This window comes from Coturnix japonica, chromosome 2 (assembly GCF_001577835.2).
Source record: "Coturnix japonica isolate 7356 chromosome 2, Coturnix japonica 2.1, whole genome shotgun sequence".
Lineage (NCBI taxonomy): Eukaryota > Metazoa > Chordata > Aves > Galliformes > Phasianidae > Coturnix > Coturnix japonica.
Genome location: NC_029517.1, coordinates 124937293 through 125225650, shown reverse-complemented (window position 1 = coordinate 125225650; position 288358 = coordinate 124937293). Strand labels below are relative to the sequence as shown.

Genomic DNA, 288358 nt, shown 5'->3' with positions numbered 1-288358 from the left:
ATGAGAATCTTTGGGTTTACCAACAGGCAGACAGCCAAATAGCATCTTTGCACTCAGTTCTTTTCTCTAGGTCAGTGACAAGAAGCACCCAGCAGTTCTCTCTTACCACACCTTAACTCATAACTAATAATCTCTCTTCATCATTTTCTCTACCCACCAACCTCAGCAGGCACTACAGGTGCTTAACCAAGACCTCAAGCATCCTGGCCACGGTGTACCATTATCAAACACCTTCAACAGACCAAGATATGCAGCTGCACCACGGTGCATCACCAGCACATGGAAGCGCCAAGAAGAGCGTGCAGCATCCTTTAGCACCAAGCTGTTCAACCTGCCCCAGAGCAACGCCTCTGTCCTTTCCTTATACCCTTTGGGCAGTTGCATCCAGGTTTTCTAAAAACTGGAAGCTTGAACACAGCTGTGGAGTTGGGCTCTCCTGAAGCCTCATTATTGCAGTCCAATTGTTGCTGGCTTTTTTTCTTTTGAGTTTCCAAATTACTTCCAGCCTCTGTGTTGTTGTAAACTAATTAGGCTTTAATAAGTCAGAGAATGAGGTAGATTAAAATAATTAGAGCTTGTGATTGATTACTGGGACTATTGTGGAACGCACTAAGTGAAAGCCAATGGAGGGGACTGAGCATATGGAAAGGAACAGCAGATTTCTGAAAACTGGCCCCTAGACTCACCCTGGCAAGTGTTTGTTTTGAGATAAACTCAATCAATTTGTGGTAAAAAGCTTCCAGCATAGATGGATCTTTGTCTGCATTCAAGAGAAAAGCCAAAGGCTTAAGTATCTGAAGCACAGGCTTTTGGAATTCCTTCTTTTCTCTCTCTTCCCTTCTGAGATGGCAGGTGGTGAGGAGCACGGACAGCAGCATCATGTCCTCTGCACCAATATACTTCACACACAGGGAAGGACAGAGGAAAAGCCAGTGCCCTCCTCATCTATCCCTGCCTTAACAGCTTCCAGCCAAGTCTGAAGTCAGCCAAAACACCTGCCCCCATGGCCCATCACCCATGGCTCATGCACCATCTCTGTAAGTATTCGAGGCCAGGCTGGAAGGGGCCCTGGGCAGCCTGATCTGGTACCTGATTTAGTGGTTGGTAACCCTGTCCACGGTGGAGTGGTTGGAAATAGATGGTCTTTGAGGTCCCATCCAACCCTTCTATGATCCTATGATCACACACAGCACTTACAGCCACCCAGGCAGGTCTGCAGGCAGGCAGCCCAGCACAGGGCTGGATCTCTGTGCAAGCCATGAGTTGTACTTTCTCAATCTAAGCATGCAATTTTGTTTCCCACACGATAATAAAAGAGGAGCAACAACTCAGGCTCTAATAAGCAACTCCAGTTCTGCACTAGATCCAAATTTGAACCAGGTGAAAATAAAAGTTATCCAACCACTTGCTAATGAGTCAGTTTATCATGTAGCTTTCAGTGAATTTTGATAAAACATTCGAAGAAAATGACTGTACATGCATGAAGCAACACTGAGTAATACGGAAAGTTTTTGGCAGGCAGTTTTGAAAAGTGCCCAAAGTAGATAAAAACAGAGAATTTTTTCTATCATTTCTTCCTCCTATGTATTCCCAAGAAGGTAGGCTTGTAGAAAGTTGTAATTATCTGTGGTATGATTATGGTGCACCAGTGTTTGGGCTCATCAAACCCTTTTGCCTGGGCGGCAGAATTTGTAAAAGGAGGAAGTTACAGCTCTGCTGGGACAGAAGAGCAGTTTTGTTCCAGGGTTACATTTAGCAACACCGGGACCACAACTACTTATCTCTGCCTGGTTGTTATCCCTTGACAAGGGCACTAGAGAGAAACTTCTTTAAGATGCCTGTCCTATAAGGACACAGGTGTGTAAGGAAGCAGGCAGCACTGATAGAAAAGAACCCCTTATCCACAGGTTCCTCTGGAGAGCAGAGCAGCAGGGTGAGGCTGCATGATAAAAGGCTCGGGACCCACAGTGCTATCACTTAACTTGCATGTCGCAATAATCCACAGGACAAAGGTTTACAAAGAAATATGACCGTGATGGCCTATTTCTTGAAAAGGGCTCTGAAGTGAAGGTCTTTGGATTAAGAGCACTCTGCTAAGAGGCAGGGAAGCTGTTGTCTAAACCTCACTTTGCAATAGTCTTCCAGCATGATTTTCAGCATGCTGTGTTTACTCTGGGTCCAACACCCCCGGTTAGCAATACCTGTAAGCACAGTTCTGAGTTGTGAACATGAACATCCCTGATGCCGCCTGGGCATCTCAGGTCATGACCCAATACCAGATAAAATGCTGTGTTTTGGGCTAAGCTAAGCAATTTCAGGCAAATTCATGCTCGAATCCAGGTGTTCAGTCACTGCTCATTCATGGGCAGAATCAGCCCTTAGGGGAAGCTGCAGCACCCGATTCTTTTCTTCCAAAGCAGCAGTCTAATGATTAACACCATCAGCCAACAAGTGAGAGGCCAAAAGCTGTATATCTTCTCCTGGCTGAAATGAAAAGCCCTATTCCTACCCCACAAAAATCATACACTTGTTATGAACAACACTTGTTTTGAAACAGAGGTATGAATGCAGTGGAAGCCCAGGAGCTTGCCAACCTGGGCTTTAGTCTTGGGTCACTTCTGCATAAAATCATTACTATTTGATTCCCTTTCTCATCCAGCATGTGTAGCTTTATTTTCTGCTGTAAAGGAAAAGAAGGGTGTCATGCCCACATAACAGCATGTTCTGTGAGATTTAGGATGTTTTTCATGGAGGTACAACTTGCAGGTTTGAGGCTCAGGGGAGAGCAGCTTCTCCATAGTTGCTGTTCTGTCACAAGGCAGCTGGTGTTACCCTCAAAGCCTGTCAGAGAACTGAAAAATGAGAATCCCACTCAAAAATTAGAGACATATTTCCCATCTTCTTTCTTGCCCCCACCACTCACCTCCCTCATTTCAGGACAAGGGTTTCCCAGTAGGCACAGTACTATAGCGAGGTGTTTGAATTAAGACTTCTGGAGCTGGGATTTGCCACCCACCTCTGTTCTCAGCCATGCTGACTAATGAGCCATAGGCAGCTGCATATTGAATGCACTAACTGTGAGCAATTCCCTGCTTAATGCACCAGCTTTCTGGGGTCATCAGCTTTTCTTTGTCTCAGCCCTCATCTAGAGGGACAGCGTAGATGTGAGCAGGCTGTATGAGAGGAGTGTCACCACATAGGAGATGCTATGGGTCCAATAGCAAGCTCCTTCTTACAACCTTTCTTGGGGGCAGCAAGGAATTGCTCATCTCCCTTTTCACCTGATTTTTAGGAGTTCAAACCATTTTCTCAGTCTTTTCTTTCAGTGTCCCTCTCAGGAGGAGCTGGGGAGTGATGGGCTCAAGCCATGCTGATCTCAGGCTGCTTCTGCAGCGCCTATTCCAGGACGGCCCACATTGCCCTGGGGTTTTGTGGGTCAGTGTGATGCAAGCAGCATGCTGCGGTCATTAATAGCACATGGATACAAAGAGGAAAAAGGTTGTTTCTAGTTGTGAAGAAGCAGGTTTGGCTGAGCTTCTGTATGGCTGTTCCCACACTTGAGCTGAAAAGCAAATGCAAATATTTCAGTGTTGCCCTGAGCAAATTTCCCCAAGTTCACACAGGGCCAGCAGGATGGCTGCTCGCGGGAGCCTTCCTCCTCCGCTCTCTCCCAGCCCCATCCATCTCTGCTGCTCCTTTAGCTCTGGTGCAGGGCAGGGAGGCACCCAGTACCCGCCTTTCCCTCCAACCTGCTGAAGATGCCCTCCCTCCATGTGAGATAGGGAAAGGCAAGCGAAAGTGTGGACAGAAGCCTGAGCTTTTTTCCCTTGTGTGCAGGGATGTTTGTAATTATTAATCTCACAACAGCAGAGGTAAATATGATAACTGCATGAGTCAGGCTGCACCTCAAAGGTCATTCTCGGTTCCTAGCCTAAGCCAAAGGGGAAGAAGGAAAAAAGCCTGTTATATTCATGTTCTCATTTCTCTCTGAGATGAGTCACCCTACCAGTTAAACACTATAAAATGACAAACATTGGTAAATAAGATAATATTAATGATAGTGATGACTCAACTGAAATAAGCACACATCAGTCACTGCTCGGCAGCCCGAAAGAACCTTCTGAGAAGAAAAAACCTGCTCAAATCAAAGAGGAGATGATGATTGCAAATATGCTATTAACAAATATTTTTCTATGACAAAGCATTCCACATAGTATTTATATTTCATTATGCACAACACAAACCAAGCGACTGGAAACATTACTCATAACAATTGTGGAAAAAAACTGTGAGAACTCTTTTTCTTTTCTGTTAGGGCACTGTAATTGCCTCTTTTAAAAAGCAACAGACATGCATTCAAGTAGAACCCTTTCGTTCTCTTCCCTGGATGGTTTGGCTGCATTCTCAGATCTTCACCTTCTTTCTAATATTAACTCTGAGTGGTGGGTGAGCAGATTGTCCCCAGCTCCCAAATTCACCAAGAAAATGCACCACAGCTCTGGTTTGGAGGTCTATTCCTGAGACACAGAGGCAAGCCTGCAGCAGCAATAGGTTGATAGAAAGGCTTTTCAGCTACAAAGGAAGGACTTGAGGTTATCAGCTATCAGCAGAGCTACCACCATGGGCTTTGGTGGCACAGCTATTACAGATATCCTCAAGAAAAAGGAATGAGGAACAAAAGCATGATACAATGACAGTGTTATGGCCACTAGCGTGTTCGCAGGCTCACACGTGCCCCCGACCTCCTCTCTCCCAGTCATGAATGAACAGATCCTGCTTTTCCCTACTGTACTTTCCTTTTTCCTAGATTAACATCTCATTCATCTGACTGTATGCCTTGCTGGTGTTTGCATCTATCCAAGAGAGTCCCAATTAAAACCAGGGAGGCAAAATGAAGTCTAGATGTAACTGGAATAGGTATGTGGGCTCTTGCACAGGGGGCAGACTTTTTTTAATGCTCACTACTTCTTGTGGTAGAGTCTGGAGATGTAAATCTTGCATCCCAATGTGCAGCTTGCACTGAAGCCACCAGCAGGTGTTTGCAGACAGGGGGTAGAATTTGCACATAGGGAAGGATCATTTGCAGATTGCTTTTCAGTGCAGCTAAGCCTGATCTGTTGGAGATATGTATGTGAGTCATCTCACACTCACTCCCTTTCCTCCCCTCATAAAGAGTGAACAAACTTCGGTCTAGTAACCACATAGCTGTTCTGCTCCATCTTTTTGCCTTCTTCCCTGAATAATTCACAGCCAACATGGAGTGGGAGAAAAATTGCACCAAAATACTGAACAGGAGCAATTTTAGGCGTGATCTTCCAGAAATGAAGGATTTCACTTCCTGATCTCATACCCCAGAGTGCTTTCATTTACTAGGATATAAATATTGAGAATATCTCATGTCTTTGGGTGTAAATCAGAAATAACTCCAGTGAAGGCACTGGAGTATTTTTTATTACTTGTGGTCTGTGCCACACATAAGCCACAAATTTCAGGGCCAAACCCCATTCTCATCTAACATGGCATAAATCCAGAGAAACCCAGCTCAGCAAAGCCACGTCACCCTAGGACTACTTTTGTCTTGCTCTGTTTGTGATTTAGCACAGCACAAACACACCTGGCCATAAAGGCTCCAAGGACAGTGAATGGGGCTGTAGGTAACCTTGAGGCTGGACACCTCCATTGGAGTCCTCACTTGGGTACAGGCTCATTTCTCTAACTGCCTTAGTCCCAAATCAGCTCTGCTGCTTGGAAACACAAAATATTGCTTACCTCTCAGCTCCTTTCATTTATCACAGGGGACAGGGGCAGCCCTCTAATAGGTGTTTAAAAACATTTTTTGTTGCTTGAAAAATGTGCTGTTATGTATGCCTTTATACAATACAAGTTAATCTTTGCATGACATATCTGTGGCATTAAAATATGTCTGTCTTCCTCCTTTGCTTGGCAACAATTGGCCTGCTCCATAGGGTGCTTAAGCAAGAGGACCTTCAGGAGGTAAGTATTACTGGCTATGTGACCTAGCAGTAAAACTTTCTTTTGGAATTTCTGAATGCTTCCTCGGGCAATTGAAATAATTTCAATAGCTCTGTCCCCCCTTCAAGTTCATATGAAAACAATTAGGTTCTAAGAAAGCATCTACGCAGCTGAGCTGACAGTCAGAAGCAGTAAGGAAATATTTCCTCCAACTGCTTTGAATTTCACAAAAACTACCAGAGAGCACATTCTCAAACACAGCTTTCCCCTTCGTAGATAGTTTCTTCAAGTTAAACCAGGATCCAGCATGTCATTGTCTTCTTGTTTATCTGCTTTGATTAAATGATTCTTAATAACAAGTCTGGGTTTATGAATACTCTGGATTTCATAGCTAATCATTTATGGTTACTAGCTGAAGTTACAGACAATAATCAGAGTATGGGCAGATGACTAAGATGGCTGTCCCAAATGAAGCATTATTATGGTTTTGTTTTTTCAAATCTGTTTTCCTTTGGAACCATGTAAGAATTTGAGAAATGAAGAACTGAATACAGACAAAATAAGGCAATTCAGGTGGGTTGTCACACTGAGTTAATACAAATGTTACAAGACACAAAGGCAGACACCAAGCCAGCCAGATATGTTGTACCATCAAACAAACATGTTCTATCAAGAAGCCGCTGCCAGCACTAACCTGAGGGATGTGTCTCTAAGGAAACCCCTCCATCTCAGTAGCCCATACTGGACAGGAATGAATCATCTCACTTGTAGCAACTCAAACCTAAAATAACCTCTTGTGATCTCCATTGATAGATTTAAAATACTTTCTCCAAGACTGGAAACAATCCTGCAAATGGACACAGGGGAGCAGATGGCATCATACATATGGTTAATCTGAGATAAGGCCACTTCCTCACTGACAAGCTCAGCACTCCCTGTCATGGATTTATTTTGGGGATGAGATATAGGGAACTACTAATCTCCATTAGAAGGGAAATCCCTTCTTGTGGCACTACCAAGAAAACTGGCCTTCCCCAGGATGCAAGTGAATTTTTTCTGATCTGCTCTTCTTTGTGGAAGGAGTCTTATGGACATCTCAGGGATGCTTCTGTAATTTGTTAGGCAAAACTTGGCTGCATGCTGGAGCTGGTCAGGATAGTTTTCCACAAAGTGAGATTTCAAAACTGAAATGTTCTTGTAAAGGCAGCAAGTTTTGAGAAAGTTTTCTTGCAAGAGAGTCATGTAATTTATATTCTGGTGATTAGGACATTGGCCAGGAGATGAAAGAGCCAGGTGAAACTCTTCTCCCCACAATGTTGAGAAAGAGTTGCAATGAAATCTTAAGACCAGGAAGACAGATGGGGCTTAGACAAGAGTCTCTTACACTCCAGGCACACTGTGCCTTAAAGACAGGAAACTAAAAAAACAGTCTGAAACACTGAAAATGGCTGCAAAACAGAGCATTCATCTTCTAAGTCAATTCTCCTGCATATGCAGCCGTGATTTCATGCAAGCAACAGTAATTGAAAACAGTCATTGAAGTGGTAAACAAAACCAGAACACTCAATATTAATGTGCACTAAGTGTCCATGTAGGTTTTCCCTCAGTATTAAGGATTTAAACCCCACAGTGTATTTGCAATAACCCATTCTTGTTTTTAAAACATTTTGTTCCAGATAGCTCAAACACTGGTCCCTCCTAGCAATGAGAACAATAGTTTTCTAGTGGAAGTGAAGGATAACTTGTTCTAAAGGCAAACATTTATATAAAGTTCAACCAAGTGGCTCACAGGCAAATGGACTCTGTAGCAAGAGCAGTGGGTCGGGACATTGGATTTTGCTTCTGCAAAAGAGCACCTCCAACAACACAGAACCCCATAGCAACATGCTCAGGCACTGACTCTGCACTGAGTCAGAAGGAAGAATGCCATTTAGTGACTCACCAGCACCACTTATGCTGCACTGTACGGTGCTAAATAATCTAATCTGTCTATCTACTCCAGAGCCTTTAAAGAGCACTAGCATGCAATGTAAAGACTTTTCACTGGCATACATGAAAGGCATTAGGGATTGGATCCTACTCAATGGAAAGCTGCCATCATTTCCACCAGGAGATGGACCAGAGCGTATATGCAATGCACAGTGCTTGGGAAAGCTCTTAGGAAGGGGAAAAGGAGAAAAAAAAGAAAAAAGGAGAAAAGAAAGAAAAAGGAGGTTCTTAAAATCAAAAGGCAGTAGCTGTAGTTATCAAAGACGGTGGTTTCTGGCCAAAGTTCTGTTCTCAGGTACGGTGTCTTATCTGTGCACGCAGATCTCCCTTTGATGTCGATGAGAAAGCAGTGCAGAGCAGAGCTGCGGGACGGCCGCGGAGCTTCCTGCCACATTCCTGTAGGTGGCAGTGCTAAATTTTTTAACAAAAGTGGATTTTGTGAACTCTGACTAAGTTCTCAGTTATTTAGTAATCTTATCTGAATGGAAAAGCTAAGCCATGCAAGTCATTTCCCTGTCACAACAGTAAGCCTCGCGCAGATACAAAGGAGTCCATGCCTATCCTGCATTCAGTGGAAGTCAAGGGGAAAAAGAAATGTAAGATCTGACTTGTATTCATGTCATTAGCAGAGTTCTTTCCTACTAGGAATTTAGTCCAGACAGAGAACTCGGGGTCTGATTTACTCTCAGCATTACAACTGTAGGATATCTCTACCATCTTTGTTACACCGCAATGTGTGGATGTGCTTTTCCTTCTGTGCCTTCAGCACAGATGTTGGATTCTGCTAGCAGAGTCAGCACCTGACAGATGTTGCTGTTAGCATACCACAGGCCCCAAGGTATTCCTTTTGTGACAGAAGAGCCACTGCTCCTTTTCCAGTCCTACTGATAAACCCCAGTATTTGTAGCAAACCAGGACAGGCAGTGATGTATGGAAACACCAAAGAAGCAGCAGATGAGAAAGACTGTCTGGAGAGCAATGGATAGATCCCCCAGGGGATGCTCAGCCCCATCAGTTCTGGGTACTCCACCCCAGTCCCCACACAGCAGAAGCACAGCACATCTGCACGTAGTGGCCAGTTAACACAGGTGCAAGGACCACCCTTCAGAACTGAACTGTCAGAGCCAATCCAAGCTGCTGGTACAAATCCAAGTGTGGATTAAAATCTCAGCAACATATCTTGGCTTTCCTGTTGACTCTATCCATCTAACATCTGATCCAGTGAAGATCAGTGCACTTCTGTTCCAATACTGCAGAGAGATTCAGAAGCTTCTGGAGTCCTGAAAAACTTTTTGTTTCAAGAGCACCATGTGGCAGGAAGTCCCACGTGTCAGACACTGTTACAAAAACATCCTCCTCTTGCGCCAGTTACGGATCTATCATCCTCAGTTTCACTGGTGCCTTTTGTCATCAGATATCAGGAACAGTAACCAGTAGGGACACATAAGCTTTCAGTACATCCTGCTCAGAAAACATTGCTCTTGCCCAGGCTGTCAGTCCACAGAAGCTTCAGGTTTCCCTCCCGGATTTGATGCTTTCCCTGCTATGGGGAAGGCAGGCAGGACTCTGAGCATGTCATAACTAAAACTTCTCTGGTGGCCACATTCTAAGCAATACAAATACAAAGCAGGTGTAAGCCAGAGAAGCTTGTATCATAGCTACCCACTTTCTACCTCTTTAATTAATGGAGAATCTCTCTGACCAGCCCTTCCTGCCAGAGCTGAAGTGGGGGGGGAAGCCTCTCATCCTTTATCACAACTGCACTCATCTGACAAGCACTCAACCCAAGGACACTGCTTGCCTTCCAAGGTGAAAGTTCTCAAAAAACTGATGCTTATGTATCTTGTAAACTCATTTTTACTATCATTGTGGGATTCAAGTATCTGGAGAAGAGATTTGACTTATGAGGGATGGCAGCACAAGCAGCTCAAAAGTTCATTCATCCTCAAGAGCATATATATCAGCTGAAATGAGTTTCAAAGGGCTTTTCACTTGAACTGATTTACAGGTACACCAGCAGACTCATGAACACTTCTTTCAATGACATAATTTTACTAGGCCAGGAGCATTTTTGCTATTGTAGCCAAGATCAGGATATCTTTATTTTGTTTGTCAGAAGGAAAGCTTTGCTTTGCATGCATCCAGTCTCAGGAAGGGTTTCCTGACAGTATTGCCACAAGTACAACATTTTTTTAACAGAGGTGACACAGGGAGAATGACGTGCTTCACCAGTCTTGACTGAAGTTCCTAAAAGCTTTTGCAGCCACCAACCAGAATCCAAGCCTGGTGCAGGTATGACATCCCTGACAGCACTGGGACAGACCAGCCCTCCTCAGCATCTGAGAAGATAAAGGTGTCCATGAGGCTGCACCATTGTTGCAAGGGATATTTTGGAAGAGAAGGTGCAAAAATGTTTTAGAATTATGCAATCATAGAATATCCCAAGTTGGAAGCAACCCACAATTGTCATTGAGTCAAACTCTGGTTCTACACAGGACCACCCACAATTTAAAACGTATTCATGAGACAGCTGTCCAAACGCTCCTTGATCTCATTCCAGCCCTATGGAGCCTGTTCCATATCCACCACCTTCTGCTGAAGAACCTTTCCCTAATACCCAATCTGGCTCTGCCCTGACATGGCTCCTTGACATCTGCACAGGAGATCCTTTATTTGGGCATGACATTTTTCTCCACAGCCCCAGGGATCGGGAACCCCACTGAGTGCTGCCCAGGTGGACTGTTCCCCAGTCACCCTGCTACTAAAGCAACGGTGTGAGCCCTGTCCACAATGAGAAAGGCCTGAAAGTGATGTGGTGGGAGAGAATTCACTGAGGGAAAGAGTGAATTGCATAATATTCCCCACCCCCTCAGCACAGCCAGCATTGAATGGGGAAAAATGAGGTGGCATGGTTTTATTTTTCTTACATGATGTTTTTTTCCCCTCCATTACGAAGGGGAACTTTGCAGCCCTGGCATTTTCACCTCTAAGCTGAGTCTGTGGAACAAACTATCATTGGTTGACTCAGACAAACACCCAGTGCTTTCAGTGGGAGTTCTGTCCAGGCTACGGCTATAGGATTTGGTCACTGCTACATATGAGGGAGGGACTTGAAGAAGTAGTTGTAATTCCCAGGCTGCCTTCTCCATCATTCATGGCAGAGGTTGCCAAAGCCCACGCTATTCTAATGCTTCCTTAAAACTTTTCCTTTAACTCTATCTAATTTTCTCTCTATCCCAAGGGTAGTGTGGGAATAAAGAGAGAATTCTGAATGTTTAAGTTTATTCCTCATTTAAATTTCTCAGATTGGAAGGAGAAAAGGTCTTCAGCCTTAAAAATTCTTAGCATCACTAAGTAGGGACCATTTTAGTGGGCCTGTTCTTTAACATTAAGTTTTTTGCTGAAGTTTAATTAACAGTAGCTACAGATCAAATCATTGGGCCTTTGAAAGGATCCCTTTCCCCACTATCATGTTAAACTCGTACTAAGCAAAATGCTTTTGTGCCATGAATATTCTAACAGCAGGCAGACACGTAGACAAACTTGCTCCCAGATGCACTAGGCTCAGCCTGACCCAGCTGATCACAGAAATTCTTCACCCTGGAGCAGGGGGAAGATGAAAGAATGATTTTTGCTTCAGTTTGCCTTAGATGTTTCAGCTCTGGGGTTGTTGAACAGCAAGACACACTCGGGTACTTGGATGGCAGACAGCCACGGCCTCATCAGTAGCACTAAGGTGAAAATTATCGCGCTATAATTCAAGCCCTGTCATGCCTCATTGCTTAATTATACAGTTCTGATTACAACGGAATCATTTTTCTATAGTATGTCCCAAGCTGACATCACTTTGATTAACAACTCATTTATCTGATTACACAGTAACTCAATAACATTTTGAATTGGAAGGAAACCAGGAAGCCCTTTCATGCCCATTCAGCTTCCTAGCTAGCGTGCATTATAAGTACCCTGTAATTTCATCTTCTTTATTTATAGCAGGAACAATGCTTTAATGACCTGGAGAATGGAACAACCACTAAGGTACAGAGATTTGAAGATAATAAAAAACCTAAGAGCCGTGAGAGAAAGAGATAGACCCCATAGGGATCTGTTGCAGTCCTGCAGCTGGTGCCATCTTTGAGCTTAGGTTCCTAATCATTTATTACAGAAGGGCTCAGAGGCCCCAGCTATGTCGTAGTGCTATTAAGTTCAGCTCTGAGCAGGCCTCTAATTGAGGAGAGTCTGTTTCAAAGAACTTGCAGTCTTAGGCTTTGATTCAGCAAAGAACTGAGGCATTAAGTCTCTGACTTTAGGCTTCATTATCATACCTCCTCTTGCAACACCGACTCTTTCTTTTATGACTCCCAATGTTTCCCATAATATACTGCAGTTCTCATCTTCAAAGTGCTATAAAATATAAGTAAATTAAGCTTTAAAACTATCCCAGTGAGATCAGCAGACAGTTGTTTCAGAGAGAAACTGAGTCATAGAAAAATGAAGTGACTTACCCAAGGCCCCATGGTAAATCATTGATAGCAAGTCAAACAGAGAATTGCTAGTTCCTAAATCTCTGTGAGCCCACCACACCTTGAGGTTTATTCTTGATTCACTCATTTGCCTTTAAGTAACTTTCTACACGTTCAGTAGGAGTAAGAAGAGAAGACCACTGTTAATGACCACTTGGCCTTACTTACAATGAGCTTTAAGGCAGAGAACTATGAGGCATAGCAACTGCTTTTCAGCAGAGAGATTATCCATCACGAAGGGTTGGCCCCTTCCAACAAAATCTCCAGTGAAAGTCAAAGCAGCCAGCATGACCATTGCTTCCTTTGCTCCTGCTGCTCAACATGAGCAGCACTCCACAGAACAGCCATGTGCTTGGTGGGGGCTACCATCAAACTGTGACCCTGAAAGATTTCCATTGCCCTATCTCTCAAGCAACCTCCCACTGAAGCTAAGGCATCAGCAGCAGGGCAACTAGAAAACTTCCATTCCAAAACGGTGTTCTTTTTTTTAATGAAACCTATGGCTTTTTATGTAGCAACACTGATTTTTCATTCCAGCCTGGTCAGAAGAGTTTTGATAGCAAAATCACATTTGTCTACAATCACCTCAACAGCTTTAGCTGATTAAAATATCATTTTAGCTCATAACATCCTCAGGAAAGGGGCATGTCTGCCACACATGTAAGGTGGTGCTAACAGCTGCCCGTTCCATTGTTTGTTGTCAACACGTGGTTACTACTTCCCTAACCCCTTAAATAACAGCTCTGTTAAATTTCCAAGGCTTTTTCAAAGACAGCACATGGTATACACATTCTTGTATATTCTGCGTATAAATAGGCTGAGGAGATTTCATCAGTTTATCTTCAGGTTGCTCTGAGTTTCCAAGATACAGCTATATTCCCTAAAGCTCAAGCCAAGACCTTCACTGTGTCACGTGCTGCACAGATGCACATGAAATGAGCCATTTACTGCCAAAGTTCACAACCTGCGTGACCGATCTGATACAGCAGGTGTGGTTGTCATGTCAAGAACTATCTTGGGAATTTTCCAGTTGTTTCCCAGCCCAATGTCTGTTTATTGACCTCCCTGCAGTTAATCTGTGAATACTTCCCATTTCTCTTCTTGACTGCATGGGCCTGGCATGCAGCTTTCTATGAGGGAAAGATAATGTGCATCATGTGGATACTCTGCTTGTCTGGAAATGTTTCCTCAGATGCCAGTGGAAATGAAAGGCCATGTCTACAACCATGGCAGACTGCAGCTCAATTGAACACAAAATGCTGCATGAAGCCTATAACCGCCTTTGATAAATTTAGAGGGGCAGCAGGAGGAAAATCATCAGCATTTTACCACCAGCACTTTGAAAGTGCATGCTGAAACGCAAAAACCAGGACTTGATTAATTTTATTAACAAGTGGCAGGAAGAATTCACAAGAACAATTCCTAACCTGCTTCAAAGACGAGGACGAATCCCCACCACATAGTCCATTGCAGTAACAGTTACTTAGCCATCTCCACCACACAAAGCCATCTGGCTTTGGTTTTTATCCACAGGCCAATACTCATTATGTGAGGGTCTGGCAAATGTCTCTCTCCGGGACAGATCCAGCTCCAAGCAACTCAGGGCAGATTAGGAGTGTAGAGTGAGAACCATCGTTATAGATTTTGAGGTCCATAGGTCATGGGACAAATCCAAATCAGTCATACATAAAAAGCCCACCCAAATTCAAGCAAATTTGCAGCCTCCTGAAGAGCTGAAGGCTCTGCATTTGCTCTAGATGTGCTTTGCTTTCTAATGGGGAATAAAATAGAAATCACGACAAAAAGACGATTGTGAAAACTGATTGCAGGACCCATCCTGCTTCACTTCTAGCCCAAGGCATCAGTGCTAGAGGAAAACAGCTATAAACAAACTGCACATAATTATTCCATTATTACAGTACATGCCTGCTGCGTGGGTGGGAATTCTTCTCTTCTATCTCTAGCATGTTTCCATGCATAGCTTCCTCCACCCCCTGTCATCTGTTCAATTAAACAACACAACCAAAGGACGTTACCTCAGTGTATTAACTGTGGATACCAAAGTAATAGCAGACAGCGTTTGAGGAACTTTAGTCAGGTGTGTATTCGTCTGATTAAAAATAATAACACTCCCACAATCCCTGGGTTCCTTACTGCTTTTCTTTGCTTTTCCAGCTTTACCAGGTGTAAGTTATTTGCATTTTATTATTATTTTTAAAGAGTAATAATTAGGGAGGGTGTGAACACAGAAGTACACTGCATCTTTCTACAACCTTTGCCAAACTTTGAGTCTTCCTTGCATTCCAGGGTTAGGATCAGGGAATCAAGGACTCCTGTAATGTGGTACCACAGAAATACGTATTTCTCAACCAGAGCCTGATGCTTTACTTATTCATATGGATGTAAATCAGGACTAACTGCATCAGATCAGCTGAATGCTGCAGTTAGCATTGCAAGAAGCAGAAGCTTTCTTTCTTTTTTAGGAAAAACAAAAAGGAAACGGAATGAGAGATTTTTGTGGACAGTTTGAATTTGCATATTCATTCCCACAAGTGTAGAGTTTTCTTTGTGTGGTTTAAGGAAAAACTGTATCCGTTGGACAAGAAGATATGCACGAAATGATGACCAGCAGTCTGATTTCTAAGCTCTTGAATTCACACAGGATCATAAACTGATATTATTCTTCAATAGCAGAGACATGAGCAAACACCTTGGCTAGAACATTACTCCACTTTGCAGAACTGTTCACCTGTAGGGTACATTGGTCATTAACCTCTTCAAAGACTGCATTCCTCTACTAGCTCCCTTTCTATTACACCCTACATTTTATTAGTAACTCCTTATGGAAAGTAATCACTTCTTCAACTCCATTTTACTCCACATGGGCTGTCCAACTTGCCAATGTCCTAGACCAGGTCCTACTGTTTATAACACAGCACTACAGAGTTAGGGTATTGTGCTGTAAATCCTTTCTGCTACAACTGCAATGGACTGTGCAAAGCAGAAGGCAAAGGAAAGTGCCCCTGAAGGACAACTGCGCACAGTATATTTCTATACACACAAGTCAGCTTTCTTGCCCTAAAAGGAAGAAAATGGTGCTCATGCATTTTACTGATCTCTGTAGCCCATAGGCATACATTACACTTCTGAAGCAAACAAAAATTTAAGGGAACTTCTCATTTATCCAGTCCAGCCTATTTCTGTGATGTGAAAAGAAATAGATCTCAGTGCAGAGAACACAGCTGTCCTGCCATATGTGCAACTACTTTTCTCTATTAGAAGAGCATTGTGATATAACTAGCAAGGCAGGCTTTGAAATACAGTTTTAGCTTTTAGCTAACGTCATAGGAAAAAAGAAATAGAGGGGAAAAAATGCTTTTTAAACTTCAAATTGTGACATTAACATTCTGTCTCTCAGGGTGTGCTAATACTGAAAGAGACCTTTACCACCATTTAGTATTGTCAAGGTGAACTAAAACAGTGGCAGTACTATGCAAGGAGAGTGTGACTCAAAAAAAGACCAACTTTCAGAAGAAGTTAAGCATCTTACTGTCACTAAGACTATCAAAAACCCTTCCCAGATGACATTTAAACCTGCAGGCATACCTGCACAACCTGATCCAGAAGGTGACAACTCTGCCCACAGCAGGCAGGTTGGAACTAGATGAAGTAGTTGATCTTTGAAGGTCCCTTCCAAACTAAGCCATTCTATGGATCTGTGATTCAGGAGCAATCTCTTGCTTCTGACACTCTCAAACATTTTGACACTATTTTAGATAATGCCCAGATCCTGGATAGGCAGCACTGAACCTAGATATTCTCCCACTTGTCTGCAATGTCCCAAACCAATAACTGTATTCTAGGTAGACTCTACACATGCCCAGCTGTATGTGGCTCTGTGGCCAGGCCTCATACAGATCACAGCTGATTTATGCTTATTCTTATCCCATTTTAAGCTATGCTAAGATCACCTCCATAGAAAGGGGAAAATCTAGATTCACTCCTTTTTCCAGAAACTCAGGAGGTGGATGAATCTGAAAACAGATGTCTTGATTCCCAAATGACAGGCTTTACTCTGAATATCAGGGTACCAGTGAGATGTTCCTCTCTGCAGTGGGAAAGGACTGTGCTGATATGTCCTATCAACAGAAGTGATTACCATCACTTACAGCCTACATTAGAACTACCCTGGAGAAAGATATCCATTTAAGGGGTCTCACTGTCATGTTTTCCTACCAGGCAAATGAGAGCTCCCTGCTCAGCTTGTGGGTTTCTACAAATCCTGTGTTAGCTGTTTAGCGCTCCTGAGCTTCGCATGAGAAGGAAGTCTGGGTGCATAATGCAGGGCTGAGGATGCCACGAGACATCAGGGTGCCTGAAAGTTGGGTAATACAATGTCCATGATCACACAAGGACTTAGCCCAAAGGACCTCAGAGGTATTTCACAGAGAAATGAAACAGCCTCTGACCATTGCAACACTTTTGCCATCAGAAACTGCAAAGTCAGCTGATTTTCAGAGCAAATAGCTGGTGAACAGAAGCATTTCCATCTTGTGCTCTCTACTGATTTACACGTACTTTGAAACTGTAATATGCTCAACACCGGGCTAAAAAAATAAATAAATAAATGTAAATGCTTTATTTTTCCTTCTTCCCTTACCAGTGAAGGAAGTACTTTGCTATTTAGAGAATCAAGAATTGTTGCAGGTAGCTTTAGTGAAACAGATGACTTCTCTTTTAGTTCACAGACTTTTTTGAACTCTCCTTTCCACCCTGCTAGCTGCCACAAAAGCTGAGAGTGGCCTGGTCCAGCACACCAGGAGCTTGATTCTGGTCCTGGCTCTGAAATTGATTTACTGCATGACCTTTATCTCCACAGGGCTCCATTTTCTTTCTCCAGCCCTGTCATCTCTTGCTCTAGTTAGATTTAATTCAAGTGAAAGACTGCTTCTTATTAGCATGAACTCTTTTGCTTAGTGCAGAAGAAGCCTCATATAAACTGGAGACTTTTAATGCTTCAATGATGCAACTGTCCACTTAGGGGAGTTTAAAGTAGCCAGCTACTAATGGTAAGCTAAAACATGATCCTCAGGCTGAAGCTTCTTTCAGCTTCAATATAAAGAGACTGAAAATCATTCCTATCATTTCATTGGTCTGTCATGATTCTCTGGTTCTGGTATGAATGCAGCTGGCAGGAGCTGTATTTCAAGAAGCAGGCCTCCATACTGCCAAGACAGATCATTTTGTGAAGTCCCCATCATTCATTTACAAGAGATGCCAAGAAGTCAAGAAGTTAATGACTGTCTTCTAACAATCACTGAGCTACAAGAGAGGCTTTCTGGGTGCATGGGAAGTCTGCACTGTCTCAACTTTGAATGCATTTTCTGTTAGAAGTGAATTGCACAAGGTCACATTTCCTCAGAAAACAGCAGTTTGTTACTGTAGGCTGCAATAAGTTACTAAAGCTCTGAGAAACATTCCAGATAAGCAAAATCCTCAGAATTAATTGCAGCATCTTTGCTTTCAGCCTATGTGACATTGCCGGTCAACGTGCTACATTTCGGGGTCAAGTCTGCATGACAGGCAGCCAGCCCTCATGGGTGGGATGCCTTCACCTTCACCTCACTACTCAGAAGTTAAATGCTGAGGACTTCTCTAATATCCTCAGGTTCATTCTGTGAGGAGTTAAAAACATTTTCACCCCAACTCCTTCTTCTCATAGATCTAATACAAAAAATTAACTGTTGATTAGATGTCTACCCTTTCTTACTTACATTTGTGCATTCTCAACCACACAAGCAGCAATGGCTTAGTCACAAGTCTTCAAGACTAAATCCTGCAGTTGGAATCAAGGACATCTCATGTTTGTGCTTATTCTTCTCAGCGTAAGTGCTTTCAAGCAGGGTCATCAGCCTGCATACACTGAGGTGCCTGCCTTCATACACAGCATGGCTGATGCTCTCAAGAGCTAAGCTTCAGTGAGAGATTCAGTTTAACACTTGATGATGTTTGTAAATGATAACAATAATCCTGAAATGTCCACACAGGCAAAGAGAAAACACACAAACAACAACAAACCAAACCAAAAAAGAGTCCCCTTTGTGTGTCTGCTTCTGGAGTAGCTACGCTGCCATACAATAAGCACAGCTGAATAATAATAAACACATTTGATGTAATGCTTTGTGACCAGTAACCAGAGCAGTGACAAGGCAGACCACCACTCTCTGAATTTAATCTCAGCAGCAATGAATGTGTCTTAGTAACAAGACCTGTATACTGAAAAACAGATTGCTGGTGAAATAACACTTTCTTTTACTGATAAGTCCTGATTTTTAAATACACAGTAGAAAATGGGGGAACAATATGAATTTCAAGCATCCAAAAAATAGATCCCAAAAAATTCTGAGACATACAGTTGATTGTGTGCACTGCTTGTAGCAACAAAATCTGAGCTGGCATCAAATTCAGGTACATATTAAAATCTTTGGTGTGCACACTAAAATCTTTGTTATATTGAATTTCTGAGCCATGTGTCATCAACGGGATGCAGATTTTTCAATGGGGAAGAATAAATCTCAGAATGCTGCATGATTTTTTCTGGTCAGCACAATGGACTGTACTTTCAGTTTAATGGCAAAAGTTCTTCTGATTCAAGTAGCAGATCTGTTAGAAAATTAAGTGGAGCCCAAATACAAAATCATAGAATTGTTCAGTTTGGAAAAGACCTCTAGGGTCACCAGCTCCAACTGTTAACTCATTCTCGCCATGCCCATTAACCATGGCCCTATGTGCCACAGCTACACGTTTTTTAACACCTCAGTGGATGGTGTCTCCACCACCTCTGTGTGGAGCCCGTGTCAATGCCTCATCTCTATTTCTGAGTGCTAAGTACAGAGGGACAGTCATTTCCCCAGTGATGCTGGCTATGCTACTTCCAATACAAACCAGGATGTTGTTGGCGTTCTTGGCCACCTGGGCTCACTCACTGATGGCTCATGTTCAGCTGAGCATCCACAAGCACACCCAGATCGTCTGCACAGTTTTCCAGCCTCTCTGTCCCAAGCCTGTAGCACTGCATGGGGTTGTTGTGGCCAAAGCATGGGATCCAGCACTTGGTCTCATTAAAGCTCAGCAATCTAGTCTGTCCAGCTCTCTCTATAGGGCCTTCCTACCCTCAGGCAGATCAACACTTTCTCCCAACATGGTGTTATCTGCAAACTTACTGAGGGTGTATTCAATCCCCTTTTCCAGATCATCAATGAAGAATGGGTCAGCCCCAGAACTAATCCCCAGGGAACACCACTCGTGACCTGTCGCCAACTGAATTTAACTCCATTCACCACCAATCTCTGGGCCTGAACACCCAGCCAGTTTTTAAAGCAGCAAAGAGTACAACTCTCTAAGCCATGGGGTGATAGCTTCTCCAGGAGAATACTGTGAGAGACAGCATCAATGCTTTACTAAATTCTAGGTAGATCACATCCATATCCTTTCCTTCATCCACCAGGAGCATCATTCAATCATAGAAGGAGACCAGGTTGATCAAGCAGGACCTGCCTTTCATGAGTTCATACTGGCTGGGCCTGATCCTCTGGTTGTCCCATGCATGCTGTGTAATCACACTGAAGATGATCTACTCCACATATGAACAACATGCAAATAATTTTGGAACTATAGTATGAGACACATAGAAGAAACAGTAAGAAGCAATAGCAGCCAGATCAACAAATTGCTTCTCATTTGAACATGGGCAGAAAAAGATACATGCATTTATATATATTTATAAATTATTTATAGTTTTGAAGTATGAATTAATTAGCATTATGTGTCTATAAACAATAGAAAATAGGCATATAATCCACCAAGTCTTTGTCCTGCCCCAAAACAGTAACCTTCTCAGCAAACAATGACTGAAGAAATCTTTGTGGTCATCTACTCCAACTGAACTTTCCATTCCAACTTCACCCATTTCCTACAAACACTTCCTTGAATGCTTTCTTCTGGATTCAGTTAAAGCAAGGGTGTTTCATGAATCTGCTTTTGGGGGGCTCTACAGTAAGTATGGGGCACAGAGACCTGGACAGAGAGGCCATAAAAAGTAAAAAAAGGTAGAAAGAGTTTATTTAAAGGACTTAGGCTGCAAAATGAAAAAGTATCTTGTTGATAGTAGAAAACGTGGTAAAGATGTACACTGCTTACACTTACTGGGAAAGAAATATCAGGTACAAACTACTTCCTTGTTTTTTCTCTGACCATCAAGAGCATCAGTCCTGTTGACTGAAAGCATTAAGGAACTAAAAAAACATTCACATATGGCTGAGCACTGCCATGTCTCATTACACAAAGGAGAATTCTTTAGCTGAATGAATTAGTAAGTTAAACAGCGTGGCCCATTTCAAGAAGCCAGATGAGATCTTCCACGTGACCCTTCTTACCCTAAATAATACAAAACATGCCCTACCTTCCAGAAAACAAAAAACATTAGGATCAGCGTCTCTGAAAGTCAAAAAACTTGTAATATTTCAAAATTTAGGCAGCAACTCTTAAAATATACCCCTAACTTCTTTGGACAAGTATCTGCTTCTTTATAACCTCACTGTGAGTGTAGGAAGACAATATACCACCGGCATTCCCATCTGGCTCTTCATTCTCTACTGATGTCAGGATTCTTCAGATTATATCATGGTTTCCTGCTTTATAATTTTGCAAAGCTTATATTGGCTGCTTATATTCATTATAAGACATATTCTTATTTTAGAACTGTTTGAATAAAGTTTTTCTTAACACTTTTAATCCATATATTTTAAATTTGAGGTATTGGTGGAGGAAGCACCAGAAACCTTCCAGTCTTTGACCCTGGGCTCTATGTGATCCTGCAAGGCATTTAAACACATGCTGAACTCAGTGCACAGGTATGTCTTCATTGACTTTGCTAGGACAGGTATGCTGGGTATGCAACATCTTATAGGATAAAGCCCTTCACACAGCAGTTCTTGGGCACTTCCCTGTTATAAGGCAGGGAAGTGACATTCTCATGACTCTAAATATTAAGCAAAACAGTTCAGTATCTATTGAGTCATGATGCTACTCGTTACTGACTTGGGGCATGATCTCTAAGCCTGGAAGGTCTGTCCAAGAGCCCTGCAAGCACATGGCAAGTTTCTGTTGTGATTATATGTCAGTATGTGACCACTACACAAGCTAGGAAAACTTCCCCTCTCTCATTAAGAAGGCTTGTTTAGGCACTGGTCCAGCCCAGCCAAGTCCTTTATCTTCCCATGTAGTCAGTAATCAGTCCGTTTCTACCTCACCCATATTTACTCTGGTAGCTGAGCGCCATCTCAATAAGGTGAGCAGCTCATTTTGTACTCCCCTTCCTAATTGGAGCCTTAAGGCGTCAGATCACGTTTGTGCAAGACACCATAAAACAGCTTAAAAAATTCAAGTCCTAGTTGATTCAGATATTAAAGAGCCTTGATATCACCTGCTGCAAAAGTGACATGTTCCCCACCATTTCAGGTGATTTTTCATTACCATTTTAGATCACTGGGACATAACCTGTAAGTACCACATACAGTTCCAGTTCAGTCTGTGACTCTGTATGATCATAATATTAACAAGGATGTTGGGTGCTTTTCAGTTTTTTCCATTCTTTGCCTCTTGTGTTATGTTTACTAGACCTTTTCAGTAGAGTCTGTTCAGTATTTATCAGCCTTTTGTTGTGCTTACACATCTCCTGGTCTGAAACTACAGCTTTCTCTGTAATGGAAATACTTATACCTGCTGTGAGCGAGTGAGCCAATAATCAGACATCTCATTCTAGGAGGCCAATAGCAGGAAAATAACACAATGGAAAATGTCATCTTAAGCAACTATATGGTGGTAGAAGAAGGCTGCTGAAATCAGCAGAGAAAGATGCTCAAAAATTATAAATTAGTCCACAAAGGAAAATTTGACCTTGCATTCATGTAAGTAGCAGCTGGAAAAAGAAATCTTAATGATTTCAAACATGTTCCATCTCTTATTTTTACCCTCATTTTCCATGTGAATAAGTACTGCTTTAAAAATACAAAAACAAGCAAACAAACAAAAAACCATGAGGGATTCAATTGCCTAAGTGCCTAGAAGCTGCACCCTCCACAGCGCAGTCCTTGAGGCTCCCTCCACGCTGGGTGGTGAGACAGATTGCTCAAATGCAACTCAATCCCATCCTAAGCAAAGTGGGTTTTGTCACCTGATACTTTTTGCTTCCCCTTTAATTGAATGTTGCCTTGTTCTTTTATAGCTCAAGAGGGTAAACAGGAACACCCCCCTGACTTTCTCTACCCCATTCATTAATTTGTATAGCTCTTAGTCATCTGCTCTCTAACAAAGTAGTCCTATTCTTCTCAGTTTCTTCCTGAGGGAAGTCTGTCCTTGCTTAATTATTTGTGTTGCCTGTTCTCAGCCCCCCCTGTGTTTCTGCTGTCTCCTTTGTCAGGGCAAACTGCAGTTGGTAGTCCTGATTGTAGGGCTGACAGTTCACACTGACAATTCACACTATGCTGACTAGTTACGCAAGACGGTCGAGTTGAGGGAAGAGAAACTCCACATATCTTGTGTAACTAACCAAAACCATGCAAATTACTACTGAATATGCAACTAGGACTGCTCTGCTTCCTGAAGCAAAAATACATAAATAAATAAATAAATTACTCGGTGGCAGTTTCTGGTAGGGTTTTGCGGGTGTCCTGCTTCCAAGCCAAGAAGTGCAGAGGAGTAAAGTGCCTTATCCTCTGAGTCACCGATCAGCATCCTGGTTGTCACCGCTCTCAGTAACAACCTGAAAAAAACCCACTGCCAGACACCCCTCTCTCCTTGCACATCCCATCTCAAAGCATCCCAATGGCTGGGGCTGGAGGGCTCAGACAGGCTACACGTCCACAGGAGGATGCTGCCCCAAAGTCACACATGCCCCAGGGAGGGCAGTAACCAGGGCTGACAGGGCTGGTTGCCAGCACTGAACATGAGCCTGGCCTGCTCTTCTCAAGTTTCAGTTCTTGACCTTAAAGGCATAATTAGGACATCAGTCACACTTATCAAAAAATCACCCTCAATGGCATGTGAAAAGAGATGGAGAGGATGTCTGATGAAAAACAAGAGCTCCTTTTCTAAAAGTAGCCATGAGTTATTGTCTGACGGAAGGCAAATACATTGCTCCATCCTGCTGCTGAGGCCAAATGCACGTGGAAAGTACAAGTTGTTCACAAAAGATCATCAGCCCATGAGTGACTTGTGGGGAAAAAATGCAAGTGATTTTCAGCAGTGAGGCAGTCTGGGGTGTTGGTTATTGGCACCCTCAAGAAGATGACCATGGGAGGGGAGGCTTTCCCGTGAACCAGCAACACGCTGGTGTGTCCCACATAAGCTGTTTAAATAATACAGCATTGACTCTTACTTCTTCACTGGGCATCTTAGGTAAGAGTGACTTGTGAAATCCCCAAACCAGTATTACCGTCCGACATTTGCTTTTGAAGAAGTTACCACAGAAACCTCAAAAGCAAGTTTCAACGATACACACTTAGGTCTCTGGTTCTGTACCAGCCCTGTGCAGTTCATCCCTCTTAGGGACCCAGCAGTCCGTGTGGTCCCTGTCCCCAAAGGCAGAAGTGCCTTGTCCCCCAGAATACCCTGATGGGATGCAGAAAGACCACAGAATCCTTGTGGGACACAGTGGGAAGTTCGCCTGAGAAAAGAGTCGGCTGAACGCAGGCAAGCACTGCCGTGCAGATTTACAAACCTCGGCTGTGGGTATCTGGCTGATGAATAGGAATGGTCGGGGATGGCCCTAGGGGTTCCCATCTTCACCTCTGAGCCCTGCCCCTGCTTCGAGACACCTCAGCTGCTTGTGTGGCAGGAACTGAATCACTGCAAATTACAGCTGGGTGTATGAAAGAGAGCCAAAGCTGGTGCCAGCTTTTCTATTAATATTGCTGGTGTGCAAACCGTGCTGCCTCAACAACTGCCTCCCAAGCAGCTGAGCCACCTTCACAGCACGAATGAAAACTTCCGAGAGAGAGGTGGGGCAGACAGCCGGCAGCAGGAATCACAGAGCCATCTCTGGGTAAGCCATCCTTGCCTGTGAATCAGAGACCTCACAAAGTGGATCTGAGGCGGGATGTAAAATATTACACGTAACTCTAATAGCTCTTGGTTGTTGGGTTTATTTGAGCCTCATGATGTATGGCATTCCCCCATGGCACTGACTAAATCCATGACTGCATGCTTTCTAAGAAGCTTAGGAAGTGTTTGTATAAAATTAGTATTAACTAGTTTCACTATTATTAAATGGAAAATTAAAGCTTTCAACACTAAGCTATTCAAGGTGGTTGCTACGCGAATGCTCTGTAATGCCCTCATCAACAATAACCATCATTAAGGCTGCTCCTTAAAAGCTGGGGAAAAATGCATAATCTCTTGCATTATAATCCACTTTCCTAGAGCAGCCATGAATTTAAAAATCTATTAAGAACAGTGTGTACAGGAAGCAATTTCCTGCAAGATCACAGAACTGCTCAGCCGTAAATAGAGAAAACCCTATCAGTTAAGCTGCAAAAGATAATCAGACATATCCTGCACTGGATTCAAAGCATAAATTTATCTGTTTGTCTGACTTTGCTTCACTTTCCTTGTTATGTTTTGTGGTTCCAATGGACCAGGATGCTTAAGGAAACCAAAACCCACGAAGGATGTTTCCCTTGCACCACTTGTCATTTGATATAAAAAATTATGCATCCTGTTGTCCCTCTGTCCCTCATTCTTTGAGGCCCCCAACATTTGCAGACTTCAGATATATTGTATTACCTTTAGCCAGGCAAACGAACACAAATTCTCCCTCCTGGGCCTGCTATGACAAACCAAAGGAAAAAGCTAACACCAGTGCCTGCAAGGCAAAATGCTGCCACTGGAACTAGAAGCAGCAGCTGCTGCTGTGTCGGTCTCCAAGAGCTGTCCATGTGCAAGATGAGATAAAGGGGGAAACAGTACCCCAGGGTTACACTGAGACAGCAAGCTGCCAGCCGGACCACAGTGCTTTATCTGTATGGAGCATACCGGAGAGGGTCATCTTGAATCAGACTCACAGGTTAGTAAATAATTAGTTTCCCTATTTTGCAGATGGCAAAGTGGGGGCCAAACTATCTCAGGCTATCCAGGGCTGTTTTTCTGACAGCCACTGGGCAATATGCACAGCTTTCTAGAGACTCCATTCTACTCATAGCATTCAAAATAAGGCTCAAGAACAAAGAACAATATAAATTCTTTGCACTCAAGGGCCTATGATTGTTTCATTTGCTAGTATCCACCAGAAAGCAAGACTAGTAAAAACAGAGGAAAGGGAGGTCTAAAATGCCCTCAAGGCTCAGGTACCATAACTATTTGGCTAGGCAAAAATTTAGGTGGACAACCCCCTGTTCACTCACTGATCACAGAGACAGTAAGTTCTCTAAAGCAAGGCAGTCTGCCAGGGAACTAGGCAAGATTTTACTGGGTGAGGCTCTATGTTCAGCAGAAATTAATTGAATATGAGATGCTTTAAATGAGGCATTTCAGTCTGATTTCATGTTAGAAGGACACACCTATCCAACTCCCAGGATTGCCAGTCAGGAGTTGTTCTTGGAATGAAGCATCCAAACCAGTCTTTTCTCACTGAAACAGAAAAGCAAAACAGAAAATGAATATAGAAATGGAAGGGGAAGGGGAAGAGGAAGGGGAGGGGGAAGAAGGAAGGAAAGGAACTAAATCATGTAGTTATGGTTCTTGGATTCATACTTCTGACTCAAGAGAAATCCAGAATTGCACCACCTGTGTGTGCAATGTTCACTTGTCACCTTCCAGACAACACCAACATGCTTTCTCTAAATGCATTTTATAGAAGGTTTTGTCTTAGCTGTCTGGTAAGTATGTCCTTGAATCTGTCTGTGTATCTAAATATATCCAAATATGAGAATCATGTTCAGTGCTGCTTCAAGCAGAGTCTGTGACACACCCCATACATCAGCCCTGGGGCACTTCTGCATAAATTCAGCTGCAGAAATTGAATAATTCGAACTTTTCCACATCCACTGCATTTTCCTCTTCCCCTACTTAGTACAAAGCATTTCCCATGGCCTAGATTTTACCATCAAACATCTTAGTGTCAACTGGTGATGGAACATGGTCTGTTTTTTCATGAAAAGAGATTTACGTAAATCTCCTGTGTGAACACACTGAGCTCAGCAAGAGGAAAAAATGAGATTTTCAAGAGCCCTCACTGTTGTTTTCATGAAAACTAGCAGCAAATCTCCATTAAACTTAGGGAGAACACTGAAGCCAGTGCTAAACTACATTAAAAACCCCGTTTCTCTTGACTAAAATCTTACGCCAAATAAAAATCAGTTACATGAAAGAGGCTCAAATGTATTAGCCTGTGAAAAATCCATAAATTAGCTCATAGGCTAATCAGCTCTTCAAATTCATTCTTATTTGTTTCCTTGGAAGTGAGAAACAGCCAGAATAGTCATAAAGCTCATGAAAGTGTTCTCACTACAGCTACATGAAAAAGATCAGAGGATTTAAGCGAATGATGAGTACTCAGTAATAACCTCTTCAAAGTATGCCCTCTATGCAAATGTCCCTGATTGCGATAGTCAAAGGAATAATAAAATTATACAGGCTAAAATTCACCCCTAGGTAGAAGGATTCAGGTGTGCCTGCATGATGCTAATTCTCTGCCCAGAGTTTAAATTCAAACCACAGCAAAAGTGATAACTGGGTAGTGCTAAGGTTGGTAGCAAGCCTTGCCAAAGTGTTTAAAATACACTGTTGTTGCTTCTCTTTTGTGCTCAGAGATTTCTTTTTCTCCTTTTCAAACTGTAAAATGGAGAGGATTAGGCAGTCAGGAAGACTGGAGCTCTCATCTGCCAGATTTAAACCAGCATTAACTCCTACTTTCCCGAGGATATATGACCTGATCTCTGGACAGGTATCCCCAAGAAAGTAGTTGGTGGGAGCATTCTAGGGAAGTTTCATGGAAGAGCATTATTTCACACTGCAGGATTTGAAAGGGTTAGAAAGATATTCTGCACTAGAGACATCATTGAGATTAATGTATTCTGGTTTAGAACTGTATTTCTCTTCACGTTTCCACATCTTACAGAACTGATACCATGACATCCCATCTTAGGTACAAAAGCTTTCACTAAACTATTTTTGTCTGGATTTATTTCTGCATGACAGGCACAAACTGAGCCCGTTATAAAAAAGCAAGCCACCTTCTGTTATTCTACTAATTGGCTACTTTCATAGATTCCCTCATGATTAAAGAATCTGGTGCTTCTACTGAGGTACAAGCTCTTTCAACTCAATTGGCAGAAAAGGAGGTTTTAAATATACTTAATATTTTCAGCCCTGTTTAGGGTAGGGGGGGGAAGCTTCTATTCTTCCATCCCACAGAGGATGAGCTGCTCCCACAATAAGTCTTCTATTCATAAATTTTTAAGTGGCTATCTCCTAACATCTGTAACCAAAACCTGAGCCAACAATTGGACCAACCTACCACTCTACCTGGTGTTATTTCAAATCATCCTCAAGCTACTTCTTCAGCAAATGTTTTTGTTTATCTCTTTCATAGTGCCACATACATCTTCCCAGAAGTTTTAGCAGAAGCTGAATGCCCCAGCTTCCCTCTGGCAGCTATGGATCCCAAGTGTCCTTAACATGAAAAGGTCAAGCACCACAACAGAAAGCCCAATGTCACTTGCTCTCAAAAGGGTCATTTATTGCCCACATCAAGAGCTTCCATAGTGCATTTGCCAGAGAAGCTTTAGCACTTTGGATGCCTTTGCTCAATCCCTGGAGGTCCTTGTGGCTCATTAAGCAAGACTGTAGTATCAGCTGCCACCCAAGTGTGGCTTCAGGAAAGTAAAATTTCTGCCTAGTCACCTCTGCCATCCATTGGTGGATGACAAGCTGGACATGCGCCAGCAGGGCATCCTCATAGCCCAGAAAGCCAAAAGTATTCTGAGTTGCATAAAAAGAAGCGTGGCCAGCAAATCAAGGGAAGTAAACCTGCCCCTGTACTCTGCACTGCTGAGGCCTCACCTAGGGTACTGTGTTCAAATGTAGAGCCCTCAGTACAGGAGAGATATGGACCTGTTGGAGCACTTCCAGAGGGGGGCCAGAGAAGTGATCCAAGGGATGGAACACCTCTCCTACAAAGACAGGCTGAGAGACCTTGGGCTTTTCAGCCTTTAAAAGAGAAGGCTCCAGGGACACCCTTCCGTGGCCTTTCAGTATCTCAAGGGGGGGCTATAAAGATAGGGGCACAGACACTTTAGCAGGGTCTGTTGTGACAGGATAAGGGGAAATGGTTTCAAACCAAAAGAGGGAAGATTTAGATTGGATAGAAGGAAGAAGATTCATACCGTAAGGCTGGTGAGGCCATGTCACGGGTTGCCCAGAGAGGTGATGGATGCCCTGTCCTTACAGACATTCAAGGTCAGGCTGCACCAGGCTTGGAGCACCTCCTCTAGCTGCAGGTTCATGGCAGGGAGCTGGGCCCTATCTTTAAGGGTCTTTTACAACTCAAATGATTCCATATGTGGAATTCACATATGATTCCAACAGTAAGACACCTGATAGTCCTCTGTACACTTAGGAAGGTCAAAATAAGCAAGCCTGATCTGTCCATCAGGAATTCAGCCCACCTGCTTAATGCAGCCTTTCTTATTAAAGCCTTGACTTGAGGGAACTTGCTCATTGCCAGCACACTTGGGCTTTTCCTTTGGCTTCCCTTACCATCTAAACGGGACTGCTGCTCCCACCTGCCCTCCTCCATGCCAGCACACCCAGGTGCTGCTCATAGGACCCCCCGGCCTGCCCTCGGGCTCAGCACTGCTGATCCAGCTCCGCACTGCCACCATGTGTCAAGCACCGCTCTGCACTGACATCTCACCCGGGAAATACGTTCGTACTCGCTCCAAACAGGGTGGTTTCATGCTGGAAGTTCAGCACCCTGCCAGGGGATGCTATGATGCCTGCCTGCAGGATGGGATTTGCTCCCTAGCCCTGTGGCCACCCACCCCCATGTCTCAGGGACCACACGCAGCAGCAAGATGGAGGACATCCCACCCTGAAACAACCTGTAAGCTGCTGTTTGGGATAACCAGGACAGACCTTTTCTGGTAGAGAAAGGACTGGAGCTCACATGTAGCACGTTCTGGATGAGTGTTTTAACCATAGGAGAGGCTGAACTTTCAAGAGAAGTTCTGATTTTGCATGTGTGCTCTGCAATGTCTTTTGGCTCCAGCCCTAGGTGACAAGAGGGACTGTGGATCATGTAGGGACGCAGACACTCCTCAACCCAATGCAAAGCAGATGTGCCCAGAAGCAGAAGTACTCGAGACTGACAGAACTTCGCTGGTGAAGACCTGATGCCTACTAGCTTTATGTACCTCCTAATTTGTTGGAAATGAGCAGACAAGTTCATTTAATGTCTGAGTTTGCTTTTGTCTGAGGATGAGACTTCAGCGCTGAAGTCCTCCTGTGAATTCAGTATGACTGTAATTAAGTGGCTGGTGTACTAAGAGCCCAGTACCGACATTTGGAGACTCACATTCCAATTCCCACTCCAGTATTCTTAACGTAAAGAACAAGCCCATCATGCAGAGGTACTCATAATGATTTATAAAGTCTCAACTGTTGTGTGCATATTCTAGTGCTCGACCATCATTAAAAAGTGGATTAGAGCCCTGGCTTCCCACACAGCCTGAGTGCTCCCCATCACACTCCATGTGGGCCGTCAGTGAATTGCTCACATCAGCTCAGCTCATTTCTGCACTACCTGTGTTTGTGTAAGTAGAAGCAACATTGAAACTGCTGCCATTATTGCAAGCAGTGGAGCTGGCTACAAGTGTGGTCATTAGAAAAAGGTAAATAAACTATTACATTCATTAAATGTGTTGATATAAATGCAAGTAGTCATACAGAACAATTAGGTTTAATGTGTCATTATATTCTATATGTCACACACAAACTTGAGTGTTGGATTCTGCCTGGAAAAGGTAACAAGATGAAATGGAGAGTGGTCATTGGGTTGAGGGTACTATTCCTTAGCATATTACACAATCATCTTTTTTCCTGGGGCACTGTAATTAACACCACAGTCTTATTTACCTTCATAGGTAAATAACTTCAGGACAGAGCTGGGGGCCATCACCACAGCAGCATGAAAATCATAACTAGTGCTATACTCCCTGGTGATCTTGAGGGCATTTTTTTCCTATGTGTTAGGCATTGGCCTGTGCTCCCTGTCAACATCCTGTGAGTTTAGAGCAGCAATACTGGGACCAGCAGTTCTTTCAGAAATGCCCAAAAAGATGATCAGAGCTGTTAGTGTGCTTCTATTCTTGTTAAAGCAACATAGATTTTGGAATAGAGGGTGGAAGTCTTTGCCTTAAGTCTATTTACCTCTCCAGAGTTGTTGTTCATCTGTGACAAATAAGTTCCAGAGATACAATCCTAATGGATGGGCAGACCAACAAGAGAATGTGTGACATGTGGATGAAGAACTTCTTGCACCATGGGATGGTAAAGAGCAGGCTATGTTTTGAAAGCAGACCTCTGACACAGGGTCTTGCGTTTCGTCTTGCTGTCACACTGTGTTACCACATCACATCACCCTGTGTGACATAACCGACAAACCCTGTTGTAACCTGCATGTGTCATGGGAAGGCAGCCTGCTGCCTGATTCTTGCAAGGGTGCTTTAGGAAAAAGGCAATCCTACTACTTCCCCACACCCAGAAGTGTATCAGAAGCAAAGCTGAATATAAAGAGCTGCTCTCTGTCTTCCTACCTATCTATAATCAGCTGCAGGCAGTCATCACTTGTCACCCCGAACATTTCAGAAATTCTAGAGTACATGGTGATATAAAGCCACTGAAATGGAGTAACGCCTCATGAAGAAAGAGGCTGTCTGTTGAAACCTACTTTTTCACATTCAAGTAGGAGGTGGTGTGTTAGGGCACACCACAGCAGGGTCCTGACAGCATATGTCAGTGAGGACAAATGAACTTTTCAGTGCTGGTCCAAGGCATTTCAGCTTTGTCTCTAGCCCTGTCTGTGCCCTGCTGTCCTTATGGTGGTGATATCCAGTTTGGAAGTGATACCAAGGAACTACTCAGAATATGAGAACTTCAACTATTGTTATATTCCCCAGGAATTACCACTCACATCAGTTTGTGGATGCCCCCTCCGATTATTTTAACTAAGAGCTCTTCTGATTTATCTTACCCACAGGGGATTCCTAACTTATGTGAACTATGGCTGGTGATAATGAAATGTATTGTCAAGCCACAAACTAAATACACTAAAATAAGTGATGGTCTCTCACTTTCTTTCTCACTTTGTGAACTTCTAGGCTGGCATCATCATCCCCAATACATTCAATATCACTGACTCACCTTAAATTCAGGGATGTAAATTCTTTCATGAAACTCAATAAGTGGCATTTTAGAAAGCTGTTTTTTAATATTCACCAAGCAGGTCATTCAGCCTTAGGTGCTAGCTTAGCAAAACGATGAGATGCTCCCTTGCACCTTGATATAGAGATGGATTTCATCCAGCGTGAGAAATTTGCTCCTCCAGCAAACAGAATTTAACAATGAGCTGTGCAGGCAAAGAAACAAGACGCTTCTCTTCTCAGCATCCTAAGAACAGTTTGCTTTGTCAGCAAAAGAAACGAGAGAGAAAATGACCCTCTGAGCACTATTATGTAAACCTCTGTGGTGCTCAGCTGTCCCACTAAAGGCTTCACAGTACACAGGCAGAGATCTAACCTACAGGTTAAATTCCCCCACCAGACTGCACTGCAATGCATTGGGCTCCACCTTGAGAGGTCACATGTGTCCTCCAGCCTTCCTTCTCTTACACCCCTGCTCTCTCGCTGAATTTCTTCAGCAAACCATCAAGCCCAGCCATGACAGAGAGCCTGCAGCCTCCCTGGGGCTCTGCCTTGAGCAGCACGTGGGGATCCACACAAAGCCAGCAAATGCCCAGGTGCTCTTGACAGGTGTTGAGAGCCCATCAGCACAGCACAGGAGGCATTTAATGGTGTGCAGGAGCAGCCCAGTGTGACATCAGTGTGAGTGGTATGGGGAGGAGAGACGTTTACCCACTGTGTACACAGCAGCCACTATGGTAGATGGCTGCGGGCAGTATGATTAATGAGAGCTGGGATGTGCTACTATCTTGATAAGAGAAGCAGCCTTGATTGCCACACAGGTTACTGGGCACGTATCTTCAGGGAGAAAGGACAGTGGTAAATATTTTCAAGGACAGACCAATGTGGCCACAGCCCATCAGTGTGGCAAGGCACCACAGCCATGGGATGGGCAATGGAGAAGCAAAGTGCTGTGGCTGAGATGAAGCAGCATCAGGCATGGGACGGTGACACAGCTGCCAGTGCCAAGTGGCTGCCTGTCCTCAGGAGAGGGCCTGTGACCTGCATCTGCAGAGTGAGATCTCCAGCTCCTGGCATGCGACCTGCCCTCCTTGCACCATCACCAGGTGATCCTTGTTGGATCACCTCAGAGAAAATGGCTGAGTGCCTCAGCTGGATGCTGAGCAGGACAACAAAGGACAAGCAGGGTGATTCACTGGTGCTACCAGACACCCCTCCCTCCCCACTGGCACCCACCCGTTCCCCACTCTCCCAGGCATGAATCCCACAGGCATCCACTCCCCAGTGACCCCCTGACACCATTTTTAAGGACATGAGTTTTAATCCCAGCTCTGGCTTAAATCCTTTCCGGCTGACTCAGTCTGAGTTGTTGATTCCCCAGCCTGCACCTTTGACAGGCTGTTTCGGAGGAGGAACAGGAGCAGATGGCTTTTAATTGCACTGCTAAGTCTTTAGTTTCCACTGATTTGTCCTTGCATAGATCCTACCACAAAATCCCCGGTCCCAACAGGGACCAGGCTGCTATAATTAGTATTGGAGAAGATTAAGATAAGGAGTAGCTAACTAGCTAATTTATCAGGGATCCAAGAAGGAATACACTCTGAATGGTGATGAATGTTGCAGTTAAGGTTAATTGTTCCTTACTGCTTCCTTGTTGTTAATATTTTTGGGATTCATTAACACAGCAATGTCAAGAAACTTGCAGTGGCCAGCAAAGGAACCAAATTCATGCAGGTACCACATGGAGATTTTTTTCAGACCCTCATCGATCTCCCTGCTGCAGCAACACCTCACTGGCTTTTTAAGACACTCATTTCTGAAAGCACTGAAACAGCACTTGTGTTTTTCCATTCTGTTCCTCAGCAACCTTTCTGTGACATCTTTACCCAGCTTTCAGGGACAGCAATGGAGGAAAGACTTGAAGAGATCAGATGCCTCTCCTTGAATGGAATTTAAAAACCCAAGGTTCCTTTCAAACTGCCAAAATATAAACATTTGAAGCAGATGTACAGACTGTGAGAGGAGAGCAGGAGTATCATGGCTGGAGAAATGTTACTGAATGTACATATCGTATCAGATGCTGCCTCAATACATATCAATGAATAACTAGTCCCACAGCCCCTGCTCTCTAATCCAGAAGCTAATGTTTTATTCACTGCATCTCCAATGCTTTGAGACCAGGACTGTTATACATTACAGTAAATATATATGCACATCTATATTGCACTGTCGTTATCATATTTCTACTTCATACATAGATATAAAATATTTTCTGTCCCCTCTGGCTATGCAAGTACTTCTTAGAAGCAGAATATTTTACAACATTGTCGTACAGTATTTTCACAAGTAGATGTACATTAGTAATAAAACATCCTCCTCCAATTCATACTCAAGCGTCTCTTGCTTCTGGCTGGTGAAGCAAACTCGCAGTGACTCTACAGCCTCTTAAACTCTATAAACACAGCTATATATCTTCTGTAGAAAAAATAACAATGTCATGATTTGTGGGTAACTCTCTCTGTTAATCCTAATAACAGGGTTAGGAGAAGCAATTTGCAACATGGTTTAACCTTCACATTTAAGGATCTTCAGAGACTTTCCTTCTTCTGCTCTTCAACAGAAAAGCAAACAGGCAGCAGAAGAGCAGCACGCCTGGCCATGCAGAGTCAGAGCTGCCAGATGAAAAACAGGAAACCAATCCAGTTTAAGAGCAACAGCAAACTGTAAATATGCATCTCGATGAAAACACGTTCTCCATCTGCAATGTTCTTAGTATACACCCTTTATGCTTCACAAATGCCTGGAGGAGGACAGCAACGTTGTAAAACTGACCCGGAGCAATCTCATCTTCTGAGCTGCAGTCTGGCAGCCATATAAATGGTGCAAGAATGACATTCCTCCATCCCTCACCTCTGAGTCACTGATTCCCACCTTCTGACTAGAGAATGGACACATGTTCTCTCCTCACCCTGTATTTTCTAAGTCCTGACCCCATTAATGCCTACACAACATTTAGGGTAATGTGGTAAGTACCAAGTTTGGCCTTTGTATGAAAGTGAGTCTCCATGCCTATCTGTCCTGGTCAATGTCATTTCTGTTTCCCAGTCCCCATCATTTACTAGCCCTACGCATGCTTCCTGCTGCATGAGCTAGACTCCCTGGCTGGAGTCTGTCTCTATAATGCTCTGCAGTCATCAAATTGCCATGATGCATCCTGGCAGCGCAGACAGCATGGAGACTACGATGTGGTAAGTAAGGGTCATGTAATGTGGCCACGGGGCCAAGAGGCCCAAGAGGACCTGAGACTGGAAGCACAGGAAGCCTTCTCTATGAGACATTAGAGATACTCATGCAGCCACACCATTTAATGCTGCCTCTCCCAGAATGAAATACGCCATCTCAAGGGCAGCCTGAATGAAAAGTCACACCAGGGTCAAACTCCCAGCTTGTTCAGACTGAAAGAAGGAAAGGAGTGCAGAGCGGAAGGAAGCAAGCACACACAGCAGTAGACATTACAGAGGAATTTAATAAGAGTTACTGCCTGCCATAATGTAGTAAGAGGATAACTTTTTCTCCCTCTTTTACTGTGTTCATTCTGTCTGAAGGAATAGTCAAGGCTGATAGCTCTGCAGATGGGCAGTGAACAATGAGCTGATCTCAGCTCAGGAAGAAGTTCCTGTTACAGATGGCAGCCAGAAGAAAGTTGAATGCCTCCACAGGAAAATCAGACAAGAAGTACATGGACTAGAGCAATTGCCTCAAGTAGGGTCCTCAGAGAGTTATAGCTGGCCTTGAAGGCAAGAGGAAGACAAATAATGTACTGACAAAGGAAGGAAAGGACTAGTACAGCAGGTGAGGAGTTGGATGTTTTTTTGCCTCTAGAGTTCTGGCAGTGACATTCTTCATGGTCTGTGGGGGTGAGGTATTTTGCAGGAAGTCCGAGTAATTGCCTGCAGTAGATTTATTTCTCCGAGCGCTGTGGTTTCACTACACCTCTGTAGATCAGGCCCCATCATGTTTTTGAGTGACACCAGCTCACAGCACTGTCTAAACACAGCAGTTATTATTAGCACCCATGCACTGCGGATGCACAAGCTTTAACCACTCAGGCCCAGGCTTTGGGAAGAAACAGCTTGTGTTTAGCTGTGTACATTTGCAATGATTCATGAGATTGTCTGCAATCTCTGTAAAAATAGTACTTACGCAATTCAGGAGCTACTACTGAAATCCTGACATTATTGGGTCTTCCCCTCTTAGTCACACTCGTTTCAATTAATTTCCATGCCACTAAGAGAACATCATACAGAAAAGGCATAAACCTGAAAGAGGAACTGGGGGAGTTAGGAAATGCAGCAAAAGAGGATGATCATTTCTTTGCAATTGTGATGAGGAAAGATTGCAGCTGTTATTCCTCCTGTAGAAGCGAAATGTGCAAACTCAACGAAAAAAGGGAGACAAATCTGTAAGAGACGTGTTGTTTTTTTTTCTTTCTTATTTTGCTGAGCTGTTTTCTTTACTTTTAAAGTGAACAGCCATGACATGCCTGGAAGGTATGAAGGAACATATGATTTTCCACCTATTTTCTACCAAGGTCGCCTCATTCTTTCTCCATTTCCATCTGGACTCAGTTCTGCAGTTTTTGCTGCGCCTGCATTGCAGTGTGTGTCATCTCTGCAGCACCCTGAGGAAAGCCATCTGAGGGGGGGCTCACAGCACACATAAGAACATGGGATTTAACCCACCTAAGCAATCTCACAGAGTTGTGCTTCAGACGTAAGCCTCTTTCCCCCACACCTGAGCTTTCCTGGCCCAGGCCCTAAGCATCCACCACACAACCTCAAATGCAGACAGAGGAGACCTGTGCATGTTTATCCAGAGGCAAGGGCATCTTTCAGTATTCACAGCTACCCTAAAAAACACTTTCAAGTAGAGTCTGCAGAGCCAAGTGAGGCGGCCCTTTCCTATATTGTCTGCTAGACCTGTTGATCTCATGGGGTTTTTTGGTCCATGCTGCACCTTCCAAGTATAAGGAACACATGGCGTAACCCATAGACTGAGAAGAACTGAGTGGGCTCCTGTTCCTTCTTGTATTATGTTGTAACTGTGTTGTTACATACTTATGGAGTTGAGCCTTAGCACTGCAAAATGGACCAGATTTGTTCCTGGTTTCTTTCAAGTCACTTGAAATCCAGATGAAATTAGTAGGGCTTTGTGCATTTGGCACATTGTTGAACAAGGCTTTTGAACTGCATTCTCTCAGACTGTCCATTTCCTGGGAAAGGAGAGGAGTATCAACATTTGAGTGTAAAGGAGCACCAGACAAAGGCCTTCAAAAAGCTCTCTCCACAAAGTTTTTCATGCATTGCAAAAATGAAAATAAAAAATAATATAATAAAAAAGACAGAATTATTTATAGAAATTAGGCCTGAAGGAATACTGCTCAACTTGGTATTCACAGCAAAGCAGATGTACAAAATGGGACTAAAACCAATGTAGCTGGGCTAACTTGTACAGTACTATGTGGTATATAAGCTGAATTTTGGTCCTCCATAGTACACCTCCATAGGTGACAATGATCTGACATCTGCTTGAATCTCACTGCACTCCTTCTGCGATACAGATCACTTTTTTTGCTTTCAGACTGCGGGATCATAGAATCACCAAAGTTGGAAGAGACCTCTAAAATCATCCAGTCCAACTGTCCACCCATCACCAACAGTGCTCACTAAACCATGTCCCTCAACACAACATCCAAACATTCCCTGAACACCTCCATGGTCAGTGACTCCACCACCCCCCTGGGCAGCCCATTCCACTGCCTGACCACTCTCTCAGAGAAGTATTTTTGAATGCAAGGTACTCAACACAAATAAAAACAATGTTGGCTTCACATTTGGTTAAACAGAACTTGTATCTCACTGGGACAACAGTTTGCCTCTTTGAGGCTGCATGGTAGAGGATGCAAAGAGACCTCAAGGCTTTGTAGAATAACTAGATCCAAACATGTTTCCTTAGCACACTGGGAGTTCTTCACTGGTAGCCCTAAGATACTTGTTACGCCTCTGGGTATTCTGAAAAGGAGTACTCAAACAGAGAGCTGCAGTCAAGTCAAAGCATGGAGTTAAAATGCATGCAATGAGAAGAGACTATTAGGGCCATCACATCACCTTTTATATGAGCAGTGTTTCAAAACACTTTACAAGATTAGATGATAGCCTCTGCATGAAATCAGGCAGCGTAAAAAGAATAGCCCACGGATCTCAGGAACCTGTCTAAAACAGTGAGCAACATCAGAGAGAATTCAAGTGTGAAAGAGGTAGGCAGGACGTGGAAAAATCCTCATTTGTACTGTTTCCCATCCTTTCCAGCTATGTGATGCAACATAATGGACATCGGTATAAAATAGCTCCAAAACATGTATCTGCTTATTCTCTGCAGGGACAAGAGATGTAGTAGAGGCCACCGCTCTTCACAGTCAGCTCTCTGTGTCTTCTGATACTGAAACAGAGAAACGTCCTCAAGAGAGATGTCCCCTATACCCATTTAATCTGGTCTCTTAGACAATAGAGGTGGTGATTTGCATATAGACAGCTTTCCACTGGAAAACTGCCATTTCTCTTAGAGCAGAGAGCAGCCTTCAGATGGTAATTAGTGATACATGTTTTCTGAGGCCAGCCAGCACTCAGTGCAATGGAGCAGTACAGGCACATCTATTCAGAGTCATGTCTTTCTGTCCTACAGCTGGAATTCTGCAAGCGAGCCCTCCAGTCTGCGTAACTCTTTCAAAATAAAAAGCCTCAGGATTGAAGAAGAAAGAAGAGGAAAAAGAACAGAAAGGGTGACAGACAGAGATACAGATTAAGAAACAAATGGGCAGTTTATAGTGAAAATACTGCCACTTCTGAGACGAAGTGAGAAAGCAAAATATAAACCTCACTTATGCCCCACCTGATTCCCAACGTAACAGCCTGGCTGAGCTGTTTCTTTTCTGGAATACAACCCTGGGTACTTGGTTCATGGCATTAAAAAAAAAGACCAAAAAGTATCCAGAAGTTATCAAAACCTGAAGTGGCTGAAGTGCAAGATACTGGGTTTTCTCTGTAAGCAGGACAGGGTAGGTAGGGAGTACATATTTCCTGAGACATCCACTTCCCAGGATGTGGGGACTCCTCTGAGTGGCAAGTGCTTCATTTTCACTCTCTTCCCAGGAAGAGTTTCCACTGATTTGACACTGAGAAGCAAACCAGGAATTTCCCTGTGGTTTGAGTCCCTATTGCATGAGCTTCTTGCTCCAAATCTCACTGTCAGAAAGCTTTCTCCTGATATCCAACCTCATATTCCCTTTCTTGAACTGCCTGCTGTCCTCCAATGCTGCACACATTCCTTTGGTGAGAACCTAAAACTGTGCGTGTCCACCTACCGTATTAGCTTTCCTATCAAGCTGGAGTTATCACTCTCAGTGAGTAATGCAGACACAGGGAGCTCCGGATACTGGGAAAGCACTGAGGTGTTCATGGCACAGCAGTGAGCCATGCCACTGGGAATCACACAGAACTGGAGGGCCCTAATGAAATGCATTGGCACCAGTATAAACCATTGTCTCTCTGATTACAAAATGGCTGTGTTGAAATGACTACCAGGCCCTGCTAAAACACCAAGCTCTTATATACCACTTGTCAGCCATCATTTTCAAAGCACTTTCAGAGGGTGGGAAATGATTTATGTGAGGTCACTGAATAGAAACAAAATTAAACCCCTCTGTGCCTGAACCATCTGCCAGCATCCTGACCACTGAGATACTCCAGGAAACCCTGGCTTCTTTGTCTTGTTAGCCATCCACAAGGCAGGGTATAGCAGCAGAAGCAATGACTATGCAGCTGCAATTTCTTAGGCAGAGTTATCAGGATGATTTTAAGTGGAGCAGCTCTGAAGCATTATGTGTGAGAAATCTCTCTTCTCACATGCAGCAAAATGATGCAAATTATGGTGTGTTTTTTCCTCCTCTGGAATCTATGGGACAACGGTGACCAGGAAGGCCACATTAACATTACATTTATGCTTCAAGTCATCAAAGCAGGAAACGAATAATTTGTGGGGTAGAAGAAAAAAAACCTGCAGACTCCACACTTCTGCATGTTTAATGATCTTTCCATGACCTTACTGTTTTGTTCCTTATCTTTAATTTAAAGTATCTATTTAGAGCTACAGGGATGGGTACGAAGCATATGCCTGGATTCATTTTCTTACAGCATTTCGAGATTAAAGCACAAGTTTTTGCTAAGGAAGTTGGAGGGAGCAGAGCTTGATGTTTGTCTCCCAGCAGTTTTACAGAGCTGAGCAGGGAGTCTGCACAGTAGGTTTTAAAGGAATGCTGGGGATAAGACTCCAGTCTTTGTCTTGTCAAGTAGCATCAGATCAGGCACTTGATCACTCAGATTTTGGTATTTCACTAAGCTGGAAAAAATGGTTACCTCATCTCCCTGTACTGTCAATGAGAAGAGGTGATACAACTGAATTGCTGCTTAAACACAGGGGCTATGAAGAACTTAGGGCAATGTATCCAGAGGCTGTAGGAACACTCACTAGCGCAAGGTGGGTGCCTGGCCTCATTCCCTCTATATCTAAGGTTGCACACTTCTAATCTAGAATTGTTTGACAGGAAGATTGAGAACCTTAAAATAACTCTCAAATAGGTATTCCCTCAGAGGAATACAGTGCAGGTCTGATTTGGCCAGGATTTCAAAAGACAGACACCTAAACCTTCAATCAATGCACACAGTTTTCATAAGTGGGGAACACTGAAAAGATCTCTTTAATCTGCAGGCAGTTTGCACAACATGTTGCTTAGAAAGAGCCAGAAACCCAGGCTGAAGACATCACTTTGAACATCTCCTTGAGAAAAGGCTTGGCCCTGAATCCAGCACGCTCACTCCCACCGCGCAGCCGGCACTGAAGTGCTGTGTGTCACTTTGTTTGCTGGAGCCATAAACTCACCCCATTCAGTTTTCTGGGAACTGTTTTTGCATTAAAAATGTAAATAATAGTAGCTAAAAAACTAACTCATAAAAAGCTTTGAAGTTTGCTTACAAACAAAATACCGTCATAAAGTCTCTCGATCCTGTTTGTGCTAAAATATTGACTTTTCAGGGAGGTAAATATTTCTCCATTGCTCGTGGCATAGAAACTTGTTCCTGCTGTTTATTCACATGCCAAGGCCAGTAAGTACTGTTGCAGTTTGTATAATCCCAGTTTAGAGGCTGCAGTGCAGTTCCCAGCCTGCTCCCCAGGAAATTAGCCAGTGGCAATACTTTCATTAACTTCGGGGCAAGCCAGGCTTTATTTGCCTGCCTCCAGTGACACGCTGTACCTAAAAAATGTGCTTCAGAGGCTTTTGTGGTCTTCAGAGAGACTCCTTCTGCAAGCAGACTGCTGATCTCTTCTTTGTTCTGTTACTGGTCTCCGGTGCCTTGCACATGCCCTTCTGCAAAGATTGTGTCATTTGTTTTTCCGGGGAAACAATCAATTGCAGGTGATATTTGCAGCTGATTCACTTCCAGCAAGGGCAAAAGGTAATGCTCATTTGTTTAAGTGTAAGCCATATCCTTTCTTGGGGCTTTGCCATTTGACTACAGCAGGTGATAGCTTTGCCTGTCCTCTTCTCCCTTACATTTCACTTAGGCTTTATTTTGCATGTTTTGTTTGCAGAACAAGGGGGTTCTGTTTCTCTCTTTTTTTTTTTTTTTTAATTCCTCTGATTATAGTTCAGAGTAACCTGACAAATACTGGATGAGCTCATGTGAAGTTCCCCTATCTATGTGGAAGAATAATCTATCCTATAAGAAAAGAAAATATTTCTCTGGAAACAGGAAAAATAAACCAATCTATTGTATTTCCCTATCACAGTAACCTCCATATCTTCCAGCTCACCGCATTCATTTCCAGCCTCCCAAACATCCTTCCTCTCACTGAGCCAAAAAAGAAGAGCAACCACAGCACTGAACCCAGGCCATTGCCAGGCATGGGGAAGATGGACCACACCTGTCCCTCTGCAGTGGAAATCCACTGCTCAGTCTGATTATCTCTGGGTCCTAAGGTCACAATATTATTACAGAAATGAGGAAAAGTTCCTGAACCACAGAAGCTTACGTATCTGTTTGAGACAGACAAGGAAGAGAACTGCACAGGTACATAACAGCTAACCTCGTGTAGTAGAAGATACATGCCTTCTGTGTGCAGGCTTGGCAGCATAGAAGCAGAGGTAGACCTTACTTAAGCCCTTCCTTTTTCCTACACTGTCATCAATATATCTGCAGTTGGAGGAGGAAAGAACAGTCCAAAGAAAAGGCAGGACTTACCTTGAAATATATCGAAAGCTCTATTTCAGATCAGTAGTGAAAGGGTGACTTGAAGCAGCCTTCTGACTCCCATAGTGATGTTCTACATACATTTTATTGCCATGCCTATTCTTTTTCCTTTTCTATTCTTCATTTTGTTTTGTTTTGTTTTGTTTCCTTCCTCCTTTATACATCCCATCCCTACCATTTCTCCAGCTATTTTGCCATCCCTAGTAACCCCAGAAGATGTTTCTGACAGTTCTTTTTGCATACTCCATCAAGAGGAATTGGGGAAAGGTGAGTCAGATTGGCTGTAGTGAACTAGTCTCAAAGGTTTAACACAGATACCTACCTAACCCTGCCTGCATTCCTGATAGCAGAATGAATCCAGAGGTAAGTTCTGTCTAGATGCAGTAGCAGATGAGCAGAGCAAACTGATGGGATGGAAATAAGGAGATCTATAACCTAACTCCATTACTTTTCAGACCAGAGTTGGGAAACAAATTTGTTTCCTGAACATCTCCACATGGCAATTTCCCACAAACTGACACACCTTCATGTGGTGAAAGACCTCATGCTTACAAACAGGGAAGGACCGGTCCAGCATGTCAAGGGACAAGGAAATCTCGGCTGCCATGACTATGAGATGATGGAGTATAGGATCCTGAAAAGTGGGAGCAAGACAAAAAGCTGGATCACAACCTGGACTTTGCAGCTCATGCAGGTACATCAGCAGCAAAAGGAAGACTAGATGCATCCATAAAAAATGCACACACACCCCTGTGTGGGCTAGTGTACCTGGTACAAAAGAAGAGGAAAAGGCCAAGATACTTGATGTTTCCTTCACCTCAGTCCTTACTGGTAAGACCTACCTTCATGAACCCTATGGCCAAAGGAAATTTAAACAAAATGAACTTACACAAGTCTGTGAGACATGGTATGGTGCACCCACCAGTGCTGAAGGAGCTGGCCCATATCTGTGTGAGGTCAGTCTAGATTATCTCAGAAAGACTGTGGCAAATAAATGGGGTGATTCCTGAGGGTTACAAGATAGCAAATGATGATACTATCTTCAGGAAGGGCAAGAAGGAGTTGAGAAACTACAAGCTAGTGAGATTCACCTCAGTCTCAGGGAAGTCACATCCCTCCCTGGGAAACAAACAGAACAAACAGCCTTGAAAACCATTTCCAAATATCTGAATGGCAAGAAGATGACTGGGAGTAGACAGCCACTATTTTTTTTCATGGCACATTCTAAATTTGAAAAATAAGAACTAGCCCTTCTGTGCTTAGAGAATGCTCTTGTGATCTCCGTTAGTCTTCTCTAAGCTGACTGCAATTTCTCCAGTCTCAGCATGACAAAGCAGTGCTTTTCACATCTCTGATCTTTCCCATTACCCCCTTCTGGTTTCTCCCCACTTGGCCCATATCTTTACTGAACTGCCCCAGACTCAACATAATGCACCAGCAGCAGCCTCACCAGTGGTAAGTGGAGCAGAAGGATGACTTCATCTGTCTTGCAAGCTGCATTCCTCTTACCAGAACCCGATACAATGTTTGTCTCTTTTGCAATCCCATGACACAGCTTATTCATGTTCAGCATGTGATCAACTACAAACCTAGAGTCTTCTCGAAAGAGAACTGCTGGCTAAACAACTGTTCCCCGTCCTAGACCAGTCTAGTTACTCTATTTCTGCACACACGTAGCATTTTGCACCTGCATCCCTGTACCCTTCCTTTTTCAGCCCACTTCTGTAATTCTCAAATATTTTTCATTCCGACCATGACTAGCATTTGTGCAGCTTTGTCATTACCCAAGTCATTATAGAAGAGACCCAGGACAAACCCTGGCAGAACTCCACTAGCTACAGTTTCCCATACTGGTAGTGATTAATTCACAGTTAAACTAATACTTTCCAAGTACAAGTTCTTTTGCTAGCTACTATATCAGTAACTTTATCTGGAGAATGTTTGGCTGTCATAGGGACTATATCAAGACAAAAATTGAGATGGAAACCCTCTTCATCCCCTAAATCTATTACCCTTCTATAAAGTGAAAAATTAATTTCACATTAGTTGCTTTTAAGAATTCCATGTTGTCTGCTGCCCATCCTTTGGGCTTTCAAATATTTATTTGATATTTGTTCCAGACGCATTCCAAGAGTTAGAAAGCAAAAAAAGCACATTGCTTGTCATGGTGAATCTTTAATCAACAGACACCCTGTGCTTGGGATTGCCCCAGCCCAGGTGCAGGACCTTGCACTTGGCCTTGTTGAACTTAATGAGGTTGGCATGGGCTCACCTCTCAAGACTGCCCAAGTCCCTCTGGATGGCATCCCCTCCCTCTAGCATGTCAACTGCACCTCTCAGCTTGGTGTCGTCTGGAAACTTGCTGAGAGTGCACTCCATAGGGGGCTATGTCACCTACAAGAATGTTGAATAAGACCGGTCCCAGCACCAACCCCTGAGGAATGCTGCTCATCACTGATCTTGGTGAATAGTATCTGACTAACAGAAACTGATGACTCGTGTGCCAAAACCTGGAAAGACAGAGAACTGAAATATGCAGTTTTTTTTAGACTTCCAGTACTGGAGAGTAATTGGTTTCATAATAATAATAAGATATGAACCTTCTCCTGATTATTGTTCACCTTCATGCAGATTTTTTCAGAGATAAAACGGTCTGTTTCATCATGGGGCTCGTTTATCAGATGTAGCTTTAAAAGCAAGTTGCATGTGCTCTTACAGAGCACATGTACTTCCAGGGCATATTGCCTCAAGCAGTCAAATCAAGTCATATTGCTCCAGGCTGTGTGCTGTGAAGCATCTAATCAGCCTCAGAAGAGGACAAAATCTCCCACTGAACCTTTCCCCTCTCTCACTTTTCCTCTGACTGGCCGGTTTCCCCACCAGTGTTACACTTGCTGGCTCCCTGACAGGCTTTATTTTCCAGCAGCCGGACTGTCACCAGCTCCTGTTTTCCCAGAGATAACATTTCTGTACGTCAGTGCTCACTATCAGTGTCACATTTAGCTTTAATCCTTTCTTAGACTTTTGTGTGAGGCCTTTGCAGTCAGTACCTGTTGCAATGGGGGTCTTGTAAAATTTGCTTGCAAACTTAGTTAGGCAACCTGATTGTGTTTGATGGAAGTATCTTGAGTAAACAGCTTGTTATGTACATGGCCACTTGCTCAAGAGGTTGAACGTTGCATTACTCATTTACACATGGGATGTTTTGAAAATAAAACCCAAGACACTGCCTTCTTATCAGATTGTGTTTAACTCATTCATGTTTGTGAAGGATGATTTTGAAATTCCCTTTCCATAGTTCCTTTCCTCTTATGACTGTTTATAAAAGGTGGCCAAGCTTATGACTACCTCAGAGAGGTAGCCGCAATTAATCGAAGCACAATTTAGGTATTTACATCCTGCCTATCTGAAATCTTCCTCTAGTTTCAATTGAACAAGGCTTTCCTTTCCACTTCCTAGCCTAAATTGTCTCCCTGGAATGTCAAATATTTGCCACAGATCACTCCAGTGCTGGCTGCAGTTCAGGAGGAGATAAAGTGACCCCTGGGAACTATTTGTTATATTTTCAAGAGGTATGGAGATCCTACAGGGAGGGGGGAAAGTCTCTATGAATATATTATAATTATATTATTATTTGCATTACTAATTAGCACAAAGTTTTAGCAAGCGTTCATTTTGAAAACAGATAAACTGGATCAGAAAACCCTCAACTTCTTCTGCCCACTGATGACAGAACCAACTGCAACTGAAGAACACTGTCACCGGTTTGACATAAACACCACAGCTCCCAATAAGAGGGGCCAAGAGCCCAGCTAGAGCAGCTGCAGCTGTAAGCAGGGTCATGAGTCTGACAGAATCTCACTGTAATCCAGGATTTATCCCAGTCCCTGGGCTGCGCTGAATGATCGGCATGGCAGGAAAGAGTCTGAGGAATGCGGTCTCCAAGTAATCAGGCTGATGAAGCAAAAACATGTTAAATCACATCAAGTTGTATTTGAAATTTCCCTTGCTATTAATCTAATGTGGGTTAAAAGAACATGAGGTAATTTAATAAGCTGAAGAAATATGAAAAGCCTTACTTTTTCTCAGAGAAATATATTCTGGTATGATCCTCAATGGAGAAAAAAAAAAAAAAGAAAAAGAAAAAAGAAAAAAAAAAAAAGCTTTTTCATTTTTATAGAGCTAATTAACACTATTTAAATAATTACTTTTAAAACATCTTCTTCCGTGGCTGTAATGTGGTGGACCAGGCCTCCATAAGCCAGAACTGATGGTGTTCCAATAGCCGCAGGACTTCGTTTTTGACCATTCCTGTTCTCTTTCCCTCCTGGACTTCCATGGACTTCACTTTCTAGCTCGGCAGTTTTCTCTGTGAAGATGCTGAGCAGACAGTTTTCTTTACTCTCGCATCCATCTGGCCGTCCACAATAAGCCGCAATTTTCAAAACCTGTCATAAAGATAAAACAAACAAAAACTCAACCCAAACCACCATGGAAATAGCCAAGTCAACTACTCCTCTTGAATTCTGCCAGCCTTCTATATGGACCCCTGGGGCCAGGTTTTCAAGTGCTTATTACGCACAATTACCGCTGCTTTTTTAAAAGATGGTGCATATTGGGTGCTGAGCACCCACTCTCTTGTAAAGATCTGGCATACAAAATTAGTCCAAGCAACAATTGTGCAATCCTAATTACCTGTTTACACACACTTAACTAAGTGGTCACAACCAAAGGCTATGTCTCTACTGGTAAGAAATAAATTTGCCTGGGACCATTTCTGGCCCTGAGGTGAGCTGGTGCGGAACACCACGTCCATACAGTTAATTCCCTTATCCATCATAACAGAGCCATACCCAACCTGCCCACTGCGAGCTGAACAGCCTTTGTTGACTACAAGACAGCCCTGCCTGGGAACTGCAGGCTGTTGGGAGCCTGCTAGTTAGTGCCAGCCAGCACTGCACAATGGAACATTTGCACTATTAAGTAGCATGGATGATTGTGTACCAGGGCCCAGGAATGTGTGCTACCTCGTGTACTAATGTGACCACAGCCCGACTGTCAGTTGCAACCAGAAATCTTTTTGTTTGGTGTTACTTTCGTTTTATTATTCTGAACAAAAGTAAATGTCCCACTGTAAAATCAGTGCAAGTTGTCTATAGACTTCATCCACTTTTGACTCAGCTGCTAGAAAACATCTGTACTTACAGTGCAAATTGTTAGTATTTATTCTGCAGTATCTCCAAGGAACCCCAGTCAAGGACAGGGACCTTTGCATGAGCTGCAAATACAAAACAAGATGTGTCAAAGAGTTTGGGAGATAAGTGTTCTAGCAAATCCAACTGCTTTTGCTGCTGCAGATAGATGGGAGCTCTCTCTGTCCATGCTAATCCCAAGACTGGACATGTGGGAAGCACAGTGTTGAGAGAGTCGTTTGTGCTGGCCATGAGCCAGCTTGAGTTCAGATGTAGTCTAGACAAATCAGGCTGTAGCTGCCAAGAACGGGGGCTTGGGAGTTCGTAGGCAGCATCACGTAAATACAGCCTGACTTCTGCAGCCTGGAGCAAGCCAGCTCCATGCTGCATCCCTTTCCATGCCGTGGATGTGTGCCCTTGCTCCGTTCTGGCGTTCTTCAGGCATGCAGCTCCCATAGGGTGACCCATAGGCTGCGTCCAGGTGCCAGAGCTCAGCACAGGCTGCACAACTCACCTGGGGAGCTCCTCCAGCTATTTCCATGCAATGGGCAGCTCATGGCACTGGCTGAGCCATGAAGATGTGTCAGTGTCTGGGGGAACAGCCATAGCTGCTGTCAGCTCATTCATGGTCATTCATCCTCCACATTGACGCACGGATTCTTCTCCTGCAAAATTCCTGATCCCAGCTGCAGAGCCCACAACCCCACGAGCCTTCTGCTGCAGCTGCGATGCTGTCAGCCCTAGTCTCATCCTTTGCCTGCCCACCAGGCTCTGAATCCTGCTGCTTCTTCACTAGGAGCTGTTTCGTCTCATCTGAGCACAGCTCTGGTTCTCTTGAAACTTTGCTTCAGCTCTTCCTTGAGTCTGAAAGTGACTCAGGACCCCCTGCCTGCTCCAATGATCTCCACCACCAGATACCACTGAGAGATACACTTTGATTCCATTGAACTTTCAGTTTGAGGTGCAGTGTGGTGCCAGTGACTGCAGTGGGGTGCTTCCAGGAAACGGTGAAACAGGCACCTGAGGGTAGGGAGGCAGATTTGCAATCAGGAGGGAAATCCATTGGAGCCCTGAGGAGGTGAAGCAGTGCTCATCTCAGCCAGGAGCTGCAATCTCCTCCCATTAAGCAGCTTCTGGGAAAATATGTACATTCTGCCCTCTTAGGGAATGTCCAGGGGCAGATGGGTTCTCAAGCCATGCAGATCCACTAGAAAGGCAAGTGGTGTTTCCTGGGTGCCCTGGAGCTGTAAGTAGGATGACAGCCCTGGCACCTTCTCATTGAGCATCGAGGTGGCAACTGCAGTTTTGTCCCAGCACCAGCAGGTAAAGCAGAGGTGTCTCCACCCCCATCCTTCTGAATTGAGTCCTGGGTAAATTTTTTCCTTTGTGCATGAATGCTTTTGTCTGCCATGCTGGTTGGCATTGATCTCAAGATAACCAGGAACAATACAGTTTTCCTCACCCATGGGTGTGGCAAATGAACAAATGAGGTATTGGGACGCCTCAGCAAGTGCCCTGGTCCCTGGAATGGGGCCAGAAAGGAGTTCTTGCCCTACCCAACCCACCTGGGGTTCTCTGGTGACTGGGGGAAGCCTCACGCTGCCCCAGGATGCTGCAGTTACATGCAGGCCCTTACTTGCATGGTCACCTGCAAGCAATCCCAGCCCAACACCATCTCCTCTCGCCCTGATTGTGCTCTTGGCATGTGATGGTGGGACCTAGGTTTTCAAGTAACATGTAGGTGTAACACTGAAGGACATGGATTAGTGGCCATTGTGGTGATGGATTGGACTAGATGATCTTAGACATCTTTTCCAGTCTTACTGATTATATGAAGGAAAAAATAAGCCAGCCATAGGAGATGGTTGGGGGCTCAGTGCTGTCGGTGTGGTGGGCTTTTAGGATTGGCAGCAGAGCTGTGTACTGGCTGTGTGCCTGTTCGCATCGTACTCACACAGCTGAAAGGATTAGTTTCTGCTGATTTTCTGGGGCGACTGAGTGTAATTATAGCTCAGAGAGGATTGTTCCAGATGGAAACAGCCCCGGAACACATTATTACAGCTCTGCAGCCAGACTGGGCTCTTGTCTGCCCTGCCTGTCCCACACCACTGCAGGCACTGAGCTTTAGATCCCTGCCAAGGGACCCCTGCACTGAGAGAGGATCCGTGTCCATCCACACCCCTGCTCCTCCTCTGTCCCCAGTACCACCTCCACAGCAGTGGGGAACAACCTCGACTTTGGTGGACCTCCCAGATGGGTGAGGAATGGCCATAGCGACAGGCACGGGAGCCCAGCCTTTCCCTGGAGCACCCCCAACGCCTCACTTTCTGCCCTCTGCTTTGCTCATTAATCACAGTGTAATTTTTTTCCTGAAAGGAAGGCCCGAATGAGTCCAGCTGTCGGTTATTCCTGGTCTCTGTGTTGTTGATCCTAGGGGAGATGTCATAGTTGGCAGCAATCCCATGTCGAGCAGAGGCACTGTAGAGGAAATGAAATGAATCTTGTTGGTTTCCAAAGGATATAAAATGTTTTCCAACCAGTCAGTTTACCTCGTTTCACTCTTCCCTTTCCTGGGACAAGGCTCTGCCAGCAGCCCCAGCACTGAAGCAGCTTCAAGACACCAACTCTTTCCTGTGCCAGATGTAGGAACAAGTAAGAATGCACACAATGAAGTTTTCCTTACTCTGTCTTCTTCCTACAGTGCTGTACCTACAATTTGACCTCCCTGTGAATCATAGAATATCCCAAGTTGGATGGAATACATAAAGATTGAGTCCAGTTCCTGAAGAGTGAAGTTTTCAGGAGAGACCATGAAGGGATGAAGTAAAAGCGAACATGTATCATACACGCATACAATAATTTCTGTATGCAAAATGAACATACAAGAACTTGTGTCTTCCACCTTCTATCAGAGTTCTATTCAGCAGTGTTTGTCTGTTTGTTTGCTTTATGAGGTGCTGCTCCAGTGATGTGATGGTGGAAGTCAGAGCTTTGGCTGGGAAGAAAGAGCCCATGCTGGCCAACGGGAGGAGTTCTGGGCTCTGCTGATGTCAGTGCCTGCTCCTTGCATGGAAAAGATGTAACATGTGTCAGATAAGTGAGTCAGCCTGGGTCAGGCCCCGAGCCAGTGACTGCTGAGCTCTCTTTCCAGCTCTGCTACTGATTTGCTTGCTGGCCTCAGTGGGTTTGTCAGGCCAGAAGTATGGCATTGCGTGTGCAGGCTGCCCCTGAGGACAGCAGTTGATTTCTCATCATCCATCATTTCTCACAGCCTCCTGAAATATCAGCCCATCTTCATTGCCTCCCTGCTTTTCCACCTGATTAATGGAAATGATTGTGTAGATGCATCCCAGTGCTATGCAAACAGATGAGACAGACCTTGCCAAGGCACACATGCAACGCTGGGCTCTCAAACTCTCTGCTTGTAGAACAGTGAAGGGTGACCTACTCAGACTGCAGCTACAGAAGCACTGAGCTCCATATGTCTGGCTTTACCCTGTTGAACATTTTGGCCTGCTGCTGTTTCCCCATCAATAACTACATTTTCACATCTGTCACTCAGCCAAGCCTTAATCCAGGTGGTGTGTGCCCTATTCATTCTGCATAATGTGAGCTCATTAATCAAGCTGTCATGTGGTGGAGAAAGCCAAGAGTACTGTGTCAACCAGATCTCTAATCTTGTCTGGAAAAATAGACAACAGGTTTATCTAACGAGACTTTCCTTCCACGAAACCCAGCTGATTAGTGCTGCTTTTATTTTTAGCCTCTAATTCCTTGTTATTGGAGGCCTGAATTAATGTCTGATGAGTCTGTCGAGGGATGCTGTCCTGCTAAGCAGCCAATTGCTCCCCAGAGTGTCCCACTGAGGTTTGTGAAGTCCCAGATCAGCCCTGGCACTTCTCCCATGTCTTTGGAATTTCCCAGATTTGTAAATATAAAACTTCACCAAATGCTTTAGCTGGTTCCTTTAAGACACAAAGATAGCCAGGCCAGATGATGTGAAAAACACTGAACTTTAGCAGATGCTGCCTCACATCCTCCTTTGTTCCAGATGGTAAATGCTCTATTCCATCTGCAACATCATATGGGATGAATACCCTGCTCCCTTCCCAGTGCAGAGGAGAAATAGCTATTGAACGCTTCTGCCTTTTTTGCACCGCTGTTTATGATTTTACCATCTGCATTTAGCAATTGGCCTATACTGCCACAGGGATGAGTTTGGGACAGCAGGCAGCATTGTTCCTAACAGGATTTTTGGAATGTTTTCTGCATTTCTTTAACTCTACTGGCAGTTGATAGTCTATTAATCCTTTGGTTTCCTTTTATCAATCCCTTGCATTGTTTTAGCTTGTAGTTTATAATCATTGCCATTCCATTTCCTCTTTTCTTCCTTGCTTTATACATTGCTTCTTTGTGTTATATTGCTCTTTCTACATCTCTTTCTAAACAGGCTGTTTCTTACCCTACAGATCTATTCTCCATCTCCATCTCCATCCAGCAGAGTATTCTTCTTGGCTAAGTTCCAGTTTTCATTAACACTTCTCATTTTACATTTATGTTTCCAGCCAACTGTGCCAGCAACTGCTTTAAATTTGTGCATGTAGACACACACATACACATATATACACAAAACTTACACACAAGGGGACCACACACACACACAAAAAAAAAGGTCGTTGTAGCATTAATTTGTATGAAGTGGGAACACCAAAGAACAGGATTGGCAATGTGTTGTAATGACCCTGAAGTGGAAGAGTGCATTCAGCCCACCCTCAGCACAGTGAGCACGCCTCCAGTCTTGTCATAACTAAAAAAAGTCAGTGATCTGTGTCCCCAGGACGGTGCTCTCTGCTGCTCCACAGAGGTCTCAGTTCCATCAGTCACAGTGAAGTAATGTGATGCACCAGCCTCTGTCTCCAAGAAGTGACGAAGTTTGTCAGCCTGTGCTTGGGCTTCTGACAATGATACATGTTCCTCAGGTCTGCTGACTTCAGCAAGGGCACCAGCATCACTTGGATTCTTGGATTCTCTCTTGCAGAAGCTGCGGCTAGAAATTTGACCACAAGGTCACAAGGACTTAGCTTGCCCCTTGGCTACTAAAGTTTCACTGGCAGGAACCCAATCTCCAACGCAATCTCTTCCACTCCTACCAGGCCACGCACTTGTCTATGGCTTAACTGTTGTTCCTCCACCACGAGCTTTGCCCAATCCTCCACCTCCAGCGCACCATCTTTATGGACAAACCCAGATGTCTGAAGCAGCCAAAGACGGTGATGAAGCAGTGACTGTCCAGTGCTTGCAGCCATGGAGACCCTCCTCTCCACACCAGGCAGCAACAACCTCTCCACTTGGGCTTTGTGTTCAGCCTTGTGTGCACTCCTGAATACAGTTATGTGCATTTACGTTCACAGATGTGTGTGTGCACTGCATGTATAAGCCGACAATTAGTCTTCTAATCTACGTGCATGAGATAAATCTAATTTGATTATGATCTGTGATACAACAGCAACTTCTAATTTTCAGTGATTAGTCCTTCCAATTCAGCAAAGAGGAGGCTCTCTTTTGGGTTACCCGGAGCTGTGCAAAGCTTAAGGAACAAGCCTCTCTTTTGTTTTTTCAGCTCCAGGGAGCTGCTGTTGGCTGGGTGAAGTGACCAAACAGTGCACTGATTAAAAATCCTGGTGGGGTTTCCTCCTCTGAGCCACGAAGAGGTGACTGAAGGACTGAATGTGCCATTCTCTTGTGCAGCGAGGTGGTCTTTTCACAGCTGCCCATCAGTATCTCATTTCCAGTTTTATTAAGTAGAACTTCACTCCATAAATCACATCTCGTGGCTTGCAGTACCAGAAGGAAGACATTTCCTGCTGGTATGGGGCACTAATGCAGTGCAGGCTTCCAGGGCTTGGCAGCCACACAGTTCCCAGTCCTGGTGCAGAAGCATTGAGATCCCAGGGGCTGACCCTGCACCTCTACAACTGACCTTAACAGACAGCCCAAACTGATGGTCATGCTGTTAGATGTGTTCAAACCAAGAAGACAAGATGAGTTTAGAGCAGCAGGAGAGGAGGAAAACCAAGCAGTCTCTCTGATGTGCCTCTTGTCTCATTGCCTAGGACAGCTAAGTAGGCTTGGGGTTGAGTTTCTGTATGCTTTTTGGGTTGAACATTTACCTGTGCTTAACATCCGTGTGACACTAGCTGCTGTATTCCCCGGTGCAGTGTCCCACACAGCCTTCTCAGTAGTACAGTAAACAGTTGCTTTGTCTTTTGTCTTTATTAGTCCCCTAGGAGATAATATTGCCTTTGCTTATGACCCTGTGCTCTTGCTGGTACAGCTGTCTTCCTGCCAGAGCACGTATTAGTTCCTGAGCTCAGGGTGCACACAATGTGTTTTGTTATGTGTTGACACAGACACACACACTGCTGCTTCACCCTCATGACGTGGCTCTCTGAGAGCTGAGGGCTGGGTGCCAGGCGGCTGTGGGGCTTTCACGGGATCCAGAATATTTCAGGAGGTCTCCCTGCAAGTCAGAGCCAATTTTGGAGGGACAGCAAGGTCAGAGCAGGAAAAAATATATATAAAAGTAAAGAAAAGCAATTTACAAAGTTAAGTGTAGTGACTTGAGTGATTGTGAGCTTTCCCAGGGCAGAGGACAGACCTTGCTCAACCATGAGTCCCATCCTGTGAGCAGAGAGTGCCCAAGTCACCCTGAGTCCTGGGCAGCAGGTACAGAGAGCACAGCCGAGTGCTCACAGGGGATCAACGCTGACTTTGTCCCAGGAGCCCGGCTGCCTACAAAGTAGCTTAAAAGGTTATCCTAGGTAAAAAGAAGCAAACAAAGCGAACTTGTGGGCTTGTTTCCGTGGATACTTGCCTGGAAGTGGAGGCATCCTTTAGAAGTCTTCGTAGCCTCAGTGCCACAGATTGTTATGAATCACTTGGGACAAATATATCCTCAAAGCAACAATGACTTTTTAGTCCATTGTAAGTAGCTCATGTGTTGATGTTTTAGAGAATAACATTGCTTAATGTGTTTATACTTTCTGCAGGATGACGCAACGAGCTCTCTGTATAAGGTAAGCAGCCCTTGTGGAAAGGCCCAGATGGCAGGTATGGCGCAGCCGCCCCAAGCATCCTGCTCTCCTCTGCAGGGCTCTCCTCACAGCTCTTTGGATGTGTGCTTTTCTCTCTTCACTCCAGCACATACACACAAAGTGCCCGTTTATTGCCTGTTCCAATTTTGCCTGCCTCGGGGGCAAAACTGGAACCTCCCAAAAATTTAGTAAACTCCCTTCTGTGTGTTTATGTAGCCTTTCATCAAAGACTATAGAAAGAGGCCATGTGGTCTTGTGGCTAGATCAAAGCTAGAAAACTCCTGAGATCTAATCTAGGCTGCACCAGTGACTCACTGGGTGGTTTTGGCAAGTCACATGATCTCCGTTTGCTTAAATCTATCCAGCTGAAAAAAGCAGGCAAGAAATGTACGCTGGCCCCAACCTGAAGCCAGCATAGATGCACTAAAGGAGAGAATCTAAACTGATCTACCGCATTTGGACTAGGGGTAATACTCTGTAACAAAGGTGCCAGTAGTACACATTGACAATGGACCTGTGGGTCTTTCTGTGCCTCAGCACACACTGGATTATCTCAACAAAAGGCTGCTAAAATACATCAATCCTGAGGATGCTGCGCTGCTTTTCATTCCATTCCCTAACTCACCCTCCAGCTGTGAGTGCCCTATTTTGTCTGCTTCTCCTGCAAAGGAGAGGGGCAGCTCTTTTCCCATTCCTTTGTTATTTGCCATTTAACCAGGATCTCTCAGGACTCAGCATGTGAGTGCATGGGCAGTTACCACCGTGCACACATGCAACAGCGTTACTGCTTTGCACAGGCCTGCAGCCCGTAACACTGCTCCCAGGCTGCCTCCAGTGGGAAAAGCCCAGCTCGGCAGCTGCTGATCCCAATCTCCAGCTAGTATTTATCCAACAATTCCTCCCGGAGAGATTCTCCAGTGGCAAATAATTTCCCTCACGTGTTTTCGCCTTACACCTGTTTTGAGGCTGAGAACATTTAGGAAGGCAATCCTGATCCTAATCTACGTTGTAATCCCTTCAGCTGCACACGGGTAGCAGTGAGCAATCTGTTTGCCCCACAGTTGTAATATTTGGAGAGAGATGGTGCGCCTGGAGTTACGCTGCTGTGCGGAGACGGCACTGAGTCACAGGCAGAGCGGGAGCAGGGAAGTAAAAGGCTAAAAGTAAAGGGTTTCCATCATGAAAATGAGATTTTGCTGAATCTCAGTGACGGCTGAAATCGCCATTTGCTGTCATTTTTGTGAAGGAAGGCATGGCTGGAGAGCCTGGAGGGATGTCTCGTAGCTGGAAGGGCTGAAAGTCTGGAGCCAAACCTTGAGGATGATCTCTGGCGGGGGGAAAGAAATGGAGACCCTACGTCTAAATCTCAAAAACTGCTGTGATGAGTCAACACGTGTCTCCTGTGAAGGGAATAAAGTTTGCCATCACAACTGAGCAAAAGCGCTTTTAAGTATTTATTAAAACTCACCCCAGGTTAACAACATGCGAGTGGCCATCCTGCCAATTCTATTCTAAACCCAAAAGAAATTATGCCCTTATTTGCCCTAAGGGTAATAAAACCAGTTTTTCCCCTCCTTGGAAATACACTTGGATTTGCCCAGCAGGCATAGCAGGGTCAGCAGTGACTTCTGATGCTTATCCTCCCATTGTAGCAGCTGCCACCAGAGCCAGACCTGGGTTTGTGGCAGTGCCGCTGGGCTGGATCCAAAGCCATGGGGCTGCTCAGTGCAGAATTACAAGTGAGTATCGGGGTGAAATGAGATGTCAGGCTTGGATGGTGCTGGCATCCCCTGTGCTCTATTAAATGTATTAACAAGTAATGGCATAGTGAACTCCTAAATAAAGTGGAGTAATTAAAACAATAAAAATTTTAAGGTTGAGATGATGCCTTTTGTTGTGGGTGGAAGGCAAGGGGAATAAAAGCTTTTCATCTGCATCAGACTTGTGAAAGAGCCTCTTGGAAATGATTGGAGAAGCAGGACCCTCTCACTGCATGGAAACTAGAAGGGGCAGAGAGTGGGTCAGCTCCTTGGGCCAAGCTCAATCCTATGCAAGACTGTAATGATCACCTGCTTCTTCTTGTCCTCCATTTCCCCCCAGAGCCTCATTGCTAAAGCTTTGCCAGCAGGACCCATGGATGCGAGCAGTAAGCAAGGTTTGCATTTTGCACGTGGCTGAGTTCTGCTGCAGTGAGTAAAAAAACCCCAATCCTGATGGTTGAATTTGATAACAGGAACTACCACGCCTGGGTGCCGAATATGAGAATAGTCAGACTTCTGCCCTGGGCTCACACAGCTCTGCCCTCCATGGAGAACCCAGAGAGGCACTTTACTTCACACAAAGTGCTGACGCCAACAAATACCATAATAGTGGAAGTAACTTGAACAAAACATTGCTGGCTAGCACAGCACTTCTGAACTCAGGCCTTCTTTTTTTTTTTCCTTCTTTAAAGCTGTTTTGAAAGTTAATTGTTGAGCCTCAAAAAAAAAAAAAAAGAAGAAGAAAAAAATAAGTTGGGCAACTATTTGTGCCAAGGTTAAACTGGGTCAAATCCTGAAATCCTGACTGCAGGCCAGACTCTGCAGTTCCCATTGATTTACACAGGAATGTTGCATGCACTGGGAAAATTTTCCCTGGGTTGCTGCTGAATGTCCACAGAGAGAAAAGAGTGTTTGGATCTCTAGGTTTGACCCAACAGGCAGCAAGCAGGATGGCAGTGCAGCTGCTGGGCAGAAGGAGACTGGGTTTGCTCCAGGTGACAATGGTTGTGTTATAATTTATATCAGAGCAGAGCTCCTGAATGCATCCTTAGTAAGGTCGCATTATAGTTCATGCCAGAGTAATTTCCTCATATACCCCAAAGATCTGGCTGGGATATTCCACACATGGCATCTGCAGGACCAGATGCCCTGTGCATGGGTCCTGGCTTATATCTACGGAGGACATGGCCAAGCTGCCAGGGCTTCGTGGCAGCTCCCTGCTACTCAGCAACATCTGGTTTGAGTGAAGCTTTTCTAACTTGCTCCAGAGGGGTAAGATCCACAGGAGAGTTTTTTTGACATTCTCCCAGCAGAGGGGCAACTGGGATAAAAGAAAGAGAGGTGAGGCATTGGCACAGGCTGCCCTGGGAGGTGGTAGAGTCATCATCCCTAGAGGTGTTCAAGAAGTGAGGAGATGTGGCACTGAGGGACGTGGTTTAATGAGCATGGTGGGGTGGGATGATGGTTGGACTAGGTTATGACCTTAGAAGTCATTTCCAGTCCTAATGATTCTATGATTCCATGGTATGAGATAGCTTCAGACGCTGCACATCCTTGTTGCAAGGAGCATCCTTGTCTGGCCTATAAAGGGAAACTCCAGCTCCTTGGAGAAGGGTGCTCTTGTGTCCCTCTAGAACATGAATTTTCTATATTCACATGATATTAATTATCCTTACTTTGAACTGCTGCAGCAGCCTGGGTCATTAGCTGCATACTTTATTTTGTTTTGTTTGATTGCTTCATGGACTTAACCCCTCCCTATGAGGTCTTTAACTGAAGGATTTCTCCCTTTGTTTTCAAGGGTTACACATGTGCTTTGGAGCCTGCAGATGTACCTAAGGAAGGTACGCTGCTGCAGTGCCTTGCTGGCTGTGTGATGTGGTGCTCACTGGAAAAATCTCACTGCTTTACTGTAGTCTGGCATGTGCAGAGACTAAATTCTCCAGCTTGTTATGAAGCCACACGTGCTAGTTGTTTCCAAATGAATCAATTGCCCTTTTAAAGCCACAGCTGTGAGACCGCAGTCCGTCTACCACTGGCTGCAGTCCTACCCAGCATTACTCCCTGTGTGTCATCCCATTGACTCTGAGAAGCGCAGTGGGCATTTGGGGCTTTCTGATTACTTGCCAAGCAACAGACACGCTTCCATTCACGTGGCCCCGGAGCCCCTTGCAGCTGGGAGTGCTTTCCAAAACTATTCAGCTTGACCTTTGCTTGAGACACACAACAGCTTCCTAGCAAAGATGAATCTCATTTCTGAAGAAATTGCACTAAGGCCACCGTGGTGTATTTCCAGAAATAATCAAACACAAACATTCACAGGGGTCAAAAGATCTGAACACCTGTTTCCTGGGAAGGCGGCGGGCGGCTGTCGGAGCCATCTCAGCTGTTCCAGTGTCCCAACGAGATTAGCACCTGGGTAAAGAGCAGCTGATGGTTGCAGAAAATAGCAAGACAGAGGCCAAGCCAAAGGGAAGAAGAGGGGTGAAGTCAGCATCACTTTTCCAGAGGTTTCTACTTGTTATGGGTGGGGATCCTCCGAGCTGCAGGAGGAAGCCTGAGATGTTTATGAATGGTTACAAGTGGCATTCCCTGGGGATCACTACTGGGGCCCATCCTGTTTAGTATCTTTATTGATGACGTGGATGAGCAAATTGAGTGCACCCTCAGTATGTTTGCAGGTAATGCCAAGGTGGGAGAAAGTGTTGATCTGCCTCGGGGTTGGAAGGATCTGGATATGTTGGAGTGCTGGGCTGAGGCCAATGGGATGAAATTCAACAAGATCAGGTTCTGGGTCCTGGACTTTAGTCACAACAACTTTAGTCTGGAGGAGTCTCAGGGGAGACCTTGTCACTCTCTGCAGCTCCCTGAAAGGAGGCTGTGATGAGGTGGGGTTGGCCTCTTCTCCCATGTAACAGCAATAGGATGAGAGGTGATGGTCTTAAGTTATGCCAAGAAGGTTCAGGATATTAGGAGAAATTTCTTCTCAGAAAGGGTGGTGAGACACTGAAACAGGATGTCCAGGCAGGTGGTAAAGTCACTGTCCCTGGAGGTGTTCAAGAAACATGGAGGTGTGTTACTCAGGGATGTGTTTTAGTGAGCAATATTGATGGTAGGTGGATGCTTGAACCAGATGATCGCAGTGGTCTTTTCAAACGTTTATGGTTCTATGAATGGCTCTGAGCAGCTCCTCCAACTCCAAGTCGTACATCTCTAAAACATCTCTGAGAACCGATCCTGTAGCATTTGCATCAATACCCCGACCACGGCCCCCTTCCCCATGCTGCAGGTGCAGGTGCTGCCCGCAGTGACAGGTGGCCAGCTCTGTCAGCACCTCACCCAGTGCCTGGCACTGCTCTGTGCTGGGCGAGGCCTCTTCCTTTCAGGCTCTGACTCATGCCCACATGCGTGAGCAGGATGTGCATCACGGGCCGGCCCGGCCCCTGCTCGCCCACTGAGCCCCATGAGGACAGCCCTGCCCATGGCCAGCAGCTGAAGGACTCCAAACCACACACAGCACTGAACTGAAGCGAGATGTACCTCCAGCACATCCCCATCTTGCACAGAAATCCTGGCTCCAGGATGGCCCAGTGTGGACCATACTATCAGCACAACCATCCTACAGCACAGGGAGGGGTTCCCTCATGGTCGGAGGCCCATCCTGATGTGCTCAGATCCTCTCCCCATGGCGCAGTGGCATAGTCCTTGCTCCATGATGGGGAGAGGCCTCCCAAGGCCATGGCTGTGGTCAGCACATGGTCAGAAGCGGCTGGGCCTCATCATGGTGCGGTGAGGTCCTCGGCCGAGACACACGTCCTGCTTTTCCTCACATGCCCGGAGAAAAAGAAGAAGAGAAGATTGAGAAAAATGTTACTAAGTCAGGAAATCATTCTGGAGGAGGGGGAGCAGTTCCTCTAACCTCATGTGTGTGGAAAGAAAGCTATTTGCTGACTTGGCCTTATATTTTAATTTATTGTTTTGCCAGCTGCTCAGATAAAAGGACAAAGCTCTGCCTGCTGTAATGAGGCAGCCGCTCAAGCATGCCTGTACAGCACGGAGCATCTGGCCGGGACACTGGTGACAAGTGGAGAACAGTCCAAAGGGTTCACAGGACACATCCTTTCAAATCCCTCAGCAGTGAGGACTGAGCACTGGCTCTTTCTTCCTCCCATGAGAACTGGAAATCTCCTGGAGATCATTAACTTTGGCAGACGGGGCTCTCACATATTAAGGATCACAAGACCCATGATACAAAATCCCATGAGCTCACTCATTAAGCCTTTCTGCCAGGCCTCCGCCACCCTGGGTTCCACAGCCATCTCCCAGGGTGACCTCCCATGGACACGGGGCCAGTTGGTTCTCTGCAGGAATTCCTGTCATTTTCTTGTGTTGTGGAGAATATCCTCTTTTCAAAGAAAAGGCCTGTGGTGGCATTCTGCTCTGGAGCTCACTGCTGCAGGATCTTGAGGCCTGAAAGAAAAGACAGTCAAAGATCCTTTCTCAAAGGAGGGTCCTTGGGAGATGGCTAAACGCCAGGTTGGACATAAGTGAGCCATGTTGTCCCTTTGTCACAGCAGGGACATCACAGAGGGAGCTTGACAGGCACCTGCCCTGCCAATGCTTCCAGGGGACAAGTGGGCCTGTTGGCCAGACAGACAGGCAGGCAATTTGTGCACACATATTGTTGTGGAGAGAAGAAGGTTCATTACCATGCTGCTCAGGTAACCGTGCACACAAGGACCACGGTGGGTTTCAGCCTTTCTCCTGGAGTTTGGGTGCCGCTGTGCCTCTGCTTTGCCACTAAGGCTTAGGGGTGAACAAGACAAGCTTTACTCTACTGTATTTACTCATTAGGGGAAGCACTTACTCACACCAGGCCTCTCACTGCAAAGTCATTGTGACCAGGCACGAGAGCACTGTGCAGGTTTCTGTCCCAAATTATGCTTCTGCCCCACTTTGTTCTATGATTCCATGATTATGCCAGTACTTTGCCCTCAGTTTGCACAGCAAGGAAACCTTGCAGTATATAAACCTCTGTAAGACTACAACTCTGGCAAGTTGAGACTGGATGGGGATATCATCACAAGGCCCAACAATGGCTTTACACTCAATTACATTTATGGTTTCTGTGATTCATCTAAATGTTTGTGGCTTTGCCACTACCTGGAAGTTAAGAAAAGAAAAAGGAAAAGAAAGCCCCAGAATGAACAGTTTTTCTGCTTCAAGACACTGGGTGACACAACAGAAACTGAGCAACTACCTTTGGTGGTAGGGAAGAGTCATTTTCTGTGCTGACCGGAGCTATATTTGATTTCTTAGGCAATGTCAGCTTTTGCATGCTACATTCTCTGGCTAATAGCCAGGGCGATGTGTAATACTTTAGCCACACTGTTGTTACTTAATGCTTTCCTAATCTGCAATTTGCGCAAGAGGAGTAAAATCTAAGCAAAGCCACTGAGAACATCTCCACTAATAATTTATCAAACGCGACTTTTGTTGTTGGCAGGAGGCAGCGGTGGCTGGAGGTGAATGTTTTCCCACCGCAGCACTGTGAGATAAACAAGGGGCAGCTGATTCACACCGCACTTATTTTCTGCCATCCACCCTTCATGTCACCCTGATATTTCTTCAAACGATAAGCCTGCGTGAGCGCTCACGGCGCGCCGCCGAGGTCCGAGTTTCATCTCTTTCTGCAAATTGCATGTTAATTAACCATTAATAACAGCGGGAGTTGCATGCTGAAATCCACACCCACAGTGACGAGGCTGTGCCCTGGCTGAGCTGCTGATAGCTGCACTATGGGGCTGGATTGGCCCTGGCAGCCCCACAGGCACTGCTCCCCGTCCCCAGAGAGGAAAACAAACTGACGCTGGCCAGCCCTAATCTTGCCATAAAGAAAAGCGTTACCTCTTGCTCTATGAATTTTATTTATTTTGGTCCTCTGGGCAGTGCTTGCCGTTGTTAGAAACATGATTGCTTCATACAGTTATGTTAATGTTTGCATTTGACAGAATGTAATTGATACTTCTGCTGCCACGGCTTCAAAGCCAAATTAGGAAATGAAGTGCTGCGCATTAGCTTGTTTAGCTGGTTAAATGCATGCAGCACAATGAAAACTAATGAGTTCTCTTTAAGGCATTTTCTAAATAGCCAGGTTCATAAAAGAGGGGAAAAAAAAAAGGTCCGGCTGGGAACTCATATCCTAAAGGATTTGTACTTTTGCTGTAGCAGAAATGGATCCTGGCTGCAATACGGATCCTGGGTTTCACTCAGAGAGGGGGATTTTGCAAGTTACAGAGGAATATAGCGTAAGAACTGCAGCAGATTTCACGGTACTTTCACCAACAATAGTTCTGAGAGATGTTGCATTTAACAAAGACATTTTTGCAAGGGATTAATTCAGAACGTGGTTGTATGTCAGGCTATTCTTCTCTGTGCTCTGGAGGGGAACTCTGTGTTCTGCGTTTGCACAGGATATTTCTTCATGCTGCCAAACCTGTGCAGTGCCAGAACCCTAGAATCACAGAATGGTTTGGGATAGAAGGGATCTTAGAGGCCATGCAGCCCCCACCCCTGCTGTGGGCAGGGCTGCCACCCATCAGCTCAGGCTGCCCAGGGCCCCATCCAGCCTGGCCTTGAGCACCTTCAGGGATGGGACATCCACAGCTCTCTGGGCAGCTGTGCCAGTGCCTCACTACCCTCTGAGTAAAGGATTTATTCCCAACATCTAAACTGCATCTCCCCTCTTTAGTTCATAGAGAACTAAAGTTAAATGGTTTTTTCATCCTGACAGAATGCAGTAGCATGAAAAAAAAATGAGCAAAAAAATCTGCTTTTGCATAAAGAGATAATCTGAAGAGATTTGCTTGACAGAGTGCACTCAGCACTGATTGAATAATTTGTGTGTTTAAAGCTATCTCTGGGGCCTGCCCTCAATCCATTAACACAGAACTGAGAGGGGCACTGCACAGCCTTTGTGATTCAGCCAAGTGCAATGAGTCTCTCTATGTATCTTTATTAAAGAGTGTGGGGTTTTTTCTTCCTTTTCTCCATAAATAACTGATGCAGAAGTGTCTTAAACTGATTTTAAGGTATCCTAAAATCAGTGTCCTTGTCTGCATCGTTGGAACTGGAACTCAACCAATGCTTCATAATGAACTGCCCATACACTCGGCAGTGTCACGCCGCTTGGCAAGGAGATGTTGACCTTCAGTCTGAGTACGCTGAGCTGGCGGCTTCACCTGGCGCTCCAGGAGGAAGCTGGCTTACACTCTGCTCTATTGCTTGAAAATTATTGAACAGAGGGCTAAAAAGCAGCTGAAGTATCAATTCAGTGTTGATAAAAATATATATCCGGGAGATAAGGGAGGCAGCTGGACGCTAATTGAGGATGGAGCCCAGGATGTCGTGGAGAAACCACAGCTTTCTGTTGTTACCAGCAGCAAATGGATGAGCAGCAAAAGCTCCCAGCACCTTCCGGAGAGGCCAGCAACTTCTTTCAACTTCAGTACAAAACGGTGAGCAGCTCTGAGAAGTAAACAGGAGATTCCTGCAGCCCTCGTCCAAAGGGACCATTTAAAAATAGACAAATTATGACTCGAGAAGAAATGTATGCATTGCATAAATCAAAGTTCTCACACCCACCATCAGAGTTTAATCACTTAATATGCTGGTCTTTCAACATGCTCTGAAACTGTGTATACAATAATACAAACGACGAGGTTACGAAGCAATAGCAATTTATTCTGCTGTACAAACGGATGTTGCATTATAATCCCTAAAGCAACACAGAGGCTGTTTGCAGATGTTACTACCATTTGCCATTTATTTTAATTGCTCTACTGTGTTGCTCATGTGAAATAAAGTCATGGGGTGATCTATTCATTCACCTACTGGGGTGACTTCATTATGGGCAAAAAAATCTTTATATATATTTATATATATGTTTTAGATATTGTCAAGGTTTCACCAAAGCATGAACCCCCCGCAGTTGTTCTAAGCGGATGCATCAGGGCTCAGATCCAAGGCTGAAGGTACGGCAGGGCAGCGGTAATTCAATCAGCTGGGCGATGCTGCGCATGTATTTTTACAACTCTTGCAAGAATAACATCAGTCAAGTAACTCGAGATATTTTGGTATCTGACATTCACTCAGAGAGCTCTAAGAAAATATGCTTACTGCACAGATTGCTGGTTTGTCAGAGTGGGAGGCAAGGCACCTAATTACAGCCATCCCACCGTTCTTTGTCACTGACCAGCTCCCATCCCCTCTCCTTGCTCTCAGCTCGCTTTCTAAGAGCAGAGCCTTTCTCAAAGCCACCCTGGCTCCAAGACCTGCCTGGAAGCAGTTGCTCTGGTGAACAGATTTCAAGCAAAAGGACAAAGTTAAACATGAGGCAAAGTATAAATAAAAGCCAAGCCTCTCTTCCTCCTCTTCTGTACTCGCAAGCGATGATCTCACTGCTCGGGGTGGATTACAAGGGTGGCTCAAGCTCTTTCAGGAAAGCACATTCTCTAACCTTGATACTGCTGCTATTTATAAGCCTTGCTCCCAGCCACAAAGCACAGCAGCTCTGTCAGCTTTCAGCCCATTTTTAACAGGAGCACAGGGCAGCTTCTGTGCTTCTACCGGCAGCACCAGAGCCCAGCTCCAGCCCTGCCAGTGCCCTCAGAGCTGCTCCCTTGGAGACACCTGAGACCCAATTTTCCACTGGGTTGTGCATCCCATGGCCAGGCAGGCAGGTGCAGGAGGACCTTTCACTGCCATCTGCACCTAGTTGTAAAAGAATGCACAGGCTGAAAGTCAGCAGGGTGACTTAAGTTGGGCAGCTGAAACCCAATGGCTAAACTAGACTGACTCTTCCAAAGCAGAGCCACTCCTCTTCCCCATCCTCACCAAACAGGACGCCCTGTCCCACATAACTGTAGGGAGAGCTCATGCCCTTTTCACATCCCCAGTCCAAAAGTTTGGTAACAGCATCCACCATCCCCTCTCACCTCCATGCAGCTTTAACCAGGGGGTGATGGGCCACCTGCAGACAACAGCCACAAGCTGATGCGCTGAGGCCAAGCCCAACATTCGCTCTGAGACACCACCAGGCATGGGAGCAAACATTATGAAACCAAGTTTATTAAAACTTTCTACAAGTCAGACTTTATCATCCAGGTTTCCACAGGTATCTACATATTTACAGGTTGGACATCATAGTGTTTTCAGCTTTTCTAGCAGATTTTTCTACCAATATATACAAATTCACTGTTCTTTTTCAGAGAAGGGTTAAACTGTATCACAGATACAAATGTCAAGCAATCATGAGAGGTTTAGTGCAACGGAGAGCTGTAGTGCCCTGCTCTTAATGCTCATGATTCTGTCAAGTTAGTATTGCCAACAATAATTCACATTAAATTGCTCTTTGACACCTCTTATTAGGACAAAGTACAATGGAACGAAACATAAAAAAGCCCAACAACAACAAAACGACCCCCCCACACGTAAGGTATGTACAAAGTACACAGTCCATGAGGTATACATGGTATTCCCGCAACGCGCAGGCAGCTCAATGCCAGACCACCCCAGGGATGACCCCATTGCCCACCTCACATCCATCGGGCACTGTGCTCTCTCTAATGCAGATGGCCATCTCTGTGTGAGCCACTGGGCACAAGGTTTGGAATAGAGGAATCTGAGGCAGGGCTAAGCTTTACTTACCCCCAGCCTGGGGAGCTAATGATCCAGGTCTGTTTGTTATCCACACACACTGGAAAGACTATGAATAATCATGCAAAACAAAAGAACAAAATTTAAGGGGGGGAAAAAAAAACAAATCCAAAGGTAGGCACAGGCCAACGACATACCTGAATAATCAACTTAAGGGCGTATAGAGATTTTATTCTTAAGACTGACTTTCTAGGAGCAAGGGGGGGAAGAAGAACTGAGCCTGTAGGAAGACGCGAACATGTTTACATATACTGTACAAGATGCCCCTTTCTGCTGTCCAAGGGAAGGTGCCCTCCTGATAGTGTTATGCTTGGGGAAACGGATACGTTTTGGCACTGGGAGCTGAGACCCGCTGCCTGACCAGCCTGCTGAGGGCATGAAGTCGCACAGGACACACCGCGGTAACTTGAGGCTGAAGGCTATTTGAAATGGTTCTGCATTCAGCAAATGGCATCGGAGGGGATCCAGCTGGAGATCAGCTACATCCCCCTCCCCCGACCACAACCATGTCAGAAGGGTCCCGGCAGTGATCACAGCAGGGATCTCTCTTAGGGGAGGATCTGATAGCTTCATCCCTATGGAAATAGGGCTGATTGGGGCAACGAGCAGGCAGCTGGATGTGCTGATGAAGACCTCCTTCCCTCACTAAAGTGCACTTACATTCAGAAAACTGCTTTGCAAGACACCGAGTCAATTCCCCCAACTTTAAAACAAATGAAGGGAAAAACAAAACAAAAATACCTAATTTGTCAGATTTGCTCAGTTAGAGAAATGCCCTGTGCCCTCCACCCACTGCACATCACCGTCCATACAACCTGGGGCAAAGGGGGATGCCGAGGGCAGGCTCTGCGTCTCTCCCATTGCCAGCAATAAGACTCTGCAGCCAAAACACAGCAAGGAAGGGCATAGGGCTCGGGAGGCAGGAGCAGAACCATGTAGCTCCTCCAGGCAGCAGGACCATGCTGCCGGCAGGGCGAGCATCGAGCCTCTGTGTGTGCTCACAGCAGAGATCTGCAGGTCGACGTTCATCTGAAACAAGGTCACTTTTCTGACCATACTGGCACTTTAAGATGCTTTGAGTCTGTAATGTGGAAAAATAAAATAACCAAACCCTACGGAGATGCCAGAGGTGAGAATGGCGAGGTTCTTGAGATATCAGGGTTAGCAGAAGAAGGAACTGATATCGTCATTGTCTCCATGGTATTCTGGAACAATCTGATCAGAAGTCCCTGTCTCCTGGTCTGTATATCCTGGCTCCAGGACCGCCTCGAACCAGGGATGGAGCAGGATCTCCGGGGCTGTAAGTCTCTCGGAGGGCTCCCGCCGCAGGAGGCTGCGGATGAGGCATCGGGCTTTGGGGGAGACGTGGTCAGGAATACAGAACTGTCCGCGGCGGATTTTGGAAAACAGGGTGCTAGGGTCCGAGTCATGGAAGGGATAGCGGCCCACGAGCAGCGTGTACAGCATCACTCCCAAACTCCACACGTCGGCTGACTTCCCCGAGTACGTCCCCGTTGTGTTGAGGATCTCGGGGCTGACGTAGGCAGGACAGCCGTGTTTATCCGACAGCGCGTCGTCCTCGCCCTTGATGATGTGCGTGTCCTCCAGGCTCTCCAGCCTCAGCTGCGTCCTGTGGGGAGCAACAAGGAGAAGCCATGGGTTAGAGACATGTGGCAGCAAGACCAACTGCTCTGCACAGCGACCACCGCTCCCTTCCATGCATTAGCAAAGGAGAGGCGACAACTTCCTAATCTGCACCAGGGATGCTGATCCCAGCCCCAAGTGCAGCTACATGCACGCTCATTTGCTGGGCCGACAGCAAATGCTGGGCTCTCGAGGAACGCCAGCGAGGCTCCTGCTGCCATCCCAGCATTCATTTTCACAACACAAAGCCTGGCTGTTCTGCACTCTCGGCGCTCACCAGCTTGCTCAATCCCTATTTTCTCCCTTTTGCCTTTCCAGGTGGTGCCCTGCTCCCGGTAGTGGCAAACCGGGAGCTTCCCACCAGCAGCCACGGCTCACGTGCCACAGGGATGTGCTAACTGCAGCCTGTCCTCGGCGTGACCTCCCGCTGCAATGCAAAATACCCATCGGTTCTGTAAACGGAAAATGTGACTCAATGCGAACCGTGGGCCCAGGATTGGCCGCGGGAGCACTGAAACTGCACCTGTGCTGGTGAGCCCCAGCGCCCGCCTGCCATTGCTTAACCCTCTTCTTGCCAAACGCAATGCACATGACACTCGCCTGTGCAACGCCAATTTCCAAACGAGCCGGGCTGTGTGCAATGTAACATTTCAACAAATGTTTCATCTCACTAGGGGCGGGAAAAGCTGCAATAGTTTCCTTCAAAGGAATTACTTTCTTTGCATGTCAACATACGGCTGTTTCTGTTTAAGAGGTGCAGTTCTGGTTCGTCGTCTTATCACCTTCACAAACGATATCCCACAGAAGCAGTTAAAAAAGAAAACCAAACACAGCGGTTCCTTCCGTTTCGTCGCATTAAGCACGACCCCATTGCAGCCTGTGCCCATGTTTTGAGCTTCCTACAGCACAGCAGCCACTCAGGGTCAGTTCCCGGGGCTGACACCGCACTCCCAGCCCTGCCACGTGCAGCGCAGTGCACAGAGCAGCCAGCTCTCCAGGGAGACACTGAATGCTTCGCCTCGGTCTAGATTTAGAAGCTGATCCCAGCAGCGTGCCAGCAGATGGGGGAAGCTGGAACCACCTTGCCATAACTCAGGCTTTAGGTTAAGTTCTACCAGTTTTCCCCTCTGCAGGACATTTAACCATGGACCGCCCTCTGTGCCGTGCATGCCCATATCCATGGAGCAGCAGAAGCACTGCCACCAACGCGGAGATGCTGAGCAGCACCGTGCTGCCCTCATTCCCTCCACATCCCATCCCTTCATCCATTTGACCCCAAAACTCATCCATCATCACCAAGACCCAACTGACTCCCTGTGACTGCCTCACTGAACTTCTGCTGGAAGAGGGGAGGCTGATGGAGAGCTCCTCAGCCAAGACCCAACCACAGCCAGCAGGCGCCCCACTGCACACACGGGGCACAGGTCCACCCTGTTCCTGGGATGCTCTTTGCCCTTCTGAACCAGGCTTCCCCCCACCTGCCCGGTGACAGCCGCTCACCTCTCCTCGTTGGAGAAGACAAACTTCCTGAGCTTGAGGTCTCCGAGCACGATGGCCGACTGGTGGCAGTGAGCGACGGCCGCCACGATCTGTCGGAAGAGCCGGGCGGCCTCCTCCTCCCTCAGCCTCTTACAGCTCCGCACGTAGGAGTGCATGTCCCCAAAGTCCTTCTCAAAGAACACGTAGGCCTTGGTGTCCCCGAGGATCACCTCCACCACGCCGGTGATGTTGCAGTGCGAGGGCAGCTGGACGTAGGGCCGGATCTTGTCCTGGTAGTGTTTGAGAGGGAACACCTGCACAAAGGAAACGAGCACAACGTTCGTTCTCGAGGGCGTTGGGAGCGGAATCGCGTCTAGAGACTCTTTGCAAACAATGCCGGGAATGGAGGAGCGCCAGCGCGCTCGGGAGCGGCACCGGGAGCCTCCCCGCGGCTCCGCCGTTCGTTCCGCACGGACGACGGGGAGCACAAGCCAAACCGACGGAAAGCACGAACCGCCCCGAAGCCTTTCGTCCCCTCTCAGCCCCCTCCGAGCCCGCACCGCCCGGCGCTCACCTTGCAGCGGAGCTCCCGGCCGGAGCTGACGCTGAGCGCTCGGGACACCTGCTCGCGCTCGGCCAGCGGCAGCAGCAGGTACGAGGCGATGAGGCTGGGCCCCGCCGTGCCCACATTCCCCGCCGCTCCTCCGCCGGCTGCGGGCGAGACGGGCGCGCAGGGCGAGCCGGGGGCGCTCAGGCAGTCCGGGGTTCCGCCGGGACACTCGGCCAGGCGCGGGCACTTGGCGGCCGGAGCCTCCTCGGCGGGGCCGTCGTGCAGCGGCTGGAGCCGCTTGGCCGGGGCGCTGCGGCAGCGGGCTGCCGGCAGGAGGAGCGCGGCGGCGCGGCGGGGCGGCGGCGGAGCGGGGCGGCTCATGGGGGGCGCGGAGCGGAGCGGGGAGAGGAAGAAGAGGAGGAAGAGGTGATGGTGGAGGGCGAGGTGAAGGAGAAGAAGAAGCGGGGCCGGGGGCTAAGGGCGGGCGGAGCGCGGCTGGCGCATCCCCTCGCTGTCCCCGCCGCAGCCCCGGGCCGTGTCCACCATCTGCTGCCGACTCCGCGCTAAAGTAGTTGGAGGCTTTAAAAAAAAAAAAAAGCAGTTTTCTCCTCCTCCTCCCGGCCCTGACGCACGGGGAAGTGGGAGGAGGGAGCTCGGCCCGGCCCCGCTCCGCTCCGCCCCGCTGTCCGCCCGCCCCGCCGTGCCCCCGAGCTGCACCGTGCGATGCTCCCGGCCGCGCCCGTCGCTCCGGGACGACCCCGACCCCGACCCCGGTTGCGGAGTTCCGGCGGCCCCGCGCTGCTCCCACGAGCGAAAGCGAAAAGCGGAGCCCGGCTCCGTCGCCACGAGGCTCCTCGGGGCGATCAGCCCCCGTGAAACCGCGTCCCCGGCAGCCGGCGAGGGGCAGCTGTAGGGCGGGGAGCCGGAAAGCAAGAGAGAAACGGGCAGCAAAGCGAACAAGGAGCGGGGAGCCGCAGTGTTAGCGCACGGCCGGCTCTTCAGTTCACATCGGTGCCCGTTCCCAGGCGCTCGGCGCTGAGGTTTCCCCGTGCCGCTCCCGCAGGCAGCGCCCGGCGCCGCCGTCAGCGCTCAACGTGTATTTTAAGAAACGCGTGAAACCGTGCTGCTGTGTGAGTCACGGCATAGCAGAGCCATTAATGCGTTTAAACACAAAATGCATCTGCCATAAAGGGATATCCCAGGGGCTGCATTTTCCTTTCTTTGCCTTTATATATATATATATATATTTTTTTTCCTTTACCAAACAATTCGAAGAACGCCTGCAGATTTTTTCGGAGCGATTCACTGCAGCTCGGAACGCGCTGTTGTATTTTGTTCCCCTTATAGGCAAAGCACGCACGGAGCCATCAGCACTTCTGCTCCGTGTTTCCTCTCCTGGAAGGCTGCGTCCCATCAGTGACGTCCCATCAGTGATGAGTCCCATCAGTGATGTGTCCCATCAGTGACGTCCCATTAGTGATCAGTCCCATCAGTGATCAGTCCCATCTGCAGAAACGCTCATTGAGTGTCATTGTACATCAGTGGGTGCCGTTTTTTCTGCATGGAGTTGCTCAGTGACACACCTCTGCTTCACACGCACTTCCATGTCCGATTCCATTCAGCCCCTCTGCTGCCATCTGTCCCATGGCAACAACACAGAACTGAATACTGGTGGGAAGGCTCAACCACTACTGCCCCATCACCAGCATCCACCTCTGACACTGTGGGCCGTTATAAAATAGGAGGCACGACCTTCAGAGCAGCCCTCCTAAAATACACAATATTATTAATCTGTAAATAATAAAACATTTTAATATTTAATATTCCCATATCATCCATTTTGATGACATGAATAAGGTGTGATTGTGAAGCGAGGGATGTTTCTGGTAAGAGGGATTAGGAAACTCTGGCAAAGAGACATGATCAGATCTTCAGGTTCCATATTTGACTGCAGCTCCCTCATTCCACGTATGCCTCCATCTTTGTAGCACGGGACAAGGGGCTTGGTGGTCATTTCTGACCTCAGTGGTTCCGTGATGTTCATTTAAAGCCATTCGCCCTTGTCCTGTCACTACCTAAGTGTTCCCTAAGGGGACTTTGGGCATTGCCGTTCCATTCCCGTGTTACTTAAGGAATTCTTCTCCCATGGCATTCCAGCATCTGTCTTAGGTTTGGCAGTGCCCGCACTGCGAGCTCAGCTGCTCGCCCTGTGATGCGCAGTTATCTGTCTCCACTGCTCCACTTCTCTGACCCTTTATCTCTGTAACTGGAGCAGCCAGCAGCAATGGGAATTGTGTAACCATCACCCCACTTCCCCAGTGCCTGGGACAGGTCTGGTTTTCTGTCAGTGTATCCCATGGGATACGCAGAGGGACCCTGTTGGATTGGGCCATTTATAAATAAACCGGCTGCTTGCTATGGGAAGAAATTAATAAGTCATTGTGTTAGTTATCGGAAGATGCATGACACACCAGTACTTGAGTGAATATTAAACTATCAGGCAAATATTAAACTATCAGAAAAATAAATACCATCGCATTAAGAGCTATTTCAAGACCTCTGATGACATTTACACAACTGCTGGACTTAATGCCAGCAGTGTAAACCCAGCAGCCAACACATGGTCTGCTGCAGAGCTGCTGTACAGAATCCCCCGGCTCAGAAAAGGCTCCAAGTTGTGTGCTCAGGTGATAAAGAACTAAAGTCCCATTTTGGGGCAAGAAATCACACCTGCGGTAATGCTACCATCAGCCTTACACACTGCGACATTCAGTGGTGGATTCAGTGCTGAGATATCAAACACGTGACAAGAGTGCAATGACATCAAAGGGACTGTAGTGTGATGGTGTTCAGATGCCTCCCCTCGAGCCCTCCCACAGGCCAGTCTGTTGCTGGGATATCTACATAATTCCCTTTTGACAAGCTCGTTGTTATCAAATCCAAGGAGTCCCATGAGCAGCACCTCCTGACTTTGTCCCCTTACAGACCTTAGAGCATGAAGGCTGCTTCTGTTGCTTGGAGATGTGTGAAGGTTCAGGTCTTAAACCTCAAGCCCCATTCTTACTTCAGAAGCCGATTGCACAAGCGGGCAGTGAATGAGCGGCTCTCCGCTTCCCCTGCGGTCAGAGAGGATCCTATTCATGCTGTTTACAAGCAAACACTTCCTTTGGTAAGCTTCCCATGCAATTCGATTCATGTGCGTGCTTTCAAGCTGTGTCCTCGGGTCTGGACTAAGTGCAGAAGAACAGAGAGATGCACAGCCACCTCCACCCTGCTGCTACCTCGTGTGCAGTGTTTTGAAGCAATAAAACACACATCTGTACATTTGTTGGTGCAGTCCTGCTTTGCTGCAGAGCTTACTTGAGCAGGAAAAGGCTGAGCAAATCCATGGGTACCACTGCCCGACTCACACACGTCGCAGCACTTCACCTGCTCAGCAATCAAGGGGATGTTCTTCCTTCTCTCACTCGCTGGCCACAGACATGCACACACAGTTTCTGTCTGGGCACTGCTGTGAGCGTGTCACGTGTTTAAATGACACGGATGAGCAGTAAATCCTCTGTGACCAGGAAGTAGAACATTGCTTATTTGGAATCACTGTTTGCAGTCAGTACTTTCTCTGTTAAAAAAAAACTCCTGGATGACCGATGGTTTCGCTTTGTGTGTGATGAGGTGCCCTTGGTTTAATGCTTTGGCTGCAGCAAGAGAAAGGAGGAATTTTCCACTCCAGGAAACACGTTTCCCAGGTGAATCTTTACTATGTAACAGAGCACTGTCATTAGTGCCAGGCTGATGGGCCACGCTGCCTCTCAGACCTATACAGGGAGATTTCTAGGGAAGGCAGAGATTAACACTCACTTGAAATCACATTGAAAGTTGATCTTGTTCCATGGTGAATTCTGCACTAGTTTCAGCCACAGTGCTGGAGCTATTCTTGAGAAAAACGTCATGAGGTACTTGTGACCACAGGTAGGTAAGACCTTTGTCATCAGCCACTCATGAGGAAACATGAGTATATCCAAGAGGACATTGTCTAAAATAAGGCAGTGTGTTGGCCTTGGCGTTGAGTCATCGATCTCACTTCCTCCAGCCCCTGCTCTTGCTCCGGGTGTTTCTCAAGGGAGCACTGACTTAGCCCAGTCTTTGTGATTCTTCTAGAATGAATAAGATCACAACTCAAGAGCAGCAATGATGAATGTACCCTTGATTCAGAGCAGTGCATGCCCCTTTTAGCACAAGTGTGCTAAATCTTCCATGAGATGTCTGCCTGATTAGTTCTTCTTTTATACTTTGTGGCTCCACTGATTGGAAAACAGAGGGAGTCTCTACTTTTAAGATGGAAAATCTGTTCCAGTGAGAGCTGTGCTAATGATTCATGCCCCAGGGCACCACTGAACACTTCTGCATATAGATCCCTACTGCATTTTATGTGTTTGATTAGACACTTCTTCAATCACAACACTATATGGAACTTCTCTGGCAGAGACAGGTTCCCACCAAGTTTCAGTGTCACACCTTCACCAACTCCACGTAGGCTGGCAGCATTTGTACAAGACCCCTCATGGAACAGAAAAAAAAGCCTCACCTATGAGTTCCTTTCCTTAAATATTGCAAAATTTCTGACGTCAAGCAATGAGACACAAATTACTCTGTGAACTGTTAACATATGCCTGTTTACATACGATATCTTATAGCCAAAACAGATTAAGATTCGAGCATTAACTGCCGTTGTTTCCACTTCTGTGAGTCATACTGATCAGCCTATTCATCACAGACACTTATTTTTACTCTTTAACTCTTGCAAGCTACTTCTATCCAGAGCAGAGTTTAGAAGGGACATAGGACATAGGGAACAGCGAGGTCGCAGCTGTGACACAAAACCCAACGAAGCAGCAATGAGCTGTCAGTGAGTACAGCCACCCCAATGAAACAGCAGCAAAGGAGGAAAGGAAGATCAAGTATTTTGCCATCATCATGGCACCAGCTTAAAGGTATGAATTAGTCTGGCATAACTTAGCATTTCTAATGTTATGTATTATTCGAAGCATCCAGACACCCACATGAACTAAATTTGAGGTGTGAAACTGCACCCATTGAATGTGAGATACATCTTTGAATCTGAAGTCTTGGTAGCCTGATTACCAGTAAGGAGACTGAATTAGATCTGTGAGGGCAATACTAGTGCACCCCTGCAGAGATTGCTGAACCAACGTAAGTTTCACACAGGTTTCTGTTTCTGAGTGTTCTGCTAATAAATGATGTCAGAGAAAACTCAACCACAAGCTCAGAGATGAAAGAAAAAGATACAACACAAGGATCCCCCCACCACCACCATCACCACTTTTAAGACAAACAATACTTAACCTCCCCTCCTGTGGTATTTAACTCTATCACGTCTCTGAAAACCAGTAACATGTCTCCTGAACAGCCTTTGACCTGAGATGTCTTAAGAGGGATTTGATTTTCACACCAAAGCGGACAAAAAAGTGCACAGTGCTCAACTGCTCTCAAATCTGTTTCAAGTGTTCCAATTGGGCTTCCAGACAGAATCACTCCTGATCACTACTGAGTTTTTACCCAGCTAATTCTCATGAAGTGTTTTGAACACAAAAGCTCAGTGCAAATAATAATGCCCCAATTCCTTCTTTTTTCTTTTTTAGCTCCAAAATCAGTTTTCAGATTAACATTCTTCAATTACAAAATAATAATTTCAGTTTGAAGCTGTTTGCACTCAAGTGCAATTGGGGTTAATAATGGTCTAATAAAGGAAAGCTGTTAGCAAACAGCAACCCAGAATGAAAAGCCTGGTAAGCCTGGTAAAGCATGGGTACCCTGGCTATATTTGGTACTAAACATCAGCTCGTACATTAAGAAAGATTTAGGAAATATCTAACCCATTGAGGATCCCAAAGCTCAAGGAATCAGAGTTTACATCCTTTCTTGGATTTGTACCCAAATGTTCAGAGAAATGAAGTTTATATAATATGAGGAAAATCTAAGTTAGTGCAGAGCTTTCAATAATTTTAGAACAAGGCGAAGATCCTTTAAGGTGCGTAGTAAGGTGGTGTGTCCATATACAAGGTACAGATGTGTAGCACTTACTGTTCTTAGGAAGTTTCCTGTGGCTTGTATTGAAGCAGGGAAGCACTCCTAAGCAGGGTATATAACCTGGGTATATCCTGGTGGGAATGCCTTGCTCTGTATTCCCAGCAGCTGAGACAGTAACACTGGTCTGCAATACTGAGCAAAGCACTCGCAATTTAATGCTGGCAGAATCCGCGCCTCTAGTATGCTGAAAAAGTTAACTTGCTGACTCGGGAAGTTAAAGGCTGAAAACCACATTTTATTTAACAAATGCAACATTTAGAATTTCAAGAAGGGGAAAGAAAAAACAACAAGATAACCTGGAATTCCTCACATTTGGCAGATGAAAAAATGTTTTCAGTTAAAACAGAGACCTTCAACTTTGCCTATAAATGAAACACTTTCAATAACAACCCGTTACACAACCTGCTTACAATCAGCAACTTATCTCACAAGACCTCTAATAACAAATTTTCTTTGTGGCAGCGGCACATCCAGCCGACTTCTACAGCGTTTACCAGCTTTGTTTATTCTGACTGTCAATCGCTCTTTTAAGTGCTTCATCTGGCACAAGATCTGATCCTTTTACATCATCGTGGCTACAGCCAATTTTAGGGCAGCTGTTAAAAAGAAAAGAGAGACTCCAGTAAGTGAGAAGAGTCGTATTAGTCAGACACAAGATTTTTACATAACATCTGCTGCTTTATTGTATTTATCTGGGATTCACATTCCATCAGCTCCCCGTTTCCTCTTTTCCTCTTCACGGGCTCTCTGTGGGGAAAAATAAATCCATTTATCTAAATGGGTGGGAATCAACAGCTGAAGGGAGGAATGCAGAGACGGAGCCTCTCACCTGTAGATTGCTCCCTTGTTCCCTGTACACAGCTTGGTAATGATACTAACACTGCACAGAACTCCTGTTATATTGCCTTCTCTCTTTGAAGTCCTCTGTAAACTGCAGGTAACCACCTCTTACCCCATTACTCTGCAGTGCAGTGATACAATCCTCACTGATAGATAAATAGGGAAATTAACTTACAGGGGAATAAATAAGATTCAATGAGGCTTGCAGAAGCTGACTAGTGAATCACTGGAACATCCAGTCAGTGTGAAAATTTACCTGTCCTGTTATGAGCTAAGGAAGCAGAGAAAGGAGAGATGGGGTCAAATGAACAGCCACTAAATGAAGATCCGATACGAAATGGCTCACAACTACTTGAAACAATCAGAGAAAGATAACAGGGTGAAAAATACTGAGGGACCAGAGGTCATTCCCCTTAGGCAGCGGTCCAAACATTCACAGATGGTACCTGTCATCAGAAATTACATCTTTTCTGATCTATGGTTGTTTTTTTTTCCTTTTTAGGAATAACTTTTGTCTCAGGTGCTGAACTTATTTGTATTCAGTACTCATAGCTTTTATTCCAGACTTGCCAGCTGCCTGCTGTGTGTGTCATGGGTAAGTCACTTAATTGCTCTGTGCCTCAGTTTTCCCATTTATCACATTATAAGAGTAATAACTTAACAGATTAATGAATAACTAGTGCTTAGAAAGCTTCCAACGTTATCTGTAAGCATGAAGTGTTAGCGTGTCCTTCCAGGCAATGGAAAATAAGTGAGCAAACTGCGATATATCAGGATTGCCTCAAGTCTTCTGTGGCTGAGTCCAGCAGCACACAGCTAATGGCTGCGTGTGTGTGTCAGCTGAAGGACTGCCAAGTGCACCAAGGACATAGAAACACAGAATCATAACATTGCTCAGGTTGGAAAAGACCTTAAAGATCATCAAGTGCAACCACAACCTAACCATACTACCCTAACTAACAACCCTTTGCTAAATGATGTCCCTGAGCACCACATCCAAATAGCTTTTAAACACTACCAGGGATGGTGACTCAACCACCTCCCTGGGGAGCCTATTCCAGTGCTTTACAACCCTTTCTGTAAAGAAGTGTTTCCTGATATCCAACCTAAACTAACCCTGGCACAATTTGAGGCCATTTTCCCTCATCCTGTCTCCAGTGAGAAGAGACTTGCCCCGCTCTCGCTGTAAGCACCTTTCAGATACTGGAAAAGAGCAACAAGGCGTCCTTTCAGCCTCCATTTCCCCAGACTAAACAGCCCCAGTTCCTTCACTCACTCATCACAGGGCATATTCTACAAGCCCTTCACAAGCCTTGTTGCCCTTCTTTGGACCTGCTCCCGCACTCAAGTGTCCCTTCTCTATTGAGGTACCCAAAACTGATCACAGTACTCAAGGTGAGGCTACAAACACTGCATACAATATGTGTGAGAAGATAGATGCTTCTATAGCTCTGCAATGAGCAATGGCCTTGATTTGTGAGTAAAGACAGAAAGGGCTCCCCTAGCCAGCACTGTGCTCTTTCAGGATACCTGCTCCTACTTGAATAACACTGGGTAATGTTGAGTAACACAAACTCAACTGGTTCCAGAATGAGGAACCCACGATGCAGAATATGGTTTTTCAAAGACTGACAGCATTTTCTTGAGAAAGGTTAAAATTACAGCAGACCGGTGAGACTGGGCAGAGAAAACCAGGCAATCTTTCTCGATCTAGTTATACTGAAACCTGGTTAGTGCTGTGTTTTTACTTCTCTAGCGTGTTGCAATAACCGCTGTCCAAGTGGCCAGGGTGCAAGTTCAAAACTCAAGATTAAGATCCACCAGGATTCAGACGGCACAAATAACTTCAGTTTGGGTATAAAGCTGCTTTTAAAGCTGGGCATTTTACCTATTTGAAAATGGTTTTTTTACTCTCTATTTCCTCTAAGTCATTCATTTCTTAAAAGGGAAAATAAAAATTCAGTTCTACAACCCCACCAGTTTTATCAGCAGTGATGAAACTTCTTGGATCCACCAGAGCAGTCTCAACTGCCGTGTTTTTCCATTTGTTGCAGATGGAAATCTCTTTTTGCTTGGAAGAGAGAAGCAGCAATGAGGCTTATTGGTATAAAGCAGTGATTTGACAAAGCTGATGTGACTTAACAAAGATTCAACGATGGTGAGGTTCATTGGGTTACTTATTGCACAGAAGACAGGGTAAGCCAGAGGTGTCAACAGGATCTTCCCATTGAGTCAGGAGGTGTTTTGTGTAGTGCTTTAGGCTGCTGAGCCCTTTCCCACCCTGTTCCTATCCTCCAGAACTCTTTCTCTCTTGTCTCCAACTTGTGAGCTATTTCCCATCTCCTCTTCTTTCTCCTAGCCACATTCCTGTCCCTCAGAGTTCCTGGTTTGTTTTCATCCACAGTATACTGCATACCCTCTACCTTTTTTCCATAGCCCTCATAATGTGCTAAGACAAGCTGTTCTCCCTTGTTCTTCAAGGTAGTGGCCAGAGTACAGTAAGCCACTGAGAGCCATCACAATGGATGACTCATTTTGTACTGGTGCAGCCAGGAAGAAGTTCTGCCCCACTTTGTATCCATGTGGCAGAGTGTGTAAAGTCTGACAGAAACACAAGAGCTACAGATAGAGGAAGTGAGCTAACTGTGGCTTTATCTGTGGAGAAATCAGGTTGCTGGTCTCTACAGATCTTCCTGAGCAACTGCACATTTATTTGAAAGTCCACAACTTGTAAGTTTCCATGAGGTCATCAACACAAAAGCATGAAATTCTGCCTATCTCGCATGAAAACAGACATTAATAGTGATGATTAAGGATGGGAGGATATTCTAGGGAGAAATAATTGCATCCACCAGTACTGGTTGGGGGATGACCTGCTGGAGAGGAGCTCTGCTGAGAGGGACCTGGGCGTCCTGGTGGACGACATATTGGGCCATGAACCAGCCTCGTTGCCAAAAAGGCCAATGGCATACTGGGGTGCATTAAAAAGAGCATGGACAGCAGCTCAAGAGAGGTGATCCTCCCCCTGTACTCTGCCCTGGTGAGGCCTCATCTGGAATACTGTGTCCAGTTCTGGGCTCCCCAGTACAAAAAAGACAGGGTTCTATTGCAAAGAGTTCCAGCGGAGGGCCACAACGATGGTGAAAGGCCTGGAGCATCTCCCCTACGAAGAAAGGCTAAGTGAACTGGGTTTGTTTAGCCTTGAGAGAAGAAGACTGAGAGGGGACCTGATCCAGGTCTATAAATATCTGAGGTGTGGGGGACAAAGTGGCAAGGCCAGACTCTTTTCAGCAGTGTGTGGAGACAGGACAAGGGGAAACGGCCAGAAACTGGAGCATAGAAAGTTCCATATGAATGTGTGCAAGAACTTCTTTATGGTGAAGGTGACGGAGCACTGGAACAGGCTGCCCAGTGGGGTTGTGGAGTCTCCTTCTCTGGAGATATTCAAGACCCTCCTGGACGCCTACCTGTGTGACCTGGTGTAGGGAACCTGCTTTGGCAGGGGGGTTGGACTCAATGATCTCTGGAGGTCCCTTCCAACCCCTACGATTCTGTGACTCTGTGATGACAAAACATGCCCTCTACATTTGCTCTGAAAAGCCTTTGAGCCTCTCTTCCTCTTGTTTTGTTTTTCAAAAAGTCAAAACAATTCAAAATTTGAAAAATATCAGGAAGAATTTCAGGTTCAATAATTCAACTTCTACATGTTTTCATTCAACAAAATACATCCTATGTGGAAAGCAGAAAGCTGCTTTGGTGCTGTAGACTAAGAATCATTTCACTGCATTGTAGTAGTAAGTATACAGTTCTTTCTGGTCATTCTTATATTCTGTACTACCCAGAAGGCTGAATTTCAATGCTTCTCACTGCTATCTGTATTGGAACCTAACTGCAGAAGAGGGTGCATAGCAGAGCCATTTAATTTTTCATTAACATTAAGGTTTGCTAAATAAGCAGGAGGACTGCAGCGAGCAACCAAACCTTATGAAGCTGAAGTTTCTCTTTGTTGTTCACAGCTATACACAATCTCTTCTATTCTGTTGTGCAGGTACCATGAGTAGCTGTAACTTCCCCACACACTTCCTGAATATTTCCTTGCACATTGTTTTCATTAAAGAAAAAAAATCCTTCATGTACTGTACTAATGAGGAGACTGTGACTTGGGCAGACGCTGAGGTATTACTTCCTGTAGCCTTGCCAATCCAAATACATTTCCTAGAACAAGTGGAGTAAAATTCCACTTACACAGCAAAGCAAATAGCTTTTCCACACATTCCTGATAGCTTACCGGACTTTCTTCTTCTGCTGCTTTCGATTCTGGATGATTTTTAGAATGGCATCTTCTTCATAGGAATGCCCACAGACTTTGTTTCGAACTGGCTTCTTCATTTCCATCTGTAATCAATAAGGTTTGACTTAAAGGAACTGAGAATGTCCACTGAAAGTGCTTCTTACAAAACTCATGTAAACAGCAGGAAGTCTTTCTGCCACTCATGCATGGTGTTGCACTGAAGTTAAGGGGTCAGATCCTGCATAGGAAGCTGCCTTGCTACTTATGCAGTTGTTTTCTTCCCTAAGCAATGTTGTTCCTCTCTTGATAATGCTTGCCTGATTTTTAACAAGTGCTATGGGTTTGCAATAAACAATCCAGTGAAGGACATGAAATAGCTCTTTCCCAATCTCTTACAGTGTGATAGCATACCTGTGTAATGGGACAAATGAAGTTCATCTGACTCTGAGTCACAGCTATATCTTCATCGATTTGTTCGATGTCGTCACTATCATTACTATCTGATTGAGGACGAACTATAATGGGAAACAAGACAATTTCTATTTAGTATTTAGATAGCCAAATACTTAATATAAGCAAATAAGATCTAGCATTTGCCCAGAGTTATCTCGCAGTGATATCTAAGATGCCACAACTTGTTTCTGTATCCACTCCCTGCACAAGATACTGCAAAAATACTACAGTCTCTGTCATAAAATATGTAGCTTACTACCGTTTTTGAATGGCAACCACCTTTGTTTTTGGTAGCTATTTATAGCCATTGTTAGAAAGAAGAGCTGGAAAGGAAAGCAAGCTGGCCTGAATATATGCAAAGTCTTTTGTTCTCCCTGTTCAAGTTCACAGAAAACCAGCAGCCTGCAAATGTGCACCCAAAATCTAACACGGGATGAGGGGGAGCTTTTGTAGACCTGGCAGCCCAGTGCTTAACATCAGTTTGTGCTTGAATGTCCTAACTGGGCAATTACATGCAATTCATACTATTTATCATAAAACATGTAAAGTGATGCCACTCTATTTTAACAAGACTAGAATTAATGAAAAACAAAAACCAAGAGTGCGTTATTTGAGATGATAGGCAGCAGCAAAGTTCCTGAAGTAACCTGGTGGATCAGTGCTGGGGGGTGAAAGGCAGACAGATGGGGAAATCCCCCAGAGCCACAGGAGCTGCAGGTTCCCCTCTGCCAGAGAGCTGTGACCACATACACAGGGCACAACAGCCAAGTGCCGAGCAGAAACTCATCAGCCAGAGCCAGGAGTGAGACATGGAGACATGAAGAGGATTCCTTACTGCTAAACATAGCCTTAGTAAATGTCCACACTGTTTTATCTTTTCCCAACTTTGTTCAGTTATTATGCACTTAGGATTTTAGACCAATATACTTGGTTATCTTTAACCCGCTAATAAAAGCAAACTGAACACCTGCCATAATTTTCCAGTCTTTTGGGGTGAGCCTGCAGTGTTTTGCAGCAGAGCCCTGGAGCATCCTCCCAAGGTGGCCCAGGCTGAACGCAATGTTTTTCTCTTGAGCTGCATCAGCTGGTTTGCAATTACAGAATCAGATGAATTGGAAGGGACCCTTAAAGGCCATCTAGTCCAACTCCCCTGCAATGAACAGGGACACCTACAGCTAGAGCAGGTTACTCAAAGCCCTGGCTAGCCTGACGTTGGGTGCCTCCATGGATGGGATGTCCATCACCTCTCTGGGCAACTCAGTGCTACATTACACTTACCATAAAAAATATGGGAGCAAAGCAGGAACACAGGGTTTGCAGGGGATAAAATCACTCGGGGCCCTGTGTTGGCTTTGCCTGCCAGTAGGGCACTGAGAAACACAACGGCACAGGGAGGGTCTTAGTTATGATTTGCCTTCTACAAAGCTTCAGCTCTGGTTCCCTTTGCTGCAGATGCTACCACACACACACTATCAGCTGATCTTTGCATCCCTGGTATTCAGCCCTCCACATCTGTTAAGGACTGGTGTTTCCTAACTTATGGTCAGCCCTGCATGCCTGTGTAGTACCATCACCTTCCGCATGATAACAGAAGACATCACCCTGGAAGCAAATGCAGCCTCTCACACCCAGTCTAAACAGAGAAGGCTGCCAGGCAAGCAGGCCCAGCTTTGCTCTGGATACTTCGACATCAACACTTCAACAAGCATTCCCCACAGCCTGCACATTTCTCCTTCCTCCCTCCTTAACAGAGCTTGCCCCACTCTGCATTCCACAACAGGAGTTTGTCAACCATTCAGGAAAGAGGGGAGATTGAGATTAGATGTTAGGAAGAAATTCTTTACTCAGAGGGCAGTGAGGCACTGGCACAGCTGCCCAAAGGAGCCGTGGTTATCCCATCCCTGGAGGCACTCCAGGCCATGTTGGATGGGTCCTGGGCAGCCTGAGCTGGTGTGGGGCAACCAGCCCATGGCAGCGGGTTGGGACTGTGTGGGCTTTGAGGTCCCTTCCAAACCAAGCCATTCTATGATTCTATGATTTTATGAAATCTCAGCAAGGCTAAAGAATATGCCAGATTATCAGTAGGTGTGAGCTTCTGCAGGGGCTTGTTTCTGTAAATACCACACCGGTTATTTTCCTATGACTAACACTAACAAAGAACAAGAGCTTCAGAATTTCCTTAAATTAATGCATCCGCAAATTCTGACATCCTGCATCTCCAACTTTCCTGCTAGAAACATCTGGAAGCACGCACTTCACTTCAGTACGTTGTACTTTGTTTCAACTCAGGAACTTGGCACACAGCGTACCAGCTCAGCCAGCCAATGAAGCTAGAATGCAGCAGTGCTAGCAAGATCCAGGGCAGGTGATTGATTACAAGGCATTAATGATTTTTTTAATCAGTAATATTTAGATACCAAGCTTGATTCTACCCCTGAATGTCTCAAGCCTTACAATTATATGGGATAAATCACAGTCTGAGTTTACTCCTTGCTCTTAGTGGCTTTGAAGGTGATTTAGAAGCCTTGTTGTTAATGGCTGAGATTGAGTAAGCCAAGACCCATTTCTGGTAGGTGGGATATATCAACTGTCATGAATTCTGTTATCTTACTGCGAGCTGGTCCTGAACACTTCTTGTTTGGACTTTATTTGCAATGACTGTGAACAGCCTACCACAGCAAGGTCCTGCTTTCAAGAGGTTATCACAGCACAGACGAATTACTGAAGTATTTCCTTTCCATAAGCCGCTAATATTTTTAATAATAAATATGTAAGACGGGGATTATGTAAGCGATACCTCAAACCTGTCAATTGCAAATTAGCCTAAATCAGATAAAACACCCACAGATTAGTTGTTATTGCTTGGTGTTCGAGATTACAGAAGGAGAGAGGAAAATAATTTTTTCAGTTACAGTAAAATCTGCAGAGATTACTCAAAAAGAAATAAAGCAAACACATTCATCCCAAACCGGATAGTAGGATGTTATAAACTGCAGATCTATGCCTGTAAACTGATGCTGGAAGATGTTTTTTTCTGAAGGCCAAAGGGAGTTTTAGCAAATGAAATTGTAAAAGTTTCAGAGTACGACTCCTCTGTGGAAAGAAGAAATAGGAACACCAGGTCAGACATATTTCAGCTAAGTCAGGTTATATTTGTCTAAAACCAGATTTTCCTTGCAAATGAAAACCAGGTGCAGAAAACACTAAGTTATTGTTCCTGAAATTCAAATGTTGCCTTAAGCGACAGAATTACATAGATCTGTTTTGGTACTCCAACATATTGCATTTTAAGGCTTAAGAGTTTCTAGACTTCTGTTCCAGCCAACTGACATCTATTACGAGTGTTAGTAACACGTTTTCTATCTGGCTATCTCAGCAATTATGTTTACTGCTAATTAGTGCCCACTGTTGTAACAAAACTGCATTCTCATGAAGACATCTATTTTTGGTAACACACCATAATGAATTTTGCAACTGCCAACTGTTTTTGACTTATTCCATTTTAATTAAAGGCAGGTAGTACTTTATATCTCTATCTCTTTCATCTCTTGATAAAAACGTGACTAATACACCTTAGCTCACTTCTTACTGAGTCTGCTGAGAGACTGAGAATGTTTAAGACTACTTTTAAGAATGAGAAAGCTAGAGGGCAGAGATATTAGCTGCTGTATTGAGCATTATATTTAGCATGGGTAGTATACATACTAAAACCAAAGAGAGGAAAACAACTCCCTGCTGACATTTCTACTTCTCTTATAAACACACTGCTGCCTGTTCGGTGCTTCCAGGGCCAACAATGTCTTCTACCCAATTCCTTGTTCTTTAAGGTGAGGAAGATTGCCATAACCTAGCCAAGAGAAAGCAGTGTTGCAATGTGAACTTAATTGATTTCTTTCCTTTCGTGCTGCAGTGTTCTGCCTTCTCACCTGCCATCAGTCAGAAGCTAATCCTGGGAATCAAAGAGCAATGTTAAGCACGCAGGACTGAGGCTTTGTGAGGCTGAGCCAGTAGCCAGACACGGTCCTGGCTCCCAAGAGGGTCTATTGTACTGCTGACTCTATAGAAATAACAGCAGCTCATCCAGGCTGGGAAAAGTCCTATCTCTGAGAGCTCCAAGAAAAACATGAACGTTGCGAGGATAAATCAAGTGCCAAGTGTTCCTGCCAGCAGGACAAAGAAAATACTGAGAGGGAGGCAGGTGAAGGACGTGGCCCCCCCAAGGGTGCAAAGAGACGGTGATTGGACCTGGGCTGCTGCTAGTGCGATGTTAAAGGGGGCAGGGACGAGTCAACAGGAGGGAAAAGACCACAGTGCTGAGACTACTCAGGGCCATGATGAAGAGTGGGACGGCGCCTGCCAGTGCTGAGAGCCTGAGCTGCCTTCAGAGCCAGAACCAGAGCAGCTGCCCAGTGTTCAGAGTCCAGGACAGATCTACTATAAATGCTGTAGGAAGAATGAAAGAAGAGGGGAAGCACAGAGCAATACATTCCTGATAAAATTTCCCAGCCTCTAGCTATTTGTGCCCAAGGACTTCCTGAGTCAGAGGTAATAACTTTGCACTCAATAGCCCCTGGAGTTTTCCTCCAATGAATTTGTCTGAACTTGGAGCGGGGAATTTGGGACTGGACTTTTCAGCTTGATTAGAGACAGTTATCTTTGCTAGAAAGGTTAGCAACAATTTAATTTTCCTTGAAACTTACCACAGAGGCTGCAGGTTACAGTTTAATTTGATTTTTAAAAGGGAAAATAAGGTGTGCAAGCTACAGCTGCAGTCAGAAAGTTCAAAGGCTGTCTGCTTTAGCTAGAGGCGAGCGATAGTTTAGTTTGCCAACCAAGCCAAACTAGGCTTTGCATTAAAGTACATTACAGTTTGATTACTTGCTGGTGTTGCAATACATGCGTTGATCTAAGGAAGGTGGCCTCTAACATATTGCTCCAGCTTGCAACTGCAAATTTACTTGCTCCTGCCCAGGCCAAGCAATTTGCTGTAAGTTTACTCACAGTTCCTTTATGTATGCCCTGTTTTAACATAACTTGTGCAAGGATTATATGGACACAGACTTGGTAAATCTGAAATAAAGAGACAATCTTGTGAATATAAACCATTCCAATTTTCCTGGGGTGTGAGGAGAAATTAGATGAATGAAGTACCAAATTGTTGCTTCCTCTACATAATAAGAGTGGGGAAGGAAAGGACAATATCCTGTGCAAAGCACCTATCCTCCAAAAGCTCCTTTAAAACGCCATCAAATTCACAGCACATGAATATTTTACAATATTTAGTCCCCCTAAGCTACACTCCTTTTAAAACACACTATTCCTTATGGAAATACTGTTCCCATTTCATCCTTTCACTGCAGGGTAGAGCTGCTTGATGTCAGTTTTCCAGAACAACCTTATAACGAGGACAGACTTGATTTGATGGAAGTATTTTGGGACACTCAGTTACAGAAATTAAGTGAAGGAGATGTAACAACACTTTAAGTTAGATAAAAATTACCGCGTAACCCATTAATGAAGAAAATGTGACTACAAAACCCACCCAGGGAAAAACAACAACAGCAGAGAGTTGTCTTGTGAAACCTTCATCTCATGTATAACTCAGAGAGAAGCAAGACAGCAACTCTGCCTTTAGACTGTGGGAAACTGAGACTGCACGCAGTGGGAGCTGCATCCCTAGAAATGTGAACAGAAAGTGCATCTTTGTAAATTGTGCAACTGGAACAGTTTGGTTGGCAAACACAGAGAGGAAGCTTTCTTGCTTACTTTGTTATTGCATACTAACATGAGAAATCCACACTTCAAAGTCCGTGGCTGACATTTCAAACAGCAGTTTCCTCATCCCTACAGTCTGGACTAGATCTGAAGGAGCTCCTGGGGGAGATGCAGCTTACCTAAAAAGATGTCATGAGGGCTCATCAGTAAGCTCAGAGTAGCCACTATTTCTGGAAAATCTAAGAAGGCCATTTTCTTCCATCTTAACTATCATCACCCACAGTGACGTGCAAACTTAATAAGAAAGTTAAACACCAAAGGCTTGCTGAAAATAAACCCAGCTGATAAACAGATTACTCAAATGACCAGGAAACTCTAAGTCTATATGAAAGTATGCCAGGCATATGACTACAGAGCACAAGTATTAGAGATGCCACAATAACAGCGCAGCAGGAGGAACATTGGGATATCTTATAGGAAAAAATACACGGACACAAACTACTAAATTACAAATAAGTGAAAAGGACATATTTATCAGTTTGAGTTTTCACCTACACTTTGGAATAAAAAAGGCTTGGCAATCACTGCTTCAGCCAGCATACTGTAAAAAAGGTAGTTTCTGTGCTTAGAGAGCAGCATTTGACACCAGAGACTGGAAGGAGAATATCATGCTCACTTAAGAAATGAAGAAATTCACCCCAGAAATTCTTTCACACATGAAAGAAAAAGCTGCAAAAGCTGCAACTAGGGAAAAAAAAAAAAAAAAAAAAAAAAAAAAAAAGACCATTTCATTAGAAGATGAACCACTTTCCATTACTAACATTGTGGTCAGAATCTGGAATGTCACTGATGCAATGCTAACCATCAAATGAAATGAACATGTAGGGCTTGCCTACACAGGGAAGCTGTTGCAAAATAAGCTAGGGTGTGAATTTAGAATGCATTAGCTTCTTGGCAGTAATTCCCTGTGTGGATGCTCCTATCCTGCACAAGGAGTGCCTTTTGGCTGTTTACCCTAATCCACTTCCACAGTGGACTCAAGAAAGGTGCTGTTAAGGCTGGACGGAATGCCGAGAGGAAACCTGTCAGCTATTAACAGCAGCTTAGAGCTACATCCATTTACGTACAAGTCCTTAGCAGGCCTTAGACAGTCTGTTCTGTCAATTTAATTCAATTTAATTCAAATTCTCTCAGAAAACTGCATGACATATTCCCTAAGAATTAGAAGAAACTGATCTTTGAGGCTCTCCTGCACCTGTCCATTGCACCTTCATCCATCACTATTCATGTTATTCACAGAATGGCTTGGATTGGAAGGGACCTTGAAGCCCACCCAGTCCCTCACCCAGTCCCCCCTGCTGTGGGCTGGCTGCCCCCAGCTAGATCAGGATCAGAGCCCCATCCAGCCTGGCCTTGAGCACCTCCAGGGATGGGGCATCCACAGCTTCTCTGGGCAGCTGTGCCAGTGCCTCACCTCCCTGTGAGTGAAAAAAATTCCTCCTAATATTGAACTTAAATCTCTCAACTTATATAAAGTTAATATATAAACCTTATGGAAGATGGAGAGCCAGAGCTGCCTGTTTCACAGGACAGACGGTGTATGGCTCATGAAGAAAGATGTGAGTGCACAAGCAAGAAAAAGCCAATATTCGTTTTCCTATCCCCTAAAGCCCGATGTCAAGATATTCAAAAGAAACTGTTAGGCAAGATATGTTATTTCAGATTGAGTATTAATGAATGCTTAGAGCAATGTCTGCAATTCTGTTATTAGTGATCCATCTCAGCCCTTCAGAGTGATTCTAAATCTCTTAATCACTTCAAAAATGTATTTAATTCATTTGCAAACATATAACTTCACAGAATCACAGAATCACAGAATTACCCTTCAGAAACTTCAAGAGATTACGATTCAATGCGCAGTGAAGCACTGCATATATCTCACATAACTTACTGGCGTTATATTATGAAGACATGATTTTCTTCTCTATTTTACTTATCACCATGAGCAAGAACTGCTGTTATTCTGCAGCCTTGTGCTGCCTGAAATGTCCCTGCTGAAATGACCTCTGGGATGAGAAAGAAGCTTCAGCTGCCTGCTCGATTTCTGCTGGTTTTTCTGTGTGTTCTATTTTTTTTTTTTAATAAGACACTGCTGAAATACGTGAGAAAAGGGGGAAAATAAAATCATTAATTGACATCATATTGAAACAAGTTAAGAAATAAAGCCTACTTTTTAAGAGGAACTTGCAGATCTGCCATTGCTCAACCATAACATGGCAAGGTTTTAATTGAGGTTAAGGCAGACATTGTACGTGTTGTACTAAGACATCCTGCATAAACCATGCTGTGCACACTGAGCAGGTCTTTGCAATAATAATACTCAGTAAGCTGTTTCCTAGAAGAAAATATAAAATGCTGCTAATCCCAATTTATATAGGATCCTTCAAAACAATGTCACAGGCGCTAAACATAACACTATCATCAGTTAGGAACAGCTGAACAGCTACTTTTCACAACCCCTCCTGTGATGTAAGATTAGGCTTCTTGAATGGCAGTCAGCAGAAGGAATCCAATGTGAAAGTGCAGAGCTATTAATAATTATGGATTAAAACTGCAGCAGCCTAGTGCTTTCTGATGGCAATTAATAGTTAACTTTAAATCTGATCAATAGTTATTTCAAATTTCTTTCTGCAGATTCTCGTTTGCCAGGAGGGTAGCTGGGAAGAGTGCACCTTCATTAACGCTACATGATCAGACAAGTATTACCATGCTATAGGAGCCATTTATATAGCAACACACGAGTTTCACACTCCACCTTGACATTTTAGCATGGTACAGAAAATAGAGAATCTGGAAATGGCTGTGCTTTATGGCAGGTGTGTTGGAAAAACTATGATGGGCTCAGCTAAGAACAAGGAAGAGGCCAAATCTTTTAAAGCTTCAAGGTCTCTCCATGTCAACACTTTCCTCCCTGATCAGGTTTAATAGGGTCATGAAATGGAAGAGAGAAAGGACTCGAGCACAGATGTACAGCAGCAGCAGCAAGAACAGCTAAGCAGAGCAGACAGAGCAGGGGAAGCAGGTGTTGAACTGATGGGACAGCAGTTACGGGTGTCACTTGCACTCCATAGCAACAATGAAAAGATGAACACATAACTAAATCACATGGTATTCTGTGCAGTTCTCATCTTTCCAGCGAAGCAGTTTACATTACGCTCACCTTTTCAATCATATATTTATTACCAGGATGGAGTAACATCGTAGTTGCCCTCCTAATGAACTATTAACTTCCCTTGCTACTCTTTGGTTGGCACATCAGCTCTGGCAGGAGCACACACAAACTCTATGTGTGTGCCGACAAAGATCAAGGTTTTGTATCTCAAAATGAATGTGCTACCGAAGGAAAGAAACTGAAAATAATAAAACAGAGTCACTCTAAGCGGTCACCATTTCCAAGCTGTCAAGATAAGGCATGGTCTTCTTTTACCTCAGAAATTAAGCACAGCCCTGCAACCCAGAATTTAGGTTACATCAGTGTTAGAGACTCTTGTTTGTACACGTAATTCAGATTCCTCTTTTCCTGCAAGCTTGGCTACAGCTAGTGACAATGTGTGGAAATGGGGCTCAGTGATTGGAAGGAGTAAAAAGCCTTTAAGGACAGAATCACTGTTTCCCCAATTCTGAGCTTTTATCTGCAGGTACCAGCTCTGCTGGCTGCTCTTCAGGATAAAGCACTGCCTTGATATGCCTTGCATGCCAACAGTATAACATGTAACACAATTTAGGAAACCTTTCATTAGATTAAGGAGATGAAAAGGATTTTTAGTGCAGACCATAACAGGACAACATCCTTACAAAAATGCAACAGAAGATGCTAGTCAGAAATGAAAAACACAAGGAAGCTCCCTCATGACCAAACACACACAACCTCAACTGAAGACCTGCCCCAACCATGGTCTTTTTAGGGGTGTCCTGCCAGGTTTCTTGCTGAAGGCTGATCACGCTCCAGCATCCTGTTTCATGTAAAGGAAAACATACAAGTGCCAGAAGGGCACTCCAGAAGGTACCTATTTGGATCAACAAATAACTAGCAAGAAGGTACAGGGCAGTAGTCCGGAAAACAGCAGTGAGTCGCATGTCCATTTTGTCAGCATAGGAAATGATCACTTCAAAACTTTCAGCTGCTTGAGGTGCTGTCCTCCCTTATATGACAAACACAGCAGGAAAGAGTCACTGTGTTAGTGACACCCACAGGTATGCGGACAGGGCAGTCATTCAGCAGCGAGCAGAGTTCCTTGGGAAGTGACAGTCGTTGCAATCATGCATTCCTGGGTTACTACATTTGGCCTCTGGCTTGCACAGCACACAGCTTGAAACCAGGAGCTCGATTATCACTGACAATGCTGATCTGGAATTTCAGGAATGGGTTGTAGTGGGTCCCGGGAAGCAAACAGTATTTATGAAGTGAAGAAGCACTCTATACCTTTGCCAACAGAGAATGTTATATTGCTCAGAGATGTTGCAAGAGCACGCATGTGTGGTGTGGGAAAAGTGCAGAGCTGGTGCAGCAGTAATGATGGGGGGGTGACAGTGTTTGGCCTGGGGGCAGGAAGGTACAAGGAATTTCACCTGAAAATATTCTTCAGTAAACTATTAAACTATTCAATTAGAAGCAATAAAAGAATAACAAGACAGTCACAGGCTGTCAATACGTTTCCTTGCAGATCAAATCATGCCAAACTAATCTAACCTGCTTCTCTGATAGGTTATCTGTCCTTCACGGACAAGAGAAAGCAGCTAACATATACATGCTAATGTTAAATACAGCTCTCCAGACAATGTTCTGCCAAGCAAACTAAAGAAATTAGTACATCTCTTCACCCAGAAACAAGAGAATAATTACGCTTTCTTCTGATTGCAGTTTCTTTTTCTTCTGAAGCAGATCACTGGTGTAACAATCATTACGGTCATGCCTAAAAACCATAATAGAGATCAAACAAGATTGTACAAGACTCCATACACATTCATGAAAAGACAATTTCTTGCATTGCGGAGCTACAGCCCAAACAATCAGGACAGACAAGGAAAATATCTTACTGGCACTGTCAGAGATGGGAAACTGAGGCAGAAAAAGATGAAGGGCTCAATTTTCAAATGAGCTCAGCATATTTGTTGCTGAGTTTGCTCAAAATTCTGGCCGTAATCAACATCATGGAAATCACTAGATATTGAGCTCCTTTGAAAATCAAACACAATATGAAAATTTGGCCCAGAGGTCTTTTGAAAATCTACATCAAGAGGCTTACCCAAGGTCACCCAGGAAGTCGGTAGCAGGGCTGGGAACTGAGCTTACATCTTCTGACTCCCACTCTGGTGCATAACTAATGTCGTTCTGCGTTCTGTTTTAATTAGCTACGGGGAGATCTTGAGACAGAGAGTGCTTTAAACTGAAATAAATGAAAGCCCTCATGAGTGCGTGCAGCTTCCTCTCAAAGTAGCAGTGCGATAGACCTCCAGCACCTCACAAGCAATAGGGCTTTCAAAAGCCTTTTTACAAGCTTCTGTTTCCCTTCAAGAAGATAAACTGTTGTTTACTTCTCGTAAAGGGATTCATTGGAGCACTGTTCATTTTTCCTTTAATAATGTTTTCCTCCAACAAGTACTATGCCTCTGACCCATACAAATTCTTTTCCAATGACAAACGAGGGTAGAAAAAGGAAGCCTGCAGAGTGCAAAGGCTCCTAAGGATTAGTAGACAACCTCTGGGGCAAGGAGTGGAGACTTACGCTATTGCTTATTATTACTACATTTTCCCTAGGTAGGGAGTTGTTTGAAGTGGTTTCCTTGCTAATGCAGTGGCAGAGCAAACTATTTACTTTGCATGTATATGTGGTTGCTTCAGTACCTCTCTTGCTGGTCCTGTGGAACACCTAAGATGCGCTGCTTTCAGCAGTCCACCAGTTCCTTCTGGAACATCCAATTCTCCACATTTTCCCTGGATTCAGCAGCACCCATAGGTTTGCAGCCCCTAACCACCTTCCCTGACAAGTCTTTCTCCAAAGAACCACTCAGACATCTCAAGACCATTAGAATACAGGAAATTAGAAGAACCATGGAAAACAAATCATTCAGTCATAGAATGGCTTGGGTTGGAAACAATCTTAAAGACCATCTAGTTCCAACCTCCTACCATGGGCAGGGCTGCCACCCACCAGCTCAGGCTGCCCAGGGCCCATCCATCATAGCCTTGAGTGCCTCCAGGGATGGGGCTCCCACAGCTCTCTGGGCAGCTGTGTCAGCACCCTCTGGGTCAAGGAAAGCTAAAGCAGGTATCTGCAGCAGCTACTGTCAGAATAACACACTTTGCTAAAACTGGCCACTATTTCTTTCAAAGGCAGAATAGTAGGTTAGTATTTCTATTCATACTTTTTACCATCAAAGACTGTAGCCTGCCTTCCTGTAAAAGACTGCACAGGTTGATGTCGGAAGAGCTCTTTAAAAGGAGGAGAGGGTCATTTCCTCAGCTCCCTCACACCGCAAAGCTATCTACGATCACAGAAGACTTCTGAATTCCCTTTGTTGTACACTGGGAATCTTACTGATAAGACACAATGAGAATTTTGCCCAGTGCTCTTCAGGCAGAAAGACGGATGGTGGATAGAAATGGAAATTCTGGCTAGTGCTGATGGCTGGAGTTTTCATAAAAGAGGAGCTGCTGGGTTCCTTACTCCTCAGATTTCTGCTGAAAGTAGAAAAAATAGTTTGCTTTTTTCTTTCCAACTTTCAGTCTTCCTGTACCTCTTTAGTGCTATTTTCAAATCCGTGTCCAATTTGGGGTATGCTTCTTTTGGGTTGAGAATACTATCTCACTTCTCTGTCAAATGCACCATCCACTCTTCTTCTTCACAGGTTTTATTGCCACAACGTTACGTGCCCAGCTGCCAAACTGCTTAAGTTTAAAAACAGCTTTGTCTAGAAAAGCCAAGAAACACTTCACTAAAGACAAAACATAATGGATGTGTGAAGCTAACAGATGGTGGAGCGATAGAGATGGGGTACATGCAGCATGTTTGTTTCTACAGATTAGCTGTGCACACAGCTTGTACTTACGGAGCGTTTCAGTAGTTTCTTTTAATCAGTAAAAATACGTTATTAGCTTTAGTTTAGCACTGGGTCAGGGATTACTGGTGTTTCCACAACAGCAGTTGTTACAGGGGGTGCTGAGGGAAAGCCAGTGGCACACGCAGACACACAGAGCAAAGGGACACTTTGTGGGAAGCGAGGATGCCAGGTGAGGCAGCCAGGGCTGCCCGAGCAGAAGGGAAGTGGGTGATTTTTATCCATAAAATCAGGCAGTGTATCAGCGGGTGTGGCAGCTCACTGAAGGTCCCCAAGGGTAAAGCACGCTCACAACCTCCTGCTGCAGGAGTCCTATCTGTCAGGTTCTTTTTTTCTATCTTATCTGCCTCATGTTTCATTCCACACCCTCCTTTTCCTTTATGGCTTTCTCATTGTCTTGCCTCATTTCTCTTTGACTGCGAGCATTCTGGGGCAGAGAACGTGTCTTTATAAAGCAAAGAGGCAGTGATTTTATGGCACTACACACACAGTTAATAATAATTTGTTCAGTGTATAAAGTGAAGAGTGGCACTAACAATAAGAGGAGGGGATCTCTGCACTACATGGAAAACACTGCTGAAAATCTCAGCTTTAACCTTCAAGTATATGCCTAAAGCAAACCACGACCACTATTAAACACCCGGGTTACACACATTCTGGAATGCTGATCGAGCAGACTTGTGTGGCATCATCCAACACCTTTGCATGCTGATGAATCTGAATAATTAAGTTTTCCCTCATTACAGGTCTCCAGCGCACACTAATCAGGTCTCCACAGCAGCTGAGTTCATTCTGGAGACAAGAAAACACCTTTGACTAATTGCAGATTTCTATCACCTGGAATTGGTAAACTCAGGCTGCATTTGGGATATCTGTGCAGGCCATATACAGCAAATCATAGTGCTGAAGAATTACGCACTCTGCTGTCAGCGTGACAGCAACTGACCATACAATATCTACTATTTGACTGTCTCTCTTTTCAGTTTTCTAAGTCTGAATTTCTATGCACCTTACAATTCTTTTTCTCCTTTTTATTAAATAGGGAATTTTACTGCACATTTTGATCCTGATGATGAATTAAGGTTCACAAGGGCAAACTTGTAGACTACTCAACAGACATCTTGTTATCCCAAAGCTGCTGCTGTCATGGCTCATGTCCTGAGAAGTTTGTCTGGTCTGTCGGGCACACAAAGTTTAGAATTTAAGTAACCTTTACACAAAAAACATCCAAGTATGGAAAATCAAATAAGACAGTTTCAAATATGAAATAACACCAAAAATGCTGATGAGGATGGAGGGGAACTTTATTTGGAAGGTAACAGTTTGAATCCTGCAGGTAAATGTGCCCACACTGATCTAAAACCCTGAAAAAGGTGCAGAAATCGGGCAGCTGACACACTGAAACTGGTACAAATAAGCAGCACGAGCACCACCCCACTGCACTCCTGCTTTCATCCTGCAAACATGACTGGCACAGGCAGCCACAAGCGTCTTTTCTAACGTGCAGCATCACAGAGATTTAGTTACTGGACACTTGAACATTTAGAGTGGGTTGAGCGTTATAATGTAAAAATGAGTCTCTAACTGAAGTCTTGGGAAGCAGTACAATATCACACGTTTCTTTCCAAAAGAAAATGAACAATCTAGAGGTAGTGCACAGCTCTAATGTCATCTGTCAAATTGATTGAGATTGAGTACTTAAAAATATTAGCAACTTATGCTCCAATATGACTCTAAATGATGAAAACTTCCTTATCAGAGGCCAACACCAGGTTTAATACGTTGAGCAACGGTTGTGATTATTACACAAATAGATGGGTGGAAAGTTATTAACATTTCAGAAATTAGGAAACCTTATAATCAAAATATTATTCTACAAATTGATTTAAATACTGAAGAGGAATATGTTCAGGCACGTCTTACATTTCAGATGTCTTATTCCCCTTTGAAACTTTAAAAAAAGAAGAAGTAAAAGAACACAACAGACATGTCAATGGCTAAATGGGTGGGTGGGTCTTCTGTGAGATGAATCACACTTTTCATTCGGTTTTATGAAAGTCTTGCTTCAAGCATGCCTATAATTACTATTTGTTGCAATCAGATGTACAGCACACCGGTTTGCCACGCAGTACCATTTATAAGGCTTTGCTAAATTACTGACTGAGAGTCACTTCTGGGGGCACAGACTGTAGCACGGGTCTCTCCCTCAGCACGTACACTTGGCTGGGAGAGGCAATTCCACTGAAGGATTTAGTTGCTGGAGCTTCCTAGCAAAATGATTCCCACCAACCTCGACCTGCTGAGTTTGTCACACAGTACGTGCTGTTGCCAGCATTTCAAATCCCTCATATTTGGGAGTTTGGAGCCTTATACTGGAAAAGCCTCCTGTCACCAAAGACTGGGACTTCAGAGACTCCTACGGAGTTCAATGCTCTTTCCTTCGAAACAACCGGAGAAAATATTGTTTCTTTCAAAATGCGTCAAGAGGAGAAGAAAGCAATAGTGCTGCCGTTTCTTTCAACAACAAAGAAAAATAAATCAATCTTTGGGAGCTTGCAGCCCTATTAAAGGAAATGAAAGGGGACACGGATGTCTTTGACTGACACTGCACCACAGTGCAGCTGGAATTGAAAATGACAGCCAAAAGTCCAGAGCATGATCTTCAGCTCCAAGTGTGGGACATTTAACTGGGAGGGAGATGTTTTGAGCATCTCCCTTGGCCCCCTGGGTTATTCCTAGTGTGCACACACGCTGTCTCATGGAAAAAGCTGTCCTCGATATCCCGAGTACAGCGCCAGTGGCAACACTCAGCCTGCATGCCCAGCATCGCCTTTTGCCTGGTCTCCTCCTGTCACCCTGTCCTTTTTGAAGAGGAAGGCAGGGACCCACACCCAAGCTAACAAATGAAGGTCTCCCTGGAACAACTGCACCCCAAACAAGGTACCCCCACCTGAAGCAGATAAGCTGTTGCATCTCAGTTTAGTGCTCCAGGTGACAGAGGTGTTTCAATAACCCTAGTGCTTGAGCTTGTTATGTACTGTAAATCCTGTCCTTAAAAGTGTCTTTGTTGCACAGAATGGGTAGGTGTCTAACTCAGCATAAGGCATTCTACAACATGATGTGGTCCTCTGATGTTTCTAAGGAATGTATTTCAAAATCTACAAATGTCTCCCAAACTTCTGGTTTCAGTCTGACCCTCTCAAGCCCTAAATCCTTAATGGATTTCATAGAGTCCATGGAACATCTCTCTTTGATCATAAATGTGGGTATTTTACAGCAATCTCATATGAAGTGCAGATCTTGTGTTCTCATTGCAATGAAGAAAGAATTTTTACCATGTTGATACAATAATTCAATTATTTCCCTTCTGTAACTCCCTTTCCTGTGTTCTACATACTCAGTAAGACTTAGCTGTTTATTCCAGAGCTTTAATCATTTTCTCCTTTTGCTGCTTCATTTGATAGACCCATTTATTTTTTAAACCAGAGACTATTTTTACAAAACACCACTAGTACAACATTTCTGTGTCACAGACAATTCGTATCTTTGTCACTACACCTTTTTCAATGAGTGACCTCAACCATTCACATGACCTCAACTGCAATCTGCAGTTCCCACATCTCTTCCCATTTCCAGCTTCCCTCTTTTCATTTGCTTCTGTACCTCAACCCGTCTCTCTGCCACCTCATTTCACATACCCCAGTAACTGAGACAAGCACAAGAAGGGCTCAGACCAGAATCTACCATTCCGATTTAGACAGTTAGCTACAAAACAAGGAGTAACAAAGGAAAAAGATAAAGAAAAACGTATTAATAGGAACCCTGTAAGAAAAGAAAATGTACACGTACAAATAGGAAACCTATAGAAGAAAGACCAACACCTCAAAATCAGCTTAGCATTTACTTTGCAAACAGAAATGTCCTGATTCTCAAGGTGGTCATTGCGCATAATTCCTTTGACTTGGGCCTCACCGTTTCAGGACACCTCCTCACACATCTAACCACTGGCTCAGTTTGTGCCAGTACTTGCCATAACAGTGAACCACCACCACTTCCAAGAAGCAGCACTGCTTGTTACCTCATGCAGCAAATGAAACCGAATGTTAAACTGCCCATCGGATTAGGACATCAGTTATCAGTATGCTCTGATGTAACACTCCATACATTATTTTCTCCATTTTCAGACAAATCTTCCTAACAAAACAAACTCTTTATCCACATACAAATACGGTTATTCATACAGAAGGAACACAGTGACTGCAAAATTGTACTCTGTGTGTCTGCTACCAAAATATCTCTTTCACTTGCCAGAAGTCCACATTTTTTCACGTGCAAAACAAATCCTTTGTGCTTCTTTTTAGGCAAGAAATAAACATAAAGGATATAAAATAGCTGTATTCTCTGAGGATGTAATGAAGTCTTACGTGCCATTAAAGTTTAGTCAATCTGTTCAAAATCCCCTAAGGCAAATACATTCAAGGTTAACGCAGTCAGCTCTGCTCCTCTACTGATTATGACTTTATTTCTTCTGAGAAACAGATTAGACCTTCACATTCTACATGTGACATGTAACTACAGATTTCAAATTAAGCACACATAACTAGCTTTGGACATCAAGAAATCTTTTCAATAAAGCAGCTGGATAGAATGAAATAGACTTGCTTTTGTGTTTTTCCAGTAACAATTTTAAGCACCCTTTAAAGCACCTTTCCTTGTCTTTCTCCCAGAAGACAGAAGCTGCTGACCTAATGAATCTGGCTTCTTGATATTTTGGGGCTAGAAATATACTAAACTATATCATACACTTTACTCCTCACACCCACCCAAACTTGTCTTGACTTTAAGAAGCAAACTGCAGCAACTGGCAAGCTCTAAATGCAGTGGAAATGTCCAAAAACACATTCACATAACGTGCACCATTTTGATATCACCCAGTCATTATAGCCACACTTTGTGTTTTCAACAAGAGCTTTTGGTTATATAGCGGACTCTGCGACTCAGGCTATTATGGCTTCCATTCCTAATCGTACTGCAGAATGTTTTTGTCTTATTCAACAATCAGTCTCTCTGAGACATTATTTCCCCAAAGTAAAGCAGGAATCATAAACCTTGTGGTAGAGATGGAAAAAGGTTTTGGGCATTAATAGAGTTTGGCTTTTGAGCAGAAAGGCAGGCTGTTCCCAACTGCAGAGAGAGGTACACAGTAAGGTTTAACAACCAGATATTCTGTAATAGGTTACAAATTCTAGTGTTACTGATAATGAAACAGAATCTTGAAAGGAAACAGTTACAGTTAACAAAGTATTTTTGCAATGCAAAAGAGGATTAAAAGAAACTACTGATCTCAGAGGGCTTGAGATCATTCCTAAAGTTCAAGGGAAAACTGCAAAGAAGTTAAGTATTCTTGCCATATTTCTAAAAGCACGGTTGAAAATGTTTGAAGCTCTTCCTAGCTTTCAAATATTTTGGTTCACAACACGACTCAGCATTGTTTGCTCTTAATGGTTTTCTCTCCGAGGATCTGCTCTCTTCATCCTGCCAGTTGTTTCTGGCGAAGCTCAGCAAGGCCACAGAGTGATCTCGCTCTGCCGTTCATGGAGAGCTGCCAGCAGAGGCCAAACAGGAGTTAAGACTTGATTTAAACAAGGCTCAGACTCTGTGCAGCTCCCCAGTGAGCTCCCTTGGCTACATACCGTCATAAATCAGCTTGGAGAATGACTTGCAGGGGTGGACGAAGTGGTGGAGAGGGAGAGGGAAGCTTGGCTGTGCATTTTACCTTGTACAAGAGGAGGGGGTTTTAAATGCAGCATTAGAAGTGTACTCATTTGCACTGATAGATCTGTGGAAGGCCACTTTTCTGAAATTCAAACACAAAGCCTAAGGGTCTGCCCTTCCTAAAACTCTGAATTCAAGCAATGGGTGGCTTTGCAGGGATCCTTGGGCTCCCCTTAGACCAGCACTATTTTTGAGAACGATGCTTTATCTAAATTAACCACACCTCACTCTATCTCTATTTGGTTCCCAAATTCGGTTTTCAAAATGTTGTACCTTTCCCCCTTGGCATCACTTCCCAGCAGAAGGCAGCCTCTCCCACAGGACAGACTTAAACAGAAATTGTGGGAAGGATGATTGCAAATTTCAGATGCTATAATGCTGTTAAATTTTAGGGGTTCAAACAGGAATTGCCTGACCCAGATGCCTGACTTTGGCTTTGCTTGTTTTGATAACAAATCCAGCAAACGTGGCACAACTCTCTTCTGAGATGAAATTAGGCCAAGCCACACAGCGAGAATTTCAAAGATTAGCAGAACTGTGTTGCAATTGATGAATTCAAGAATCCACAGTATCAGATACTTGGCAATGGAAGGGACACATTAACATCGCGGATTTGACACTTGACATCCCTACACAAAATGAGGCACGTTAAAAGCCTTGGAAAAAAATAATTTTGCTCATATTTTATCAATGTGGGGCATCCACAGCTTCTCTGGGCAGCCTGTGCCAGCACCTCACTATCCTCTGCATGAAGAATTTCTTCCTTACATCTTACTCTAAATCTACTCTCTTTTAGTTTTAAATCATCCCCCCTCACCATATCACTATCAGACTATGTAAACAGTTGCTCCCCATTCTCTCTTTAAGTACTGGAAGGCTACCATGAGGTCTCCTTGATACTTTTTCTTATGCAGGCTGAATCAGGCCAGCTCCCTCAGCTTTCCAATGGCCACATGCTGCCTTGGTGATGAGGAAGTGTATCACAAATTCAGAGAAGTGGTCAAAGAGGGGACAGGAAAGCTAAAATGCAGTTAAGTGTAAAATGATTAATCCAGGCAAAAAACAGACCCAATCACAGCTGTGTAGTACTGACCTCAGAACTCAGTTTCAGATCTGAAGAGAGACCTTGGACTTGCCACCAGCAATCACAAAACAGCATCCATGAAACAGGCCAACAAGCTGCTTGTCACCAGAGGAATGGCAGATTGTGGCACTGGTGCCTTTCTGTCTCCATATAAAACACAGTGCATCCACATACAGTGTACTGCGAGCAGTTCTGGTTTTTGCACCTTGACAATGAAGTCAAGTTAAAAAAGGGCAACTCAAATGACAAAGAAGAGGTACTAAATTTTACACGAGGCACTAAAAGAGGTACTTTATATGAGGTACTAAATGTCCAAAAGTTCTCCTCTGAAGGAGAAGGGAGGAAGCTTTGGGTAACAGATTGGATAAGTGGTAGGAATGCACAAGGAGGATGAGTTGGGCAAGAATTAGGATGGGAAGATAAAAAAAATATGGCAACAGTCAGGTTGAAGGAGAAGGGGTGGGAGTGACAGGCGGAGAGGCAGAGATGAAGAACGACAGGAAAGTCTGGAAAGAGGAGCAAAGAAAAACATCCAAGGCTGTAAAAGGAAAGTTTCTACAAATTCCTTTCTTCCTTCTGTCTGAAATTAAACTTGAAATTCCAGAACCTCAGCATTGGGAAAGACTCTCAGTAGTGGCTGGCCAAAAAAGAGAACCATAAGCTGTCGCTTTTGCTGATATTTCTTTCCCTGTGTTGTAGGGGACACTGTATTCTTACATGTTCCAAAGCAGCTCATAACCATATGGGCTCAATACAATTTTAGCTTTTCATCTTTCTGTTTGGTTCTACTTGAATTCGATAGCCAGTAGTAACACACTGAAAGGAATTCCTTTGACAGTTCTTGCTATTCATCACAGCAGGTCTGGGGGTGTCTTCTCAAGAGGTGAGGACCAACTAGCTGCCTCACTGTGCTTTACTGCTTACAGTGGAACAAAATTGCTCAGACCTATATCTGACTTGAGATCAAAAACAATACATAAAACAAAGACTCCCAAAACGACAAAGCCAGTGACAGCTCTAGCACTGCCTAACAAGAAGTAAGGACTAAAATTTTCATCTTGCAAGTCTGCTGTGGTTTTTGGTGCTTTGTGATATGACAATACCTATGTAGTGGGGTAGTGGGCTGGCAGAAGGTTGGTAGGTGGACAAGAAGGGAGGAGTAAGGCGTAACAAAGAGACTTATTTCTGCAGTTTTATAAGGTTGTTTCTGTGACATTTCAATGAATCATTTTCCAACATCAATAAAACTTACAAAATACTTACAGCCAGTTTATAAACTGTTGCAATAGTGAATAATAAACTAACAAGGGATTCCTTACATCCCTAGGAGGGAGTTGTCTAACTGACTCCACATATGCTACTCAGTTTACTGGCTTCATGGAAATACAATAGCTTTTGTCCCACGAAAAGAAATAATAATAATAATTAAAAAATAAGACATAAAAAAACCTAAACCTCTTTTTCAAAGTATCTCCTTTTCCTGGTTAAAATACCAGCATGGTAAATACTTCTTAACACCTACAGAGAACTGGGAACCTCTGAATAATTCTGATAAAGATCAGTTTTACAAAAGAGTATGTCTACACAGTGCTTACATGAAAGATTTCAGTTTACAGGAAAGAAAGGGAAATCCCCTCTGAAAGGATTGCACAAGATCCACCAATTACAAGGTATAACGTTATGACATAAGGATGTGTTTTTATTTTTGTTTCTGATGACCACGTAACCACAAAGACAAGACTTCAGCAGGTTGCACTCTGCTCATGTAACTGATGGCAGGAGGCAGTAAGTGCACCACAGCCACCTTGAATGGACAGATGCTTTTAGCATGGGAGGAAAAGAAAACGGTATTGTTAAAGAGAAGCCTTGCAAACATAAAACACAAAGCAACAACGATACAGAGTTCAGCACTTTCTTTCTCATCAGAAAAACAGAAAATGAAGTATGAAGAGAACAATGATAAATCTGGTTCTATTTGCTGCTTACTCTTTAATAGAAAATATTCTTAAATAATAACATTTTTAATGTAACACGTATGGCTGAGAATTTTACTGAAGGCAAAATTAAAAAGCAGGGACATTTTAAATTGTTGAGCTTCATAAATATATTTATGTTTTCTGAAGGTATTTAGAATTTACTCTTTTGACCTCACGTATTAAGCAAATAATCATCTTTATTCAAGATCTTATCAAACTAAAAAGAAAATCCTTCATTAGCCACATCCAAATATAATTCCATTCATATTCATTCATATCTATAGTTTTGACTCGAATAACAGAATATTTCGTAACAGCAAGTGTGATTAAATACTTCCACCTTAAGGGCAGGAATTGTGCAATATTCTTCCAAAACATCTTGCTAAAAAACTCCTTGACACCACTTGTGCCTTGTCCTTCATTTCAAAAACATGCCATTACAAAAGTATTCATATAAATCTTCTTCCAAACAGTCTTCAGTGCTTCCGTATGTTCACTTAGAAAGGCACCCTCCCCAGGGAGCCAACACGAAGAACTTTCCATACATTTCCCCCCAAACTATGATTCGTTTCACTTTCTTTACATTTCTTATTACATTTTCATAAATCTTGGAATTCAAAGAAGATTGTGGAAAATATAATGCCAAGAATTTTCATTAGCAGGTTCTTAATTTTTTTCTTAGAATATTTCTACATGTCACAGAACTCTAAGGCACCAAGAGGAATCTATTCTGTTGCTGCAAACAACTACAAAGATCGCTAAGTGCTCCCTTCTTCCTGTGACTTTAATGACTACTAATCTAAAACTCAGTGATGTATAACATCAAATAAATCTTAATAACAGTCGCACTGTATTCTCTACATAAGAGTTCTCCAGTCCTCTGTTCCCGTTACTGTCCAAGTATTTCACAATCATTTTGAATAGATGAATGCGAAGAGCTATCTAACTTTGACAAGGCTATCATTTCTTAAGAGGATAGCTTAAGATCCATTTAATGGTTTTGATGTTCTAAATGCCTTGGACATAACTTCATCACGAGCTGTTTCACAACCACCCTCTCAGGTTTTGTTTGGAGTTTTTCATATTAAAAGCTTCTGTGTAAGCTTACAAGCATTTATTAAGCCAATAATTTAACTTTTAGCCTTACTTTCTTTAGTTCATTCAGCTTCTTTTAGTTTTCTTCTACACTTCCCTCCCCACCCCCCACCAGGAAAAAAATATTTGCATTTTCTTTCTGTATTGCATTTCTATCTCTTTTTTCTGCAATAAAATGTACAAAAACCTAAAGCACTGTAACATTAGACCACTTCAAATGATGAAAAAGAAACACGCTGAAGTTACCATTTTACTTGCAGAACATAAAGAGTCCCGTAACAGATCACTGATTATGATTCTGTCATCATGACTCAAGAGTGTGGTTCAATGTCTCATTCACTACAGTAATCAAAACCAGGATTATGAAAAGATCCATTTCCTTATAGGCCTTCCATGACACTCAGCCATACTCCTGAGGCTGCATGGACTGCTAGGCTGACCTCCAACAAACAAGGTTCTCCTTCAGCGTCTGAACTTGAGATGGTTTTGTTGGTAGCACACTTCAAGATCTACTGAATAAAAGCGAGGTATATATGCAGTGATAATAAAATAAGAACTAGTTACTGTGCATTTATGGCGTAGAGACTTGTAAAGTGATCAGCAAGCCACCAGTCCAAACACAGCAGTACCTGTGACAATGACCACTGAAAAAGGTGAGGAAATTCAACAACATGTAAAAATAGATACTATGAGGAACAGACTTCTTCAAGATCCTTCATCATTCTGAATGAATCTGCTGAGAAACTAATTTTACTTTTTTTTCTCATTTCCAGCTCCAAAATATATTCAGTAATGAAGCTGAGTTGACAGTCAGAAGAGAGAAATACAGATAGCAGCAGTGAAAGAAAACCAAGTAATGGGGTTTATTGCTGGCTCTGAACCTGACAAGCCCAGCTGAGCCTGGAATCTCTGCTCTGCCCCTGTGAGGCCCCACCTGCAGTCCTGCTGCAGGCCCCTAGCTCAGGAAAGATGTGTGGAGCTGCTGGAGCATTTCCAGAGGAGGCCATGAAGATGATCAGAGCTGGAGCACCGCTCCTATGAAGAAGGGAGCTGAGCTTGTTCTGTCTGGAAAAGGCTCCAGGGAGAACTTGTTGTGGCCCTGCAACACTTGAAGGGAGCTTACAAGAAGGAGAGAGACTGATGTCTTATATGGGCGGACAGAAAGAGGACAGGGGGGAATGGCTTTAAACTAAAAGAGAGGGGACTCAGGTAACACGTCAGGAAAACTTTTCTCTCACAGTGGTGAGGCACTGGCACAGCTGCCCAGAGAAGCTGTGGATTCCCCATCTCTGGAGGTGCACAAGGCCAGGCTGGATGAACCCTGGGCAGCCTGAGCTGGTGGGTGAGCAACCAACCATGCTAAGAGTTGAGACTTGGGTGGGCTCTGAGGTCCCTTCCAACCCAAGCCATTCTGTAATCCAATCAATAGCGTTGGATAAAGGTAGAAAAACAGTGACTTGCCAAGAAGTACAGTAACTTGCTCAGCTCTACCTAGGGAAGATACTGCAGATACCCTCCATTACACTTCCATAGAAGATCATCTTTCTTCTTTGAAACACAATTCCTAATTCAAATAGTTTTCATACACTAAAATGACAAAGGTGCTGCTAGAAAAAAAGACAGACTGCTGGATAATAATAATATAAAAAAGAGCCCATATTACAAAAGTCTCAGAAAGGATGTGAAACCTCACTTCCAAGTAATTATGAAATAAAGTCTGCTTAATGAAACTTCTGCTAAAAATGAGTAAATAGCACATGACCACACTTTCCTTCTCTATTTTAATAAACACACTTCAATGTGATGAGTTGACTTTAATTGAAAAATTACTTCTGTGATCCTCGCTGCTCTGCTCTACACCACTCATCTCTTTCAGGATGTTTTCACTTGGTTAATTCAGACTTGGGCCTTCCATTCAACACCTTCTACCTTGTTTTAAAAATATTATTTTAATATGGGACTCAGAGTGTGTAACACCAATTACTTACAAAAACAAACAAGAGCCCTTCTCACCACCCTCTCCACCTCCAAGCATCACACAGTTACAGTAATAATAATAATAGTAATTAAAACCACCAGCAGTGAGTAGAGGCCATCAATATTTCTCTCAAGAAGCACACCAAGCATGCCTCACTCTTGTGGTACAGGACTAGTTCAGCACTCAGAAGATCTGGCTATTGTCATAGTTTTTATGTAATCTTTGGGATTTGCCTACACAGAAATGGGGAATAGTGCTGAATTTCTCACTGTACCTTCTGCACATAGACTATATGTTATTCTGAGCAGGTGTTGTTCCTCATTGCATGCATATGCAGTACTCATTTTGATGGCATGCCCCCTTTTAATTGAGATGAATTGAAGCTATTCCTACAAAGAGCATGAATGCATACATCAAGCTGAATATTACAGCTATGGGAACAGATTGGTAGGTGGGGAAAAACTTGGAAAAGAAAACCACAATAGGAACAACAAAGCAATCACTGTAGAAAAGCGTCCAAACAATACAAGATGTGCTTGGTAAGAAGGCAGACTGCAAAATACAGGTAGGAGGCCTGCACTTCAACAAAGGGAAATATGAACATAAACAGTTCTGGTTCTTTTTTTCAACAGTACATTGCTTGTGTACACTATGGACCTTGCTTGCACAATTTCTACACCACAGATGTATGCAGTATTTGCAGGTTTCATAGCAGAAATCCAAACACTGAATTATTTGCTCTTGCTTATAATTTATAAGTCACATCCTAGTTTAAAAAAGCACAAAGATGTTTTTCTCTTTTTAATCCTCCAACAGCGCTCTTAATCCAGCAAACACCTACAACGTCAGTTAAAGGTTCATTTATTTCCTTGCTGATTTCCTGTAAAACTTGTGACTCAGCACGTCACCTGAGCCTGTTGTTCTGTGGACTGAAAGGACATCGAACACTTTTGTAACCGTGTCCAGCTGCACACTTGTCAGCAATGTAGAAATCATCGCTGAATTGGAGGTGATCATTACCCTGTTACCGAACTCACCCCATCTATGACTACATGCATACGCACCTTGCTGAGCAAGATCTATTTCTGTCGTCTTTATTCACTGTCAATGGCTGTACTTTTTTCCCTGTTCACTAAAGAAGAATTAGTTTGCTCACCAGTACTGATGTTAACAACAGTCATGAATAATTTCCCTGCAGTATGGTCTTCAAATAATTCTTTTTTAATATGATCTGCTTTCAATAATGTGGATGCTTTTTCAAACTCAGTCTGGACTTGTGCATGTGTTGATTTCTGAATCAACAAAATTTACTAGAATTACTTGTAGAACTCTTCTTTTCACATATAAATAATGTTTTTCAGTCTGAATATTTGGCTATTTAGCACGGTGGACGTGACTGAAGTCCTTATGCATTTGAAAAAAACCCTTTTTATAAGACTTCTTTTTATTTGATCTTTGAATGTTGTTTTGCTTCTGAGTTCTCTTTTGCTCTTATTTGAGGAGATATTCCAAACACCTTATTTTTTTTTAATGTGCATTTGCTTTAAGCTGCTGCATTGACTCGATTGATCCTTACGGGTCCCTCCCAACTTAGGATATTATATGAATTGAAATGAAGAAGACTTTTCTACTCCATAGGTTTAAAAAGAGCCTATTTGAATACTGCAGAGTCTAATGTAGAGACTATCTCTACCTGAAATAAGGGGTAAAAATAAACAGTAATCTCTAATCATTTTTCTTGGCCCAATTCATTATTTTACAGGCCTCTCTTCAGTCACTTCAGTCATACAAAAAAACTTTTCTGTGCCTTTAATAATTTTTCTGCCTCTCTCTGAACTTTCCCTTTGAAGATAAAATCCCTGAGGATGAATTCAGCATTCATGGAGAGGATACCTAATTCATATATCATCTCTTAGCCTTCCCTGCTCATTTGTGAAATGATCCTTTTCTTACTGCTGTACAAGTTATTATGTTACACCCATTTTCCTAAATGGATCCCTAAGTCACCCTACATTCATTCTCCCTTATGATGGAATTTGTCACTCCTTTATTTTATCCTCTCCTCATTCACCTTCAGTTGGCTCAGAAAAAGACTCACTTTTTCCAAATCTGATAATATTTTTACCACCCACAACAATTACACGTTTTGTGCCATGGGTCAGGAGACCACACTAATTCTGTGGTTCAATAGTACATCTATTGAAATCATTCTCATGCTTAGGAAATTCAACAATGCCAACTTGTTCACTATCTGAGCAGAAATACTTTAAAGGCTTTCTGAAAGCCTTATGGGGTCTGGCACTCTCATTCTGAAAATTACATCCCTGGTCATTAGGGCTAAGTTTCATCTGCACAGCTTTACTCCTTTAGCCTTGATGTACCAGGGCTGCTTGCAGGAAGGTTTCCTGAAGCGAGTACAAGTTCTGATGTAAGGTGTGTACAGACACAGACTGACCAGGGAAAACAGGGAAGGATGTTGTTTACAAGAAGAATTAGCCTGTGACAGAAGAGAACCAGGTTCATTTCTGACATAGTTTCTGAAAGATCCTGTGCAAATCACTTAAATTTAGACCCACAAAGATGATGACATGACCGACTTCCACTGATACCTATGAGACGTGAGTCTCCAGAAACACTTTTGTAGAATTAAGTCTTGGTTTTCTGGGTCTCCTCATCTTTGGAATAGATATTCAAGTGGAAGAATGTTTCATCAGAGAAAACTCATTAGTATCCACAGTACTGAAAGATTTAAATGTCTTGGCTGTGTGCAATATTACACAAACAGAAGAAAAAAGAGACATAGGAAACACATTTCAATCCAAAGCTGTATTGTCTTTAAAACAAGAAGCCTCAGCGTGTCAGCCGTCTGAGTGCCACTGATCTCTGCCACGTGGCTCTGCTAGGAAGATGCCAGCACAGCACAGCTCTGAGAGGCATCACTTCACAGGCAAAAGAAAGACAAGCAGCATGGGCGTAGCAAGCTTCTCTTTCTTTCAAGGCTTAATAGAAAAAAGAAACGTTTCTACATTTGAAACAGAATCAAAGGTTTTCTGCCAAAATTCTGTTGTCATTAAGTTTCACGCATTTGATTTATTATCACTTCCTGCTGCTCTCATTTAAAGTCTCCTTTCCAGCAGGCACATAATCAAAATCACATTAAGCGTTCCAGCAGCTTGCTTCGAGTGGCTATTTATAGTAAATAGTTACTGATAGATACTTTAAGAGAAAAATACAATCCTACACATGACAATAGTTTGGGAGATGCCGATCAGTTTCAGTATAGGATCTGAGGTTAAAGACAGAATGGAGTCGCGGTTATTATTTTTAGACCCTGCTACATATTGCCTCACACAGTGCAGCTGCCTCCTAACATGTCACAGAGATGTGAAGCCAAGCGAGACATTTTTGCTGCATCCAGTTATCACGCTGCATGAGATATCTTATTAGATATAGAAAGAGTTTTCTCTATATGAACGCTTGGGGAGAGCAGTTGCTGTACGTTCGACTCGTTAGAGCTCTTATCTACCAAAGGGTTTAAAATGGGCCTTCGGTTTGATGAAAGCAGCTTTTGAAAAGTCATACTTTGGAGTTCAGAGAGTTTGGAAATTCCACATTCCGCTAGAAAATAAAATGTGTGTTATGCAAAAGTTCAGTAACATACAATGGAAAGTACCCTGTGTGGGGTCAAACTGTTCACAGAACAGTTGGAATTTTAAGGCTGCAAGACTGTAAATTAAAGAGAAACCAATCCAGTTTTCAAAGAAACACATTAATACAGCATGCTTATGGCAGTGCCAAAGTCCTTTATTTTAGGGCTTTTCAGGACTCAGGCTTCTCATTTCATGATTAAATTGTCAGCTGAATGCATTTGATGCTAACTGTCTCAAGGCACTGAGACTGTGAACTAACTGATGATTTAAGAAGACATCACAAAAGGCTGCCTAAGTGGCAGGCAGCATGAGCACATATGCCTCCAAGGCCAAAGCTAAGGAAGGTTTTGTGTATTGGCTATACTAGTGTGAGGGTAATAGACACCAGCATGAAGAGCTGAAAAGGAGATTTCAAGCCAGAATCAGCTTCACTGTAAACGTTCATAAAGAAATGGTGCAACTAAGGTTAAGTTGTTACTCTAGTAGAAGCCAGTATAAAGAATCTGAAAGGGAGCCATATATTTAAAGGTGTGTGCAAACTGGTGAGCAGCTGTGTTGTTGAATCAAAACAAATTACAGGCAACAGAAAAGCCCATCTGTGAGCACTGATATGTAAAGTACATGCTGCTATTCCAACATAAGTACAGGCAGCACAAACTGGGTGGTGAGAAAAATGTTGTAACAATCCAACACGGGGATTTCTGTGAAAAGGGCACAGTCCTGGGTGATTCTGAGATCTGTAGCTCTGCTTTGTTACCGGTGAGCACACTGCCTGGATAAACAGGGAGACAAAGGCAGAATGAACCTCCTTATATCAATGACCTTTAATGAGAAGTAGCACTTGAGTTTTCCCAGGGCTGAAAGGAAGGTAGCTTGAACCCAGCCAGCTGGCAGCACCATCTAAGCATTACTTCACAGGAGATGCTGAACTTTCAGGTTCTTCTGAGGAAAGAGAGACACATCTGAATTTCACCAGCATACTGATGAGCCTCCTTTCTAAATTCTGAAGTGGTGGCTCTACAAGGCATCCTATTAAACTACCTGGGAAGCAGAATATGGCCTTAAGGGATGCTGCATTTCAAAACAGCTGATGATGACATACAGTTGTCTGCCAGTACCTGTTGTGCTCTTTCTCAGAAGCGTGGTGAGGTGCGCAAAGAGCAGCCTCTGACATATCAGCAATGTCCCTCCCTCGTTCACCAAAGCAATAAACCACAATCAAATGTTCTTTCAGACATTCAGCATAAATGTGACGATTAGACAACCTACATCTAGGGGTGAAGAAATGAGGGCACAACCAATACACCTTGTATGGAGTACCAAGGGAAGCCAAACTCAGCCTGGAACTTCTCACTGACAAGCAAACTTGGGGGGAAAAAAAACCAACTTCTATTTTATTTTATTTTATTTTTCTTGAAATGGATGAAATCTTGGTCTTACTGAAATGAAAAGCAAAACTCTCCATTTAACAGTGCTTGCATTTAATCTGCAGGAAATTAACTGTCAGGCTTTCAAGCATTTAGCCTCTTGGGTAACCCTTGAAACATTCATCAGAAGTGCAGCAGGATACCAGAACCTCTGTTTGGTTTTCCTCTTTGCAGATAAAGATTGCTGAATCTTCCATGTTGCTGCACTTATCTACATTCTAAGTACTGGAATTATAATCCTTCTGCTTTCCTTTTATTTGTCAGAAAAGAAATTTCCTGCTGGGATGTCCTTTCTCCAGTCTGGGCGTTTCATGTTTCCTCATCTGCAGTTCTTAGTAAGTGAGGAGTGGCTTTGGATTGTTCAAGTACTCCATCACTTTCTGTTTAAGAACCATGATTCTAGAAACAGACAAGTCAGCTGTCAAAAGATTGTTTCACAGATGTACTTGGCAACACGCAAAGCCATTTTCAGCTGGCAATAGCTTGAATAAACATGTAATTCTACCAGAGAAAAAAGCAGGATTAGGATAAAGCTGTGATGAAATCAGGAGTAAGCAGCATGCATTATTTAACTGGTTTTTGATGTTCAGCACCCCCTTCCAGAACTCAGAGCTCATCTCACTTCTGTTTGCTCTACAAGCTTGCACTCCTGTAATGAGGCATCAAGTACAGAGACAAGAGAAGATGGAAGAAACCAGGGCAGGGTACAACGTAAGGGACCAACAGCCTGAGCAAGTGGCACAGCGAACAATGCTGGTTTAGTGCCTTGCTTCACTTATCAGACTCCACAGTTTATAGGGCAACAAAAATATTTCCCTGATTGTGCAACAGATGGACATTCAGCTCTGCTGTTCGTGTCAGGAATACACTTATGCTCCTATTTTTGGAGCATTAACAAGGAAGAGACTAATAAGACTAGCAAGTGTGGAGCACACAGTGTGTGATGGTGAGTAACCAATTACTTTGCCAGCCAGTCTACGCTACGGGTTGAGTTTGATTACAAGCAGGTAACACTTCTCACAAGGACATTCAATGAGATGAAATATTTCCTGATCATTCTGTGCAGCTGGAAGGGAATAAGCAAGTTTACTATTGGTAATTTTTAGGATTTATTTGTAGCACACAAATGATGCAAGGTGTTTCGTGTGGAATTTTTTGCTCATGCACTCCCAGATGAGCTCCCAATCAAAGGAAACACAAGAGAAAAAAAATTCAGCTTACAGAGAATTCAATTAAGCACTTTTCCTTCAAATAAGAGGCTTATTCACAGTGCTGTAAGAAGAACCTGAAAATGCACACTACAGTGTGGATACAGAATCCATAGCTAATCCTATATAATTGCACCAAAGTGAATACTCCAGAATTAACAAACAATGTGCATTTTCTCTTGCACATCACATTCCATCAAGTATTTGTACTGTAAGCTGCTTGGAGCAGAGAACTTTCACTGTTAATTAGACCGTAAGAGTCATATACATTTAGGTACTGCGCTTAAGAGTTTTTCTTCTTTTAAAGGTTCAAAGAGCAGATTTGAGTTTCCAGTTCTTCTATGAAATAGAGATTATAGAATAGAAAATAAAATCACATTTGAATATCTGATACCTTTGGTTTGATTATGATCTCATTTTCTTTTTTAATTTATTTGTTATTTACATGAATGTAAATGACAGGCAGTATATTTTAGTGTTTCACATGGTAAGATCTCCAGCCTGCTACAGCTGGACTACCTGCACAACACCTGACAGAGTTTTCAGAACCACATGTTCAGGACACATTCTCAGCTATAAACCTACACTCACAGCCATCAAGAGGTGAAAAATACCTCTTTGATCAAAATAGTTTGCTGAATCACAAACTGTTGGGGACTTACTTACTCCCAGGTATTTATACAAACTGGGAGAGGAATCCCTTGAGAGCAGCCCTGAGGAGAAAGACTTGGGGGATATGAGCCAGCAGTGTGCGCCTGCAGCCCAGAAGGCCAACTGTGTTCTGGGCTGCATTAAAAGAGGGGTGACCAGCAGGGAGAAAGAGGTGATTGTCCCCCTCTACTCAGCTCTTGTGAGGCCCCATCTGCAGTACTGCATCCAGGCCTGGACCCCCAGTACAGGAAGGACGTGGAGCTCTTGGAGCGGGTCCAGAGAAGGGCAACAAAGATGATCAGAGGGCTGGAGCACCTCTCCTATGAGGCTGAGGGAACTGGGCTTGTTTAGATTGGAGAAGAGAAGGCCCTGGGGAGACCTCATTGTGGCCTTCCAATATTTGAAGAGTGAGTATAAACAGGAAGGGGAACAACAAGGGGGAATGGTTTTAAACTGAGACATAGGAGGTTTAGGTTAGATATCAGGAGGAAGTTTTTCACACAGAGGGTGGTGACACACTGGAACAGGTTGCCCAAGGAGGCTGTGGATGCCCCATCCCTGGAGGCATTCAAGGCCAGGATGGATGTGGCTCTGGGCAGCCTGATCTGCTGGTTGGTGACCCTGCACATAGCAGGGGGGTTGAAACAACATCATCATTGTGGTCCTTTTCAACCCAGGCCATTCTATGATTCTACAACTACAGAACCAACAACTACCAGAAGGAAACATTTTAGTGAACTTTCGGTTACATTCATTTTTTTCTTAGAAAGACATGGCAACATAAATACAAACTTCCTTAAAACTCAAGAAGAGAAAGTTAAAATCTTCCAGATGTCCAAATTCACAGCTGACTTGCAAACCGATTTTTCAAGGACAAAGAAAATGACTAAAACATGAACAAAATCGCTCGTGCTCTCATTGCTCCCCCCATGCTGTTCACCACACTGAATCTCTCAATATCCAACCCTGAAGGAATCAATCCAAAAGGAAAATATTTTTGAAATGCACTTTAAAATAAGAAAAGAGGAATTAAACTGCACTCACATCTCAGAAAATGTAGCCGTGAATGTAAGTTTTTCAATGAAAAGTTGTTGCTAAGAGCTTCCACGCGTTACTTCCATATCCAGAGCAAAAAGCCCGACTGAAGTGATCAAACTTCAGTGTGCCTTTCCCTAGATATTTTCTTTTGAGGTTGCTAAGAGGATAAAACAGCAAGTACCAAAGGCAAGGCTCTTTGATGTACAAGTAAATCCATGATTGCTTATCTTGTGAAATCAACTTCTCATATAAAAATGAGTCTTCATGTGGATGCAGCTGTAGCAAAGTCAGACTCCATTCTAATTTATGCAAAGAAAGGGTTGCCACAGTTGCAGTATTTAAGTCAAGATTCAAACACCAACACTCCCTGGGGGAACTGAATACTCTTGAGTGTATAGATATATATAACCTTCATTTTGGGCTAATACAGTCATGAGCAAAAGCATCTTTATGAGAATGATGTCAACTGTGAATGCTATTTCAGAAGTAAACACTTTGACCAACAGTGGTCTGCCCAGCAGGGAAGTCTGCAGCCAAGCCTTATTCTATTAGCAAACACAGAACATAACTTTCCTTTAGAAATCTCACAGTACTAAACTGGACAATTAAATTCAATGTTGGTCGTTTTTATATATTCTAATTATGTTGTATGAAATATCTATGATTTTTTCAATTCTGAAAGGTCCCTCTATAGCTTAATACTATTTATAATAAAACATAAATGCTGTTTATTTTTGCAGTTCCTTGTACATGTCTGCCATTCAATAAATATTTTTATGTCACATTGCCATTTCTGGCTTCTAGGATTTGAAAGCTTTGCTCCCATTCATTTATGAGCCCAGAGTCAAAGGTTTTTAGGCTCTGGTCTTTGAGACTAAGCTCTAAGAGAAGCACGCTAACCTCCATGAAATTCAGGCTTGTTTTATAAGGACCTCACCTTCAGTGTGTGAAGCCTGAAACCAAAACTGGTAACTACTGCATTAACAATAGAGAGATCACACAGATACAGTTAGCACTGGATCCACAGAGCAGCCCCCCCTGCAAGCAGAAAGCTCTGTATGAGGTTCCAAGTGTTCTGGGTTCTCCATTATGCACTCCTTATTATTTAGTCCATACCACATACTGGATTTATGGCTCACCAAGCTCTCCTTGGAGACAGGCTGAGACTTCTGCTTGTCACAAAAATTTCACTACTTCCTCTTTTCTGCTTCCAGAAGTAGAAAAAGATCTCTGTACTTGAAACTATCGGTCACTTTCCTGAATTCGCCTTATACCTGTATGTATGTCTCTTTTCAGTTTGGTTTCAGTTATAAAAATGGAAGACCACTTTTCTATTAAACCTGTTCACTTCATCCTTTTTCTCATCCAGCAAAAACAAAAGCCATGGCAGCAATTCATCCTCTGAGTTCAGAAGCTATGAACTGCTGATGAGTAAGACTTCAGTTTTCAATACTATGAGACATACATGCCATTCATTAGAGATGAAGCTTGCTTTCTACTTCTGACCAATGCCCAAGGATACCAGTTCTGCCACTTAGGAAGTTCCATACAAACACAAGGAAGAACTTCTTCACTGTGAAGGTGACAGCACAGGAACAAGCTGCCCAGATGGGTTGTGGAGTATCTTTCTAAGGAGATATGCAAAACCATCCTGGATACTTTCCTGTGTAACTACTGTGGGGAACCTGCTGCAGCAGGGGGCTGGACTCCATCTCCACAGGTCCCTTCCAACCCCTATGATTTTGTGACTCTGTGACTACTAAAGAAAAAGAGATCTACACTTTTTCTTTGAGCCCTAGTTTAAAGCTGCCTGACAAAGCTAGTAGCAAATAAGGTAAATAAATATTTTGAGCTCTTTGTACTTTGTGCAACATGCAAACAGACCAAATTCAGCTGTTAGAAATTGCAGTGTTAGTAATATAGTAATATTAGGCTTATAATTTTGCTAAATGCTACTCATATGGACTAAGACTGAATTTCAGTCAAAAAAAAAAGTGCATCCAGTGCATTAACATAAAGAAGCTAAAGAAAATCATGCGGTTTTATCTCCACCATCCTGATAGTTTGTTCTCTGGACAGCTCCAATGTCTCTTTGTGCTGAAAAAAAGGGACCTGAAGTGAAGCTCAAACCAGCTCAGCATGGGGTAAGCATTTTTTCTTTCTTGTAAGAATCTGTCTACTTGACAGAACAATCCGAAAACCTAAAATATGCTCATTTCTCCAAAGAATCTGCCCTTAGCAATACTGAAATTTCATCTGGACTAGGTGTGAATCTAGAAAGAAGAAAGAAAGATGATCATTCTCCTGCCTAAACTAAGGCAACTACGTGGAGGAAGTGCCCTTCTGATCCAAATGGGGGAAGAAACAAGCCTTGGGAATGAAAGAGGAAGATGGGTAAGAGCAGCCTGATGGGGATGGCATAAAGAGAAAACTGGTAGGGGAAAGGGAAAGGGAAGTTAGAAGGGGAGTTTCCTTATCTGAAATTTAGAAAAGGAGAGAATTGAGATGACCTATGAAACCTGACGTAAGACTGCACCCTGCTAGCAGAAATGCTGAAGGCAGTGGGAACTGAATGCCATTTAACAGCTCTGATAAACCAAGCCCTTGACTTCCAAAAACATTTACGTTAATCTCTCTGAATTTCAGTTTTCCATCTGTCAAGTGGGAATAATAATAATCTTCTCATATGGGTAATGTAAAAACAATTTCATTAAAGATTGCAGATACTGCAGTAATGATTGCCACTAAAGAAAGCACAATAGAAGTAGCAACTCTGCATTTAGAAGAAAGTTCGACTAGTCTCTGATAAACAAGCTGGCCTTCTCTATCTTGAGTTTAACACAACAAAATCATGGTATTTAATAACTCATAGAAAGCAACACCCACGACTGCGGTAAGAAAAAGGCTCTATACCTGACAATGTATAGAATACAAAATTATCATTAAGAATCATGACTATGTAACGTAAAGGCCATCTGATTGCTTAGGTGTGGGGGGCTGGAGGGGGGATAAAATAATCACTCTAATTCAGACACTTGCTAGTTTGTCTGCTTGCCTTTGCAGCCTCCGTGGTAGTCTCCGAACCACGAGTTATGTGCACATCTGCGTTCACGTTGGCACCCAAAGCTTCTATACTAACACTGTGTGTACAGCTATAACCATACATTAAATAATTATCACTTAAACCAACAAAATACCTCCAGAACTAATATATCCAATGTTACTGCATAAAAGCACCAAAAACTCTCATATAGCATAAATTAGTCATGTACAACAGCGGATTGAAAATATATTTTTCAATTCTTTTGAACTTAAACTAATCTTAAGACAACAAATGATGAAAGTACAAACAAAAGCTAATTTTGTTTAATGAACTAACCGAGGAGGTATTGTGAAAGTATTGTGCAACCAAATGCTAAGCTAATTATTGTGAGATCAAATAACTGTTACCATAGTTACTGGACAGTGTTTTCCATAACCACTTTTATCTCTTCAATAAATCTTTGTGACGCAACAAATATAACAAGTTGACTGTAAAATGACTATTATGTTTCAAACAGCATTTAGTTATGACTGACCTGTCACTGTGACTGTGTTCCCTTATTTCTCAGAGGACAATAAAACACAAGTATCTGCTGAAGATGATACTGAAACAGTGACAGCTCCAGCTTGGCTTTGGTACTGCCATTCATGCTGTTGATTCTAGCACGAGTTCTTCTGTGTATCAAACACATTTGTGTTGATTTGTTTGTCTTTTGACTAGGAAGAATCAAAAATGCCAGTCTGCTCTCTCATTTTCTCCCATTAGTGTAACAGTTATTCCCTTATGCTGGTTCGCTTTAGATGACGCAGTGACCTCTACAGAAACTGAAAGCTGAAAACAAAATCTGGGTCATCAACAACTGCGTCTAAAAGTCAACATCAAAAGCACATAATATTGCATAATAAAATGGAACACTGCCGCTCTGATTTAATGCCTCTATCAAAGACCACGCAATTGGCTTCTATAAAAATTATCCAGAATGAGTCAATATTTTATATAATCTGCATTATTTTATATAAAGTTACACCAGGGGTAAAATGTAATTTCAAGGTTAAATGTCATTATTGGAATTGATCTAAATTTGAAGGATCTTAAGAAAAAACTGCTTTTGACAGGTGAACTACAAAAACCAAAGACCAAGGTGGATACCAGAGAGCAGGTTAACTCTCTGTGGTCAATTCAATATTTGAGGATGGATGTTGAAATAAAACCACCATCAGCAGAAAAACAGGTCTTCTAGACCTTTCTATTAAACAGCAGTTCCCAGCCTCTCTGGTATTCTGCAATTCCACGTAGATCTTGCCAGCTTACGCAGGATGCTTGAAAAAAGTCCTGCAAAACAGATGTGGCTCAGAACATGCCTGCATTGAATTCATTAGAAAGTGACTATCAACTAAAGCTAAAAACAAGGTAGGAAAGTTTGGGTGAAAAACACAGAAGTCTCCAATTTCACAGCTTGAGAAAAACGTCCGGGATCTGTACATCGTTCTCTATGACTTCCTGATGAGCTGCTGTGGGAAAGGAACTTCTGTGAACACGAAATAGTCTCATCACAGTAGATAATGACTTTCATTGGGTTACAGGGGACACTGATGCTGAACTTTGGATCACAAGTGAAATATTCATGCATTGCACTGTCCTTTCTGCAGTTCTGAAGATATTTTTGTGGGCTTTGCCTCTTGTGGCACGGAAATGCAACAATTTGCAGACCTACACAGTGCACTAAGAGACTGCGCTTCTTTCTCTGTGCATCAGAACAGTTGCCTTTGAGCTAACACTCGTTTGTATGTTTTGGAACTTAAGTTCTCCAACAGTGACAGCTCAAAACCCTTACAAATCCAGACGTGGAGACTGTATAACCTCAACAAAACAAGCCATTCTGTGATGCCAGGCAGCCCTAGAAAGCAGATGGCCTTTTTCAGACGGCAAAGGAGGTGAACTGAGGAAGAGAAGTTGGATGAATAGCAATTGAAAGAGTTCAGACTTCAGCTGGTGCTAATGCAGGGATTCCTAAGCTTTTCCTACCATAATCCCACTTGTAGGATTACAACCCCATTTTCACTGCAACTTTTGATATCGTACATATTTCAGAATCATAACTCTTGATGGTGATCTTGAAGTTATTATAAAATGATATGAAGCTCAGTAGTAACTCCAAAGTACTGCACAAATAAGAAATGAAAAACTAGCTCAGCTCCCACTTGCACCATTTGTTTAGTGAAGTCTCCCTTGAATTCCACCAGTGTAAACAAAGCGGGTGACAAAGCTTTGTATCTCTTACATAAATAGAAAATATTCCTTGTACCGTTACATAAAATTCATTTTGCAAAAGACTTTTTCTAAACCTTTGATACTATTTTACTTCTTTCCTTGCCTAATTAGCTTTTAATCAAATGTAGATGTTTTCCCTGACCTGTTTTCAAAGCTAACTAATCCCCAAATCCCCCAGTTATGCAATCTTGAAGGATTAAACATTTGTCATGAAGGAGTCTGGATTTGTTTAGACTGAATAAATTTCAGTGGTCTAAATACAGTTCATTGATTAAATTACATTCATAGAATGCTGGCTCTTGTCACAGGGAGTCTGCCAAAGTAGCTCTATTTAGATGTATGTGATATAAGCTTCTGCTCATCGTTAAGCCTACAAATCGTTTAAATGTGGTGCATCTTGGAAGAGAATTAGTTTCTTTTTATATAAACTTTCTCCATCCCTGTAAAAGTTTAACAATTATATAATACATATATTGCAGAACCCGAATGCCAACCTGGTCTGAGCAGCGTGGTGTTAGGCAAAATGACAATCTCTTCTGCAAAGCACACAATCTAAAAGGCAAGACAAACCAGGTGGAGGAGACAAACAAGTGGGTTGGTCTGGGGGTGGTAGCAAAGACGGGGTAACAAATAATAGGATGCTCGGGTTTCGCAGCCAATGGGGAAGAACAATCCCAACACACCATCTGCCCACCCGTAATTAGATTAGAGTTCTCTCCATGCAGTACAGCAGAGCAGTTCTGAAGAGACACGTGGAGGAGGGCAGGACTTTGTCCTGAAGCTTCTCCTATCCTTAGTAAGGTGTCACGAGGGCAAGGATGAAGATGCTTAAGAAGTGGAAGATTGAGACCAGCAAAAAGGCAGCTGTTAAGCATGTAATGAGATAACATTTAGACCACAGAAAGGACTAAACAGTCATGAAAGTGTATTCAGTTTGACTAACATAGTCGTAGACTTAAAAAGTGGTCTTCACAGTGGTTTAAACTAACCAGTTTTCTTTCGTTTACAACAGACTGAGAACTGCTATTTCCATTTTCAGTGTCTCAGCTGACAGGGTATAACCTCAACCTGTTGTCTTGGAACAGTCGCTTCATACTTCTTAGAATGCACTGAGATCATCTGCAGTGAAATGAAGACATCTTCATTGGAAGTGTGAACACTAAGTGAGTGATGTAAAAAGAACTGAAAATGCATAATTGAAGTGCCTAAATATATCGCTCACATTCTTTGTGAGGCAACCAGAAGGACTTCAGGGTTATACATGGAGCTCTAAATGAGGAAGTTGAGATTTATTGTTTTTTCCTAAGGCACAATGATCCTTGCTTGGGGTTCTGTCTGTTCTTCCAAAATAGTACTTCTGTCTCTGAGGACAGGAAACCAGAATACATAAACTGCTGCTTTCACCTGCACCAGAGACTTCTGGTTTAAACAGCTGAAGTAGGATAGTCATTTACAATTTGCTTTCAACCTTTCTACACCTGCAGATCTAGAACTTACTCAATGGATTGAGATTTGTGCCCTTCAAAAGAACATCATGAAATTTCACTTTCAGTTGATTCTGCTAAGTCACACTATTGCATGAGCAGGGTTAAAGAGTCGTGAAATTCAGCTAAAGCTGAATTGAAAAGCAAGCTGAATTGAAGCAAGAAGTGTCATAGCACTGCGAAGTATCTACTGACTATAAAGATGCAAAAATGCTAGCTTCTATGATGACATTTTCTGTAAATACCATCTTCTACAGGATTACGTGCTCCTTTCTGGAAATGTAAGTAATTTCAGTTTCTGCTAAGACAGGAAAAACAGCTCGCTGAACTTCAGGCTTCAGGATTGCAAAATCCTGTAAGGATAAGCCAGCTTTTGAAAAGAAATTCAGACTGTACTTGCTCATGGTCTGGGTGGATATCTTGAGTGGCTGCACTGAATGGCTGCAACCATTATCCTGTAGTACGCAACAGATAACACCACTTCAGAACAGGTACAGATAGCAGGAGATTTGCTGTATTTAAGACAAAATCTGCAGGAGACAGCTGTGTGCTTGCGTCTGCAATACCACAAAGGCAAAATACTGATCAAGGATTAAAAATATCCTAATGAAAATTAATGTAGAAAAATAAGAATACTCTTGAAAATAATGAATACGTAGAAAAAGAAAACAAGGGGTGCCTTAGGTAAAGAGAAGCCCTTCCAAGAGCATCTGAAACCTTAGAAATAACAGGAACTCTGCTGCACATAGGTCCTGTGCTGGGCAGCCTCCCCGTGCAAGCTCTAAACAGCTGCTGATCGGAACACAGCTCAATCAAAATGAATTACAAAGAAAACCATATAAACGTAACTGGTGGCAGACAGGAAGTTTTAACACAAAACTTAATTCAAGAAAAATTAGTTCACAGAAGTAAATCAACAACACACGTTTAATAAAAGCGGCAGCAAAGGGATTTTTTGTGTCCCATTTTCTTCACTTTTCTGAATCCACTCTTTTTTTCCCTAAACTAGTGTAGTCACTATACACTACCAAAGCAGTTTGATTTATTTACTATGCAGATTAGACAGCATTTACTGAAGGTTTTCTATATCAGTTAAAAGACGTGCTGGACTATCAGCCGAATTAGCAGAAATCACCCAGAGCACACCTTGTAGAATCACAGAATAAGAAACACCTCCTATTGTTTCTATTTCAACAGCAGCAGACAAGGTTTAAGAGCAAGGTTATAGGACTCGTCATTGGTAACCTCCCAGCGTACTCCCCGCAGATGTGTGATCCTGCATGTACCTGGTGATACAGCACAGGGACAGTGGGCATCCAGACCCTTGGAGAGGTTAAACCAGAGCGCCCATCTGGAGGGGGCTGTTGTTCAAATGAAGAATCTTCTTTGCATGATTTTCTCAAGCATGGGTTCTGGTTACATGGCACTGCCACACGACAGCAGAACTGCAGAATGCCATCCATCTCCCACTGACCAGAAAAGGAGAGACTGTAAGGCTGTCCATGAGGAAGTGAGCTGTATGCACTGCAAGGAGTGGGAGACAGGGCTCAAATCAGAAAATCCCATGGTGGGAACACAGCTTGACACAAGTAGGTTGCGTGGAGTTATAGAAGTGAATGCAAATAGACTATGAAACAGGGTCTAATAAACACGGCACATCAAAAATATTTGTAAAAGGGTTGACCACACTGATAAATAAAAAAGACACTGTACTTTTGGTACCTTTTGGAGAGACAGCAAACCCATAGCTTCCAGCTCAGCTCCTGAACAGAAGCTAAGAAGTTCAAAGACTGTCAAGGTCAATGGCTACAACAGGATCTGGGAAGAAGGGAGCTCCCTTCACTCAAAATCTAGTCAGTCAGAAGACGCAACAATTTGGTGTAAAAGATGCAACAAAATTGGCGTAAAAAAAGTATTCTAGCATTTTTGCCACGTTTACAGCCATTTGTTTCCATGTCAGTATTCATTTTCACCCGAAATAATGCTAAAATGAAACATTAAATCAAACAGCTACAGAACTTTTGGGTAAGTTTATGGTACAGTAGGAATAGCATACACCTCAGTACTGCTGACCTGCATAAAATCTTGGTGTATTTTATGCTGGTGTGAAGGGCTTGCTCTGGCACATACTTCCTGTAATGTCTCATGCAACCAAATCCAAGCCATATGCAAGGTTTTCCAGATTAAATTGTAGTGCTACATATATGAAACATCCCTTATTAAATAATTACTGTTTATGAATTAATTTCCATAAGGGAATTGCATTACGGTGTTACAACACTACCAACAATTTGAATAGAACTGTCTAGAAAATAAGCAGAACAGAATGCATCTTTTCGAGCTAGATCTTTTTTTTTTCAAGTCTTTGCTTGTTTATTTTATAGGAGAATAACTTTAAACCACTTTCTTCCTGACGCCTGCTTTTCTATTTTAAGCCTTAAACAATCAGTTTCATGAACCACCTGCAAAAACGCATTGAGAAATAGTTCAAAAACATCCTTTTATTGTAATTCCTGGAAAAAATGTGACAGTCATTACCCATGACAAAACTTCTGTATTTACAAAGTTTTAATTTAAATATTGCCTCCTTCTCCCTCCAGTGCTGAACAATCAGAATTCATTATGTTGCCTATTACAGATCAAATGCCATTATTTCAAGTTACAATGGAGATAGTATATAAAATGAATTAAAATCCAAAACATCACCTGTTAAATTTGAGACGTTATTTTTCATGAAAAACTTGTATACCCTTTATATCTGGATGAGATCTGCATTACCAAACACTGACTACATACTGAACCACAGTGTTGCTGATCCACTCTCAGAGGTTCACTGACCCAAAGAGACATTATCAGGGGTTCTATTACTCAGCCACATGTCTTAATGAGAAACTTTCTCATTCCTGTACCCACAACCACATGGGTCGACTCACAGGCACACCTTCCTATGCATCATCCAGGCTGGTCAATGGATCGTGCAGATGGTCCAAGCACACCACTGCAGAGAAGGCGGGGAATGCTGCACTGCCTTACATTTCAACATGGAGATGTTGTGTGCTTTTATGCAACTTCTTCTAAGGAGGTTAAGGAGCTGTAATTAGAATACATCATCTCTCTGTCAGTGGAGCTAATCAGGCTGAAAAATCCCAAGCGTCTCCACTCCTCAGCAGCCTTGCTTCTTGCTTAGGATTTCTGAAGCTCTTTCTTGCTAATTGCTTACTCTGCTCTCAGACTTGCTGGCACCATGGGAAGCTTCCTTCTTGGGTGGAAATGGGGGAGATGTTCTGTCTGGATGAGATCTTTCCACCCAGCTAGGAATTTCATTTCAGACTCTTCAGAAGACATCTGTTGATATTAACAATGCAGACCACTGACAAGCTTGTGCTATATATTCAATTTAATTCCCACTGGATCTGGGGGGAAATTCTTGACTTTCATCTATAATGAAAGATCAAAAGTAGTTAGGATGCAAAGTATCGTAGGTGTCACAGCTGCCAGCACAGTCATAGCTCAGGATCATGGCATCCAAATTATGATTACAGAGGTTATGTGATCTGCTGGGGAGCTGCGGTCATTATGAGTTCAGATCTACTCACATCTGATCAGCTCAGACCACACGACTTGCAGCCTAGGATCAGCACTGGCAACCTCAAGCTTTCTTCATTGAGAGCATCTCCCATTGAGCCCTGAGTCTCTGAGCACACGCTCACACAAACAATGCGGACAATGGGCAAGGCTGCAGCTGAGGACGGACTTACCCCTTATATTGTTACCTTGAACAAGTTTTAAGCAAACTTCAGAAGCTATAATCCATTTGCTTTGACCTGCTCAGATCTAAATGTGATGTTCACAGTCCTTTGAGCCACAGGCGATGTAAGAAACCACCTAGCTGGTCTTTTATAGACTTGATAAAGCAAGTTTCTTTCAGGCTTCTCTCTAAGTGGCCTTCCTAGGACCGATAGTAAAACACTCTTAATTGCAGCCCTAGCCTTTTCAGCTTGCTCCCTCTGGTTAGTGGATACTGTCTTCATCGATTTTTCACTGAGGTTATTTTGTAGAGTACATAACTGTCTCACGTTATGAAGTAAGAGGGTATTTGTGGCAGAGTGCTTCATGTTATTTAAATTCAACCCCCCAAATAAGTTTGTGTGTAGTAAATGAGAACAAAACCACTTGTAAAAGCCAAGAATTAAGTAATAACGGGATTACTTTTCACGTTTGTTCCCACATCAATACGATTTAATTTTTGCCTTGCTGTTTGTTCCAACAAATGATTTGAGAAATCAGGGATTCATGAGCTTATCTCACACATTTAAAAAGCAGCAACAACAAAGCAAAACAATACATGATTTCATTCTATGGATGTCAGAAGTATGCTACGTAATTTGATACAAGAAAATACATACCTTTAAGGTCTGCCTTTTTATACCATTATATATATATCAATATATATATACTGATAGCTGACTGTATTGCCACTGTGAATGTAAACCCTAAGCAGATCTAGACATCATAAGATTAAAGAAAATATAGAAAATATAAAAAGCTTCTGAACTGGAAAACAGTTTAAAATGTCCAGGACAAGATGTAGGACGTTGCACTATATCCTCATTCAGTTTTTCACTTAAAAAACAAAAAAACAAACCAGCAATCTCCCTTCTTTATTGAAAGGTCATTGTAATGCAATAGGACACAGTAAGCAGTTGTGAAATTAAGCCCTCCAGAACCTGGTTGCAACTTTGGAATGTGACCATTGTTGTGCAATGGAGTTTGTCACCATCATATGAAAAAGCCATTGGGAAATAAATCTTTTGTTTACCTGCTCATCACAGATAACCATCAACTGATTCACATTCTGTAGTGTTTTACTAAGGTCTAAGACAATACCTGAACTGAAAACATCGTGACCTTTTTCCTTTAAACAACACTGTTCAAGCAATTTTGGTTTAATTTTCATACAACCTACATACAGAATGTTCTCCTTTTTTTTCTTTTGTTCCTCTTTGAAGAGAAGGTATGTCAATAAGTTCACTTCTCAGTTCCTGACACCTATTTTTATCAGCTTAAAAATACAGTAACAAGGCTGTGTTAGATACCCAGTATCACATTAATCATGCTGACGTCTCAAGCAGGGGCTTGACCTCTGTTCAGGAGGAACAAGCAGTAAAAGCAAATTAACCCACATGCAGAGACGTCTTTAAACTCAGAAGTATTAGCACATTGTTCTAGTTATGCTTGTCACTCTCCGGAATTTTGAAGGATCTGAGGGCATACGTACATAGGTAGGTGTAAACAGAGCTCCTTCACCCATTCCCTCAGGTGAACAGATGGAAACTGCTGCTGATTCAGAATTTGTACAAACACATTTGCATGGCACTGTGCTGGCTGGATGTAAAGACAAGGCAGGCAGAGGAACTCAGTGTGTCTGTACATGCCTGCAGACATTCAGACTGAGCTTCATGCAGACTTTCCATGATATACCGAGGGCAACTTAATAAAGTCAAGGAACCACAGCAAAATGGGGTTGGCCTCTTCTCCCACGTAACTAGAGACAGGATGAGAGTTAATGGCCTCAAGTTGTCAGGGGAGGTTCAGGTTGTACTTTAGGAAAAATTTCTTCTTCCAAAGAGTGGTGAGGCAGCGGCACAGGCAGCCCAGGGAGGTGGTGGAGTCACCATCCCTGATGGTGTTCAAGTAGCATGGAGATGTGGCAATGAGGGATACGGGTTAGTGACAGTGGTGGGGATTGGCTGACAGTTGCACTAGACGTGTTTTAGTGGTCTTTCCCAACCTTAATGATTCTGTGATACTCCAAGTTTATCCAGAAACCAAAGACATGGTTCCTAAATGATTCCTTAGCTTCCTAAATGGGGATTTCTGGACTTTGTAGTGTTCAAAGATGATGCAAGAACCTAACTTTCAGTATCTTGAATTTCTCAACTGACACAGTTAGCACAGTTAACTAGATCTGAAATATACAACCTAGGCACATCTTAAAATAGGAGTTTCTAAGCTACATAATGAATTGCATTTCTGCTAGTTCCCATTTCCTTCGGTGGCTTAATTTCTCTAAGAGTAAAGAATTTCATGACTGGAAGATCTTTTTGATTGCAAGTATCTGTGAACAGTCACTCATCTCCAGTTAATCTCAGGGAAATCTGTCCACTCATAACTGCCATCATTAGTATAAAAGTCTTGCCATAAATTTTAAGAAATGTGGAAGAACAAAAAACAGAAGCGGTGACATCTGCTTTTAGACTAATGGCTTTTGAAAAAGGATTGGGCAGCTGTTTAGAAATGTGCAACTGAACATACAGCCTGTTCTTCTCAAATGTGACAGTGATTAACTGTCAGTCCAATGACGCTGCTGGATCTTGTATGACTATGCATGTGAGTCAGCCTCAGACACACCGCAGTAAAAAGCGCTATATTTTACATTAAAGGTTCTCAGGACAACCTCAGACATTGAGGTTGGCTCTACAGAGTTACAAAAAACAGTGGAATAAAGTACATTTTTTTCTTGTCATCCATATCATGCAAATACTACACTTTAGGTCATATTTTCCTAAAAATAATTAATAATATTCACAAAGTAATGAGGAGTTATATTCTAGGCATCCATGTCTTATACGTGTATGAGTTCTTCAGGTTAGATGTACAAGATAAGATCAGTTTGAAGGATGGGGAAAAAGCCTTCATTCTGCAGTTGAAGACAGTGCTGGAACTTAATATTTCCATCAAACACCATTTGTGAGCGCTTTGTTAGTCACTTTTTCATTAACATCTTATAGTCACATTGGTTCCTATACTGTACTTCAAACACACTTTAATACCCAGGATAATGCAGTAAGATGGGCATCCTCACAGCCTGTGGAGGTTGAGCGGGTATGATTTTTTTCAGCACTGCATATATGACTTATAGTTTAAATAACATGTTTTGTTTGTTCTATCATTTGAAAATGTGAAAGAAAAACATCATGAATTCATCACTTGTACTAAAAGTTATTTGAGAACCAAAAGTTTTCACCTCTCACTGTAAGATCCACATGTAACAGGACACCGGTTTCACTTCAATACTGTACTTCTTATGTATTTATGGAAAATAGTTTAACACTCCAGAATAAAGTTCACATTCAGTGATAGACTATCCTGCTCCTGTGAGGTAACCTTGAGCTCAACACATCATCATCTTCTGTTATGTCCTAAGGAGAAAGACTCCACGTCACTGCCACTGTGTTGACAATTGTGAATGCGTACACAGAAACACACACACACGTTAGGGGAACAAAGTGCTACAGCTTAATAGAGACATCACTTACACAGTGTGTATAGGGATGCCCAACAGATATCATGCCTTAGGCAGCTTCAGTCTATGATGATCCTCAGAGCAGAAAAGCCTCCTACACAGAGATATCTTTTAAAAGGCGCAGTCTTACTCCTAACATAAAGTCTCGTGTCTATATTCTGCATGGCGTGTCTGGAGGTGTGGCTGAGGTACTGCCTGTTCAGTTGCTTTGAAAAGATTGCTAAAGAGCGTATATCATGAGTAAGTACTGAAACCATTCTAATAACAGTGATTTGGGGGTCACTGTCAAAAAGGTGAAAGAAAAAAAAAGCCAAACCATGTTCACCTTTACACTGTTTGATATAACACAATTCTTTTTTTTACTCAAGGAAAATAACGAGACATCATTTCAGGTCATGAGAATTTATAGAAAAACATCTTTAACCTTATTTTACTTCAATCTACTGAACAATTTAAACTCTTACAGAATCATCTTCAGTGCAGTTTATTCACAAATCTGCGTTAAAATAGCGTAGAGCAGTGCTCATCAGAACAATGCATAGGATGCTTCATTAATCATTATTGCTTCTCTCTTGAGTCATCGCGATGAGAATTTTTTATAGGGAAATCAGTGTGAGATCTATTCTTGAAGCTGTTGTTCTAACAGATTAGATAAAGACTTATGAGGATCCTGCTGCAGCATGCATTATTAAACGTACAGACAGATGTACCAGCCTCTATTTTCATCATCTGTGGCTCAAGGAAGAGGTAGACAGCAAGCTTTTCAACCAGATCCACGTGTTTTGAACTTAATTTCTCGATACTTTAATTTGCTTTCTCATAACTCCTCTAAAGACGGGCAGAGTGTTACATGCTGAAAGCATCACTTTTTTCTTAATGAATTCCTTCCTCTTCAAAAGCCACTCAAATAATTTTGAAATGTAAAAGAGAAACTTGAAAGATACTAAAGGATGCTTAGGTTTTTTTTTTTAATCAGTTGTTCTAAGAAGTGACTTGTAGTTAGAAATGACATTCAGCTGGAAAGAAAATGTTAGCATACTGAGGAGTGATATTCGGCCCTGCCAGTGTATTTCAGGATATCATCACATGGTTGCCTCAGCAAATTGCTTTTGGTTTCAGCCCTCTCTCGTTACCCCTTCCCGTCTGACTGAAATCAGGTGATCTTTTTCCAAGGCATTCCCACAGGCAACCAGTGAGCTACTCGCTGGCAGACACCAAGCACCATATTTAGGGTGTGCCTTTTAAATACAGAGGCCAATAGGAACACAGTTGCCTCGTTTAGTCTGCCCTGTATTGCCGACTGACTTCCCATCGTAAAGCCTCTGCCAACCAAAGGGAACGTGTTCTCCAGCACAGGCTTAGCGTTCTATTCTGATCTCACATATGCCTCTGATGAAAATGCAAATAAATAAATAAAAAATAAAAATAAAAAATGTTAACATGTTTAAAATCTATGTTACATAATCTGGATAAAGTGTAATTAACTTTTAACATCCATGCAATCACTTCGTTATTGCAGCTAAAAAATAATTCTCAGAATCCAGCTCTTCCAGAATCTCCAAGAAAAATACTCTCTGTTTCACCATTTTCTGATTCATTCGACTTTGGAAGCAAAATAAACACATTGCTGTGTTTAATATCGTTGCACAAGAGAATTCACAAGAATGAAATGTGTTCAAAGTTCCTAGAAAAAAATGTAGCAACGCAGGCTGCCAACTTGTTCAATGTCAAGCTCTAGGCAGTATAGCAGGACTAGCAGTAAATGACTCATAGTGAGTCACACTTTAGCTATTTTTGCTTTTAAAGTAATGCCAGGCGCTGTGTTAATATTCAACCCAGAGTAAATTTAGCAATGCAAGAAAACAAGTGTTTCCATGGCTGCTCCTTCACAATGTTTATGGTATATACACAGCCATTAGGCACAGGAATTAAGCCAAATGAAGAATATGGAAATGTTCCTCTTTCATTTACGACTAAATTTTGCTACACTGGGCTTCATGACTCACCCAGCTACTCGTTTTTCCAACTCTAAGGAAAATGTAAAGCAACAGCAGGCAAACCATCGGCAGCACTGATAGCGGTCAGCAGCCACTGCTTTCCCCTGAATGACAGCCTGTGCCGCGTACGCAGCTGACCTGAAGCCTACTGGCCTATCAGCAGCCCTGTAGTCAAACAAGAATGCAAATGAACCACTTTTTCAGGGCAAAACAAGCTTGGTCTGACTAGTGGCACTGAATCCATCAGCCATGGGTAACAAGTGACACGGCACTGAGGAGGAGCAGGCATGGAGGAAACTACAAAGGAGATGATGGAGCCTTTGTGGCATCATGTGAAAAGGGAAAGCTCTGCTGAAAAGCCAGGAAGGATGCAGATTCAGGCCGGGGAGTGGTTGGGTAAAATGAGGGAAGTGGTAACGAGAGTACGATAGAGCTGGAATGTAACTGCCTGTGACACAGCTGTGATGTGACAAGAGCCACATGCAGACTCACATGCTGCAGCTATCAGCACAGCAGTGTCGTTTAGGTGGGCAGGTATTAGTGGAACTGTGCAGTGTGAGCCCAGCTATGCAGACAGCTGACATGCTGGAACAAAACTGAGCTGGAGAGCAGGAAGGGAGAACTTATCTGTGTTGCAGGTGAGCGAATAATGGTGCTGCAGCAAAGGTTAGGTGAATACCGCTGCCCACACTAATAACAGAGCTGCCAAATGATTACGTATGATTGCTTGTTAAACCTTTTTGTTCCCATTTTAATACAGTGATTTATTCATTAGTCTTAAATTGCAGTAATTACTATTTTTACTGTAGAGGCTGATAAAGCAATCAAGCAGCTTTTACATTTTTCCTCTCAAAGAGAACTCTCTTCAGCTTTTCTGCATAAAGCCTTTCATGCTACTATACACAGGGTTTTATTTTTCCTGTTTTCCTATCTGACTGTAAACTAGCTACTTAGTTTGGGCTGGAAGTTTATAGATAGATCCTAACAAACTGCCTTCCTGGAAAGATTTCTTTTGATTCTTTGAAGACTTGAGTTGACCCTTAAACATTCAATTAGAGAGGAGAGAGAATACTTAAGGCTGGATCACATCCAAAGAAGCGGAGCAAACTACAGACACCGAAGTTCAAAATGATGAAAAATCCTGTTCAGTGGCCCCCAAGGCACAAGAGCATCTAAATCTGCTTTGTCTCCCAGATTCTCCAGGGATCTGAAGTTCGAACTAGTGCTCTTGCCCAGAGCTGCCCCAGTAATGAGGAATACAGCTTTGCGCTCTATCTTCTTTAGCTCTTGAAAGGAGGCACAGCTCCACCCAGGTGGATAAAGAGAAGGCAATAATGAAGATGTAGTAAGCCCAACCTCCTGCTACTTGCAGAGTGAGCCAAATACTGGAGAGCACAGTCATACACCTTCCTACTCTCGGTCTTGCTTGCCCCCTTATTCTCCCAACTGCACACTGTGTAAACTTTGCTTCAACCAAAGGGTTGAAGGGTGCCCTCTGCAGACTAGCCTAAAGCCAAGGGGTTGCTTAAATGCATTTGAGCAACTCCATGATGTCAGATGTAAGGCCCATCCCACCCAGCAGTCTTACTCTGATGATGAATAATAGCAAAGACCTGTAGAAGGCATGAGGCTGGGAAAGCCTACAGCAATGTTTTCCTGGTATCGTTGCCAAGCCGCCTGTAATTTCGTCAGGGGTTCTTGGAGGATCCAGAGGAGACAAAAGTGACATCTTCACATTTAACAGCCCATGAGTGAATTTTCTAACATGCTTATTTGCGAAACTATTTGCTTTACTTCCCAGGCAACAGCTGCAGACATAATGCTATTAGATAAAACAAGCACTCCCACCACCGCTCCACTAACTGCTTTGTCATTGGGTGACTCTTCTCTCCCTCGTGAGGTATTTTTGGTGACTGCTGGAACACCTGTTAAGCAACTTGCCTTTAATCCTGCAATCATTCACATCAAGTCCGGTAACACAACAAATCTGCATCCATATTTGAGATGCTAAGACATGATAAACCTATCCACACTTGTGAAGTCAGATGGTGTGTTTCAAATGAGAGCTCGTAACACCTGAAAGGTGACAACTTAAGCCTCCCCTCAGTTGTGAGTGAATGTCTGAACGCTCCAAGACTGTTACAGAGTAAGTGTAAATGTCACCAAAGACGTTTGTCTTCTTTGACTTTGTGCTAATGGTGACTGAAAGCAGTGTATCATAGGTTACCCCTACACAACTACCAATTGAGCTCCCAGACAACATCAGTAATTGTTTGAGCGCCTACAATTCCCCAAACCACAGATCAGAGTCACGGTTCACTTCCCCTCCATCTAAATTGTATATGCACTCAGTCCTACAGTTAAAGCTCTTAATTCACTCCCTTTGTGTTACTTTATACTTGGCGCACATTTAGCTATCATGTGCAATACTGTGATTGACATACAGATGTAAAGTGCATTACGCTGACAGAATAGATTCCTCCCAGAACAAAGTCATTCACATAGATGTACACTCCTTGTGGGAGCCGAGGCACTTCACTCAGGGCTCTGGCAGTCAGCCTGAGGTCCATAAGCCTAGAAGATGGGTTTTGCAATCCTTTTGTGCTTCCCAAGCTCTCTTCAGCTACGTTTTGTTTAACACATTTAGGGCAGCGTAAGGAAGATTTCCAATAAGCTTAATGGAATAAAACTCAATATGGAAAGAAATCATGCTTTTCATGAGGTTACTGATGTCTAAGCCTAAGGAAATGAAACAATAAGGTTACCAAAAATTGCAGTACTACACGCGAGCCAATACACGCGAACTTCTGATAAAGAATTAAAGGATGTTTATTCATCTTCCTGCACATTACTAGTTCGCATGTTACTGTCTGTTTCAAGTATAAATCAGGGAAATTCCATTGAGTTCAGAAGCTATGATTCCACTGAGTTCAGATGCTTAAGAAACAAAGATCCAGCTCAACCTTCAGCTCTTCTGAAGAAGACACCAAAGAGCTACTTGGCAAATAGTTTCACAAACCATAAAAACACCAAGTGTTTTCTTTTCTCTGAACTGGAGTACTCTGAAGTTACTATGCATGTGATATGCAATGATGAATTATTACTTAGTCAGCATTATCTCAGATCTACTTCCCTGTTCTTCCTCAAATGCTTTTGGTGCTGGCACTCAATCCAAATGCTTTACTTGAGAGAATTCTTGTAGAATTTCTTTTGATCTCTGTGCATACTGATTAAAATGGACATGTAGGAAAGGTAAAGTAAACTGCTATCTCTTTATGAGACAACAAGCAGAAAAATCCAGTAAACAATACAAAGTTCCATAAGTTTCTCTAAAAGTTTCTAATACAAAGTAGATAAATCTCTACCGACCACGATTTTCCTCCTCCTTCCTCAGTATCCTAATGACAAAAGAGAACATCTCAACTCAAACACCTTAAAACCAAGATGCTTTTTTCCCTTTTTCTTTGCTTCCAACTCCTTGGGTTGTTATTCACTTTATTTCCCATGATCGCACTTGAAGTTTAAGCTGTAAGCCCATGGCACAAGAATGGAATTCCTCCGTTCTCTATCTTTGAAATTTGTCTAAATGACATAAAAAAGACAAGATGGCAATAAAAATTGATGTGAGATGACAGAGGCAGTTTTGCATTTTTATTGCTCAGATTTTTACAATTAAAATAATATGTGCTATTAGACCATGAAAGAAGTGTAATTGCTGATGTTTTATTATGGGAAATCAGATTTTCCATACAGTATAATTCATCTATTGAAGTTTTCAGAATTCTTTGGGCAAACTTTGACATCAATTTCTATGCTTATTACTCATCTGTAGTTTATAAAATATTTCTGATGAATTCACTTATGGTCACAAGACATAAGCTTTTAAAAGTTTCCATGCTGCACAAATGGATTATGGTGCAGTCAAGAAATACAGGAACTGACTGAATTAAGCTGGACGCCATTGAGGGAGAAGATCCATATAAGCTAGAGTGCAGGGCTGGAACTAGAACAAATAAGCACAAGTTTCACCAGAGATTTGCCTTCCTGAATATTTCTCACCACCTGAGCAAAGTTCAAAGGTTCTTCATTGCTTTTCCACTAGAAGTAGAGGAGATAAATTTAGATGATGTGATTGACTGCATTTTGTTAGATGATGTGATTGACTGCAACATCAAGGGAACAGAATCAGCATCCAGAAGTTCCCTCCCTTCCTAACCTATGTTCTTACAAACAGTAAAAATGCCATGCTGGTAGCCATCAATGCACTCACTTAGAAGAGAATTATCCCATGACAGTAACAATAAATTACCCAAACATGGCATTATCCCTAAGTGTATAATAATAATAAAAATCATTTCTATGCAACACTCCATTTCCTTTCTAGATTTTATATACTTTGGTGCTGATCTGAAAGCAAGAGTTATTTCTTACAGAGACTTTTGCAATGCAATGAAACATAGATCTTTTAAAAATATGTTTACAGATCAGAGGAGAGACGCAGGAAGAGATAAAAAGAGTTTACCCTTAAGTGTTCACTGATTGGAAGGGCAGATATTTATAATAAGAAAGGCTTAGAACTGATTCTCCTGTTGATTTAGATACCCCTCTCAGTTGAATGCTTTTACCATAGGGCTAAAGGGTTGATGTTTAGATACTGTACTTCCTTCTGCAGTTGTTTCCATCTTTACATATATTTAAGTGCACAGTGAACACAGAGAGGGGGAATCTGATTCCAGAGCCAACTGGACAATCACTTACATTGGTCAGTCACTCCAGAAACGGTCCTTTTTTTGCGTACTGTCAAGGACACCAACATTTGAAGGTAATTCTGAAGTCAAGCTATTCATCTTAGGTACTCTATAACTGCCAGTGCTGTAGTACTTGTAGTACATCTTGTTTTTCTAGGTTGTTTCTCTTTCCAATAGCTCAGTGAAACAGAAGGTTTTTTATGTCAGATATAATCATCATCACTCTAACTCATTCCGTTTCATTCCCAAGCCCTGGAATCCCAGTCCTTCCTGAACAAGCTACCTAGTTGCTTCTAGAAAATATCCTGATAGGAGAGTCCCTGTCTAGTTTCTCTCTCTTCACTCAGGGCGCACCCCAGCCCTATCCAAAAGCCAGGTCTCACTCACTCAGATGCCTCTACACATCTTCATATCACTCCTCAGGGGCTGCAATTTGCTCCCTCAGCATCATGCCATGAAAAAACTACCCTGGCAGGCTGAAACACAGTTATTAATTCCAGCTCTTTGAACTGAAAAATCAGAAAAAATAACAATGATGATTTAGTGCCACAGGAAAGCCATGTGACAAAAGATGGCGACTGAATGTCTTGCAGAGCAGCTACTTTACTCCATGGGGCACCAGCCCCGAGCAGTAACAAAGCAAAGAACTAAACTAAGGTCTCCTAAACTGTAAGTTACCTTCTGAAGTCCTACATCAGCTCTCACTTCTTTGCTAGGTAAAGGGCTGCCTATAAGGAACTCTACATAAATGACAAGCGCATATCCCACAAACAGCACTGAACTGTTTTAACACCAATCCCACCTTCAGTCAGAAAATTCAAAGAATTTTCAACTTTGGTGCTGCAGTTGCTTTGCTATAATTAGTAAAGGGATCTTAAGTGATTATTTTCCATTAACAACACAAATAGAAAATAAATTGATCTTATTTTTTAGCTGATCTTCTGCCAACAAATGAAAAAATAAAGATGAAAAGTAAAGTGTAGAGATGAAAAAATAACTATACAAGTAACTTTTACTCAAGTTTCTATTTACATATTCATTTAAACAAGTGACTATTCACTCAAGTTTCACCTCTGTTACATGGTGAGGAAAAACACTAACCTGCCTACCTCACTGTGATGTTGTGAGGATTATTTGAATGAAATTATCATGTATTATACCACACAGTGTCATGCTGCAGCTTGTTTTCTTATCCTACTAGAAGCATATAGAGGACCTTTAGTTTTAGCTAAAATCTCTAGGAAGGCTGTTTTAGGGAATTTAAAGAGAATGCCTTTCACAGTATTATTTTTCTGTAACTTAAACTGAATCCAAAGTAACATTTTTCACATTATTTTCTCTCAGCAAATGCATGGTTTTAAAATATATACATCAACAGCACATAATGGTGTCTACTTGAACATGAAATATTGAAGTCTTCTCCTTTGGAAAAATCTGGTGCTTGGTAATGACTGCGAACCCTTTCCTAGCAGAATGTTAAATCACAACACATGCTTTTTCCTTGCAAAACTGCTGAGATTATGTTTGCTCAGTAGAGAGGGCACAGAAGGGCACTACAACCACCTTGTTCCTACCTTCCAAACTACATTACTGGTTTCCTATGACAAAATAGCTGTCAAAACCAATACTGTGGTCTCAGGGTGATCTGTTCCCTAAAAAAAGTATCCTTACACTTGACAAATTCACTCCTTAAATTGCTTGGCATAGCCAGCAATATTGTCATTCACCCAAATCTTAGCACTTTCTATAAAGTGATTGCTAATGAAGCATGCATCTGTTGGGCATTTCTGCAGAAGGTGTTTATCAGGGGTTCCAAAGTGCATGTTGTCAGCTACTATAAAAGGGCTATGAAACCCGTCCCACTTTATGCACTGAATGTGAAACTAAATAACCTTCAGCAAATACTACAGTGGCAGCTGGGGTCACGGGAGTAAAGATGATAGCTTCTGATTAGTTCTTTTCACAGGGTATCAGAAATTTAAACTGATACATACAGATTAAAAACAGCACTCACTTTCATTTTGTGAAGGCAAAATTCTCATGCTCTGTGCCAGAAGATGCCTTTGATATGTATACTGGCATGAAATGAAAAGACTTGCTAATGCAACATTAAACACAAGGGGGGATTTTAAATTTATAAAAGATACTAATGCAAAGTTACAATTCCTTCAGTAATCATGACTTAGTTCCTATAAGTTCAGTCCTGTTATGTTCTGCTCTGTGGTTATATGCTCCAAGAAGGAAGTGAAACATGCCTGCAATTTCACCCTTTCACCCATTTCAAAGGATATACTCATGCAAGTTAGCTTAAAGAATCTGCTTAAATGTTTCACTTAATGGAAAGTAGATCCATTAGCACATTGCAGACCTGGTACTCTTACATGTAAGGAGAGCATCATGTAGTCACAAGAAATAGGTAAAAAACAAACAAAAATCAAAACCTCAACACTTCTATTTTACTGCTAAAAGTAATCAGCTTTAAGTAGAAGAATGAGACTGTTTTCCCTTAAAAATAAGAAGGGGGCATTTAGGCATGTAACAGCTCTGGAAAGAGACTTCAGAGAAATCACTTGCTGTTCACATAAACCTGTCTGACAGTGTTTTGACACATACCATCAGAGGTGGGGATTTTGCATCATTTTGCACAAATTCCAGCTAAAGTAGCTGCGCAATAAAGGCTCACAGATTGCCTGCAAACTGTCTGAAAGATGAGAACAGAAACTGCTCTAAGGCACGGTATCATCTGCTGCTGCCAAAGTTTAAAGCGGAGGTCTCCTTCCTGCAGAACTGCCTGGAGATTAGGACAGTCTGAAGGTGACGCGGCGCCTTTTCTCCTTCCCGGGACTCCCACAGCACATGTCACTGTTCAGGTGGCAGGTAACAACCTGGCAGCTCCCTTCCCCTTTCATTTACTGTGGCAGCAAATATCAAGAATCTCAAGAACAAGATGGAAAATGTATGAGCTATCTTTTCTGTTACAGCAAGGTTATATTTAACTGCTTCACACTCCACATTGTACCTAAAATCCTTATGCCAAGTTAATTTCTAAGTAACAAGACGACGTGAGAACATAACATGTCCCTGTTCGGCTATACCAGAATACTAATGTTAAACCCCACATAAAAGACATGCAGGGATGAATTCCAACTCACCATGAGAGGTAAATCATTTTTGTTACCTACCCCTTCAGCCCATTTGAGGTGGAAAAGGCCGGGACAAAGGAAAATTCCACAGAAGGTCATCTGAGAAAACTTGGTTGCAGTTCTGATATTTCATCTGAGCTGGCAATAAAACCAAATCCCAAGAAAGAGCAAAAGTTGGTCTGCACTGTTTTTGTGCCCATAGTGCTTTAAATGGGTCACGGATTATGCATGAAGTTGAGCTCAAATCTGAAAAACTTCAAGTTGAAGTGGAAATATTAACCAGTAGCTGTTAGTGGAGATTCTGGTATACATAACTCACAAAAAGTAGTTTTAAAGTGTGTCCCAGAGTTGGCAGACACCTTACAATAAACTGGATGATGAGATTTTATTGATGAACCCTTATGAAGACATGGCTCATCAAGGAGAAGCTAACAAGCACACATAAGAGCTAACTTTAGCATGGCTGCTGAATATTTAACAGGGTGACCTTAATGTTCTCTTTAGAAAAAAAACAAAACAAAAAGCACCATGGAACAGAGGTGCTAGAAGGTAAATCAACATTTTGTTGATACTAGCCAGAATCACAGATTTCAAGGCTCTTCAGCTCAACTGGTATTGGTAACGCAGACATTTCTGCCTCTGAGCTCATTCTGTGCAGTAACACTGCCTTCTACTTGGCATAGGTGGGATCTTAGATAACACTGACAGTGTTCTGTTGCACATATCAGCATACATACTGATTTACTACGTACAGGCCAACAATGAGGCTTTCTGTACCAGATGGAAATCACAAGTCAGTTCAGCCTCTCACTGTTAAGATCAGTGGCCACGATCCTGTAAGAACGTGATCTCTGTAATTTTTACATGTGTGAATAGTCAATTCTGTATTTAGAATCTGGGGCCTTTTTAAAGGGTAGCCACGAGTGGGGAAACCTCACAGAAAGAGAGAGAAATCCTAAAAAGATCACATTACTACATGAAATAGAGAAACCAAAAAGGTTTCGTATGGAAGCAAATTTATATATGTAAACATAAGCAGACTCCATTGATCTTCAGTTTCCCATTACTACTCAAGAATGTCTGTTAGCCGGTTAAAGAGCATTTTTAAAAGTGACTTTACAGTGGATGAAGAGATTATTCAGGCAGAAGAGACATGAATGCACATTTAAGGCAGTAGAACTAGGCTTGCTTTGAGAAATTTAACTCATCACTGTTTGCAGACTTGAGGTAGTATTTAGTTTACCATTTCAAGAGAAGGTGGGCTGAACCAGATTGTTTACTTGAATCCAAGATCATTATTTTGAATACAAGAACACTGCATCACATTCATGACTGTGAAAATCAACAAACTCCCATCCAATCTTCTGAATCCCATTAAACACTGCAACAGAAGAAAATCTGATGGTTTTACCTTATCAAAACCATTACAAATCCTACTAACCCTAAGCTGACCGAGCTGACCAGCAGTCTGTGCACCTAACGCAGTTCATGCAATACTGAACATCAGCCCATGCAATATCTTCAGGCATATCCTGATGGTCACTGTTTGATCTCTGTGCACAACCAAAACAGAAGTCCAAGTTGCTAATAAGACTGATTTGCGTTTCAGGCAGTAGTAGTATGATGATATCCTTGCTTCTTTTATTTATTAAAAAAAAAAAGAATAACTCTTGCTGTGATTATTTAATTTGGGGATTTTTCAACGGATCTGCCAGTTCCAGCTCAGTCACACAGCCTGAACTGACTGTATCACTGAGGCACACACCTCCTCCTCAGGCAATTACAGACTGGAAAGTAAATCCAAAGTCAGTTATCAAGATTTTATCTTCCCAGTTACAAACACCTGGAAATTAGGAATTACAACATAATGGCAGGGCAGTAATAACTGCATGTTATGTAGGGAGTGAAAATTACACTTTTTTTGTGGTCTGCAACTTGGCATGTTCATTCTTAGCGTAGTGCCAAGAGTTCTATGAAGCTCAGACATCAGTGCTAATGTTCAAATTCAAAACCTGAAAGAAACATAAAGATGGAAAACAAATGTATTAAGCCCTCAAGCTCTAGTCCTAGTGAGTGTTGAGATATCAGATCTAAAATGCACCTTGTCGAGCATGTCCTCACACTTCATAAATCTCCATAGGGAAGTAATCCAAAGTCCAGTGAAGTCAGCGGGAAAATTCTTTCCGCTAGTTTCAGCGAGTTTTGCACTGGCCTCCAAAAAAACAAATGCAAGGAGAGCTACAGGATGGAATCCAGAATATTGGTTTCCAATGGTATAAATCATTAATCTATGGCTCCTGAAGTTCCTGAGATACCAGTTTATGTTGAAATCAAAATGTGGTGTGGGAGGGAATAGGTACAGGGGTCAAGGGACGGTAAGCAGAATAAAATGATTTCAAAACATAACCACGATTGGTGAAGAACAGCACAAATAGTGTTAGAGCCCGTGAACTTTCCCAGTAACAGTAATCAGAGTGATTTTTTAATAGCTGCTATTTGTGCAGAGCAATAAAAGTATACTACTTGGTTGTGTTGCATACATACTAGAACTGTTAACTATCCAACATTTCCCGTAACTCAAGCACAGATAACTTAAAATTTTAACACTTGATGAAGCCATGGAAATTAAGAAAAACAGATTTGAATACATTGCAGCATTACACAGTGCGTGCATAGAAGTTGTAAACCTGAGAAAACACACTGTAAGCATTTTCCAACAATATAGTTCTACTGATTAAAGCAAAGGTCTTCTCAGAGTTGCAACACATCCGAGTTGTGAAACAAGAGCAATTTGTTTAAGTGACAAAAGAAAACAGCTTACCTAATCCTTTTAGAAGATCGCATCAATTAAAGAAAAAGCCCCGTCTTCAGATTAAAAAGCCCACCTTACAAAAAGGGATGTGAAACAAGATTCCCATGGTACATGTTCCCAAGCAAGGCAGGAGGTGCGAGTCTAAATAAAACTACCTTGGTAGCTACATCAGCTTTCTGCTACACGGACACCAGTTTAAGTAAGATTTGAATTCAGAACTCTCACCTCAGCTTCTGCCACAACTGGCAGATCCATACATTAAGATGCTTAGTACATATGTCATCATTTAACAGTAAGCTTTAAAAAAAATAAGACTTACATTGTTTTTTCATGTCCTTAAGTTGATCTTTAAAATACATGTATTTTTCATTTCTTTCCAAATCCGAGTCACTGTTCATGTTCTCCAATGCAATGAATTTTTCTTTTACTAGTGATTTTAGATCTGGTATCTTTTCTGGTTTGTCTTGTTTTATCTGTAAGGAGCAAGAGATAGAATGCAGTTATTCACTGTGACATGTACAGCAATATATAAATGTCCACCACAAATTTGTGAGCATAATCTCCTTTCGAGTCCAGTTAGGTGTTCTGCTCTGAAACCATGAGCTGCTGGTAATTATTTATCTGAGAAGAAGTAACGAGGAAATGTATAGATTATCTTCCAATATCATTTAACTCAGATGCTGTATACAGAGCGTATCTTACATTAACAATAAGGACGACTGAACCTCTGGGGTCAAATTTACCGCTGTGAGTGGCAAAGGTCAACAACAACCAGCAAAGAATTGCACATGAATGTAACAAAGAATCTAACTCAGCCTAGAGGGTAAAAAAATGGGTGAAAAATAGAAATAATGATAATGAAACAACATTCTCTAGAGTTTGTTTGTTTTAATTCCCTTGTCGTCAGTTTCAATCAACTTTTCAGAGGCTTATAACCTATATGGTGGTTGATGTATTAACAGCAGAATTTGCAGTACAGATAGCTAACACAAAAGGAAACCGCCTCAATTTATGTGTGCCACGTGAACAACAAGCATTAAGCCATACAGTTAGGCAAAAAGACCACTACGTTAAAAGCACGCACTTGCTTACAGTAATTGCCTCTGGAATAAATGAAAAATTTGACTGCAAATAATAACAGAACACACCACAGAGGCAATATAAAGCTACACCAAGAGTGTAATAAGTACTTTGGGAACCCCCTAAAATCCAGTAATTAGAGTTTTCCCTACTGTTTCTCAAGCCAACATTAAATTTGAAGGCACTGTACCATTGCTAGGTCTTCATAAGAACTACAGTGGTGGGCTGGGGACAATGCTATACCCTGATGGCCAGCAAAAGCACAGCCTCTGAAAGAAGGCAGCATGTGCCAAATCTGTAATCATAAACATTTTCTGAACCAAAGATTTCTATTTCAGCCCATACAAAGCACAGGGCAAAATACATCCGTCTGAAATAAGGAGGTAACACCATCTGTGCTCCTCTCCAGCTGCACACCTTTAGTCCTGCCCCTCACCTGACAGCACAGAGCCCACTGAAGAGCCCTTCGTTAAATCAATTATGCATTCCAGCATTCACAGAGAGGCAGGAAATCCTATACATTTTATATCAGGAGTTCCACAGAACTATTAGTATTTCTTTTAAGAGCAAAGCTAGTTTGGCACATTTATGTTACATAGGTGCAAATTATGGCAAGGATAAGAATTAGCCACAAACAGCCAGGTGACAGTTTGCAGTTTTCAAAGGTGCTTGGAGACAAAGGATCACCAACCACAACACCCACCTGCAAATGGGACAGACTTTGTACAGTAAGCACTAAGAAAGACCAGCAGCATCATCACAGGTGCTCAGACCGCTGCATAAAACCACGCAGCAGCTTACATTCCTCATCCTCTGACACTTGGCAAGGGCTGCAAAGAAAAACAGCCATCCTATGCCTGGGGCAATGGGGCAATCATATGCACTCAAATGATCTGCCTGTCTCAGCATCGCTGCAAAAGTGAACCCACCGGAATCAAAACCAACATTGTTCTGCACTCAGCTGCAGAAGAAACTTGGCTGTCAGCTGCATTCAAACACAGAAAGCATTTAGTACATCAAAATACATTTTAAAGCCAACACATCATAAAATAATGATTTGATTTGGACAGCACGCAGTGCAGACATACTCCCTCCTGCAACAGCTCCTTCAGGCTGTTAGTACAGATGTTCTCTCCCTGCCACCATGTCTGAACACAGGATCGCATTCACAAGAGTAGAACAAATAATACCCAGTCACTAAGACTGCCCTCATCAGGAATGAGAGCACTACGACCAGATAACATGTAAAGGATCCAGTTGTGTATACTAAAAAAACCCAAGTTGCCAAGTTGCCAATACTCACACAGAGAGCAAAAGAAACAATCTGGATGTTCATTACAGATGTCCATTTGCCACAGTGTCAATACCCTGTTCTTCTCCACAGGGACACCTACCAAGGTAAATGCATGTCATGTTCTAAAGGGAACACGAACAGATCCCCGGTTGTCAAGGAAAAACTGTCATTCATACCAGTTGTTTTCCCAACAGCAACATGTGAAAGAGTAAAGACAGTCCAGCAATGCAGCATGTGTGACGTAGGCTCAGACAGCCACATAATGCAGAGATCTAGAGTCAGATGAGAGAGATGGTCAAAGAACACTCCTTCCTGTAGTTTAACTTATTTCACGTGTTTACAAGACTGCATTCAGTTTCTGTTCACCTCCAGATGATTGCTTTCATTAACGTGATTAACAGGGACACCATCCCTGACCACACTCAATACTGCATTGTCACACGCTATTACTAAAATGCCAGGTAGACCTTCTGGAAGGTCAACATGTCGTAGGTGAATAATAAAGCATGTCCGCCCACTGGAATAACAAGTAAATACATTTGCAGTGCATAAGCAATTTCTTTTCGGTGCTGCATGTCCTACTCCATGAATAGGTGTAAGAATGGTCTCATGCAACAACACATGACGACAACAGGGAAAAAAAAACACAACAAAACTTGACATCAACCCCAGCTCTTCAGAGTGGGGCAGAATTGCAACATCTTACACAGTGCATCAGCACATCACACTTACAGGTACATTCCAGTTCTCTTCAGTTCTCACCACCCACTGCCTACGGTCCGGATTCATGGCAGACGTAGTGATGAGATCAGCAAAACAAGATGAAGGAGGCCAATATAAACACAGGATATGGCTAAAGGATGGGGTAGAATTATCAGTACTCACGGGAACGAGCTTTTGATTTTGGGAGACGCTCACTAGCAAACCTGAAACCACTGCTATGTTCAATTTGTCAGTAAAAACTACTTCACGTGGGAACCATGAAAGACATGTTAAGCAAACGGCTGTTCATTTAGTAGCACTGTCAGCCAAAACCAGCATGCTAAGCAACACCTTGCAGTCATTAGTCAATCCATTGAGTTACATTGATTTTGAAATGGGGTGGAGGCAAACACACCCTACAAAGCATCCTGGAAATGACATATAACTATGAACTGGGAGTGTTCGGGACATATGGAGAAAAGAAGTATCAGTCACAACAGCTTGTTTACAGCAATAGAAAAAGCAAAAGCATCTGCTATGACTGTCCCAAAGCAGCAATGAACCACATGAGTATTTACATGGAAGCTCAGCAATAAGGAGAACAGACATGTTACATATGATTATTAACGGTACACCATACATGAGCTAACAGCGGTTCTGATAAGAAACACATTTAGAAATACATCCCCAAAAATGCACTGTTTAAGGAAACAAAACTGTGATTTACTTATAAAAAGATACATATGCCCATGGAAAGAGGCTACTGCATTTGATGAGCAATGCTAATGAAGTGAGCCAGCCCACAGCAGCTCTTTGAGTTCTGTCAACATACTTCCACAGGAACAAGCCTTGTTTTTGTACATTCTTCACTGGTACAACATGTGCATTAAGTACATAAACAGACTGCCTCCAAAAAGCCAATCCAATGGCTTTTGCAAGACCAGCTTGCACAAGCCTAAGAAACCTGTAAACTCCGGGTATTCCAAGAGCCAGTCTGGAGAAATGTTATTTCATCGATTAGCATAGACAGAAAGGAAAGGAATTCTTATGTCCCAGATCAGCCCCAGAGCCAGTTAGATCAAACTTGCCATTGACTAAAACTGGACCAGCTTGTGGCATTAGTCTACAAACAATAAGGGATTGGTGCCTAAAAAGGCACTAATTACCATAACTGCATGCAGTATTACAGTGTTTAGTAATTTGTCCTTCCCAGTGTTACATCTCAAAGCATTTTGCAACTATTGAAGAATTTAGCCTCAAACATCCATTGTGACATACATACTATCAATTGTATTTTACAAATAGTAAGACTGCGGCACAAAGAGATGAATGGCTTGGCATAAGGTTGCACAAGAAGACTGTGGCAGAACCAAGAATAAACAAACCCCAGCCCTCCACTTTAAGCACAAAGCCATTCTTCTACCTTCCCCTTTCGTTGAGGGAAAGTTTGAAATAGCATATGCATTTGGTTCCCTCTATAAATAACTTTAAAACAGCTTGTGGCTGCTTGGCAAACTCTGTGACAAAAGGGTGGCATTCTGCATGCCACAAAAATGCCCCATTGGACTTGTGCTACAGTAGCTCCGTATGTGATGCTCCATGGTTATCCCATAGCCTATTTTTCTCTCCAGCCCTTCTCTCTAAGTCCTTTAGCTGCACGTCTTAAATCTCATCACTGCTCTTATGTACTCTGTCATTGTTTAGGTCCCTTAGTACTGAGAAATTTGCCATGCATCCATTTTATTCCATTGAAATTTCTTGCCCTGCCTGAACCACAGTGACAAATCCTGTACAGTGATGCTATCTTTCCAAAGAATTCCAATTTTTCTCCTTAATCATTCAAGCCACATATTCGTTGTTCCCTGTAATTTAATCCCGTTAAGCTATGGACTTTTAAAGTTTAATTTATGAATATTATTGGCACCAGGTATTTATGAGGCTAAGAAACAACCCTGTTTGCCAATGACCTTTTCAATGACCCAGTCAGCTGACATGGCAGAATTTCTTCATTTTCCAGATTCTTTGTTGTTTCACTTACGAAAGGGAGGGTGATTACTCACATGGTGCTATGAAGCTCTGAGGTTACCTAGATGATTACATCCTCTTCAGACAGCCCAAAAAAGGATAAGCTGACAGCCTCCAACTTAACTCTAAACTCAAAACTCATAGTAATTTAGACTGCATTTACACTACAGCCATGTGTTTGTGCATATGCTTATGGAACACTGACAGCAGTTGAGACATCTGAATCTTAAGTGTCTCATGGCTCCTGCTGGGAGTGAATGTCTTAATTCCATGATTTGATATTGTACTGGAACTCCATCGACGTTTTTCATACAGATGACTTCAGGTAGTTCAGTTATGCGACCAGCCTGTGAAACCCTCCTAAGATCCAGTTCAGACAGCTTGGGTAACTCACACTTTCTGAATTGGTATAGCTTCAAAAAGGTCTGGATTCAGACTTACTTCAGAGAACAAATGCCCAGAATTCGCTGGCTATGTAAATATGGACGCTGACAGAAGAGCCTTGCTGCGCATTGCAATTAGATAAGAATAACCATTCTTCCTTTATTTAGATCTGCTATGCAACAGCATCAAACAAATATGCATGGCACATTTCTTATTTAACAATCCATGCATCCTATTATTTCATCCTTACCTCAGTAAATAATTTATTATTACAGATATGCAGCCTTTCAACACACACATTTATTTTACCTCAGGGTAAGTCAAAGTTTGCTGTGATTATTTATTACAAACAACTTTTTTTTTTCACTGAGAGGGAAAATAACATGGGAGCTAAGTAAATTTGTGGGTTGAGTCACCCCTACTCTTTGTGAATCATGTGAGAACCAACTCGACGTGAGTCACCACTGTAACTGAATCAGGCTGCAAAATTTCAGCTTAACCTAAACAGTCATTTATTATTCTTCAATGGCTGGATTCAAATCCTCAGCAAACATCAGATCATTTGTTGATGCACAAATAAAACGCAGCTCTTAGAAACATCTGCAAGGGCAGTAAAAAAGGACATCATCATTCAGCAGCAGGATCAGCGCTTGTTTGAACACGGCTTCTGCAGTCAGGATCGCCTCAGGGCCCACATCTGATCCAGAAGATTCAACACCTCTGCACACCATGGCTGCAGGGCCGGGACTCTGGTTGAGCAACACCTTCACAGACAGTTGTGAAATGCCAAGAGAGGCATATTTATGAGGGTTGACCCACACTTATGACACACAGTGCCTATTAAACAGGGCCAGCACAACAGAAAATGGCTGTCAGCACGTTTCGAATAGCCCCAAACTGCCAGAATAACAGTCCAAAGGGAAAGCAGAGCTGCCAGGGTTCAAAAGCAGCGTGCCAATACGGTGGCTGCAGCTAAGGCACATTCTCACCACAGTTCCTTTTCCCTACTCCAAACACAGCTGGAGATGCTTAACCTTTAAAAACAAAGTAAGCACAAAGGCTGTAGGCTGATGCTGCGCTTACACGGGTATATCCAAACCTAACTCCACACAAGTCATCACACGTGGGAGCCATTTTGTTAGAAATGGACTTTGTCCTGCTGTTTGCTTTCTTTCTCCTGCTTGGAAAGGAACCAGATATACAAAATGGGATTAAAGTGAGCGCCAGATAAAGGTACAAAACTACCCTGTTACATATCATGGCCGAGACAGGACTGTGAACATCCTTCCATTTCTCTCCAGGACCCCCAGTGTACTGCTTTGCAAAGTACAAAGGGGTAAAAAGAAGCAAGGAAAGGGGATAGCATTCAAATATCAGTATTGAAACTATTTGCTACCGATACTGTAAAACTTCTCTCTACTTTTTCATTATGTGATGTATAAATACACAAAATATTCCAGAGTATTTTGGAAATGTTTATGTACGCATCTAGGAATTCTGGCCTAAGACAGCTGAACACTAATGTAATTGTATTAACTTCTTCCTCTCTACCCAATGTTCCACCACAAAAACAGTTTACATGCAAGGTGTAGCAGAGCTACACAACATCTTGTTCTAAGCAATTTTGCCTAAGCAAAGATTAGGGCCTTTAACAACAAAAATAATTACAATTATAAAAGCACTGCCTTTTCAGCAGCATGGTGGAGACTGCGAGGCAGATGGTGCATCTCTCTTAGCAAGGTTGATTCAGCAAGTGCATCGGGCTGCTGAACCAGTTTACCAAGTTGCTGATTAATTCATATATTTAGAAAATACATTAACATGGATATTACCTTTTTTGTGTGTGTGCGCTTAATGTCCTACTCAAACCGATGAGAATTTAGACATTGATTTCAGTGGGAGAAGAAAAAGGCCCCAAGGTGATTTCAGATTAACAACTTGTTTACTCTTGCATGGCTCTGCCTGGTTGACTGAGATCACTAAAAGCCATGTCTTCCATAGTGTGAAAAGGACTAAATCCTAAAACAAGCACAATTCACTGTTATCTTCATCAGCTCCTACAAAATCCTGTTGATTTCTATCACCTGTGAAGCTGATCCTCAATTAAATACAAAGCGTGACTTATCCTTTGGAGAACTGCATACATGGTGTCTATTAAAATCAGCTGGTTTTCTAGAGATGTTTCCCACATTCCCCAGGTCATTCCTTCAGTCAAGCAGATTTTTTTTAGTCTTTACTCCTTTTGATTTTTTTTTATTCCACTGATTAAATTCTTGTCCCCCAGAAGTTTTTCACTGACAGAATTTCTTCTTCATACTCTACAAAACAGCAATGTGAGTCATGTTGTCATTTTTCATTAAGACTGAACATAACCTCTAAACTTGTGGGAACCAGCAGTAAGATTTCTAAGTACAGACTCATGTTTTACTTGAATTGACATTAGTTGAAAAACATCTATCCTGTCTGACACTTACTGCCTGGACTCAGTGAATTAATATATCCATATTAATATAAGGATCAAGATGGTAATAAATCCAACAGAGTCAGCTCTACCTTTAACACTGACTTCAGCATTGGTGCAGAGCCACACTAACCAGAAAAAAAATGCTTGAGTGCGAAATAAAGTCTGACCCTAGATTTACTCATGAGCAGACAGTACCCACAGTACAACTGCAATGGGTGCAAAAGTGGGTGCAACTCACTTACATGACAATCCCAGTTTGTGCCCTTGAGCCAAATTGCCTTTACTTTGCCTTTTCCTGTGAATGCCTTGGAGAAAAGTCTCTCCCTTGAGCCTTTCCACATGTAACATACTTCAATCATTAATAATGTTTTCCTATCTGGTCTCCTATTGGGACAGCCCTCTGTACAGTAATTAGCCACTAAATCCCAGGTCTTAGTTCCATTATTATCCTTCCTGATTTACCAGTTTCAGCTGACAACTTGCTTCTCTTTCCTTGTCTTAGCAAACACTATGGGCTTTCCTAGTACATGCACGAGTGACAGGTTGCACAGGACACTCTGGAATGCTAAGATACTCTTTGCTATACAGGTGTCCTCAGTTCTTATGTGTGCAAGTATTTCCTTTCTGTTACCTTCAAACTCAATAAACATATTTTCTATTCTTTCACAGCTTCTGCAGTGCTATCAGATTTGTCTCCCCATATTCTCCCAGGCTGCCAGCATAAGCCCTACACCAGCGACCTCTCTTGATCACACTTCTCCCATCATTCCAAATTCTCCCTCGAATTTACAGTCCAAACTCTTGTATGTAATACTGGGTTCTGAACTTATCCATCTTGTCTTATTACAATGCCTTTCCTTTTTTGCATGCCTTCTGAAGATCTCATCGCTACTCATCACAATTTCTCAGTATTGCACTTTCCCATTTACATCTATCAAACTCACTTTTCCTTCATTTCTCTGATTCACTCACTGTATATCACACGCTAAACTGATTCCTCTCTTATTACTAGCCCTAATTACAGGATGCCTCCATCCTTCCTTTTTACATTACATTTGCACCAAACACCAGTTCCTGAGTCACTGGCAAAGCACCCAGGGAGCAGAGGGAGTGAGTGTGCACCTTTCTGCCATACAGGGCTCACCAGTCTCACCAATAGTTTATGCTGATCCTGGTACATCACATGATGTGCTCTCCAAGTGCACCCACAGTTATCTGAGAGTGTCTTGTCTTAGGAGCGCTACTGCTTCACACTTCCATCAGCGGAAATCATCTTAAGTCGTCTCGCTGCGCATTGAAAATACCATAGAAAGTGAAACAGTACAACTTACCCTCAACAACTAACCTTAAATAATTGCATCTCACTTTTCAACGGGGGTTTGGAAATACTTAGAATTCAACTTGAAAACAGTTATTCACAATCGATGTGATTTCATCCACAACTCAACCAACCACTTGCAGTTTTGGACAGTTTCAACAGAGTAACTTGACATTTCAATCTGTTATCAATTCACATCAGGATTGTGCCTCTTTGTTTCTGTCTTCTGCCATGTAATAAACAGTCTCATGATAATATTACTTGCTTCACGAGTTTCTCATCTCCACCGACTTTTCCAGCATATTGTCTTATCCAAGGAACCTCACTTTTGACAGCAGACACTGTTCATCTCTACAAAATAAAGGGTGGCTGATACCTGCCACTGTTTTTGTCAGTTCTCGACGGACTCCTGTGATGAGGAATGAGGAACGTTATGTAAGATACTATTTGCAAAAGATCCCAAGACATTCGACTCTCTGAGGAAGTTATGGATTCCAATCAGTGAACAGACAGACCGTTAGCTGGTCAGTCATTTCATTGTTCACATGGAAGAGAGAATGAGACATGTCTACTGTCATGTCAGTAGACAGAGACATGTCAGTAACAAAACTGAAAGGAATAGTCAACTCACCAACAGAAGAAAAAATAATAATAAAAGCCTCTTGCAGCCACTAAATCAAAATAGAATCATCAAAAATCCCACTTCAGAAGCTACCGCTTTGAAGAGGAACTGCAGATCTCTATTTGCATATTAGGAACGCTTGTGTAGACTTCCATGCTCAATCTGAGTATGAGATTGCAGATGAGGATGACAAGACTCTGAATTAGGATAAATCAAATGGATGCAGACTCATGAAATCCTGCAGAGATAATTATAAGTCTTTCAAGATGATGTAATTAGTACATTAGCATTGCTTCCTCCTTTAGCAGTAAATACATTTTAACAACATGTAAAGCCTTTATGTCTAATATATCAGTTCTGGTAAAAGTCTTTTGTGCCGTTCTGTTTGGTCTGTCAGCATCATTATAAACTCCTACTTCATGGCAGATAACTAGATTTACAAAAAAACTAAGTCGTAGCAGAAATGCAGATTTGCAGCACTTAAACTTTAGACATCCTTATACCTAAAGCAATCCCCTCCCTAAATTAAACACTCGGACTTCACACAAAATAGATGAAGAAAGGTAAGTGTCGAAAAGCAGCAATTGGAAAAGACATCTATCTAAGTAAAAAAGTTGTCTCCATGACTCAGAAGGACAGGGAGTCCTGTTTCTTTAATGGGGATGGGTGCCTCCACCACAAACCCTCTCCTTGAGTCAGATACTTAAGCCAGCCAAATCATTCCTCACAAACAACGATGAGAAAGACCCACGTGCTATCAGATTTAATATCTAAGTGGTTAAAACAGTCATCAGTAAGGCAAGTGACCCGTTTTCAAATCTTTGCTCATCCCATGTGAGTTGTCCCAGCCCATAGGCCATTAGGTATTCAGGGGTAAGACATCTCGGTCTGTCCTGTTTGAAGTTGTTCCACTTTGTATAACTAATTAAAAGGTAATTTGGAGCAAGTACTTGAACCTGACTCTCCCACATCCCAAGTTATTGCCTAACTATTCAGCTGAAGAATCACTCTCTTATTTTGCTTCTTAAAGGCTCTTAAATAACGTAAGCACTTTTGAAAACCCTATTCTCAGTACTTTACATACAGGGATTTACAGAACACAATCACATCCATTTCAGAGTTCCTACTGCACAGATCTTCAATTCTTCTAATGTACTAAACCAGCTCACTTGTTCAACGGCAAAAGCGAGGTGTTTTTGTTTGGTTGTTTTTGGGGGAAGGAGGGATGCCACTACAAATATTTTGTCATAATGTAACCCATTTCTGCAAGTACAAAACCAGCTCTCCCTGTGGGTGTTGATTTCTTGTTTGGAGAAGGCAATGAGAAGCCTCCAACAGTATTCATAGATAGCAGAATAAAGGAGTCTTGGTCTTTCACAATGATTGATAATCACTCTTTGGATTCTAAAAATACAGTATGGGCTTCAGACAGAGCTGATGCGATGAACAGATCTCTGCTCTAAAGAGCTCACAAAGTAAATGATGGACCTGGCAGACAAGCAACAATGCAATACAAACCACACATCAGGAAAAACACAGATTACAAATCCAGGATAACAAAGCACAAGTGAAAGCTTGTAAGGTATTTCAAAATAATGCCAGCCTGGCGTAACAGGTGTTTGTTCAAGGACTAAAAGGGCATAAAGAGCTGATATAAGCAAGATTGCTGACTAGGGAAGAAATATTTCAAGAAGTGCACGTGACTAAGGAATTCAAGGAAGGCTGTTCAACTGAGCGACACATGCAATAAATGCAAACAGTTATCCAGCACAAATCTTTCTTTTTATTATTACTTTGGGTTACACGTCCTATATGAGAGTTCAATAGAACAAAATACTGGAAAAAAAAAAACAAAAAAACACCAGAAAAAATACATAACGCTCAACTCCCAAGAAAGCAGGGAACACTGATGTAACTATTCTGTTTACGGCATTGGCAAAACCTTCCCCATGAACAAAATCCCAGTTTCAAAATGTGAATTAACAGCAGTCTGAGAAGAGAGAGGGGAAAATTTTAGAAGTGTTGGGTGAGCAATGGCCCAGGAAAACACAGAGTCCAACACAGCATTGTGAAATGCTACATGTGACAACGTTATGCAGCAAGAGGGGAAGATCTGATTCAAAAAACCAAAATTTTGGCTGTGCAAAAACACATTGGCTCATTTCTGGCTTACAGAAATGCTTCTGCGATACACCGCCCTCAGAGCACTCAGCTTACAGGAGCTCTCTGCCATAACAGAGGGTTGTTGTGACATAAAGCCAGAACAAACCAATCCCCAGAACAAAAGGTTAAAGTCTTTTACAATATTTAATTTCTGTACAGATTTAAACATTTAAATACGCCATTACAAAACAAAATGACTCAGTATAGATGTAATACAGATGTACCAAAATGTATTAGTCATTCAATAAAACAGGCACCGAGGTTTTACTAAAAATACTTCACAGAAGAAAAATAACATATATTTACTGTATGGTTGTTGTGGAAAGCACAGAAAACCAAATCCTACATAAATCAACAATCATAAATAATTTGTCTACTCCTAAACAAGGGCTGCTAATCCCTTTTGTAAAGCAGCAGAATTAACTCATCCCCGGATCCAAGCCCTGGCTTTGAACAGCAATGCAAGAAGCAGCAATGGATGACAGTAGCAGCAATCACAAGGCAGGGCACACTGCAGGAACAAAAGAACTCACTGTCAGTGTGAGCAGATTGCTGCCAGGTGAGAGTCTCGGGAGGGGCAGAGCTCTCCTGCATCAGTTTCCTGCCCACCAGGGGAGCCCCAGCAGGAAGGAGCGGGCCATCGGGACATGAATAGAGAAGTAAAGCAGTTAACATGGCAGTCAGTCGGACTGCAGGGAGAATAAGAAATCTCAGAGATGCCGCTGCTGCATCAGGGCTGATGCAAGGGAAAACAACAGATTTGAAGAAGTTTCTCCAAGGCACCAGGCTGAGGCCAGCAGGGCAAGAAAGAAAGTTTGACCAAAGAAAGAGGACAGGAACAAGCAGAGGGTAGAAGCTGGATGCCAGTGACTTCAGGTAACAGGAATAAAGCTGTTCCCTTCTCCAGCTGTGCCTCACTAACAGTCTGGAAAAGCAGTGGGTGTTTTGGGAGCAAATACTGAGTGGTATCTCAAGTCTTTGGATTTTTATCAGCACTAAGAAGCAGCCACGTTAGTGACTGCTGATGATCCCCCACATAAGACAGATGAATTCAGCCCTGCTATTCAGGCAGGTACGCTCCTCATCCAGAGCCAAGGTCACTTACAGTGCAGAGAGATTGCCATCATTTATCCAGCCTCCCAGATTCTGCCACTTGCTGCTAATCCCTGTAGAACACAAGTAACACAGCCAAGGGAAATCCCAAGCAGCTCAAATGAAGCACAGAGATCTGAGCAAACATGGGATGGCAGAAATCCCAGTCCTGCTTTCTTCAACTCTTCTAGTCAAGGGAGAAGTTTGGCTAGCAGATGTAGCCAGCAGACTGATGCCTTGAAGGACTGCTATGAAGATAGGGAAGCCACCTGACAAAGAGAAAAACACCTCTGTGAAGAAATCTGCTCACACAGCAAGAATGGCTTTAAATAAAATTTGCTGAGGGATGGGTACTTAAGCCCAGAGGTAAGGAGATGGTGCATATAGAGCAGAAAGAATGTGTGAGAAAAGCCTAGAAGGGAAAGTTACGCATTCCTACTCAGAAGGGAGGGCATGCAGAGCCTTACCTCCAGTATCTGAATACAAATACACAGAGCTTGGGCAAGCATTTGGAAAGTAATGCACCAAGCTTGGGCAATAAACAAGAAGAACTGGAAGTCCATGCAGAGTCAGAGACTTACGATTGTGATCAGGATCACAAAGATGAAATGGGATACTGTCCATGACTGGAAAAGTGTCATAAAGACTGTTTAAGAAGAATAGGTCGGGAAAAGAAAGCTGCACTTTCTTTCAGAGTATCTCATTGTCCACGCAGAGTTCCAGTGTAAAACAGATAGATCCACCAGGAATCTTACAATCAAAAGCAAAGGCAAGAGTAATACTGGTCACATGGCAGTGGGGACCTTTTACAGATGATCTGACTGATGGGAAGAAGTGGATAATATAAAATAACCCACTTATTGGCTTTGGTACTCCCTGGGGATTTCAACAATGTGAGCACCACGGCATTGTGCCAGCATTCCAGGATGTTTCCAGACTGCGCTGATGATAAACTTTCAATACAGCTGCTAAAGAGACCAGGCAAGGCCAATACTCAACCAATGAGCATAAGCAGGGAAGAACAAGTGGCAAACATGGCCTCCAATATTAGCTTGGGAGCAGTGACCACACATTGATTGCACTGAGGATCCAGGAAAAGACTGAGAAGGTAAGCAGAAGGTGAAGGATTCAGGACTTGTAAAAGAAGACTAGACATAGTCACCAGTGCTGAATACAGAGGAACAGCCACCTCCCTACTTCTATTGGCAACACTTTCCATACAAGCCAGGATGCCATTGGCCTTCTTGGCCACCTAGGCACACTGCTGGCTCACGTTTAGCCAAGAGTCGACGAGTGTCTCCAGGTCCATTTCTACCACACAGACTTCCAGCGTATCTGACCAAAGCCTGCAGTGTCGCATGGTGCTGTTGCAGCCAAAGTGCAGGATCAGGCACTTGGTCTTGTTGAACTTCACCCCACTGGCCTCAGCCCAGCAATCCAGCTGGTCCAGATCCCTCTGTAGGGCCATCCTACCCTCACACAGATCAATACTTGGTGACAAGCACAAACATACTGAAGGTGCACTCAATCCCCTCATCCAAGTTATCAGTAAAGATATTAAATAGGTCAGGCCCCAGTACCAACCCCTGGGAACACCACTTGTGCTCAGTCGCCAGCTGGATTTAACTCCATTTATCACCACTCTCTAGGCCCAGCCCTCCAGCCTGCTCTGCACCCAGCAAAGAGTGTACCCGTCCAGGTCATGGGCTGCCACCTTCTCTAGAAGAATACTATGGGAGAACTGGCTGATGTGACTCCAAGATGCCTTGTCAGTCACCTACAAAACATATCACTATCAGGCCAGGTCCACAACAACAGGAGAAAAACAAGTGCTATCTCTGCCTTTAAAAAAGGCATGAGAAAGGACTGGGGCAACTACAAGCTGGTTAGCCTCACCTCAGTCCCTGAAATGATTATGTACCACATCCTTTTGGAATGCACTACCAAACATGCAGAGAACAAAAAGTCAATCAGCATTAATCAAGATGGACTTACAAATGGTAGATCATACTTGATCAACTTGATTGCTCTACATGACGAAATGACCTGCTAGGCAGACATGGGGAGAGTGGTGAATATAATCACATGGTCTAGTCAGTAGATCGAAAATCAGTGGGATTGCTACATTGAGAGGGTAACACCTATAGTAAATCTTAGTTTGACATCTAACTGGCAGATGGTACCTGGCAAAACATTTCACTGCAGAATCAAAGAATAGAATCATAGAAACACATAATAACCAAGGTTGGAAAAAACATCCAGTATCATCCAGTCTGACCATCTACCTACTACCAATATTCCCCACTAAACCATGTTCCTCAGTACATCATCTAAATGTTTCGTGAACACTTTCAAGAATGGTGACTCAACCACCTCCCCGGGCAGCCTGTCCCACTCTTTCAAAGAAGAAATTTTTCCTGACATCCAACCTGAACCTCCCCTGGCACAACTTAAGGCCATTCTCACTAGTTCTATCGTTAGTTATGCGAGAGAAGAGGTTGATTCTCAACTCGCCACACCCTCCTTTCAGGGAGTTACAGACAGTGATAAGGTCTCCCCTCATGGAGAGACATGTCCCCTCAAGGCTGACATGGAGAAACTGGAGTTTGCAGAAAGGCAAAAGCTACTTGCAGAAGAGTCACAAAACGATGGACCCAAGCTCTCCTCAGCAAATTAAAAGGTATAAAAACACATTTTTTTCTGACAATAAACTTAATACGTTCTTTTGCTTAAAAACAAACAAACAACAACAACTCATGCTTTGTGGGCTCTCAGTTTTCTTCTGTAAAATGCAGCGATGCCAGAACTTTGTTGATCACATATATAACCCTGGTTGGACCACCTTTCTAGTGCACAACAAAACTGGTAAGTATATAAGAGTCACTTTTATTTTCACTAATCCAAGAATCTCAAAGATTGTTCTCAGAGCTTTCAGATTGTCATCTATTAAAATAAGTAGATCCTATGTGGTGAGCCTGGGATCAGAGCAGGTACTACAGCTGGAATTCCATCATATCTAAGCAGCGCTGTAAGACACGCACCCAGAGCTGTAGTTCACCTTCTCTCATCAATGTCACATGCCCGATCTGTTACTTTGAATAAGTTATTAAGTTTTTCTTGGGCATTAAGGGAGAAAACTGGCTGCATGACAAGGATCTAGCTGAAGGCTTTTCTTTCCTTTGGTCCAAGTGGGTGTAGCTATGCTAACTTCAAGGAGGATTTTATCTGCTGTTACCTAATTATTAAATGGTTTGTGTGGTTTTCTGCGATACAGATTTGCAGTGAGCTTTGAGATTAAGAATTTTTCAATTATGTAACAATGCCCTGAGCAGGAGATGTTAATTTACTTATTTTATAAATCATCAAATGTAAGAGCAAGAACACAGAGATAAACTACTGGATACCCTGAAGATGTTCTATATATTACAATTATGGAGGCGAAAGGTAGTTTTTAGATAGAATTACACTCCCAAAAAGGTTTGGAACAGAGTGTGAATGTTATTCCTCTAAAACTAAGTAGCCAGCCAACATCAATTTCAGGATGCAGCAGTGCGTGAATGTCCTGTATTTTTTTATGTAGTTTGATTTCTATTGCATAAAGATGTGAACACTGCATCAGACCAAAGATCTATCTGGCATATTCTCATCATTAACGCTGGCAGCAGCAAAAACCTGAAAGAGTATAACAAGAGTGACGAATACAAAGATATTCAGCTGCTCCCCAACATATACTTCCCCTACTCCTTGCAACCTGCAGTTCAGGGATTTCCCAGGACTCTGACTGTATTTGTACCTAATAGCTGTGAGTCCTTATTCCACGAATTTGTCCAGTGAATTTTTGAACCCTTTGATGCTTCTGGTCTCCATAACATCCTGTGGCAATTAATTCCACAATTTAATTATTCACTGTGTAAAATGTTACTTCCTCTTCTGGTTTAAAACCTGCTGCTAGATAATTTCATTACAGGGCCCTTTGTTTTTATGTGACACATAACGAATAAGCATTTCTGTTCCATCCATGGCTGAGCTTATTGCTATTATAGTCATCTCTTATCTGAAATAATTGACAGTCTCTCTTTGAACAGAAGTAAAGCCACACCTGTGATCCTCTGGGTGCTTTTTACTTTATCTGGATTTTGTACTTACCATAAAAAAATGTTCTTCTATTAACAAATTAACAGACTTAAAAGCACCACAAAGAACAATTTAAAGTACTTACGAGCATTGTGGGATTTTGAAGTGGCTTGTTTGGGGCACTAATACACATTACAACTATAGTTTTCTACTCTGCGCATATAAACCCGGTCGATGGCATTTGTCTGCGTATATGTTTTTAAGTCTGACTGATGAAGGAGGCCAGGCATATGCAAACTTAACTGGTAGATTAAAGAGAATGACTAGCTATCTTCAGCACTAATTAGCTAACACAGCGTTAGCAGAGGCATACATCATTATAATTGACTAGGACAGTTCTGTGCAAATCTGACTAGTAGGTCGGATTCTTGTAAGACATTGCTCAACAGGATCTCTACTGTTCTGTTAGATTTTGTCTGCCAGGAGATATCACGCACTGTTGTGGATGGGAAAGAGCCAATGCTTCTGTAAGCCTTCTCCAAATGCATGCCATCAAATTAGTAACAGCCAGCTCCAGTTTTGGTTGAAAGAAGAGGACAAGAAAGGGATTCTAAACCCTAAGGCTGAAAGGGGGGAAGCAGGGAGAGAAGAAGAGCAGTTGCCCAACAAACCAAATATAATCAATATGCCATGTCCAATCATCTAACATTCAACAAGTATAAATGTTGGGTACTGCACCTGGGACATAACAGGACAGACATGGGGCAGAGTGGCTGGAAAGCTGCCCAGCAGAAAAAGACCCAGGTTACAACAGCTGGCTGAAAATGAGCCAGCAGTGTGCCCAGGTGGCCAAGAAGGTCAGTAACATCTTGGCGTGCATCAGAAATAGCACGGAATCAGGACTAGGAAAGAGTTTGTTCACCTGCACTCAGCAGTGGAGACCACACCTCCAATACTGCGTTCAGTTGTTGGTTCCTCGCTACAAGAATTACGATGAGTTGCTTGAGTGTGTGCAGACAACAGCAGTAAAGCTGGTGAAGGTACCAGGAAGCAAAAATCATGAGGAGCAGCTGAGGAAACTGAGGTATTTTAGTACAGAGAAGAGGAGGCTGAAGGGAGAGGTCAGCAATCTACTACTACCTGAAAGGAAGTTGCTGCAAGGAGGATGTTGGACCCTTTTCTCAGGTGTCAGGGGACAGGTTGTAATGCTGTCAAGTTGCACCAGAGCAGGTTTAGCTTTAGGACATTAGTAAGGATTCCTTCACCAAGGTGCTCAAGCAATTGGAATGGGATGCCCAAGGAAGTGGAGTTGGTATCCCTGGAGGTACTTAAGAGATCTATGGGACATGGCACTAACGGACATGGTTTGGTGATGGGATGATGGCTGCACTTGGTGATCCTGAAGGTCTGTTCTAACCTAGGTGATTCTATGACTTGTGATGATGAGGTTCCATTAGTTAGTAGAGTTTAACAGAGCAACATGAAGAAGGTGGGAAGTTCCTTTAGAGACTGTAAAGGTGGCACAGCAAAGATTTTAACAGCTGAGTCCAGAAACCCTCTGTTTCAATACCATTTTACTGAACTGGACCCTAGTACAGCACAGCCTTTACCTGTATCCCTTGATCACCTTCAAGTAAGCATAAAAATATCTATGGAGAAATACTTCATTCACAGCCCACACATCATCATTACAACAATTACCACACACCACAAAACCACACCCTGTGAGATTGCCCTGCGAGAGCTGCCACCTTTCCAGAAACCCTTGTGAATTTGCTTTGCTCTACACAGAACCCACACGACAGACTGCCGGGGAAAAAATAGCATAGGAACAGCTTTGAACAAAGGATGAGCATCTAGTAGAACAAATGCTATGAAACGCTCATAGTAAAGCAGTGGCAATGCAGTAAGGCACAAACTTGGGAAAAAAAATAAGTCAGAATTAACAGTAGGAACATCACAAAGCTTTTCATTTCTGTGTGTTTGGGGAATTTATCAGGTGCATGAGCTACGAGGCAGCTCCAAACGACAGTAATAACTTCTAACAGATCTAAGTGACACCCTTTAACAAAAACAAAACCATTCATGGCAGTATCAGCACCAAAAAAAAAGTGTGATTTATAAATGTTGTAAGCAACACTTCATTGATTTATCAGGAAGCTGCTAAGAGTTGAACAGAGGGAAGATCTGTGAGGCTGAATACTTTTATTGATAAGGTCAGGAAAACATACGAGGAGAGAGCACATGTTTTTAGATGAGTCGTCTAACATTTAAACTTCGGAGGAGGAACATTCAAATATGCACAAACTATCTGGAAACAATTATACTAATTAAAACAATACCGAACATTTGGAGAGACGTTTTATGGAAAGCATTCCAAACTTGTCTCCCCAAAGACATTGATCAAGTTGGGTGTGTTCAATTAACAGGAGAAATTAATTTCAAGTCAAAACCCCCCACTGCTGAGAATCATTCAGCCCTTAGCGTTCCCCTCAACAGTGGCCCCAGCATTTAAATCCTTGTGCTGTCAGCAGGAGCTTTCTAGATGAGGTGGTTAATTTGAAAGACTGTTTTCACTGCTGATCAACCGAAGCTACGGCTCCACTGTTTCCAGCAATAGGTTTCATCGACAACAAAAAACAATAATCCCTGATGGGAGATGAAGATGGCCTTTTCATCTGCACTGGCTGCCTACCTCAACACCTACCAATAGAACATCTCATAATTTGATCTCCCTCCATTAGATTAAGCTCAGCTAGACAGCATTAACTCATGTTGCCTCTGAAATGCAGACATTGCCTAGAAAAGCAGGGATTCAAAACACAGGGACTTACAGTTGTTCTCTGTTCTGACCCTCTGGAATCCCAGAAGCAGTTTGGACTGTCAATTACAATCCCTAGCTTTAAAATAAAATCATAGCAAAGCTAAACACAAATTGCTTTGAAATCTTCAGATAGGAAATAAAAGATCTCTTTACAGACTGAGCTACCGTTCACATTTCACAGATGTGGAAACAGAGACCGTGGTTGGGTTAGACGCTAAATTCAGTTTCAGTATGTGTAGAACAAGATCAAAAACACCACCACTGCTTTATGCACTGATGAAACACAACTCACTCTGCCAATTCTAAGCATGCACTGAGTTATGCCCATCAGGTAGCGTCTGTCCTGCAAGGAGCAATGCAGGCAGCAGGAGCGTGGTATCATCTGATCTGCCTTAATTGATGAGAACTTGCTATCAGGCCATTTGGTACTACACAAAAGTGGCATTCATGAACACGGGACTGTAGCCCATGGCACAGAGCAATGCAATTTGTCATGGTCAACCACATCAGCTCTTAGCAGACCTGAAAATAGTATCCAGCCTTCCTTCGTCCCCGGCTACTTTGCTACCTACAGGACAAAATCACTGCCCAATATAGAATCATAGAATCATAGAATTACCCAGGTTGAAAAAGACCTTGAAGATCATCAAGTCCAACCACAGCCTAACCAGAACCCTAACTCTAAAAACCCTCCACTAAATCATATCCCTGAGCACCACATCCAAACGGCTCTTAAACACAACCAGGGATGGCGATTCAACCACCTCCCTGGGGAGCCTATTCCAGTACCTAACTACCCTTTTTGTAAAGAAGTGCTTCCTAATATCCAACCTAAACTTGCCCTGGAACAACCTGAGGCCATTTCCCCTCATCCTGTCACTTGTCACTAGTGAGAAGAGACCTGCCCCACTCTCACTGTAAGAACCTTTCACGTACTGGAAGAGGGTGATAAGGTCTCCCCTCAGCCTTCTTTTCCCCAGAAAAGGAGCAAATAGCAAATAGAGATTTCAAATTAAGATGGAAATCTGCAGGTTTCTTTTGCAGGTTTGTTCTAACCACTCTCACTGCTGCTAACCCATCTACGGAGGTCCCAGCTCTGCATGAGGAACACTTCACCTAAATCCTCACTCTGCAACCAGCTTTGACCCTCCTGCTTCACCCCTACCCACACAGCCAAGACACATTTCAGCAATATGGAGTTGACACTGCAAATATTTAGGAACGTGTTTCGCTTGACAAATGTCACCACAGAGAAATCAAACATACAGGTGTTCATGTGCAAGGGCTTCCAGGGTTAAGACTCCGAAAAGCAGCACGTTTTTATGCTTGTTACGAGACACTACTGAAGATGTGCTGTATAACCCACATAAATCAAAGAACGCTACTACACTACTCCTACTGCTTTATATACTGCTTACTAGACAAGTATTTCTACTGCGGCTTATTAAATGTGGGCTCTTAAGGTACTACTGTAATGAACTGTACACATGGGTTACTAAAAATCAGCCTCTATCAAATGCTTTGCCCAACACACAGAGAGACAAAAGGTAAATATTAGAAAGTAAACACTAGAAATGTGTCGAAATGCATCTTTGTCCCAGTTTCTGCAGGAATGAAGTACACAGCTACAATAGGGCAATACTGTTTGAGCCGCTGTTTGGAGACTACAAGCACTCCGCTATTGACTATAAACTACATCAAAGGAATTGCAAAGGATAAACTTAAAAATGATAAAGAATTCCAGAGCCATGGAACGCCAGGATTAAGCGTGTCTGTCTGCAAAAGATTTATTAAGCCTTATGTTATTATACCTATGCAGAGGCACAACTACAGTCACATACTGTTTCCCACTATTGTCCTGCCCGAGTCATGAGATGGATCTGGCACAATGTCCATACTATATTTCTTCTATAATAAGTCTATAAGCTTCCATAAGCTAGTCTGAAGTGGCTTCTTTAGTAGATAGCAAGTCAACAAGCAGCAGCAAAGAGCAATTTCTCTTCCTGCTCTCAGCCATACCTTAAGTATGACCCTTAAAACTTTTCTTAACCACATATCTTATGTTTTCTTTCCACATCACTCGGGTTTAGATTTCATACTTCCTCACAGCACTGAGATTTAGCAAAAGGAAGACATAATACAAGCAAGACAAATACTTGCTTGGCAAGTACCAAACTCAGTGCGCCTCTCATTTGCAGAGGAAAAATAATGCCATGTTCTCTTTTCCTGCCAAATTTAATGACGATGATGAGACATGAGAGTGTAGAAGAAAAGAGAGGCTGGAACAGTGCAACATCAGGACAACTAGTTAGGTGTTCCCTGTTTTCTAGACAGATCTAGAGTATCTTGTGATTCATTTTATTTAGAGAAATCTGGGAACTTCAGAAAACTTACCCCAGCTCTCAAAGAGCCAAATGCTTAAAAAGAAGAGCGTGCACTGGGAGTCCACAGCCAACAACTCTTCTAACCTAGAAAGCAATTAGAGAGCAGGCACAATATGCTGTCACCGAGCACCTGGGAGCGCTCCCAGGGTAGGGGATGCTTGAGATGTCTAAGTCAACCTGGGTCCCAATCACTCTCGTACACACCTACACATAAAGCAGTCAGCAAGACATCCTCCAGCCCCATGAGTCTTCTCTTGCTGCTGTTGCTACGTGAAAAATACGAGTATTGTCCTGACCTTGCTTGGAAAGGACCCAAATGTTAGGTAACTTATTTTTAAAAATATATTTGTTAAAAGTCAAAAAGGCAGCAGCAGGAGTGCAGTCATTCCACAGGTACAAGAAAATCCAGTGGCACAGGGAGTTTCCTCAGACAAAGGGTTTCTCACAGCCTATTGTTGGAAACACCGTGATTCAATTGTTCATTTCTTACTCAGCGGGCTGCTGATTGAACCAGAAGAGGATGCTGATGTGTTTCACCTTCTGCATTCTACCAACTGCAGCACAAACCAACAAAAAGCAGCTTTCAAGACCATGCAGCCATATCCCCATGCTGGTTATCTGTCATCTACATGACACGCTTCTTTTGTGCACTACCTCCTTAATGGTCATTTAAACATACGCATAATAAAATAATAAATCTGGCATTTTAACTGATGCTGTCTCCTTACCTTTCTAACTTCCAGCTGGACATGGACTACAAGCAGGTGATTAGAAGGTAGAACAGAATATAACCCACTTCAGATTCACAGCTGCCTGAAGAAGCTGCAGATCTGACAAAATGACAGCAAACTCACAGAGTAATCAGACAAAACACGTTTTCCAGTTTGAGACAATTATTCTTAAGACAATACACAAAAAGCAGTCAGCTCACGAAACCCAATGAGCTGCTGCAGCTTCCCGCTCAGTGCCCTCAGGCAAGGAGTTCAGATGGCACCAGGGACTGAGCCAGCAGAGGCTATTTTAAACCCAACCCTTTCTACAGCTACCTCCAGGTGCTGCCCTACATTCAGCAACAGTATCTTTGTTACCCAAAAGTAAATCTCAAATTGATTTCTGACAGGTAACTGGAAATATACTACACAGTTCTGAAGGCACTGCATACAGCTATTCTCCAGCACAAAGCATGAACTGTTAATATTTAGAGAACAATTCATATATTTGTTCTACTTCATAGATATTGTTCTACATTATAGACATTTATTTCTCGTTCACTCAAAGGTTTGCTCAGCATACAGGCAGTGGAAAGGACAGAAAACTCCCAGTGAAGTAGGGCCCAGAGATAGCAGGAGTCTGGCTAGAGGGCTTTCTCAAATTCAGGTTTGAGTGCTTGGCTAGTTAAGGCACAACAAGCATTTATACTCTCCCCTCTTTATACTCCTAACATGACATTACTGAAAATTCTTATTATAGGGTTTCAGTAATAACAGATCAATTTGTTAACAGTTTACAATTAAAATATAAACCTACCATGTATCAGTTACAAACCACTAATCTCTAACGATATGAGGACGACGCCATATTTTATTAGGAAAGCTTTAGAAATCATTATTACTTCCAATAAAAGGAAACAATTCTGAACTGTCCCATTCCTAAAAGTATAGGCTGAGAGGACTGCAGCTTTGGTGATGTGTGTTGAAATATATATTTAAAGGCTACACGAGGAACAGTGTGTGTGCAGTCCGACACTTGCTGATGTAGACACATTTTCCAGCTCCTTTTGAACGCACATTTGATTACATGAATTATGATTTTTCCACCAAGCATCTGGCTCAGATGGCCACTATCATCACCCAGTACAACCATCAGCCCATCACCACCATGCCCACTAAACCATGTCCCTCAGTGCCACACCTACACAGTTGTTGAACATCTCCAGGGACTTCCCTGGGCAAAGCATTCCAACGCCTCACCGCTTTCTGAGAAGAAACATTCAACACGAGCATCCTCTGGTGCAACTTGAGGCCTTTCCTTCTTGTCCTACCACTGTTACGTGGGAGAAGAAACTGAGCCCCACCTCACCACAACCTCCTTCCATGGAGTTGTAGATGGTGACAAGGTCTCCCATGAGCCTCCACTTCTATGACTCAACAATCCCAGTTCCCTCAGCTGCTCCCCATAAGGTTTGTGCTCCGGACCCCTCGCAGTTCCGCTGCCCTCCTCTGGACACACCACAGGGCCTGTGTGTCTTTTTGGTAGCGAGGGAACCAAAACTGAACACAGCTCTCAAGGGGCAGCTTCACCAGCACTGAGTAAAGGGCTGACAATAGCAGGACACGGGGAAATGGCTTTTACATGTTCCGACAAGAGGGAAGATTTAGGTTGGATGTCTAGGGGGAGTTCTTCCTAGATGGTTAGTCCTGGAACAGGCTGCCAGGGAGGTTTTGGATGCCCCGTCCTTGGAGGTGTTTCAAGACCAGGTTGGACGGGGCCCTGGCACAACCTGATCTAGAAAGGTGTATGTTTGGTGGCCTGCCAGGCGGGGTTGGAACTATCTCGACCTTGAGGTCCCCTTCCAACCCGGGTCATTCTGTGATTCTGAGTACATGAGGACTATCACCTCCCTGCTCCTGCTGCCCACACTATTGCTGATGCAATCCAGGATGCGGTTGGTCACCTGGGCACACCGCTGGCTCATGCTCAGCCAGCTGTCAGCCAGCACTCTCAGATCCTTTCTAATCACTAGGCCACAAGCCTGGGGTTGTAGTGACCAAAGCGCAGCACCTGGCACCACAGCTTGTAGAACTTCACCCAGTTGGCCTCAGCCAATCGATCCAGCCTACGCAGGTCCTCTGTGTGGCCTTCCTGCCCTCAGGCTGTAGATAGTAATGAAATACACCCTGTGGATGTGTGGATCTGCCCCTGTACCTGAGCTCCGCTGGCCGCAGTCCAGGCCGCGCTGCTGGACACACGGAGCCTCACGCCGGGACGCAGCGCGGGCTTCGGGCACCGCGCGGCCATGGCGCCCCCTTGCGGCTGCGGCGAGCGGAGGCGGCGGGTCCGGCCTCGTGTGGGCCGCGGTACCACAGAATCACAGAATGAGCCGGGTTGGAAGGGACCTCAAGGATCATGTAGTTCCAACCCCCCTGCCTGGCAGGGCCACCAAACATACACCTTTACTAGATCAGGTTGCCCAGGGCCCCGTCCAACCTGGTCTTGAACACCTCCAAGGACGGGCCATCCACAACCTCCCTGGGCAGCCTGTTTACTCCCCTCCTGGGAATAAGTTCCCTTCAGGTATTGAAAGCTGCAATGAGGTCACCCGCAACCTTCTCTTCTCTAGGCTGAACAAACCCACCGACGATGAGCGCAGCGCTCCGGAGAGCAGCTGCGCAAAACACCTCCAGGTTCATAGCACCTCTTGTGCAACCGCCGTGAGCTGAGCTGGAAACCACTGAAAACACTGACATGCCCCGGCTCTTGCAGAAATGAGGGTTCAGGCAGCAAACTGGGTGGACAATTAAACAAACTCACCCTTACTAAGCATCAGCAAACCCACGTGGGCCAAAAGACAGCGGAAATCAGGCATCGTCAGTGCCTCTGCTGCCACAGTCAGTTGGTAGCTCCTGAAATGGGCCGCCTCCCGCACTGTGCCACCTCCATCTTCCACCGCTGGAGCCCGTGGCTGCACCCACAGCCACACACTGAGTGCCACAGCACTGCTCCCTGCTGCAGGAGTTAGTGGAAAGCAGCAGCACATACACGTGTAATCAGGGTGAACAGCGGACTGCTGACCTCAGGATTTTATACTGTTCAAGGGCTATTTTTACTGCTATAGCACTTTAACGTAGCATTTGTATCTATTAAAGGACAATGCTAAATAAGGATACGGTTTTAGTAACCTTTACAGAAGTTGAGTTTACCTGATCTACTGTTTCTTCAATTGCTCTCATGTAATGACGAAGCTCTCTGTCCAGTACAGCATACTCTAACATGACATTTTCCATACTTCTAACATCCCTCTCATCATCTGCAAAACAAAGCACGTTGCACATGGATGATCAGCTGTATACATTGCAGGCGGCATTTTTCCTTTACAGATGGTGCAGTTAATGCCGTGAGGCACAGCAGGTGTTTCCAAGCTCCTCCAACACATAGTTCTTTCCTATTTTGCAACCGTAAACCTTGACATTTCTTGGTAACTTGAAACAAACAGCTTACTCAGAAGGACACTTCCCTGGTTTCATGTGAACCAGAGAGAGTGTGTGTAATTTCAGCTACCAACACCTAGTCATTAGGCAATCAGGATATTTTCTGCTAAAGTTGTATTTCATGACTCATCACGTTGCCTCAGAAAAATTCACGAGAAACTTGAATGCCCTTTCAGTATGGTACAGTCCACAGCTATAGCTTAGAGCCCATTGTCCCCAGTAAGCACAGATAGAGTGCAATCAAAATTGAGACAGCATTGAGACAACCAAGCCATAATGGAAAACTGAGTAATATTGGTGAATCAGCAGTAACGTTCTAATCGCCAGGAAAAAATCAATGAACACACAGAACACGTGCTTAGAGATTCACATCCACTCTTATTCTTCATTGTTCCTACCATCACTCCTTTCATATCTAACTACAGCCCTGCTTTCCCATTCTGATGCTGCTGTGCATCTCAGCTGACAAAGGACTCACTGCACGTGCCATGAGTGCTGACAGAGGTTGGAGGAAGAACAGCCACAAGCCCTGAACCTGATCAGGAAGTTAATAACATCTCCACCTTCAGGAATTAGGAAATAGACATTTCTACTTCTCCTGCTCCCGTTTATTCCTATCTGCACTTTCCAGGGATAGAGAAAACCATGAGATGCAGCTGGAAGCCGTGAAAGAGCCCCCTCAGTCCTCATGTAGCATAGAAACAACCATTTAATGGAGAATTCTCCTTTACAAGCAACTTAAGTAGCCAATCTGCACTGTTACTTTTAGGAGGAGAAGCATGGTATAGCTCTTTAAATTTTGTGCACGTGTGTGCAAATAAAGGAAGCTCGTTTCCTATTTGGCAAGCTCGTACACTACTAACTGCATTTGCATGTAGGAGCACAAAAATCCCTCAGTGCACAAAGCTAAGACCAAGCATTGTCCATGGCCATCCCAGCTTAGCAGCAACACCTGAAACCTGCTGAAACGCAGCACTCAGGGCTAGGAACTGCTCACCATATGAAACAGTGATGGATCCCGGAGGTGGCAGGAGGAGCGCTAAGATACATTTACCCAAAGAAGTTATATAATAAGCCTTACTATTTTGTGAACATGGCAATTACAGTTACAACGTTTCCCTTAATTATATATAAGCTTGGTACATATCCATTTTCCATTAAGTAGGTAAATGGATAACAGAACAGAATTTTGGCATCCTGTGCAACATTTTCCTCTCCCCTCTCCCTTCCCTCCCACCCGATTTCCACATCCTATCTGGTAACTGTCTTCAGGCTCTTTTTCCTTCCTGCTAGGATGCATATGAAGTGTCTCCTTCAAGGCTGACATAAATGGCACTCCATGAATCACAGGAAAGGTTTGTGCAGCAAGTAACTGTCACTCTCCTCCCATGGCTAAAATGAATCATATCCATGACATAAAGAAACTACAGTGGCCTAAATCATTTTCTTAGGGGAAGAAAAGTGCATTGTTAAACACCAAGAGTATAATAAAGCTGCCTCTCCTAAGTTCAAATAGTTTTAGACAAAGAATAATAACTGAACTTACTCGCACTTAAAAATCACCAAAGAGATGGATCACGGCTCAGGAAGAGGGACATTATCTGTAAGACATTCTGCCCTGCGTTTCTTTACATCCTGAACTGTTGTGCCCATCTGCCAGCCTGCTTTAAGTCTCAGCGATGTTCACAGTCATCTCCCTGCTCATGATCTTTCATGCACATGAAGGTACGTATGTTATATATGCTGTGAATACTCCGAATGTTTCTGTCACTAACGCTCACAGCTTGCCCTTGAAGGTACTACAGATACATCTGATGGATAGTATTTACATCAGTGATGTCCATCCTTTACTGCTGATCTCTGACAGATACTGGAACACGTTTTCCACCTGCAGATCAAGTCATAGATGAGAGCTAAGAAGTCTCCCACCTTGTTGCCAGCTATTCATCTGCCCAGCTACCAAAGGAGATGTAAAAGAAAACTTATATTACAGATGTTCTATTTGACCTTAGAAAACAGTTGCAACCCTATACTGGACACTACAATTACCTTCTGCACTCAGCTCCTCTGCTCCTAACTCACTTCAGCCCCCCGGGAAAAGCTAATGCGGAACAGAACTTGTGTACACCTGATGAGAAGCTGTGGGTTTCTCTATGAGTATGCAAGGTTTTGCATTTCACCATGGCAGGAATGCCAGCATGTTCAATGTTTCTTTATGATAGATACTGTCACAGACCAGTCAGAACCCCCTGGCTGACTTGGTCTTACCGAGAAATGAGAAATTAGGAGATTTCACTACCTATCCTGACTACGACCCCACAACTCATCATCCTGGATTCCACCAATCCATTAGTGCAACAGCACTGTAAGAAGAAGAAGAAGAATCAAACTTCAGTGCTGATATTAAGTTCTGAAAGATTCAGATGGCATTGTCCACTGCTTGCTCTGCAAACCTCCCTGCTACTTTTGTTTCAGTCGTCAGGAGGGCAGTGGAGATTCCTGGCAAAGAAAGACTCGAGGCACGTTCCCTCTTCCATCAGACAGGGACGGCGTTATCTGCTGAGCACCCTCCAGCCAGACTCCAGCTACATTGCCAGCCAGCTCTCCAAAGCACTCAGACCTTTCACTCTGCAAGCCAACCCAGCTCAACATCAAAATCAAATGCTCTGCAAGTGCTGGAAGAGCGCCATTGTGTTATCTAATCAAACTTTAGTCTAATCTTGTTTCTAATTCATATCTAAGGAATGCATTCTGAACTCTCTGCATATACTTCTAGCTACTGCCACAACATACCATCAAAGTTGCATACTGTAGTTAAATCTCTTTGCTATCTAGGCTAAACATGTTGAGTTCAGTAAGCATTTCTCCACAAGTGCTTACCCTCACCACCCAGAGATTACACGTTTTGCAATATTACATCTTTTACTCACAGAAAGCCCAGTTCAAGGCTGTAATTTTTATTTTTCAAAGGCCCACATGCATCACGTTAAAATTAGCTGAGATTCCACATCTCATCATTATGAATTTAAGCACATGTGACTTCATGAACTCTTTTTATAATGGAAAGAGGGCTATTACACTGAAACGCCTCCCTACACATTGGGTAACAAAACGTAAAGAGCAGCAAGAGTTCTATTTCTCCTTCCTAGTAAGAGATCCAACTGGTCATGCTCAGGTGCCCCACTGCTGATTCAAACTGTAATCAATCAGGACAGAGTTACATACCGTGAACCCAAGGTGCTAAAACAGAAGTTACAATAACAGGGTAGTCAAGTTAGGACTATTTTTACACTTCCTATATTAATGCTTGCCTAAAATGACAACCATTTACCCCAAACTCACATCTGAATTCATACTTATTGTTCATTTTGTTTCCTCACCTTCATTTAAGGGTAGGCAGCTGAGGGAGTAGCATCTCTGTGGATAGAGATCACTCTCCTTTTGAGCTGTCACTGGAAGGGGTTTTCCTTCTTTGTTACTTGCTACTGCTCTATAGTACCTGTATCCTATTAAAAGTCACCATCATCACTTTCTTTTGCCATACACCAAGACACTGTGAATTCTATCTCCTGCACTTCCTATTATGCTCTTTTGACTTTCAAGGCTACACATAGTTTTTACCATCAGGCTCTGCCATAGTACAAGGCAAAGGAAGATCGGTAAACTATTGCCTGTAGATTTCAGACTGTTAAAACATATGTAACACAAACATCTGTTACTCGAGCCAACAGTGTTAGCAGTAGTACACAGCTGTCTTCATGTGCACCAGCAGCAAGAGAAAACACACGCTTTGCCAGTAGGTTCCAACTGCTGACAGCAGAGGAGTACAGGCTCCAGGACTTCGTAATTTAGTTCTATCTTCTGGAGGACAATGTACATGTTCAATTCAGGATACAGCTAAGCATCTTTGTTGTTGTTTTAGCAACTACTTCATTTTCAAAGCAGAAAAGTGCACAGACACTCCATGCCACCACTCCCTTCACTCTTGTATCTAGTTGGTTCAAAACTGATGGCATCTCAATTTGGATGATACATCTGGAAAAAAGAAATCAACCAACCTACACTTTGTGAATCTTTCTAAACAGATGCATAAAATGCTTCGAGAAGATTGTAGACAGATGTCCCTCTACTTTCTAGATGCTGAGTGGACAGGGTACAGAGCTACGCAGGAGACAAGTTTAGCTCTCTCCTCTATCTGTATATATTTGGATCCTGCCTTGGTATCCCAGACCATAAAGACCAACAGGAACTTAAACAAGAGGCTGCTTCTACAGTACTGTGGGCTATTCTTGGCTTTTTCCCCTCCAGGTACATGGACAGCTCCTCAGAAAACTCTCACTGAAGATTTCTACTTTGAGCCTCACCCCTCTGACCTGTAACATATTTTATTAATACAAAAATGGTACTGAAATGGTAATAAATAAATAAATACATAAATAAAAGGAATCTAGAAGCAATGCACAGGAACAGCAAAAGGCCAGAGAAAACTAATTCAATGTAGGTGTTCTCATATGAAAACCAAATGTTTGAAACTGGAAAGTCCAGACAGTGTCAGTGAAGACCTTTGGATAGGGAACTAACCACTGCAATTAGCAAGAGAAGGAAAAAATACTCCCGATCAGAACACCAACAACCAGAGCAGGAATGACAGCTGGTGAAGTAAAGGGAACTCAGGGCAGTAATTGCAAAATTTCCTGCCATTGAACAGTCAGAAGCTACTTACAGCTGAAGTCAGTCCTAAAGACAGCTCCAGCTTCTCAGGAAATGCCTTAACTGGGCTGGAGTGTATTTCGAGCTGCACCCTCACTGCTCTGCAATGAAGCCATTCCACTTGCATAGAAACCTTTCACACATAGTTACAATCTCACGGTGTGAGTGGGTTGCAGACCTATACCTTGAGCTGTCAGTGCTCCAATGGAAAGCTGATGTGCCTTCCAAAATGAAACATCCACAAGGGAAAAAGAAATTAGCTCTTGGTGGCCCTGCTTGAGCAAGGTATTGGAGATGATCTGCAGAGGTCCCTTCCTACCTCAACTGTTCTGTGATACTCCTTGATATCCAGCAACCTCTATCTCTAAACCATTCTTCTGGAAGATAGATGAAAGTGAGTTCAAAGCTACAAATACCAGTTCAAGTCTTCTCAAGCAAAGAAGGAATGTGAATCCAAGTTCCCTATATTCCATCAAAGGAAAAGATCTGACTAGGGAGAAGAAAAGTGAGAGGTATGTGGGAGACAAGACTGTTAGTAACTGCAAAGGAGAGACCAGCAAAGGAAAACTGTTAGTAGACTGTGCCCATGGTTCCAACCAAACTATCAACTGTGAATGGCTCCTAAAACTTCGCATTATTTTCTATTTGGCTTTTGTTTTATTTCGCAGATGACTGGAGGGAAAAAGAAAGAAAAAAAAAACCTCTTCAATTATCCAGTATTCCAGTATTTTCTGATTAATTTTCTTTTCTTTATAATCTGTAAAATGAGCCAAGAGCATCTGTTAGATTACAAACTGCTCCTGACAGGAAAACTCATTCTGCGTTACAAGTCATTTCCCTGTAGGCCGTGACTGTCTGAAATGGGAAGTGACAAGATTCAGCGACCCAGGAGTTTACTGCCAGTCCCATGGAAATGAAACGCAAACACATTATATTGCACAGTCAGAATTTCAATAGAAATGGACCATACATGATGGCTCCTTTCTGGATGCCCAGTTTGGAGCATCTCAAGGGGCCAGCATTTTCAGGGAGTGGGCATTGCATGTGTTCTGAAAACAGAGTCATCTCATAGTGGGCACAGAGCAGCTGAGGCACCCAGCGTCACTAACCACTTTTAAAAAGAACTTGCTATACTATTCTGTAATAAAGTAATCATGAAACTTTTGTTCAACGTGAAACTCCTAAAACCCCACTGCCAGTAGAACTGGGTCAGCAGTCCTTTTGCAAGTTACTTCCTTACAATGCTTATTTTTCTTAAAGCCTATGAGGGGAAGGCTAAAAAGTCATTATGATGTAGTTTAGACTTGAGAGCAGTAATGAAGATCTATCTTACTGAATATTTCTGCCATAGTATCCACAGAGATTGCTTGGTAAGAAAGGGCAACATCTCTTAACTCCTACTGACATTGTGGTAACACCTAATGAAATAAACAGGGCTGTCACAGAGAGTTTGATTTAGCAAACACTGTAACTTGAGCTGATACACTTTACTGTATAAAATCCAACCTAAACTATTATTTAACACAAGCAGAGTTTAACTTAGGCTGAGAGACACAAAAAATAAAAAGACATAATTTTCCAGTTTGCTATAGGAAATAACAGAAGTCCTTGTATCATATGTACATATTTGTACTACTGTAACCTCTACATTGGGTGCCAAACATTTGGTACCAAGGCACAAAGGTAGGTAGTACAAGAACACTGACTCAAATGAATATGGATGCTTGCTTGACAATACTCTAAAGCCCATGAAGTCACCAGACTATTTTGGTCCTGGCCAGCATCTCTTTAGGACCCAAAGGAATGGCTACACCAAGGGAGGTTCAAGTTGGGAGTTAGGAAATGGTCACCCACAAGAGGGTGGTCAGGCACTGCAACAGGCTCCCCAGGGCAGTGGTCACAGCACCAAGTCTGATGGAGCTCAAGAAGTATTTGGACAATGCGCTCAGACACAGGATTTAAATTTTGAGTGGTCTGTGTGTAGACAGGAGTGGGAATCAAATGGCCCTAGTGGGTCCTTTCCAACTCAGTATATTCTTTGATGATATGATACTCTCCTTACTAAATTCCACAGACATGGTGATGTTAATCTTTATTTTACCAACCAGCATCTGTGTGGTTTGGCAGAAAACCAATTTAAAGTTAACAAAGACAGTCTAACTAGTAGATAGGAGCACTGAAAGGAGGATAAAGGATTTGAAGAGTTTGGAGATGCATCTCAAACCCTTATCTTTCATAATCTTGTATCAGTTTTCTTGTATCACAGAGTCACAGAATGGCTGAGGTTGGCAGGGATCTTTGAAAGAGATCCATGTTTCTCCTCTGCTGTGACAATATAACTTTTCATAGTCATACAATAAATTCAGTCAACAAAGCAATTCATGACAAAAATATTGTTCTGGGGAGGCCATAATACAAGATCAACGACAAAAGCAAGCCCCCTAAAGCAATGGGATTCCCGTAACTGAATTTAAAGTGCAGATATGCAAACAGCTCTACCAGCACACTTGAGAAGTGGCAGACTGTGGCAGAGTGGAGCTTGGTTTGGGGATACACTCCTAAGCCACTTGTTTGCCAAGAAGTACATAAAGGAACCACACCTGTATTTTCTAAGCAAGTACAAGGCGTACTTATTTGTTATGTTCACACATCTCAGGCCAAACGCTCATAAAATAAAGTTTGCTAAAATCTTCTATTTTCACAACTATATATATACCCTTCTGTTCTCGGTGGATTTCAACAAATGTTGAAATTGAGGCTGAAAACAACATTCACTACTAATTTCAATGGGAAAGGATTTTCCTATGACTAACCAGCTGCTGGCCTGTGGAGGCGTGGGCATGTCTGCATCAAACCACAGAGCTCAAAGCCCAGAGCTGCTTGCTGCTGACCCAGCCTTCCTGAGCACCAGAGATGGGACACCCGGGAAGACTGAAAACCAGAGTCCACCGCTGTCCTTCTACCCAAATTCTCCTTTCAGAACTTGATATTGGCAAGATAAAAATTGGGACAAAAGTTTCTCTTCTGGAAATAGGAGTTGGACTCCCATGATCCTTACAAGTCACTTCCAACTCACGTTATTATACGATCCCCCTTGCAATAATTGCTCTTTTTTGATCCCTCAGAACACTTTCTGAAACTGCTACTTAAAATGGAGTATTTTATTTCAAGTCTTGTAAGAGTATTTTCCATTTCCAGAAAAAGTTCACAAGCTGCCGCATCCAACACCTCCCCTGTAAAAGAATATCAGCAAGATCACTTTGTTCATTTCCAACATATTGGATTTTTCTTTTAAGAAGCACCGTTTCCTCTATATTAACACTGGATTTCTGCTTACGCACTGCAAGTCCCACTGATATAGTCCCCCCTTTTTTCTTTACCAGTCAACAGTTAATGCTTTCTGTTGTAAATAACTGTTTCTTATTTTAAATAGCATTGGCAGGTGAAAGTACTTTAGGGTGAAGTGCAAGTCTGTCTCTAATAAAAGGTATATTTCTTATTATCCAACTGTAAACAATACCATAAGGATCTTCACAAAATAAACTTGGCTTCCATTAATTAGTATTACAGCTCTCATCTTAGAGAAGCTCATTCAAGCTGCATAATCCACTAAACTAAATGTAATAGTTTCTTATGTCTTCCATCCTAAACTGACTTTTGTGGAAACGAGAGGAAATGAGAAACAAGAAGCAGGAAAGACAGGAAAATAAACCATTTTCACCCATGAATTCTCAAATTTTCAGATACGTTACACTCTGTCCAGAACTGGGGGCAGTGCAGCTCTTAAAGAAAGCTAGCAAGCCTTCATCAGAGCTTATTAAATCAAATATAACGTTTCAGTAAATGCCACTATCTTAGTTCTGGGCTCAAACTACCATAACATCCCAGTCTGGTGCAGATCCATCAGTTTCAAAATCTAATTGCACAGATGAGACACGCTCCTTCTGGCACCACAAGAAATTGCAGTCACACGATGCAACATCAATGGCTTGGTTGGAAAATAGGGCTGGAACACAGAGAGAAGCATGGGAGAGTCAACAAACTGGTTCTGCTAAACCTCAGCATTGTGCTTTCTAATACAGGCAAAGCTCAAATAGCAGTAGGCAGGAGTAAAAGCTACAGAAGATATCATATGGGAAAGTAAGACAAAGAAAACCCTTCACTTCAAGGGAACCCTTCACCTCAAGACAGACAATCCAGCACTGACTTACTTCCATTCACTTTGTGCCCATAGTTACCATACAAAAAGAACTCAAAATTCAAGCTGAGCATCCACAACCAACTGTAACAGCATCACACAGATATAAATGAATGCTCTTCCAGCAGTAAAATTGTAACATTATTGACCTAAAGTGAAACAGCTGGGGGAGGAGAAATGCCAAAATGTCTGCTTTTTAAATGTCAAATATTTTGATTAGAGACTTTCAAACATGACTGTCTTTTTCCCTTGAGCCCACACAGGCTCCCATTCTAAGTTCTTCTGCTTCAACAACCCCAGCACTCCTGAGTTCAGAAGCCAAATAAGTTATCAGTGGTCACAGACACTGCAAGAGTGGACACTGCAGCTACCCAGCAGGGTCAGCCTTACTCCAGCTGCAGCAGCAAGCAGTGCAAGGTGGAAAGATGACACAGCTGTATGCTCAATATATTTAGAGAAATTTGGCTGCCAGGCTACACTGTGGACAGTAGACAGTGTGACAATACATCCTACCACAGAGCTGATGCTGGTCTGCACACACACTGGAATTCTTCACTAGGAGAGTGGTTAGGCCCTGGAACAGGCTAGGGAGGTTGTGGATGCCCCGTCCTTGGAGGTGTTCAAGACCAGGTTGGACGGGGCCCTGGACAACCTGATCTAGTAAAGGTGTATGTTTGGTGGCCCTGCCAGGCAGGGGGGTTGGAACTACATGATCCTTGAGGTCCCTTCCAACCCAGGTCATTCTGTGATTCTGTGATTCTGTGGAATGAACAAGAGGTAAATCAGTTTCATAATCTACAATTATAACTAGAAAGGTTTGTTTTTAATATCAGAAGGACTGGTCTATTAGACTTTCAGAAACGACCATTTCTTGGGAAGGTTGATAGAAACCAGTACCCTCTCCAAAGCTGGCTGACACATCAATATATTCACATGTTTGGGGGATTTCCTTGTTTCTGTTGATAACAGGACACCAACAAGGTTGGACTACAGGAGCTTAGAACACCAGTGTCTCACATAAGCAAAGGTCAAGAGATGTTTCCAACACCACGCAACTCAGCATGTGCCACACACTGATACGGTACCCCTGAAGTGCTAAACATGCAGCAACATCAAAGCGAGGGCTTTGGTGTTAGATTACATGGCTTAGACAAGAAAGAAAAAGAAATCAGCAAAAAACCAGCCCACAACCTAATCTTCTTACACTGAAAAGGCAAAGTATGGTCACAAACTCTGTGCATAGTGAAAACCAGCACTTCATTTTGCCTCTAGCAGGCTTCCTTTGCTTAAACCTCTTCTGTGAATCTCTTCTGGCAGATCTCCCTTTTCAGGCATGAATCATAGGTATGTGGCATTCATTCTGTTGCTTGCAAGTGACAAAGCAAAATCCTTCCATTGCTAGAATTTCATTTTTCACTAACTTCATACAAGAATTTCTTGTGCTATGAGGACCTGCAGCTTTGTTAACATAAGGAAAACGCACACCTCTGGGCTAAAATAGAACAATACAATTCTGTATTGCGCAGGTCTCTAACATAAGCGCAATGATTCTGAAACAGGAATTTGTTTCATGGCTTAAAGCACACCACAGATCATGATCTCTCAGTATTTTTTTTAGGTAACCCTGTTAGTTCACAGAAAAGCAATGACTTTGTTGAGCCTAATGGCATTTAAGGGGGTGTGGTCTGGGTTTTTGTTTTGTTTTGTATTTAATAGGAATTTAAATGGAGACTGACCGTGGAAATGTTCAATAATCAGACACAGGAAGGCTGCCTCTGTTCAATACTTAAACAGAATTGGAAAACTATCACATAGCTATGAGACATCGGGCTTACAAAATAATCAAATCCAGAACCGTATCGCTATGCTTGAGATTTGCATGGCTGAAATGTGTTAGTTCTGAGAAGTTCCTCTCACCCTTATATTGATTAACTTTTGAATTTGGTCTTCTATGAAAGTGACTGGGTGAAGCCTGTGCACTGAAATAGGTATGTTCAGTGACAGGTATGTTCAGACTCACTTATAAATAACAGATTACCTTGAGACACTGGGGAAGACTATACACCTCCAATGAAGAACAGATAAAAGATGAATCTAAAAATACTGAAGAAATACAGAATTTGAATGAGTGATGGCACACCTCATTCACTCCAAAAGCAGCTGTGAATTAGATCCACACCCACAAGTAATAAACTTTAAAGAAAAAGTCTTGTGGAAATGTCACATTAATCTACCCATATAGAAGAAGTCTACTCACCCACTGCTTACTAAGATGATTAGTAAGGAAATCACAAGTTAAACTTTATTCATCTACTTAAAAAAAATAGGAAAGAGTTTGCAAGGTTGATTTAACTCACAAGATATTATTGTCACTTGACATTTACATGCAATGTATAATTCCATTCCCACTTACAGTCTGGGGAAAGCCTGTTAAAATACTTCCTTAATGTGTGAACACTTCTTTGAGTTGTGTTCTTTTTCATCTGCCACCTTCTCCTTAAGCCAGCTGGCTCCTTTTGTTAAGCCTTTTTTAATAAGAAAGTTCATTATATGTAATTTATGGAGCAGTTTGAGATTGTTACTTTCTACTGAACACCACAGCACATGCTGTTACAGAACACTATAGCATTTGTTGATAGTGTCAGAAAATCAAGGTGGTTCACACGTATATCCTCAGTAAGTCCAATCTGGACTGATCAAAAGACCAAATGTGTCTTCTCATTCAAGAGCTGAATGTTCCTGGGCACCCTGCTCTGGGTGTCTCTCCTTCAGTAGGGGCTGGGCCAGAGGACCTCCAGAAGCCGCTTCCAACTCAGCCATTCTGTGATTCATTTGCAGCTATACAAACCTGTTCTCCTACAATTTATATGCCAGACTACTCTTCCTATTTTGCAAAAGCATGAGGGCTTTGTGGAAACTACAGAAGTTGCTTATATGAGAAACTTCATGAGGAAAGCATTTAAAAATCTTTTGTCACCTAGAGCACAATCACCGTGCTGTCCTGCTCAAACCTTCTCCTGTGGCTTTCCTATTTCTTACCTCTCTTCATGATACAGTTCTTTACTGCTTTCTCCTCTCCCTCTGCAATCAGTTTTCCCATCTCTGTTCCTTCTTCACTAGCCAGCTTTAGATTTTTCACTAGCAAGTGGTATCTTCCTGGTGATCACAATCCTTGGGGTCACCTCCTGCTTTCTCACATCCTCCTATATAACGGTTCATGGCCACCTTCTTACTGGTATTATTGGAATAAAGGTTCATTAACACACACAAAAACCTGAACCAGCAACAAAATTAAGACATAAGCTCACTAGTCATGAATAGTAACTGCTGTGTACTGCACAGTTTTGGAATCAACCTAACACAAACACTGGCTAAATCTGCATCTGGGTCAACAGCATGAACGATGGCAGACTATCTGGCTATTGCTACGTGTCCTGCACAGAAAGTTGTGCCTTACGAAGCCCGTGATGAATTACAAACATTTGTTCAATGTTTGAAGGAGAGGTATGGGGACTGTACAAATTCACTGACAACTTTGCAGATGTGTTCTTATCTTTATGTGGCACATCATTTATAATTCAGTGTCTTTCTACATAAACAAGACTAAATCCTGCTAATTGCATTTTTCCTCAAGAAGCTCTTTTGGTATTTAAAAGAAAGAGCAACACAGATTTCTCAGTGGCTGGAAAGCATAACTTACATCAAGACTGACTTAACATGGCCAGTTTCAGTAAATGATGCTAACGGTGTCTTGCTCATGACCAACCATTACCATCCTGAAGGTTTCTTAATGCAATCAGATCTGGTTAGCAAACAAAGCCATAGTTCAGTAGCTGAAAACTGAAACAAAGATAATGCAGAATTACAAGTTTCTCTGTCATCTAGAGTTCAACAACATATGCAGAAACAAGACAGATTGTTTCTCACTTCAGCTGACTTTTTCCTGGGCCACCAGGCTTTAGAAGTTGGTTGTCTCTTTGTTTGCTTTTCCATAAACAGTTTCAGTAGCATATTTTTGAATCAGTGTAATACTTTGTCTCTTCACACTGTATTATTTATTGACCCCCTAATAAAAGGTCAGGCAATCCACCCACAGGCATGTCTGAAGGCATGTCACTCAAAAAACTCATCTAAGTGCAAATCTTAGTCTCCTACGCACGGTTCAGAGATGCAATATTGAATATATGATACCTCTGATTTGTTAATTCACACAAAAAAACAGATGACATCTCTGCTAGGCTGTTGGCCTCTGCTGTCCTTTTCCCCTTTGCAAACATAATCTTCGGTGGCTACCTAACTCCCACCTTTTCCAACCACCTGCCCCCATCACAGACAACTGAAATTCTAGATTCTTGCAACATGATTTTCACAGGCATACAAGACAGAAGGAACAACAGAAGTGAATATCTACACAAGCGTATGCTATATTCAGACATGAATACATCTCAAAACACTCCTGACAACTCTTATTAAAAAGAGAAACTGATGCCTGGTGAACTTGAATGACATACCCGGAGCCACACAGTAGCAACACCGGTCTGAGAGCGCAGTTGTTCCCAGCCTCAAGGCCTCAGCAAAATCAGACTTGGAGCATCACAGTTGTTTTGCCTCTTTCATACAATGCTATTATGAGCTCCCTGTTCTTGAGAGAAATGGAAAGACAAGAAGGGAAACTAAAAAAATCTATCAAAGTTATAATAAAAAAATATTCTAAACCTGCAGTTCAGACAAACAACTTCTGCCTGTCCTACAAAGGCTGACATTTTTCAGAGGTCTCACTGACAACAATCGTAAGAAAAATGCAAGTCCTATGTGCGATTCTGACTGATGAAGCACACATTCCCATTTAAATTCTTCAGATTTCATCAGTGCATATTATAATCATTCTTCAGTAGAATGTCAGTGTGCTACAAAACACTGGTGTAAATGGAAACGTCGTAGAACCCGAATTTGAGTCAAATTTTAAGTTTTCTCTTATGAATTATTTTTATCTGAAAGTATTAAAAATCCTCCTAATTAATTCTACCTGAGCTGATAGAAAAATTATTTCTGGCTATCAGAAAAGCAAGTTTATAAAACACAGCCACGAGTTCTTCAATTCTAGAAGAGATGAGCAAAAAGAAAGGAAAAGAAAAAAGAAAAACAGGGGTTAGTGCCCATGGACTCTTGGTAGGGGATCAGGATGGTGGATTCAGAATGCTCATGTCTATGATAGGGCTTTCTTAGTGCTTTGACCAAACACTGAGAACACATCAGCATGAAGCTTACTTTTAACTTAGATAAACCTTTCCCTAATGACAGAATCAAGAAAATAGAAATACAATTTATTTACTTGATCCTGTTGAATGTAGATAACCACACACACACACATATATATATGTATATATATACATACGTATTGAAACTCTCATGGGTTCTTCCGCCCTGCCTAGTTAATTAGGCAGACAATTAGATCACTGAAAATAAAATTCGGATCTACTCAAACTGATACAAATTATAGTGCTTTCAGAGTGGGTTTTTCAAAGCCCACACTATTTTCTATATATACTGTATGCCTCTACATTGAAAAAGAATCTAGCTGTATTTTCTTATTGCCATATTTCAGTGGCAGAAATATGACGATAAGAAAATGACAGATTAATATACTACAGAGAATATTTTCATACAGTAAATTATTCAGATAAAATATTCCTCTCTGGCTTTTGTTCAAAGAGGCTGATTTATCTTTGTGCTAAGGAGCCCACACAAGACCTCTCCAGTATTTCATACTATTTTGAAGCTGGAACAGACCATTAAGATCATCTATTCTGATCTCATGCATAGTAGAGGCCAAAGAACCTCACCCAGCAATTTCAAGCATATAACTTACAGCAGTAAACTCGCTCATTCTCTCAAGGTTAACATCACTGGTGGGCAGAGGGTCTGCAGAAAGGTCTATTCAGCATTTAAATCCCACTTACGATCTATCCTGCAAACTCCTGAGAATTTATGGGGTCTAAGACACAGAGAAATTTATAGTGACTACGGGTACATGAGGTAACCAGCCAGGTAACTCCAAACTCATTGTGACCTTTGGGGGAGAAAATTACTCACCCTGTTAAGAAATTCACGTGAAAAGAAGGTACAAACCTAATATATACATGTGCGTGTATGTACTTGAAAACAGACACCTCTAGAAAACCACCTGCTGAAACCTGAGAATTAAAAATTGCAGTTTTCTGACTAAAATAAGAGTGTCCCAGGCAAGACCTTCTGCTCAGGTGCAAGCTGCCGGCGTAACACAGCTCCATAGGGATGAGCTGAGGACAGTTACCCAGCTAGCTTTAAAACAAGCTTGGATTTCACTCTGAACAATGCTCACTAGTCCATCACAGCATACCAGCTTCATGCAAGAACAATTGGATAAAATGCAAAGATCTGTGCTATGCAGGAACTCAGACTGGTAGTTCACGTTGGTCTCAAACAGCCGTAACAATTTATGATCTGATAATACTAATTATCTTTGTCCACTCTTAACCTTCATCCTCCATTTATATCTTAGCGTTACCAAATGCAAGAGCATGATGATACAGCACCAACACCTCTAAACTCACTGAAGGAATGAGGTCCTGCAGAGCCACAGCTACCACAGCAGGTGAACGAGTAACAGGAAGGGCTCAGGAAAGCCTTTGCTGCCACCTAATGGTTTTTATTTCCTTCGAGAAAAAGTTGAGAGACAAAGATGGGTGGATGCGTTCAGCTTCTACAGTACAGAATAGGCAACAAGAGGTAACGAGACAGGAGCTTGCTGCTTAACACAGCCACCTTCCCCTCACCGCACTGCATTCTTTTTACAGTGAAAACTCCAGCCAGGAAATCATAACAAGCCCATATATTTCTTCCCACTCTGTAAGATTACAGACTATGGTCAGGGTGGTTTTAGGGTAAATATACAACAGCTCAAATCTTTCATTACAAATCATATTTTTCCAGGTTTTGGAACAAAGGGATATTTCTAAATTCACATTTTTCACACAGCTTTTTCGCAGAACAGCCTTCAGAACCAAACTGCGTTCTAGCAATGGGATCATCAGCACTGCCTATAAATGCTGCAAGTCATTTTTCCACTGCAATGACTGAGGCACAAAAGTAAGTTAAAAAGAAAAGAACCCATATTCTCTTCTCAGAATATTGGCACTGACTGAAGGACATAATGCATAAAATGTACTTATTTTTTAATCTTACTATACAAAAACCCAGCCAGTCCTTTCAGTTTCCAAGCAATAAAATTGCTTGAAGAAGAAATACTTCAATATGTGACACAATTTACCTTCAATAAAACACAAATATCTTCCTTACTGCTGGTTGAAAGGTTTTATATATATACAAAACAGTCCACAGAGCGCAGCGTATCACGGGACACATATTTCCTACAGGATGAATTTTCAAAGATTTGAAGGAAAGAAAAACCATACAGCATTATCTCAAGTACCCCAAGAAATACAATTTTACTTTAAACAACAGTGAAAAAAACCTTCCCAAGAGAAAAAAAGGAGCCATTTCAGTGCCCGTGTTGTTCTTGCTCCCAATTAGTACCACAGACACTGGTGTAACAATGAGGCAGACTAGTTAACAAACAGCTTCTGGAAGATAAATGCCCCAGGTCAGAAACTTCCCCAAGGAACAGCTTTCTACAGTGGGGGAATTCTTACAGCTTCCATTGAAGCCTCTGGTAGAGGCTCGCACTGAAGGTTGCTCAACTTAATGGATCACGAGTCTCCATTTTCTACCATACTTTCTCACAGAGCTAGAAAAGATTTGCTTTGAAGCAATTGGCAGTGAAAAGCCATTAATCTCCAGGATGGACTTTGTCAGACTGCAGCTACATTCTCCACGAAGAAAAAAAACATCCCACAGCCCTTCCTCAGAATTTCCTCAGGCCTAAAGACAAAGTAAATTCTGACAGACTGAGGTACGCTCCTGGGGATTTCAAACCCAGGTAAGATTGCTGCTCTGCATCCGTAAAGATGTAATGGACTGCTCAGTTCTAATACTGCTCCTGCACAGTATATAACATTGTTTGCTATTTCCTTCCCAGGAGCGTCTTAACAGATGTATGGGCATGTATGGCAGCTTGCAAGAGAAAAACAAGACCTGATTTCTCACGCACAGTCCCTAGAACCCAGAGCAAAGTTTTGTCCATGACAAGGCCACAGGCAGATTGCAGTCTGACAAAAGCACAATTCACATGCACAGGTAGGATGTAGGAGAAAACACCATATCACAGCTTATCTTCCCAGGCCAAGGACAGATAGGATAACAAGTCAAAGTTTAGTCCTGCTCATTTCCTCATTCAGCAGACCTTCATGTCACCTCCTAATCAAGCAGATTGCGAATTGCCATTCTAGTCAATAAACTGTAGCCTTTTCTAAGGACACGTACCTTGGTTTGCTTATTTTTATGAATGATCTCTATCACCACAGAAACTAACAGCAGGAGAATCTTAGGAGCACAAGTATCACTTCTGGATCCCAACACAAACACATCACAGTCACTTCATACACAAGAACTTCTAGAATGTTAAGACTCATTATGACACTGCAAGAGTCACTGCATGTGAATTTTCAATGGAAAACAAGCTAGAAAAAAAGGCACAAAGGATACAGCTGAACCAAACTGTTATGTAATTAAACACAGGCAGGCATTCCATCTTTATTACGGAATTCACACTATTCCAAGCAGAAGGTTCAGGGCAAAGACAGAGAAATCCCCACAGAAACGATCCCTGCTCTCAGTGATGAACGAACTTCTGATCTTTGGGTCTCTCTGTTACAGGAGGCTGCAGCATCTTTAGGAAGACACAGCATGTAAAAATAGTGAATGTTCCATAGAACATTATGAATCAGCTACCTATTAAAAGGCTGCCAGTAATTTCACAATGCTAGGCTGACCTGTATGTCTGTATTCTCTATGCTTCTTCATGCACCAACAAGGGTCAGTAGTGTTTGGAGTGATTCCTGTTTACCACTTGAAGACAGCAACAAGAGAAACTGAAGTACTGTAGGAAATCTCACAGATCTAAACCCACATTTAAAAGATCCTACATTACCAACTACTTTCAGACTAGTATTTAACAGGAATCAAGACACAAGTAGATCCTTGATGAACAGAAAGCAGTCAGTAAAAGGAGGCCATTGCACACTAAAGTACACAGAAAGCAAAGGGAAACAGGGAAATGGGATGAGCAGCCAGGGCTGAGGGAAGCTGTTCTGGCAGAGGGAGCAGGTTATGCAATAGGAAACAGTGCAGACAAGCAGGAAGAAAGAGCCAGAGCTGCAAAGGGCTAACTTAATCCAGGGCACATGCCACAGCATACTATCATTGACTCTGGAAGTCCCACAGGGCTGCCCTGTACAGAGCAGTGAGCAGGAAGATCCTTCAAAGTGTGAAGAAAAGAGAGCAGAGGGGATGGGGGTGAGGAGCTCTCACGTAGATGCTGACGCTGTGACAGGAAGATCAGTGCTGTGTTAGACAGATGGCAGGCAGCCACATGAGCAGCTGGCCATGACATCTTAAAGCAAGTTTTTGAGTGAAAAAAAAAAAGTAGTTCATTCTTTTCCTTTTAAGTAAATTCGAGTTCAGGTGGAATAACTGCTTTGCACCCACTTATTCTACAGTCCAGGGCCTCAGCATTTTACCATGGGAATGCAATGTGTAGTTGGAAGAAAGTTCTAGACATTAAGGAATTACCTTGCTGTCTACTTGAAAATCCATTCATATAATTAGGCAAAACGTTACTTGCTAATGCCGCAAAATGCTTTTTAGACACTTTATGCTTATCTATATTTATCATCTTGCCCATAGTTAGCATAGTCTCCTGTCCCTCCAATTATTTCCCAATTTGTTTTGGCCATTCCTTTCAGTTCCATAAGACTTTGGCTCCAGACCAGAGACAAAAGCAATTACCCCCCAATTACCCATTTAAATAACCAAGTGCTGGGCAGAAAGCCAGGAGATGACGATGAATTAGTTGTCTTTCTTCTGATACCTATAACTCTGCATACTTCATGGTCCCATATTATTGATAAGGTTCTCTTAAAGAGACAGATAAAACAGCATCCACAGCAAAATGGCAGAATTCACATCCAAATCCTCCAAGCAGAACTGGGAATGGATACCTGTCTCTGTGATGGCCCACTCATATGTGAGCACATATATGAGCACATCAGCCAATACATACGGCACGTTATACCAATTCAAAAAGACAAAGTCATAGCCTTATATTTCCATATATCCAGTATTTCTACCTCTACAGAAGATTCTGAGTTTAGGTAAAGACAGTTGGGCCATTTACAGAAGTGAAGCGAGCAGTGCAAATAGCCGTCCTCAGTGCGCAGGGGCTCTTTTTTCAGTCGCGTTACTAAAGCTCAAAGAGACTGAGGTTACATTTAGAAATACAGCAATTATAAAAGTTAAGTGATTTTGTTAGAAATCAGATGCAAATGCATATAGTGCCACCTTCAAGTTCCCAAAGGATATTAGAATGTTCTTAAGCTTTAAAATACACAGATCGCTCTGAAATTTGGAGGCTCACTTAAGAATTTAGATGTCATCTTTTCCTCAGTGTTTTGCTGGACTGAACCACAGAACAACCAAAAGCATTTTGAGTACAGAGATGACACGCTCAAACCAACCCTGTGCAGCCCGTTTCACTGCTTACATGGCGTTTATGTAGTAGCATTTAAAAACATTTGCATAACACAATGTTATTTTTGAAAAGGAAAAAATAAAGGGGAGAAAAATATGATCTTTAGACAATATAAATGCTTACATGGACAGAAGTCACTTTAAACTACTGTAGACAGCAAGCAGATGTCAAGACAATCACATGAATGAGATGACTGACTCTATTTAGCAATTTGGGGTATTAAATCCTTCCAATAGTCCTGTGAAATGGGTAAACATTGTTTTTATTAGGACTAATATTCTGCAGAAAGAAGGAAAATTAATTAATCTCAGTCTGCAGAGGAATAGATTGACTGGTACTTTCCCTCCCACATTTCAAAATGCAGAAACATGATGAAATGCTACAAATCTTTCTATCTTCAAAGTCATTTCAGCTGTTATTTCTATCAGTTAAACTGATTCCCTCGCTTTTCTAGATTTCTCACACTGATATTTACTGCAGCTTTTATTACATCTTTGAGACTAAGTTCAACTACAGCAACAGAGCATCAGTATGCGCGCTGGATTGCAGCCATGCCACCTTCATCCAGAAACAGATAAAATCCAATTCAAAAGGACTGAAGTGAGTCAGTAGGAAGGAAGATGGCAGCTTCCTAAAGGGAAATATGATGCTAAGAGAAAGGATAGTTTCATTTCAATAGGTGGAATTCTCCAAAGGAAATCTCTATTCAAATGAAAACTCAGTGCTTGATTTTGTTCTGAAACTTTCAAAGCCCACATCAACATAAAAGGCATGAAAAATCCATTGTATTTATCCACAAGTTAGCAATTTCAATCTCATGTCCCTGATGTCCAACTCAAAGCTTTTCTCTGTATTTTCTAGTTGGGCTTTTTTTTTTTTTTCCTGCTCTTTTCAATTCCCTTCTGGATTATTAAAGTTTCAATGTTTCTACATAGCAGCCTTTATTCACCCAAAAGATTTTCACTTTAGCAGTGGCAGAGTAATCCCTGTAACCGTTATTGACCTCCCCCATAGCTGAGAGGCTTTGCCCGTGTTTGCAAAGCATCTGAGATCCTCTGAAGAAAGGTTACTGTAGGATACTAAAAATCATGGAATATCCCGAGCCAGTTCTTGCCCACAAGTTGGCACCTCTTCCTATCAGCAGCCCTCTGGACTTCATGACCTAAGAAGCAGATCTACTCCCTCTTTATTCTATCTAACACTAGCACCATCTGTGTAAATAGCTTAAGTTCACAATTGTTCTGAGAGGTTTTTATAGCTTCCATAACCATTGTAAGAAGAGTTCTTTGTTATCTGGATGGTTTAACCGGAGACGGCTTGAGGCTACTCAGGGATCGTGGCCAGATCAACAGAGAGGTAAAGAAAAGAGTTTCTTTCCAGTGTTTTTTGGAATTTTAATAGCAGGGCTGCTTACTTCCTATCTTCGCCTGCCCTCTAGTGAGCTCTGACTTACACTCCACTTGAGCAGTCATGTGGCTGCTTTATAACTTATAAGTACGCTTACCAGTAAATGATTTCAGAATCAGGCTCTTGGACAGTAGCAATTGAGAGAAGAAACAGCCATCAGTTGCTGCACAAACTTTGCGTGCCTTCACATGGAAATTCAACTACTCTCACCTTCCTAAGACAATTTTAGCCCAGTGCTACCCCCAAAAAGTAGCCGTGTAAGGTGAAGTTCCAAAGGAACAAGGTACCTTCACAGCAACAGTGCTTCTAAAATAAAATAATAATCACAACAGAATTCTTTGCTACTACAAAGCCTAGCAAGGAAACCTGTCAGAAGCTGGAAATTAAACTGCAAACGGGATAGGAACGAGAATGCAGAAATTAAATGAACACTTAGCCTCAAAGGATGAAAGCTAAGCAGGACAGGGGGGTTACAATTTTATGGAGATAGGACTTGAAACATATCAATTAGCTGGACATAAGAGCTTAGCAGCCAAGTTCAGCAGACCAGATGATGCTAACTCAAAAACAACCCCCACACACAAAAAATAAAACCCAGAAACAATATCCCAAACACCACAGTGTGTATTTACTAAAAGTATGTCATGCTACAGCAACTTTGTGGATTTCCTGATGGCACTGTATAAACAAAAGGAAATGAAGCCCAAGAGGAGATGAAGATGATCTTTACAAAGTCAAGGGAGTAAAAGTCAAACCTCGTAAAAGAGAAGTGAGGGAGCTTTGCTTATTTGCTTGTTCCGTGTTCACATGTACATAAATCAGCTACGAAAAGGAGTGAAGAAGACAATTACTGTAAGTGGAAAGTTAACATCGTAACATCAGACCATGTTTAAACTCTACAGTTTTTAAACTTCAAATACAAGTCTGTAATAGCTTTACTGTATAGAATGGGATGGACTATATTCAACAATATCAGCACGTTAAAAGGACTTCTTTTATAATCCTATATATAATCCTAAAATATATTATAGATTCTAAAGGATGCTACCCTTGCTAAAATAAAATGAACATTATGATCTAGAAGCTGTTATCCAGTCACATGATATAATTCAACAGTAACAATGACCATATTAATTGTATCAAGAGTAATTTTACCTCTAGACAATGTATTAAGTAAAGCCCTTTTGGTTCCTGGTTGACCTGGGCGACATAACTTCAAGACTGTAAATGGGGACTAATCGGCATGACAGAGAAAGACAATGAAATTCACTAGGAGTATAATGCACAGACCTTCAGAGCAAACCTGCACTGTGAAGCTTAAGTTGCCTTTCATCCCTCCAAAAGTGAACGCCGTGGATATGAAGCTTATGGCAAAGTAGGAGAGACAGTGGCTGCACAAGCAGAGAGGTACAGAACTGGCTATACCTGTTTTACTACACAGGGAATCCCCAGCTGCCCATTAAGACAAGTTTCCATTCGGAAACAGCACGTCAATTGTCTCTGATAGCAACATGGATGAAAAGGAGAGAGAACTATCACACTAGACAAAGAAGCATTCATTCTGACTGTACATAAACCTTGGTTCAGTTAAATGCAAGACTTTAATGAATGACTATTATTTGCTTCGAGGACTCTCATACCACACTCATGAGAACAGGTTTTCGAGTTTAGGAGCTTTAAAGTTTTGCCTTTTTTTTCTTCTCCTTTCTCCTCACTGAAGACATTATCATAAATCTAAGGAGATAAATGGGAGGTATTCGTAGACAATATCGGTCTTTGAAAAATAGCTTTGAACTGCATCTGCTACTGTGAAATAGCACTGACAAGACCATTACAAGAGATGAGAGATTGAAGGTTCTCTGTCTCTCATCAGAGAAACAAGACAGCATTTTAAAAAGCTGCATCCCTTAACAAGTGTCTCAAGCTCTGTACTCCAAATCATTAGCAGTTCTAAAGTCTTGCCCTAAACATTAAATAAAACACACACAAGGAAGCAGTATTAGAAAGAAAAGTGGTTTTATTCACCTTAAGAGGTCTTCTGCATCTTGTACAGCAATAATGAATTTTTTACAAAGTAGTTGGATAATGAGCACCAGAATGTAATTAGTCTTGGGTGTTACAAAAGCTGGGACAATGTTTGCTTGGTAATTCTATTCTCATTGAATTTGTTATTGAAGACAATTAGGTGACTGGAATGAAAACACTCAGTAAAGCCAGAAGAGCAACAGCTCCCACAATGAAGACAAATGATTATAAATAAATCAAAGTATGCAGGCCCAGGATTAATTCAGGATGCAATACAAAAGAATATACTCAGAGGAATTACTTACTGAAATTTTCCACCAGGTCAAGGGCAACGTGGGTAGCAATATCCATTCCAGTATTTATGTAAGTCTGGCAGCTTTTCAGAGATGAGAGAGAGGAATTCACGGAGCTGAACGAGATCCTTGTACCCCTCAACATCTTGGAGTTGTTACCCTAGAAGTAAGAGACAAAACATTTTGAGTGTAGTTTACATCCAAAGAATTTTGGGGAGAAAACCGAACTGCAGATAGCTCACCATTAAGCACGGTTAACAGGACCGCTGAAACATCAGAGAGCAAGGATAAATCACAGAATCATAGAATGGCCTGGGTTGAAAAGGAACACAGTGATCATATAGTTTCAACCCCCCTGCCATGTGCAGGGTCACCAACCACCAGACCAGGCTGCCCAGAGCCACATCCAGCCTGGCCTTGAATGCCTCCAGGGATGGGGCATCCACAACCTCCTTGGGCAACCTGTTCCAGTGTGTCACCACACTCTGTGTGAAAAAACTCCTAATATCTAACCTAAACCTCCCCTGTCTTAGTTTAAAAACCATTCCCCCTTGTCCTAAGTGTAAGTGGTACTGCAAATCACCAAAGGGGTTTTTATCCTTCTTATTCAAAATTAAGCTCAGCTGCACCACAAGAAGCAACTTGCAGTTTTCACCTGCTTATTTCTATTGCAAAACCTCATAGATGTTAGCCTGAAAATTACCGCTCAACTTCAGATCCAAAAAAAGTCCACGTACCCAAAAGTCAGCCTGTTTTCTAGACACGTTATCAGCTACGCTAACAAGAACTATGACTTTCCACATCAAATTCAGCCCCTCCAACAAGCCTGTTACAACAGCTATTACTTGGAAAAAAATAAAGGGCAACTTATCTAATAATGCATTTAACAGTAAATCATCTTTATGTAAATAGTAACTAGGATTTCCAACAGTTACGCTGAGACCATACTGGGGAGCAGGAAGAGAAAAGAACCCACAACCAAAATTGATTTATAGTAGAAATTTTATCAAAACGGTACACAAAATGACAAGAGAATGAGTTGCTGTATGAACAATAGCTTGTGAAAGGCCAAAATCCAACAGATATAAGGACAAAGCTTTGCCCCAAGCCTTTCACACTGGCATCTCCCTCTTCTACTTACCCTGGGATTCCATAACTAACTCTTGCACTCATCCTAAAGTGAACAACATTGCTACGTTCCTCATGATCATGCAAATTATAAGACCTGAACACCTGCTGTCACGCTGTCTTCTCTGGGATAAGAAACAAAGAAGTAGTGAAGAATTAAACAGGCTTCTTCATTCTCTTCGTATTTGTGGAAGCACTGACCAAACTATATGGGAGCTACAGTTGTCATTTACACTGCTACATCACACCACTGCACTGGGAGTTAGACATCTCAAGTCGACTTTGGAAGGCAATTTAAGTACACTCAGACAACACTGTTGTTGCTGTTTACACCTCACTTCTGGAAAATATAATGAGGCAAACTGATCTGAAAAAGTGAGAGTAGAAAGTCAGTTGTTTTTGTTCTTTTGACAAAAACAATCCAATAGTCATAGAACCATGGAATCCTAGAATGGCTTGGGATGGAAGAGACCCCAAGGATCATGTAGTTCCAACCTCCCTGCCTGGCAGGGCCACCAAACATACACCTTTACTAGATCAGGTTGCCCAGGGCCCCGTCCAACCTGGTCTTGAACACCTCCAAGGACGGGGCACCCACAACCTCCCTGGGCAGCCTGTTCCAGGGCCTAACCACTCTCCTAGTGAAAAACTCCCCCCTAACATCCAACCAAAATCTTCCCTCTTTTAACTTAAAACCATTTCCCCGAGTCCTGCTATTATCAGCCCTTTCCAAGAGTTTACTCCCCTCCTGGGAGTAAGTTCCCTTCAGGTATTGAAAGGCTGCAATGAGGTCACCCCGCAACCTTCTCTTCTCCAGGCTGAACAAACCCAACTCCCTCAGCCTGTCCTCATAGGGGAGGTGCTCCAGCCCCCTGATCATCTTCCTGTCCCTCCTCTGGACCCTTTCCAAAATCTCCATATCTTTCTTGTACTGAGGGCTCCACACCTGGACACAGTACTCCAGATGGGGCCTCACAAGAGCAGAGTAGAGACGGACAATCACCTCCCTATCCCTGCTGACCACCCCTCTCCTGATGGAGCCCAGGATCCCATTTGCTTTCCGGGCTGCCAGAGCGCACTGCTGGCTCATGTTGAGTCTCTCGTCCATCAGGACCCCCAGGTCCTTCTCTGCCGAGCTGCTCTCAAGGACCACTCCTCCCAGCCTGTACAGGTGCCTGGGGTTCTTCCGGCCCAAGTGCAAAACCTTGCACTTTGCCGTGTTGAACCTCATTAGGTTCACCCGAAACGGCACCGAGCCCCGCTTCCCAACCCCCCCCTCACCCCCCATCCTCAAAGCAGACAGCCGAGCCCCCCGGGGCACCGGCCGCTCACCTCGTCCCCTCCGCCGAGGCCTGACCGAGGCAGCGGGGCGGAGCGATCGGCGGAACCGCCTCATCATCCCGCGCCTCTGCGCGACGCCGCCGTCATGTGATGGGGCTGGGCCGAGCCGTTCCGCCGCCTGCCCCGCTCACCTGCTGCCTCCGCCGCTCCTGTTTTTTGTTATGAGCCCGTTTTCTCATTAGAATTCCTTCGCCCAATGACCTAAAAGCCGACAGTCAAAAACAGGCAGCAGGACTCGTGCTGTGTGTCCGCATCCAGCTCCACAATGGTGGATTTCCTTGCTGAAAACAATCTGTGTGGTCAGGCGATTCTTCGGATCGTCTCCTGTGGCAATGCGATCATTGCAGAGCTCTTAAGGCTTTCCGAATTCATCCCCGGGGTTTTCAGGCTGAAGGACAAGGCTGATCAACAGAAGTATGGAGACATCATCTTTGATTTCAGTTACTTTAAGGTAAACCCCTTTCTTCTGTTGGTAAACTTCTCTGTAAAGCGTTGTTGTCCTGGTAGAACATAAGGCTTACAAAGCCAATACCTGACTATCGTGTTTATTACTAATAAGCTTCAGAATTGACCGTAGTGACCTGTTATTGCTGCAGTCCCCCTGTACTCAGCACTTGTGGGGCCTCACCTCGAGTACTGTGCTCAGTCCCTACAAGACAGACATTGAGGTCCTGGAATGTGCCCAGAGAAGGGCACAAATCTTATGGGGAGCAGAGAAGGGAACTGAGATTGTTCAGTCATGGAAGAGGAGGATCAGGGGAGACCTTATTGCTGTCTACAACAGCCTGAAAGGAGATTGTGGTGGGGTGGGAGTCATCCTCCCAGGTAACAGTGATAGGCTGACAGGTTTTTAACAGGCTCATGTTGCACCAGTGAAGGTTCAAGCTGAATATTAGGAAAGAATTCTTCCCAGAAAGAGTGATGAGGGATTGGCACAGGCTGCCCAGGGAGGTGGCGCAGTCCCTGTCCCTGGAGGTTCTGAAGAACAGGGTAGATGTGGTACCATGGAACATGGTTTAGTGGGTGTGATGGTTAGGTGACCTTCATGGTCTTATCTAACTTCTGTGATTTGCTTTGTGCTTACCAAAGATTTACCAAACTGAGGTAGTAACTGGGATGTGCTCGCATACAAACACTCCAGTTTTGGGCTGTCCTTCATTTTGTATAGTTTTGGTCATACTTAGTCTAATCTTACTTTAATTGAGGAGGAGTCTGGTGAGTGCTCTGTTCTCAGGCACCTGGGCAGAATAGCAGTATAACTAGTACCCACACATAGTTTTAGTGCTAAAAGGGAGTTACAATTTTGTGTATATTATGTAGAAGAACAGTCTTTCAGATGTATGAGGAGTCATCTGGCCTGTGAGTTTTGGCAAATACTGCTCATATAAGACTTGAGTTGTGGGTTTTCTTCTTGGATGTTATTCCTGAAGTAACTCTAAATGTTGCTTTCACCACCAGGTTCTGAGCCTGTGCAGTGGGTTGGGTTTTCTGGAGCAGTACTGTGGGCAGTATGCCCATCTTCCTTTGGTTATCTGTAGCTTATTCTTTGCAGCTGTGAAAGCTGCTTCTTGCTTTCCTGTTGGACAGTGCTGTGATTGTTCACTCCCTGGAAGTGTCACATGTGCTGAATCAACAAATGAAAAGCAGTGAGCATGACAAGTCCTTGTTTTCCTTACATCTTGCTAAAAGCTTAATCCCTCTATCATTCACCAGCATGATTTAGAAGGAGCTGCAGAGGCAGTGGAGTTTGACTTTAGCTGGTTTGTACGTTTAAATACATGTTAGTGGTACAGCAGTATTGGAGAGGAGGAGAACCAATAAGAGCTGTAAACTTTGGGTACTGTCTGGGAGCCTCAGATGCTGAAAACCTGAAGCACAAATGATTTCACAGATACCTTTAGATGTGTTTGATTAGAATATTTTTTAAATTATTTTTGTTTACACAAATTACTTGAAAATATAAAAGCAGATAGGTATGATTGGTGAGAAATGCCATTATAGAAAGCAGAAGATTGTTGAATGTTAAGGAAGCAAAGCAGCACTGCTGCTTTTCAGAGTGACTGCGCTATGGCTTCAGATACATCAGTCTTACCCGAAGTGTTAACCATCTTTTTCCATTGCTTACATAGAAGAAATCGTATCTAAAATCATTGTAAAAAAGTGTAGAACTCCTCTTAATGGAATATATTTTCAATCATAAAGTAGTTTGGAAAACTGCAAGCTCTTGTTTTAGTAGGAAAGGTTAGTTCTGTTGTAACTGTCACTCTGGTAGTTGTGTATTTTGTGTCCTAGTGAAAAACGGTATGGATGCAGTCAAACATTATCTCTAAACATAAGTGTCTTTTCTGTAGGGGCCTGAGGCGTGTGAAGGCAAACTGGAAGCGAAACCAGAGTTACTTGATTTAGATGAAGAATTTCGTGAGAACAACATTGAAATACTGACAAGATTTTATCTAGCTTTTCAGAGTGTACATAAATACATCGTTGACTTAAACAGGTATAGTAGCGTAAATGCATGTGGAGTTTCTTAAAGTCTTGATTTTTGTGGTTTGCAAAACAATGTGCCGGATCCTGGTGGGTTTGGATTTGTTGTTTTTTTTCTCTTTTGCTTTCCTTGTCGTTATTTTCCTAAACTTAAATCTTCAGTGGAGTTGCCTTAAATTTACTACACCTGCCTGTGGATGCAATAGGAAAAGTTCATGTCATAAGAAAGAATTCCAGAGAACCTTATATCTAAGATTTGCTTTTGCTATTGATTTTGTGTGAAAATATTGGTCTTATGGTAATACAGAATTTTACTGGAAAGCCCTTTACTAAGCAGAAATACTCCGTTCATCCAGATGAACATTCTCTGTTTCTAGCTCCTTTCAAATTGCAGTTTATATAAATTTAACATGTTTCTTGGGGGTATTTTTGGGATAACTTGAAAATATGGTATTTCTTCAGTATTTTACCCTTTGGAGGAGCTTTTCCTTCTCAGTACTTTGTTCTCAGGCTGTTACCCTCTCAAATGGTTATTAAGAGGATGTTATCTGGAATTTATGGAGCCTAGTTCACATAGACCATGTTGAAATGAGTATTTTCCCATCTGGTTGGCTCTAACTAGGAGTTCCATGTGGCCTCTCATTCTGTACTTTGCTGCTGCTTGTACTGCTGTGGGAGGTGTTCTGTTGTCTCTGTTGGCATTCAGAGGAATTTGGTCAATTGAATTCTGGGGAGACATATTTTGAGAGTAAAGTAGCCAATTACCAACTCTTTCTTATGGCTCCTAGATATTTAGATGACCTCAATGAAGGAATTTACATTCAGCAAACATTAGAAACAGTCCTCCTTAATGAAGATGGAAAACAACTTTTAGTAAGTATTCAAAGATGTTGTAGTAGTAGAAAATGAACAGATAAGTGCAAAACTAGAGAACAATTAAAATTCACCAAGAACGCTGTAATGCTGTGGCTTGCTTTGAAGAGGACAACCCAAAGTCTGCAGCCTGCTGTTCTCACATCGTATTGACTGAATAGTTGACATTCTGTTAGTTTGTCAGCACTTGTTTGTCTTTTGATGTTCCTTCATTCTTGCTTTTCTCACACAGTGCGAAGCACTCTATCTGTATGGAGTCATGCTACTGGTCATTGACCAGAAAATTGAAGGAGAAGTCAGAGAAAGAATGTTGGTTTCCTACTACAGATACAGGTAATGCATTTTGGTGTTCAGAAGTAGTCACCACGGAAAGAATGTAATATGGTTTATCCAGTTCACTGAGTTATTGCATTAAGATAAATGGGAATATTTGCACTTCTTTGATCATTCAGATAGACTGATAATTCTGCAGAACTCACTGGCTTTCAGCAGGGCTCCTTGCATTAGCTATTGTTATGGGTCTCACTGCAAAGCTGGAGCTAGAGACTTGAAGTCCACTGGCAAACTTTCAACTTAAGCTATGACTTGCGGCTATAGCACCACGAATGTGAGCTGTGAAGGTAACACAGTTTCCCAGATGAGAAGTTCTGAATATCTATATGGAAAATGCACTGCAAGTCAGACTTCTTGTAGTTACAGTCCTAGATAAGTTGGATCAAATATGAGATTTCCAGAGTGGACTGATAGCATCATTTTGTGACAGGTAGAATCTTAAAGGTTTTAAATGAAAATCCTTTCACACATAACTTAACTAGAAAATGGACTATGGTGTGCCTATGCTACTTCGTTTGCATTTATACTTCTCAGTATATATTGGAATCTCAATGTGAACATATATCAGTGTTCTTGTTTAGTATGGTGAGAACTTTATTCATGGGGTAAACATGCAAATGTCCCCCAGACCTTAATATCAAAGCTAAGTTGGATGGAGCTCTGGACAGCTGGAACTGGTGGGTGGCAGCTCTGCCCACAGCAGGGAGGTTGGACATCGATGATCTTTAAGATTCCTTCCAAGCTCAGCAATTCTATGATCTGATCATTTCTCTTGGAGGATGAACATTGCTACAAGGGAAGTGGAAGGAGGAAATGATGAGGTTACACAGCTCAGTTTTCATTCCTTCCTTTTGTAAAACAGTGCTGCTCGATCCTCTGCGGATTCCAATTTGGATGATATCTGTAAGTTGCTTCGGAGCACTGGATACTCAAGCCAACCTGGAGCTAAAAGACCTCCAAACTACCCTGAGAGTTACTTCAGCAGGGTACCCATAAGTGAAACATTCATCAGCATGGTTGTTGGCCGCTTGCGGTCAGATGACATTTATAACCAGGTGAGTTATTGTGAGAGAAAAGGGATCTAAAACTGAGTGCCAAGTATTGGGTTAGTATTGTAACCTGTAAAAGTTAGCAGACGTCTCCACAGTCAATTTCTATATTCTGTAAAATATGTCTGGTAAATACACTGCATGTATAAGCATGTCCAGCTTACCTGCATATCCTTATCTTGTACTGTGCTATATGCTGTATGTGTGTTGATGGATAGACAGTACTTTTCAAACTGCTTCATGATACTTGCAAGTGCTTTATGTTGTGTTATGTTATATTCTGTTTTATTTTGGTCTCTGTTCCCAGGTTTCTGCATATCCATTACCAGAACACCGCAGCACTGCCCTGGCTACTCAGGCTGCTATGCTCTATGTGATACTGTATTTTGATGCTTCTATTCTTCACACACAGCAAGCAAAAATGAGAGAGATAGTGGATAAATACTTTCCTGATAATTGGGTAAGATATAATTTGGTTTTAACTTTTTTCTCTGGGTTTTATGTTATAGAAGCAAGGTACTTAATTTTTACAGTATGCTTTCCAACCCCCTCCCCCACCAAACTAGTGTGCTCTGTGTATCTCTTCTGATTCTTTTTTTGGAGCAATCTTACGTGGTTCAGAATGAGGCACTCTGAGTCAATCCTTCTGGATAAGTGAGGACTGCTGCTCTTTAAGTATAACAATTACTGTTGTAAATACTTAAATCAGCTGTATTCTGATACCATCATGGTAAAGTGCTTCATAGAAAAGAAGACCTTCCAGTCTACATTGTTCTAGCTTCTGATAGTGTCTCCTTTACATTTTCCTCTGTACTTCTGATCCACATCTGGCTTTGTCTTACCCGTAACTTCCATTTAAGCAGTAGAAGCCTGCAGTCAGACCTCTTAAACCTTCTTTTCTCTATGTTAAGTAAACCCAGCTCCCTCAGCCTCTGCTTCCGTAGTGAGTCCCATCCTTGTGGCCTTCCACTCAATTCATTCTAGTTTGTCCACGCCTGTTGTGTACCAACGGGCTCAAATACAGACACACTACTCTAAATGGAACCTCAAGAGGGCTGGCAAGAGAGGAGCGGTCACTTCCCGCAATCCACTGGCCACAGTCTGAATGGTGTAGTGTGGTGTATAATTAGTCTTTATTTTCATAAGGCCATCTGCTGTTCGTGCCTATAACATATCACTTTCTAACGCTTGTTTTCCGCCTAGGTTATTAGCATTTACATGGGAATCACTGTAAATCTAGCAGAAGCATGGGAGCCCTACAAAGCTGCTAAAACTGCCCTCAACTACACACTGGACATTGCGAATGTAAAAGAGCAGGTACATAAACCAGATTTCAGTATTTTTAGTAAGATTTCAGTCTGTGTAATCATTTCAAATATCTATATTTTTTCTCATGTATGGAGTTGCTTGGATTTTATTCCAGTAGAATACTTTGAGTAACTTATTATCTATAAGAAGGTTAAAAATACTTTGGAATCTGGAGTTCTGGTCCTCTTAGCATTGCTTGTTTCACTTCCTCTTGTGGTATTTAGTTCCCTCGTGAGAGTTTCAAGGTTGTGACTTGACAGAATAGTTGCTGGTGCTCATCACGGTGTTGTTCAGTAATGGCATATCTTAAGCTCACTATAGCGTTTGTTCTGTCCTAAGTAGCTGTTTTAGAATTGATAGTAATAGAATAGCTAGATAGTTTTAGACAATGCGTCCCAAGCTTGTTTTGGGAATGAGAACACTTTTCTTACTTTGTCCCCATTAAGTTCTTGGAAACTTCAGCCACTTTATACATAGCGCATTCCTTGAGAGACAGCAATTATATTGATGCAAACGTTTTATGTTCTAAGGCGAACAGGTACGCTGCAGTCACTGAGCGAGTGCACACTCAGGTGCAGCAGTTTCTCAAAGAGGGCTGTCTAAGGGAAGAGCTGGTGCTGGACAATATTCCCAAGCTGCTGAACTGCCTGCGGGACTGCAATGTAGCAATCAGGTGGCTGATGCTTCACACTGCAGACACAGGTAAGAGCTCATGCCAGACTGTTATTTCAGAGTTGGCTGTCCTGCTGCACTGATGCTTCATCTTACGTCCCGAGACAAGTTCACTGTGTGCAGTCAGCAAAATGTCACCTGCTCTTTTTAGTGGCTTGTTGAACCGTTATTTTGTTATCATGCTCCCAAAATCATTATCTGAAATAAACATGCACGTATTTCCTTATGTGAGATGTGTTGCATCTCTGTGAATTTTCTATAAGTCTTAAGAAATGCTGAACTATGGGCTTCTGAATAAGGAATGCTAAATTCACTCTTGGTTTGCAGAAGCCAGCAAAGGAGTTTTAATGAAGCCAAAGCAACCCATAAACCTTTACCGTTTAAATGCACGGCTATACAAAGGTGATAAAATCCATATAAACGCAGGATAAGTGGGGATGAATCTATGAGACCAAATTGTTTTTGCTTTCAAGCTATTAAATACAAGTTTATATACAAAGATTGAAGAGTTTGGCCAAATTCTATACTCTTGTCCTTCCTTTTTCAGCTTGTGATCCAAATAACAAACGTCTCCGCCAGATAAAGGATCAAATTCTAACAGACTCAAGGTACAATCCCAAGGTTCTATTCCAGCTTCTCCTGGATACAGCTCAGTTTGAATTCATTCTGAAAGAGGTAACGTGCTACTGCAGTAGTACATTTATTACACAGGATAGTTAGAAGCAATGGATTATTTGCATTTAATCATGGGCTTTCTGTAGAGAGCTGCAAATGACTGCTGACTTTTTCAGTCTTCTCAGTACTTGGCAGTTTTTATTCTTTCTGAGTGTCTTTGTATTTATTGAGAACTTTGCATGAACATCCTGATGGTAAGCAGTGCTAATTCTTTTAATAGGTCAAATATCGAAGACTATGCTGAACTTTGATTATATACTTTTTTGGATAGAGCGTCTCTGTGTAGGCTGATGACTATGTGAGGTATAAATCTACATTGGATCAGTCTCTTCTAGTATCTGTAATTAAAAAAAAGATATAGAGTATTCTATAACTGGCTGAAACCCAGCAATATCTGTGTGTGTACATATGCAATTGATTTCTATCACAGGATGGTCATCTCACTGACCATACTTCTCAGTGCTTTTAATTTCATTATTTATATTCTGGTCAGGTCTTGAAGTTATGCAGCTCTCCCTGTAAGTCAGTTCTATCTGTTTCCAGTATTTTATTTCATTTCATTTTCTTTAGTGTGTCTTTTTGCCAGTTTCATAAACCAAATGCTTTGTTATCAATAGATGTTCAAGCAAATGCTGTCAGAAAAACAAGCAAAATGGGAGAATTACAAAAAGGAGGGATCTGAAAGGATGACTGAGCTTGCTGATGTCTTCTCAGGAGTTAAGCCTCTCACAAGAGTTGAGAAAAATGGTAATGACAGAAAACTGAACCTATGGGGGAGGAAAGGAAAAAGTTTTTATTTCTAAGCTAATACTGAAAGAAAATAGATGAGGTTAATAGAATCATAGAATCACAGAATTGCTTGGATTGGGAAAGGCCTTCAAGATCATAAAGTCCAACTGCAACCTGACCATACTACCCTAACTAACAACCCTGCACTCAGTCATGTCCCAAAACCATCCGGATGGTTTTTAAACACACCCACCTCCCTGAAGAGCCTATTCCAGTGCTTAACAACCCTTTCCATAAAGAAGTTTTTCCTGATAACCAACCTAACCTTGCCTTGGCACATCTTGAGGACATTTACCCTTGTCCTGTCACCTGTCAACAGTGAGAAGAGACTAACCCCGCTCTCACTGTGAGCACCTTTCAGATACTGGAAGAGAGCAATAAGGTCTCCCCTCAGCCTCCTTTTCCCCAGACTAAACAGCCCCAGTTCCTTCAGCCTCTCCTCACAGGGCATATTCTCCAAGCCTTTCACAGGCCTTGTTGCCCTTCTATGGATCTGCTCCAGCACCTCCATGTCTTTTCTGTACCAAGGTACAGATAATACTGATATACATATAATACTGATAATACAAAAAAAAGATGAACGTGCCTTAGATTCCACTGAGGTCTCTTACGTGTTGTGTTGCTTAGGTTTACTCTGTATATTCTGTATGTAAGCCTTGGTTAGGTTCCTAATATTAAGATGTAAATGTAAATTCATGATTTAAAGGACTTCTTTGTACAGATTTTGTAATGCCAGTTTGTTTCTGTAATTGTTTCACTGTGTTTTATGATATTCACCTGAGGGTTTGCTCTTTTAAAAGTCTCTGCATTGAAAGGCTGGCCGTGTAAAAAGTGAGATGAAGACTTTGTAAATACTCTCCTTTATGTATAGCAATTAGGGCTTCTTGGTTTTGTTTTTTTTGGGAGTATCCTAGTGGACTGTTTGGGGTTTTTCTGTTACTGCCCAGCAAGTTCCCTGCATCATTACTTCTTTACCACCCATGGAAATATTTGATTTATTTTTCTCTTGTTCTTGCCTAGAAAACCTTCAGGCTTGGTTCAGAGAGATCTCCAAGCAAATAATGTCTCTTAACTATGACGATTCCACTGCAGCAGGCAGAAAAACTGTGCAGCTGATACAGGCGCTGGAGGAGGTATGGCAAAGGCATGTTAAGATAAATGATAATTTACAAAACAGATCTTCATTTTAACAATAAGTGAAGTCTGTGTATCTCTGTGGTTTTGTATATACAGTCATCAGAATAGCCCATAGACTTCGTGATTGTAAATGAAGGGATACAGTATGAAAAAATTGTGCTTTTCTATTTGTAAATACAGGTCCAAGAGTTTCATCAGCTGGAAACTAATCTACAAGTTTGCCAGTTTCTGGCTGACACACGCAAATTTCTACATCAGATGATCCGAACTATCAACATTAAAGAAGAGGTTTTGATCACCATGCAGATAGTTGGCGATCTTTCTTACGCATGGCAACTAATTGACAGGTATCCCAGCGGGAGGCATTTCTTCCAAGTCATAGAATCATAGAATCACCAAGGTTGGAAAAGACCTTAAAGATTATCCAGTCCAACCTTTCACCTGTTACTAATAGCTCCCACTGAACCAAGTCCCTCAACGCGTTTCTGGATTGCACTGTTGCTAATGACAGATGAGTAGTTCCAGGGGAAGGAGCTGATTTGTTTTCTTTGTTTCCTACTCAGCTTTACATCTATTATGCAGGAAAGCATAAGAGTCAGTCCCTCTATGGTAACTAAACTCAGAGCTACTTTTCTAAAGGTAAGTATGAAGGTATATGAAGGTATTTTAATGCTGCAAGACATTGTTTGTTACATAGGCCTTAAGACTATAAAGTCACAGTTTAAATCACTTTTACCACTATTTTCTGTATCTAGCTTTATTTTTAGAATAAAATTACTGAATTGACTCAAGTTTAGTTTTTGTAAAGATAAAACCAAATAATGTGTGTTTCTCTATAGAAGCAGTAACATCGCTGCTGTTAGACAAAATAGTCTCATCATCCAGCCTCGATACGTTACAGTAACTTGGTGCAGACATCACTTCCAAAGGTTGAGTTTTCTGCATGTGTATCAGAGGAGACTGAGGATAGGTTGGTTTGTGCTGTTTGTCTGTCATGATGAAGATCTGGCATCAAATAAAAATATTGTCTGTAGAGTTAACTATGGGAAATAGCACAGGGAGAGGGGAGTAAAATTAGAGGGAAAAATATCTCATGCAACTGGTAGAATGAGGAATGTGGAATACTGAACTTCTTGACACTGTAATAAAACACTGCTATTTAGGAAGAATGAAGTATTTGAGTTGTAGCTAAAGAGCCCAGGCATAAGAGTAGAGTCACTTAATTCTTATTAGGAAAGCAGACATGAAGTCAAAATGTTCACTTTGTTCCTAGCTTGCTTCTGCTCTTGACCTGCCGCTTCTCCGTATCAATCAAGCAAACAGTCCTGACCTTCTCAGTGTATCACAGTATTATTCTGGCGAGCTGGTTTCCTATGTAAGAAAGGTAGGCATTTGAAGAGATGTCAGCTCGTTCTATGCTTATTTGTCCACAACTTCTGATTTATTAATATTTTTGTATAATGTAGTGACTGTTTGTCTTGTCTGTCTTTTTACAAAGGTTCTACAGATAATTCCGGAGAGCATGTTTACTTCTCTTCTCAAAATAATAAAGCTTCAGACCCACGACATTATTGAAGTGCCTACACGCCTTGATAAGGATAAGCTGCGAGATTATGCTCAGCTCGGACCACGATACGAGGTGCAGTTAAAACAGGGAATTCTTACAAATCATATTACATGGGGTAGTCAGTATTCTATATATTCTTTTAATTTTAAGGAATGAGGGGAATAACTACTTGTCTTGCATAAAGCTTCTCACTTGTGGCTTCTGTAGAACTGCATTGCCTCTGTTTGACATTGTAGATGTCTTAAAGGCAAATACTGGCTTTTCTGAACTCTGAGCATAAAGGTGCCTACCTAATAATTTAAAATTAAGTGAACGTGCTGCAGTATTTTGTTAGTGGAAATACTGAGGTGGATTCATTGCTAGCAGCAGGTTTTATCACAACTTCAAGCTGCTCCCCTTGGCCGCTCAGAGACACTGATTTGATGTTTTATACACATGATGCAGCAGGCCATGTCTCCCATAATCTTTGTAGAGCTTCTGAGTAGTGCCTGATCTCTCCTACTGGTAACATACCTATATCAATCCAATTAAAAGAAAGGTTGTTATTGCACAATAAGACTAGAACAAGATGTAAAATTGGAAGTACATCAGCGCAAATCACATTGATCTGCAGCAGGAAGCTACCACTGGAAAACATGTGTAACTTTCTGGAGCAATTATTTGTATCTGTTAAATCACTCGAATAACTTTTTATCCTCTTTTTCTATTAAAGGTTGCCAAGCTAACCCACGCGATTTCCATTTTCACTGAGGGTATCCTCATGATGAAAACTACGTTAGTTGGGATCATCAAGGTAATGTTCCTTTGTTTCAGTAAGAAAAAGTCACTTGGTGACAATTAGCACTTGAGCACAAATACTTCTGCATATTAGGCAAGACTTAGATAGAAGATTTAAAGAAAAGAAAGGAAACCCAAGAAAATATGAGCTTGCATACAGATCTTCAGACAGGTGGTTGGCATGGCATGCAGATTAGAACTGTGTTATTTAGGATCATTAAGGAGCTGCAGTTCTCCTTGTAAATAAGGTTCATCAACCTTAGTTGATATCTTTTTTCCCACTTTTCTGAAGAGCTGCTTCTTCCATTGGCAACCACTGTTCTTCCTGTATCTTTCAGGACTCCAAAAGCAACCATTCTTGAAGCAGTACACAGTTCTTAATATGTTCTGGTTTTTATGATTGTACAGCATTCTTAATGGATCATTAACAAACCCTGAATATGGGAACAACAAACATTTATTATTCAACTTAAAGGAACCATTTATTATCTCACAGAGGTACCTTAAGTATTTATCATCTGGACAAGCAGCTGGTGGGAAAGTGTGTCTGTGAGCACTGCTTTCCTATTACAAAATCAGTATTTAATGTAGCTCTTGGTAAACCTAATATCCTTTCATATTTTTGATAATTTTCTGATTTTCAGAGAAAAATGTTTCTTCTACTTAGGTGGACCCAAAACAATTACTAGAGGATGGAATAAGGAAGGAGCTGGTGAAACGGGTGGCTCTGGCTCTTCACAGGGGACTTATCTTCAATCCTCGAGCCAAGGTGTGTAGCAGCTTGATTTTATTTGATTTTGAATTTGATTATTTCTCAGCTTTCCTGGCAACTCTCTTTATTGTACTTCCTTCTAGGAAATAATTTTCTGTATAGATTTCCTTCATATAAAAAGGTAAATTTCTCAACTTCTTAAGGGTAGTTTGAAATGCCTTGCTTTGTGTTAAAAATAATGTATAGACGAGTAAGAGTGCATAGAATTTGAAGACCTATTTTTGTTCTGCTCTAAGGGTGCTTTGAATTGTGAGTTCACAGTTCAGTCCTTGTGGTGATTCATAGCAACATGCCAAGCAAAGAACACAAAAAGAAACAAGCAGAGTAAGGATTATGACTCCTTTTGTTCCTGTCCAGATTGTCAGATCTCTCTCGTAGATCAATCAATAGTAGTACTCAATCCTTCAGAAAAAGTTATATTTTTCCTCCTGTTTCTAAGAAGAACCGCTTGAAACGTCAGACAACCTATGTCACATTTCCCAGTGTCTTTTTACTTCTGGCTGGAGCACAGTGAAATGTGTGGAGCTCGTGGGTCAAAAAGGCATTTAGAAGTCTTGTATATCTTCTTTGTATTCTATTTATTCACCATTTTACTTTTATTGTCTTCTTCCCTCCTTAGCCAAGTGAACTGATGCCTAAACTGAAAGAAATGGCAGCAACAATGGATGGATTCCATCGATCGTTTGAATATATCCAGGATTATGTCAATATATATGGCTTAAAAATTTGGCAAGAGGAAGTGTCTCGTATTATTAACTACAATGTGGAACAGGAGTGCAACAACTTCTTAAGAACAAAGGTGCCAGTCAAGACCAAAAGTCAATAAATGCTCTTACAGTGGGATGCTGAAGTTTGAGTGATAGAACAATTGTAGTCCATCATGCGCAGTATGATGTACATACAGTACAGGATCACAATAGTCTCCTGTATATCTGTAGTTCGCCATCTGTGCACAGACGCTGTAGTTGCCAGATCTTATGGCATTTCACAACTAGAGGGGTGAATAGATTTTTGTTTAGCTAACAGAACAGCGGACAGTTTACCACAGAAAGAAGTAGATTAAATTCCTGCTAGGGGTGGAAGTCATTTTCTCAGTCTTCACTCTTACAATTTGCTTGCCCTTTGTCATAAGATTCATTCTTCTCTTTATAGTGTTCTGCTGTGTATGACCTACTGTGTTGTTCTGTGTTGTACTCTTGGTCTTAAAACAATTTTGGGAGCAAAGTAAAAATGTAAAATACTCTTAAAACTTATTTTTCAGATTCAGGACTGGCAAAGCATGTACCAGTCTACTCATATTCCTATACCAAAATTCACACCTGTAGATGAATCTGTAACATTTATTGGTCGTCTTTGTAGAGAAATCCTGAGGATCACAGACCCTAAGTAAGTACTGTGCAGCGCAAGCTGTATTAAAGCTGTATTAAAGCTGCTTGCATTAAATTAGTTCAATTCCACTGTATTCAAGGGAAATATGCAACAAATGGTTTTTATTTGACTGAAACATCGTCCTATTTATCTAAAACGTTTCTAAAATTTACCTGATCTGCCTTCTACCTTTTAAATAGTAGAGTAGAAAAGTTGTGATATTAGTAATAGAAGCAAAACAATGTGGGAACCCGTGTTACTCAGGTTATCACAAAACCTGTCTGCAGCTTGTTCTGAAATATGTTATTTTTTCAACTCTTCCTTAGGATCACATGTTATATTGACCAAATGAACACCTGGTATGATGTCAAAACTCATCAGGAAGTAACCAGTAGTCGCCTCTTCTCAGAGATACAAGATACTTTGGGTACCTTTGGTCTCAACGGTTTAGACAGGCTGCTGTGTTTCATGATTGTAAAGGAGCTGCAGGTATTTCTTGTACTTTAGTTTCTCAAGATTGCATTGCTTTCATTGCTGAGTACCTTTGCTAGTGAAATATGAGTTCTGTTGACTTTTGGAAGTCAATTTGACTTTTGTGATTTCAACCCCAAAGGTAGAATGTCAGTTGTGGGTGGAAGACCTGTTGCTCTAGAGTAAATGGAGCTGGTGAGTGTAGGTTATGTGTTACACAGTGCCTCTCAAGCATCAGTTTCTGCCTGTGCATGCTCAAATTTGACCTCGGGTCAGGTTTTATTTTCCTGTCTAGATATCAACAAGAAGATTGGACTGTTTGAGTCCATTTTGCTATAAATACAGTGTCAGTTCTTTGCAGTGCCTGTGATGCAAGTCTTCCTTTGAGAGAACTAGTCCTAGTTAAAGATTTTGAATCAAATAAAATACTGATTCCTCCTTGAAATGAAATACTGAGTTCCTCCTTGGCAGTTGAACACCAAATGGTCTGCAGTGAGTTTATGCATTGAAGAGGTGTAATTGTCCTAACACTGATGAGTGTAATTCAGCAAAGCAAGTGGACTGACTACAGGAGTCCAGAACTCTTCATTTGTGGAAATACTTTCCTTGCTTCTTGTCCAGTGGCAAAAGAGCAATGCTGAAAATGCTGTTGTGCCATCAAGCATAGCACACATGTGAGGGTTTTACTTGTCTTTCTTTTATTTAGAATTTCCTCAGTATGTTTCAGAAAAACATACTACGAGACAGGACAGTCCAGGATACATTAAAAGCTCTTATGAATGCTGTCAGCCCTCTCAAAGGAATTATAGGTGAGTGCTTTCTGGTTAAGATGAAAGGAAGCTGTTGTCTCGGGACGCTTGCTTTTACCTCTTCATTTTTTTTGTTTTTGTTTTTTTCTTCTCAGCAAATTCCAACAAGGTTTACTCTGCAGCAATTGCAAAAACTCAGAAGATCTGGACTGCGTATTTAGACTCCATAATGAAGGTAGGCTGACACTGTTCACTGATGCATCGGATCCACTCTAAGCTTTTGGTTATGCAGGGGAAGAAGAGAAATGAGGTGTAACGAGGACTTTGTGTGATCTATTTTACTATAAACTGTATGTTGTTACTCTTGCAGTTTTCCCTTAGTTTGTATTTCTTCTTCCCCCACTGCATTCAGTAAAATATAACACTTCATTGTCTCTTTTTTGCACAAACAGGTTGGTCAGATGCAGATCTTAAGACGGCAGATTACCAATGAATTAAATTATTCCTGCAGGTTTGACTCCAAGCACTTGGCTGCTGCGTTGGAAAATCTCAATAAGTAAGAAGTAAAACGTGTTGAAGGGCTGCATGTATCATTACTGCACTGTAGTTATTTGGATTGTTGTCAGCTAAACAGCTCTTGAGATCTGTATTTTGGCAAAATAGGGAGTCTGACTGGACTAGATACTTCCAGGGTTGGGACATACACAACTTCTCTGGGCAGTCAGTTTTAGTACCTCACCACCCTCTGTGTAAAGAATTTCTTCCTAATTTCTAATCTAATAATCTACCTTTTTTTAGCATAATGCTCTATACGTCTTTAGGTACTGGAAAGCTGCTGTATGATCTCCCTGGAGCCTTCTCTTGACCAGGGTTAACAACCCCATGTCCCTCAGCCTCTCCTCATAGACAGGAGAGGTGCCTCAGCTCTCGGATCATCCTTGTGGCCTTCCTCTGGGCTTCGTCCAACAGATCCATGTCCATCCAGAGCTGGATGCAGTGCTATAGGTGGTGTCTGCCCCTCTGCTCTGCTCTTGGGAGTCACCTCTCTTGCTCTGATGGCAATGCTTTTGATGCAGCCCAGAACACAATTGGCCCCTTGGGCTGCAAGCACACATGGCTGGCTCACATTGCGTTTCTCACTGACAACACCACTAAATCCTTCTCATTAGGGCTGCTCTCAGTCCGTTCTTCACCCAGTTTGTATTTGGGCTTAGGATTGCTCCAACCCAGGTACAGGACTTGCATGTGGCTGTGTTGAACTTCATGAGGTTTGTGCATCTCAAAGGCTGTCCGGGTCCCTCCAGCATGTTATGCACAACATACACTGGATGATAAATAGGAACAATGAAAGCAGTGTTAATTTCTAAACAAAACTGTCCTTGTAGAAAGGTTTAAAAGCAAGGTTGTTTAGTCTTGCTTGTAGCCATTGGCAGGTTTTGTGTGCATAAAGAGTTGTGTATGAATGAGATGTGTCATCGTGTGAGGTTTATTTCCGCATAGTTCAAGTAAGTGTTTAATGCAATTAACTGCTTTCTCTTGCAGAGCCATACTGGCTGATATAGAAGCACATTACCAAAATCCATCACTGCCTTATCCTAAAGAAGACAACACTCTTCTGTATGAAATCACAGCTTACCTGGAAGCAGCTGGCATTCACAATCCATTAAATAAGGTCAGGCTGACATTTGAGGGCTTGATGTAATTTGCTTTTCTCTCATGTTGTTAATTGAGGGGGAACATGTTATGGGAAACGTATGTCCTTTTTATTTTCCTCTCTCCTCAGATCTACATCACAACAAAACGCCTGCCGTATTTTCCCACTGTCAACTTCCTGTTTCTGATCTCACAGTTTCCAAAACTTCAGTACAGCAAAAATTTAGGTACTGTACGGGTTGTCCACTGTCTGAATCTAATGAAAGCCTATGTGAAACCATCTGCCAGCTCCCCATTAGCTGTGTGGTTCAGCATAGTGCGGTATGGTGTAGGATGTCCCCTTGGCCCTGTCCCTTCTCAGCTACTTGTGCCCCCCAGCTCCTTCCTGCAGGGCAGCGTGAGAAGCTGAAACATCCTTGGCTCAGTGTAAGCACTGCTCTGCAGCAACAAAAACATCGGTGCTATCAATATTATTCTCATCCTGAATACACAGCTACTACGTGGCAGCTACTAGAAGGAAAATTGACTATCTGAAAGGTGCTTACAGTGAGAGCAGGGCTGGTCTCTTCTCACTGGTGACAGGAGACAAGATGAGGGGAAATGGCCTCAAGTTGTTCCAGGGTAAGTTTAGGTTGGATATCAGGAAAAACTTCCTTACAGAAGGGGTTATTAAGCGCCAGAATAGGCTCCCCAGGGAGGTGGTTGAGTCACCATCCCTGGATGTGTTTAAAAACCATTTGGATGTGGTTCTCAGAGATATGATTGAGTGGGGGGTTGTTAGTTAGGGTACTATGGTCAGGTTGAGGATGGACTCAATGATCTTTAAGGTCTTTTCCAACCTGATTCTATCTCTATGATTCTATCCTAGCTAAAACCACGACTTAGTAAAACAAAATAAAGTGGTGCAGGAAACAACATCCAAACTTCTGCCTTTGCCATTCCACCCTATGCCTTTGTTAATGTCCCTAAGCCATTTGCTGTGAGAGAAATACAGTCGTGACGTTGGTTTTTGATTTTAGTGTGGACAGGCAGAACAGGCCCAGAAGAAAATCTTATGAAAATACATAACGCGTTCTGCCCCCAGGAATAGGCTGCTTTATAAACATGTGCTTTGGGGTTTGTTTTGTGTGCAGGCATGGTGTGCAAGCGGCCAGCTGATCAGATTGACTGGCTTCCCTTAGTTCTGGGGCTTCTCACCTTGTTGAAACAGTTCCACTCAAGGTACACGGAGCAGTTTCTGACTCTGATCGGTCAGTTCATTCGTTCAACGATGGAGCAGTGCGTCAGGTATCCACATTTCACTTTTCCTTATGTCACCTCCACTAAGGGCTTCTGCTGCTTTTTTCTTAGCGTAGTACATTCGGCGTAATAATACTGTTTGACTTGAGTCTAAGATTAAAGTGTGTCTCTTCTTGTAATGGAATCACGTGGTATGTAATGGAAAAAGTATTGTGTGAAGCTTGGCATTTTAGTAGAGTGTTACGCAGGGAGCCACGTGGTAAGATGGTGGTCTCCGTGTTTGCTTAACATTAGCCAGAAGATACCAGAGATGCCTGCTGACGTGGTGGCTGCCCTCATGTTCCTGGAGGATTACATTCGCTACACAAAACTACCAAGGAAGGTAAGAACAAATTCCCCGTCTCACTGGGTGTGCTGTCCTCACTGAGCTGCAATGTGTCTCTACGTCTGAACACAGCAGCAAGAGAAAATTCAGGGAGCTGGGGGATGCCCATAGGGGATGTTAATGGATGTGGCAGCTGATGGTAGAACAGTTTCTACACCAGCTTGAATCTGCCTGGATTCTTTTCAGACCATTCAAGTGCTATTCACTGCAAGGTTTTGTTTTTTTTCTCCCTTCATTCTTACAGGGGGCTGAAAAAAAGCTCTGATGAGGTATTCTAAATAATAGGTGTAGTTTCTGTTGGAAAGAGACTCGTACACGTTCTATATGGAGCCCTATTCTGGGGAACTAAGTTTGGTTTATGCCACAGCTGCATACCTGAAGCTGTGCCTACTTTAGAATATGGCATCATTTGTAAATGAATCTGTAAATGAACATCCAAAACGATGGGCTTGCTCGGAATGTCCAGAAGCAGCCTTTACCCTTTGTAGATGTTCTGTCAAAGAACACCAAACTAAAATAGAGATGAGAAATCTGTTACCTGACAGGAATGGCTCAAAATGGGTTTCTTTGTGTCTGTGTAACCAAGAGCTCTGTACAGCGTGTGTTACTTCTGTGCTTGGTGTAACCTATCTTGATGTTAGTCCTTGTATCTTTATGGAAACTGTATTTTTCTAGAAGATTCAGAGAGGGTGGAAAATACAGGAAGGATTTTCTGTTTTGTATGGACTGGAGGAACAGCCTGTTTCCATTCAATCTTCTCATTGCTGGGGGGCTTTCAGGAAACGAAAAGAGAAAACCAAAGTTCTCAGATGTTGTGGAATGAAATAATAACAAGTGTAGCAACACTCTGAGTCTAAGGCTGAGAGCTGTTCAGGAAGTCTGAGTCTCTGGCCCTTCGTTGCCTTGCCTTCCTTCCAAAGAAGCAGGGCTTCCTGTGCAGCTTCTGTATTTCACGTACAAGGGAAGTTCTAAAAGTCTTTGCTTGTAGAGACACTTTCTCTTGGATGCAGTGTGACTTAACGGCATTTGAAGATGCAAAAATAATTTACATATGAGATTACAAATAAGGCATAATCCGATCTGGTCGAGTCCATACCTTAGTTAAGAAAAGTTGCTGATTCCTAGCTGTACTTTGGGCTAAAAGGGAGACTCTTCCAGTCTTACCCTCATTCCCCACCTCAGCCTGGTGCTGTCTGGAACCTCTGGGCCCAACAACCTCCCGCAGCTCTGGACTTGCTCTACTTTACATGCCTGGCACGGTGCTCATTCCTTGTTCAGGTCAACAGGCTCACATGCTCAAATGGTAGATTAAGAATGCAGCATTAACGGACAAGCAGAACACATAAACGAACAGTGAACCTGACCAGCTCCTTTCCTTTAGGTCGTTGAAGCACACGTGCCCAGCTTCATATTCGATGAATTCAGGACTGGTCTATGAATATGGAGAAGGACCAAGGCTGAAAGAAGGGACTGAAGATGAGAAAAGTACAGCTTTTCCTGTGCTTTGAGACAGCTGCAGGTGCTGCCTCAACAAACTGCAACCAGCAGCCAGCCGCTGTCATTCATGCTTGTTTCAATCTTGGCATGATCTGCGCTGAATCTCATCCCTGCTCTGCACATTATAATGGTGTACGCAGTTGTTTACGTATCAATCTTTTAGTTTTTTGTTCTAAATAACTCTTTGTGGAAACTGGACTTTTGTATCGCAGATGAGCAACGCAATTGGAAATAAAGAGATTGAAATGTTTGCTGGGACTGGTGAGTCCAGTTTCCTTGTTAAAAGGATGGACTGAGCCTTTGTTATTAAGGCAGTTGTGACTGATTTCATGTTTCAGGTTGTGTTTGAGTTAACTCGGGCTGCAGCTTAATGGCGATGTAAATTACTACTGTAACTCAGTGAGCAGAAAAACCAACTGTGAGGAAACCATTAAGGAAAATGGGGGTTCACAGTTCAAACGTTCCTCCCTGGGATTTATCATTTCCAGGTTGGATGAGGCAGCCTGAACCAGGAAGGGGCCAGCAGCCCATGGCAGGAGTTGGGGCTGGGTGGGCTTTAAGCTCATTCTGACCCAACTGTAACTCCATGAAATATGTTACCAGGAGACAGAAGTGCTGTGCACAAGTAAAAGCAATCTGGGTACAAAGAAAACCACAGTAACTCAATCAACACATCCTGTTTCCACTGCCAGTTCCTGGGTTACCGCACGGCCACAGAGAAGGCCCAGCTGTCAGCTTACAGCAAACCCTTCAACACAACATGGGAACCTGGAGAGCAATGAGCCCAGACACGCCGAGGCAGTAAATCATCCCTCTTGCCCGTGGTTTGTGCCTGCAGAGGGATACATGCTGCAGTGCGATCATTGCCAGTGAGTGGCATTTCAGTCCTGCACTGGATGAAGACCGAACCTCACACACATCATAAAGCAAAGCAAGAGTTGCTCAAGGTTGAAGCACGCCCACCACATTCTCAAACAAGCAACCCAGCTCCTGCTGGGTCCTCCTCTGCAAGAGGAGCTACACCTGGGAGCCCCACATGGACATTCAGGCTCTCAGTGCTCACTCAATCAAGGCCGTATCATATGAAGTTCATAAAACATGCTGGGACCTATTGTCTGCTCTGGCACAACGCTCACAACCCACACAGGGCAGCCTGACCCACCCAGTGCTGGCAGCCATCCCTGCGCATCCCATTAACCCCCTTCCTCTTCAAACAACACCCGGCAGGAGCTCTGTACAGCTGATGAAAATCCAAGTGCGCCCTGGAAGAACAAATGAACCACTGGGATAGTATAGGTGAGACCATTTCCAAGTCACAAATGAGAACACGATACCCCTCACTAAGCTGCCTGGGTGCTGCTCTCATGCCCATGGCCTTGCTTTTAACAAGCACTGTTATTCAGTGCTTGGATTGCAGATGTGCTCACAGCCTGGCTCCCAAACCCATGTCCTCTCTTTACCATCTCTTCAGCCTCTGAAAATGCCCCCAGCGAAGCCTGCTGCAACGTACAGCTGCTGGTGCAAAGGTTGATGTTGTGCTGAGTTGTGTTTCCCATGTTTTTTTCCTCTGTATCCCTTCGCTGACAGCTCCCAGTGCCTCATTCCATTTCTGACTGCTGCTGCAAACTGAGCAGCCCAGGGAGGGCCATGGGGACTGCGGGGTCTCATTCCTGAGCACTTATAGCTGGACACGAGTAGAGGCAGCTTCTGCTTTATGCCTCTTTGCTCACAATTAGCAATGGTGTTCGGTTACTTCTTAAAACACCCCACCAGCTTTTCCTTTTAGTACCTTGGATAACTGAAACTGCCACACTGCTGTTCTCTGCACAAAATGGAGCAATCCATTTTCACAATCCCTCTCCCCCCTTTACTTTCCTCCCAGATTTCCACAGATGTTTGGAAACCCTCAATACATCGCTGGCATTGCACACAGTGTCACAACCTGATCGTAAGCAAACTCAAGAGTGCCTGTTCAAAACCACATCACTATTCAGCAGAACTTGGGCAATACAGATGATGGGGAACAGCAATTGCTGCTTGTTGGTACTTGCTCCCACCCCACATACACTGCAGGTAGCAGTGTGACAGTCTAAGTGTAAAGCTTCCCGTGCTCCTCAGGTGTTAACACATCATTCACGCCTACAGGAAACAATGCACTCCTCTTTTCTAAAGCTGCAGAGCAGAATATTTTAAGGGTCTGAATGAGCTTCCATAGCACTTCTGGCTGGAGAAGGCTCCCACCTTGCTCTTACCTGTGGACGTTGCTCCTGCACCAGCAGCTTTACTTCTCTTGCCCACATTTGGCTCTTTCAGACACCACTTTCACTTTGCTCTTCCATAGACACGCACTGAAGATCTTTCCCTCCGCAGCAGCAGCTTCCACCCATGATATTTAGCCTGATCAGCTGCACACTGAGCCAGGCACTGGCTTCAGGAAAAAAAATCATGTATACATTTAAGCACTTTTAAGCACAGTGGTAGTTTCTCCTAAGACCTAATTAAAGTCATCATCCAGAGATACACAAGAAAAGAAATCTACAGGTATAACCTTTTATTTCAGTTCGCTGAGGGTGTGTATTTGGCTCAAGATTGTTTATCCTTGAACTGAAAGAGACTGACAGTAAATAATATTACAGATGGGAACTGCAAGAGCAGCCCATCTTCCCAGAGCTGTCCCAAGTGCTGAAATTGTTGCTTCCCCTCAACAGGGGCATCATTTCGTTACCGCTAATAACGGCAGCTGAAATGCTCAGCGCTCAGCTCAGAAGGCTGCATGCTCCGTGAGCATGTTTATAGCTATCAAAGTGATACAGATATCAAAAGTGATCGTGGTTAGAAAAATATACATTTTTTGTCTCATCTGGAAAAGTCTCGGTCATTTGAAATATCCATCAAATAAAACACTAAAAAATCTTCTCCATCGATTTCTTTCCCCCCCGCCCCCCCTTCCCCATTCCAACACATTATGTATATTTATATACAGCTTATGCAATCTGCCATTTCCAAAACATATAGTCCAAGTTTTTCAGTACAGAAGAACACGACGTGCTGCTGCTCTCCGAGCTCTGGGCCATACCGACACACCATTGGTTTGGCAAGCCAGAATATGAGAGCCATGTGGTGATACACAAAGCAACTGCATGGAAGGCAAGGGAAAATGGAAGGACGTGAGAACAAAGGAAAGTCAAGTGGTGAAGGTAATGCAGAGAGGAATAGTGCCCAGCAGTACAACACACCAACTCTCAAGTAGTGTGCTGCAAGATCTACAAGGAAAGATATCTTTCAGGTATTACAAGGACACCTGAATCTCTTCTCACAGATCTTCTGAAGTAATATTGAAGAGTGTCTACTGGAAACAGCCCGCGCTCCAGTTGTTTCAGTAGATAATTGGCTGCTGTGCTTATGTCAATGGTGGGATTAACCTTCACTTAGTCACAAACTAAGCAAAACAAAACTCAGTTTTTAGAACAAAGTAAGATGGGAAGAAAAAATTTGAACACAACTGTGCTTTCGGTACCTGGGCTCAGCAGCCGCCATGAGTGCGCTTTGGTTATGACTTGTTTCAAATGATTCTGCTGTAAAGAACAATTTCAGAAGACCATTGTGGCATTTGCAAAAGCGAGTGACACTGCAGACATGGCGACACTGCAACACCTGCAATCCTTTGCAGCGTCCTTTAAAGCGGTGGTATAACAGAACCTCAGCTGCAACTGAAAGAGAACAGAAGCAAATCCTCATGAAAAGGCCCAAATCAGGGACTTTCTTATAGTATTTCACAGAAACGAAGGCAGCCTATGGAGCTACTGAGCAGAAAGAAGCATGAAGGATAATAGCAGCGTGTGCTTTACAGTTTTCACTCTTCAGTTTATTAATATTAGTGGTGCACTCTGCAATGGATAAAGCGAGGAATGAAATTCTGACAGACCTGGCAATATGTCAACACGTCCTTACAGTCCTTGTAAACAGCTAACTCCTCTTTGAATTTATTTGCAAAGAAAAGAATATTTACATATAATATATATGTATATAACCACAAAACCAAAACTAAGTCAAATCCCAATCAAGGAAATCGCATTTTGAAGAGAAGAAAACATGATACAGTATTAAACAGTACATGTCCAAAGATATTAAAGGCATCGTGATCTTCATGTTTTCTTTGTCCAGTCATATCCCCTTGGACTTTAATAGATGAGGGACTTCATTTCAGAGTAGATAAGTGGAAATATTATAGAGCAGCTCCTGTAAAGTACAGCTCCACTGCTGAAAAAGGCTCGAGGCATGGTGATCCATGGCTCAGACTTAAAGCAGAAGTAAACGGCGTACAACGCCACGGCAAAGAAATGGCCAATCAGCACCATTGGTTTAGGAGATAACCTGTTTTAGAAAGCAAGAAATAGAACACGTCAATAAACAGGATAAAAAAGCACAGACAAATTGTCAGTTCCCAGACTGGGCTCTATACACAATACAACAGCACTTTGATTTAGGCAGCTGCGGACCTGCTGCCTCAGCTGTGAACAAACCCTGACTCTTGGAGCTGCTGCACACCTGCATTACATTTGGCGCTATGGCCAACATACACCTCTGCTTTCTCTTCATTGCCAGTAGTCCGAATCTGCCTTTACCATCTCCCAGGAGAGCCTGTACCAACCCTACCAGTTTTAGCTCTTTCCAAAGAGACAAATGGACACATTCTTACATGTTCAAATAATGATTTACTGAGCATTCTCCAGCCTGAGGGGAGCGTTCAGAACACCCTGACAAGTACGTGCTTCTCTCTTCCTTTTGCTCATTTGTGGGAGACCTCATCCATCACTACTTTCAACTTGTCAAGCATGAAACATCTCCACCAGCTCCTATGTTTGAATGAGCAGAAGGGTCCACACTGACTCCCATCCACTTGCCATAGAATCACAGAATGGCCTGGGTTGAAAAGGACCTTAAAGATCATGTAGTTTCAACCTCCTGCCACGGGCAGGATCACCAACTACAAGACCAGGTTGCTCAAAGTCCCACCTAACCTGGCCTCAAATGCATCAAAGAAGGGGACATCCACAATCTCTCTGGGCAACTTGTTCCAGTGCCTCTCCAGTTTGCAGAGGCATTTTTAAACAGCTAAAAAAGGCAGTATTCAAAGCTTCTAATAAGGCTTCCAACCTCAGTATAATCCTACAAACATTGCCTCACATGGAGCATTCTCCTCACACCAAACTGACTGACTGGGTGCGAAGCAGAATCTAACAGAAGTTCACAAAACTTCACCTGGTCCACATCAGCTATTATAGAGATGCTGAACTTACACAGACAGCAATCCGACAGGACCTGAGACACACTCTCCACCAAGTCTGAAGTAGTGGAAACAGGCTCTCTTTAGCTGGTGCATGGAATCTACAAAATGAATTAAAATCACTCACAAATATAGTCAACGGGTACTGGAAAAATTTGAGCACATAAAACAATGGTATAAAATCAAGGACTTCAGCATTCAACAAACTTTCATTCAGCATTCAACAAACTTGAATTCATCAGAAGTTATTTTAAAATACATATATTTACCATCTGTAGCAGCAAAAAGTTCATACAGTGCCTGGGCAAGAATATTCACTACGAAAGAATGAGACTTTTTTCTGGACCAGTAAAATGTTTTTTTGGCCTGCAAAAGGAAAAAATAATGCATTTCTATTAGACAACACAGAATATCATTGAGAAGGTTTTCAAGTAGGTGAAAAGAGTCATAGAATCCACGTGAATGTCTTCTCACGTATTACTGTGGTGTTAAGATGCCCACTGACAAACTAGTTATGCATGCTCAATACTCCAAATTCAACTTGCAGAAGGTAATGGTTCCAATCCATCCTGCTTGAGCTCAGGGTACACTAAAAACCACACTTCCAGGTTGGGAACATATCAGACACTACCCTTGCAAAGCATGCTGTCAAGGCACAGCACAACTTAAGCAAAACAAGGCACATCAGTAATGCAGCTTTGAATCTGCCTCGCAGCCACAGCACTCACAAGTCACAGCTCTGCTCAGTGACAAATGCCTGATGTGATTTATATATCTGAAGAGTTGAGAACAGCTGTGCCTCAGTTATAACTTAACACATCCCTCATGTGTATCCAACTTAAAGTGCATCATCTAAAGTGGAGCCAGGTTTGTCTAAATTAAGTCCAAAGTAAAGTTTCACCTTAAGAACATCAGAATCTTCATAAAGATCTGGAATATCCTGGAGCAAACTTCTCCATATTTTGACATCGTTTAAAACGACACTCATTCCTCCACCAGTAAGAGGGTGTCTTATATTATATGCATCTCCTAAAAGAAGAACTCCTAGGTAGAAGAAAGAAAAGATGAGTGAGCTACAGCACAACTACCATATCATCTTAGTACTCAGACCCTGTACTTTGTTTCCCAGCTTACCGAGAATTTATTCCCAGAAGGAACAACAACTAGAAACCGGCAAGAAATAAAGAAGAAATAAGAGGAAGGATGGCTTTAACAGGTTTAAAAATCCCTTATGCAAACGCATCCATATGTGTCAAAAAACAGGCATAAAATTCAAGGTATTTTTTTTCCATTTTTCTCCCCTCAGAAAGAGACCAAACTTACAAAAGCACGACACGCTGAGTTATTTGAAATCAAAAACGAAGCAGGCTAAGATATAAAAAGTCTTGCATCGATATAAACATTATTGTTAAACTGTGCCAAACATGCATTTTCAAACTTATTTTGAATAACAGAGTGAGGCAGCTGTACTGAGCAACAAACACACAGCTGTGAAAACACAGCCTGAAGTCCCACATGCTTCTAATGCCTTCCTTCCATCTTCTTTATTTCATAGTACACACCTTTCTTGTTAACAGCTGAAGGAGGTAAGAAGCTTGCTGGCATAGTCCTTAAGCGATCGTTCTGAACTGCTATTAGGAATGGTTCCTTAAGGTGATCTGCAAAAAAACAAGGTTCTTTGGTTACACTTATTTGACAGAGTCTTAAATAATCCACACACAGACCATATGAACCTCTTCTCAGAGAAATATTCCTTCCAAACTTCTAACCTCATAAGGTCAACCAAATAATCCGCTATGTGATGTGTCATCTAAGAAGGGTGAATGGTTACTGAGACAGTAAACTCTGGAAGTGGAGATGAAACGAGCCAACAAAGCAGACTCACCAGGCAGCTGGGGATGAATGCTCTCAAGCATGTATTCTTTCAGGTTTTTTGGCATTTCTCCTCGAATATCAACAAGGACCCGAGTCTCGGTTGAAGAAATCTGATAGATTAACACTGGACTAGTTTTAGCCAGAACAAGTTCGGCATAATTAGTTTTAAACTGTGGTGCATCCTTAAAAAGAAGAGGGAGAAGGATTGAAATCAGTTAATGAAAGGATATTAAAGTTCGGATACACAGAATCATTCTCTGACACTTCAAATAAAATCCTGTATCATATTAAGGTTGTATTATTTTTTTCTTTCAATGAACAGCATATTTTCAAGGAAAAAAAAGAAGAATGCAGAAGCTTTCCATACGATCATTTTTACTTCCATAAAGGAAGTTATGGAAAGGAATGACATACAGTAGTCTGTAGCGTAGACAACCCCATGTGAAAAGCACAGCCTGTTCTCACAGAGGAGCTGCTCCAGCCCTCTGATAATCTTTATGGCCCTGCTCCAACAGCTCCATGTCTTTCTTGTGTCGGAGGCTCCAGAACCAGGCAATACTCCAGGTAATCCAGCTAGTTTAACTCTCTCTTGCTCAGCTACAGAGAAATGATACTCTTAGATGCTGGCTTTAAATGTAGATTTTGATGTTTATCTAACTTCTAACCTCAATATCCACTTAGGAAAAATAATCTGGTTCACAGATATATAAATGTCTGAAGAGCCAAAAGCCTGACAATGACCCTGTGGAATCCAGCAGAGCCAACACACCTGGGGCACCATCAATGTGCTGAACCATCACAGAGCCACCAGCTCACAGCAGCACCAACAGCTGTGGGACACCACCAAGAGGGCGGAGGCTGCTGCATGCAGACAGATAACACAGCATTATATATATGGAGAGAGATATACGCAAAAGTTACCTTCAAAATGCAACCAACAAAATGGGATGAAACAGTGACTTTTTGGGAGACCAGGTTCTTCCTAAATTTGGAGAAAAGTCCATCAGCTACAACCGTCAGTGGTGCATGAAGTTCCTGTAGTGTAAAAGAGAGAAAAGATCGGACACTTTCCTTTCCCACAACAGCTGGAAATACCTCTTCAATTGCACGTTAGATGCTGTTCAAAACAATAATCAGCTTCTTTTAGACACGCAGACATGTAACAAAGCTACAGGGACTGTGTCAGAACTTGGATAAAACAGACCAGAACAGCAGAGGGATTGCTGTGTTCAGCCCATAAAGCTCTTCAGGAAGAGACGAACAGAAGAATCACACATAAGCAAGAAGCCTAAAATGTTCTAGTGTAAAATGTGTACTAAACTGAAATGCAGTTCACATGCCCAGATCTTTATTAAAAGAACAAGCAGCAAATTCCGAGCAGTTCCTACCAACCTTGGGGGCTACAAGCAGAAACAACAGGTATAGAGAGAAAAAAGAGAAATGGATCAGGTTCAGTCTGAATATATGCACGAATCCCTAATGTTTAATTCATACCCTGTTTCAAACAGGAGCAGATGCTTCAGATCACCAATAAGCATTTTATTTTTATTATATAGTAAGAAAAGAACTAGAAAGCATTTAGAGATGGATGTTTCCTTCTACATACAGCTTTCTTGCTGTCACATGCAGTTATATCACTGTACATAATGACCACAGATCTAAGATGAACATTAGTCTTTGGCCTTGGCAGGAGCAGAAAACAAGAAATAATTTTTCCTTTGAAGCACCCAGGATAAAGCACGCCATGTTTCATTGGCGCTTCTGGAGCATGATTTATTGTTGGACAGAAGCACTTGGTGAGACAGCAATGCAAGTGTACATCCCTGCCTGGAATGGGCTCCTCTTGGTGCTACACTGCTATGAAACAGGGGCACTCTAAGCTGGCAAATAATACAACACTTTCCAGGTATGGAACTTCAGCACTCAGTGAGTTTGCTTATCACCTCTGTACAGACAGGAACCTCAAGGCCCTCAGAATACCACCCATGCTCTCACAAATAGCTCAGGCCAGAACAATGGTCACTCTAATACTTATCAAACAAGCTGTACTTACAATTATAGCAATGAAATCCATGAATACATAAAGCTTAAGAATACATCTCCAAGCAAAATACGCACTCCCATCAAAATGACCCCTATATTTCAGATGATTGAGCCCACTGGGTAGTAGGGGAAAACAAAACAACAAAAAAAATCACAAGCACCACCAAGACACACAACCACCAAACCAAAAACAACAACACCACCAAATAAAGCCACAAACAAACCCTTCCCATCTCCAAATCCTGTCTTTCCAGCACTCGTGTGATTCAGCGGCTTATTCCGCCACAGTGGATTTTACTTATTTATTCATTCCACATGACATTAAAGGCAGACCAAACAAGGCTTGGAAATGCCTCCAGGTACCTCACAAAGAGGCGAGGCTGGTGTTCCTCCTCAGCTGTCTTACAGCTCCCCACTCCCAGCACACCCTATGAACTGCAATGCCTTATGCTTGAGCAGGATTATTATTCCCCCTTCCTCTTGGAGGAGTAATTTTAAAGTGTTTCTTGGCTTTTCTGGAGCGTGCATCCACAATTCAGTACATACGTTCTATCTGCATCAGCTTCTCCTAAAGCTATTATAAGTTCACTCCATTTCTCAACATTCAGCCAGCAGTTCTGCCTTAGCTGACGCAGAGAGCAATCAAATCAGTGACACAACCAGAACAGGCCAGAACTCTCCTTCTGTGACCCAAAAGATGACTGGGCAGAGCTGTCTCTATGAACAGGCACCTACCTCCTGACTCCCAGACACCTCACTCAACAGAGGTAGCATATGTTGAAACACAGATGCTTTTAAACAGAGAAAGTACAAATCTTAACGTATTATTTCTTCCATCAGTAACTTTGAAATATTTTAAGCCCCCAAACATATGGATACTTAAGGGGAGAAGAAACAACAGCAGTGCTTCTGGAGAACTGAACTGTTATCATAAAAGCACTAAGAGTTACAACAAGAATTTCCATATGCCAGGACTGCATCCACTTGAAAGCAATCTCCCTCCATTAAAGCTTTCATCTCTCTGGTAATTGCAGATTTCTGCACCAGAGCTCTGAAATAGCAGTGCTTTTTAAATGCTACACACACTTAACTCTATTTTCACAGTAGTTCAACAAAGATCAGACCAGAAAACTGTCTCACCTTAGTATCCCCGGTTTCTTTGTCCTTGTACTGAACACCCACTACGCAATCATCTTCTTCAAGCAGTTGTGTCACAGTTCCTTCAATGAATTTTGCACTGAAATAAAACAGAATTTATAAGAGGAGGGAAGAGGATTAAGGATGCTGACATTACATCGTATTAGGCACAGAAGGAAAGTGTGATTTTCAATAACCTTGCCTCTGCCACAATATTCGCTCTAAATGCAGCACACAAAGATTCCTCAACACTTTTTGAAGCCACGTTAAATGTCAAACACTGCTCGTCATTAGCTTCAGTTCAACACTGCTTGACATTTGAGACTATTCCAAAGCTATTGTGCATAACATAAACACCCTACCACCAAGCAGAACCTCTGCTTTCACTTTAGGCTTTCCCTGGCCAAAGGAGATGAGCAGAGAGAAGTCTGACAACATAAGCAGTCAGAAATCAGCCCTGCCGAGCATTTCTCACTGTTCAGCCGGGCAAACTGACAGAACACGACAGATCTAATTCCACACAGAGGACAGAAGCAAGATCCAAAGCAGCACTTCAATACTTAACATGTAAGCAAGGTAGATGTGATGTTCCTAACTAACACAGAATAGTCCTCAATAATCTGTCCCATTTAGTACAGAGACAAAGCTCTGACAGTGCTTTTGATCACACTTCAAACTGAGCATCCCTTGTATCCATCTCAAATTTTGGCTATTTGGGTTTCACAAATTGTATCTCTTTCCTCTGAAACCTCTTGTTGGATCTGAGCTGTTAAGACACGATCCCAGCACTTCACACCCTGCAGCTCAAAATAAACACATTTTCTCTGCTTCACAAATGCTTTCACATCCATGTGGAATACAAAAACTTGGAGAAATTAGATGAAGTTCTATATAAGAATAAGTCAGTTTGAGAGTTTAGGCCCTCCAAGGTAACAAAGCGATTGAAAACACACCTAACAGGAACTTCAACAGCAAGAGAATGTAGCAACCTACCAGGTTAATAGCAGGTGAATCAGCATTCTGCAGATCTTACTGGCTTTTATATTTCTTTTATAGCCATAACTTGATTAAGTGCTTATTTCCTTTTCTGGTTCTAACCCACTATAAAAATGACTAACTAATGATACCCTGCCTTTTTCCTCTACGGAATTAATTTTACTCATCTGAAGTTCATATTATCTAAAGCAGATGAAGAGAATACATTGAGTAGTCATTATTCCCTCTAGCTGCACAAGTTGAGAGATGAAAACCAAAGCTTCACAGCACTACCAAGAGTATTTCATTTCTCTTGTACCTTGATGTAACATGCAGTTTCCTGTGCTGTCATTAAAATGGGAAGAAAACATACAGGAAATGAATGAAGAAAGAGTAGAAGAAAGGGTAAGGACTGAACTCAAGGCTCAACCACTGAACTCAAGGCTCTTGTAAATTTCTACTGACAGGATTTTTGTACAGCTCGAGGAATTTTCCACACGTTGAGGTGCCCAAATTTCACTGAACCTGAAGCCATAACCAGGAAAGCCTTAGCTCTTATAGCTATTAAATGCAGTCATCGTTGATCCTAACTGTACTGCACAGCTGCTGTCTTTTAGTGCTAACGTTCATAGGTTATAAAAGATATGATAAAATAAAGCACATTTCCACTTCAGAATAGAAGCGTGATGTAAGAAGATACTTTCCGTACTTCCCTTATAAACATTCCTGGTGGAAATAAAACAATCCACCCTTCAGAAACAGCATCTAGAACCTATTTGGTTTATGAAACGTTTCCTCCTCCTCTCTTTTAATACCAGGCAATATCAAACGCTTTTTATTTCATTAGGAATAGGATGCACCTTCCTGATGTACAGCTGTTACTGGGAGTAGCCCTTTCTGGTTATTTAGTGCTCCTTCCCAGCTATTTTGCTCTCTTGTTAGCCATAAAAAAATTACAGAACATGCATATGTAAAACAAATTTGATTCCATGAGCTACAAACAACACATCTGAAGAAATGATGGCAAGGTCTGTCACATATTTCTTGGCAAAAGAAGCTCTGTGCATTGCACCCTGAGGTGAACGCTTCTGGTAGAACACCAAACCCAGTAACAGGTCTAAGAGAATCAACTTTTTAACCTCAGACTGCCCTCTGACAGCGAGCAGCCAGCACCAAGCCTTCCAGTTGAAGCCTTATTAATCCCATACATTTAAAAGTTAACTTGTCTCGAAGGCTAACAGAAGAAGCATATTCCATTCATAAATATGTCTACGAAAACAGAATGAGTAACTCCAGCTCTTGTTTTCTCTCAGCCTTGCTCATTGGAGCCCCTGTGCTGGCACACAAAGAAATGGCCGAGGAATCTCACACTGGGAACAGTGCTCCAGCATCTCAGCACCCAGGCTGTGACTCACTTGGGCTCTGCCATGGCTGCCCTTCGGAGTCCCATGATGAACTTGCCATGATGGAAGGACCTTCCGCTCACCACGCGGCCATCTTCAGATGTTGGAAAAGGAATTTCTACCTCCGACTTGCTCTCTAGGTCATGAATGATGTAACCATGTACTGTTTGTGCGTCAATACCTTCTACTGTACCTGCAAAGCAAAAGCCAGCAGATGAGTTAATGAAAGCTTTTAAAAGACTTATTTATTAAAACTATTTCTTCACATGAAGTCCAATTATCCTAATTAAAATATGCTGAGGAAAGAATATCATAGAATCATCATAGAATGGCCTGGGTTGAAAAGGACCACAATGATCACGTAGCTTCAACCCCATTGCTATTGTCACGGAGTACTCTCTAGAGTGTGCAAAACCATAACAGCTATGTACAGGGTCGCCAACCAGTAGACCAGGCTGCCCAGAGCTACATCCAGCCTGGCCTTGAATGCCTCCAGGGAAGGGGCATCCACAACCTCCTTGGGCAACCTGTTCCAGTGTGTCACCAGCCTCTGTGTGAAAAACACAATCTTCAAAATAGCAAATGGATACTCCAAATGCACAAGCAATTTTAATTCCTTTTATTCATTGTAGATAATTACCTTCTTAATTTTTCCTGCATTTTAGATAAGGCATGCCTTATCTAAAAACATAACTGAGTGCAGTAACTGTTGTTTTATACATATATCTACACATATACACAGTTTGAAATGCACTCACCTTCAAGACCCAAGTCTTTAAGTGCATTAAAACCACCAGGCTGCAACAATTCTCCAACTATCCTGTCAGGCTCCTTCAGATCCCTCTCTATTACAGTCACTTTTCTTCCATCTCTGGCGAGCACCGTGGCCAAGGAAGACCCAAGGACACCTGAACCCACAATGATGACTTCTGGATCATACTGGGGTGATAATGTTGTAACTGAAGCTGCCTCCGTCTGATGCATTTCTGAGACGTTTGCTTCTCTTTTACCCTGTAGAAAGAAAAATCCAGAGTTAGATGTGCTGATGTATGCGTACCATAATCTTTGCACGGGTTTGAGTTTGTACTAGTTCTACTTCCATCCAGCAGATTGAGAGCCCATTGATGGCTGGATGCATCTTCCAGGTTAGCTTTGTTTAAAAAGAAATCATCTATAATCATAGAATCATAGAATTACCCAGGTTGGAAAAGACCTTGAAGATCATCAAGTCCAACCACAGCCTAACCAGAACCCTAACTCTAAAACCCTACACTAAATTATATCCCTGAGTACCACATCCAAACGGCCCCTAAACACAACCAGGGATGGCGATTCAACCACCTCCCTGGGGAGCCTATTCCAGTACCTAACTACCCTTTCTGTAAAGAAGTGCTTCCTAATATCCAACCTAAACTTGCCCGGGCTAATAATAATGATACAAAGAATCAAGGAGGGAAAAGAAACAAGCAGAAACACTAGGTTAAAACTGCCCTCCTGATCGCAGACAAACCATTAACACAACCGGACGGAGTCTCACATATGCTGAAAGCTGAGTTCCTACAAAAGGCAGTAAACCAACGCTGCCGCATGTTCTTATCTATAAAGCAACAATCCAACACCTACATATATATCCCTACTGAAATTAGCAATTAAGGAAACAGTCATATCCATGGGAAAATGTATTTCTCTAACCTTATTGTGTTGAATAAATGGAGTCCAATTCACTGCAGTGCTGACAGCAGTAAAAAGACATTTACATCTGTGAAATGAATCCTCTGAACAGACACCAGGATTTCTAGTGTCGTGGTGTAAAGTCTGTAGCTACAGTGTAACAAGGGACCTTAAAATTACTGCACAACTTCGAGAAAAGCAAGAAACTGTGGCAAAGGCAGGAAGGAGGCTTTTACCAGAAAAATAAATTCAGAACAACAACAACAAGAAACTCATAGGGCATGCATCCAAAAACAGCTTCAAGTTGTTTTGTACAAGTGGTCAGTGCCCAGCTGAAAAGGCCCAGAAGTGCCCAGGCAAGGAGCCAAACAGCGCTGACCTCGCGATGTACTGAATATGCATATCCACCTACTGGTGGTAGATCGCAGGGCTCGTGCCAAACTCCAGCTGAAAGCCTGGTGCTCTACACTATCACTGTAGAACAGGCTGAGTAACCGAGCCCAGGGTCTGTAGCTATTATACAAGCAAGGTTTTAAGAATGATGCCCATACTGCTGTGTGTCCTGCTGTCTAAATGGATACCTTTCATCCAGAAACAAGAAGAGGATCACAAATTAACAACATGGCTGAGGCTGGCAGAGACCTCAAGGTCCATCTGGCCCAGCTTTTGCTCCAGCAGGGTCACCCAGAGCAGAGGGCACAGGGCCACATCCAGGCGACTTTTGGAGATCTCCAAGGAGACCTTGCTGCTTCTGGGCAACCCGTACCTGTGCCATGTCACCTGCACAGCACAGAAGTGCTCCTGGATGGGTGAGATCCTCCTCCTGCTGAGCCTTCTCTTCTCTTGGCCAAAAAGTCCCAGCTCTCTGTGGTTCTTCACAAGCAAAGATCTTCTAATGTCTAGAGCAGACTGGAATTGGAGATACCCTTCTGCTAGTATAATAATCCATTACTACGTTATTTTCTTTGAACACTCACATTTCACACGCCTTTGTAAAATCTCTATTTCTCCCATTATGAGATGCAAAACATGACATGTCTGTCCCACAGGATGCAAACACAACCCCTCCCTGCCCTTCCTCCACTGTCCTCCCATGGGCCAACTCCAAGCCAGGTGCCACGTCCAACCCGAACGTACCTTTCTGGATTTGGGTTGCTCGACTCGCTGCGACCCCGCAGCAGGTTTGGCCCAGAAGAAACCCACCAGGGGCAGAGCCGAGAGGGCGTGGGACAGCATCCCCAGGTGGGGCTTCTGCTGCTGCTGCTGCTGCCGGGGAGCACGGAAGTGATAGCGATAGGAGAGCAGCAGGCCCAGAGAGAAGAAGAGCACGGCGGAGAGCAGCACCTCCTTGTTGGCGTAGCTCATCAGGTCCCCGCACTTCTTGTACACGTAGATGAACGAGGCGATGCCCAGGAAAGTCCACATGGTGAGGGCGCTTGCCGGAGTTCTGACGTCGGCTGAAGCTCCCAAAAATGGCTTTTGACGCAATAGACGGATAACAGAGATACAGAACCACACAGACTCCCCCGCGATGGCAGGTACGGCGGTCAGGCACAGCGGCTCACCGAGCCCCAGAGGCACGGGCAGCAATAGCCGCCTCCATCAGGCCGCAGCGCCCGGAGCCGGCAGCCCCCGCCGCCCCACGCGATGCTCACGGAGCCGCTCGGTGCCGTCCCCTGCCCACCGCCTCCTGGGCGGCTCCTGGTTGCCGTGCCCAGCCCAACCCGCTCCTCCGGGGGCGGCTGCGCTGCGGGCGGTGCCGCCTCGTGCTGGTGGCCCCGCAGCTCAGGTGACGGGCCGCCCCGCACCGCGGAACCGGCCGATGGACCGGGACGGGAATGAGATGCGGGCAGCGGGACAGGGGCGGGGCTATGCTAATGAGATACTGACCAGCCTCAGGCAGGTACCGCGCGCCCCGGGCCTCAGCCGAATCTGACCAATCAGAGGTGCTATGCTGAGATGGCGCTATGGCCCGCCGACCAATCACGGAGCGGGGAAGGCGGGGCTTGCGAGCGCCGGGATCCTAGTGCGATGTGACGCCGGAGGGAGGGGCGGGAGAGAGGAGTTGCCATGGTAACGGGGAGACGGGACCGCCGCGAATACACAGCGACCACGATGCTGCCTGCAGGATGGCGGGGAGGGGGCCATGAGTGGGAACGTAGTGCACCTCAGTGCCACTCAGTGCCCTCAGTGCCCTCAGTGCCCTCAGTGCCCCTCTGTGCCCCTCAGTGCTTCTCAGTGCCCCTCAGTGCCATCAGTGTCCCTCAGTGCCACTCAGTGCCCCTCAGTCCCCTCAGTGCCCCTCAGTGCCATCAGTGCCCCTCAGTGCCCCTCAGTGCCCCCTAAGTGCCCCCAGTGCCCCTCAGTGCCCTCAGTTCCCCTCAGTGCCCTCAGTGCCCCTAAGTGCCACTCAGTGCCCCTCAGTGCCCCTCTGTGCCACTCAATGCCCCTCAGTGCCACTCAGTGCCACTCAGTGCCCTCAGTGCCATCAGTGCCACTCAGTGTCCTCAGTGCCCCTCAGTGCCATAAGTGCCATTCAGTGCCACTCAGTGCCCTCAGTGCCCCTCAATGCCCCTCAGTGCCCCTCAGTGCCCCTCAGTGCCCCTCAATGCCCCTCAGTGCCCCTCAGTGCCCCTCAGTGCTCCTCAGTGCTTCTCAGTGCCATCAGTGCCCTCAGTGCCCCTCAGTGCCCCTCAATGCCCCTCAGTGCCCCTCAGTGCCCCTCAGTGCTTCTCAGTGCCACTCAGTGCCCTCAGTGCCACTCAGTGCCACTCAGTGCCCCTCAGTGCCCCTCAGTGCCACTCAGTGCTCCTCAGTGCCCCTCAGTGCCACTCAGTGCCACTCAATGCCCCTCAGTGCCCCTCTGTGCCACTCAATGCCCCTCAGTGCCACTCAGTGCCCCTCAGTGCCACTCAATGCCCCTCAGTGCCGCTCAGTGCCCCTCAGTGCCATCAGTGCCATCAGTGCCCCTCAGTGCCCCTCAGTGCCTCTCTGTGCCACTCAATGCCCCTCAATGCCCCTCAGTCCCCTCAGTGCCACTCAGTGCCCTCAGTCCCCTCAGTCCCCTCAGTGCCCTCAGTGCCCCTCAGTCCCCTCAGTGCCACTCAGTGCCCCTCATTGCCCCTCATTGCCCCTCATTGCCCCTCATTGCCACTCATTGCCCCTCAGTGCGCAGGGAGGTGATGGAGTCAGCAAACAGTGAGGACAATAACGCACGGCTGGTAGAGAACAGGGAGCTGGGGTGTCGCTGCTGCTGCAGGCTGCCATTAGATTTAATTGGAACAACAAATAACACATTTGTCCTACTTCCACCGCAATAAATCACCTTCTGCTGATGAGGTGCATGTGCAAAGCATCTGTCAGGATTATGTAATTCCCAAGTCATTTACTTCCGTACGGAGGGGATTAAAGCAATTATAAGGTGCTGGGTTTGAATGAGACACCCCGACGTGCATCTGTCGGAGCCTCAGATGTGTCCCAAACCTGTCCAGCCAACACACCACAAGACATCCCTCCTGTCTCCCATTCTCCTCATTGATCCCTGGCTATGTTTGGCATGATTAGATTCCTGTTTACAGTGGAAGTATCCTTTGCTGCTCACAGTACTGTAAATAAGATGGTATTTCTGTGGATTTCTTTTCCAATTCAAACAAACAAGCCTTTTCTGGTTTGCTTACACATGTACAAGGAGTCAGACCTGTTGTTCATAGGCTGCACAACTGGCCAGTGTGTGTGGTATGAGACTGAACCCTGTCTTCCTTGGGCATGGTGTGATGCACAGCCTGGTCTCACTGCACATTTTCTATATGTTTAACTCTCCTTCTTATGATGCAGAATGGGCAAGTTAAGTCACTTATACCCCTAATGAAAAGTCAGTTGAATGAGCTGGAAGGAAGAGAAAGGGAGAAGCAAACCAGCTTTCAACATCACAGACCTCACACCAGCAGTGACAAGGTTTTGTGGTTTATCTCAGCTTTGCTGTTCTGCTCCTTTGATGTTTCCTACTCTTGCCTCACTAAAGACAGCACAATGTTCTCACAAGTTGCTACAGGCACGTGCAGTCCTCATGATGAAGTACAGGAATAAGGTTCACAGTAGACAGACTACAGATACTGAGAACAGAAAATGGGGTTGAAGAACCAGGAAGCAGACACAGGGTAGAGCAGCATATTAATGTCAAAATATTGTTTAGAAATATGCATATATATACATATATTTCCTTTTGAGCAGTTACACAGCATTTAATACAAATGCAACCTCTGCACTTCAGACTCCACATGCAATCCAAATGACTTGTTCTCTTTTCAGCAGACCACACTTGGATCCCAGAAGCTATTTTTCTCCCTCGTGTGCTCAGACAGCAGTTTGTTTCTGCACAGCCGGAGATCAGTGCATCCAGAAAACAATTAAGCCCTCAAGTTAGGAATGGTACTGCAGCAAGAGGTGCGTTAGATATATAGACAGGAAAGCATCTGATATTTGTGAATTCCCACAAGGTGGAATTGCAAATTACACATCAACAATGAAATCCATTGTTATAATTTCAGAACAGGTGAGCTCTAGTGGGCAGATGGAAAAGCGAAATAAGCAGAACGGAGCAGTAGGAAACAGCTTAGCAAATAGGAAAGAAATCATAAGGGGAAGGACTTAATCTCCACTGACTTTGCAGTGATTGAACTTCTGCAGGTGAGCAAACTTAATTCCCAAGAGGGTTAATTGCCACATACTGAATTGTTTGCTAGTAAACTTTTTTTACATATACTTCATTTACCATAAATGTGTAGGGTGGGTGAAGTTTATGACTGAAAATTACAGGTTGGAAATATCAATAAAAAATGGGAATAGCCTACAATTATAGTGTCTGGAGGGACACGTTACAGCAGGGTGCCTGGCCTACAAAACAAGGTGGGGAGAATCCACACAGCCGGCGAGTTCCTTCTGGCAGAATTTTAATCTTTATTTTTTAATGTACCAAGGAGTGTCTCTCAACTTTAGGTGCATGTGATAAAGACTTCTGAAAATTCATAACCTCTTGGGCCAATAACTTCCACTCAGTTCTGTATCTTTCACTGCCATTTATCTTTTCTGTTTTTCTACTCTTTTTTTAATTTTTTTTTTTTTTTTTTTTTTTTTTAATTATGGACTGCAATTACTTTTTCATCTTCAAATAAGTGTAAAAAAAAAAAGTTCTCCTGAGCAAAGTACTCTTTTGGAGCTGAGAACTAAACATTTTCCTCTGAAGTGCCAAGTCTAATTTGTCTCTATGTGTTTTCTTATTTCATCCCCTTGAAGATACTGTGTTTTAGACTGCCCAGATTAGGGTATCAGAGGTTGTTTGTTTCGGTAGCTTTTACTGTCATCAAAGTAGAATCTCTTCAGGCACGATAAACGCAATGCAAGAGCAAAACCCAATTACTTATTGGCCAATATGTGACAAATACATAGCTAGGATTAATGAGGTATCGAGCTAAGCATAACAATCATTACCCTAGATGAGATACTGCATGACTCTCTGCTTTTTGGGAAATGATCAGTCACATGGGGAGAGGCTAATTTCCATTGATGAGTGGAACAGAGGCATCTTGTGTTGCTGAGCTGCTATCTTCTGATTCTTTTTAAAGGATTTTATAACTTTCGTATCAGAATTCTCCTCTAATCTTTATCATAGAATCATAGAGTGATAGATTCATAGAATCATAGAATGACCTGGGTTGAAAAGGACCACAATGATCATGTAGATTCCATGTAGTTGCCAACCAGTAGACCAGGCTGCCCAGAGCTACATCCAGCCTGGCCTTGAATGCCTCCAGGGATGGGGCATCCACAACCTCCCTGGGAAGCCTGTTCCAGTGCATCACCACCCTCTGAGTGAAATATACTGCTGTTAGAATCTCAACAGCCTGACGTTGCCGTCAAACAACCCGATCATCCCGGAACCTCAACAGTCCAGGGGAGAGAGACACAGCCATGGATGCCATGGAGTCTTCTCTCAATTTACTGCTGCATCACACAGCTTATATACCAGCATGGCTTCCACACATGAGCATCCCATACACCCGCTATGCAACCCCACACACACACGACCCTTCCCACTCCCATAGTCCTCCCTCGCATGAATCATATCATCATGGGGCATCCAGCAAAATGCAACTTCACATCCCTGTTCCATGGTTCTGCTTTAGCTGTTGTTATCTTATCAGTTCTTTACTCAGGCCAGTCACTCAGTTGACCTTATTCCCCAATGTCATGGTTTTGTGATTTCAGTTACTGGTATTCCACAACATAACATCATATAGGGCACTGAGAGTTAAAGCATTAATACTTCAGTTCTGGGTACCTGCCCAGAAGAGCAGGAGAACTACATTCCCCAGGGGACATTGTGGTCAGAGAGGAGATGTAACTCCTGGCAAGGTCTCCTGATCACTCTCTTCTCTCTTCTCCTTCGTCTCTCCTCACTGCTGCCTGTCCTGACTGTGTGCATCACTTCAGTATCAGTGTAAGGCCGTCAGCTTTTTGTATAGTATTTCTCTCATTATATTTGATTTGTTAGCTTCAATTCTAATTATATCGTATTATAGCATGTTATCTTGCATTATGATACCATATTTAGTAAATTAGTTAGTAATCATCCCTTGATTGGGCATGAACATTCTCTGGATGCTCAAGTCCTACTGTCAAAATATATGTGAATATTCCTGCACGACACTCTTAGAGAAAACACTTTGATGGCATTTATGGCCTCCTGAAGGACCACTTACATGTGATATAATCTGAGACTCTAGTTGGATGAGAGCCTGCGTTCCTTTCCTCTAGACCATTTTAGGCTATGGTTCACTGCATTTTTCACTGAAAGCCCTTGTAAAAGGTTTGAGTTACAACATCTGCAGGTTGGTGTAGTTTACTGATGTGTTGGTTTCACACTCACAGAGTCTGCAGGGTTATTTCTTAACTTACCTGATATTACCCAACTTTCCCCAAAGTTTCTTTCAGATACAATCTCAGATTTGTTTTCTTGCTTTCTTGTTGTTAAGTTTTACTAAAAAAAAAAAACCAACCACCAATGCTAGAAAATCTTGTCTAAGTGTGATTGAATGGAAACCTACCTACAACAGGGTCCTGGTTACAAGAGTACTTCTCTACTACTTATGAAGAAGTGTGAAAAAGAAAATGAAGCTGCTTGGAAAATCAGTGAGTAGATCTCAGATCTTGCAAGACTAAAGTTTGAAACTTTCTTGTTTCAAGCTCTCAAGTATGAGGGAAAAAAGAGAGAAAAAAAACAACCCTCTGTGTATCTCAGGACAGAAGGTGAGAAAAGAAGTTAAGTACGGATAGAAATACTGCTTTGTATGATTCCATCTTACTTCAGTGATGCTGACTTAAAGAAAATCTGCAGTTTTGACTCAGTAGCATTCCCTGAAGACAACAGGGCTATTTTTCACACTCCCATATAAACACATGGGAATAAATTCTACTGCTAGATCCCACTGCATTTCCATCTTGAGTCAGAGTTTGATTCTTTTCATAAAAGCTGATGTTTTATTATTTTCAACTGTAGTTTACTCACTAAAGGAGCGCTGGGGTCAGGTCCCATTTACCTTTTGGGAGCAAACCCTGCTTCTATCCAGCAGCACCCTCTTGTGGCTTTCTGCTAAAGCACAGGCTCCAGCAGTCCCGTCTTTCTAAATCTGGACCCGATTCACAGCTGTGCTGCTGCCTGTGCGAGCTACTCGGCAACACAAATGAACCACTGCTGGATGAGAGGGGGTTCCAGCAGAGGAATTTATGTATGTTCAATTTGATCCTTACTTTGTGTAAGCACTACAGCTGATTTTTTGGACTGGAGAAAATGCATTTCAACAGGATGTATGAAAAATTCAGTGTGTTGAATGTGTCAGATAGATGGCTGAGAAGTGACTAGATTATGGCAGAGAAATACCTTTAGGAAAAGAAAAATCCCATATGCCAACGGATTCCTTAGTCTGGCAGCACTGGCTGAAAAGCAGTGGCTGAAAAGCAGTGTCTGCCAGCTGACTGAGAACCATTCTACTGACAGATAAGACCCAAATGTTTAACTCTGATTTTGATTAATGCCTGGTACAGACTCTTGGGAGAGATGATAGAGCCATCTCTTTATAGCTGTGAATCAGTTGTCACATTCTACATACTGTACCCAACCATAAGCTATGCTTTTATTCAGCAGAAATAATTGGGTTAAATATGGGGGAAAATAGTTGACACAAGATGGCCTGAATTATATGTGACAATTTAAATGACTGGTCCTGTGTCCCATGTCCCCCCCACCCCACCTCCCCCAGAACATAATTCTATGAATTTGAATTCTCTAATGATTTCAAAGCCAGCTGCTCACTAGCATGAGAGGAAAACAGAGTTAATGATGGAAGGAGTCATCCTCACATTACTGAGATACTCTCTGATCATCTATAAAATGCCAAGGGGTAGCAATTAAATGAAAGATTAGGAAATACAAGATCTAAGTACTTCAAGCAGAGAAGATGTACCATTAGCAGAAGAGGATGAGTTCAGAGAATACTTGAGCAAGCTGAGCATATGTAGTCCATTGGCCCTGATAGGCTTTACATGTGAATGCTGAGATAGCTGTCATTGCGAGGCTACTCTCAATAATCTTTGAGCAATGATGATCAAAGGTCATGAGAGAAGCACCCAAAAACTGGAGGAAAACAAATATCACTTCTGTATCCAAGCCAGGTAAGAGGATCCAGGGAACAATCTCTGAACTAGTACATGCTGGTGGTCCTCAGCTGGAAAGCANTGACGGAAAAGGAGCTGGGGGCCCTGGTGGACACCAAGTTGACCATGAGACAGCGATGTGCTCTTTCATCAAAGGCAGCTAATGGCTTCTTGGGTTGCATTAGGCAAAGTATTGCCAGAAGGTAAAGGCAGGTGATCCTTCCCTTCCCCTCTACACAGCACTGGTGAGGCCACACTTGAAGTGCTGAGTCCAGTTTGGGGCTCACAAGTACAAGACATGAACTGCTGGAGAAAATTCAGTGAAGAGCCATAAAGAAAAGTAAGGATCTGGAGCATCTCTCCTAAAAGATGAGAGAGCTGGGCCCCTTCAGCAAATAGAAGGCTCAGAATGGGGATTGCATCCATGTGTACAGATTTCTGAAGGGAGGGTGCCAAGAGGATGGAACCAGGCTCTTCTCAGTGGTGGCCAGTACCCAGGGACAAGAGTCAATGGACACAAACTGGAACATGCGAGGTTCCCCCTGAACATCAGGAAGAACTTCTGTGCCATGTGGGTGGATGAGCCCTGGCATAGGTTGCTTGAAGGCTGTTGGGTATGGTCAGGTTGCGGTTGGTCTTGATGATCTTGAAAGTCTTTTCCAATATGAGCAATTCTATGATTCTATGAGCTAGAATTACTTTTCATCCTAAGCCAGAGTCACGGGGACTCTGTGACCCTAGTGGAGACACTTTACAGAATCACAGAATGATAGATTCATGGGAAGGGACCTCAATAGATCCTCAAGTGCAACCTCCCTGCTAAAGCAGGTTCCCTACAGTATGTCACACAAGAAGGTGTTCAGCCAGATCTTGAGCATCTCTACAGAGGAAGACTCCACACCCTCTCTGGGCAACTTGTTCCAGTGCTCCATCACTCTTACTGTACAGAAGTTCTTCCATATTTTAGTAGGGAATTTCCTATGTTCAAGTTTTAAGCCATTAATCCTTGTCCTACTGCTACACACTGCTGAGGAGAGCCTCATCCATTTGCCTTTCACCTTCCTTCAGACATTTATCTGCTCCTCTCTGTCTCCTTTTTTTCCAGACTGAATAGACCCAGGCTACTCCATCACCATTCCAGAGACAGAGGTGAGTCTTACTGGCCTGTAGTTTCCCATATACTCCTTCTTGCCCTTTTTGAAGACTGAATTGACATTGACTATCCTCCAGTGTTCATGTACCTCTCCCATTTGCCAACATCTTTCAAAGATGATAGAGTGGTTCAGCAATCACCTCTGCCAGTTCTCTCAGCACATGTGTGCATCCTATCAGGGCCCATGGATTTGTGTGCAATAATTTTGGCTAGACATTCCCCAATCAGATCCACCTGAACCAACAGAAAGTCTTCCTTTACCCAGACTGCTACTTACCTCCAGGGCATGAGATTCCTGAGGTCTGGTCTTAGTATCGAAGACCAAAGCAAAGAAGGCATTCAGAATCTCTGCCTTCTCAGCATCTCATTACCAAGGCACCCACTTCATTTAGCAGTGGACCCACATTTTCCCTAATCATCCTTTTACTGCTGACATACTTAAAGAGACCTTCCTCGTTATCCTTTACCTCCTTTGCAAAGTTTAATTCCAAGGGGGCTTTAGCTTTCCTCATTGCATCCCTCCAGGCCCTTACAACATTCCTATATTCTTCTGAGGTGGGCAGGCTCTCTTCCCACATTTCACGGACCTTCTTCTTTCCTTCCAGGTTATCCATGAGTTCCTTGCTCATCTATGCAGGCCTCTTGGCTCCTGTCCCCAGTTTCCTGTAAATGTCAGATTTGCTGGTAAAAGCAGAGCAGTAGATGAATATTATAGCACACTATTTGAAAACACTACTTTAAAGCAAAATGCAGCCTTTCAATTCAGAGTGAAAACGAAGTTGGTTACTTCTTGATAACTGATCTAAATTAAATGAAGCTGACTGTAATACTACCAGTGAATAACTGGGAAGAGAAGACTCCTTCCTTCACAAGTAAATATCTGAACTGAGATTATAAAGAGAACTCTGAAGAATATAGCAACAGTTATACAGAAGTCAAGAAAGCTATTGCATCAGGGGAACAGAGAAAAGCCTTGAAAAAGTGGACTATAATTACTGAATGGACTGTGGCAATGCAAATATTCCTGAGAGATGTGGTCTGGGAAAACAGTGCTGGAACACTAAGAGTAACAGAAACAGAACATGGTGTTTAGATGCAAATAAGTGTGGCACTGGGATACCAGCAGACACTATTGCTATTCAGAGCCAAGGTCAAAGAGAAAGGTCCTGAAGAAGTCTGGATTTCACATTCAAAACCACACAGGTCACTGTGATGACAAGCAGACCACACAAAGGGTGGACCAAACCCTGTGAAAGGTGTCACTAGCTAAGGGCTAAATTCTTTATGCCAGTTTGTGCTAATGTGCTATCAAGAAGAAGTCAGCTACAGGAGAAATGGCACTTCTTGTTTTCCCTACATTCTATTCCCAGGTGCAGATGGTGGACTAAACGGTTGAAGATAAACCAATACCTCTTACAGAACTGACTGCACCCACAAACTACAGCTTCCCTGGCTTGCACTTTCAGTGTGTTTTTCCTCACAGATCAGACTGAACATTTTTTCCCAAGTTTGTCTTGCCCAGTGACATTTCTTGGCTGATGTTTCATCTTCTTTGGCAGCTGCAGAACTGTACTTAATGCTTGAACATAATGCAATGGCAGATTCAAATAAATGGCAGATCCAACCCACCCCACATATGTGCCTTACCCTGCCGTGGGATAAGGAAATGACAACCAAAGCAGCTTTTGGACCACTGTATTTTTAGGCCACTGTGATAAGGCAAATTGTGTAATTGTGTTTAGGGTTAGTTCACTTTTGGGTTTTAGATATAAGGCACTGTGGCTGGCTCTGTTATAAATGTTTGGCAGACAGTCAGGAGCACAACAATCTCAGCCAACCAGATTTAATGTGTCACCGCATATGGCAGAGACCTAAAGGTGAATCTGCAGCTGCAAGAAAATCCTGTTTTAATTTGATTCATTTTCATCCATGAAAAATTCATATCGGTTCTTTTGTTCCCGAAGTCAATAGATGTTTAATTCTATCAGCTTCCCATTGTTTGAAATTTTCCATCTATAAATACAGCATGTGTGTATACACACACAAGCATGTATTTGCCTTAAAAAAAAACCCAACCAGACGTATCACTCAGTATCTGACAAGTGTCAAATCTTCATAAATGTCTACTTCAGAAAGTTGTTTTCCTAAAACTTCCTGTTGCAGTTCCAATTAGCTTGGCAGACTTTCTCATTATGCAGAGCCCTGCCTTTGCTATCATAATACCAAACACATTAGAGATTTCTGGTCCACTGTCAAACTTTCTGCTGACCCTCATGTATTTCTTTCCCAAACCTTCTGAATTTCTTTTCTAGTCTGCTGTATCCAGATTTCCCAGCTTTGAGGATCAATTCAAGCACTTTTCCTTTCAGCATTTTATCATTGTACAAAATCACACACATTGTTCTTCAGTACTTGAGAAACGACAGAACTGGATGTTTTAGTTTACTTTGTGACTGTTGCAGAGTAAAATACTATAGGAAAGTCACCTCCTCAAAGCATTTCAGTTCTCCGTTTGAGATGTTATTGAATCGTCCTGCTCTGTTTGCTCAAATGGGTCATCAAATTGAAATCCAATTTCCCAAGATCCCGGATGGTGCTGAGTACCTTTCTTTCTTGCATCACAGCACCAGATGAGTCAACCCTTTCCTGTTGCACACAGGCATCCTGAAAACTGTCTGAAGATGGAAGAGCCCTGCTGAAGGAGGTCAGCTCTCCCAGGAACTTAGCTTGCCTTTGATTCTCACTCTCACTGTGAGTCAGAGAAGGAACAGCAAGAAGAGCTGTAACAAGGCTGAATGCATCCTGGACACAATCTCAGGGTGGTGACCCCTCCCAGGAAGGGGAATAAACATACTCCCTGGCTTTAACGTAAGTGTTAGAGAGCAGTGTCAGTATGGTCTGCATTACAGGGTGATGACTGTGTGTAGGGATGCTGCTCATCACACGCTGGCTCTCAGGAAGTCATTTGCACAGCTTGGCCATTCCTTACACAACTTTGCTGCAAAGATCTTCTCTGAGCCCCAGAGATGTGATGCAGGTGCTTTTTGTGAGCAACTTCTGCAGCGGTCTTTCAGCCAGTGAGGCAGTTTTTGAGATGCTGACTTCCAGATTAAAATGATGTTAGATAATGCACAGCTGCTACACACCATCCACGGCTGTCTCAAACCACTGCCATTTTTACGGGAAGTCTGAGATGTGTTTTACCAAAAATTTGGAGACTTTCCTTTATGATCAATCATTGTAAATGAGGTTTCAGTCTTTTATCTCGTTTACTTTTCATGCTGCCTGGCCAAACAGGACTTCTTGGTGACAACAAAAAATACCTTTCCTGGATGAAACTCAAAAGAGCCACCCTAAAGTGGTAGCTCTTAAGTTTTAAGCCTCTTCAACTTAATATCCACCTCCTTTTCTCGAGCACTTCCTGCTCCACACTTTATTAACACTTCAGTGTGTTCCTCAGCCACTGAGGAATGTGATGTTGAATTTGGCCCAGCTTTGATGGAGGAGTTGGACCAACCAACCTCCAGAGGTCCTTCCAAACTAAATTATCTCATGATTCTGCGATTCTTACCTGCCAAAAAAATTGCTTGATTGCATTTTCTGCAGTCACCTCACCAGTACGTATCCCATTTCATCTTAACCTTGCATTTGCTTATTGACACAAATTGTAGTTAACAAGGTGAACTTAAGAAAAATCACACCAGTGTTTTCTTTTCTAATCAGCAAATAGATCACGGTAACTTTCCCACATAATTGGGTCCCTTATGAATATTAATACGTGTACAATAATTAATTTATGTCAAGCAGTCTTCTCAGACTGAAACTCCTGTTTTTATTTCTAGGCCACTTTTAAAGCACCATGAGAAATTTCCAGCTGAGCAGCAGAATCAACAGCACAGTTTCCACCACATTAAACAGGTTTGGAGCTACACCGTGAACAAAAAAATGTGTAAGGAAAGGATATGACACAGATATAATCAGAACAGACCATAGATAACTTCACGGCTAAATACCTTTCTTGAGCTGTTACAAGGAAAGCCAATACAGTTTTATATATGCCTAATTTAACACAAAAATTAATTTAACTTTTATCCCCTGTAAAAGTTCTTGCTGGGTAATTTTAAGGATCTAAAACAGGGCACATCTCTTCTACAGCTTAATGATAAGGCTTTCGTGACCAAAAAGGAGCTAGGGGGCAAGAGAAAAGGTAGTCTTTTTTTGCAGTCCTTCATAAAAGATTAATTTTCTAGTTAGAAAACTCTCTACGAATGTGAGTTTACTGTAACTCCTGTTTGCTAAGCATTTGCATGTGAGGTTTTGACTCTGCCAGTACTGAGTGTTATTCTCCTCATGGAAAGAACTCTTCTGAAATTGGTCCATGAAGGAGGCTGGGATCAGCACTAAGCTTTGCAGAGCTCGCTATTCCTGCACCTGAAGTATCTACTTACTGGTGTAATTAGGAACCTGTTTCTACTTTTAAAAAATGCCTAGATAAGGCACTCAGTATGTGGGACGCCTGAGCACAGCAGCCTTTATAAGGTTTAAATCCAGAGCTGCTGTAGGACATACTGGTTTTCTATGGAAGCCCTTCTGCTTTGTATGGCATACTTGAATATTCAGCAGGACACGTAAAGGGAATGAGTACGATACTACAGTATGGTCACTGGAACACTCAGGAGTGTTGGGTAATGTGCCCAGCAGCAGTTAAGCATTTTACTGAAAACAGTGATTAGAATACCTCCCATGAATTCCTGGTGATGATAACATTTATCTAGATGTTTCCATCATCCTGGGATGAAAAGAGATTAGGTCTAGGTGAATATCTCACATTCAAGCAACTATGGAAAAAAAGGCAGACTCTTTGAGTCATGGTTCTGTGGAACTGCATGTTGACATCACTGTTGCATTGAATACTGCAGATGAAACAGGAGAGGGAAAAATACGTCCTCTACATCTCAGTGGTGTTTCCATATGAAATACATTCAAAGTACTTGGGCTGTACTGTACTGTACTTCAACGCCTTAGGTGTTGGTATCAGGCACAACAAACATCTTTAGGTTTTGGCAGCATCTAAATAACTTTCAGTGTGTTTATGTACACATTTATACCAGAGCATCTCTATTTTAATCAAATGTACCTGAAGTGGCATAGAATCACCTGAGATGCAGTTGTGTAACTTCAACATTCTATCTGTCACGGGTTAACCGAAAATCTACCTGCATCCATGACAGGGGGGTGAGTCCAGCCCCAAAGTGGGCCCCACAGGGGCCCTAGTCCGAAAGGAAAAGTTAATTAGGAAAAGAAAACAGCAGCAACGATCTAAGGAGGCACACTTATTTAAAAAATACTATATCAAAATACAGGATAACACAATATAATACAATATAATTGAAATTAGGCTAACAAATCAAGCAAAATAGGAGAGAATGAGTCCCAAAACCGAGAGGCCTACTGTAACTCTAGGCGAAACGGCTGAAGGCTCCCACACACTCTCCTGGACACCAGGACTCGAAAGACATCAGTCCAGCCTGGGAGTGAGATTATATAATGTCCTGGTCCCGTGACTTATCTCTGACCGTGATGTTCTCTGGGAGATGTAGTCTTCTTCTGTAAGTTGCACATTCGGTAAAATTATTCATGCTCTATATGACGTTATGATGTGGAATACTGATAGCAAAATTACAAAATTATTAAACCATGACATTCCACCCCTTATTCTACATCACTTCTTCAAATTTTCAAGAATCGAGCCCTAGTAAACCAAAAGTAACAACTTTTCTGATCCTTCTCAAACCTCAGTGAAAATGGCTGAGATCCATAAGTTAACAAATACACAAGGGAATACTTGCACAGCTCTGAAGCACTGAAATTTTCTAGAATTCTGTGAAAGAACACCAGAGATACACATTGAAAGGTGTTAGATGTGTTATGAATGACTGAAGATAGTCCTTGGCTAGAAGGCAAGTTTTGATATGGCATACGAACAAACAAAGAGTAGAAACAGAATTGGATAATAATAAAATTATGCCTTTAGTCAGTAGGGATAGCACTAATAGTTTGTTCATACTGGTATTATTTCTTATAAGCAGAAGTGAATTCCTGGGAAGGTTTGAGTGTAGCAGAGAGGAACAGAGATAGCTTTGGGAATAATATTGTAAGTACACCTTCTGCCAAATGGTATCAGCGGTAAAAGAAAGCTAAATTTAAATATCAAAGACATTAAAATTGACAAACACGCTGGCTGCCAGCCAGACAGCCAGGGAAAGCTGAGTTGTTGGGTTTGGTTTCTAATGAGATTGTTTTTGTATCCCAGTGAGCTTGGCAGCAAGCTGTCTGTCAGGATGTAGCACTGTGCAGGCAGCAAGACGCAGAGCAAACATGCAGAAGAAAAATTAGCAGTAGATAAGTGTTTCAAAGGCAGTTGACATGGAGGTAATAGTTTGATTCGTGTCAGCAGGAGAGGTCACCCAAGAATGGAAAACAGAAGGTAGGAGGGAAGGCACAGGAGGAAGCTTACATGGAATTCTCCACTTAGAGGTTGGAGAGAAAGCTTCAGAATGATTTTAGACAGAGAAAGAGATAATAGAAAATGTCATAAACTCCAACTCTAAGGATTAACAGCAGTGTCACGGGCAACAGGTATCTCAGAGAGGATAAGGATGGTGAGCAGGCTGGAACCTACCTCAGTTTAGAAGACATGACTAGATGGATAGCTGTGAAGGAGAATTGAACTGGTCTGGGAGTCTAGATCATGGCTACCTTCTGTATTTCCTGATTGCCATCACAGTCAATTAATTAATCCAGCTCTTTTCCGTAATGGATGCAGACAGCAAAGGCTCGAGGACATGGCATTTCCACTTTATTTATTTGGACAGCACCAGAGGCCAGAGATGTGAAGAGACACATAGTGTGAGGGTAAGATGTTTCTTCTAGGAAAAATTAAATCAACACTGTAACTGAACAAATGCACTGAATGAAGGGTGGGGAATAGGGAAGAAATGGCATAGTCAGCAGCAAAGGAAGGGAAAAACAAAAGATGTTGATAGTCATATTAAATTGAGATTAGCAGGCTCAATTAACATTTGTTATCTTCACCAAGTTTGCTTATGAAACCTGTAACATTACTACAGAAAGCTACATGTTAATTTAAGAGAAATCAAGATGCACAGATAACATCTTCAATTGCTAAAATCAAAGCAACTTCTCACAGGATCATCCTGATAAGGCCTCTCAGAGGCTGGATGGAAGATTACTCCCAACAGAAAGGTGAAAAAAATCTCTCCAGAACCACTCCCTTAAGCATGCCTTCCTATTCAGTTTGCATATTGTTTTCTACACACCTCTTCATTGATTAGCATCTTCATTAATACATTAGGATTTAACTAATACTGGCTATGTAAATTCACTTAATCAAAGCACGAGCTGCAGCTCACGTGCAATACACTGAATTTGCATCGGGTTTTACAACTAACTTTTCTCTACCTGCACTCCTACAAGCTAAACTCAGCAGCAGGGAAGGAAAGAGGGGGAAAAGATTTTCAAGGACTCCTCAGATATTTCTTAATGGGGTGCAGCGCATAGTATTTCAAAGCCTCTCCTTCATTGAGGCCAGGGTCTCAAGAAACGCCAGCAAGTAGCAAATTGCATGGGCAAGAACTGCCAGACATGCCCCATGCCAATAAGGCTGCTGAGCTCTTGAACTCTCCCAGCTGAATTATTTCTCAGCACACTAATTTTGCCCTGCCGCAAAATGGGCCTACCAGCAGCCTACTTTGCAAAACTGCAATGTTCTCATTAGCTAATATGTGCTAAGCGTCTGGAAGTAACTCTTGGCTCATAAAAGAGGGATCTCAAAATATCTGTTCAAAATGAGAACACATTCTCAAATGAAACAGCTGACGTTTGTTTATGGAGGCAGTGAGGCCAGAAGATGGGCACCCATGCTGTGTTGGCCTAGCTGGGAGGAGGCCACCAGTAGGTGGCTGCAGATGGCAGCAGTGGGGCTGGCTCCAGGCTGGAGAAGAATACTTGTGCCTCTGTCAGCAGCACTATGGCAGAGTCCATCCATAGTTACCCGTGCCCTAGATAGCCTGTGTAAATCAATACTGAGTAAATAGTTGCTTTGCATGGAGCAAAAGACAGCAAGTGATGAGTCATAAGGAATAATAGAATCATTATGGTTAGAAAGATCTCTAAGATCATCCAGTCCAACCATCAATCCAGATCACTCTAAACCATATCACTTAGCACAGCATCCACCCTTTTCCTGAAAACCTGCAGGGTGACTCCACCAGCTCCCTGGGCAGCCTGAGCCAACCCCTCACCACTTGTTCTGAGAAAAAAGAATTCTGAACATCCAACCCAAACCTCCCTCTTATCCCATCACTGTTACCTGGAAGAAGAGGCCGACCCCCACCTCACCACAACCTCCCTTCAAGGAGTTGTAGACAGCAATAAGGTCTCCCTGGAGCCTCTTCTTCTATGACTGAACAATCCGAGTTCCCTCAGCCACTCCCCATGAGATCAGTGCTCCTGACCCTTCACAGCTTCATTGCCCTGCTCTGGACACACTCCAGGACTTCAGCATCTTTCTTGTAGTGAGGGGACCCAAACTGAACACTGTGAGGTATGGTATGTTTATGAAGGCCCTTTCTAACTTGATGAGCTAGTATACCTCAATCCATAACCAACCACAACTCATTTACTTACACTACGCTTTAACACTGCTCTTGAATTCTAGTTTTGGCGTGCTCTGAATCAGAAACTTGAAGTCCACCAGACTTGCGGGTGACTCACTTGTTACAGTGAGGGGGATTTCAGGAGTCTGATGAATTTTCCTTAGAAAGTGATTGGATAAGAATTGTTTTTTGATGGTCTCCCCAGCACCGGCCTGCCCATTGGACTCCATGCCCTGGGATTTCACAACAAGGTGGTGCTTCTGGGGTTTTGTGTGTCAGAGCAATTCTGAGTCGAAGGATGAGGAAATCACCAGCACTGGTTGAGGCATTAGAGAAGGAAACAGACCAGAGCCTTCTGTAGCTGCATAAGCCAGCAGTAAAACCAGAGAATTACACAAGCATTGCACAAGGGAGACCTGACTGGAAGTGTTGCCTCTGGCTCACATTCCTTTTAAGCTGCTATAAAACTTTAAATATAATTAATAAATAACTAGGCCTCTCAAGCAGAGATGAGCCCAAAGCTCTGCCCCTTGCATGAACCGAGTTTGTTATTTCAGCTCTTGATATAAAAGTACAGAATATCACTGTGTGCTATAATGAGGCTTTCAGCTGTGTACTTGCTACTGGAGGTGAGCCAGGCAGGACTGGCTGTATTGCTGCAGCAAGAAAAATATAAACCTAGGCAGCCTAAAGAAGAAAGTTGCCTAAAGCCTAATCCTGAGGTAGGGTGAGTGTACCTCCTACAAGCTGCTGCATGGACATCGGATGAAGTCAGCTTCTTTCCCTTGCTGTTTCCCCACGCAACATGGGGTGCTTTCCTCCTCCCATCATTTTCTTTGCAGCAGAGTTGTGTGCCTGTGGGGCTGGGGGATCTGAGTGGTGGCTGTGGCTGTAGTGTCCCACAGTGACAGTGGAAAGGCTGTGATGGCCAGGAGGCAAGGAGTCACTGCAGGAAAGGAAAAAGCTTCCACCTCTTGGCTATGTGATGGAAGGAATCTTCACCTCTCCCACTGTCCTTCAGGTGGTACTATGTGGGAAAACTGACTGTTTGCTTCCCCCTCTTTCTTTAGAATGTATTCCTCAGCCTTTACACAGCTGTTTGTTGGCTCTAAAATTAAAATATTTTCAAAATCTTTAAGTATGTAAGAAAACCAAAACACTAAAACCACGTTACCATGTTTGGTAGACTGCAGACTGCCATTTTTATCCACTTGCCTTCATGCCTAAACCACTTGGCTTCAGTTCTCTGAGGTACTGGTTGCAATTCCTCCACTGGTATGACCTGGTCTGTGGTGTCCCTTTGGCTGTGGCTGTGGAATGTTAATCCCAAACTTAAGAACTGCTTTGCTAACGTAGCAAACTGTGTGGTGGAGCGTCTGGGCCAAATGGTCCTGGTGGAGGTGGTGAGTCCAGGTACAAACACAGGAGGCTGAACATAGGCTTTTATTTCTACTTGCTAATTAGGAATGCTTATAATTAATCATCATTGATTTCAATCAGAAATTTACTATTTCCTTTAAAATGTTTGTGTTGTTTTTTTTTAAATCAGATCACTTTTTTCCTAAGAGTGTAAATAATGGATTTAAGAGTGCGGCTTAAACCAGCTTTGAAACATTAGCTATAGTTGATGGTTTTTAGCTGAGACAACATTGACTCAACAATTCCCAGGGCTGGGAAAATCTCTGTGGATGTCAAATACCGCACAGAAAGTTAAAGAATGACTGTCAGAAATGCATGGTTTTAATTATTCAGATTGAAACTTACAGATTCAAAATATGAGAAGAAATGAGCCCTGAGTACCCAATATTCAGCAGGCAGATGCTTCTGGGGAGAGATAAACACTCTATCACTATAACTTTATAAAACGTCTGGCTGCTGTGAAGTAATAATATCAAGACTTGTTTAGACTTAAAAATTAATAGCGCATGACAAACTGCAACTCAAAATTTACCTAAGAAGTGCATTAAAATATAAAGTATTTTCCAGGATTAACACAGAAGATAAAGCCCACCAAGTCCATTAGACAGCTAATTTGTGACTTCTGGTTGATGGCCCTTGATTTCAACAGTAACTCTCATAGCAATATATTTGCATAAATTGATATTATATTGTGCTTAAAAGTGTGGAACGTACCTTAAATTGCACAAAGAACCTTCATTCTTGCCAGTTTGGCTTTGAATTTGGAAACCATCGTACACGTGTGTATACTATAATAATCCATTAAATTTCAGATTTTACCTAAAAGATCGTAAAAGGAAGAATAGACAAATAAGAGTCAGAAACAATAAGAATTTTTTTACCAGGGATGATGGTGGAGTTACTCAGCTCAAGTATTTGCATATCCTAAGACAATAGACTTGTTGGTTGGTGCAGTTTTCCTGTCTTCAGTACAGATATGATTCAGATGTACTGACTCATATGCTGGAACATCTAAGAAAAACTGAAGCTGAGGTTGGAATAGGAACAAAGAGAGGACACTGCTGTAGGAACTTTTTGTACTTCTTAAAACAACAGTCCTATGTAAGGAAAAAAGCTTCATAGCTACATCCTATATAGGTGGTATGAAATTGCCTCCTCTGCTGTTCTGTTTAATAGTAAGCTCTATGAAGCCTAGGTGATAACAGAAACATTTCCGAAACCCTTTATAACAAGTTTTGTAAATCCACTGATATCCCCTACTGCATCAGGGAAGTATGAAAATAATTAAAAGATAAATATTGCCCTATTTCATCTAAAAATAAACAAACAAACAAAAACAACAACAACAACAACAAAAGACAAATTGTGTAACCAGGGTAAAAGAAATAGAGACCTTAAGGCAGTATATAGCAATAGTCTTGGTGGGAATGCCCCAAGACAAGTTGCATGGGCTCTTGAAGGCTTCTGCACAGAAGTGGCATCTGCCACAGAAAGAGAAGGATCTGTTCTGCATGCAGAAGAGGAGTAGTAGTATTTATTATTTATTTAATTATTTATTATTATCTATGTAGTATTTATTTCCACTTAAATGTATTTTGAGATCTGAGAACACTCATGGAAAGCACTTCCTGAGATACAATACAAGTGTTTCACTTTTGGTAGTTATCCAAGCAGATAGATACCAGATTTAATGACAAAAATCCATTCACAATTGGCTTGTCACTGACCACAAAGAAGCCTCCTCTTCTGTTTAGCAACTGGACCTAATTCACTTCAAAAATCAGCAAGTCCTTTTTACCCTTTCTTTTAAATTGCATACATCCAAGCTGAGTTGCAATGCCACAGGACTATTGGTAGAATGGTAGCAAAACACTCAAAAGACATAGAGATGGAATTAGAAATGAATTATTCCATTTCAAAAGAAGAAATAAATAATGTAACAAAATAGGAAGAAATTAAGTTGATCCACTGGGTATCAAGTAACATGAGGATGTAACCTAGAGCATTTGTACTCACAACTCAGCTGTTGATCATCACCATATAGAGAAAATTGGTTTTGAAGCTCTGAGAAGCTGAGCCAATGCTGCCAGCTTTTATGAGAGCACCTGATCTCACGGGCTAATTACAGACACTTGAAATTGATTCTGTGTGAAGACAAGCAACAGTTGGTATATTCAAACCTGCACGAAGCAACCCTTGTGTGCATAACTGCTACAACTGAAAACTAACAGAACCCCTAGAAAAATGGGTCTGTAAGGGAATACTGGGAATAATTCAAACACAATAATAATAATTTATGCATAAAGCAAGCACAAACAAATGATGGGTGGAGAGAGAAATCTGGAGAAGGGTCCAAGGAGACCTTTTAGTGGCCTTCCAATATATGAAGGGAGGCTACAGAAAAGCTGGGGAGGGACTTTTTAAGGGCAGGTAGAGACGGGATGAGGGAAAAAGGTTTCAAACTGGATGAAGGTAGATTTAGACTAGATATAAGGAAGAAATTCTTTACAGTGAGGGTGGTAAGACACTGGAACAGGTTGCCCAGTGAGGCTGTGGATGCCCCCCTCTCTGGAAGCATTCAGTGCCAGGCTGGATGGGGCTGTGAGCAACCTGCTCTAGAGGGAGGTGTCCCTGCCTATAGCAGGGGACTGGAGCTAGATGGTCTTAAAGATCTCTTCAAACCCAAATCATTGTATGATTCTATGAAATTCAGACACTCTGATGGTACTTTGCTACCCTGAAGAGCATGTTTTGCTGTACAGCAAGCATGCTTCCTCTCTGTATTGCCTTGTGCCTTCAAGGCTGAAACTGCCTCTTGTATGAGGATGTCCTTGGAAAATAAAAGGGGAGACAAAGTTGTATTCCTTCCCCTCTGCCCCCCTTCACTCTTGGGTATTTCTTGCACTGTGTTACTTGGTAATCTTGACTGTTGTTTATCCAGGCAATACAGGAATTTACACTTTGACTTTTCAGGGGTGTGAGAACATGAAATGTTAAGTCTCTGTAGTATCATAGGTTATCAAACAGTCATTGATAGTAGTGCAGCTTTTTTCCGCTGCAGATTCTCTGAAGAGATCTTGTAGCAGTGTTGGCTTTTACAGCCTTTGCCTTCTTGCCTTTGCTCTGAGATTAATCCATGTTGTTCAGAGCCGAATTAGTCCAGTTATTTATTAGCTTTTTGTACAGTGTAACTTCTCGTGTCTTCAACTGGAAAGAACAAGCAAAAGAAGATGGGAGATTTCTAAACATTCATAATTGCTCAGAAGCATGTAAAATTCTTTTAGTTTTGGCTTGGCTTACTACTTGCTTTTGATGTTTGCATCAGCCCACAATGCTGATTACTCCTGTAATGCCGTTTTTCTGTAACCAAAAAGGCTAAAAATCCATCAGCATTAATTGGGCTTCTGGTTAAAGGCAGGTACACAGTCATTTGTTCACGAGTATCTTTAGCCATTTTTTATTTGTATCTATCTGTGAGTGAAGCTGTTGTAACTATAAAGGGGCACGTGTGAGTTCGTAGTGAGGAACTGGATGAAAAGTATAATTATGTGTTCAGCGTTAACCCAGATCTTAACTCTAAGGAAAGAAGATTCCTTATATAAGAAATAAAAGCACAAAAAAAACCTATTGGGTCTATTCTATTAAAGCTCAATCCATTCAGAAAACATTTCCCTGTGGTCAGAATCTAATTGCTTTCTGAATAACCATTATGTATTTGCCTTTGCCCACTGGGCCATTCCAAACGTGACATTCCTTAGAGGGGAAAAAATGACATCCAGCTGTCGTTTAAGTTTCTTTTTTGCTACTTTATGCTGATACTTCATTGAAAAGGCTGTATTAGAAAAAAAAAGAGGTACAAATGCAACAATTCAAAAAATATTAGAATTAATATTTACTGTATAACCTTACTTTATGCCCTTTCTATGCATTATGATAAGGATTTTCACAGCATGATTACTTGCTGTGTTATCAGTGTGATGTTTGCATTGTTTATTGCAAGAGATGGGCAATATCTGTTCAATGACCTGCTTTCAGAGATTCACTGTGCAGTTCCTGGATCATATTCCAGTGGTTCCTATTTAATGCTGCACTGAAGCAACAGTTGACAAATTCCTCATGAGCCCATTTGTGGTTTTTAGAACTAGTATTAAAATCACTGAGTTAATTTTCCCACCTTCCTTGAGATTAGTATGATTCTTTGTTTTATTGAGAGAAAAGAACAGGTAAGAGAGCTGAAGCCCAGATAAGCCCTGTAAGCAAACATCAAGGATAAACAGTTGTTTTGGATTTGCCTTTTGAGGTCACATGAAGACTACGTGTCTTTGGACTACTTTAGGTGTGCTGTAAATACCCACAGAGAGAAACAAGAGTGGATGAAGTGTGACAAATTGTCCTAACACAGCGCCATCACAATTGTTTTTCCTTTCATAGTCCCATTTTGTCTAAACCCTTCCATCTACTGTCATAGTTACCTAAATATTTGCTTTGATTATCAATGTCAAGTCACCACACTGGTGTTCTGGTCTCCGTTCTGCTCAGTCTCCTCTAATTTGGCATTGTCAGAAGCTATTGCTGGGGAACGGTATGCTCCTAGCACTGCTGGGAAAGGAAGTATCTAAGTAGCAAGAGAGCAGATATGGCAGTCTTTGAAGATACTGACATCTGAATGGTAGCTGGTATCCTTTGTACGGAAGAAAAGGGAGGGACAGGAAGCACCAGCAGAAATAGCTAGAAAAAAATGAAGAGATGATTGGTGGATGAGTCAGATCAGCCAGGAGTGGTGCAATAAAAAAGCAAACAGCAAAGTTGGGTTTTATTTGCCTTTGTATTAGTAGTCTGAGACTAGGTGAAAAAGCATGGAGGGGAGTAGGTAGGCAGACAATAACAGCAGAAATCCCAATACCAAGCAGATAAGGCTGAGGCAGTGGTGAGCACGTTGTTACCCCTGAGCCTCTCATGGCTCCTGTGGAAGTCCTGTAACATCACATTGCCTAGGGGACAGCCTTGCAGCTGATCACTGTCCTCATCTGTGGGAGGAATCAAGCTGTCAGCTACTGAGATTCTTGTCAAGCCTTCCAGAACCCAGTTGGGTGAACCTAAGATGGATGAAGACCTTGGGACACCACTGTTCCCTACTCCATGGAGAATGCCTTGGAGTTCCTCATCCTTCATCTTTATATAATGTCTTCATGTGGCTGATGGCAACAATTTCTCAGTGGATATCTCAGCAAACTCATAAAGGTTGGATTCCCTGGGAGTGGAGGACAGGATGTAGTGGAGATAGCTGGAGATCTCCTAGAAGTGTACTCATCTGTGTGTCAAGGACTATTTCTATCTCCCAGTGAATCCTGCAGTCTGGGATGAGATATGCTTGTGAGATGAGAGGTTGTGTGCTTCAGCATTTTTATTCCTAAATATCCAATCATTCTGATAGCTGCTGAGGTCGTTCGAATTTCTTCTCACTATATCTTTGAAGGCTGTGGTTCCGAGCTTGCAAGTAGAACCTGTGCTCTATTGGATCAAACTAGAAGTTAGGTTTATCCTGCTTTTTGGCCAGCATGTAATGCAGCATGCTTCTTACCCCTGCCATGTTATCCTACAAAAATGCTTTTGGTAAGTGAGAACTAGCAAACGAGTATATTTTTATTGGATCGGTGGTCACTGCGAGATGTGGCTGATGTTTGAGAAGCCATATGAAGACCTCAAATATAAACCATTTCATCTCTTCATATCATAGCTTGGGCTGTACTCAAGCAGTCCCAGTGAATTTAACCTGAGAAGTGGAGGTAAATAAACAAACTCTATGATTTTATTCATTTGGTAGCCTCTTTTTCTTTTTATACACATATTCCTCTATAAAGTGCACGTTTTCTGTTGGAAATATAAGTAACTACAAAAGTAAAGTACGTAAAAATGTCAGCAGGGGACTGACCTTTGTGGAACTTCTAAACAAGCAGTCTGACTTTAAACCTCCTTTTTTTCCCCTGAAAATATAGGGCTAAGTTTAAACGCTGGCTCCAGGCAAACCATTTGAATTGTTCAGCTATCTAAAAATACAGTTAAAAAGCTGCATGTAAAGAGACAAGAAGCTGAAGTAGAAGCAAAGGAAAAGACAGAATGTCAGGGCCTTCGGGAAGGTGTAGCACAAAGACTTCACAGATGTTCCCTTCAAAGAATCCCTCATCTCCTGCCTCTTGGTGCTGAGATTTGATGGAGGGAGCATGCTGAATGCTTCCATGGAAGTTAAATAAAGAAAAATAAGCTAAAAATAACATTTAGTGGCTAGGAGACCTGGAGGCAATGAAGGCTAGAAAGATAGAAAATATTAGAATTTGAGAAGATATTTTGCTTCAGATAACTTCAGTAGGAAGCAGATCAGGGTTTAGAAATGTGCTGTTTGAAACAGCCCCTAAACAGAAAAGACCTTGCAAGCACCTTAGATTTTTCCTTGCAAACATGAGATGGCAGATGGTAACAAGACTCATTTTCTTGGGCACTGTGCTTTCCTGATCAGGAACTGAGGAAGACAAAAGCTGAAGATTGCAGCAGTGACCCAAGGGGCAAAGCTGATGAAATGGGCTCTTGAATTTTGTTCTCTGAGGCGAAGAAGATTTTGCAAGGCAGATCACCTGATTCCTTGCTCCATGTGTAATCTCTTTTCATTTAGTCACAGGAAGACAGAGATAGTTTACGTGACTTTATAAAATGGCTTTGAAAGGTTTCTGATCTGCCTTTAATTGGGTTACCATCCAGTCTTTCCTGGCCGTTCTGCATGAAATGTTGCTTTGTGACATACATTTCCTCTTCCTTTCTGAAGAAAAGATGAAGATCAAGTTATTTCTGAGTAACAATGTCTAGACTCTATCACTGGACTCCTTCCAAAAACTTCTAAACAGGTCATAGCTTAAGCGGGTGTAAACTGGTACAGTTACATTGGCTTTGTTCTAGTTTTTCTGACTGAGACAGGTGAGGATGTAGCACACATTAACCCACACCCTTCTCGGTTCCCGTCTTCTGACAAGGGTTTTTATGAGCTTTGCTCAAGCTTACTCATTTTGGGGTACACAGGGTGATTGATGGTTTAAAGTGAGAAATTATGAATGGGCTTTAAGTACATGACTTGACATCTAGATTATTATTTGCACTTAATCTTTAGCCTTCCACAAGGTACTGTTTATGTGCTTCTTAATGCCTTCCTCCCATTCTTGTCTCTGTGTAGCACTGCATGCCGTGTCCATATCTATATCTTCAGTGGATGCACACAGGGGTGATTTAGGATTGCAGAGATTGCTGAAGTGCACCACATTACTCGTGCTTCGTGCCATCTCTTTCTTCCTTCTTCCTCCTCTCACCACCCTCAACAACCTTTGGTGTGAATACAACACCATCAGCAATGACTTATGAATCATCTCATTTGGGAAGAAAGACTTTGATTGCTTTTCATAATGTTCTGTCATCACTAACAGCAGAAGAAACAAAACACTGTCAGGATTTACCTTCATGCTCTTATAAGCAATCTGATCTTGCTGTTTGTCTGATGTTGAAACAATGATGTATATGTCAGGTGCTAAAGAGATGAGACCAATCTTTTTGCCCAGAGTTTTAAAGCGAATCTCCTCATCTTAATACACGTTCGTTGCTGACATTGTACAGGTCTCTGCATGCAATGCATCATCACAGCCTTGCTAACTCCACTTCAATTGGAGGAAGAAATTCTTTCCTTGTTAGCTTTGGAAAGGTTTGGGTTCTGTTTGAAAGCGTTTTGTATTAAAACCAAACAAACAACGACAACAACAAAAAATGGAGAGGAGGTGAGATAAAACTGTGGCTGACAGAGCTGAACATAAGTGTTTTTTTCTCAAGATTCCTAAAGGCATTTTGCTTAGAAAGACACAAAATGCAGATTTCCCAATCTTGATTTTGCTCCAGATGATATCCCTCGTTAAGCAATTGAATGTATTTTAACTCAGCAAACTGCTGAAAGTGCAGGAAATAGAAAACACTGCATGGGCCAGTAGTTGTCGTGTTGCATGGGGGAGGGGGAGATGCAGTGGCTAAGATCCATCTGTGGCCTTCCTGCTTGGGACTGAGAAGCGTGACCCTGCAGGGAGGCACGTGCACACCATGCAGGACTGCACAAGAGTCCATGTTATCATCATGTCAGCGATGTGCTGTGATGGTCAGCATAGACAAAGAACAGAGAGGATGTGACAAGATTTCCTCAGTAGTTTCAGTTCTGTGGGATTCTCTCTCTTTTGAATGTCTGATTTAGCAAAACAACTTCTGAGGGAGAAGACACACCAAAAAAGCTTGCCTGAATATTAGTGGAGTTGCAGTTTTTGCCACCCGACTACTGATTTTAATGGAAGTCAACGTGGTTTGGAGGGTCAGTGGTCATTTAGATTTGTTAATATGACTGATCACAGCCCTGGGCAGGTAGGGAAGCAATGGATCCCCCTCTCTTTGCTTCCTTATAGCTCAATAGTGTGATGAAACACGAGGGTGTATTCTCTTAGATGTCTGTAAACGATAATGCCTGAAATCTGAGACATGATCTGTAGTTCAGGTGCTGATACACTCACAACGTTTAACCCCTGCCATTGCCAGATCACCCTCAAAGCACTCAGCTTTAGAAGGCGTTTGCTCAGAAGCTGTTTGGCTTCTCTCTACTGTGTCCCGGTATCTTGGGAGGCCTTTCTAGAGCCACACTGCAGCCTGTACAGGAGGCTGGAAGCTGCGCACAGCTGCACGTTCCATCTTTGAACTTCCTACCCTTGCTGCAGCTGGGCCTGCCCTGTCTTGCTCCTGCCTACTCACCTTGCCTATGTCCCAGTCCTCCCCTGTTTCTGAGCTGCCTCCTCCTGTCACGCATACGCCTACTTAGGCATGCCAGGTGTTTAATAGTTAGGAGGCCAAGATCCGGGTTTCTTCAGGGCTTTCCAGCCTCACACAGGGAACAGAAGGAAAGGACTGCACAGGACTTCCCAGCAATCTCGAAGAAGCAGGAAGCACCCAGATATTCACCAAACGGCAGAAGTCCTCTGCAGCTTTGCTTCCACGGCAGTGCAACCATCATGAGAAGTGGACATCATGAGAAGCTCAGGAAGGAAAAGCTGCTTTGATCCCGATATGAAATGCACGCATGGATCTGATCCTTCCCACTTGCCCTGGACCAAATTTTTTCTTCCTTGCAACTTTCCCAGGCCCTGATCACCCAAAAGACCCCTGAACTGAATCAACAAGACCTTTCCTCTTTTCCTGAGCGATTGTCCCACTCTTGTCTGCACTGGTGCAGCCTCGCTTCAACTACTGTGTGCCATTTTGGGGTACCACAACGTTTGAGAGACATAAAATTATTATTAGGGGATGTCTAAAAGGGGACTACAAAGATGGTGAGGGCTCTGGAGAACAAGACATATGAGGATCAGCTGATGCCCATGGGCTGCTCAGCCCACAGCAGAGGAGCTGAGGGGAGGCCTGATGGCAGCTGCAGCTCCTCACAGGGAGCAGATCTTCTGTGACTCTGAGATTCCTTCACTACAGCCCCAAATCAAATCAGTACAAGAATTAGCATGTTTGCTTCATTTCTAACGATCTCAAGCACCCCTGAATGTCCTGCTGTACCAAACTGCCCGAATATCCATTATTGCTGACAAATGACAGCAAGGAGCCTTTTCTTCTCTTCCTCTTTCTCCTCCCTGGGTTTGTGCTCAGGGTGAAGTTGAGCGGCTGCTGTCAGTTCTTTGAGCCCATCAGCCTGCAAATGGACAGCAAAACAAACAACCGAGAAAAACAAAATAAGGAAACCTTTGAACTGCTCTGTGTGCCCCTGCAGGCTGTGATTTTTCATGACAGAATGGCTTGCATCTATCTACAGAGCACCCCCTTGTCTTGTAATACTAAAGGAGCAGAAGGTGTTTTGCTCTGGGTGGGACACAAATCAAGAGTATCTGTGGCATAGTTTGAGCTGCGGCTCTTGTCAGTGTTTTTACAGAGTAACTTTATTGCTTGGAAGTTGTTCATTAGGAGATTACACTTATCTTCACTTTGGTCTCTGGTTGTTTTTTCTTTTATTTATTATTATTATTTTTGTTGTTGTTGTTGAATATTTTCTACAAGTTCTCTCATAGATTCTGTGGAAAAATTGATTACAAGCATTTTGTAGTCAACACTTGAGCGCTTCGTATTGAATATATCGAGTTGTATTAGACTTAAATTTCACCTAGTCATGCCTTAACACGCTTAATTTGAGGCTTTATTGGGGCTATTCATGTGCCCTCAAAATTTAAGTGAGACTTTAAATCAATTGATGGTTGAAAATGGAGATGTTAAATCACCTGGGAGCCAAGAAAAGTGCTCCCATTAATTCCCAGAGGCACCCATAGGAAGACAAATAAGCTCAAATCTATGTCAAACGCACCTGGGCACCACCAGGTGGTTTGAGGGAAAGGAAGACCCTCACTGTTAGCCTAGTGGTCAATGGAGAGAGCAGCTCCTTACTCCAGCTTCTTAAGGAGACTCCTAACAACCTCCCTTTATCCACAGACTCTACTGTTTTGCAGGTGTTTGCTTTGGCAGGATGTTGGTTTTTGGTTTTGGAGTACTCTGCAAAAAAAATGCAGAAAACTTTGCGGATGTTCCTGACAAACAAATCCATGTGCAAGAATATTCTCAGCAATTAAAAACATTTTCTGGTGAGGAGTCAGGGTGAAAAATGTGGTCAGAAATGCCAGCATTGATGCTGAAATAGTTTTGAATAATTATTTCCTATATGGTCTATATATATAGGCTTAGCAATGAGTTTCAAAGTGTTTAATAAATATTTGATAGTGTTAGCAATTGAAGAACTACTGCTGGGTTTGCTTTGGAAGGCAGATCCTGTTTTCCTGTGTTTTTAGTGTTTGTCTATTGACTCTGCAGGCATTCCTTCACAGTATTTTCTCCATAATTAAGGATTATTTTTGTAAGCAGGAATTAGCATGAATAATCTGGTCACACATTTAAATCCTGAGGATGATACCTGATTTGTACGCACAGTAGCTATTTCTGTGATTGTGGTGGGTTATATGAGTGTGTTTAACATGGAAGAGCTATCTTTAGAGAAGGAACATTACCACTGTTAGGTTAGTTAGTATTGTGGAGAGTGGGTATGAAGGTTTCACAACTGCATTTTTCCTCCTCCCAGGACTGTAGAGGGATCACCTGGTACTTAAGAGCACAGCAACCATAAAAGCACTATCCACTCTGTTTCTCTCCCTGCTCTTGCAAGTCCCTCCCTGGTTACCATCTATTTCTTTGTACTTTTTCTGCTGCCCCAGCATAATGGAGTGTGGCTTTGTAGTCACTACTGCAGGTCATGATGACATTATGTATGTGCTGTAGATTTATCTGCTTATCATCATAAGCAAAGTTGCCTTGTTACTGTGCTGACATATTGTGTGTGTAGTTGCCAGAGAGGCTGTGGATGCCCCATCCCTGGAGGCATTCAAGGCCAGGCTGGATGTGGCTCTGGGCAGCCTGGTCTGGTGGTTGGAGTCCCTGCACAGAGCAGGGGGGTTGAAACTCAGTGATCACTGTGGTCCTTTTCAACCCAGGCCATTCTATGATTCTTTAGCTGGTGTTTAGCGAGCTGACCTACACCACAGGAGGCAAAGGCTGGAAACAATCCTATATCTCCTTGCTTGTGTTTCCACTCCTGCTAGAGTGCAAATTCCTTTTGCTCTGGCACAGGATAAACACACCTGTGTTCTCTCCTTGCCTTAGCATTTCATTTTGTCCCAGTGAATAACAGCAAAACAAGAGAGTGAGCTTTGTGGTTTAGGAAGCTGACAATTACTAAGTTTACAAAAAGGCAAGACGGAGGAAGGGGAATTCTGGCTAATCCCTGATATGCATGGAATGTTGTCTTATATGGGAATAGAGGAGAGCTCAGTGTTTCTTTAATTACAGTTTAGGAGCTTTGTTATTTGAAAACAATTGTTTGTAGTTGCTTTACTTTTCTTAGCCGGGGCAGTTTGGATTGACAGGTCTGGAATAAACAGAGCTACATAAATGTGCAGAGGTTTCCTGGTACACTGGCCAGCTACAGAGTTTGTACTGATTTTTATCATAGCTAAAATTCTCACCTGACATCTGCGCTAGCACATCATGTATTCTGCAGTAATGCAAACATAATGTGTTCCTAGTGAATATTCTCCGGTACATCACTTTGCAAGGAGAACCTGCAGCCATCCTGAGCCCGTGGACACAGCAATGAGAAAATTAACACCACTGGTTTAGTGAAGCATCACAAATGCCAGGTCAGCTTCAGGTCCCCCGAATGTTGTTCTGCTTACATGGAATTTCTATTAGATTAATTTTGAATTTAATTCTACAGGCTTTTCATTTTCGTATGAAAACCATATTGGCAAGAAGGGAGCAAGATGAAGTGCCATCTCCGTGCATCTTCTCACAGAATCACAGGATCAGAGGGGTTGGAAAGAACCCTCTGGACATTGTCTAGTCCAGCCCTTTGCTAAAGCAGGTTCCCAGCTTTCACAGCATCATAGAGTCATTACATTAGGAAAGACCATTAAGATCATCCAGTCCAACCATCAACCCCATGCCCACTGAACCATGTTCCTCAGTGCCACATCCACCCTTCTGCTAGACGCTTCCAGGGACAATGACTCCACCACCTCCCTGGGCAGCCTATGCTAATACCAATAGAAATTATACTTAATATCCAGCCTTGACCTCCCTGGCACAGCTTAAAGCCATTACCTCCTGTCCTATTGTGTCTTTACTAGTTGCTTTTTTTTTAATTTTTAATATTACTCACCACTTGTATTTGTGTATAAGAAAAACTTCTGTCCTATTAACTGCTTTTTGATCACTGTTAGGTTTTGTATCAGAAAAACTCTTTTCAGGACAAAAAAGCAACACCCCACTGGGAGCAAGTTTAGTATTTGAAATGCTGCAAATTTGAATAGCTGTGAAATTACAAGGAGTGCTTTGGTGCTACTGATGTGTTTCACAATGCTGTATTTGAACAGCTAAATACAAAACACAGTTCTCTGGAGTCCTTGTTTCATTGCTTGCTATTGAAACCTGAGCTCTTGGCCCACATTCTCAGTATTTGGGCATATTGGATCCTATGGGTCCCTGTGATCAGGTAACTCAGTTGCAACTGCTTTAGAGATTCCAGGTCAAGGGCTTCCTGTTGCTTTTGAGAATGTGGACTTGCACTTTTAAGGATTTCATGCATTATTTATAGAAACAAATAATCCTTTTAAAAGAGAAGCATCTTTTTCCTTAGCACAGGGCCAACCCTGCTGTTGCTCCCCATGATGAGGGCTGCTCCCACTCTGCTGAGTGGGGCTTCTTCCCCAGCCAACCTGCAGCAACCCCAACCCCATGTCAGACCCTGGCACTTGAGTAGCCCCGTGGCATGCTTTCTGTGATAGCACAGCATCCTTATGCCCATACCTTATTTTCAGCTGTAAGCTGGTCAGTATTCTCAAAGAAAGAATAGGGTGATTGCTAATAGAACTCAGTGATCTGGATCCCTGCTACGTAAGGAACATCTCACTTTCTTTCTTAAGTTTCCTTGGGATGCCCTATGATGTAGCTATTTTTTTCTTCTAAAAATAACATTCAGTGTATATTTCGGACATTCCAAAGCCTCACAGTGTTTCTATGAAAAACAAGAACTGCATTATAAGCTGTAGAAATAATGGAATCTGATTTTCCCCTCACCCTTATTATTTGGGTCATATAACTGGATTTCTAGTAACTAAGAATGGTGATGGAGCAAATAAACCCCAGTAATTAAGATTAATCAGCATGGATTTACAAAAGTGAGATCGTGTACAACTGGTATAGTAACTTTCTGCAGTAAGAAGACCATCTCAGTGGACAAAGGAAAAGCAGTGGGTGCAGTTTTGTAACGTTCCTGACATTTTCCCCCTTGACATCCCTCACGGAGAAACTGATGAATTACAGGTCAGATAAGTGAACAGTGGGGTGGGCTGAAAACTAACCATCATGTTGGACTCAAAATGTTGTGATGAACAGCATCATGTCTAGATTGAAATCGGTCCCTATTGATGTACACACCAATGAGTAAGTCCTGGAGCCAATGCTATTTAATCTTTTAATTACTGACCTCGACAGTGAGGCCAACATCTAATTTGCACATAGAATCATAGAATTTTTATGGTTGGAAAGGTCCACTAATCATCTATTCCAACCGTCAACAGATCACCACAATGACCACATCCCCAGCTGCCACATCCACCCTATTACTGAAAGCCTCCAGGGACAGTGACTCCATCTCCTCCCTGGGCAGCCTGTTCCAGTGCATCACCACTCTTCCAGAGAAGAAAGTTTTCCCAGTTTCCAACCTGAATCTCCCCTGGTTCACCTTAAGGCCATTACCACTCATCCATGATACAGTGCTGGGAGGAGTGACACATGGTTTCCAAAGGTGGATGGATTCCCAACCTCAACTGTTCTGTGATTCTGCAAGATGAGCACATCTGTACATACACATATTTGGAGACACTGCTTAACTGAACAAAGCGTTTAGAAAATCAGTCTTATGGAGATAACACATAACTTAGTATCTATCCAGTACTATAACAGTAATAATAATACCCACCTTTGCTCTTTCCTCAGGTGAGAAGGCATCGGCATCTTATAGGCTTCTATTGTTTCTTCCCCCCTCTGACACTGCTTAAGCCATTTTGAACCTCAGCCCATGGAAGAGGAGGGTGAGTGGATGAATTGTCTATATAAAAAACATAAAAGTCATTTATTGTGCAAAAGGAATTAACCACAAGTCAGAATGTTTAGCTCCTCTGTTGCTTTGAATCTGTTTTTAAACCTACACGTGACCTTTTTTCAATAAGCTGCAAAAATGATACAGAACACAAGCAGAACAAGATCAAAGGCTACATATTTTCACTGTGTAAGTCTGTAATGGAGGCACAAAGGAAAACAATTTTTCCTTCAGTCTATCATATCATCTTGTGTCAAGGATGGTAAATGAAGGCTCCTCCCTGCTGCTGAGTAAAATCTTTAACGGGAAACACATGAGCTGAGGATAAGAAAGAGCTGGCACATGGATTCCTCATTCTGGGGAAGTGCTTTTGATTTTCATCACCTTCCAGCTGCCGAGGACCAGGAGGAGCTGGGATTCTGCATCCAGTCTTGTTAGTGCAGCTGAGTCAGATAAGCTTGGACAGCCATGGGAAATAAGGATGTTATAATTGTTTTCTTGAGGAGTTCCTATGACTAAGTTTTCATTATCTGTATTATGCTGTTTAGGGTTGGAGTCCAGAAAGCATTTGTCTGTGAGCTTAAATTCTCTCCTATTCAGGACAGCATTTTAGAGTGTTATTCCCTTAAACATTTTCATGGAGATTGATGGATTTACAAATAATGTTTGTAGATATCTGTAGCCCACTGGAGTCAATGGAGAAAGATCCTCTTGACTCTTGGAGGCTTGAGTTCAACTTTCTCTTCAGTAATGTCAACAAAGCTGAAAAAAACCCCAAGGATCCTCCAGCAGGCATCGCAATTGCAGAGGGGGTAAAAGTTTCTTTCTCTTTGCTCTCTGGCAGAGAGCAAACTAGGATGAAAGACCGGTGCCTTCATGGAGGGTTGGAGGAAGAGGAGTGCTGCTGTTGTGTAAGGCCCACTCAGGCAGTGTTGTTCCAGCACTGGATTGGAGCACAGCATAGAGTGAAAGGCTCACTGAGACCAGAGCTGAGAATATCTCCTGCATGCATATCAGTGCTCCAATGAGAAACCCAGTGAGCAGCACGCAGCCAGGACCCTCCATGGCAACAGTGGATGTACAGTGACCTACTTTTAACACAGCTTATGTAGCCTTTCTTGCTGCTTTATGCTTGAATGGCAGATTTTGCAACAAAAGGTCAATTTATGGCAGCCTTTTATTGCAAGGTTCTTTTCCTATATAGTCCTAAGTTATAATGACAAAATGCTCCTGCAAGTACAATGGGGACTGCAAAAACCAGCCTCACTTTTTATGTAATGCTTTAAACTTCATCTGTTTCAAACAGCTTTTGGTGCTAAGCTCTTTTTGTTTGTTTGTTTGTTTGCTTGCTTGCTTATGAAGAGAGCTTTATTACTTTCATGAAGAGAAATAAATGAGCATCTGAATATGAATAGAAAGGCTTGGCAGTGGGTGATTTTCCAAAGCTCAGCAGACCCCTGTATATGGAGGGAGAAGTGTCTGAACTACAGCAGCCCAGGAAAGTGAAAGCGGCATAGCAAAAATGAAATGGGAACCCGGTCCCTGCTAAGGGAAGGCGCAAAGTAAATCTGATGTGACCCAACCCCACAGGGTCACAAACAAGCTGAGACAAATGCAGGAGGAAGGACAGCGTGACAATAACTAGCCCAGAGGGCTGGGACACACGGTTGAGTTCCTACATGTTGGCTTCACTGCAATAGCTGACTGATTCATACACAGCCTACGGCAGCCGTGAGATAAAGCACATTATGTTAAGCCTCGGTGGAAGAGGGTGAGATGAATGTGCTTTCCTTGCTGTTGGCAAAGGGGTAGGAGCATGGACATGAACAGCTACCACAGCCCAGCTAGTGTGCCTGTATTCCCCGCTTGCTGAGCTTTTCCATTCAGAAATGACCCCAACCCCTTTCTAATGAGGCTTAACCTTCCCTGGCTGCCAGCTCAGTGTGAGCACATGATGAGACAGTGCTCAGGTGGCACACGTCTACACCTTAGGCTTTGGTAATCCAACCCCCGGTATCTCCTGCCATTGGCCAACACTGTGCACAGGGACATGTCCCAAGCCTGTAAAGAGCCCTGATGTGCCAGAAAGATGGCTTGCCATCATTCCTTGGTGATGGACACCCCTGTCAAGCCCTCCTAGTGGTATGCCAAGAGCTGAGCCGATAGAAAGGGCAGAGCCTTGTTTTTCTCTGTGCTCTGCTTTCTGCCAGACAGCACAACAGCCTTGCCAAAGTTGCTCTGCAGTTTCCACCCTTGCCAGTAATCTGGGTGATCTCTTATCTCTCCTTATTTCACTGTTTGTAGCCATGACGGCCAAACCATAGACAATGTGTAATGGGTAAGTTATGTTAGAAGTTGTTGAGCCAAGGATGATTCTGGAGCAAGGGCACTGCTGGCTGAATGCTAGAGCTCAAAGCGCCTCTTTTAGAAAGCAACAGTGGTGAGGGACCTGAGAAATTGTTGTGTCCCAGCTTCAGGTTACTCATTCATTGCACTGTCTGCTCTGTGGGGCTGACGGAGGATTTTGCCTGGAGGAGGCTGTGTTACTGATTATGAGACAGCAACAATTTCAAGTGAAAGGCTTGTTAGTCATCTTTCCTTCTATCTCATGTATCACTGCGGCTAACAAACGCCTCCCAGCTGTCTTCCAGGATGCTGTGAAGTTACACGCTCCTCAGTTTGAGCCTCCTGGATTTGTGTGCTCCTTGTGCTTCCTCTGGGTCTACATTGGTTGTGACTGGCTGAAATTACTCAAGCAGCAGTTGGAAAAGATACAAAGAAATCACATCTTTCTCAGCTGGATTGACTCCTGAGCTTTGGCAGGTCTAACGAACATTTCAGCCAGAACTGAAGCTGCTAATATAATTGGTTACTCTGCTAAGAACATCACTTTTTTTTGCATGCAAACATAATTCACACAGTACTTTCTGAGTCTTAATTACTGGGTGGTTCTAAAGATAAAGGTGATTAAAAAAAATCCTCACATTAAACTGACCTCACTGTGTGCATCAAGGAAGTGGGTCCGTCCTGCTCTAACATCAGGAAATGTTAACTCAGGCCATCACTGTAGAACTGATTAAGCTGATGTCTTTTGTTGCTGCTTGTTGCTGGGTTCTTCCACTATAACTTTTAATAATAATAGCACAGTTTTCATCAGGAACTGCTCACATTCCCTGTGGAAGAAATTTGTGCTTTGTTCCAGTTTGCCATACTGCTGGGACTGCTCTTTGTTCAGGGTGGGTGATGCATGCTGGGTGGTTGATGAGATTTGTGTATGTGCATTTTTGGATCCCCTAATAGAAAGCTACTGGTAAGGAGAAGGGGCTGGGGGGAAGGAATGAATATCACCCCAGTGGCAAAGTTGTCTCCCATTAGAACTTACCATAACAACAGTAATAAGGTTTGTGAGTTCAAGGCCATGAGATTAACAGTAAGAGAACAGCAGTGTAAGAGCTGCAGGGGGAAACTGTTACCCTAGAAGCTGGAACAAGCTCAAGCAGCAGCTTGGGAGAAAGGGTGTGAAGTTGCAAGTGACAGGCAGGCTCCATATCTGCAGCTAGAAGGCCCTTAGCCTTTCATGGGCTGAGCATCTATGGCACTGCTCAAAAAGGCAAATTGCAAGCCCAGAATGAGGCCCACAGTACTGAGGGTGATAAGCAGGACACTGCTAGGACAGTTTGAAATGGGAGGAAGATAGGAAGCAGTCAATCTTTGAAATCAGTCTTCAAAAGCCCTGGGCCTAGGTACCTATGTGAAAGCCTGAATTAGGTGTGAACCTGTAACTTGGGACAAGTGACTGTGTACTAGCTTCAGAGTATTAAAGAACCACAGCTCACATTACAGTTATCCATACAGCCAAGCCAGGGCTAGGTTGGAAGGGGTCATGGCTTCTAGCCTGCATACCCACATCTCCATCCTGCAGGAAACAGAATGAAAGAGAGTGGTAGATCGCTGCACACCATAGGGTCCCTTGGTCCAGCAAGAAGTGGCTAGGGCAATCAAAATCATAGAATCATAGAATCACAAGGTTGGAAAGGACCTACAAGATCATCTAGTCCAACTGTCCTCCCATTATCGTAGCTACAGAAAACCACTAAACCATATCTTATAGCTCCTCATTCAGAAGCCTCTTGAACACTGCCAGGGATGGCGACTTCACCACTTCCCTGGGCAGCCATTCCAACACCTGACCACCCTCTGAGAGAAAAAGTTTTTCCTTATGTCTAATCTAAACCTCCTCTGGCACAACTTGCAGCCATTTCCTCAGGTCCTGTTTGTTGCATGGGAGAAGAGGCCAAGCTCCTCCTCATCACAACGTCCCTTCAGGAAGTTGTAGAGTGTAATAAGGTCTCCCCTGAGCCTCCTCTTCTATGACTGAACAATCCCAGCTCCCTGAGCCGTTCCCCATAAGGCCTGTGCTCCAGACCCCTCGCCAGTTTTGTTGCCCTTCTCTGGACACGTTCAATGTCTTTCTTATAGTGAGGAGCCCAAAACTGAACACAATACTCAAGATGCGCCCTCACCAGAGCTGAGTACAGAGGGATGATCACCTCTCTGCTCCTGCTGGCCACACTATTTGTAATGCAGGCCAGGATGGCATTGGCCCTCTTGGCCACCTGGGCACACTGTCGGCTCATGTTCAGCCGAGCACTGACCAACACCCCCAGGTCCCTTTCCTCTTCACAGTGATCCAGCCACTCAGCCCCAAGCCTGTAGTGCTGCATGGGGTTGTTGTGGCCAAAGTGCAGGACCCGGCACTTGGCCTTGTTGAACCTCATCCCATTCACCTCAGCCCATTGATCCAGGTTATCCAGATCCCTCTGAAGGGCCTCCCTACCCTCAGGGCAGATCAACATCACCTCCTAGCTTGGTGTCATCTGCAAACTTACTGAGGGTACACTCAGTCCCCTCATCTAGGTCATCAATGAAGATGTTAAACAAGACGGGCCCTAGAACTGACCCCTGGGGGACACCACTTGTAGTGGGCCACCAGCAGGACTTAACTCCATTAACCACTACCTGCTGGGTATGGCCCTCTATCCAGTTCCTTAACCAAAGGAGGGTATACCTGTCCAGGCCACAGGCAGCCAGTTTCCCCAGGAGAACACTGGGAGATCGTGTCAAAGGCTTTGCTGAAGTCTAGGTAGACTACATCAACTGCCTTTCTCTCATCTACCAGTCTAGTCACCCAGTCATAGAAATGAGGTTAGTTAGGCACGACCTGCCCAACCCATGCTGGCTGGGCCTGATCCCCTGGATGCCACGCACGTGCTATGCAATCTCACCCAAGATGATTTGTTCAATAACTTTCCCCAGTACCGAGGTCAGGCTGATAGGCCTGTAGTTCCCCGGATTCTCCTTACTACCCTTCCTGTAGATAGGAGTCACGTCAGCAAGCCTCCAATCCTCTGGGACCTCTCCAGTTAACCTGGAGTAGATGGTGGAGAGTGGCTCAGCAATCACTCCCACCAGCTCCCTCAGCACCTGAGGGTGGAGCCCATCTGGTCCCATGGACTTGTGACAGTCCAGGTGGAGGAAGAGCTCTTTAACTGTCTCCACCTGAATCACTGGGGGTATATTCTGAATTCCATCCCAGACTTTCAGATCAGGGCATAAGGTGACCTGAGGAAAACTGTTCTGCCCACTAAAGGCAGATGTAAAGAAGGAGTTGAGGACTTCAGCCTTCTCCTTATCCTCAGTGGTCACATTCCCCACTGCATCAAGTAAGGAGTGGACATTTTCCTTGGTTCTCCTCTTACCATTGATACAGTTGTAAAAGGATTATTTATTCTCCTTAACTGTAGTGGCCCATCTAAATTCGAGTCAGGCTTTTGCCTTCCTAACTTCCTCCCTGCATACCTTAGCAACTTCCTTGTAGTCTCCCCAAGTAGCCTGTCCCTGCTTCCAGGGGACATATGCTCTCTTTTTCTTCCAGACTCTCAACAGTAGTTCCCGGTTCATCCACACCAGTCTTCTTCCCCTACAGCTTGCCTTATGGCATTCAGGGACAGCCTGTTCTTGTGCCTTTAAGGTTTCCATCTTGAGGAGGAGCATCCAGGCTTTCTGGATCACTTTACCCTTAAGGAGTGACTCCCAAGAGACCCCTTCAACAAGCGTCCTGAACAGGTCAAAGTCCGCCCTCTGGAAGTTCAAGAGAGCAGAATCATAGAATCATTAAGGTGGAAAAACCAGTAAGATCATCCAGTCCAACCATCAACCCATGCCTATGATCACTCTAGGCCATGTCCCTCAGGGCCACATCCACTCTTTTATTGAAAGCTCCGGAGACAGTGATTCCACCACCTCCCTGGTCATCCTGTTTCAAAACCTCACTACTCTTTCAGAGAATAAATTTCTTCCAACCTGAACCTCCCCTAGGACAACCTGAGGCCATTATTTCTCATTCTGTTACTGTTACCTGGGAGAAGAGGTCGACCACCACCTTGCCACAACCTGCTTCGGGGAGTTGTAGACAGCAGTAAGGTCTCCCCTGGAGCCTCCTATTCTATGACTGAACAATCCCAGTTCCCTCAGCCACTCCCTGTAAGATCTGTGCTCCACACCTTTGCTGCCCTTCTCTGGACACACTCCAGGGCCTCAGTGTCTGGTAGTGAGGGGCTGAATCATCCAAACTGGAGACTTGCAAATCTCTCCCGTATGTAGCTAGAATCTTCCCCTTGGGTAGAAATTACTAGCTCACTTTTTGTCTTTCTGAACATGACTGGAACAGGTAGTTCCTTCTTTTTGCATGAAAGTCTACTAGTTCAAGCATTTGCACAGAAACTGCAAGACCTGGATTTCACACAGTCAGTCTGAGGGCCTTCAGAGTCACTGCTCCCATTTCCCCAGGAGCATCTTCATAGGTTTGCCGGAGTCCAGTGAGAGGAGGAAGCATTCCTTGCACTCCATGTCCTTAACTGTAGCTGAGCTATGATGTGAGCAGTGAAGGTCTCATCTATGCAAGTAAAGGCAAGCAAAGTAGATTCTACCTCTGCAGCATATTTTTGGGCACTCCTGGTGTGGAGAACGTTCAGTGATGTTTGGTCTTTGCACTAAGGCCTTCATAAAATTGTAGAATCACAGAATTGTTTGAGTTGGAAGGGACAATTAAATGCCATCTAGTCCAACTCTCCTGCAATGAACAGGGACAGCTACAGCTAGCGCAGGGTGCTCAGAGCCCCGTCCAGCCTGACCTTGGATGTCTCTAAGGACAAGGCATCCACAACCTTTCTGAACAACCTGTTTCAGTCTGGGCTCTGGAAGGTCTTTGTGAACATACCCTCCCAGAAAGATATTGCTGTTATCTTTCTACTGTCCTTAATTGCTCAATTAAAGCTGGTCGTGATATGTTAATGATAAGCCTTATCCTGATTTCTGAGGAGAACAGAAAATAAGGTTAGTTTTCCTAGCTCTGGTCTCATTAAAGCTTCATGTCATTCTCATTATAATGCTGTTTTCCTGACTTAATCCATTATTTACTGCAGAGGAAGTCTGAAGAGGGCAGAAGATATTTGCAGTTTGGAAAGGCTCCTTGGATACTGATCTGTGAACCAATGATTTTTTACAAGAGTAAAAAAAAGTTTTAGATCTGTCTCATTGCTACTTTTAAAATATTACTATTTGAAAGAGATGTTTAAGGGATGTGTAAGAGGACATGGTTTGCAAATACAGACATTAGATCACAGTGACCCTCTGCCTCCTGGGGACAACAGCTTCCCTCTCCCAAGACATTAGATAATGTGTGCTGGTAAAGACAGCTTAGGTCAGAGAGCTGTTCACATACACTGCTAATTGGTGAGCTCCTTAATTAGTGTTATAAAGGATCTGACACCAGGTGAGGTTTCAGCCATACTCCCCATGGTGACCCAGTGGAGCTCTTTCTTCTCTCGTTCAGAATGTGGTATCTTGATGGACGCTGCTTCCTGATCTCCATCGATAGGCTCAGCTCTGACTCAGAGTGAGCCATGCAGATCAGTCAGCATTGCTCCCAGCACTGTCTGCCCATTCACAGAGCTCCCTTACCACTGACACATCCTTGAGGTTTGAGAGATCTGACAAGACTGCCATCAGAAATGGAAAATTTGGTGAAGTCCAAATCTAGATTGATATCAGCCTTCAGTTTAAAATGTCAAAGCACAGAGAACAAAAAGCCACAAAGGTACAGGAACTGTGAAGCAACTGTTGTCAAGGTAAATGCTCTGATATATCTCAGTTTTTCCTCATGTGTACACAATAGATGGCCCAAGAGAGGTAGATCCATGTGACCTGCTGTGCCCAGGAGAGATGGGAGGCATATGAAGAATGGAAACCTCTGCAAATGTCTCCATAGGATGATTTCTTGGTGAACAGAGGGGCTGTCTCTAAGTCTTTTCGTGGTGTTAATGAACACCATTTCCTCACAGCCACTATGTTCTCCTGCAACCTGGCATCTACAGTTAGATCGGTGGATGTTGGATGTGCTCAGCACTGAATAGGAATAGCCTCATTTCTACAAAGAAAAATGGTCCTATAAGGTCACATATTTTCCAGTATCTCCACATTTGAATATCCAACTTCAAGCCTTTGGGGTCTGGCATTTAGTATCCCTGAAATACAGCTCTAAACGGTGTAACAAAGCACTGTGGCTACAAGCCTGGAGTTGAATCATCTGAATTGGATCACTCCTTTGAAAAACAGTAAAAGTGCAGTCAGTTGTTGTCCTTAAATAGAGGGAAGAGGAGAGAGCAGGCTAAATCACATCTGGTCTTTGCCTTCAAACCTGGCCATTCATGACACCTTCTTTTCACTTGATACTAGCACATCTACATTTTGCCACCTGCCCATTGATGGAAAGCCAACTTCATTTTACCTTCTTCGCAAATATTTACATTATAAAGAAGAAAGCACTTTTCTGCACTGCTTTGCAGTATGTTATGAGGCCAAAATGACCCGCAAACCCATGTCCTTAAACTACATTTGCCACCGCCTTGACAGCTATGTATTTATAATATCTAAACAGCACCCAAACTGAGTAGTGTGCTATACAGCTGCAGTGTCAGAAAGCCATATTTGTGTGCCAAAATGCTGTCCTTCTGCAGGGAGTTGGTATTGTAGGCTTTTTAGTGTGGGAACCTATAACCGCACCTTGCTAGATCTCACGTCACTGCCTGTACTCCAGGTTCATGTTGTTTTAGCTTTCTGAAGGAGTGTTGCAAGTCTCTGTACCCTGGCCAACTCCAACACAAGCACTGATATTCTGCCCACCCAACCTGCTCTGTTGTTGTAGGAGTTGTTCTTTGCAGACTCTGCTGATGTGTTCACCTCCCAAAGGATACAGGTCTATGATTGCAGGCCCACATCTCACTAATCTACAGCCCTGGCAATCCACAGAGACTGCTATTGTGGAGAGATGCTCCTCCTTCCTCCAAGCAGCCCTGGGTGTTGACACCTGTGTTGGGTATCGTAAACCTGCTGCCTTTCTGGTGGAAGAAGAGCCTCTACTCATGAAATACTACTCCTAGAGTAACACCACCAGCAGTACCCAGTTATGTGCTAAACACCTGTAAGTCCTATCTGGTGCCACAGGCCTGCCAGAGTTCTCCAACAGCAGAAAGCAAGTTACCTGCATGGAGGTGGCTGCAAAAGCAAACTGAAGTAGGGGTTGATGAGGGAAAATAGGAAGGCACATTTATCATCAGACAGCGAGCTGGGGTCATGTTCAATAAAAGGTAATCCAACGTTAATCCAAACGGAACTCGTTTCTTTTTGTTGGGCCCAATCTGGTACTGCGTTGATATTAAAAAAGAAAAAAAGCCCAAACAAACAAAACAAGCTTGTTTTGTGGATTTAAACAGAGCTCCTTTTGTTTCAGATGAAATTTTCATCGGCGCTATGATGACTCACAAGCTCCAAACCAAGAAAAAAAGGAGAAGAAATAATCACCAGGGAAAGGTAATGCTCAAACAAACAAACAAAGAAGTGGAAGTGCTGCAGCTCTACCAGGCTGAAAGAATGAGTGTATATCCTGTGATGCTCTTGGCTATGTGACAGTGTTTTCCTTCTGTGTTTCTGTCTCAGTAAAATTAGAGGCGTATGCTTGGAGCCTGGGAGATGTGAGCTCGGGGGGTTGGAGCTACATGATCCTTGAGGTCCCTTCCAACCCGGGTAATTCTGTGATTCTGTGATTCTGTGAGCTCAGCTTCTGATTCTGCACAGCCTCCTGTGAGGCATGGGACAAATTCTTAGGTCTCTCTGGATCTCACCTGTAAAACAGTAATAACATTCTTTGTCTATTTAAATTACTGGTTCTTCCTATGGGTTTCTACTGGGCCTAGAGGAGCAGAGCCCTCACCTATCAATCATCACGCTCTCTAGCTGCTGCAGTGCTATAGTGCTATAGTGTTTATTAATCATAATAAACACATCAGCACTGTCAGAGAGTGTACACAGAGCAAGTAGAACAGTGTCTGACAACCACATCCTGCCATGTAAGTCAGGAGGTGGAAAATGAGAATTCTGCTGCAGATACTATAAAATCCAGAGATTGGCCCAACTCTTCCCGTGGGCAATATTGGAGAAAAAAAAAATAAAAAAAAAGAAAGAAAAGGTCAATTTTATTCTAAAAAATAGGACAGTAATAGCCTATGCGGTGTGTCCCTCGCTAATGTGCCAAGACAGCTCCTGACATTTACGGACTGAAATAGCGAGGGAATCCAGATAGTGTGCGTACAGTTCAAAATGAATGTAATAGGAACGGCAAACCCTAATTTTAATGTATAAACTGAAATCAGCTAAATTTAATGGTTAAGTGTTCCCCAGATCGCTCTCCTCTTCTGCCTCCATCACCCAGGTCACTGTTTTGGTTGGGAGGTGACGAAGGGCAGAATGTAGGTCATCCAAGCTGCTGGCCTCAGTTACCAGTTCCTTCACCTGGCCCATGTGGTACACCGTACTGAGAGAGGTGGAAAGCAGCCCACCTCAGGGAGCTTCATGCTTTGAACATGCAATGAGCTGGCACATGCTGCTAAGACAGCTCCAAGTGGGCCCAGTTGCCTCAAACAAGCCATTGTTTTGCAGAGTGGTGTACAAAATGGAGGTCATTCCAAAAGCAACCTGTGGTAGGATCCACAAACCCCTTGTCCTTGCTCTGCTTTTGTCCTGCATTTTCAGCTCCATAGCCAGGAAGCATCAGTTGATGCCAGCTGATGTGTGGCACACTGTGGCCTCTGCCCTGCTGTGTCACCTCCTCAGCCCTGTGGCCCATGCCAAGAATCACTGGCATAAACTTGCGGAAGAAACTGCATGGATGCTGAAGGGAGGTGAACCCTCTGAATAGATCTGATTGATTCTCTTCTGTTCTGTCACAAATCCCAGCTTCAGAGATGTCCCGGTATGTGAACTCAGTCAACAGGTCATGTGTGAGTGGCTTTATAATTTTCTCATTGTGGCACTGCCAATACCTGTGTGCATTTCAATCACTCCCTGCTTGTTTCGAAACAAAGCAAGCACTATTTGCAAAGCGTGTCTGCTGAAAGCAATTCTCCAAACCGTTCACAACACGTGCATCACCTGTGCCAGGAAAATGTGTGTATTTCCATGTAAAAACCATTTGTGCACCTGCCTTCATAAATCTTCTGCACTTAACCTGTGACCCAACCCTTTTGTTATGTCAGAGGACAGTGATGAGGTTATGTTTCTGTTGCTGCTGACAAACAACAGCCACAACAAAAAACCACACAGTTACTCAATGCATGTCCTGATGGGGAGCAGACCCTGGCATTTCAAGCCATGGCTGAGCTGGACCTTATTCATCTCACAGGAACAGCCAGGTGGGGAAACAAAGACTTACCCTAAGCCACTATTTCAAATCCACGGTAGAGACAGCAACAAGTGTCAGGGGACTGCCAGTCCATCATTCCAACCACAAGGCAATTCCTGTTTCCCAATGAATTCAATAGCTGACCAAAACACCAGAGTGGGAAAGGATTTTCATTTTAACCTATTTTAAGCTGCAGATATTAAACATTCAGGTGGATTGGAATAACCCCACCTCTTCTATCACATGGCACGTATGACTCTTCTACACCTTTTGCATCGCCTTTGATGTAGGAGCTGGACCGATGTGTCCTCCCTGTCAGCACATCATCTGATACATTTTTAAAGAGTTTCTGTAACATCCGTACTAAAGAGCAAAGATGTCATCTTATGTCTTATCAAAATGAAGAGCAAAAATGCTCGCCCTGCACTGCCTTCAGGAGAAATGGCTGCACACAGGAACAAAGTCATGGTGCCAGCCAAACCACATCTGATTCTGAGAAGTCACCCTTGGAGATGTTATCTCTGAAACACAAATGTTAGAATGGTGGCACCTGTCCAAAAGTGTCTGAAATACATTTGTGTGTATTTCTTCAATAGAGTTATAACTCTAGATCCATTACATGGAAATTTAAAACAGGAAGGTCAGGGTAAGGAGGAAAGAATTTAGGAAGAGGTGAAGAGAATCAGAGAATCTTTTTGAATTAGAAGGGACCCTTGAAGGTTATCTGGTCCAGCTCTCATGTAATGAACAGGGACAGCTACAGCCTGACCTCGCATGTCTCCAGGGACAGGACATCCACCACTGCTCTGGACAACCCGCTCCAGTGCCTCAAAGAACCTGTTCCTATGACTCAAGAGGAGGTGAGAAACCACTCCTCTGCTGACTGCACTGGTGGTTACGTGTTGTTATAGTACTACTGTAAGAACTCCCTTTCTACAACAGCTTCATCTGGGGATTGGTGCTGTAGCAGTGTCCTCTGTTCCTGAGCCTTCCCAACCCTGTCTGACTGCCATTTGGCTCCCACTACCCCTATGTAGATGGAGTGGGAATGTTTGCACCAGTGCCTCATTGCAAACCACATTACCAGGGGCAATTAATACCCAAAAGCATGTATAACCTGCCTTTCAGCAAAGTGATCTCTCTTCCTTTCAGTTCTTCACCACAGCATCTCACACTGAAAATCCCTGCCATCTTTTGACATATCATGGAGGGAGGATTTATTCATAAAGACCTTCCAGAGCCCAGCTTTTCACTGAAATGAATGATGGGCATGAGGAGAGATTGAGGTTGGCTCACCGCCTCTTTGGCAGCAGAATGGAAGGACCGAATAAGATCCGTTTTGGATTATCTTCATGATAACATGGAGCATTTTTTTCTTTCGATGCTGGAAGAATTTGCTTCTGGGCTCCTTCAATGGCTAGTGGCTTTGCTAATTAGGAAGAGAATTCCCAATAGCAGAAATCAAAGGATCTTCCCCACGATGATGCTCTTATTCAGTTGTGAAAGGAAAATTATGTGTTTTTGTAAATCTCTGGACAGTAAAGAGCATATGTTGTGTGCAGAGCTCCCAGATATTCACATGAGAGTGGGTTGGGTCAGTGCTAGCCAAGAAATTTGAATGCAGAATTATCTTCATTATGTGCTCTACGTTGCTCTAATACTGATCATAAGTGGAAAGGGGAAGAGAAAAGACACAAATATGAGCGTATGACAAGAATAATGAAAAAAAAAAATGTGTTCCAGACTCAGAGAAATTGTTTTGACATCAGCTTTCACATTTTTTTATCATCACCCCTTTGGGCAAAGTCATCTAAAAGGACAAATGGAAAACCATACCACAGATGAAGATATAGAACCTGCCTCTCTTAGCAGACAGAATGTGACAGATAAAATAAGGCCTCAGGACTCAAGCATGGTAGGAAATAAAAAAGTTTGTTTAAAATATTGCAGTTTTACTAAATGGGGAGATTGATGAATCTGGTGTTACTTAAGAGGGGTTCACCTGGCCTGGATTATTTTCCTAATGTTAACATAGGCAGATTGAACAGTCACATCCTGAAGGTGACAGCACTGCCAGCAACTGCTCCAGGACACAGCTGAGCTCTCCTCATTGAGACCTGCTTTACCACTCAGAGCGTGCCCCTTGGATATTGGAGGGCCACCCGCAGCCTGCATGGCGGGGTCTTGCATTGGGAAGAGCTTTGTGCAATTCTGCATCTCTCACAGACCTTCCTTAACAAGGAAGCTTGCCTTGAGCTTACCATGGAGAAGAGATACAATCCTATTTTCACCTACTCTGTTTTATTCATCCTTCCTCTTTTTCCAGGATTATATTTTTCCTAGAGTGTATAATTGCCACAGAAGTAATGTATGAAAACACATACAATCAAGGCCTTTGGACCATTGAATGAACATTTTTCTGTCTTCTGGGGCACCTTCCATTCCCTTGAGACTTGCTTTCTGACTGCCGTTGGAGATACAACCTTGGCATGTGTGAACTAAGGTTAATCTTGTGTACTATTACCAAGGGAAGAAAATGTAAAGGATGTTAAGGCTCCATCACCTAATAAACTGAGAAAAACTTGCTCCAGGGGATATGATGTTAACTTGTGACTTGGAAGAGATGCTTCCACATCCTGTTCAGTCTTCCCTTGTGACATGTAGAGAGTTATTTCGGACCTGATCCTCCAGGCTCTTCAGACCTTCAAAGGCCGAGGAATGGATGTGTCCAACTTGCAGGATTAACAGCTGGCTGTGTGGCCTGGAATCTGGCAGCACTTGCTACAGGAAATAAGAAAGGTGAGGGCTGAATTATGAGTTACAATTATTTTAAACCAGAGATTTCTGTTGTATCTCTACAATACATCTGTCACTCTGTAAGTGGAGTGAAGCCCACACATAAAGTCCCAGTAGATCTCCTCCCCAGCTCCCAGCCTCCCAACCACCAAACAGGGCTGAGAGCATCTCTCTGCAAGGGAGCTTGTGGACTGAAAACTGAGCTGATTCACACAACTTAACTCCAGCCAGCTTCAGATACTGGAACATCATCACCAGCCCTGTGTAATACTTGGAGTGCTTGTGGGTGCGACTATGGCCCAAGGTAAACAGTGCTCGCTTAGATAAAGAGACACTTGTCATGGTCCACAGTTTAATGACCAGGATGATTCATGACAAGAAGAACCTTTACAGAAGAAATGAGCTCTTCCACAAAAAGTCACTTGCTGGGAAAAAAGTTGGCTTGAATTTTAAAGAAAACACCTTGTGAAAAATGGTTATGAATCTGGTGTTTGTAATATCTGGCCTTGTGCCTTCATCAGCTGTCAGGCTGTATCAGGTGGCGGCACATAGCTCTGCTTTCTTAAGTCAACATGATTGTCCTTGCAACGTTGGCCTGACTGCAGAAAGGAGCCACCAACAGTTGCGTGTCGGTGCCAAACTCTTGTGACAACCAGCAAAATAACACTTGAAGCCAAAGGATGGCAGGAAAAAAGAAGAAAAACAATCTGAATTTAGGAATAATAAAGCCATGGCAAGCTCATGTGGTTGCATTCTCAGGTTGATTCCTGTTCTGCAGTTGTCATTTTTACCAAACCTGACTTCTCTGTATGGAGACACAGACCATGATAGATATCATGTGTTTTGTTTTTTAAACACAAGTGCATTTCCATGAGTAATGCATGAAGTTTCCAACTTAGACCTGATTTTCAGTCTTTAACTGCGGGTTTATGCTTCTCACCACTACCAGAAGGAAACAACAAACCACAGTTAGCACAAAAATGGTTCATTGCTGCAGAGCAGGAGAAGGATTGAGCTCCTGAGCTCCATGCTCAGATGTGCACATTACATTAATACTGAAGGAAAATCAAGAAATAGGGAAAAAATCATCTCTCTGCATCAGTGTGCAACTGTGTTACGTTTTATAGATGAATGCTAATGCTTAATGTCTTCAGAATATAGGGAGGAACTCAGGGTCTTCACTGAATGTCACCTCTGAGCACAGTGTATTTTTGATATAATTCGAATCTGTGAAGGTCTAATTCACTCGCTTCTGTCTCTGAAGCGCAGAAGTACTTCAGTGGGGTCACAGACAGAGTAAGAGCAATTCAGTGAGTCCAAAAGGAAAACAGCGTTAGTAGATGTAACGTGGTGTCAGACCATGAACCCCGGGGATGCCTTCTCTCCTCTCCTCTCCTCTCTGCTGCACAGCGCACTCACACTCCATCTGATTTGTACACAGCTGACAGAGAATTAGTGAATTCTGCTTCCAGGTTCCTATGTAGGAGAAAAGCAGGTGTCAAACACCATTATTTGCAGTAAGTGGTTGTGTAAAGGAAATCCCAGAATCAGTTCTTTGTTCTACATTTGCAAATGTATTCCCTTAATGATCCCTTTTCAGGCCTTTTGAGCTATGAATAGGTCTGTAAGTATAAGATCTGTAAATAAGCCATCAGAACTGTGTCTGACTTTTGTAAGGATGGTTTATAATTTGGGTTTGGGAGAAGGGGTAACAGTGGGAATGGCAGTGGGGCAGGCAGGGCGGATGCCAGTGAGTGGCTGGAAGGAGGCGATGGGTTGGCATCTACTGAGGACATGAGGCAAGGAATGGAAGTTAAGAAGGAAGAAAAGCAACACAAAATCAGTAAGACAAACATGTTGTCTGCCAAATTTTTAGCTCAGCTCAGTTTCTTGAAAATAAGCGGAGAGAACTATAAAAGGACCGTGCCCAGCTAGATAAAAATAGTCATAGGATAAGGACGCAGAAGAAAAGCACAACCAAACAGACTTTTACCATAGGAATTCATCTATGCAAGAGGCAAGGGCCGGTGATTTTCAAAGTAGATGTAGCACTGCCAGATGACTTTACTACAAAAGTGAGCACAGTCAAGCAGCAGCAGCCCTTAAGAAGTGAGTATCTGTGATGGAAATCACCAAGTCCATAGAAAAACTCATGGCACCAGCTGGGAGTGAGATCACACTTCTGTTGGTGTGCATCAAAGGAGGGCCATGAAGATGATCAGAAGGCTGAAACAGCTCCTCTATGAGAACAGGCTGAGAGAGCTGGGGCTTTTCAGCCTGGAGAAGAGAAGGCTCCAGGGGGACCTTACAGTGGCCTTCCAGTACCTGAAGGGGACTACAGAAAAGCTGGGGAGGGACTTTTTATAAGGACAGGTCATCCCAACAGGATGAGAGGGAATAGTTTCAAACTGGAAGAAGGTAGATTTAGACTAGATATCAGGAAGAAATTCTTCACTCTGAGCATGGTGAGACACTGGAACAGGCTGCCCAGAGAGACTGTGGATGCCCCCTCCCTGGAAGCATTCAAGGCCAGGCTGGATGGGCCTTTGAGCAGCCTGGTCTAAAGGGAGGTGACCCTGCCTATAGGGTTGAAACTAGGTGATCTTAATGGTCCCTTCCAACCCAAATCATTCTATGATTCTGTGATTCTAGTTTTCTCCCTGGCTGCCATCAGTAAGCTCTGAGATCAGGAACTGGTGCTGAGGTGGGACTGCAATGCTGGCTTAGGATCTCCTCCTGGCCTTGGAATCTGGAAGTGCTCTATTGGGCTCGTGGCAAGGTACTGAGCTCATGACTTCTTCTGCTCAAAGCAAGACAGCACCTGGAAGGAATACAGCAGATTGTGAGAGCATGCTGCATCCCATCAGAGAGGAATGCCAGTCTTGAGTCTTTACATCCCTTTACCCCATTTGACAAAAATTTCTTGCTCATTGAGGTCGCAGCTCTGGTGCCACCCACTGAAAATGCAGCACAGGCCCACCAGCCTGTCATACCTAGGACGGTCACATTCAGCTGGCCAAAGGGCTTAAGGGACCTTAAGGCCATCCTCTTCCAGGACTGTTCACAAGAGCTGAAGATCGGGGTCTTCAAAATGGCCCAGTCTGAAGATACAGAAGTAGCTACAGTGACTTCTGCATCACAGCCTCAAGGTGGATGACTTGGTTTGTCATCCGCCTCCTCTGTCTTTTACCAAAATTTCTAATGCAATTTCCTCTTCACAACAGCCACCCACCAGGATTCCCTGTTCGCTTTGGGGGATGACAGCCCATCAACACAAGATTTTGCATATGCCAAGTGAGATGCAGGGATCCTGGCAGGCAGGTAGAGGCTGGGGGAATCTGATGGCAGCAGAGTTGCAGACTTCAATGTGCTCATGTGACATTTTTTCTAAATGTCATTTTTATAGACAAAATGAAGTGAAAGAGGTATTCTTCCAGCTTATTTTTTCTCTTCCTTTTTCTAACAGTGATGGATTAATTACTAAGATACTACCCAGGTTATTTTAATCTCAGTGGCTCGGAGTTGCTATTTCACACTTTAAACGCAGAGAACAGAGAATTTACCTTCCCTTATAGACTCCTGCAGAGAGCTCATGGTGGAAGCAGGAAGAACTTTTGCTGGTCTCACCTCTATCCCAAAGTGCACAGCCAAACCAGAGATAGGGCTTGGGGGAGTCAAAGATGTAGGAAACCTCCCATTGTCATCACGTCATCTTAGAGTATAAAAGTAGACAGTGTGGACAAGACACCAGTCCCGTCTTCTACCAGGGGCTTCCCAGTGCACTGATCCTCCTCTAACTAGCAGCAGTAAGTGGAGACAGGCAAGCAGTGAGATGAGGATGATGCAGAAGGAGGATCCCTCACTGCTGACTTGGGAAGGACCACAAGGATGAATGCAGTGCCAGCAGACTGGCTGCTGAGTCAATGGGTGAGAAACTGCCAGTCAGAAGCTGCACAAGGAGAGGCTGCCATTCAGTCACACCAATGCGGGGCTGAACGTGGTTGCATGCATACACTGCTCCTGCTGAGTCACAGGTTTGAAGCTGCAAACTGTTTATCAGTGCTGAGTCATCCCTGGGTGCTGAGGCACCCCCAGACCTGCACAACCATGAGGCCAGAGAGGCAAGTGGCTGTGAAAGTGTTTGTGTAAGTCAGAGTGGGGGAATCAGGAGGAATTCTTGCAGGAACGGGAAAAGAATGAGGGGGTGAGGATAATGGTAAAGGTTCAGACTTCAAGTCCAATATTAAGAAACATTTCTTCTCAGAAAGAGTGGTGAGCCTTTGGAACAGGCTGCACAGGGAGGTGATGGAGGAGGTGTTCAAGAAACACGGAGATGTGGCACTGAGAAACATGGTCAATGGGCATGTTGGATGTGGGCTGATGGTTGGACTAGATCTTAGTGGTCTTTTCCAGCCTTAATGACTCTATAATTCTATGACTTCGCAAATCTGGGTGGCTCATTCTTAGTATTTAATTTTTGAATGCCCTGTGTTTGGTCTCACTTTCTGAGCAGTTAAAGAACATCAGCTTCAGAGGCTCAGCTGTTCAAGTACCACAGAAAATCAGAGCTGTAGCATCGAAACCTTTCTGCACTTAAGAAAATGCGGGTTCTGTACATGATACTGAAAGTCTATTGTCAATAACCCCAAAGCTATACTCATCAAGCAGGAAATGCTTTTGCTTTTTCAGTCATTGGAATGTCAATTCAGGGCTTGGCTGCTGTTGGAAAGAGAGTAGAGAGTGAAATGCACTGTAGACACTGTTGGGCAATACACTGCTTGATCACAGTTTTAAAGCATCTACATTGTCAATAAAGTATAGAAAGAGTGAGATCACAGGACAGCCTTCACTGAGAATGTAAGAGGGAAAAGAGAAGAGCTTTTCACTGTTGTGGGCTGTGGCATCACTCTATCTTCTGCTCAGAGCAGACGTTGTTTCCAAAATACACACAGCACGAATCCAGCAGAGCAAGACTGGAATAGCTAGTCATAGTCCCCTAGATTTCAGTATGGTGCCAACACCTTATGGAAGGGGGCACCTGAAATAAGTACATCTGGATTGCTGGAATATTCCAATTATCCCTCACATTAAAAACCTCTGCAGAAACGTTTGATTTTCAGCCATTTACCACTGCAATTATGAAGGTTTGGTCATAGTGCCCAGCGATACGTGAAGCTGTTGATCCAGCTCTCAGGATGATGAAGGAGGTATTTATTTGTCTTTATCCTGAGAGAGGAATGTGACTTATCACAAAAGAATGCTGAATTTCACAGGACAGTATCAGGCTAAGTGCACTTGTGGTGGGAAGGTCAGCATCCAGCAGGCAGTGCTCCCTATGGGCCTGGAACTGGCAAAGGTGAAATTCAGGCTCTATTGAAACTCGTGTTTTCCCCAAAGCCAAGTTTTTCTCCAAAGAATCCCTGCCTGGAGTCTTGCTTTGGCAGCAATGTTTTCCTCATGGGACTGGAAAGAGAGAAGAAAAGAAAAGGAAATAAAGGCATGTAGGAGAGACAAGAATCAAAGTCCCCCTCACCCACCCCTTTCATGGGAGAAGCTCCTAATTACATCCTCAGGCTAGGATGTCAGGACCTCAAAATGGAGTTTTTTCACAGAATCCCAGAATAGCTTAGGATGGAAGGGAGCCTGTGACCACCTGGCCCATCCCCTGCTCAAGCAGGGACTCACAGAGCAGGGGCTCAGGCCCATGTCCAAGGAGGGAAATCCTGTCTGCTGTTTTTGTCCATGAAATCAGCATCTCATTGATCTGCAGAGCTGCATTCATGAGACATGCAAGAAGAGCCTGTGCTCCCATCATGTTACCGCAAACACATTGCAGCAGGCTGAGCAGTGCCATCCATTGTGGAGACGAGGTCCCCCTGGTCAGCTGGTGGTGGCATCCTGCTCCTGGGGCAGTCTGCAGCTTGGGGCTGTAATCGCATTGAATTTTGGCTGGAGCACAGCCTGGGAGATGCGCTGCTGAGCCATTTTGCTCTGACAGCTGGCAGTAGCACATGGATGGGGAGCGCCTGCGGAGCTTTGGGGCAGGAGTAGATGCAGGCATTGCAGGGCTCGCCAATGGAGAAGCACCTGCTCTGCCTCCCTGCACCCAACTGCAGATAAAAGCTGCAGCGTCTCTCAAGGCAGACATTTTCTTATCACTTGAGAAAAAGAAAACAAACCTTTTTCTTCTTTTTCTTCTCTCCTTTGACCGTTGCTGAAAATAATTTGATAGAGATCAGCTTTATCGTCACTGATTAAGTTTAGCTGAGAGGGGCTTGCTCCAAATCAATGCATGCAAAAGACATTGAATCGATCCAGTCAATGCAGGTTTCACGTACAACAATGCAGTTATCACAACAGATGATTCCTGCTCCCTGCAATGTAAGCAGGAGACTCTCTACTTGCATCAGCAGAGAGCACACAGAATCCTGGAGTTCTAAGAGAGCAACCTGCAGAACAAGGCTCTGCCATTGCAAAGACTGCAAAGGTATCGGTAACCACCCATGTCTTCAAACAGCAATGCTCCAAAAGCTCTTCCCTATGGGGACATCAGTGAGACTAGCCGACATAGTGTTTCAAAGAGGTTATGCTGCAGCAGCCATACCTGCTGATTATGGTCTGCGTGGAGCAGAACCACCTTCCATACAACAGCATGGCACACATGCACTGCAAACCACCAGTCCCCTGGCACTCTGGGATGGGTCCAAGATGGAAAACAAGCCCACTGAGTGGCCACAGTGGGAGAGAAACAGCAAAATCTGGAGGCTATCTCTTATTTGTTTTCCGATCTCACTATCTCAGATTGCATCGATGTGCGTGTAATGCACGGGAACAATATTATACCTCTCATAAAATTGTTTCATCCACCTGCATTTAAGCAAATTCGAAAATAGAAATGGAGGAATGGATTTTATTTGTAGCTATAGCCCTGTTAAATATTTCAGAAGCTCTGTTTGCCATCTTTGCATTTACTTTATTACTTGGAATGCTCAGTACCTTTAAGAGCAAAGTTGCTGAAATCAACTGAAAGTGAAACTCTTGGCAGGTGACAGACAAACCACGTCACTGCCTGCTCTTATTACTGTATTTTTATTTGCACTGCTCTGGGCAATACCAAACCTGCATTTACAGTGAGATACTCTAATTTAATCCATTGGAATATATAAGCTTCTAATAATGGACATGGCTCCAAAAATAGATATCATCTATGACATGATCTGTCATCAATTAGAAATATTATCTATTATCTAATTAGATATTATCATAGATGTTACCTATGCTGTCAAATCATCAACGTCTTCTTAATTATACAGTCATAAAGGTTGGAAAAGACCTCTAAGATCCTTTGGTTCAACTGCCCACCTACCACCAATATTATCCACTGAAACACGTCCTTAAGTGCTACATCCACCCTTCCCATAAACACCCCCAGGGATGGTGACTCCACCTCCTCCTTGGGCAGCCTGTTCCAGTATCTCACCACTCTTTCAGAGAAGAAATTCTTCCTCACAAAGCATCCTCTGGCATCCAGCCCCTCACTCCTCAGCTGCAGAGGTCTTATGGGGAATGATGGAAAAAAAAGGTCCCACTTGCTTGTCTTGGAGCAAATTCTGGCTCAGTTTGCTCCAGCTCACCTAAAATGCAGCTGTGTGACAGTGGAAGAAGCTCTCAGGTATGGGATGCAGCACCAGACTTATAGGACTCTGTACCCTCTGTCAGCTGCCATTCCTACCAAAAGGTGGGCAGTGGCTTTCAGGGCTGTCTGTCTACTTCCAATGGAATCCAGCCCCCTGCCCTAAACACAGAAATAGCTTGAAACCTTCAGAGGGCTGAAATCCCACTAGAATATCTGGGAGCCCAGCTCTGCCTTCTTGCATATCTTCCTGACATCTCACTCCCACCGAGCTTCATTGTTCAGCCATTTGCAGACCACGGATATACTGATGATCCCCTTTTAGCCAGAGCTGCAGGGGGGAGGAAAAAGAAACCACGGTGGCATGAGATGGAAATGGTGCTGACGCCTTCCCAATCCAGCCCATGTCACAATCACTCTGTCCACAGGAGCACAGAACACTTATTCTTAATCTCGAGAAGAAAAGCATCAGCCAAAGAGCATAGGGCAGGGCTGTCAGATCTCATTTCCCTCTGCTTCCCCTTTCTTTTAGAAAAGATACCTTCTCAATTCAAGGAGGCCCTTGCTCCTCTCAAGGCACTGGTCTTAACCGGAGTCTTCTTAATTCTAGGAAATCATTAGGCTTCAAAATTGTGTTTTTATATATCTCGAATAAAGCCACATTGCTTCTGTGTTCACCTTGCTCTGCAACCCATGTCAAGTAAATTATGCTTTTTATTGCTCTGCCTCACAGCATTTTCTTCTCACTTACCTGAACTATCTGCAAGAATATCTGCAGGTAATGATCTCTCTTTAATACCAGTGATTCACTCTGTGCAACCGCACCACGGAGGAGCAAAGGACAGAGTGTGTCAGAGGGGATGAGTCCCTGCCAGCTCTCCTGGAGCTGCTGGGTGAGGCTGTGCCTCCTTAGGGCCCAACTCTGCTGCACAAAGAGCAGAGTATGAAAAGGTTTGCTTTTGGAGCTTGCATTGCCCCCATAGCACTGCAGCAGGACACCAAGGATAGATGTTCCCAGATGTATTTTCACAGGTGGTAGTTTTTAAGAAGAAAAGTTAGAGTTGCTGGTCTAGTTTGATGCTAGTAAAATTTTAGAGGCAATTACAGGTTTTTTACTGGTGATGTTCTTGTTTGTTTGTTTAATTATTAATTTCTATCTAGTACAGATAGATAGGCTGCCCAGAGCAGCTGTGAGTATCCCATTCCTGAAGGTGCTCAAGACCAGGTTGGATGGGGCCCTGGACAGCCTGAGCTGCTGGTGGGCAGCCAGTCCATGGCAAGGGCTGGGGGTGGGTGAGCTTTGAGGTCTCTTCCAACCCGACCATTCTGATTCTATGGCTCTATACAGATCAGATCGCAAGGACACCTTCTCATTACCCAGCTGTGCTTACCCATCAATAACATGAGACTGCATACAATGGCTGCTACCAGAGATCCAGTCTTGCCTCCACTCCACAACTCCCACCTTTGCTCACGCGTCACCTTCCCCACACTCTGCTACGAAGCATGTGGTGGGGACATAAGAAGTGAGGTGAGGTAGCACACTTCTGCGGACAGCAGTGTTGGAAAGTGGTGGGACTTCTGATACAGAGAAACACAGTGAGACAGCAGGGAAGGAGAGCAGGAAAGACCACTGGAAGAAAGTACTGTTGAGTTTAATGTTTTGTCCCTCATCTTTTCTTTCTTTTTAATTTCCGAGGCAGGATGTAGGGCAGAGCAGAAACCAGGGGGACAGAAGCCTGTCACTGAGCCAGCGCCGCAGCAGTGCTGACAGTATCTAGGTCAGAATGCAGCGATTCTCCGTGGATGACGGACGGCTGCAGAGCTGAAGGCCAGCACTGGCAGAGGCAAGCGCTCCTTTTCCATCCAAAGGGCACAAAATCCCTTCTCATCCATCCAACATCATGGGGAGGGGGTCCCATGCCGTAGCCACCAGAGCTGAACTAATGCCCATCACTGATCACTGCTCCACAGAGCTGAGAAATCAGCGTTGCCATGGGATTCAGATGCAATAAGCCAAAGGATCTGGATATTAACCAAGTGCCCAGCTACCAAGGCCCTAAAAACAAAACTGATGCTGAATCTCTCCTCTAAGAATGTCACGCTTCTCTTTCTCTCACAGGAGAACAAAGTCAATGTTACCCCTTATCATTCTTGCATTTTGAATATCTGCACTTCTAAGTTTGTTTGGCTCCAGGCAAGCTTGTGCACTCAAACATTTGTGTGCTTTTTCCAAACACCTTCATTGGCCTAATGAAAGATTACGCCTCAGCCAACAACCGTACTGTCCTCAATGAGGTACAGCTTCGGAAACCAGCCCACCAACCATTCACAGACCATATATCACAATGATGACCATGAACCTTCTCCTTCCTGTTGCTGTGCCTCAGCCTGCTGGGACCGGATCATGAAAGGATCAGTGCTTTCCCTATACGTCATCCCTGAGCATTGTAAGACTGGCAGCTGTCTCTCAAGATTTGTGCTAAGCCCTGGGTCTTCCTCAGAGATTGATTCATGCAGCCATGGCTTTCAGTGTCAGAAGAGACCACAAGATCACCCTGCCTGGTAGCAGAGGCCATCAGTTTCACAAGGTTCACACCAACTCATGCTTTGTCCTTCAAACAGATGACAGAACCCTCTTGATTTGACTGCTGCAGAAGATGGAAGATCTGTATCGTCCCAGTACTGACAGAAGTTCATAAGGTCATTCATGAGGTTTATTCCCAGTTACTGAAAGCACTAGGGGAATTTTCCTGTTTGTCTTGATTCCTGGCAGAAGACAACATCTAATTTTGTGCTCCTGACCTAAAATGTTAAACTGTGATGCCCACCAGCTAACCAGCCCGCCTTCCCAGCAAGGGCTTACTGTGTGTGAAGTACCCTATCATCTGGGATTTGTAGTGGCAATACTAAGAAAAGGAGAGCGTCAAAAGAAACCTTCACACTTCTGGACTGCTCTGCAGAGCTGGGGAAAGAGGGCTGCTATTAACAAGTATTGGGGGGCAGGAAATGTCTTTTATTTGTATTTTGGGTAATAGTTAACACATTACAGGAATTAATCTAATAATATTCACGCCGTCTGATACAGGATGCTTTGTCTGAACTACTCAGCCTAACACAGATCATCGCTTTGTTTCTGCCATAGTAGAACTTACCAGAACAGCATTTTTTACTAGGAACATTTCTGCCTAAATCCTGCATGTTCTGATGCTGGGTAACTTCCTCTTCCAACTGGCACTGAACAAAGGCCTGGAGTATAAACCACATGCTTTAGTGAGCCCATAGTGCTTGCTGGCTGTAGGTGGGCACACACAGAGGTGCAGCAGCTGACCAACAACCCGGACCTCATGCAGATCTCAGCTCTTTCCCTCACTCACATCAGTGCCCTCATGATGCAGTGCTGCTGTTTGGTTCAGTACAGAGATGGTTGTGCAAAGTCTTATTGATGAGAACAGAGGCAGTTTTTGAAGATTACATAGTGCATATTTTATTAATAAATCCTTATTGGTGGCCCTGGTTAGTAAAAAAGACATGGCTTCCGCACCTTTTCAGCTTGCAGATGTGATGCACCAAAACATTCCCTTTCTGTTCTCAGCTCTGCAATGTGGATATTCTCAATCAGAGCTGACAGAACACCAGGTGAAGGAAGGGCCTCTGCCATCTGCGTGTTTTGTGCCCACCAAAGCTGCTCTCATCTACCTCCTTAGAAGACAGAATAAAAAGCTATTTTGTGGTCCAGACATCCCGGTGGAGTGGGGAGCACTGCACCACACACGGGAAAACTGGTACAAAATGTTGCTAATCAAACACTTGGAAAGAAACAAA

General features: G+C 43.0%; 4 protein-coding genes and 1 long non-coding RNA gene across 7 annotated transcripts; 2 read left to right on the top strand and 3 right to left on the bottom strand.

Moving 5' to 3' along the window:
- Positions 1-65481: 65481 nt before the first annotated feature.
- Positions 65482-70455, bottom strand: TRIB1 (tribbles pseudokinase 1). Its single transcript, XM_015856274.2, has 3 exons — positions 69788-70455; positions 69235-69527; positions 65482-67720 (listed from the first exon to the last, which is right to left on the bottom strand). Exons 1-3 carry the CDS (start codon positions 70142-70144, stop codon positions 67252-67254), a joined length of 1119 nt encoding a protein of 372 aa, XP_015711760.1. The 5' UTR covers positions 70145-70455; the 3' UTR covers positions 65482-67251.
- A 5630-nt stretch (positions 70456-76085) lies between these two features.
- NSMCE2 (NSE2 (MMS21) homolog, SMC5-SMC6 complex SUMO ligase) lies at positions 76086-193483 on the bottom strand. Its single transcript, XM_015856275.1, has 7 exons — positions 193390-193483; positions 190942-191089; positions 167322-167428; positions 141295-141448; positions 81414-81517; positions 81000-81106; positions 76086-76467 (listed from the first exon to the last, which is right to left on the bottom strand). Exons 2-7 carry the CDS (start codon positions 191072-191074, stop codon positions 76362-76364), a joined length of 711 nt encoding a protein of 236 aa, XP_015711761.1. The 5' UTR covers positions 191075-191089; positions 193390-193483; the 3' UTR covers positions 76086-76361.
- A 13-nt stretch (positions 193484-193496) lies between these two features.
- WASHC5 (WASH complex subunit 5) lies at positions 193497-213454 on the top strand. Of its 2 annotated transcripts, XM_015856270.1 has the most exons (28): positions 193497-193849; positions 195750-195895; positions 196671-196755; positions 196988-197088; positions 197951-198143; positions 198445-198597; positions 199341-199454; positions 199976-200147; positions 200665-200792; positions 201410-201539; positions 202602-202714; positions 202899-203065; positions 203282-203357; positions 203992-204102; positions 204217-204357; positions 204998-205078; positions 205730-205831; positions 206454-206633; positions 207096-207220; positions 207529-207691; positions 208380-208482; positions 208578-208657; positions 208875-208978; positions 209965-210094; positions 210206-210302; positions 211209-211362; positions 211609-211696; positions 213081-213454. In XM_015856270.1, the coding sequence occupies exons 1-28, from the start codon at positions 193664-193666 to the stop codon at positions 213135-213137; spliced, it is 3480 nt and encodes a 1159-aa protein (XP_015711756.1). In that variant the 5' UTR covers positions 193497-193663; the 3' UTR covers positions 213138-213454. The 2 variants fall into 2 exon arrangements, with proteins under 2 accessions (XP_015711756.1, XP_015711757.1); XM_015856271.1 differs by lacking the exon at positions 206454-206633.
- Positions 213455-215732: 2278 nt separating this feature from the next.
- SQLE (squalene epoxidase) lies at positions 215733-229438 on the bottom strand. The gene is made up of 11 exons (XM_015856273.2): positions 228725-229438; positions 226675-226927; positions 225929-226109; positions 223542-223638; positions 221280-221393; positions 220369-220540; positions 220046-220141; positions 219385-219527; positions 218753-218849; positions 218497-218584; positions 215733-217570 (listed from the first exon to the last, which is right to left on the bottom strand). Exons 1-11 carry the CDS (start codon positions 229010-229012, stop codon positions 217378-217380), a joined length of 1722 nt encoding a protein of 573 aa, XP_015711759.1. The 5' UTR covers positions 229013-229438; the 3' UTR covers positions 215733-217377.
- A 16409-nt stretch (positions 229439-245847) lies between these two features.
- LOC107310531 lies at positions 245848-272452 on the top strand. 2 transcript variants are annotated; one of them, XR_001553624.2, is made up of 3 exons: positions 245848-246075; positions 262205-262299; positions 272158-272452. It is a non-coding gene; the product is annotated as an uncharacterized LOC107310531 (long non-coding RNA). The 2 variants fall into 2 exon arrangements; XR_001553623.2 differs by lacking the exon at positions 245848-246075 and adding an exon at positions 246337-246849 and having other exon boundaries at positions 272158-272451.
- Positions 272453-288358: the final 15906 nt, after the last annotated feature.

Bases quoted from the DNA above. Each gene is read 5' to 3' on its own strand.
- TRIB1 (XM_015856274.2), bottom strand. From the start codon at position 70,144: ATGAGCCGCCCCGCTCCGCCGCCGCCCCGCCGCGCCGCCGCGCTCCTC. The intron at 69,528-69,787 runs GTGAGCGCCGGG...TCCTTTGTGCAG, and splicing joins GCCGGGAGCTCCGCTGCAAG to GTGTTCCCTCTCAAACACTA. The intron at 67,721-69,234 runs GTGAGCGGCTGT...TGCTCCCCACAG, and splicing joins GTCTTCTCCAACGAGGAGAG to GACGCAGCTGAGGCTGGAGA.
- NSMCE2 (XM_015856275.1), bottom strand. From the start codon at position 191,074: ATGTTGAGGGGTACAAGGATCTCGTTCAGCTCCGTGAATTCCTCTCTC. The intron at 81,518-141,294 runs GTAAGTCTTATT...TTCCCATTATAG, and splicing joins TAAGGACATGAAAAAACAAT to TTCGTCCTCAATCAGATAGT. The intron at 76,468-80,999 runs GTAAGCTATCAG...TCTTTTTAACAG, and splicing joins CAGCAGAAGAAGAAAGTCCG to CTGCCCTAAAATTGGCTGTA.
- WASHC5 (XM_015856270.1), top strand. From the start codon at position 193,664: ATGGTGGATTTCCTTGCTGAAAACAATCTGTGTGGTCAGGCGATTCTT. The intron at 203,358-203,991 runs GTAAGTATGAAG...CTTTGTTCCTAG, and splicing joins TCAGAGCTACTTTTCTAAAG to CTTGCTTCTGCTCTTGACCT. The intron at 208,658-208,874 runs GTAGGCTGACAC...TTGCACAAACAG, and splicing joins ATTTAGACTCCATAATGAAG to GTTGGTCAGATGCAGATCTT.
- SQLE (XM_015856273.2), bottom strand. From the start codon at position 229,012: ATGTGGACTTTCCTGGGCATCGCCTCGTTCATCTACGTGTACAAGAAG. The intron at 219,528-220,045 runs GTGTGTACTATG...TCTTCTACCTAG, and splicing joins TTCAGCTGTTAACAAGAAAG to GAGTTCTTCTTTTAGGAGAT. The intron at 217,571-218,496 runs GTAAGTTCAGCA...TTTCTAAAACAG, and splicing joins CCTGTCGGATTGCTGTCTGT to GTTATCTCCTAAACCAATGG.